General features: G+C 37.9%; 2 protein-coding genes across 5 annotated transcripts; one reads left to right on the forward strand and one right to left on the reverse strand.

The window, feature by feature from the left end:
* Window positions 1-8,366: 8,366 nt before the first annotated feature.
* nt5c3a (5'-nucleotidase, cytosolic IIIA) lies at window positions 8,367-30,274 on the reverse strand. 3 transcript variants are annotated; one of them, XM_031903226.1, is made up of 9 exons: window positions 30,196-30,274; window positions 15,835-15,933; window positions 14,997-15,066; window positions 14,642-14,688; window positions 13,552-13,637; window positions 12,774-12,863; window positions 11,470-11,632; window positions 9,867-10,067; window positions 8,367-8,853 (listed from the first exon to the last, which is right to left on the reverse strand). In XM_031903226.1, exons 2-9 carry the CDS (start codon window positions 15,931-15,933, stop codon window positions 8,752-8,754), a joined length of 858 nt encoding a protein of 285 aa, XP_031759086.1. In that variant the 5' UTR covers window positions 30,196-30,274; the 3' UTR covers window positions 8,367-8,751.
* An 11,026-nt stretch (window positions 30,275-41,300) lies between these two features.
* On the forward strand, window positions 41,301-201,487 carry bbs9 (Bardet-Biedl syndrome 9). Of its 2 annotated transcripts, XM_012964735.3 has the most exons (22): window positions 41,301-41,532; window positions 47,847-47,969; window positions 51,815-51,965; window positions 54,603-54,667; window positions 56,955-57,068; window positions 75,672-75,846; window positions 76,067-76,151; window positions 80,072-80,255; window positions 81,299-81,428; window positions 81,970-82,151; window positions 85,508-85,584; window positions 86,208-86,261; window positions 97,322-97,424; window positions 99,019-99,123; window positions 102,504-102,518; window positions 112,029-112,169; window positions 119,025-119,120; window positions 119,304-119,476; window positions 120,024-120,176; window positions 171,272-171,454; window positions 196,901-197,123; window positions 200,308-201,487. In XM_012964735.3, exons 2-22 carry the CDS (start codon window positions 47,858-47,860, stop codon window positions 200,334-200,336), a joined length of 2,550 nt encoding a protein of 849 aa, XP_012820189.2. In that variant the 5' UTR covers window positions 41,301-41,532; window positions 47,847-47,857; the 3' UTR covers window positions 200,337-201,487.
* Window positions 201,488-288,358: the final 86,871 nt, after the last annotated feature.

The following is a 288,358-nucleotide window of genomic DNA, read 5'->3' on the forward strand; positions in this document are numbered from 1 at the left end:
GTCCTCCTATTGTTTAGTAAAAACGCCACACTTTTTTTTTTTGGCTCACCTAATCAAAAATTTACTCAGTCACACTTACTTCACATTTTCTAGAACAGGCAGCCATCTCTAAAAAGGTATTCTCCCTTCCTTTCCCTCCTTGCTTCATACTGCACATGTGTTTCATTCCCTCCCCCCCTCCCCTCTGCCAGATCCACTTCTGATTGGCTGGTGGGCATGTGTAGCTCAGAACAGGAGACAGGATCAAGTTACACACATGCTCAGAGAATAGGAAGGCTGCCGCTGGCAGCCTACAGGAAGTACAGAGAGATTTCAGTGATGTCACTGTAGTCTTCACACTGCTGTAGGCTGCCAGCACCATATCTCAGAGAAGCAAGCAGTGATCTGGGAATTTAGATATAGTATAGTAGCATAGTATAGTATAGTAAGTTGGGTTGAAAAAAGACATACGTCCATCTCGTTCAACCATAATGCCTATATATAACCTGCCTAACTACAAGTTGATCCAGAGGAAGGCAAAAAACCCCATCTGAAGCCTCTCTAATTTGCCGCAGAGGGGAAAAAATTCCTTCCTGACTCCAAGATGGCAATCGGACCAGTCCCTGGATCAACTTGTACTAAGAGCTATCTCCCATAACCCTGTATTCTCTCACTTGCTAAGAATCCATCCAGCCCCTTTTTAAAGTTATATAATATATATGCAGTAAGCACTTAAAAAGAATGCCTTTAGACTTACTTTTAATTTATAGTAACCTTTCATTGTCCTTTAATTTAACTGTACCTGTACTATGATATAACTTACTATACAAAAAAAAATAAACCCATATATTAACATCCAATGAGTTAGACATGTTAGACATCAAAGCATTGGAATTAAACATTAATTGGTCTTGGCTGACCTCTAACTGTGTGATGTCACACGGAGCTACTATTAGCAGTTTGGGCAGTGGCAGATGGGGAGATTAGCAGAGGCAATTCTCATTATTGTCTTTGGCAGGGTATTTTCTGGAGTTTATTAGCTGCTACTAGTAGCTCAGTGTGTCTTCACCCTAATGGTTGCGCACGTGCATCTTTAAATCACATATTAAACTCTTTTATTCCAGGGCATTTTTTGCATGTTTGAGACACAGGTTTGGGTGCATCTAAATGCATTAACTAATTGGTTCTGTTCTATTCTACCTTTTTGTACTCATGTGTGTTTAGAATTGAGGAATGCATATGAATGAAAAATAGGCCTTTCTAAACAGGCAGACTGAACCATAGCTGAAACGCTATTATTGGACATAACTACTGACATTTGACCAAGGCATAATTCTTGTTATCTCTTGAAAAATGTACAACTTTCCACTGGTTATGTTGCAAATTCACAGTTTTTTGACTAATTGAAGCAACTTATACTGTTTACTTCATAAACTGCTGACAAGGAATTAAAATGCCTTTCCTTCTCCTTTAAGGATGTTTCTTAAAGTTATAGAAGAAAATAGTTTTTCCTCATTTCTCAGATATATAGTCATTCTTTTAAAGCTTTTTATACACTTTTCTAATTTTCTCTCACTTTTATAATAACAGGAGAAATTGTTTGTATGTTGTATATCAAAAGGAATTAAGTTGTCTTACTAATATTCCAGACCACCATGGAGTTCCAACATGAATTTCTCCAAAACATCCAAGAATTATTATTATGAATGCTCCAATGAGTTGAAGAACCTGACAAAATAAATGGATGCCATATAACAACATTTGAAAAGAAAAAGTGCATTACCACTTAGTGTTTTGTGAAGGTACAAACCATGTATTGACGTTGGTCCAGATCTCCCTGTTGTTGCTTGCATAATTCTTAAACAGGTTAAGTGTTAAACTGTACCTTACCCTATGTACCCTATGTCAACTGCAATGTGGCTTTAACAGGAGTTTTGTGCTCTGTGGCCAGTACTATTTTGTTCTGTTTTGTACCATTCATCTTCTTTTATTTAGTAGAGGTATATGACCATTATCCAGAATGCTCGGGACCAAGGGTATTCCGGATAAGGGGTCTCTCCGTAAAATCAATAAAACATTAATTAAACCCTATAGGATTGTTTTGCATCCAATAAGGATTATTTATATCTAAGTTGGGATTTATTACAAGGTACTGTTTTATTACTACAGAGAAAAAGGAAATCCATTTTAAAATTCTGAATTATTTGATTAAAATGGAGTCTATGGGAAACAGGCTTTCCTTTGGAGCTTTCTGGATAACGGGTTTCCAGATAAGGGATCCCATACCTGTACCTTTAAATTGAAGGACTGATATGCTGAGTATTAAGGTGTACAATTCCATTTACCTTTTGAACAATAGAAGCTTTCTTCTATAGGAATAAGAAACTTTCTAAATGTATATTGAAAATTCTGTACAGTTTTAAAATAATTAAGTACCTCTTCATTGTCCTTCTCTCAGAAATCTGTCTCTCAACATGCAGGCATTGTGTCAGTGTTAGAGTTAAGAGAGTTAAGGTGGCCATACACGTAGGAATAACGATCTTTTGTGCGACCATTGGTCACAGGAAAGATAGTTCCCTCCCTCCAACTGACGTTCAGGGCTGAATTGTAGAATTGTAGGTAGAAACAATAGAAATTCTACCTCCACCTGCCGATTCAGCCCTAAACATAGATTTTGCTTGGGCACCTTCAACAGCGCCCGATCAAAATCTTTTAACCTGCCCAATCGAGGAGACAACCAATATTCGCAGCCTTATATGCAATATGGGTCGACTTGTCAAGCCGCCATACACGCACTCAATATTGTACGAAACGAGGTTTCATACGATAATATCGCTGCGTGTATGGCCAGGTTTAGCTTTGATAAAATATCTAGGCAAAGAGAGCACACACTGAAGATGTAATGGAGGAGAGAAGGATTTTAAAGAGAATATTTTCATACAGATGTTTATAAGTGGAGTACAAATGATGACTAAAGATCCTTGGAGGTTTTTCATGTCCATGAAATGGTTATTTCTTCAAACCACTTCCTCAGTTTAACATATCATGTTTTAATAGCCATGTGTTTTGGAACTAATTAGTGCAGATGTGCAGTTTAGGGCTTCACAAATACAAATGTATTTGATAGTATACAACTGATAAGTAGCAAGTCTCCAGCCTAAAGATATTATAGCTGTTCATATTGTGAACCGGTAACAGGTAAACAGGTGGAAGGGAGATATATTTCCCCTAGGTTCATCTCCTACTCCCTCATGTATAGCGGTGCTGAGTGGGTTAATTCCCCAAGGGAGTCACACCTGGGGAATAATTAGCGGGCTAGATATGCCTGCAGTCAGAGCTGAGACTGAACTGAGCTGAGACTGTGGACTGGACTTGCTGTGTGAGGGTCTGTGCCTGCCTGAAGCAGCTTGGAGCATTTTCTCCCAAACAGAAGGACTCTCAAAAGGTACTGTGACTCTGGGGAGTTGTGTTTTTGGTTTAGCCGGCAATCCCAGTAGGGGACCGGTAATAGAGAGGGAAGCACCCTATGTATTAGTTAGAGCCCAAGTGTGGCAAGGGTTTTGTTTACTTTTGTTTTGCTTATGCTCCTGCTGGATACCAGAGTCAGTCATTGTACATAATAAAATGGACTGTATTCACCTAAAGGACTGTCTGTATGTCTGATCTCTCTTACAATATATAAATAAATGAGGTGAATAAAATAAGTTGGCAGCTGACTGGTTTTTCTTCACGTTATAAAGTTTTCACTGTTCTATTTTTACTTTAATATCTTTTATTTGTTGGGGTCGTTTCTCTGCCTGTAACTTGGGTATTACAACTACTTATCCTTTTTATTTGCGAAAATAGAAGCACATATAGGCACACTCAGTATTTAGTGGTTTGTACCCCCTCACAAGATGTTGTTTTGGAACCATTTTGCTATTTTATGTTTATTATTTATGCAAACAGACAACACTGGTTTAACCAATTTAACACATAAAAATATAGTGCAGTTTGGACAGGTCATTGATTGGGATACCTTCTATCTTCACCCTGTCTGTAAATAATTACCCCCAAATACTTACTGCAGGTATGATGGGGAATAGTTTGAAAAACTGCTGCTTCCAAGACTCTGAGAGGTCCATGCTTGTGTTTGCTTCTCCTGAATAAATCAAATGCTTCATTATTTAGTACAGAATACACCTAACTGTAGAATGAAAGGTTTTGTATACTTTTGAAGATATGTTTCTGTAGTGCATACTCCCTTCTGCAGATTTAGGCATTGCCAGGCATAGCGTTTGATCATAAGCTCGCCTATTTATGCAGTTCCTCAAACTTTTTAAACTGGACTAAACCATATACCCTCAAACTCTAATATTTTTTTTAAAAAGATAGTACAGGTATAGGGCCCCTTATCCAGAATGCTCGGAACCAAGGGTACTCCGGATAAGGGGTCTTTCCGTAATTTGGATCTTTATACCTTTTAAGTCTTCTAAAAAATCAATAAAACATTAATTAAACCCAATAGGATTATTTTGCATCCAGTAAGGATTAATTATATTTTAGTTGGGATCAAATACAAAGCACTGTTTTATTTTTACAGAGAAAAGGGAAATTTATTTTAAAAATCTGAATTATTTGATTAAAATGGAGTCTATGAGAGACAGGCTTTCCGTAATTTGGAGCTTTCTGGAGATTGGGTTTCCGAATAACAGATCCCATACCTGTACTGCTAATCCAGAAAAAAATGAATGCTGAGTGGCGTCACGTATGCCATCCCACCGGAGATTTACATTTTAGCTGGTGAGATGGCATTTCGGGAGATTAGTCGCCCGCGACAAGGTAGATTTGTCACGCGGCGACTAATCTCCCCGTGTGCCCTAAGCCTACTAAAAAATCAGTAAACTTAAAAGGATTACACTCCTTATGTTATGAAAGACCATATTTATCTAGTATAAATAAATTTAAAGCAACTAGATATACCATGACCTGGATGAATGAAAATCTTCATAGACAAAGACCATATTTGTTGTAAAAAATAAAAACACCCACCAATATTTTGGTCACTGCTGGGTGAAGAAAGTGCTGATTAAAAAAATATTAGGGTTTCTTTTTGACAATAAATATGGCCTTTTTGTGACCTGCGGCGTATGATGCTATATTGCTATATACATGTAGACTTAACTGCGCCCAAGTATGTTTTTCTTTCAGTGCTCCTCAGTGTTGTAAGATTGTTAGAATACTTGCTGAATAAGTTCTCTTTTTGGAAACAGTACAAAGAATTAGTTTGTACGTGGTGATTACCAGTGGATACTGTCCTATCTATTTGCAGTTGAATTTGATAAAGAATGAAAACTTACGTTTAAACTGTTCTTGGACCTTTTAAATGAATTTCAGCTACAGTAAATGTCCAATTTTATGCAGGATATGATTCTGGCAGTTGGGAAGTGGTGAATGCCTGCCACAAGTTATTTAAACACATATTTATGCAAGACATGACTACTACAGTTTAGCAACTACTAACTTGCCTTGTGCAATCCAGGATTTCTTGTATAATACATAATAGCAATAAGCAATGTTTTTATCAGGCATCAGTTTCTTCCTCCGTTTATGGGAAATGTTTAACTGTTCAAGGAAAAATAGTGTCACAAAGTAACAAATCATCTATTAAAAAAGGGAATGGATAAATATCTACCTCTTTAATGATTAGTCTGAAGATACATTCCTAAAAAATGAAACCATATTCACAACCAATTTACATTAAAGGAGAACTAAAGCCTAACTAAAGACGTAGGCTAGAAATGTTGTACATTATGTTTTGTGCTTCTGTACCAGCCCAAGCCAACCACAGGCCTTTAACACTGAAGATCTGTGCCTCCAAAGATGCCCCAGTAGCCCCCCATCTTCTTTTCTGCTGATTCACTGCACATGCTCTGTGCTGCTGTCACTTACTGATTATTAATTAACACAAATGATTACTGCATGGCAGCTCTGAAACCAGTGCTATTAGCATTATACTTTAATCATCAGCCTGTTAGGATCAGCTTGTATGACAGACAAATATCATTTTCTTTGCTTGATAATTTCTGATGACCCCTAAGTTTAGCTTCTTAACAGCTGCTCAGTGCGCACTGAGCACGTGAGTGTCACAGACACTTCTAACAGAAGTGTCCAGTATGGCCACCCTCTGTGACAAAGTTAAAGGACTGGATTATTACTACTATAGAGGAGAATTATAATTCTGTACTGATTCTGTGGCACAAAACTAAAGATGTTTCTATGGATTATTAAAGTAAAGCATTCAAAACATAAATATGATAATTTGAGGTGAGAATGCTATTCTTTTCATTATAATAGTCCTAATATCCCCTCATTAGGGTTATATCCCCCCTTTTTTTTTTAATTCTTGCCCAAGGTAAGAAGGATGTAGGTGGGACCCTGAGGGCCTAGATAAATTATGTGGAGGGGGTGAGACAGTAATGTAGGGGGGAGGAGTGGTGATGTAGAAGGAGTTGGACCGGTGATGTAGGTGGGCAGGTTGAACTGCGTAGCTCCTTGCCCAGTGGCCAGATTGTGCTGCTGATTCCATCCACCGATGGGTTGCCCCTAGCACTCAGCTGGCTCAATGAGCTGCGCATACTAGATTAATCAGTATGAGCCCAGGAGTAGGTTCTGCTCACAAACCGTAAAATAGCTTCACTACTTTTGATAAAGCCACCATTGTTATGAAATGAGTGGACAAATTATGTGGCTACACCTATTATGTAGTTGTTCAACTATAGCTGACTAAGAAGTCTCTAGAGTGGCTGTATTACAAGGCTACATGGTTTTGGACTTGTGTGTCCAGGGTCCACCAGGGTTGCCCCCAACCTCAGTGTCCAACTGCTGCAAGCCTCCACCCCCACCCCATGTGCAACAAACACTATGTACCCCCTATGTCGTAGGACCGTCAGGGTGCCCTTACACGGGCAGATAAGCTGCCAAATTTGTCTGAAGGCAGCTGAAATCTGCCTTTGTTTGGCCACCTTAACAATCATCTTCAAAGCTTATTAGGGGTCACTACTACAGCGAGGAAATTATGTAAAGTTTTGCTACTTCACATTGTAGTGTAATGATGTGACTCAGCCTGAATCCTTGGAGGGAGAAACTTATGATAGATGGGTTTATACTGTCATCACTTATTTATGCGTCTCACATATAGTGAGTTACATTGCTATAAATATTTATATATATATATATATGATATATAAATGTCTGTTTGGTATATTGTACTATACTGAGGGGCCCCTCACCCATAGGTAGTTATGCTGCTAATAATAGGGGCTGTTAATAGGATGCAATTAAGATCTTGTGTTTTATTGACTGCAGGCACAGCTAAGGGCTCTGGCACACGGGGAGATTAGTCGCCCGCAACAAATTATATTGTCAAGAATTAATGGAACTATTCATTTATTGCCACTTGTACAGTATCTGCTTAGTCTGGGGGGATGGTCACTAGCTTAAAAGCTCCACTAGCTTAAGCAAAAATGTGCAACTTTACAATGTCCACCTTTAAATTTTATAAACCACTAGAGCTAGACCATGCAAGAGTATAAGAATACCGATGTTTACATGAGCAGGGAGGTATGTGTAAGGGCTCTGGCACACGGGGAGATTAGTCGCCCGCGGCAAAACTCCCTGTTCGCGGGCGACTAATCTCCCCGAGTTGCCTTCCCCTGCCATCCCATCGGCAAACATGTAAGTCGCCGGTGGGATGGCAGACGCGGCGGGGCGATTTCGGGAAATCGCCGAAAAAGACTCGCGAGTCGAACAGGGAGTTTTGCCGCGGGCGACTAATCTCCCCGTGTGCCAAAGCCCTTACACATACCTCCCTGCTCATGTAAACATCGGTATTCTTATACTCTTGCATGGTCTAGCTCTAGTGGTTTATAAAATTTAAAGGTGGACATTGTAAAGTTGCACATTTTTGCTTAAACTAGTGGAGCTTTTAAGCTAGTGACCATCCCCCCAGACTAAGCAGATACTGTACAAGTGGCAATAAATGAATAGTTCCATTAATTCTTGACCATATAATTTCACAGAAGGTGAAGAAAAGACGCAGCTCTCTTTTCTGTCTCACATTCCCTCTAGTTACATTATTCTACTGCTCATGTCCTACTTTGAATAGATGAAGCAAAGCTGAGGTTCAGCTAGGCTACACAATTCGAAATCTTTCTTGTAGCTTCTAGACATAGGAAATAGCCACAGTGCAGGGAAGGGATTTAGATCAATTGGCTAAAAAGAATATGGAACACATGGAAGCCTCCTTCAGCTGGTAAACTGTTGGGGCAACTAAGGCCAGTCTTTCCTTTTTTTTTCTGATAAAGGTAAAACAGTTATAGACATTGTGACAGGACACTTTGCAGAAGTAAATTCAACAAACAATAATAATTTTACTGAATTATAAATGTATTGCAGAAGTTTCACATACATAAAAAACAGCACTTGGAATCATGCACACTATTTGGCCTTTAGAAAACATTTACAAACAGTCAAAATGCAATACTTAAAAAGTGCATATGAAAATAAATATATTCACTCCTAATGTTTCATTTTCCAGGAACGATGCTTGTGAAGGCAATAAAACTATTGTATTAGAGAAAATGTTGACACTGTATAAGATAAATAAGGTAATTTTGGTTGTTACTGCAGTGATACTGAGAACTTTAAATATACATGTAAAACCTTAACAAGAAAATAATTTAAAATTCTTTCTCTTTTTTTCTGAAAAATAAGGTCCTGCCTCAGGTCAGCTTATAGAATCTTCTGTATGACCGAGTTGGCTACATCCAATGTATCATCTTTGACAAGAACTATATCATAGGAGTCCATGTATTTTTCTATCAGTTCTTCTACCTGAGGAAGAAAACAAAAAGCATAAATGGTTAAATCCCTCCAAAAAATACAGGTCAATCTCCCATATATGTCTTTGTTTTGGTAATACTCTAGACCAGGGATCCCCAACCTTTTTAACTCATGAGCCACAGTCAAAAGTAAAAATATTTTTGAGCAACACAAGCATCATGAAAGCTCATGGGGGTGTCAAATAAAGGCTAAGATTGGCTATTAGGTAGTCTCTATATCAGGTTACAGGATACCAACACATACCAACTGTATGGCTGTTTTTATATTATTGATTCATAAAGGGATGAAGAACAAATTTGGTTTCTGTCTGTAATATCCCTATAAAAAGGTAACTCAAGCAAAACAATTTTATACAGATTTATAGATTGTTTTCTATGTATTTTGGAGCTGTTTTGTAAAAATAATAAGAATTTTCTACAAAACTCTACAAAAAGAATCACTAAGAGGCTTTTGGGTACAATTTGTATTGTACCTATAATTATAGGATTGTTTATATAACTGTGTGTATAGAAATGCAACTGACTGACAGAAGGCCAGCGTAATATGTCAATCAAGGTGTGAACGTACTGTAAGATATTCAAAGGGCCAAAATATCAGCCTGTTTGTAGCTAGCTTTAGTTCCCTTTGAAGCCTATAGTTAGAAAAGTCATTTGCAGTGCTATAATAGTCACTTGTTTAAAATCTTACCTGTAGGACCTCTTGCTTCCATTTAGCAAAATAAACATGTATAGGTCAGTCATGTATAATGGATATCAATCATTTGGGCATTAAGCTGTTGCTGACCTTTCCCATGATACATATGTACAAATATATACAAAGTCATTACAAAAAAGTAATTATGAGCTTTACAGAATGTTACAAGGGAGCATCTATTTAAAACTGAAGAATGGGAGGTTTAATCATTAGTTAGATTTTACTTAAAGATTTTTAAATTACCTGCCAAGTGAGCAGGACTGAAAATGAAATTTGAAAGACTTTAAGTTGGATAAATAAGAGATACTCACTTTGTCATTAAGAAATCCTATTTTAAGGATATTTTCCACATTTGGCACTCCATCAGCCATAGTTAAATCTCCTAAGGAGTCCCCAAGCAGAATAATGTTACTATTGTCCTTTAGATGGGCGAAGTACTCCGTATTCCTTAAGGCACCATCATGTTTATTGTACACATGTATAAGTTCTCCTTTGAATCCTGTTATAATACCCTTTGGAAAAAAAATACACAATTTATAATGCATTGTCTATGAAAAACCCAGTCACTGATGCTATGGTAAATGCACCCTTAACTATACTAATGTAATTTCTGATTATTTTCATCAATCTAAAAAAAATATTGTATTAACTCTTTAAATGCCTTATATTCTTAAAACTACAGGCATTTATGCAACTGGACGTGTAGTAAGAATTCACAGGTCAAAAGCACAACCTTTACTCATGCAATCTCACTGCATTGTAAAGAGAAATGTGTCAGGTAGCAACAAAGCTGAATTCTTCAATTACTAATGCTTATGTCTCTCTTACTTTCTGGGTCCCTGTCTCTGTTGCATTTGATTTTTGAGGTGGACGATAGTGATGAGCGAATCTGTTGCGCTTCGCTTCACCGAAAAGGTAAAGGGGAGCAAACCTATTTTAGGGAGTAAGGCTGTTACAGTTTGGGAAGGGGCCTGTACATTATGTTTAATGTAGGCTATATAAGTGCAAGGTACTGTTTTATTAGTAAAGAGAAAAGATATGTAGTTAAAAAAGAATTGTTTAAATATGACACCATGGAAACTGGTTTTGTCATATTTCAGAGCTTTGCAGATAATGAGTCCAGGGCCGGAACTAGGGGTAGGCAGAAGAGACAGCTGCCTAGGGCGCAACGATTGAGGGGCGCCAGGCAGGAGCCTCTCCTGCCTACCCCGAGTGCTACTTTGTCATTGCCTCCGCCGCTTGTCTAATCGCACCGCCCTTCCCTGCACCTCCTCCTGTGCTTTGGCGTGCATGCGCCGTTTGGGGGCGGGGAGGTGGGCAGAGTTGGCCGACCGGGTTGCCTAGGGCGTCCGGTCGGCTTGGCCCGCCCCTGAATGAGTCTCTGCGTAATTAATCCTATACCTGTACCAACCGCTTTACATCCATTGCTACTCTGATATCTACTGTATGTTACTTTACCCTACAAATAAATCAGAAAATGAACAGTGTGCCAGAATGTATAACCAATATATTTTATCTGTGCATTTAAACTGGCATGGTAAAATCACATTAGTTAGATAGAGAGTGATGACAAGTGTTCTTAATAATCATCTTTCTAATATTGGAAATCCACTATATTTTTAGCCTATTTGTACCCTGCCATGCATTTTGAGCCACAGTTGCAGGTCTTTGCACTCCTGTATGGGGTGCAAAGTCCTGTACTGCCCTCGGTATTCAGAGTTGTCTTTATGAAAGGCAGGCTGGAGAAGGCACGTAGGTGTCCTGAGAAAAAAATGCCCCCTTTAAAAAGTGGCCTTTGTAAATGACCCCTATTGTTTTCATTCTTGTATTCATAAGTACAAATGGGGATGCTAAAAAAATTAACTAAAGTAAAAAAAAAAAAAGACAATATAATTCAGCAATATACTTTCTTACATTCTCATCAAATTCCATAAAGTTGGAAATCACTTTAACGTTTGGTTGGTAGACTCCTGCCTGATGTATAACTTCTTCCAATATATCTCCAAGTCCAGCTGAAAAGATGAATACTGGAATACTGTGCTTATGGAGCAAGTCAAAGAACATTTCATAGCCTTCCCTTTTTAGAGAAAAAAACAGGTTTAGCAGGAGTGCCAAAGAAGCAAATATAAATAATATAAGTACAGTATAATGAGCATAGCACATGGCAAAACAACATGTATCATCTTTAATAAGTTTATTTTATAGAAAAAATGGATTTATGGTGTCTATGGCAGACCTCTGTGTGGTTTACATATCCAGGGATCCCCAACCTTTTTCTGTAAAAAGTGTTTGCGAGCCACACAAGCATGAAAAACTTCTTTGCAGATGCCAATTAAGGAGTGTGATTGGCTATTTGGTAGCCCCATGTGGACTGCTAGCCTGCAGGAGGCTCTGCTTGGAGTAAAACTGCGTGACTGTGCTTGCAAAACTTGCCTCAAAGCCAGAAATGTAAAAATGGGCACCTACTTTGAGGCCACTGGGAGCAACATCAATTAGGTTGGTGAGTAACATGTTGCTCACAAGCCACTGGTTGGGGATCACAAAATGCATAATGTGTGCCATTGCCCTTAAAGTGTATTGCATGATTGGATACTGGGGGGGGGATTATTAAGCACAGCTGATAGTTACAACTGGTTGGCCTCTGTTATAAATAAAGCTCAGCATTCTGCAGTATTAGCAAACTGTGCTCTTTAATTGGTTATTTTATGTCATAATCGGTAGTAAATGTGAAAGGAGTGTACTTGCACTTGCATCCCATGTTATTTATAATAAGTCTGAAACATCACTTGAGACTATAAGTAAAACATAAAAGCGCTCATTTATTAAATGCAACCTTAGTTGCAGTCACATACTTTTTGCTGCAGTTGTTGCATGAATCAACATGCAACCTAAGCCACTCCTTGCACTTGTGTGTAATAGGACAGGTGTCCACAGCTCTGTGTCAGAAGAGTGTGTGTCACAGAGTGAATCTGTGCCTAAAGTATGATAAGCTGATAACAAATTTTAATGGCAAAATGGCATCTGGTTTGCAGCTTTCACAGCTGCGCGCTTTTTAACTCATTGGGTACAACTGTGCCAAGCACGAATACCCCTCATGGCTGTGATTATGGGAAAAAAACATTGGCAAAAAGGCCTGGGGTGGGTGAAAAAAGGCAACCTGTGCCCAAATTACACTTTACAGACTGTACTTGTGTAGTAAATTAGCCTTAGAATCTTACTTGAGCTTGACATCAGAATCCCTTACAGCTTCTGCTAGTTTGTTTTTTTGCAAACGTTGATCAATCAGTAAGGTGTGAGACTTCGTATACCTGAAATGTCAATATTTTTATACATTATTAATTATATTCAAGAAACAAAATTATTTGTGCCAATTACTAAAGTTGTACCCATTACAGATTGGCAAAACAGATTGAATTTATGCAATAGAATACAGCACAAAGGCAGGTCAGGTAATGATGTATCACTAGGAAATGTGTGGGTCACACTCACATGTGCCAGGGGAAGTGCCAGCAGGGAAAAGGCAAGGGGGGGGTGCAGTGCTTTAACACACTATGCAGGCAGCAAATCCACAGAAGTGTTCCAGCAAACAGAAGATAGGAGCAAGGTAAAGGCCCGTAATGCTACTGGTTTTGCTTATGGATAAACATGGACAACTCTGATAAGGTGAAAGTAATGGTGGTTTTGCCTCATTTAAAACACCCTAACAGACTACAAATGCAATCAACAATAAATGCATTACACAAGGTTAAAATATCAAGAATATAATGAAGTCATATTCTTATCTCTAAGAACTCACGAATACTGTTTTTCAGTGGAGGCTGCAGCTAAGAACTAGCATTAGCTTTAGCAATTATAGTTTTGAGCATCTTTTTAAACAACTGTGACAAGTGGAAATATATTTCCTAATGAATCCTATAACGGAGCAGGAATAGTGCAGGGTTTACTATTCTTCATATCATTTTCTAAGAGCAATCAAGGACTGTTCTTTTTACTTACCATTCAACCATGTATGGATATTTCTCTTTGATGGAGAGGTCTGGGTCAATTTCAATAGCATAGTATTTTTCTTTCAGCTGAAATAACTTTAAAAATTACAAAATAGTTAAATGCAAATTATGAATTTAATGCAAAGTCTTAATTATTAAGCATATATTCTGTGGCTCACATTTGTCAAAAGCCTTTCAAGGATGGAACCTGTTAGTAAGTTAGGATGGCATAAATTAATTGCTAATATTACTTTATACTATTAACAGCTAAAGGTTTGCATGTAAGCTCACTTGGAGGTGAGCACTTCTATCCTCATCTACTAATGCCTCTTCACAGCAGATGCCCTCTCTGTTATTTAGTTCTCTTTTTAGATGTTAAATTAGACAATACAGGTATAGGATCCATTACCTGAAAAACTGTTGGCAAGAAATGATTTATGATCACAAGCACAGCTGTACTCCCGCAATTTTCCCCAGTTACTTCCATGTAAAACCCCATTCATTTAAGTTACTTTCGTCAAATGCACAGTTTGCACTTCAGTATAGTATAATACCATTTCACTTAGCGACATTCAGTCCTTCCTGTCACCCATTCTGAATCAAGACCTACTGCCCATATTATTGGCAGGGGAACCCTGGAGTTACCACCACCTCCAACCTCAGCGGTACCTTCAGGATTCTGTCACCCTGTGTCAATCAGCGCAGCAAACTTGCATCTAAAAAAAAGGTCTCTCTTGCCAAACTTTGTAAATGACACCAACCAGACTTTTAGCAAAATAATGCACGATTTACGCTGAAGTGAGAGTGCAAATGTGTTAATTTTAAAACATTGTCTACCATGCCATCAGCTGCAAACCCCCTTGTCACAACGCTTTAATTTTAGTGAAAAATGCTGCATTATGGAAAGAAACATGAGAATTGTGCCTGAAATTACGCTGCACTTGCAATTGTAAATGACTCTTTATATGTTCAGACGATTTAAATTCCATAAATGATATATATATATATATATATATATATAATCTATCATGTCCTATGGATATTTACAGATCACCATTTTGCATACCAGGGTAATTAAAGGATATATATTAATTGCATACCTTTTTTCGACATTCGTCTGTGATGAGTTTGCAGTTGTCAATAATATCTATAATGGTAAAAAAGAAAAATGATTACATATTACATGAAATATATAAATTAGAAGTATTTGCTTATAATGGAGTCTATGGGAGATGGCATTCCTGTAATTTGGAACTTTCCAAATAATATATAATAGATCCCATACCTATTTTTACCAGTATGCAAGGGTGCTTAGGTAGCACATACATAACATAAAAATTGTAGCATAAATTAGTAGAATAAAAAAATCTTTGCAAGGAATTTTACATTGAACTAATATGGTAGGTTTTGTTTCTCCCTCAACAAACAGAAAATCTCTCAATATGGTTAACTTACTGTGGCATGTAGGACATCTTTTTCCATTGTGAGAAAACTTGCTGAGGGTCATATCAAAATCGGTGATTACCTGAAAAAAAGACCACTTTAGTGATTATATAAATAGAAAATGCAATTTCCTCCCTTTAAATGGAATTTACTTTCTTAAATCAAATAATGAATATTGTATATAAAACATTAAGCCTCAATAAAAATGCATTGGAAAATGTGCAAAATGCTAAAAAATGCATTGATGACATTCACATGTATTTGTACCCATACAGAAGACAGAACCCCTCCCCTCCCATCCCTCTTTCCCATAACAATCTGGGTACAGCTGGTTACAATATTTACTCATTATAATGGAGCTCATTTATAAATGTTGGGCAAATCTACACGGGGCAGTAACCCATGGCCACCTATCAGTGATTGGCGTTTTTCAGCCAGCTACAAAAGGAACAATGAAATCTACAATTTAATTGTTTGCCATAGGTTACTACCCAGGTGGAAATTTACCCTGGGAGGTAAGAGTGCAGCTGCAGCGTTGTTTTCCTATGATTATTTTATTCATTATATCATAATTCAGCTACCTAGGAAATTATTAGATCTAATAAGTGACACTTTCTTTTTCTAATGCAGGCAATGCTCTTTTTAAGGTGCTTGCAGCAGGTCTCTGTGCTGTGAAATGAATTGCAAAGGCCTACAAATCATTTTAAGTTTTTAGTTCCCAAACAGATTAATGACCCCATTTTAGATAGGCCATTATATTTCTACTCCTGCAAATGTTCCATCAAACTCTGTAGAATAATGGTTGCAGTTGTATTTAGACAAGAAAATATAGCAGATCAATTACTCATACCTGAAGCTTGGATGCACCCCCTTTTACGAGTCCACATATTATTTCTTCTACTCTCTCAGGGTCCTTAATGTGGACGGATTTCTTCTGAAACTCAGGCATCTGAATAAAGTATATAAAATGTCAAATTTAAAAACTGAAAACTTTAAAAAAAAAATTAAAATTAATTCCTGGCGAAGTATTTTGCATGTACAACTTTCAGAAGTGTACATGGGCAAGGCAAGTTATAAGGAAGGCGCATCTAAAGATGATGATAAAACAAATATTGGGTGGCAATTTTGCCAAATCTGGCATATGTTATACATATTGACTGAGGAGTAGAATTAAGAATAGTCTGCATTTTGCACCCAGAAGTAATGATAATAAAATTAATCTTATTCTTTTCCGATTTAACAAACTCCTCGCCAAACGAGTGTATCATCTAGTGTATCATATAGTGTATCACCAGATTAAATCTCCTGAGACTTAACAATTCAGTGTGGTGTTAGAGCATATACAACTGAAGGGTTAAAGACAGTTCTAACTTGAAATGTGCTGTGTTTATGAACTTTACATTTTCTTAAACTGGACATATATTTTGCACCAAAGGTGCACACCTTTGTTTGATTTGGCAACCCACACCATACTGTGGGCTACAAAGACCTGTCGGGCCAGGAACACATCAACATAAAAATGTTGTTCTCACAATACAGGTTTTTCTATCCTACCCAAAAGATAGCTGGCTGAAAATCAGAGTGGCCTTCCTGGAAGCCTCCTGACACAGGCCAATGGGCTGCCCAAACTTTTTACTCTGCATAGCCAGCTTAATACTTCAACCACTGCTTTATTGAATTTAGAACTAATAAATATTTAGTTTCACAGTACCAGTACCAAGAATAGGCTATATAGATTTCTACATTAGCCCACTAATTTCTGACTCTGTGTTATGCAAAATGATATAAAAGAAAAATTGTTTATTCATAAACACATCAGTCATCACAATGAATAATCACACCTAGACAAACCAAAAGTAGCTGTTCCAAATTAAATTAAAAACAGGCTTTGTCCGAATACCACAGCTGAAATCACAGGAATAAGTGAAGACTGAAATGATTGGCAAGCACATTTGTCCGATGATCACTTTAGGGCAAGGGGACAAATAGAAGGTCACAGAGCTACAGTTGGATTTACAGGCTTAGGGCTTTTCTGTCATAACGCTTAATAAAAGTACAGTTCTAATTACCCCCAAAATAATTTTTGTTAACTATGTCGTCATTTATATGATTTGTAATTGGTGATATTACTTGTGCCACAGAAGTCATTGTAACTTGTTTTCTATGAAATAATGTGACCCCTAAGAATATTAGAAAGTTACTACCATGAAGTTCTGTGAGTTCTATTGAAGAATTTGACATTTTGTAATTATTATTTATTTATTATTTATATAGCGCCATCAATTTAAGCAGCGTTTTACAGAATAGAGGGGTACAAAAGACAAATAACATGTACATATAAACAATACACTTAAATGGTTTGCAGTTACGTTGGATGAGGATCGGAGACACAAGGGGGAGGGCCCTGCTCGCAAGAGCTTACATTCTAACAAATCATTATCTTCGAACATCCAAATATTTTACAGTAGGGGTATATTATATACTATATATAATCTCATACAGATCACATTGCATATGGCTAACGAACTTATTTCCTAACATTTGCCCTTTACAAAAGCCAAATATAATACATGGGTACACAAAGTTTTCTGAATAAACACAAGCAAACCAAACATAAAAAACAACTTTTAAGCTTAAAGGACACTTTCACAAAAATATAATTGTAAAAATAACTAATATAATTTTAATAAAAATTGATTTGCATACATTTGAATAAAATTAGTCACCTATGTGCTTACATGGGCAAATGTAATAAAAAGGCTAGGGCTATGCAATGCATAGCAAACCCTGGTATACATAGTAACATACACAGTCATTGAGGACAAAGAAAAATGCCTACAGGGAAAGCCTCCAAGCTCACCCAGAAAGTGAAAACACATCCCTCTGGCTATATAGCCAATATGGCAATTGGAATATGTATGGTAGAACACTGTACTTAAAGGAGAACTATACATTCTGAAATTCTAAACCAATTTATATGCCAATTAGTGCTAGACACACCTGACCATACCAGACATACCTGATAGATATACCTAACCATAACAAACACACATGATTTGACAGACTAAAGTCTGTGACAAACCATTTCTCAACATGGTGGTAATAACCAATGGAACCATCATAACCTATCACTGTTCACCGCCACCAGTTTCTATGCAAATTAGAGGGGCTCCAAGTCCCAGAATCCATCACTTCACAATGGCGCAAGGCAAGAATGGGGTTGCATTACATTGTATGTTTTAGGTCTCTGGTAAGGCCTCACCCTGAGTATGCAGTGCATTTTTGGGCTCCAAGGAAAGCAACTTTTGAACTATGGGAAAAAACTATCAAGGTTGGGGTTATGTCCTCTGGAGAAAAGGCACTTCTGCAGAGAAAAGCGGATCCGCTCCTTTGCGTTTCTGCACAAAAAAGTACAGCTTACACCTGAGTGCAGGTACGCGGAGAAGAGATTATCCCGAAAATGCCTGCTTTTGCATTTTTTGGGCCAACCTCCACTCCACTCCACTCCGCGCTCGTGTATTATAGTGGTAGCTGAACTTTCAGTACAGATGCACAGGGATGCAGAAGGGAGTTAATACCATTCTCAGCCTGAAGGAAAAAATTCAGGCTATTAATGCCTTAAAGGGGTGGATATTCTATGACATACTAAAAGATTAAAGGTGAGCACCTTTTAGTATGTCATAGAATATCATATTCATAGCAACTGTGCAATTGGTCCTTATTATTTATTTTTATAGTTTTTTGATTACTCTGCGATTTTATTATTATTCTACTTTATATTCCAGTTTCTCATTCACTACTGCCTAGATCAGAAATTCCCAACCTTTTATACCCATGAGCCACATTAAAAAGGAGCAACACAATGGAAAAAGTCCCTGGGGGTGCAAATGAGCTATAATTGGCTATTTGGTAGCCCCAATGTTGACTGGCAGCCTATGGCTCTGTTTGGCTTTAAGCTGGGTTTTATGCAATCAAAGCTTGCTTCCAATTCATAAATTCAAAAATGAGCACCTACTTTGAGGCCACTGGGAGCAACATCCAAGGGATTGATGAGCAACATGTTACTTACGAACCACTGGTTGGGGATAACTGGCCTAGATGCTAAGTTAAACAAGAATCTAGCAACAGATAACTGCTGAAATTTAAAATAACTGAAATATCACAAAAAATAAAAAAGGAAAACCAACTGCAGATATCAATATCTACATTATACTAAAAATTAGTTTAAAGGTGAATAACCCCTTTAAAAAGTGGCTTGGATGACTTCTTGGATAAGCATAATACCCAAGGCTAAAATGATCTTACGGTCTTTAGTTCGTTTAATATAGGTATGTGTAAATATATTGGTTACACTGGTATACCTAGTCGATATTGCTACGAGCTGCTGAAGTGTTATTTTTTGTCCTGATTTTTATCGACTAACCATACGGTTCATGGCCTTAAAATTTCCTCATTTCCTGTGGGTTATTTGGAGAGGTTGAACTTTATGGACTTGTGGTCTTTTTTCAACTCAAATAAGCTACGTAACTATAATGTACTTGCTGATTCACTATTGTCTCTATCTCAGAGCAGCAGCAGCACCATAATACTGTGGAAAGGAAGCCAGCAGGCATTGGATTGCCAAATAACTTTGTTACTTATTTACACACACTGGCCTGGAGACAATGCAGTTTTTATCTCAGTATAAATAAACTTAGTGTGAATCTGCATTTACTAATCTCCTAAAAGGTTTTGTTTCTTTGTATATTGAAACTAGCAGCACTGATATCTCGCAATACATGTTGCTCTAAGTAAATATGTTTACTGCAATGTTATAGACCTCACCAAGTCACAATAAGGTTAAAAATATAAGAAATATATTCAATACCAAGCCTTTTTGTCCCATAGATACCCACCTTTAAAATCCTTTGCTATTTAGAGCACCTTCAGTCAACTGAGATTAATTTACAACCACTGCAAATTTTAGCCAAGGTGTCCAACACATGAATCTGTCACAACAATTAATCCTATTAAGGGCTCTGACACATGGGGAGATTAGAACAAATCTCCCTGTTCGCGGCGACTAATCTCACTGAAATCGCGCCGCTGCGTGTGCCATCCCACTGGCGACTTACACTTTCGCCGGTGGGATGGCAGGTGATGGCAACTCGGGGAGATTAGTCGCCTCAGACACGGGCGACTAATCTCCCCGTGTGCCAGAGCCCTAAGAAATCCAATGTTGAAGGACAACAAAAGTCTCCTTTTAGAAGAGCAGATCATTGAAAAATGAACTCTTAGAAGCAGATTTAGCAAAATATGAGATTAGAGCTATGGGATTTTTAGAAGTGTGTTTATCAAATGGTGCATTCTAATGTTCAACCATTGATAAATACCCTTCTAAACATCCTATAGGAATAAATAGGTGAAAAGGAAAGAGGGTGAATTTTTCAATAGCGAGCACACATCTCACATTTTGATAAATCTTCTGCTTAGTGCGATTTAGGCAGTGTTACTTGTAACTGGTATTTTTATTTATTTTTTAACTATACTTTTCTATCTAAGTAGTAACCAAATTGTTTTTAAACTCCAAGCTTAAAGAGCAACAGAATAATAAGTCAAATAACTAAAACACCATAAATATTAACCATTTGTAAAGATGTTATGTATATGTCAATCTATATTATACTAATTTAAAACAACAGTGAACCTCCCCTTTAAAAACAAACTAATTGTTTATTTTAGCAGTGCTGGTTACCATAATCCCAATTCATCCTAGATTTTGATACTGTACAAAAGAAAAGCATACAACAATATAAAGGTTAATTTACTTACCTTATGATGTGATACTTTACCTTTAAATCACATGATGTAGAAAGGCACAAGGAGGACTGTTGTGGATACTTTTAGCCACTATGATACTTTATATCTCAAAGACAATAGTCCCTGGAATCTCATAAAAGTGCAAGGCTCCATAGGAGGCTCAATCCCACGAGTATAGAACCCCCCCGACAAAGGATTTTAGCTACCAAATAATGACTGCATTCTATTCTTTCTGTAGTAGAGGATAATGCATACAACCAGCATGCAGAACAATATAAAACTCTATCTTAAAAAAGATTATACATCATGTACAGTTCACAAATATATTAATTCCTCAGTACAAGAGGTTAGAAGAACTTTCGGTAAAAACAGACTTCACAGAACACATGCATTTTCATTATATTAAGCACAGTTCATGTAAAAGATGTTATTATGAGAACTGTAACCTGTGTATAATCTTGGTAAATGCCATGTGCTAATGGGGCTCTGCTGTCATTAGGTTTTAAATGAGAATATATTCTTTTAATATAGTTGCATAAGTACATGCAATGTTGCTCCCAGAGATCAGACAGGCTTTACAGAGCTTGTTTACACTGTCAAAAGGTCCTTACCATAAAATTCACTGAGGCAGCTAAACAGAGAAAAGAAAATTCTGCTTGTCTGCCTCAGGCTTATATAGCTGCCGTGGTACATAAGGGCGTTTCCATAAATAGACTGACTAATCTGCTAGCAGAGCCTGGCTTTCTCTGACGCACAGTCACATAACTGGGCCCAGTGCCAGGGACGGAATCCTTACACAGGGTCACTTAGTATAGTTATGTAAATCCTTTAGCTGTGACAGACAGAAACAGAAGTAAATGCCTTTCTCACACAAAAACAAAAGGTGCTGCTTTGCGGTCAACAACCCAATCCTATAGAAAGTCAGACATGCTTGGACATGTTTTATGGAGCAAATAAGAATAATACTGAGCCACCTGCTTTATGTGACTGACAAAATTCATACAGAGAAAGACAAGAAATCCTCTGCTATCACCCATATCAATATATATAAGACATAAATACATTTTGAGCATATAGTTACAAAAAAACCCTCCCCTTTAAATAAAATGGGGATTTGTTTGCCGATATATGGCAATATATTTAACCTGGCCAATTGCGTCATTCCAGTCATGAACACTGTGTGAACACTGGAGATATACGCGAACTGCAATGTATTAGTCTGGAACTGATGACTTGCACGGGTTCAAATGCGCACTGACCAAAACAAAGTGCTACTGTTCTGCAAAGGCATCCATTGTAGCTCAAAGCTGTCTGAATTCCAAAAAAAAGGCAAGGTATGCTGACTCTGTTGCTGGCATTCTTTCTGCAGTTACCAGAACTTAACTCAATTGAACTTCCTGGGAACATTTATTAACACAAAATATACTATAACATCAAAAGAATAAGGAATAATATGGTTTCTCAAATTCTGCACAATGAAAGGCAGTTTGCCAATTGTTAAATACCCCCTTCCAGTGAATAAATTCACTAGTTTTTTTAAAAGCCAAATTTACATTAGGGATGCAGATCTTCACGGGGAATATATTTATACTGTATAGAAACATAAAGTGACCACACATCAAACTTCTGCATAAGATATTTCCAGATGACACAAGGAAATCCCTTGAGATAAGAAAAAGGTAGGCTTAAGTGCAAAAGTTAATCTTAAATGCAAAAGTGTTAAGTTTTTTTTCCATTTCTACAGCTGTGCAAAGTGGTCTACTGCTCAGATAAAATTCATTCTCCCTCTAACAAATTTAAAGGAGACATATCATATAAAAATGAAGAACGTACCAGTGAATTATACTCCTCTAGATATAGAAGGATTGTGCCTAAAAAGTTCTGTTTTGGACTGATTGAGAAATTGAGAAATTCCACCAAAAACAAAACTTTAAATGATCAAAAATAAAAAGTAAAAAGCAACTGAAAGAAGCCACTACTTCTGGTGTATACAGTATTCTGTTTATAAAAATGTGTATGACAGAGCTATGGCAAAATGTACCAATATCAACATACTGTATATACAGGCTTTTAGAGTCAATCCCAACCGAAGCAGTTGCTGTATAAGCTGTTACTAAATTTAGACCATGTGAGTTATTTCAGTAACAGCGTTTGGTACACAAGGGTGATTACTTTGCCAGATATACTGGAGATTCAGAAAAAAAAAAAATACAAAATTCCTATAAATATTAGCTTATTTAAATAAAATACACAAATAAAAAAACATTTCAGAATGTTATTAAGGAAAACAACATGGAGAGGAGCGTAGAGTATTTCAACACAAAGGAAATGATAACTGCTTAATTAAAAAACTTTAGTTATAACCTTAAAGGAGAAGGAAAGGTGAAATCACAGGGGGGTACCAAATGTTAGCCCCCCCACTTCAGTTATCGTAATTACTTTCCTAATACCCCGGGTTGGTGCTCCTGTTAGCAGAAAGAAGACTGCACCAGGGCGGACACATGTGAGTGAGAGATTTTCTTCCTCCTTCTTTCTTGATGCCACTTGTGCATGCGCTGTAGAGTGAAAAGATGAACTTTAACACTCTTTACATGTGGTGGCTTCGGGATTCTGAAGAAAGCAGACGGGACCCTCAGTGATTGTACCTTTCCTTCTCCTTTAATGGAAATATTAATAGCTAAAATTAGTTATATTTAAGATCTCCTTTATTTATTAATACCGTATACCCCTTAAGGAGATACAAAAAAAGGTAAACCTTCATTTTTCACCCTAGCAGTCATTTCAGTTTTAAACAGGTGATCACACAATACTGTCAACTGATTGGTTGCAGAGCAGTTTTAGTAAATAGGTGAAATAATAGAAATATAACCTAGAAATAGCACAACTTCAATTCTAATTAACTAGAGGAGCTCTCAAAATTATCCATTTTTATTTCTATTAAGACATATTTTCCTAAGGGATCTTTCTAATAAAAAAATTTCTTTTACTTGTGATGTGAGGACCCACCATTGAGATTATTGCCCTGGGCCACTGGTACCTTAAGTCAGTCCTGGTGGGTTACTATAAGACAATAGGCCTGTGACAAATGTTACTCCTTTTACATATACATAATACCCAAATCTGTGCTAAATGATCTTAAGATTTTGTACAAAATTGCAGACTGTTGCTTTTTGTGTCTAGCTCCAAATTGATAGTTTTTAGTGATCATGTTCAATAAAGTGACATTAGAGTTGAGCAGTCTTATCTAAAAACCCCCATCATTGCAGAAGGTTACATAGTTACACAGTTAGATGTACAATGTACACAATTATTTATTTGGAGACCCTAAAGTCAAAATTAGCTATAGCTCTTTCATCCAGTGTAATATCAGATGTCAAACCCTTACGTTCCTTGTCAGTGTCTAATGACAAACATGAAAGAATGACAGGAGCAGATGTTATAGATCTGGGCATGATGCAAGAAAGTTCTATAAATATTTGTTTACCTTTGACTGATAGACAGGAAGACAGTTCTGCTGACTTCTATGCTATATTTACTAAGACTGGCATACAGACATACATATGAATAGCTAAGAAGAGGGAGGAAGGAAAATAAATATGACTTGCATGTATGCATGAGTATGCTCAAAGTTCAAGGTGTTGACAGTTTTCAGCATAATAGTAGTAACAGAGTAAGAGGTAATATTAGTAAGTTTTTCTTTACAACTAAGTTTCATAAACACCATTTAGATATGTCAGCAAGAAACAGTTAAAAAGCACAGGTTTTCTATATCTGGCTACATCTGTTTGATTTTATTGGAAAAAAATAATTTTATTGATTTATATATATATTTCATTTTAAATTTGTATATATGAATAAAAATGTATTTCCAACCAAAAAAATTGAATGCTACACTCACTGGTCTTCAGGATGGACTTCCAGAAATATCTAAGTACAATTACTTATTTTAAAATTACAGTTACAAGAACAGTTGCCTAAATCTCACCCCAACCAACCTTCAATCTGCCCCCCTATTATTTAGTGCACTGGGCTTATTAATTGCGCATTTCCAGATCCTCTGCAGGAGACACAGATATATAAGGCAGGCAGTAAACCAGTTTTCAGTTTCTCACAATTATTCTTCCCTCCACATTTGTATAGAAAAGTATACATAGGGAAGACAAGCATTGTAATAAATAAGTACAGTATATCTATACACAGGTAAAGTGCTATGTGGAAAGAGACAGTAGATCCTTGCCCAGTAGGGCTTGCAAGCTCAGTGGTTGGATAACATAAAAAAACAGACACAAACAATTGCACACAATGTGCCAAAATGCACATTATTGCTTGTTTTCACAAACAGCTGCAGCAAAAATGGGGTTGCATCATGTCTGGCATGCCTACGTAAATCTGTTGTGGCAATTGACTGCTGTTGTTTTTTGTTTTATTTTGTCATTCAAAACTTTTTTGTGTGCCATTAACTTGATAATATCCAAAAACCACAAATCTGGGCTGTTTGTTCACAACAGATCAGAAGGTCCCCAGTCCTTGATTCTATACACAAAAGCAGGCTACATTAACAGTTGTGTTCGTGAATGAGCCTTTATGTTTGTATAATGCAATAAGTTGCTCTTTGTATCCGTTGAAGTCACTTTTAATTAAACTAATTACTGCATCATTTCCTTTATACAGTATTCACAATGCAATGGCATTTCCAAATAATTTACACTGGGCATAGCCATCTAAAAATCACATTGTTAGTGACCGGCAAATTCTCAGAAAATTGTAATATGGGCACTGATGTTGCAAAATGCTTTTGTTTTGCTTCCAAATAAAGAGCCGAGTATAAAGATTAGTAAATTATTTTTGTAATAACTATTTCATTGTGACTTATCAGTAAATACTCCTCATAGAGTACACTTATATAACTTGTAAATACAGTAATGTACAGTAATACATCTAATAGAAGATGATCAAAGGTCTAGCTCATGAAGATATGCTAGTAATATGCTAATTGTTAACAATTAGTACCTAGAAATGAATAACAAACTGAATACACACACAAGAATATTCATTAACATCAAGATGAGCTACCAAAACCAGTGCAACTGACTTGACCTTCTGATCTGTTTTAGATTTGTGTTTAATTGGTTCTCATTAGGCTAAATGCATACAAAAAGAAAAAAAAACAGCAGTCAACATTTCCATGCTCTGTGCACATTAGTTATGGCGTTTTACGTTTATTAACATTAATATCATTGATAGATAATGCTAGATGACAGCAACAGAGAAAACATCCTGGGTTCCATTAGCCTTGGGGGGGGGGGGGGGGGGAACTGAGATTAATGGGGGCATTTACCAGTGCTTTATTTTTTGTAGCAGAAAACTTGAAAAACTTGACTTTTTCACTATTTATCGTGTGACAAAAATGTCACAATTGCAAATGCAAAAATACACCAGCTAAAATTGGTCGAGATCATGTAGAAGTCAATGGCAGATGTCCCTTCTACAACTGGAAGATCTTTCTTTGATTCCTGGTTTCGGAGGTTTCTGGGGGAGTTCGATGCTGGCTTCTGTGCAACTATACAAAAATATTGCAGTTTTCACATTTTTCCCACAACTTTTATTTGTTTGTGCTTATTCAGTTCGGATTTTTTAGTAAATGACTGCCATTCATGGAAATGAGTTTAGCTGTGGTTTTTAAAACAAAGATAAAACCACTAAAATAGGAATGTTAATAAATCCTGGAGTGCAAAAAATATTACAGGTTTTTACAGGAATACAGTCAAGGGAAAACATGTTAATAGAGCTTCTCTAGCAGAATCCTGCATTGAAATATGTTTTTTGAAAGCGCAAACAGATTTTGTAATATTTAATTTTAAAATTTCATATGGGACTAGACATGTTTTGCATTTCCCAGGGTTCCACAGCCATGTGACTTCATAAACTTCATTCACACTTTACTGCTTCACTGCAAGTTGGAGTGATATCACCCCCCAGCAGCTGATCAGCAGAACAATGGGAAGGTGGCAAGCTTCCTGACACCTATATTGCTAAGGGCTCTGGCACACGGGGAGATTAGTCGCCCGTGGCAAAACTCCCTGTTCGCGGGCGACTAATCTCCCCGAGTTGCCTTCCCCTGCCATCCCATCGGCGAACATGTAAGTCGCCGGCGGGATGGCAGACGCGGCGGCACGATTTCGCACAAATCGCGAGTTTTTTTCGGCGATTTCCCGCAATCGCCCCGCCATGTCTGCCATCCCACCGGCGACTTACATTGTCGCCGATGGGATGGCAGGGGAAGGCAACTCGGGGAGATTAGTCGCCCGCGAACAGGGAGTTTTGCCGCGGGCGACTAATCTCCCCATGTGCCAGAGCCCTAAGTGTTAGATATCAGAATAGCACTCAATAGTAACAAAAATCCAAGTCCAGCTCATGACTTCTTCATTTACAGTGAGAATGTGAAACAATAGCTTGCTTAAATAGTTGCTTGGAAGCTTTCTCTCTTTAGATCACCATCAAGTCTCTCTTTCAAAATCACTGTATCGGAAGGAATTTTGAATATCCCATACTAAACTGCTTGGTAACCAATTTTTGTTCCCTGTTGCCTAATCAGCACACAAGTACAGCCTGACTAAAGAGACTAAAACTGAGACTAATCCGCCCAGTCACCCAACTTCAGCTGCCATGGACAGGACAGATAGCAAGGAAATAAAGAGCAGCATAACTGCAATATGCAACACCTTAATCCCCACACAAGGTGACAAAGCATTAATTACACTGCTTACTTATTTTAGCAAGGAAGCATTGCATAAACATCAATCAGTCATGTATGACATGCATATTACGTGGTTGCATACTCTTAAAGTTGATGTGTTGCTGTGATGGTGCAGGCAAGGCAGGCATTTCCTACCCCAACCACTTGTAGTATAATGAGGCAATGATAAAACAGGAAACTGTCCCTGAGGAAGGCCAATTAGCATAGCACCCTTGACTCAATGAAAACTTAATGCTGCACTGGTAAACAAGGAAAATTAACATACCAAAAACTGACTGTGTGATGTGATTAATTTTCAGAAAACTCCTATGAACATTAACAAGCCTCATCAGCACTGCTCTGCTGATTGAGTGAACAGACACACCTAACTTTGTCAGACGATCATATACCCTGTTTTATAATATAATAATATAAGTCCCTCAAATTGCAGATTTTGGTAAGTGTTGTAACAGATCATATCCCTACATATAATTACCCCACTACTTTTTACCACAACTCCTCACACAGAACATGACACACAATGCAAATAAATATCTATGTTTCTTGGTCAAATATGGCCACTGTAAGTAACAACTAAAATATTTTATAACCAAGAATGAATGCACACAGGTGTGAAACACACACACGCGGAAGCACAATAAAAAGAAAACAGTAACATGACTTGAATAAAGCATATAGAATGGACCATTATATACTGTACGTATGTTATAATTACATTTAGATCTACATATTAGGGCTGAGACAATTGAGGCTACTTAGTACTTAGTAGCCGATAAACTTTTTTTCTTATATGTCTATAATGACATATATGTTTTATATACACGTATATATTTAAGCTTTAAATATGTTCCAAATTTGTCAAATTATACTTCAAAAAGAATTTTGCACAAATGGCTCACTACATCCCACTGTGTCTCTCCAAGGGAATCTTTGCTGCACCACCACCTCACCAGTATTTCCGAAGGTATCCCTCCTTCTCTGTTGCTCTTGCTAATAAATCCTCTACCCCGGTTCAGCTTAGTGTTGGGGTGCCTCAGGGCTCTGTGCTTGGTCCTTTGCTGTTCTCACTGTACACTCTCTCTTTAGGAGACCTTATTTCTTCTTTTGGTCTTAAATATCACTTATATGCAGATGACATCCAGATATATTTAGACACCCCTGCACTAACCACTGATGTTCAAACACAGATTGCTAACTGCCTCCTGGCTATCTCCTCCTGGATGAACCGACGCCAGCTCAAACTTAACCTAGCTAAAACAGAGCTCATGGTCTTCCCGCCCCAAACCTTGCCCTCCTCTTCCTTTCACCATTACTATTGATGGTATGACCATCAACCCTGTAAATTCTGCACGTTGCCTTGGGGTTATCTTTGACCATTCACTCTCCTTCTCTAACCATATTAATAACACTGCCAAAACCTGCCGTTTTTTCCTCCGCAATATTGCCAAGATACGCCCCTTTCTTTCACAAGTAACAGCTAAAACACTAATACATGCCCTTATCCTTTCCCGATTAGATTACTGCAATCCCCTACTAACCGGCCTCCCAGACTCCCACCTCTCTCCCCTGCAATCAATTTTAAACTCTGCTGCCAGGATCCTCCTGCTCTCTCCGAAGAGGGAACCTGTTCAGCTTCACTTAAGCTCTCTTGCATGGTTTCCAGCAAAGGATAGCTTACGAAATCTTTCTGCTAACATCTCTTATTCAACATCTCCTCACTACACTTCTTCACTGGTCTCCCTGCATGTTCCTGGTCGTCTCCACCGCTCCTCTCAGAGCCTCCGTCTTTTTACACCATCCACACCCACTGCGCTCTCTCGTCTTAAACCTTTCTATCTTGCTACTCCTTACCTCTGGAACTCTATCCCTGAATCCCTCCGTAGGGAACACTTACCCACTCTCTTTAAGAAAAAGCTGGAGCACTAAAACATTATTTTGCCTAGTCCTGCGCTTAAGGGCAAATGCCTATACCTGGTGCACTCTTACCTTCCAGTTTGTGCCTGTATGTTACCCAACCACTTAGACTGTAAGCTCTACGGGGCAGGGACCTCCTTCCTATTGTGTCTCATACCACATGGCAATTATTCCCTGTGCATTTATATATATATATATATATATATTGTATTGTATTTATTTATTATATCACTTGTCCTCCCTGTGTGTTATTTTGTATTTTGTAAGATTGCACAGTGCTGCGTACCCTTGTGGCGCTTTATAAATAAAGTTATACATACATACATACGTTAAACTGGCAATTTAAATTCCCTGGGGGTGCCTAATATATTGGAACCTCCTCTCTCCAGGGAAGTCTAGTTCCTGTCCTTTAATTCCCCTGTAGGAATAGTGAGACTTCAATAGGCCTAAACTGAAAAACAAATTTCACCTATATTTTCATAGGGGAAAGTACAGGTACGTATAATACGTACAGGGACGTATTATCCATGTATATAAGTTAGGCACATTTCCCCCACCCATATGGCATACATACCCTCTGTTCTCCAGCATCATCACATTCTCCTAAAACAAACAGCAGCTTTCGCCCGGCAGCCATTTTCCCCCTAACATATCACCAATGATATTTACATCTACAAACAGCACATGTGCACTGTAAACTTCATGCAATGAAAAATGCAGACTTACACAAGCAAAACTTACTTTGATAAAAAAAAAGTCCTATTTGGATTGTGTCCTGTAATGGTTAAACTGAGCTCAGCAAAGGAGGTTAGGAAGAAAACATGTTTTTCCAGCGGAGTACACAGCTAGAGCAGAGTTTCTATGGAAACCAGCAATGCCATCTTGTTTGTTTGATAGGAAGGCGTGTTTGGTAACCTTAGTTGAGAAGAGGCTGTTCACTAATTACATTTTTTTGTGGGGAGTTTCATGTCCTTTAAAATAGGAGCATGTGACCAGATTCAGCAAGTTTTAAAAGTTTATATAAATTTTATATATAAATTTCTATTTAAAATAATATTTTTTTTTGTGCTGCTATTTTGTAGGTTCTTTAAAATATTCATTAGTGATCTGCTTTTGTGAGTGACAAAACAGTTGATTTTATGACTCAAGTCTCTTTAAATAACAGTTTAATTAAATGTTAATTAAATGTCAAAATAAGTGTCCCCGGAAGTGCTGTTGAAAAGTATGTCATCACCTGTTGTCACATTCCTTTATGTAAGCATCGCAGCTCTCCTTTTTCTAGATGAGATGACAAAAAAAAAAAACAACGTGACTAGACATGACACATAGAAAAAGTATTCAAAAAAGCATTTATATAGGAAGGTAGGAAGGAATTAGCACAACAGGGATGTCGGTTGTAACATATGACACAGCAGCCAGTAAACAGTAATATAGATTTTATTTATAGAATTGATAGAGGAAGCTAAAGTGTATAACATGGAAAGAAATAATCTGAAAACTGGCACTCTAGCTGATTATTCTACTAGTCTCTTCTTTTAACCTACAACCATCTAGCCTTCCCTTCATTTCTTTTTCTACAGAAAAGATGAATGACAAAGATATAGCCATACAAGGCAAAATGGTTAGGTATAAAGGGGGGGCACTGACATCTGGGCCCATCTGGAGTTTTCCAGGTATCCTGGTGGGCCAGTCCAACACTGTATGTGTATACATCTTTTCTTGGTTTTCTCCCATTAGGGTATCTTTAGATTTACTTGTAGGACCAAGAATATTAAGCTGCTGGTGGGCAGGTCCACAATATGTACAGTGTGTTAATGCTTAGGTGAGGGTAGTGTATAATTTGCTTGTCATCCAACTGGGGAAAATGCTTGCACTTCTGGCTAGGGATAGAATTCTATATCCTTCTTCTTAAAGATATCATTTGATCTTTTCAAATTGTCCCATAGTTTGTACCAGTCTTTCTCTTTTTTTAATGCTTTCTGTTGCCCTTTAATATTTATGTACATTTGTTAAAGAAAGTGACATTTTCATTTATAAATACTTTTACTTACTTTTTGTGGATTTTCTAGCCCATGTTATGTTCTAAATTATATTAATTATATTATCTTAAATGTCATTGAATATAATGATATCGGTGGGACTTGGTTAAAGGAGAAGGAAAGGCTAGTGAAGAGTTAATCTCCAACCTTCAGTTGTCTCAATAGTGCCCTTAAGTCTCCCCATATTTCACCTGTTCAGAAGATCTGAAACCAAACAGGAAGAAAAAACCCTGAGCTGTGTAAAGAAAGTTCCCATAATGCCACACTCCTGCACAGACATGCAGACCAAACTGAACATGCTCAGTTAGTTAGACTATGAGTCAGCTTCCTGCTGATTGGCTGCACAGGAATTACAGACCCAACTAATTTTTTTCAGAGAAGTCAGTGCAGCGTTTCTGTGAGTGCTTATGGCTGTATTTACATACACCTTTCTGATAAAGCTTACTTAGTTTTTACCTTTCTTTCTCCTTTAAAGTACATGTATACCCCCCAAAAAAATGTAATCAGCGAACAGCTTCTTTTAAATACCTGCAACTCTTGTTGTTTAAATGTTAATAGTAAGGCTGCAGCATCTCCTTAATCACTCCTCTAACCTACTCAGCCCCCTCCCTTACAAAATCACTTACACACCCTCCAGTCTAGCAGACAGTAAAGAGCTAGCACTGCTGGTTTCCACAGAAACTCTGATCTAGCCTTTTACTACTGGAAGCGTAACCCACTTAATCCAATTAAGACATTTATGCAGATTAAAAGAGCTGTGAATACCCAGTGACTAAACTGGAAAGTTTAACAACCCTGAAATTAATACTTTGTAATTTAATGGGTGGAAATGGATTGGCTGTTGGTGGCTCCTCCCACTTGTTCTAAGCTTGAATATGTGGTCAGCCAGGGACTGACTGTGCAAAGTTTGGGAACCCTGACATAAATAGTGTGAGAAAGGCAGCATTTTAAATTTAAACCAAAGGAATTCAATAGGTGAAGTCTGATTGGCTGTTGGTGGCTCCACCCATTTTAAACACTAAAAATGCAGTCACCTAGTAACCCTGGTGTTAAAGGGAAAAGAAAGTCAAAGTCACTTGGGGGTGCCAAAATGTTAGGCACCCCCAAGTGACTTTGACCACCTACCTTTTACCCCGGGCTGGTGCCCCTGTGAGGAGGGAACAGCACCAGCCCGGGGTAGCTGCAGGCGCTTCCTTCCTCTTGTTTCGCTGCGCGCGCATGCGCAGTAGAGAGAAAAGCCGAACTTAAACATTAAAGTCGGCTTTTCACTCTACTGCGCATGCGCCCACCGCTGGCATTCAGGAAGAGGAAGCCAGAACACGGAAGCGCTGCGCTCCAGGTACCCCGGGCTGGTGCTGTTTTCTCCCAACAGGGGCACCAGCCCGGGGTACGAGGTAAGCGGTTAAAGTCACTTGGGGGTGCCTAACATTTTGGCACCCCCAAGTGACTTTACCTTTCGTTTCCCTTTAATACTATGAAAACGGTAGCAGGTTGAATTTCCCTATTGAAAATCAATAGTTAAAATCTGGCTATTGGTGGCCCCACCCACTTTTTCTAACTCTGAACCGCAGTTACCTGGTGACTAGCTCTGCAAAGTCTGGTGGCTCTGCCCACTTAAAAAAAAAAACAAAAAAAAACTTCAATACGTAGTCACCCAGTGACTGACTGTGCAAAGTTTGGGAACCCTGGCATCAAACCAATAAAGTTCAATAGGTAAAATTTGATTGGCAGTTGGTGGCTCTGCCCACTTTTCAAAACTAAAACTGCAGTCCCCTACTGACCAACTGTGAAGAGTTTGGGAACCCTTGGGTTAACACTGTGAGAATGGCAGCAGGTTGAATTTCCGCAAAGTCAATAGGTAAAATTTGATTGGCTGTTCACAGCTCCGCCCACTTTTTCTAACCTTGAACCACAGTTACCTGGTGCCTAACCCTGCAAAGTTTGGGGACCCTGGTGTTATTTCTGTGAGAATTGCAGCAGGTTCAATTTCTGCCAAGTCAATAGGTAAAATCTCATTGGCTGTTCACAGCTCTGCCCACTTTTGGGCATCCAACAATCATCATATTTTCATTCAGGTTGACCCCCATGACTATGTGATTCAAGCTTGGGGAGTGTAGCCTCAAAGCTGTAAGACGCAGTTTCAATTTCCCCATAAAAGTTAATGGGTGAAATTTGATTGGCTGCTGTTGGCCCCTCCCACTTTGGGGTCATGCAACAAATGTTGCTGTTTCATTCGGGGTGACCCCATTATTATGTTATTCAAGTTTGGGGAGTGTAGTTTTAAAGCTGTAAGAGTGGCAACAGTTTGAAAAGCTTCCCTGTCAAAGTCAATGGGAAAATTGGGGTGTTCGGAGCGGCGCCACAAAAAGACGGGGGGTGGGATCGCTTAGAAAAGCACAAGCAACCTGCTCCGCTATAGGGCAAATAAGTGGAGAGTTCGGGTGTTGTTCCCCTAAAGCTGTAGGAGGAGTAACATTTAGAAAAAACCCAGTGGGCCCTGGCGGCCCAGACCTGATCCTGGAGGGTGCTCCACTGATCTGCAGGTCTCCCTCCCCCGACAAGCTTCAGGTAGGTTTCATTTAGGTGCGCTTGGGGGAGGGGTTCAGACAAGTGTTGGGTGCCCCTGCGAGGGGGGGTGAGAAGGCGACAGGGGTCATTGGGGGGGGGATGCAGTGGGCCCTGAGGCAGAAGCCCTGGTGGGCCCTGCACCTTACCCTGCCAGTGAGTTTTTAACAATAGTTTTGAGCGGCTTAAGAATAGTGATGTTCAGGGGACCAATACTTTTTAAATGAAGAGTGGAGGTGCAGGCATTCATTAGAAAGTTTGTCATCCAAGTCATTTGGGTACTGACTACATGGGCAAGCAAATCCTCATTGTTAGTGGGCTCATTTTTACAAATAACCTGAAATGATCATTCACTAATTTATAAGCCTCTGCTCTTTTTCTAAACTCATGGGACATTTTATCCAGGGAGGGGAGAAAGGTGTTATCTCTGAATCTCTCTCTTGGACTTTGTTGTGTGTGTCCTTGGAGGCTAACATCAAATGGAAGCTTTATCTTTCTTGGTCTTGCTGTAGATGAATCATAATCTTCAAGCCCAGCTAACACTCTAGCTCCTCTGTTAAACTTGATTCAAAAATCAACCCTGCTATCTTGCACAAGTGTGTTGAGACCATCATGGAGCTTTTTTCCCATAATAACACAGAAGAGTGTGATATTTTCAAAAAGAAATACTGCACTATATTTATATTTTTTAGTCATTAAGGATGAATCATTTGCTTGTTCTGTAGAAATAGCTTCATTGTGATGTTATCTCTGTAATATCTGTTGTTGTCAACAAAATCTTGTTCTGCTAACTTAAATTTTAGGTACTCCTCAACCCAACTACAAGGTAGATAAGGAAGTGCAATTCAAAGTTATAAGTTATACTTGGTTAGATTTTCCAACCTAAAATCAATACTGTAGTCTGTCTACATGATTATGATTTGTATTTCTGCTGTTACCTGCTCTTAACAGCTAATACCAGTTGTGTTGAAAATTGCACTATACACACTGTACTTGTGGTTGTAAATGAGACCAAAATGATGCATGGGAAGCCTACCCTTAAGTCATACCTTTTGCCGTATATATCTTTCTCTTACTGATGTTGTTTCCCCTAGGATCAATTGTACATCGGATGATGGGAGGTGAAACTGGGTCTCCAGTTAGCTGTAGAGATGATCAATGTACATATTTCAGGATTTTGTGCTGCTATCTCACTCATTCACATATCTCTAAGATTTTCTCTTGAGTTAACCGTCCTACAGTCATGTGAAAAATTAAGCACACCATGTCAATTTTTTACTTTTTCAACTTACAGATACTTGATCTTCATTTCAGAAACATTGATATATAAAGGTGATATAATATAACAAATATCATGCACCATTTATTTTATATTACACTGTGTAATTTAAAGAAACAAATGCAAATTTTGATTGTAGAAAAAGTAAGTACACCCACATTTTCAAATAATTAGGTTTAAATGATTATAAGTGTTAAGGGGGTGGATGCCCCCCACGAACGAATGGGGTTTGTGTGAAGGGGTTAATGATCAAGGCAGTGGGGTGGGGGGTGTTGGGCTATTGGCCAGTGGGGTCTGCAGCGCCAGGTAGAGCAGGTCATTGTTGGCGCAACGGAGGTGAGTCACCCGAGGGGTTAAAAGCCACACAGTGGCGTGGGCTTACCCCTTTCAGCTGACGAGCCAGAGGAGCAAGTGCAGGCTGCGCTTGATCCTTCCCAACCCCTTTTCTATGTATAAAATTTATTAAAAAACACACAATTTTATGTAACGCTAAATGGTAAACATGGTAATTCTGGCCTGTTTATGCCAGATTTTGGTTTGATGTGTTTTGGTCAGCCTGCTGAGTTTAACAGAGGCTGATAAATCTTATAATAAAATTTCAAAGGTGTTTTGTAATTGATTTAGTATGTTATAAAATAAACAAGCTGCAGCCTTATTCAGTGGCTTTGTTTCATCATTACTTACCTGCTCCATCTGATGGCTCTGAACTACCAGCCCCAAGAGAGGAACTTGGAAAAACAGCATATTTAAACTTTACACATTTACAGTCCTTGGGATGCCTTTTGTTGTTGAAGTGTGTGGAATCACCATGACTCAACTGAAATAGTTCTTTGAGAAAGACTTAGGTTTGCCCACAAAACACACAGCAGAGGACTTCTGAAATTATGTGCCCTTGACAGATGAGGCAAAGAGAGATTTAGACAGCATTTCACGAGAGCCAACCTTATACCAACAGTAAAGCATGGTGGTTGAAATGTTATGCTGCATCAGGGTCCCAGTAGCTTAACATCATAGAATCCACTATGAAGTCTTTATTGCACATAATTGGGGATAATATGAGATGCATTAGAAGATATTACCCTGGTGCCCCCTGGAATAATAAACATGATGCTCAAAGACAGCAGCATGCTACCTGTTTTCGCTGTTGAATTCAAATAGTACTTATTACCAAGTCCATGGTGAGAGCATTTAGTCTACTTTTATTGGAAACAAAGTGACATCTAGTGGTTGATGTAAAAAACAGCTAAAAGCTCTATGTAATGCTTCTTACAGGGGAAATATACCCCCCTTTTTGACACAATCTGGAATCCCTCTACTTTCCAGAGAATTTATCCACCACCCACTATGGAAAACAGAGGCACTTCAAGTCCCAAGTTACAGTGGAACATGGTAAGCCTAAAGGGGTGGGTGACTGGTGCTCGCTCTGAGACAAACTATCAGCAGTTGGGACACAAGTCCCAACGCTGAGATGTCAATATATCATGGTTTCCTTTCAGTCTGTGGAATCAGTTATGTTTGTGTACAAAAAATATTTATTTCTGGTAGTTTATACAACTTTTATATATAAATCCAACTGAATGAGCTCATGTCAAAAAGGGAGCTATGTTCCTCTTTAATAGTTCCTCCGCAGGTCAGTTGTGTTTTACAGTAGTGTCTCTGGCACACCTTACAGGCATATTGTTTCTATTGTAAAATGCAGCATGGACATGGCCTCTTTTTTAGACCTTTAGAGATGATAAAAGTGAAGGTATGACAATCAGAGGAGTAGAACCACTAGTAAGCCCAGTAATCTGTATGTGCTGAGGCCCCTATAGTTGTGTCTCTCCATGCTCAACTAAACAATACTTTTTTACGTAATATATTTGCACATCATCATTTTCTATGCACTAAAAGATATGTTTGGGTAGGACTGCCTTTGAAGCCCACGTGCCAAAGCCAGAACAAAGGGAAGGAATTCTCCCCATTTTGGGAAAAGGGTAATGCAATTCCATAAAAATGTTTTTTGCTGTTTTACCCCATAATAAAAGGCACTATATTTGCCCAGGTGCAGTATCTCACAGTAACCAATAAAAAAAGTTTGCCTTTAAACAGATGACCAGGAAATGCTACCTGCTGATTGGTTGCTAGAAGTGATGAGACATATAGGAACCTTTACACCATTTATTACAAATCCCCTCTTGAGCAATTCCAATAACACATCCTCAAAAAACATGTACTACTGCATCCATAGTCCTCAAACAGACAAAAAATGTGGGTGTGGCTTAAGAGCACAAAGTCCTGATGATGTCTCGTAATGCACACTGCACATCTGCATTTCTAATTTAGAGAAATTTTAAAACCAGGGGATTGCCATATAGTAACTTACTGGAAAACTGGGGGAATCGACAGCTCTAAAAGTGTTCCTTAGGGGTCCATGTTGCATGTTACGTGTTAGACACAGTGTGCAAAGTGCAACTTTACAGTAAGTGCCTCTTGTCATGTTTTTTTTCCCTCTATAACCGTATTTTCCAGAATTCCTGCATCATTATGGTTGCAAATGGCAATTCTCTTGAGCTGTGCCTACCACAATTGTATCAAAATGAATTTGCCAGAATGGATGCAACTGTGTGCGCTTTATCTCAAACTAGATGCTTGGCACAAGAGTTAAGGTCCCCATACACGGGCCGACTATAGATGCCGATATCGGTCCCTTGGACTGATTCGGCAGCTAATCGGCCCGTGTATGGGCAGAACAGAGCGGCCTGGCCGACCGATATCTGGCCTGAAATTGGCCAGATCTCGATCGGGCAGGTTAGAAAATCCGGTTGGATCGGGGACCGCATCGGCTCATTGATGCGGTCCCTGAACTGACTGCCCCATAACCACAAATGTCATCCGATCGTTTGGCCCCAGGGCCAAACGATCGGATTATTTTTTTTTTAAGTAACTTGCTACCCGATATCGCCCACCCATCTTATAGTGTATGGGCACCTTTACATGTGTGACCTATTCTTTCAGTGCACCTATTGACACAGAGCACTGAGGGAACCCTGGAGTTACAATCAGTGGGTGCAGAAGCAATTGATCCCTAATGGAAGGCAGGAATGCCTTCCATTCGTATAGTGCACCTATACAAAATTACCTTTAATAAGGTGCCTGTTCCTGTGTTTTAGGTACAACTCGCTTGTTGACATAAATGAGCTGTTCAGTTCAAAACCAGACACATGGCAACCCCAAGGCGAAATGTAGGTAAACATGGTCAAAACACACAGTGCTTGCTTGCTACTTCCAACAGCACAATGTGCTGCTGACATTCTGTAAAATTGTTTAAACAATTTATATTCCCTTCCCTCATGGGTTCCAATGTTTTAGTATTTACAATGTTTTTCTACACACCATATGTCTTTACCAGCTTCTTTCTACCGTATATACTCGAGTATAAGCCGAGTTTTTCAGCACTAAAAATGTGCTGAAAAAGTAAGCCTCGGCTTATACTTGCGCATATATACGGTAAATCGATGACATGCGTTTGTTGCGCGTGCACACACCCCTTCCCCCCCTGGATAACTTAATGTGCGTGCTGTCGGGCCAGAATCAGTTCATACTTTATCAGTTCATACTTTACCTCCCCTTGCACTCGGCCGTCCTGGGGGGGGGGGGGGTGCGCGCATCGCGTCAATCGCACGCACGGAGGAGTGACGCGATGCGCCCCCCCCCAAGGACGGACGAGTGCCGTTATCTATTCATTAGGAACTGCAAACCAATGTTGGCGCTGCTGAACAGTAAGCTGCGCAAACTTTGACAACCTCTTTAAAGGCATTATTGCATGAATCGTGTATCAGAGCTAGTTAGCCAGTTCCTGACTGATTGGGCATTCTGGGAGTTGTAGTTTAGTGCATCTAAAGGTCCCACAAATTGTACTTTGCAGCTCTAAGCTTTTTGCACTTTTAAAGGCCTGTGACACGTTGCAGAAAACTTTTCAAGTTTTTAGAAAAGAATGTATTTTGGTATATCTGCATTCAGGAAAATAGTTATTACCTATTAAATATGTATATTAATTAAATTGCCTGTGCTTGGCATGGGTATTTATATAAATAGTACAGGTAATGAGTGATTGAAGCGGCTGTGACAGAGTGGCAGTGACCCCCTCAATGACAGGTCTTATGGTAACCCAACTCTACAGAATGTGTGGGAAATGGGATATGTGACGATTGATCCGCACCCCAAACAGCTTGCCCTTGAAATGGGCCCTAGGCTTATACTTGAGTCAATACGTTTTTCCAGTTTTCTTAGGTAAAATTAGGTACCTCGGCTTATATTCGGATCGGCTTATACTCGAGTATATACGGTATTTCACCCCAACCCCAAATCCTTCCTGGTGTTCTATCTTCCCAAGCTATTTTACCTTTCCACTTATCATTTTATTTAGCTAGTTTGATTGACATTTCAATTGCACCATTCACCGTTATATCCTATTCAGCCTCCACAGAACCTGCTCTCCTATGTCAGAATAAAATGCATTTGTTTGGCAATCAAAACTAAATCCATGGTAACCCATTAGGAACTACCTTTACTACATAGTAAAAACCTATTTAACAACATCCCAACAGTTACATTTCTGTGAATCTGACAGCCTGTACATTATCCCTCTCTACTTTTATGACCTTTGCATACCTCCCAAATAATCAAAGGAGGCACATAAACGCTGTCTGAAGCACACAAGAAACTTATGTCCACTCTTAATTTAACAAAAGAAAACCATTTCTACCTAAATGGAACGACATCATCACAACTAAAGCATTTAATAGGAGACACTGTATCATAGCCATTCATAGTATTCACACCATGATCTCCCAGGATTTCATGACAGGCACATGACCCCCTTCATTTCATGATAGGCATAGAGTGCCCCCCCACTATGAGACACAGTAGGAAGGAGGTCCCTGCCCCATAGAGCTTACAATCTAAGATTTCAAGATATTCAGTGTGCTCCCGCTGCATTTAATGACAAGCACAGCATGTAGCAACCACCCGCAACTATAAATTTTGCATTATATGCAACATTTATAAACTCTCGTAGAACAGCACAATAACCACCCAGCCAACTATTATTCAATGCTCTGTTCTACAAAAGTTTATGCCGGAGTCTGAGATTACTTTCTCTGATGTATGACAGTATGACAGCAAGCTTGCGATGTGCAAAACCACTAAGCTTTTTCTATTGTCAGCCATGTCACAGGAAAGCTAGAAGAAAATACTCGATCAGTAAATACAACGGCCTTAGAAAAGTTTCTTACACAAAATTTCCCACTGCTGTTGGTTTTTATAGTAACAGTAGATGAGGGTGAAAAAAGACATCCATCAAATTTAACCTAAATGGAACCTGCATAACTGCTCATTGATCCAGAAGATGATGACAAGACCCCAAAATCTCAGTTTGCCTCAGAAAGGATAAAAAAATATACTCCAAGATGGCAATTGAACAGTCTTTGGACACAGCCTTCAAAAATCTTGTTCTGCTAATTTAAATTTTAGGTACTCCTCAACCCAACTACAAGGTAGATAAGGAAGTGCAATTCAAAGTTATGTTATATTTGGTTATATTTTCCAACCTAAACCTAACCCTAAATACTGTAGTCTGTCTACATGATTATGATTTGTATTTCTGCTGTTACCTGCTCTTAACAGCTAATACCAGTTGTGTTGAAAATTGCACTATACACACTGTACTTGTGGTCTGAGTTTCAGATTACTTTCTCTAATGTATGACAGTACTGCTCCACGCACTATTAAAAACAAACCCACGCAGATAAACCCAGTCTCTTCACGGACATTTATTCTGCTCTGTCCTAATCCGCTAGCAAAGCCTGTATATGACGATAGGAATCTGCAGCTCAAAAGTATTACTTCCGGCCGCACAAGCGCATTTGCTTGCATTTCAGCCCCTTTATAAAGGAGCCCTGCGCATGCGCAAGTTCACATCCTAAGGCTAAGAATTAGTGTTGAGACTACCAGTCCCATAGTGCCGTGCGTCAGTCGTCGTTTGGTTGTACTTGTTACCCAGGCAACCTAGCTAAGATGGCGACGGCTTTGGGTGCAGAACCTTCTGAACGAGGGTAAGTAGTGGAAAAAGGTATCTGGGCTGGAGTGTGAAGCTACACCGAGTGACATCAGGCACTGTTGGCCAGAGGGCAAAAGGCACTGAGTGAACAACAGGTTAGTTGAAAGGCAATGCTATTTATTTGTCATAAATTGCAGTTTTAACTTAATCGTGCACTGTGATTGTCATATTTTTGTATACTGTCATTGCACATTTGTGCTTAAACTCTGCGTCTTTTTCACTTCTATGATTGATTAGTTTGATAATTCAGTGTTCCTTTCTTTTATATGTATTCTTATCAGCAAATGTGTGCAGAAATCCCACTGCGATTAAGTACACTGCTGGATTAACAGAGAAAAATATATGCCTGATTACATTCTGCCCTGTCAACTGGCGTTTGACAGTAATTGCAAAAATCGCAAGGCACTAGAGTAAACGTTTTGTAAGTTTTAAGATGTAAATACATGGAAGAACTACTGTTAATTGAATTAAATGCAATTTTTTTTCCTCTCTGCTTGATACACATGGCTGCTCTTAAAATGCTACCATTTTTCTTTTCTGCTGCAAATATATGCTGCAAATAAGTTATGTTCCTCACTTTAGTAAAAAAAAAAATATCAGAGTTTTCTTTTGTAATGTATGATCTTTGTATTGTATTTTTATTGTGCTGGTCGAAATACATTCATGTAAAACTTCAGGCAGTCACCATTGCCTGTTCTTACTAATTTTAGTATCCTTTATAATGGCATATTTTATTAAATAACAATATTTAACAGCACCGTGTTGCAATCAGAATGTGACTACTTGTCCTGGTTTACTTCCCAATCATTGAAAGGACCAGTAACATAACAAAAAAGTGAAACTGTTTTATTTACATTCAAAGTTTGTATCTGTTCATCCAGCACCTAAAAATAAACTTTTTTTGGCAACTGATCTCCTGTTGTATATGAGAAAAGTTTTTACTCTATAGTCCTGTATAGAGCCTTAGGGCTCTGGCACACGAGGAGATTAGTCGCCCGTGACAAATCTCCCTTGTCACGGGCGACTAATCTCCCCGAACTACCATCCTAAAAAATGTAAGTCGCCGGTGGGATGGCACACGCTGCGCAGGCGATTTCGACAAATCGCCGAAGTTGCCTCGCGAGCACGTGTACTTGACGTCTGTTTATCTTCCTGTGTGATAACTAAACCGGTTGTATTTAATGCAGCTTATCTGTTTTTTGCTGTGTAGCAAAGAGACTTTTTGCCCTATTCAGCTTAAGGGCTCTGGCACACGGGGAAATTGTCGTCCGTGACAAATCTCCCCGAAATGCGACTAATCTCCCCGAAATGCCATCCCACCAGCGAAAATGTAAATCGCCCGTGGGATGGCATACGCGGCGGTCGCGATTTCAGTGATATCGTGGAAGTTGCCTTGAGAGGAAACTTCCGCGACTAATCTCCCCGTGTGCCAGAGACCTAAATGACTGTCCCCATGGTCACACAGCAGTTTATTTATATAAACTATAGGGGTGGTTCTGAAGCTAACAGATATTTTTTAGAAGTGCAGAGTATAGAGTGGCACCTCTCGGTTCTAGCTACCCTGGGTATGGGGATGGGCGGTGACATCAGGGGCTATGACGTGGTAATGATGTGGCCCTACAGAGTAACTGCACATTACATTTAAATGCATAGAAAACTTTTTCATTTTTTGGTGTTAATGTTCCTTTAATTCAGGTTGCCCAGCTGACCCATGATGCTTAAAATCGCGATGTATTTCTCTCTATTTACTCCCATCTGCTCAAAACCTAGCTGTAATCTTAGCATTCCTAAAAAATACTGTTCAATTTCTTTACTTTCTTTTGCCGCAACATTTTAGAAAATCTTGTTTATGTTTATAGCTCTCAAAGGGGTAGTTCACCTTTAAGTTACATTTCAGTATGTTATAGAATGGCCTATTCATAGCATCTTTTCAGTTGGTCTTCATTTTTTATATTTTTAGAATTATTTGTCCACTTCTTTTGCCTCTTTACAGATTTCAAATGGGGGTCACTGACCCTGGCAGCCAAAAACCTATTGCTCCCTGAGGCTACAATTTTATTGTTATTGTTACTTTTTATTACTTATTTTTTTAGTCAGGTCCTCGCCTATTCATGTTCTCAAATGCCTGGTTGCTAGGGTAAATTGGACTCTAGGAACTTGATAGTTGATGAAATTTCAAGCTGGATAGCTGCTCATAAAAAGCTGAAAAATGCAAAACAACAAAACATTTAAATTGAAGGCCACTTGCAGATTGCTTCAGAATATCACTGTCTACTTAAGCTTAAGCTGGCCATACACGTGGCGACCATTGGTCGCACGAAACATCATCAGATCCGCCACACACCATTCAGGGCTGAATCGGCAGGTAAGGAGGTAGAAACAATAGGATTTCTACCTCCTTCTGCCGATTCAGCGCTGAAGGGAGATTTTGGTCAGGCGCCTTCTATGGCGCCCGATCAAAATTTTCAAACTGGTCCGATCGGCGTGTCGGCCGATATCAGCAGCTTCCTGCGATATCGGTCGACTCGCCGACATACCATACATGCACCGAATATCGTACGAATATCGCTGCGTGTATGGCCACCTTAATTGAAAGATGAACTACCAATCCAAGAGACCTGCTATCACTAGTCTTGACACAGCTTTTCACTTGTCTTATGGTTCGATTATGGTGGGTGTTGGGAATGGAGTACAAGGACCTGTACCTTCCCATACATACAGTGCTGTACTCATGATGCTGAGGGAGACATGTAGGTGTCTTCACACCTGCCTCCTACCCATCCCCTAACTTGCTCGACATTACAGGAAAACTGTACCCCCAGAAGGAATACTTAACCTACAGATAGTTTACAGTATGTCATATTACTTGGCCTATTAAAGCTTCTTACTAAACTGTAATATATATATATATATCAGCAAATATTGCCCTTTTACACCTTTATCCTTAAGCCACCATTTTGTGATGATCTGTGTGCCTCCTCAGAGTTCCCCTGACAGGAAATAATGCAGCTCTAACTGTAACTAGAAGAACTGTGGGAGCAAAAGACAAATATATGTCCATTAACTGGCTAATGTGACCTGTCATGTATGTGTGCCCTTGGTTTGTATTTTTGCACAGTGAATCGTACAATCCCAGGAGGCGGCCCTTTATTTTTAAAATGACATTTTTTTTTAAATTTAGGATTACCCAATGGCACATACAGGTATGGCATCCATTATCTGGAAACTCATTATCCAGAAAGTTTTACATTTTGAAAAAGCCATCTCCCATGGACTCAATTATAAGCGAATAATTCAAATTTTTAAAAATGATTGCCATTTCCTTAATAATAATAAAACAGGTCCTTGAACTTGATTCCAACTAGGATATAATTAATCCTTATTGGAGGCAAAACAATCCTATTGGTTTATTTAATGTTAAAAATATATTTTATAGCCTTAAAGGACAAGGCAACGCAAAATATAATTTTTTGCCTAATAAAAGAAACCAAAATTCTTAGCAGCTTTGCAATATACATTTATATACATTGTAACACAAGGCAGCAGAATGACAGACCTGTATTGCTGGAGAAGCAAGTCCTTTGCAACATTGTTTAAAATGTAACAACCAGGAGTTCAGCAAATGCTTCTTTCAATAGCAATTACATTTACAAATAACGTTTAAAGCGTTACAAATTTTTAATTATTTCATATTGGAAAGTTGCTTAGAACTATGTTTTCTTTCATTATGCAAAACATTATTTTTGGGGTTGACATGCCCTTTAAGGTATGGAGATCCATATTACAGAAAGAAATCTGGAAAACCCCCATGACCTGAGCATTCTGGATAACATGTTCCATACCTGTACTACTATAAAAAGTAAATTTTTATTAAAATGGTTGTGAAGTCATGCTAAGTTTCCTTGTGCAGGCAACTTCGGAAAGCTGAAGCCATGCATAGGCCTTTCTGGCAATCCCTATTGTTGTCTGTGGAATGGCATTTCGAAGGGGTTAGCCACCCGCGGAAGCAGAGATCTAACGCGGACGATTAACTTGCTCCATGGGACATTAACCTAAAGGCAGCCATAACAATCGCCTTGTGTATGATGCTGCCCAAGAAGTATGTGGCTGAATATCGTGTATAAAAAAGCCAGTAGGTGAAGATCACTAAAGCAATACAGTCCTTGATTCCCTTTACTCCGGCGATTCCCTTTATTGCCGGTGGAAATGTTTTTTGGGGGGATTAGTCGCCTGTAATAAATCTCTGCTACCACGGGCGACTAATTTCCCTGAAAAACCTTTCCAAAAGGGAATCAATACAGAGACTAATCGCCCAGTGGGCATTACCCTAACGAGTTAGGTGGCACTAGTACCTCAGCTTTTGCAGGGTTCAAAGGTGTAGGAAGCAAGTATACCCAGGATGCAATTGCTTTCTGAAATTACTTGCATTGGTATTCTAGCACTTGCACCCTGGGCATTAATAATTTGACCCCTTATCTTTATTTTCAAAGTTGCTTTTCCAGTTCCGCCTCCTCCTCATTCTTCTCTGTGTTGGCAGTCCTAAGGGCTCTGTCTTATGTGCCCTGCTCTTTATGCTTTACGCTACATTTGTAGCACACTAATGGGTATGTTTATCAAAGTATGAATCCAGAGCTCACCACAGAAAAATTCACCCAATTTATTTTCATTCCTATGGCATTTTTGAGGCTTATTTATCAAATGATGAACTCTAACTTTCATACATTGATAAATACACTCCAAAAAATCCCATAGGAATGAATAAAGTGCTGGTTAATTTGTGTGTGGTGAGCTCTAATTTCACACTTTGATTAATCTGCTCCAAGCAGTTCTGAACCTGTCTAAGCAGTATGTTTGGTGGCAGTTATGATAGCAAGGATAACAGAAGTGAGGGAAAAATAACTGTTACAGGCACTCTTCCAAAATGTAATTCTCTATATTTCAGCCATCATCTTCCCTAATCTCTCATATTTCATTTACAGTTATGAATGCAACCTTTTCATTCAATCACACAGGTTTAAGCACTTACCCCAATATGTAATAAAAGACACTAAGTTTGTCCAGGAGCAATATACCGTTGCAAGTAATTGATTTTAGCTGTTGGTATCACTTTTAAGAGGCTTTGCTTGATAGAACATAAATTATAATTATGTGTTTGAATTAATAGGGGACACATGCATAAGTACTTAATCCTCATTTGCAGATTGTAAGCTCTTTGGGACAGTTGACTAATTTCACAGAAAATCTTTTATCGTCTATTCTCGTGAATTCTGGTGCCTCTAGGGCCTATTTTACTAACAGGCACCTTTTCCATTTCTGACCAAGGTAATTTGTGCATGCACAGATGCAATAAAGAATTTAATACATATCATCAAAGCAGTCCAATAAGTGATGGTCAATATAGATAGTGGTTGTGAGGAGGGCTGTTTGACATATATATTAGTGCACTGGTTCTGTGCATTTTGCCTGTATTTTCCTTGTATACAGCCATGTAGAGTTTATTTCTGTAGAGTTTCTTTTCTTCAACTAAGCTTTTTTGGCATAGAAAAATGAAAAATAAATTTAGAATTCCCATCATATAAGCAAACATTAGTGTTTGCAGTCTTTGTTTAAACATTATTTATCTTTAATAACTCTAAAAGTGTGTGTATTCAAACATATGTTGCTTAGATGAATCATATTCCCCTCCTCCCAGATTATAACCATAGTTAAGAAGATTCTAGACACCCTGATGGCTAAGAAGATTAATAAGGCTTCTGCAGCAAGGACATTTCTTGCTTCAGTTTTCTCTTATGCTAATCTTTCAGTGTCCAGTAAATACCTGAAACACTATTAGAAATCTAGATATTTTCTCGTTGTCTTTTCATGAAAAAACATGTGCATGATTAAAGACACTGGTTCACAGTTTTCTGCCTTTTCCCACATTTGTTGTTCATATTTGAATATGTTTATTTTTAAATGAATAATGTTTACTTCCTTTACACAAAAATATAATACAAATTTTTTTTTTTTTTTAAGTAAATCACATTTGTTGTTTGCTTTGATTACCGATTTGGTGATAATTAGTTATAGGATAGACGGAACTAGTGTTTGAAGTTTGTTTAATATTTTTGTATTGTATGGATCCATTATCCGGAAACCCTTTATCCGGAAAGCTCAGAGTTATGGGAGGGGCATCTTCCATAGACTCCATTTTAAGCAAATAATTTAGATTTTTTAAAATTGATTTTCTTTTTCTCTATAATAATAAGACTTTACCTTGTGTTTTGATCCCAGCTAAATTATAATGAATCCTTATTAAAAGCAAAACAATCCCATTTGAATTATTTAATGTTAAACCCCATTAAAGAACTGCCTTTTTATTTTGCATAAGTATAATATTAACCCAGAATATTCCATTATTCCTTTTTAGAGTTTTCAGTAATGTCATTATTCAAAGCACGAGACTGGTGGTCAGCCTCACTAGGAAAGAATGAAGAGTTTGATCAAGGGTGTTTGTGCGTTTCTGATGTTGATAACAGCGGAACTGGTCAAGGTATGCCTGATGAACAAAATGTTTTTGCAGTATACTTAGTGATAAGTACCGTATATACTCGAGTATAAGCCGATCCGAATATAAGCCGAGGTACCTAATTTTACCTAAGAAAACTGGAAAAACTTACTGACTCGAGTATAAGCCTAGGCATCCATTTCTTTTAACACACCTGCACACTAGCTTGTGTCCGAGTAGTAAGGGCAGCGCCGGATTACTTGTCCAACCGGCCAACCATGTTATCATTTTAATTTGGGTGATTAGAAAGGAAAGGTTTGCATGTAGTACAGTGATATCCCGGCTCCTGCAATGTCATCCAGCTGTCTGTACCACAAGCACACCCTGATCAAAGGTACCTGTTGTGTTATCCCGCTCGCACCCCCCCCCCGTGCAGCCCGTACGAAAGCGAGCCTGTGTTATCCCAAGTATTTTTGCTTTCATTATACATCACTAAAATAGAAGTAATGTGCCTTTGAAGTTGCCTTTTGTTCTACTTTAATAAAAATTTCCTTACAAGCATAGCAAGCACCGACCAGCCACCCATTTCCTGCTGGCTTTTCCCAGGCTATCCAGGAGAGGTGGAGCTCTGAATTTTGTAGTATAGAATGCCAGCCAATCAGCAGCCAAGGTAGACATGACCGAACTGCAATGCATGTTGTTTGCCTATTGTAACACAAAACCAGACAGGATCTATAGGGAGCTGTAATGTTTAAAATCAGTTATCCTTTTTTTTTTTTTGTTAAATTCTATATGCCATTTTAATACTGCTGTTTGCAAATACAAAAGATATAAATGCAGCACGTGCAGCCTGTACCAAAGCGAGTCTTTGTTAGCTCGCTCCCACCCCCCCCGTCCAAAGGCAGCTCGCACTCCCCCCATGCAAAGGCAGCGCGAAATACCTTGCCTCAGCATCGGGCACATAGCGGCATTCGGCGCGCACGCACACGTGTGTTATGTCGCGCTCTGCGTGACGTGCATGAATGCGCGCCGAATGCTCTAGCCGCGCTCGATGGCTGCAACAAGGTATTACGGGCTGCCTTTGCAGGGGGGTGATCGCAGAGTCAGCGCGCACATGAACACGGGTCGGGCGGGGGCAGGGTGGTCGTGCACGCTCGTCGGGCAACGGGGGGGGTGCGTAGGGCAGCGTTACATCAGCATCTACCGTATATACGCGAATATAAGCCGAGGATTACTTTTTGAGCTCTTCTTTTGGGCTGAAAATCTCGGCTTATACTCGAGTATACACGGTAAATATTTGTTATTATACATATAAACTTGTGAGACATAAGTGCTTGGAAAGGGAAACCAAAATCAGAAGATAGTTACAGAGTTATTTTGAGTTGATAAAAGACACATGTACCACATACATATGCAGTGCTTGAGTTTCCAAAGTTGCCTCACAAGGAAACTTCAGGTGACCTCAGAAAATGAAGCACAGCATATGTTTTTCACCTGTTGGTTTACAGAAGTTTCTTTTATCCCCTGGAAATTAGGGATGTATATAATGCACTTTTTTTAATTTGGTGAAATACCGAATTCAGCATTCAAATCCTAATTTGCATGACAGAATTCTGGGAAATAAAATTGGTAACTTCAATAGTCACATGGTCTAAAGCAGGGGTCCCCTACCTTTCTTACTTGTTAGCCACAGTCAAATGTAAAAAAGACTTGGGGAGAAACACAAGCATCATAAAAGTTAATGGAGGTGCAAAATAAGGGCTACGATTGGCTGTCAGGGAGCCTCTATTCACACTATCAGCTTACAGGAGGCTTTATTTGGTAGTAAATCTTGTTTTTATTCAACCAAAACTTGCCACCAAGTCAGGAAATCAAAAATAACTACCTGCTTTGGGGGCACTGAGAGCAACAGCCTTGGGGTTGGTGATATAGCAGCTTGCTGTATCGTAATTCAATTGGAGCAGGAAAGGAAATTATATTAAGGACTTCTATATTGCTTCTCTATTGAGGCAACTTGAAATTTTGATGTCACAATACTTCTGGTAAGGTTTCTGCTTGTAATCAGTTAATAGGAACAGTGAAGGTTTGTGTGACAAAGGAGATGTCTACTTTATAAACAATGAAGGCATCAATTAACAGAACTCTTTGCCTTACTGTCATTGTTTTTAAAACTAATTTTAATGAATGCACTACTTTTTGTAAGAGGATTCAAAAAGTACTTCAGTTAAGGGCTGTTGCAGGTGGGTAGATTAGTCACCCGCGACAAATCTCCCAAATCGCGGGTGACTAATCTCCCTGATACGCCATCCCACCGGCTTGAATGTAAATCGCCGGTGGGATGGCATAAGCGGTGCAGCGATTTCCCGAAATCGCGGAAGTTTCCTCTCAAGGCAACTTCCACTATTTCGAGAAATTGCGGCGCCGCATATGCCATGCCACCGGCGATTTACATTCAAGCCGGTGAGATGGCATATCGGGGATAGCCATCGAAAAATAATTTTTGCTTAATCAAAGAAAATTTAATTTTAAGCAACATCTCAATATACATTGATTAAAAATGTGAAATAAAATCTTGAAAAAAGGGCAGACAGAAACTACTTTAAAGTGCAGTTTCATATACTTAAAAATTGTTAAAATGTTTAATCAAGGCATATTAAAAAGTGGCTTACAATTACATTTTTTTGTGTTATGGAAATAATGAAAGGAAAATTGAAAAAACATTGAAAAACGTTGAAAAACAATCTTAGTGGACATTCCTTTTAAACTCTTTGAAACACTGGTTAGAGGAACAGTAAAACTGAAAAATGAAAGTAATTAAAATGTACTGTTGCCTTGTACTGGAAAACTGGTACAAATATACTACTGTGTAGTCATGGGGGGTAGCCACTCAAACTGTAAAAAAAGGAGAAAAGGCACAAGTTACATAGCAGATAACAAGCTTCTACAGGAGTTGTCTGCTATGTAACCTGTGCCATATAGCCCCATTTCAAAGGGCCCCATAAGCGGCTCCATAGCAGCTTAGTTATATAAACTATTGTAGTGTTGAAGCAAACACACAGTTTTGGCAGTGTAGAGCAACAGTATGTTATATTTGAATTACTTTGATACATTTTAATTTTTTGGTGTTACTGTTCCTTTAAGGGTGCTGTGATTTGTTGCTCAGCTCAGGCTCCAGTTAAAGGGAAACTATACCCCCAGAATGAACACTTAACCTATATATATATATATATATATATATATATATATATATATATATATATATATATTGGTTATCAATAAATACTGCTTTTTTTACATCCTTTACCCTGAGCCACCATTTATTGATGGGCTGAGTGCTCCCTCAGAGATCACCTGACAGGAAATAATGCAGCTCTAAATGTAACATAAAGTAGTGTGGAAGCAAAAGACAGAACTCTGTCCATTCATTAGCTGATGTGGCCTAGCATGTATGTGTACTGTGAATCTTATGTTAATTGTTAAACTGGCAATTTTCTATTTAGGATTACCTAATCATACATATTACTAAAAAAATATATTTTTATGAAAATGGCTTGTTTAGATGTAGCGGGGCTTTACATATAAGCTTGCAATATATTTTTATAGAGTCCTACATTGCTTGGGGGTATAGTTTACCTTTACGTTCTTTTTTGCCATATTTTATGTAAACACACATATAATATTAATAGTCACTCTGCTAAATTAAATTTATATCCATGAGAGTAAATAATCAATCATTCATCCCATTTGACTTTCAGGCTGCCCACCACCATCTCCACCCAATGCACTAGGTGGAACATCAGCCTTACAGTTCTTGTACCACTTTTTTTTTTTCTAATTTCGATGTATGCACTGACAAAGATCCCCTAACTAGTACATTTTTATTTTCTCAGATAAAATAATAGTGGGCAGTTTGAGTGGCTACCTCCGCATATTCTCTCCTCATCCATTAAAAGCTGGAGATGGGATGCAAGCTGAAGATTTGCTGCTAGAGGTACAGCTGCGAGATCCAGTGCTTCAAGTGGAAGTGGGAAAATTTGTGTCGTAAGTGAACTGTTTTTAAAACTATTACTGTATCATTACAGGTCACTGTACAGCACATCCTTTAAAAAGACAGGAAAATTGTGGCACTCAGCAGTTGGCTCACTGTGTAGCAGATAAATCAAATTTATTATGTATGTAATTTTATATTATTTTAAAGGGCTTTATTAGCATAAATAGATAAAACTAATTATGGACAAAAACACTTGTGCAACTAAACACATTGCAGCTATGGTTTATCTAGCTGCGATTTGTTATTCCAAGTGCAGATCTAAAAATCAAAATTACCTGCAGGTAATTGAATACAATTACTGAAGTATTTAGTTCTTCAACTTGTGCATAGTGCTAATGCACCAGTTCAGCTTACATTGATTTCTAAACAGTTACACAGTGGTACAATAAACAGGAAGCTTAGATACAGTGAAGTCCTGGAATTAAGACATGCTTTAAAGTAGAAGGAAAGGCTAGTAAAAAGTTAATCTCAAGCTGCAGGCATACCTTCGGTTGTCTCAATAGTGCCCTTAAGTCTCCCCATATTTTACCTGTTCAGAAGATCTCAAGCCAAACAGGAAAAAAAAACGCTGAGCTGGGTAAAGAGGATTCCCATAATGCCTCGCTCCTGCATTGATTATGTGACCGAGACGCTGTAGGCGACGCATGCGCATTGCTCGTTTTCAGTGTGACAAGCAGGTGCGCTCCCCCCTCCCCTCCCCTGGCTCATGTGAAATGCAGACACAATGAGAAGCACAGGCAAGCACTCGAGCAAGCAACGGGGAGCGAGTGGGGGGGGGGGGGGTGCAATCGGGGTGCTGTTTGATCGCCACGGGGGGGGTAGTGGGGGAATCCAAGATGGCGGCTGCGAGAGGCTGCAAATACAGGTAAATTAATCCCAATTTTTGGGAGAAGTGACGATTATTTTAAAAAATAAATTTGTTGATTTGCTATGGGCAAGGGGGCTCTACACTATGTTAAGGGCTACAGTAGTAGCCTTTCCTTGCTCTTTAAGGAGTTGTTACTTACAGAGATACCTTAGTGTGTTGCTTTACACATGGAACAGATTTGCACCTACTTAACTGCATGCTAATGCTGTTGTTGACAGTGTACTGGATATTATTTCTCTTGCACATTAATTGACTAAGAAAAACTATCACTGCAACTTGCGTGCAATCAACCAGCATGAACATGTACTTTTTATTTCTAAATTACACTGCCTACATTGCAAATAATTCACGCTACTAATTAAAATTTTATTCTTGAATCAACAAATGCATTTTTTTAGTTGTAATATTAGTGTGTAGCCAGCCATCTCGGTGTATTGTGCCTGATTCTGAGCTTTCAGAAAGAGCCAGCACACAACCAACAACTTTGCCTTGAGGCCTGCACTGGGCCTCTACATTTAAATATCTAGGTATAAATATATGTTGACCTCCACAAATTCACAGAGCTAGAGTCTCCCCCAGTACTAAATACACTAAAAACAAGGTTAAAGTGGACCTGTCGCCTTTCACGTTTACAAAATAACCTATAAAATGCAAACCGCATCTTTCAACAACTTTTTATCAATCTCCGCTATCTCTGTAAGCAAATCCATTTTTGCCCAACCCACATCTGTACTTTACTAGATTGGAAGGGGCCTATGATGTCAGTCCTACGCCATCTAATCTAATCTCGCTCATAAACTGTTAATGAACTGACATGCATAGTTCCTCACTTCATTAAAGCTACACGAGATTCATAGCCTGAACTTGGGAGGGGAAGAACAGAAGGAGCTTCAATGTAGGATACTAGGAAATGCTGGATTTAATGTATTTTGGGTGCCACCACTTCTGCTCCTCACTGTATAATGTATTTAGGATATGAGGTTATGGTTCATAAAAGTCCACTGTATATTTTAGCTGGCAGAAAAATGCCTGAAGCCCCCCTAAGTTATTGGGAGGCAGTATAGGCAATTTTGCCTGTTTACCCACTAACCTTCAGGACAGTACTGGCAGTGCTATTAGCCCATGGAAGCGCTATCAGTTCATGCAGCTAGATCCTTCAGCAGAGATCTCAGGGAGCTGCTATCCTGTTACCTGCCTATTGTTCTGCTGATTTGCCGCTAGGGCCTGGAAAAAGAAGCGGGTCATATTACCGCAACTTGCAGCACAGCAGTAAAGGGTGACTGAAGGTTATTAAAGCACAAGTCACAAGGCTGTGGGCACATGGGAAGCAAAGCACATGTCTAGCCCCAAGTGAAATCTGAAAATTAAATATAAAAAAAAAGTGCTTGATCTTTTAAAAAATGGATTACAGTGCAGAATACTGCTGGAGGGGTGCTATTAACTAATGCATAATATTAATGCTATGTACTTTGTTATATTTGTGTTTAGCTTTTGTTATATTTGTATTTAACTTTTAGCATATGTTTGACATATTAAACATCCAAAATGAGTGCTTAGAAATCATACTTTATATATTTTTTTTTTGCTGAGTTAATTTGCAATTCGAAATTCTCTGTGACAGTTTAGCCCCTCCATGGATGCCTGCAAATCACTTTATCTCAGACACACAAATGATTATGGCTGAATATGCAGTATATGGTTTATATTTATAGAGGTGATTGAATTGTTACTGTTTAACATTTTTACATTTTATTCACAGTGGCACAGAAGTTCTTCATCTTGCTGTATTGCATCCCAGAAAACTTTGTGTTTATTCTGTGTCAGGTAATTGTTTTTAAACATTTTCAATTAAGTTAATTACACTGTGTATGTTGTGTAGGGTTGTTTCAAAAAAGGTCTGAGGGCAAAAAAACAACCCAAAAGCTGTAACTAGGACCCTTAGCTTTTGTCAGTAAATGCCAATAATTTAGTAAAGGATCCCGTATCCGGAAACTTATTATTCAGAAAGTTCCGCATTACGGAAAGACCATCCCCTAAAAGGCTCCATTATAAGCAATTCATTCTAATTTTTTCTCTGTAATAATAAGACAGTAGCTTGTACTTGATCCCAACTAAGATATAATTAATCCTTACTAGAGGCAAAATAATCCTGTTGGATTTATTCAATATTTAAATGATTTTTAGCAGACTTAAGTTATGGAGATCCAAATTACCAAAAGATCCGTTATCTGGAAAACCCCAGGTCCCAAACATTCAGGTCCCATACCTGTGCTGTAATAAGGTGACCTTTCAATTTCAGATGATTGATTAATACATATTTTCAGTGTTTTATCACCACTTTTAAATCTGAAAATGCATACATTTTTAAAAATGGGGTGCATTCTAAACAAATCAGATATGTTCTTCCATTATTATTTAAGAAAGACACAGTGTCCTTTTGCAGGTACAAGATATTATTATACCCTCTTCTTCAAAGGGCATGTCAACCCCAAAAATAATTTTTTGCCTAATAAATGAAAACCTGATTCTAAGCAACTTTCCAATATGAATTTATTAAAAATTCTTAGTGCTTTAATAGTTATGTGTAAATGTAATTGCTATAGAAAGCAGCATTTGCTGAACTCCTGGTTGTTACTTTTTAAACAATATTGCAAATGCCAGGCCCTCCAGTAAGACAGGTCTGTAAAATCTGCTGGTGTTTGTTACATTGTTTCAAACGCCAGAGCCTCCAGGGCAGAGAAAAGGACAGGCAACCACTGCTTTTAATAGCAGTTATATATACAAATAATATGTAATGAATGTATATTGCAAAGTTGCTTAGTTACTAAGTTACTAAGTTTTCTTTAATTAGGCAAAAAAATTTTGGGGGGTTTACAAGAATGTATTTAAATAAGCAACACCAATAATTCTACATTAAAGTAATTAAAGATTTAATACTAACTAAATCTAGTTTCTACTAAAAAAAATCTGGTAAACAAGATTTGGAATATTGTCTCTTTCTAGTAGATCCATCTACTGGCTGCTTTTTATTCTTCTGTCTTTGCTTCAGGTTGTCCAGTACTGTGGTAGCCTAAATATACAGTACATAGTAAATCAATCAATTTCTTACAAGCACAATCAAAACAAATCAGCAGTCCACTGAGAAGCACTCTTTATAATGAGCTGCTCACAAAAAGTGTTGAAACAGTAGATACCAAAGGATGTTTGGCGCAAATAATATTCATTAAACTAGTTTTGAAAAATTGGGTATATTTATACATTATAAACATCACTTCTATACATTTTAATAAGCATATCTATATTATAGAAATGGGAATATTATAAACAGATTTAAAATAAATAGCATTACCAGGCTCAGTGTTGTAATATTGCAGTTTCTATATGGTATGTTTGTTAAATAAAGTGTCTAGAAGGGATATATGAAACAATAAATGTTGGAGTTACTGTTCCTTTAACATGTATCACTTAATCATTATATGTGCATGTGTATATTTGTTTACTTCATTGTTTGTCCACTTGTTTCTACTATTATCTTAATGCAAAAAGTGTACAAGATGGCAAACCTTTCTTCAGTGCTGTGGAATATGTGGTGTTTGGAAATTTTGCTAAACATGCTAATTAGCAGTTTGGAGGGGAAATATTTCATATGTGGGGTTTCTAAAAACCTCATTTTTGATACCAAGCTAATACAGTCATGGCCGAAATTGTTGGCACCCCAGAAATTTTTCCAGAAAATCAAGTATTTCTCACAGAAAAGTATTGCAGTAACACATGTTTTGCTATACACATTTTTTCCATCCTTTTTTGTTCTGTTCCAATACACAAAAAGGGAATAAACATGTGTATAGCAAAACATGTATTGCTGCAATACTTTTCTGTGAGAAATACTTGATTTTCTGGAAAAATGTCTGGGGTGCCAACAATTTCAGCCATGACTGTTTGTGGTATAAAGTTCCATAATCTTTATATTCTGGATTTGTTTTCTTTAGTTTCTGTAAAAATTATAGTGCTGTATACCAATATTTTGGAGTAAACTAATTAGAATTATAATTTGGCTTTTACATTTTACATGTAGCAAAAGTTTTCTTTAATTATTGTCCTCAACTTTAAGGCACACTGGGGAATGTAGAACATGGAAATCAGTATCAGATTAAACTGATGTATGAACACAATCTTCAGCGAACATCATGCAACATGACTTACGGGCCCTTCGGTGGAGTAAAAGGTATTTTATGATAGTAGAAATATACATTACTCTCTATTTATATGTGTGTGTGTATATATATATATATATATATATATATATATATATATATATATATATATACATAGTGGATATAAAAAGTCTACACACCCCTGGTAAAATGTCAGGTTCCTGTGCTGTGCAAAAATGAGACAAAGATAAATCAATTCAGAACTTTTTCCACCTCTAATGTGACCTATAAACTGTACCACTCAATTGAAAAACAAACTGAAATCTTTTAGGTGGAGGGAAGAAAAACCAAAAAAATAAAATAATGTGGTTGCATAAGTGTGCACACCTCCTTCTAACTGGGGATGTAGCTGTGTTCAGAATTAAGCAATCACATGTATAATCATGTTAAATAGGAGTCAGCATACACCTGCCATCATTTAAAGTGCCTCTGATTAACCCCAAATAAAGTTCAGCTGCTCTAGTTGGTCTTTTCTGACATTTTTTAAGTCGCATCCAACAGCAAAGCCATGATCCTCAGGGAGCTTCCAAAGCATCAGAGGGATCTCACTGTTAAAAGATATCAGTCAGGAGAAGGGTACAAAAGAATTTCCAAGGCATTAGATATACCATGGAACACAGTGAAGACATTCATCATCAAGTGGAGAAAATATGGGCCAACAATATCTGGCAAGCACTGGCTGTGTGGTACATGTAACAACAAGCTCCCGTATTCTTCATATGTCTGGGCTATGGGGTAGAGTGGCAAGACGAAAGCCTTTTCTTATGAAGAAAAACATCCAAGCCAGGCTACATTTTGCAAAAACACATCTGAAGTCTCCCAAAAGCATGTGGGAAAAGGTGTTATGGTCTAATGAAACCAAGGTTGAACTTTTTGGCCAAAATTCAAAAAAATGTTTGGCGCAAAAACAATACTGCACATCACCAAAAGAACACCACACCCACAGTGAAGCATGGTGGTGGCAGCATTTGGGGCTGTTTTTCTTCAGCTGGAACTGGGGCCTTAGTTAAGATAGAGGGAATTATGAACAGTTCCAAATACCAGTCAATATTGGCACAAAACCTTTAGGCTTCTGCTAGAAAGCTGAACATGAGGAACCTCATCTTTCAGCATGACAGCGACCCAAAACATACATCCAAATCAACAAAGGAATGCCTTCAGCGGAAGAAGATTAAAGTTTTGGAATGGCCCAACCAGAGCCCAGAAGTTCTGTAATGATTTATCTTTGTCTCATTTTTGTACAGCACAGGAACCTGACATTTTATCAGGGGTGTGTAGACTTTTTATATCCACTATATATATATATATATATATATATATATATATATAACAGGACATCTCTTTTTAACTTCAGACTGATATTATTTTCATCTGAGTTATTATAGTTTTTTAAATAGTGTGTATATAGAATAGAACGCTTAATGGTATAACTCTTACTTCTGAATGTAGTTATTAAATAAAGTAATGTTCTTTACCTGAATAAGGAATAAAAATACATAGAATATGAACTTTATAATAAAAAATAAATAATTGGTGACAAATTGAATAAATATTATTCATGGTGTTTGCCACTGCAAGTTTTAAGAACAGTCAGCATCGAACAATTCTACATCTTCATCATTAAAATAATATATTTTTCTACAATATTATATCTTATTGTTGTGAAGCAAACTTCAACTGTTACTAGAGCAACAGCATTGTCTTGCCAGTATGACTGCTTAAATCTGTATAGCTGGTTTATGGGATTACCTAAATAAGCAATGATGATGCGGTAATTTAGTAGGAACAATTAACTGTTATTTTCCATGTGAAGCTTTTTTAAATTGGAAATGTTTCTTTCCATTCAACAATTTTAACTTTTCATGTAACACAGGGGATGTTATCAACTGTTCTTTGTGGAATATATATTGTTGGCACGAGCAATAAATCAGAATAAAAGTAATCTTATTAGGAATTAAGGTATTTCGTTTGAGATGAAGAAAACAGTGACAGGATGTGAGTCCCTGGCACTTAGCCACTACATGAAAATTTATCAGTTTGGAGTTGTAGAAACTAGAGTGATAATCCCAGGTGCGTTCTTTAGTAGGGATGTTAGTAAAAAAATTTGTATCATGGGATATATAAAAATGTCGGCAGAAAATTCTGCAGTGATTGCATGGACTAAGTAATTTATATAGGTACATGATACATTAAGAGATTTAAAAAGAGATTTTTTCCATTTTAACATGTTTTACAGTATTTTGGGTAATTTATTTCATGCGGCTAACTTTTACAAGCAAGAGTTAGGCTTAAAAATAAATTTTTGTTAAAATATTTTGAAATCTGTGTTCTGTTTGCAAGCCTGACTCTTGCCTTTAAAAGTTAGCCACCTAAAATAAATGACACAAAACTCTAGAAAACATGTTAAAATGGAAGAATAAATCATGAAGCAATGATAGACAAAATATGAGATGCTATTTATGGGTGGGTAGATAAGCTACAGTCCGTAACCTCATTATGAATGGCAAAGTGAAGTTCAGAGATGGAGGGAAGTTCTTCTACCAGTGGGAATATTTTCCCACTATTCTTGGCTTAGTAGGAGCCATATGGGTTTTCCTAACAATTAGTAGTATATTGAGTTGCTTGTCAGAGGTTTGAGCTTAGTTCTATACCTTGTAACTTTTCTAGAAGCTTCTTAATGTATTGATTTTTAGACCGTTATCATCTGCTTTGGCATTTGCAAGTGTAAGCTCTGTCTTGATTTCAGATCAGTTAGAAAAGTCTTAGCTAGCTCCTCTTGGGACTGAAATTCAGTTTGTTTATAGAACTTCACATGGAAGTTGACATTTTATAACATGGAACTATGCTCTTCTAGGTTATTATTAAGTGCCATGTGGTATGAGACACAGTAGGAAGGAGGTCCCTGCCCCGTAGAGCTTACAATCTAAGTGGTTGGGTAACATACAGGCACAAAGCGGAAGGTAAGAGTGCATCAGGTATGGGCATTTGCCCTTAAGCGCAGGACTAGGCAAGATAATGTCTTAGTGCTCCAGAAGGTAACAGCTGAGCTTTTTCTTAAAGAGAGTGGGTGAGTTTTCCCTACGGAGGGATTCAGGGATAGAGTTCCAGAGGTAAGGAGCAGCGAGGGAGACGACCAGGAACGTGCAAGGAGACCAGTGAAGAAATGTAGTGAGGAGCAGAGGAGTGAAGGGCTTTGAATGTTAGCAGAAGGATTTTGTAAGCTATCCTCTGCTTAACAGACAACCATGCAAGAGCGTTTAATTGAGGCTGAACAGGTTCCCTCTTAGGAGAGAGCTGGAGGATCCTGGCAGCAGAGTTTAAAATTGATTGCAGGGGAGAGAGGTGGGAGTCCGGGAGGCCGGTTAGTAGGAGATTGCAGTAATCTAAGCGGGAAAGGATAAGGGCATGGATTAGTGTTTTAGCTGTTACTTTTGAAAGAAAGGGGCGTATCTTGTCAATATTGCGGAGGAAAAAACGGCAGGTTTTGGCAGTGTGATTAATATGGTTAGCAAAGGAGAGTGACTGGTCAAAGATAACCCCAAGGCAGCGTGCAGAATTTACAGGGTTAATGGTCATGCCATCAATAGTGATGGTGAAAGGAGGAAGAGGGCCAGGTTTGGGTGGGAAGACCATGAGTTCGGTTTTAGCTAGGTTAAGTTTGAGGTGGCGCCTGTTCATCCAGGAGGAGATAGCCAGGAGGCAGTTACCAATCTGGGTTTGAACATCAGCGGTTAGTGCAGGGGTGTCTAAATATATCTGGATGTCATCTGCATATAGGTGATATTTAAGACCAAAGGAAGAGATAAGGTCTCCCAAAGAGAGAGTATACAGGGAGAACAGCAAAGGACCAAGCACAGAGCCCTGAGGCACCCCCACACTAAGCGGAACCGGGGTAGAAGATTTGTTAGCAAGAGCGACAGAGAAGGAGCGGTTAGAGAGATAGGAAGAGAACCAGGATGCTGCTTGATCCCGGATACCCAGAGAATAGAGAATTTTCATAAGGATAGAATGGTCGACAGTATCAAAAGCAGAGGAAAGGTCTAGGAGAATGAGAACCGAGTAGCGTCCTTTGGCCTTGGCAGTCTGGAGATCATTTGCCACTCTACATAAGGCCGTCTCAGTGGAGTGCGCAGGCCGAAAACCAGACTGCATAGGGTCCAGCAGATTATGGGTGCAGAGTAAGTTAGTTACACGAGAAAAGACAAGACGTTCCAGGACTTTAGAGGCTAGGGGCAGGAGAGAGACGGGACGGTAGTTAGAAAGGCAGGACGGGTCCAGCGTAGCCTTTTTAAGAATGGGTTTGACACATGACACAAGTGGGTTTGACACAAGTACCAGAAGCCAGAGAGGAATTGAATATGTGGGTAAGAGCTGGGATAAGGGCAGGGGAACACTGTTTTAGTAGGGACGAGGGCATAGGATCCAGTGAGCAGGTAGTAGGTGGAGAGGATCGGAGAAGCTGAGAAACTTCAGACTCTGTTACGAGATTGAAGGAGCTGAATACGGAGAGAGGAGATTTAGGAAGGTTGAGATTACCGGTATCTGAATGTTTGGAAAATTGTTTGCGGATAGAATCGACTTTGCTTTTGAAGAAGTCAGCAAAGTCCTGGGGGGTGTGTTCAGATATGATTGATTCATTAGGGGAAGGATGAAGAAGCGAGTTAAATATGGAGAATAAGCGCCGCAGGTTTTATTTATTATTATTTATAAGTGTGTTATAGTATACTTGCTTGGCCAGGGATAGGGCAGTATTGAGACACACCATAAGGAATTTATAGTGAAGGAAGTCAGCTTTAGCGCGTGATTTCCTCCAAATGCGCTCAGCAGATCGTGCACAGGAGCGCAGAAATCGCGTCTGAGGGTTAAGCCAGGGACGGGGATTGCGGGCATGACTGCGTTGAGGCTGCAGGGGGGCATGGGTGTTAATTGCGGATGATAAAACAGAGTTGTAGCTATTTACCAGTAACTCAGGATCAGAGTAAGCACAGAAGGAGGAGAGACTAGAACTGAGAGAGTTAGAGAGAGAAGTTATATCCACCCTTCGAGTGTTGCGAATTAGTGTTTTAGGCTGAGCGTTAGTAGAAGGAGAAGGAGACACGTGCGAGATAGAAAAAGAGATAAGATGATGATCTGAAAGAGGAAAAGGCTCACTGGTAAATGCAGATAGATCCAGATTTTTAGAAAAGACCAGATCTAGGAAATGACCATCCTTATGGGTAGCTGTATTAGTCCACTGCCGGAGATCAAAGGAGGAGGTTAGATGGAGAAATCGAGAGGGCCAGGGCTGAGAGGGGTCATCTATGTGGCAATTGAAGTCGCCTAAAATGATTGCAGGGGTGTCAGAGCATAGAAAAAAAGAGAGCCAGGATTCAAAGTCAGAGAGAAAAGTAGCCAAGGATTTTGAAGAAGGAGGTCTGTAAACAACTGCCACCCGCATAGAAAGAGGGTGGAACAGCTGAACCGCATGCACCTCGAAAGAAGGAAACCTGAAAGTAGGGGGTATAGGGATTAGTTTAAACCGGCAATGAGGGGAGAGCAGAACCCTCCCCCACGGCCAGTAATGCGGGGAGTGTGAGAAGGAAAGGCCACCATAAGGGAGAGCTGCCTCAATAGCATTATCATTCTGAGAGAGCCAGGTCTCTGTTATGGCAAGAAGGTGAAAGGACTTGGAGCAAAACAAATCATGAATAAAAGTGGCTTTGTTAGTTACAGAGCGGGTATTGAGAAGAGCACAAGAGAAGGGGAGGTAAGAAGAGAAGAGAGTGGGAATTTGAATAAGGTTAGACAGGTTAGCGGCTTGTGAGGGTTTTACCAGAAGAGAAGCATTGCGTGGGCGATAGGAAATTGGAATATGGCAGGGACCAGGATTAGGAGAGATATCGCCTGCGGCAAGTAGTAGCAGTAAGGAGAGGGAGAGGAGATGGGAGAATGATTTAAAATCGTTATGCTTTTGTGAGGTATTGTTTTGAGGTGCTAAATTTTGCAAAAATGTATAAAGATTGTAAGAGCAGCAGTGTGTAGAATGGAGCAGAGAGGGAGATATTGTTATGGAGTAGGGACAGTCAGCTGGAGGGCTAAAGGAAGACGTTACCTTTGGAAGCACAAACATGAAAGATAAGACTAATAAGAGCAATGACATTATGCTATATATCCAGTAATCTTGGTCCCGATTCAGATGGACTGAGGGTGCCGGTCTTCTGCTGTTGCTTCTCCTGTTGCTCCTCTTGTTGAACTCCTTGTTAAACTCCTTTTTCAGTTCACTTGTGAATGATTCACTTTGGAAACCAAAATAGAATACCTGGGTACTCTTCTGTTCAGAAATTACATTTTTACTCATAAATACATGTATTTTGCTAAATGGATTCTATCTGCTTAAACAAAAACACAGAAAGACATACAAATGTTATTTACTTAAAGAAGAAGGAAAGGCTAAGTCACTTGGGGGTGCCAAAATGTTAGGCACCCCCAAGTGACTTTAATCGCTTACCTTTTACCCCGGGCTGGTGCTCCTGTTAGGCAAAAACCGCAACAGCCCCGGATAGCTGCAGCGAGTATTTCCTTCTTCGTTCTGCCGGCAAATTCCCAGGGCCAGCCCATGCGCAGTAGAGTGAAAAGTCGACTTTTTGCACGCACACACCAGGAATATGAGACGCTCGCAGCTACCCTGGGCTGGTGCTGGTTTCTCCTAACAGGGGCAGCAGCCCGGGGTAAAAGGTAAGCGATTTAAGTCACTTGGGGGTGCCTAACATGTTGGAACCCCCAAGTGACTTAGCCTTTCCTTCTCCTTTAAATGATACAAAATTCTGTGGGTCTTCTCCAGCATCATTTTCTTCTTCTTAGGCCATGCCCCCTGTCATAAACTTTAAACTTTCCGTAGATCCAGCGTAACCCCACACAATTTTAGGATCCTTTAATTGGGACTGCCTTACTGCAAATTTGCACTGTTTGCTTAATTTCATTGTAAACAACGGTTATATTCCAGATCTATGTTTTGGAATGAACTGCAGAGTTTTAGCAAAGAAATAGCTGTATTAAACAATATATCTTTATTCATTTTTTTTTTTAAGCGGAAACTCTTGTCTAATGTTAATGATCTGTTTTGTTTTATTTATTTTAATCAGTAGGCAGTCAGTGTGGTTAATTTTTGCATGTACTGGGCAAATATGAATTAATTTAATACCTGACAAAAATCAATTAAATATTCAATTTTAATATTCTCCCTGCAGTAGACTGATCAAAGCTAATTTCCAATTGGTTGCTTCTGTTACTGCTCTATTACAAATGTATTCATTAGAGCCCCACTGAGGAAACAGAAAACACTATCGATAGGTAGCCCATTGCTGCAAGATATTGCAGGCAACCTGACATTACAGAGAAAGAAAGTTCTGTATCTTTCTTTTTACTTGCTGAATCTGGCATGGGAATGTAAAGCTCCCTAAAATACTTGGTTTAAGGCACACTAAAATTCATTTTGTGTTTATTATAGTAAGGAATTGGACACTGCTTCGACAATAAATATAGCACTTAACGCAAGTCTCAATCTTAACGTGTGCATATCCATTTTACAATGCTTGTTAGAACATTTCATATATTCTGTAAGGACATGCTGATTAATGTCTGTCTGTAAGTGTGGGGTTTAAGAAATAAAGATAAATTTTGACTTGAGTCTAATTTCAGTGTTATAAATTCTTCTTGGTCATTTTTAGTGTTCATTATATTAAGTGTAAGACATTTTTGGATCAGCATTCTTGACCACAAGAGGGCTCTGTAGCTCCTCAATGTTTCAGCTCCCAGAAAAAGAAATAGGTTATTTAAACAAAGAAAACCTTTACAGTTTATTATGTCAGTTTATTAACATTTTGATGACATCTTTGCTACATCTGGATTAGTAGTTTTGCTTCAGATTTGCTACCATTTTGTGCCAAAATTCTACTCTCTGCATTTACAGTGTAGTAAATGCAGCTGTCTTAAAGGAGAAGAAAAGTACAATATAAACAATTGCTAGTTTAGTGTGCTATAGAATATAGGATATAGCATACACATTGCAGCTCTGCATTGATTGTTTTTTGTTTCACAATCAAACATTTTCATCAAATACTACGTGTGATAAGCGTTTATTTCGTTTTCTCCTTTATATGTGATGGATCCGACACTCCCATGAAATGCCGGATAGAGAAAACCTTTGATAAATTCTTTTACATGGAAATGATAAAAAAAATTACAGGTTAAGACACCCTCATTATTATACATACTCATGGTGTGCATTTTATCTATACTGAATAAAAGTTATATTTTAATAAGGAACTTTGTCTTGGACATCCAATAAGGGGAGGTGCATCTTTATGGTCATACTGTTTCTTTTGTAAAATAATAGCTTCATATAATTATGATATTGCACACCTTCTTCAATTTTAGGCTTTGACATCGTGGTGGTGCTCCCCTTTGAAGTAATTGTATAATACACCCTCATTTTATTAGTTTATGAGCATTGCATCTTTGCAATTAGATATGTCTGCATCTAATGTTAATTGTTCACTAAACTCATTGTGAGTTTCCAATGTATAGAGAAACATTGTTTTCATTTATGCAATACATCTATGAAATAAACTAGCACAAAAGGTCATAAGTGAAGTTGTAGCAAGAAGTAAAAAGCAACATGTTACAGACAACCTGAAAAAGATTAGCAAACTGAGTTCTTTTACTTTCATTACCTGTTCTGCCGTGAAGGAAATTGTGGAGAATATTACAACAAAGAGTGTGTATATAGTGTATGGGAAGCTTTTATTCCCCATTTACAGAGAAATATAACATATGTGTTAACCATATAGCCTTGTAACAGGAAACCTTATAATAAGACAGGACTGTACTCAACTTTTCCACAATTCTGCACAAAACTTTTATTAGGTGCTTGAAAGAAAAAAATTATCAGCTGAGCTTTGGCTTGAAGGTTAAATGGTTCTTATTGCTGTGGTTTAACTCTTTAACTGCCAGGTATTTTTTTTTTTCACTTCATTTGCATCAAAGGATAAGGAAGTTAAAATCATAGTCCTCCAGTGAGCAAAGATGCTAAACTTTTGCCCAGGCCTCTGTTTTCTATAAAAAAAAACAAAAAAAAAAAAGAAAAACACAGTTTTCTGTGTTCCTTATATGGGCATGGGGTGTACCCATAATACACTCCTACACCCCTGGCAGTAGTGCTATGCACTTCAAAAGGTTAGTTATTTTACTCAATGGGGGTGCTTAACAATTTTTCTTGTCTTGTAAACCGATTTCTGCACATTTTGTGCTCTTTTTTTATTTTAGTAACAAATGCAAAAATGCCTGCAACATTTTATGCTTTAAACTTAAAACTTATTTTTAAGATTTTAAAAGGTCCATGTCTCTTCAGTGTGCTAATACAAAAAAGTATGTAGGTCTGTCAAGATTCTTGACTTATAAAGTGGTACACATTGCAAGCCTGTTGCCAACTTTTGATGCTCCTTGGTAGTGATAACTAGTCCATCTCTGTCTAGTTGCTGTTACCTGTCTGTCCTGTTAAAATCCAGTGTAATCAACCTACTCACAGCCAGCCCATTGCACACATAGTCTGTTTGTCCCTAAGAAGAGGTCTGATATATTATCTAGCCGGTGAATTGCTAGTAAATATGGTATTAGAGGAGCTTATACATTTCTTTTAATCTATCCAGTGAATATATATGCTGTCCTGTGTGTACTTCATTTTTCAATTAAAATTTAAATTTGCCCATTCCCTTACTTATGTCGTTGTAGTTATTGCTTATATAATGGAATTTTGAATGTGTTTAACATCTACATACATCTTATTGGTTTTTAAAAATTATATAAGCACTTAATAAGAAATCTTACTGTCTATTCAGTGTGAATTGAATTTGTATTATAAATGAATGTGTTTGTTGATTAAGTGAGCACTGTTTTTTTTATATTAAGCCCATCACATGTCACTTGATGTAATTTCATTATGTTTAATTCACCTTCCCCATTGGTTGGCTGTAGAGTGGAGGACTGCTTGATACTGAAGGCTAATGCCACACACGGCACAAAGGGTGGATTTCCACCTGAAACTGCTCAAGTTTGCTTCCAATGTGCTCAGGTACTGATGGATGCCAGTCAGTGCAAACATATTTGGGCAGTAGAGGGTGGAAAAATGGGGGAAGAATGCTATGGAGCAACTGTTTCATATGATATTACCCTGAGGTGAAAAAGTGAACACTGACTGGATTTTGTTTCCAAGGCCTTTGGGGTCCAAGGTGACTAAGTAGTTGAACCTAGGAGTTTAACACATGGTTTCCATTGTTAAGCAATGGGGGAACAAGGGTGAGTGAAGTAATTGCTTTCTCACTGGTGTGCTCACTTCTGTCATTTGCAGAGGTAATCAGAGTTGGAGATTTAAGTCATACTTAGATTGCACTGCTGTAAACGTCTTGCAAGATAGCCATGCAGCTACTAGAACCTGGTTGGGTCACTCTGATAATTTTGACCCTACAAACTCATATACCATCACCCAAGAGTTGCATAACACCTTAAAGAGGAAACACTAATTACAGGACTTGGCAACTATCATTTATATATGTATTTTACAGAGAACTCCAGAAATATTACCTATAACCTTTTGGGAGGCATCTATACAGTGGCTTGCAAAAGTATTTGGCCCCCTTGAACTTTTCCACATTTTGTCACATTACAGCCACAAACATGAATCAACTTTATTGGAATTCCGTGTGAAAGACCAATACAAAGTGGTGTACATGTGAGAAGTGGAACGAAAATCATACATGATTCCAAACATTTTTTACAAATAAATAACTGCAAAGTGGGGTGTGCGTAATTATTCAGCCAATACTTTGTAGAACCACCTTTTGCTGCTATTACAGCTGCCAGTCTTTTAGGGTATGTCTCTACCAGCTTTGCACATCTAGAGACTGAAATCCTTGCCCATTCTTCTTTGCAAAACAGCTCCAGCTCAGTCAGATTAGATGGACAGCGTTTGTGAACAGCAGTTTTCAGATCTTGCCACAGATTCTCCATTGGATTTAGATCTGGACTTTGACTGGGCCATTCTAACACATGAATATGTTTTGTTTTAAACCATTCCATTGTTGCCCTGGCTTTATGTTTAGGGTCGTTGTCCTGCTGGAAGGTGAACCTCCGCCCCAGTCTCAAGTCTTTTGCAGACTCCAAGAGGTTTTCTTCCAAGATTGCCCTGTATTTGGCTCCATCCATCTTCCCATCAATTCTGACCAGCTTCCCTGTCCCTGCTGAAGAGAAGCACCCCCAGAGCATGATGCTGCCACCACCATATTTGACAGTGGGGATGGTGTGTTCAGAGTGATGTGCAGTGTTAGTTTTCCGCCACACATAGCGTTTTGCATTTTGGCCAAAAAGTTCCATTTTGGTCTCATCTGACCAGAGCACCTTCTTCCACATGTTTGCTGTGTCCCCCACATGGCTTGTGGCAAACTGCAAACGGGACTTTTTATGGTTTTCTGTTAACAATGGCTTTCTTCTTGCCACTCTTCCATAAAGGCCAACTTTGTGCAGTGCACGACTAATAGTTGTCCTATGGACAGATTCCCCCACCTGAGCTGTAGATCTCTGCAGCTCATCCAGAGTCACCATGGGCCTCTTGGCTGCATTTCTGATCAGTACTCTCCTTGTTCGGCCTGTGAGTTTAGGTGGACGGCTTTGTATTGGTAGGTTTACAGTTGTGCCATACGCCTTCCATGTCTGAATGATCGCTTAAACAGTGCTCCGTGGGATGTTCAAAGCTTTGGAAATCTTTTTGTAGCCTAAGCCTGCTTAAAATTTCTCAATAACTTTATCCCTGACCTGCCTGGTGTGTTCTTTGGACTTCATGGTGTTGTTGCTCCCAATATTCTCTTAGACAACCTCTGAGGCTGTCACAGAGCAGCTGTATTTGTACTGACATTAGATTACACACAGGTGCACTCTATTTAGTCATTAGCACTCATCAGGCAATGTCTATGGGCAACTGACTGCACTCAGGGCAGAATAATTACGCACATCCCACTTTGCAGTTATTTATTTGTAAAAAATGTTTGGAATCGTTTATGATTTTCGTTCCACTTCTCACGTGTACACCACTTTGTATTGGTCTTTCACATGGAATTCCAATAAAATTGATTCATGTTTGTGGCTGTAATGTGACAAAATGTGGAAAAGTTCAAGGGGGCCGAATACTTTTGCAAGCCACTGTATGTAAGTAGAGGCTTTTTAATGCAATATAGAGGTTCAAGAATAAAAGAAAGTGGTAAGGCCTGATCAATGAAATTCTACTATAAGAGTGCAAAATAACCATTCTGATTCCATGTTAGTTAAGCTTATAATAGCCAGGAAGGACTTGTCTGACCACACATGATTTCTTTCTTCTGAAAAAACATGTTAACAAACATGAGGATAAGTAGGTCAGGCTCCTGGCAAAGGTCATCAGATCTAACAATTCAGGAATTTTATCCCATCGACTGAAGCTGTTAAGCTTGTGCTTAACCCTAGAACAGCGATCCCCAACCAGTGGCAACCTCTTGATGTTGCTCTTGGTGCCCCGAAATCAAGTAGTTATTTTTGAATTCCTGACTTGGTGGCAAGTTTTGGTTGAGTAAAACCAACATTTACTACTAAATAAAGCCTCCTGTAAGCTGATAGTGTGCATAGAGGCTACCTTTTAGCCAATCTTAACCCTTATTTGGCACCTCTATTAACTTTTATGATGCTTGTGTTGCTCTCCAAGTCTTTTTACATTTGACTGTTCACGTGTGAGAAAGGTTGGGGACCCCTAGAACATATAATCAAATCCTATAAACAGTTTAACAGTTGCCAGATGTCATTACCTAATCTATCATTTTGGGTTTCAAAAATATGTATAGACTTAAAATATGAAAATGTTAGCTACACAAAACCTTAATAACATAGAAGCAGAACCTAATCTAGATGAACTGGTCTTGGTCCTTAAAACTACCCCTTTTGGCAAAAGTCTTGGTTCAAATGGTTTTACAGATGGTTATTGGTTATTTTTAACAGATTTGGTAGGGATTCACAAAAGTAGAGTAAACTAAAACTAGACTAAGAAATGTTATTGGAGTTTTAAGGACAAGGTAAGCTCAACTTTATATGAAAGGTCTATTAAAATAGAATGGGCCTGATTCACTAAAGGGCGATAAAACGTGCGCTATTTTTATTGTGCGCTAAAATTTTTACCGCGTCTTAATTTTGGCGATTTTTCGCACGATTCACTATAAGCATACTCGCGCTTTTTTACGCGCGATATTGCATGCGTTATTTAACTCGCGAAAAGACTATTTCAATGCGGTATTTGCTGGTACATGCACTAAATTGCGCGAATAATCGCCGCATATGAATGGTAGCATAGAAATAGTGTATAAAAATTGTTGCCGCATATAAATGGTGTATATAAATATTAGCCACATATAAATGGAATCATATAAATAGTAGATGCTTATAAATAGTAGCCATTAGTGATGAGCAAATGTGTTCTGGTTATCTTTAGTGAAAAATTAGCAAATCTTTCGAAAGATCCACGAAACGGCAAAAATGTTGTGCGGCCAAAAAAATTGTTGCTATGACTATTATTTTTTGACACTTGTATCAATTTTTGGATGTGCGGTGAATTTTTGCGTGGCAAATTTTTTCATGCGTTTTGCCATTGGCAGATTGTTTTGAGAAACGCATGAAAAAATCCGCCGCGAAAAAAATTCACCGCACGTCCAAAAATTCGCTGCGAATCCATGCCTGGCGAAACATTTCATCACTTGTAGCCAAATAGAAATAGTCGCGCAAATGAACGCACGCCATGTTAGCCATACACGCCAATACTTGCAGAAAATTACTGTATTAAAAATGAACATTTCGCTGCAAACTGGCGGCTGCGTCACTCTAGGGGAAACACAGACTTGAATAAATAACACTGTAAGTTCATATTTTATTGCAAAAAATCATTTACTGTACTTTTGTATAATTTTTCACCTGCCTGTAGTAGGTGTTAATTTTCGCATAGCCGAATGCGCAAAAGTTATAGTGAATCATGCGATCATATTCTTTTCAGCGCGGAAATTAACGCAGAACGGTAAAACTAGTGCGAGAAATACCGCATGCAAAAATGGCGATTACTATGGTGAATCGCGCGCAAATTATTTTGCGTTTTTTAACGCGAAAAAGCGTGCGATAATTTTTAGCGCCCTTTAGTGAATCAGGCCCAATGTGTAGAGCACATTAGTTACCTTAAACCTCATCCATGTTTCTGTAAAAGTTGCTGAACCCTTTAAAGGAAATAGCCCATAGTGCCTTGGTCTTTATCAAGACCAAGACTGTGAATCATGCACTTTACGTATCCTCTTCAGTCAGCTCTTAGAGGTCAATAATTTAAGTCTCCTGCCTTCTGGCGCAAATGCAGTAAGACCACATTCGCCATACTAATGACATATAAAAAAAAATGGCTGTTACAGCACAGCGGAAAATGTTCAGCACCCTATACCAAATGAAAGTAGGATATTGCAGGGGAAAAAGTTGGCGATTTAGGAGAGCTACGGTGTAGGTATGCTTTAATCTTTAATTGCTGAAATGCTTGCTTTTCTTATCCTTTAAAAGAAAGTCATATTCTCAAACGTGGACCTGTCACCCTACAAAATAATTTTAAATCCTTTCCTATATGTTAGTTGAGCAAAATGAACTTCACTTGCACCATATAAACTATTTAATTTTTTAGTATTGGAATTTACAGTCACAGTAAGCAGGCAGGTGTCATTTTGTGGGCAATGTTATTAAGGGAAGCTTTGTATCACCTCAAAATCTTATGCATTTGCCATCTAGGAAGTGCTGAAAGTTAAAGTAATTAAATTGTAATTGTAATTAAAAATCTGAGCTGTCAATCATATATTGCCTTCCCCGCCTTTATACCTCTGGCATAGAGGCGGGGCAGGCAATATATGATTGACATCTCAAATTTTTAAATACATTTATAACAGGCATGGATGATAATCCATGCCTGTTATAAATGTATTTAAAAATTTGAGATGATATCATTAAAAAGAATTTGCGTTTCATGTTTTTATTATTTTTTTTGTTTTTGTTAATTTTAAAAGCCTTTTATTTTTGTGTGGGTTACAGGTCCCCTTCAATTCATTTTGTTAATTTGGCATTAAATTTAGAGTACCAGATTTCTCCAGGCTAAATCTGGAGTATGCTTGTTTGATGGGGTTGCCAATAGAGCAGATGTTTGCCCCAATGTGCCCACCTAAGGTGGGCGATAACATGCTAATACACTAGGCCGAACATTTGCATTTCAATGATTATAGTACAGGTTGTTGGATTAGCTCATTGATACGGTCCTTGATCAGAATGGAAAATCAAACCTACCCGAACTACATTGGGCAGGTTTTTTGAACAGATAAAGGTCGGGTAGGCCAGTTGAAGGGCCTTTGTACACGGGCTAATAAGCTGGCGGATTGGTTTGAACGACCCAAATAGGGAAACTATATGTCTGCTTTGTCCTCATATCAAGTTTTGCCCCTCTCCACCATTTTGGGGTATGGTACATCCTCACGTTATTGCATTTTCTTGCAGTTATGTGTTGCTGGTTATTGCTTATCTGGCTGAGAAACTATACTGGGATTCTGATTAGTGATCACACTGCGTGATACATTTTCCTGACACACGTGTAAGACTCTTTCTGTTTTTCCCAGTTCAACCCACAATCAATCTGCTCTAAAAAGTGGGGTAATCACACACAAATTCAGGAAGATTTTAAAGGTTTAGGTTATCCTGCGGGAAAAAAAAACTAGTTTTAGTTTTGTTAGGTAAACTAAGGAAAGTTCCCGTTAGCAAACATTCCAAATGTTCAAGAACACATAATGTTTCAAAACAAACCTTTTTAGGTTTGACATCTGCTGACTTTTGCAAGAGGCCTGGGACCTGCTGTTCTGTAAGATTTTTCTGTGCTATGTATATGCAATATTTGTGCCAGTTAATTAAACTGAAAGTGATCTGATATCAGAATAACACTGCAAAAAGTTGTACTTTTGCCTGAAATCACTTTGTGAGCTCCTGCAGGAAAAAATGTATTTACTTCAGGAAAAATATTAGTTCTTGTCTTGGATAGGAAGAGCGGAAGATAAAAGAAAGTTTGGCTAAGCCAGTGTAAACAAAAACGTTAACATTTTTCAAATAATTAAATCAAAATTATATGAAAATGAAATAGAAACCTGCAATATTAGTTAGGTGGCACTGTTGTAGCTTGTGTAAAAAATTGAAACATCATCCCTTGAAGGAATGGCAGCTCTTTATGTAATGTAAACCAACTGCTTCAGCTTTGCTTTGGCTGCAGTGGTTATTCAGTGTACTCAAAATATTTGCCAACTATAAAGTATTCTTATTTGGAACAGGGTGCACCCAGTGGCAGAGACTTGATTAGTGCATAGTATCTCTACCTTCTTTTCATCTATGTAATTGATACAATCTGCCTGAAATACCTGCCTGTCAGTGGAAATCAGATCAGGTGAATAACTTTATGTATAGACTAAAATGCTTTCTGTCCCCAAGGCACTTTTCTAGGCACATTGCCATTTTATACCAACCTTATGGTTTTCAGTAAGCTATATGTTACAGTTAACTTGATTATTTTATCTGATTTCTTAGCAATATATTGAAATATTACTCTTACTTAAAGGAGTTGTTTGGGTGGGGGATTCTGTGAATCTGCCAGTTTCTAACAGGATTTACATCTGTTACTCATGCTCTGGCTTTCTTGGTCAGTGAAACACATTGCCAAAGTCTGAGGTGGTAGGTGTCATGAGAATATACTACGTTACACACTGTCTTACGCATGTGACATTGCTCACACTATGCTGCTTCAAATTTAGGCACAGTTCCCCACTAAGTTACGCTTTGGTACTCGTTCAAAAATCTTTTATTGAATTTCCAGTCTAATGATTGTACAGCCTATTTAGACAATAACAGATTTGAACATATATCAGTTTTTATTTGCCAATTTGTGACAAAGTAATGGAAAACATTGTTTGTAGTTTTCAAGGGAAAGTTGTCAATGTTTCCAAATGCACATTATGCATCATTTATCTCCAATTTTAATCAGGATTTTAATTTAGCATGGGTATGGTATCCATTATCTAGAAACCCGTTATCCAGAAATCTCTGGAATACAGGAATGACATTTCCCATAGTGTGCTATTTAAATAATTATTTATTTGCAATTTTTTTTCTTTAAAGGGTTGGTTTATCATTATTACAGTGTAAAAAAAAAAAAAAAAAGGCGATAAAGTAATGTACATTATATTTTCAGTTTTTTTTTTTTAATTAAACCAAACTGAAAATATCATGTACATTACTTTATTGCCTTGTTTTTTTTTTTTTTTTTTTAATTAGCCAATCAGATCAATGAAGGGGCATGCACAGTAATGATCGGTGCCTTCTTCTCCCTGCTGTGCTGAGTCCCCTGGCTGGAAGAGTGATTTATATAGGTGTATAAAAGAAAATGACTTAAAATATCTCTGTTGTATGGTGTATAATGTAATCTGTGTGTAAAAATGTGTAACATATTTGTTCAGTTTTTCAGCCAAGGGTAAAAGTCTGGTTTAAAAAAGAGGTGTTAGGGCTCTTACACACAGGAGTTTAAACATGTATTGTTGTGTGGTGGCTTTTTTATGCATACAAACACCAAACCTATTGATTTACTTAGTGACCCCAGTTTATTTGACCTTACATATGAAATCATGTTAGCCCTGATGCCAGCAGGTAGATTCTATTCACTGTCTAAAGAAATACATCTCCATCTTGTTTACGTTATTCAATAAAGTTTAACTTAAAGTGGACCTGTCACCCAGACATAAAAAGCTATATAATAAAAGTCCTTTTCAAATTAAACATGAAACCCAAATTCATTTTTATATCAACACATCCAAACCCATTATAAAGGCATTTAAAAATCCCAGCTGTCAATCATATATTGCTTGCCCCACCTCTATGCCTTAGGCATAGAGGCGGGGCAGACAATAACTTTAGCTTTCCATTCAGCACTACCTAGATGTCACTGCACATCTCACTTTCCCCTCCCTCCTCATCATCTAATTGTGTAGCCAGTGCATGGGCATGGGCATCTGGTCCCCCATTCTGGCACATATGCAAGATTTTGAGGTGATACAATGCTTGCCTTCATAACAGTTCCACAAAATGGTGCCTGCCTGCTTGCTTTGATTGATTAATTCCAAGACGGAAGGAAACAAGATTTATATTATTTATATAGCGTAAGTAAAGTTTATTTTGCTTAACTAACAATATAGAAAATAATTTGGAGTTATGTCTTAGGATGACAGGTCCCCTTTAAGTTATAACATTGTTTTAGTGTAAAACCCAGCAGTATATTTTTCATACATGTTGTCTAAAACAAGAAAACTGTATTTTGCTGTCTATTCAAATAGAATGTAAGCTGTTTGGTACAGTTAAGCTTCAGATCTTCTTACATTCATTGATTGGTTAGATGTAAAATATTTTTTATTTGTTACAGTTAGTGTGATGCATGTTTCCCTTAATTGTTTTTTTTTTTTTTTTTTAAGGGCGAGATTTGATTTGTATTCAGTCAATGGATGGAATGCTCATGTTTTTTGAACAGGAAAGCTATGCATTTGGTCGATACCTTCCAGGATTTCTTTTACCAGGCCCCTTGAGTTACAGTCCCAAAACAGACTCCTTTGTTACTGTTTCTTCCAGTCGGCAAGTTGAAAGCTACAAGTAAGTATTAACCAGTTTTTTTTCTGTGGAGTCAAACACTGAAACCAAAACGTACACAAGAATTCTTCTTCATGTTTACCTATTAGATGTTAAAGAATAAATAATAATAATGATAGAAGGTTTTTGATTTACTATCAGTACTTGTAAGATTCGATAATTTAACATAGAGATATAAATAATCTTCTGATGCCAGCTTTTTCATCTGCAATCTCTATAACAGATACCAGGTGCTTGCTGTTGCAACGGATGCTGAATCCAGAAAGGAAGCCGAACAGCAGAAAATGGGTGCTGGAAAGAAAGTGGTGGTAAGTATATTTCCTAAAATGTGTTTAGCAGTGCAGGGTAATCTGGATCAAATTTAGACTAACCTGAGTTATGCTTATTATTACTTACAGAGATGGTAAATATTTAATATGTATTTTACACTAATTGATTACAGACTTTTCCCCCCACCCAGCATTAAACTGGGCCCTTTTGCTCATAACAATGCATGGCAGGAATATACTATCACTGTATTTTTATTAAAGGAGAACGAAAGGTAAAAACTAAGTAAGCTTTATCAGAAATGTCTATGTAAATACAGCCATAAGCACTCATAGAAACGCTGCATTGAGTCCTCTGTCAAAAGATTTGTTGTCTCTTTGTTTTCCTGTGCCAGAGACAGGCAACTCTCTCCTTTTTCCCCTCTCCTGCTCCCCATCCCGCAAGAGTGCTAAGAACTTACTCCCTCCCCTTAGGAATGTGGATCTGAGCCAATCAGCAGGAAGCTTTCTCATAGTCTTACAAACTGAGCATGTACACCGGTCTTGGTGCAGGAACAAGGCATTATGGGAACTTTCTTTACAGAGCTCAGTGTTTTTTTTTCCTATGAGGCTTCTGATCATTTGAATGGGAGAAATATGGGGAGACTTAAGGGCACTATTGAGAGAACTGAAGGGATGCCTGCAGCTTGAGATTAACTCTTTACTAGTCTTTCCTTCTCCTTTAATATGGATTGCACACATTGCTCTCGGTGGACACAAGTCAACATAGACAGGTACTTCTGGGATAAAGTGTCCTTTTTGTCACTCAGTTCTGTAAACCAATGGGCTCTGTATATACTTTTTGGTTCTTTATAACATTGTCAGAATCATCCTTAGCTGACAAGCTTGGAATATCTGCTTGTTATAAGTCAAGTGTACTTGTTCTTATAGATGTTCATGTTAGCTAAAGAAAGCATTGTAAGATGGTATCAGCTATGTCTTTTAAAATATATCCTTTAAAAAGTTGTATAGATTCACAAGAGGGAAGTTTTATCTACATCTTTAAATGGCACTTGTCAGGCACATACTGAACAAGCACTAGAGTTGTGGATGTTTGATATTAGCCTAAAAGTTAGGGTAACAATAGAAGATTGTTGTTCAGATAGATATATGTTGGCATGGCAATGGGCATGCAATAAGATGATGGTAGCCCTAATTTGCCATGCACCCAAGCTTTATTTACGTATCAGAGTAATTCTTTCAAAGTCACAACCTGCTACATTAATTACTGGAATTTCTGTGATGCTGCTGAGACAATGAAACAATTTCATTTTTATGTGAAACAACTTACGTTTTAAAAAAAGCTTGAAATAAACTAAAATCACACACCAGTTTTTAAATTGCTGTTTGATTTTAAACACTATGTTTTCTAATGTTAAACTGCTTTATTTAAAATGTTTTCTTCCTTCTTATTTTTGTCCTAAACACACAGTGGTTTTAAATCAACAACCTGAATGTCTTAAAATGGCTCAGTTAAAGCTCAAATCTTAATCGGATTAAGAATACAGTGGTGTGAAAAACTATTTGCCCCCTTCCTGATTTCTTATTCTTTTGCATGTTTGTCACACTTAAATGTTTCTGCTCATCAAAAACCATTAACTATTAGTCAAAGATAACATAATTGAACACAAAATGCAGTTTTTAAATGAAGGTTTACGTTATTAAGGGAGAAAAAAAACTCCAAATCTACATGGCCCTGTGTGAAAAAGTGATTGCCCCCCTTGTTAAAAAATAACTTAACTGTGGTTTATCACACCTGAGTTCAATTTCTGTAGTCACCCCCAGGCCTGATTACTGCCACACCTGTTTCAATCAAGAAATCACTTAAATAGGAGCTACCTGACACAGAGAAGTAGACCAAAAAGCACCTCAAAAGCTAGACATCATGCCAAGATCCAAAGAAATTCAGGAACAAATGAGAACAAAAGTAATTGAGATCTATCAGTCTGGTAAAGGTTATAAAGCCATTTCTAAAGCTTTGGGACTCCAGCGAACCACAGTGAGAGCCATTATCCACAAATGGCAAAAACATGGAACAGTGGTGAACCTTCCCAGGAGTGGCCGGCCGACCAAAATTACCCCAAGAGCGCAGAGACAACTCATCCGAGAGGCCACAAAAGACCCCAGGACAACATCTAAAGAACTGCAGGCCTCACTTGCCTCAATTAAGGTCAGTGTTCACAACTCCACCATAAGAAAGAGACTGGGCAAAAATGGCCTGCATGGCAGATTTCCAAGGCGCAAACCACTTTTAAGCAAAAAGAACATTAAGGCTCGTCTCAATTTTGCTAAAAAACATCTCAATGATTGCCAAGACTTTTGGGAAAATACCTTGTGGACCGATGAGACAAAAGTTGAACTTTTTGGAAGGTGCGTGTCCCGTTACATCTGGTGTAAAAGTAACACAGCATTTCAGAAAAAGAACATCATACCAACAGTAAAATATGGTGGTGGTAGTGTGATGGTTTGGGGTTGTTTTGCTGCTTCAGGACCTGGAAGGCTTGCTGTGATAGAAGGAACCATGAATTCTACTGTCTACCAAAAAATCCTGAAGGAGAATGTCCGGCCATCTGTTCGTCAACTCAAGCTGAAGCGATCTCGGGTGCTGCAGCAGGACAATGACCCAAAACACACCAGCAAATCCACCTCTGAATGGCTGAAGAAAAACAAAATGAAGACTTTGGAGTGGCCTAGTCAAAGTCCTGACCTGAATCCTATTGAGATGTTGTGGCATGACCTTAAAAAGGCGGTTCAAGCTAGAAAACCCTCAAATAAAGCTGAATTACAACAATTCTGCAAAGATGAGTGGGCCAAAATTCCTCCAGAGCGCTGTAAAAGACTCGTTGCAAGTTATCGCAAACGCTTGATTGCAGTTATTGCTGCTAAGGGTGGCCCAACCAGTTATTAGGTTCAGGGGGCAATTACTTTTTCACACAGGGCCATGTAGGTTTGGATTTTTTTTCTCCCTAAATAATAAAAACCCACATTTAAAAACTGCATTTTGTGTTCACTTGTGTTACCTTTGACTAATAGTTAAATGTGTTTGATGATCAGAAACATTTTGTGTGAGAAACATGCAAAAGAATAAGAAATCAGGAAGGGGGCAAATAGTTTTTCACACCACTGTATATGGTAGTTCTTGAAATTTTCTGATTACAAACGGTATCCAAATAATGCCAGCATAATTGCTGAGAGAAAGCCAGACAAGGCAGAACTAGCTGCTGTAACTTTGTTTATTAGCATGTACACACTGCATGTTTCTGGCACAAGGCCCTTGGTCAAGTGTTGGTCATGTGATACATTTACATTTAAAGAGAAACCAGGAAGTGACATATAAAACCATCCCCGGGTGTGTTTTACATCCCACAAGTCCTTATTATGTAATACAGTTCATGTCCATATGTCCATCAAGTATTATTATAAATGGTCTTTGACCTGACAGAGTTTAATCAATTTTACAAACATGAAATGGCCAAATTCTACAGCTGGTAGAGACTTACACCAAATGACACAAAACTGTACTAATTACTGCCAAAGGTGGTTCTAGAAAGTGTAAAATTGGGGAGGTGAATACTTTTTTGACCAACCAACCAACAAGCAGGCCAAGGGATATTACCATGTAAGGATATTACGATGCAGTTGCAAGGGCTTTGATGTGCAGACAATGAAATAAAAATTTATTCGGCCAGAAAAAAATATTGCTATCATATTATTGCAGACTAAAAATGTTTGCAGTGAAATGTTTGAGTTCACTAAATGCAAGTTGAAAGTAGGATTATGAAACATTGTTTGGATTTATGAAATCTATATACGTTTAATAACTTCTCAGTCCCAAAGTGCAGGTTCCTGCAGACCATTAAATATTTAGGTAGTGGGACCAGAGTACTCTTTATGCATTACTTTGTTTTTATTTTCATTTACAGGCAGACTGGGTTCTGAACATTGGTGAACAGGCTTTGGATATAAACACGGTGTCCTTTAATCAAACTTCTTTCTCTATATTTGTTCTTGGGGAACGAAACTTCTTCTGCCTCAAAGAGAGTGGGCAAATACGCTTCATGAAAAAACTTGATTACAGTCCAAGCTGCTTCCTTCCTTATGGTTCAGGTTAGTCTGAACTCAAGAGTTATATTGCCTACAGCTTAACCTGAACTTTCAGTAACATGAATGCAAATGTGACAAAAATCCTTTTTTCCTAAGAAACTTGACTTGATTTTATATAGCCTTGTCCTGAGTAAATTAGTCGTACTTTAATTAGTCTTAAGGTTTTTTTGCTGATGTGCTTCCTTACCATAAACAGCCCCCATGTGCCACTTAGGTTAGCAGCTGCCATCTCCATTGTGAGTTACATAGTGGCTCTTCTCTCCCTGCTTTCTAGAGCAGAGCATATTATTAGTACTAATTACAGTATATAGTTGTGCACAAGGTGGACAAGGGCAAACCAAACTAAATGTCTGAGCTTTAAATAAGAAGACAGGGTCCTCCAAGATAACCTCTAATGATATTCTAATTATTGGCAGATACAGTGCATCTGTTTATAATTGTAGATATCTGAGCAAGTGACAGATGTACTGGGTAATTTTGCATCTTTGCATAATTTGCATTTATGTTTATTTAAATTACACAGTGGACTACAAAATGTAATTGTCGCATTATATTCATCATGTTATATTTATGTTTTACTACTGTGAAATACAGATTAAATATCAGTATATCAAAAAAGTTAAAATCGCCATAGGTTTTACTATTTTTTTCACACCACAGTAAAATCCTCAGTGTTCATAATGGCATTTTCCAAGTAATTTAGGTTGTGTGCTGTCCTGTTTTTAGTGTGTATATCAGTCAGTACTCTATACAAGCCTAATTAAATTTTAGCTGAGGCTATGCACCTTGTTTCTCTCTTGGCTGCACTGTGGTTGCATTTTAACTCCATGATCAATGATTGTTATACTGGAAGTTGTTTCCTGTGCGCACATAGCTATAAAACCATGAACACAAATACAGTGTCTTGGAATATCTACATACGTTTCCTTTGTAGTTTTCTGAATATTTATGGTTAGAGAAAAAAATCCTTTGGAGCCTTGTTTGGCATTAAGTTATTTTCAAATCTAATGTTCTGACTATTTTGTTGTTTTGTATTATACCCACAGTAAATGATGGAACTATAAATACTTTGGTTGGAAACCATAATAACATGTTGCTTGTGTACCAGGATGTGACACTTAAGTGGGCAGCACAGCTTCCTCAAACCCCAGTTGCTGTAAAGGTTGCCAACTTCCAGTAAGTAGTTTCAGCTGAACATTCTGCCACTCAAATTATTTCGTTTTCAAATATCCGTATACTTGTTTTCTATGCTTGATAATGGGCCAGGTTATGTTACACGTTATCAACTCTTTTTTTCATTGTTGCAGTGTAATACAAAGAGTAAGGACAAGCACTAATAATGCCTCTGTATGTTTTTCAGAGGCACTTATTGGTAATACTCACAAAATATTGTTGGTCTTTTACTTTTTCTGTGAATAACAAATGTACCAAAATGTTCAGCCCAATGCTGAGTAAAGCATGTGCTTTACTTTGTAAAATAAAGAATTTTAAAAATAACTCCTTTCTTTGCGCCTAAAATTTGGCTCCCCCCAGTGATTTTTACTTTTCCTTCTCCTTTAAATTGCAGTTAAAAAAACTGTCAATTTATTGTTATCAATGCAAATATTAAATCCCCTTTAAATGTTTTATTAATTATTATATTCTCATATACAGCAGTTAAGTAAACAGTTTTTATTTATTTTTTTGTTTTGCTGTTTACTCTGTGCTTCTGAAACAGGGACCTTAAAGGTGTCATAGTTACCCTAAGTGAAAGTGGGCAACTGCAGTGCTCTTACTTAGGCACAGACCCTTCTCTTTTCCAAGTGCCTAAAGTAGAATCAAGGGATATAAACTATGAAGATCTTGATGTGGAAATGAAAGAACTTCAAAGAATTATTAAGGAAGCTACGAAAACCCAAGGTACGTGGAAATTAGTATTTAAGTACTCATTAGACAACAACATTCTTCCTTGCCAACAGTATGTATTAGTTTAGGGTAAATTAAAATTTAATACGAGACTCTCCTTACCTTAACCTTTTTATCTGGTTATTAGTCATTGTAGTACTCAATAGGCACCTATTTACATGTATATAAAGCCAAAAGAACTGTCTGCCTGACTGATAACTGGTCTGGTCAGTGCTGCAGTGCTCACAGGTCTGCTTGGGTCCATTTTGTCTTTAATTATTGTCACAGACACCATACAGTCAGTTCAGCCTACCACCTAAATGCCAAACCAGGTAAAGTTTTTTATGTTTGGCCCCTGGCCCTAAGATAGCAATAGGAGCACATACAGACCTGTCAAAAGAGGCCACATCAAACCACATGATGCATGCCACATCAGACAGAACAGTATCCTAATGTACCTACTGTCACAGCCACAATTTGTATTTTTCATACATTTTTCAAGCCACTGTGAAAAATAAATTGACCAGTGTTTAATATATCTGTTTCACAAATAGCCTTAATTATTTTTGCTTACAGTTGTTTTGAGATTTAATGATTTATGAGGTTGTGTGCCTTATATTTTTTCCACTTCTGCAGTGAGCTGTAGATTTCTTTTGGTCTTAAGCTGGCCATACAAGCTAAAATGTGCTTGTTTTGTAAGGAAACCAAACAAATAGACGTCGTCCAAAATGTTGCGTCAAATTTGGTTAAAGTGGTTGTTCAGCAGCTCTCCAGCTTGGAGTTTCATCAGCTATTTGGTTGCTAGGATCCAAATTACCTTAGCTACCATGGTGTTGTCTGAATGAAAGACTGATATAAGAATAGGAGAGGAGCTGAATAGAAAAATAATTAATTACTATAAAGTAACAATAACAATTAAACTGTAGCCTTACAGAGCAATAGTTTTTTGGCCGAGGGGTCAGTGATCCCATTTTGAAAGCTGCAAATAATTTAAAAACTATGAAAAACAGATAATTGACTAATTGAAAAGTTGCTTAGAATTGGCCTTTCTATGACATATTAAAAGTTAACTTAAAGGTAAACCAACCCTTTAATGTGCTTATTTGGAATCCACTAACAAATATGGTCCTCACCCAATGGAATTATCTGAACGACATTTGACAAAATTCAAAGTAAATAATAGGATAGCTCTTGTGTTGACAAACATGGGCCAATAAACTGTTGAGATAAGAGTGACCAAGTTCATAGCCAATATCAGCCCCTCTATAGCTAGCTAAATAAGCGGATTCTAGCTTTTATTGGTGTAAAACCTACACAAAACAACATAAATCGTGTGCACTCTGTCAACCTATGCTGCTATTTTTTTTCAGCGCTTGGACTACATTCTGAGGTTGACCAGCAACTACAAATGATATACAGCATTAAGAAATAAAGCACTGTGTATGTTTTGCCACCGTGTGCCATCACCCTAATATGTAAACTCTACCAGCATCAGACAGCATGCTGTGTTTGCACCAGAAAAATGTTATATTAAAGAAGCACATAAACCATTTATTACCAGTACAAATCTCCATTACATTTTGGGTGTGCTTTTATAGCATTGCCAGTTTCTCTATATTGCCTGTATTAGTGTACCTGGTAGTCAGTTTGTGGGCCATAATAAGACTGGAGGAAACAATAATCCTCTCTGCAAAAAGCCAGTTCCTTGAAAATCTGTATTGCAAAAAATATTCTTCAATTTCTCCAGATGGTAAATACACTGATACTGTTCATTATAACTTCAAACTTACTTAAGCACCTTGCCTGCCATTAGGGCTGACAATGAAATCTCAAAAGAATGAAAATTAAAAAGAAATCTCTGTCTCTAAAAACAAAAGAAATCTCAAAGAATACAAAAACAATTCATGTGTTGCTAGGCAAAGTGTTTTTTCCCAGGGAAATAGAACATGGAAAAGAAGATTCTAAGGGGTATATTTATCATGCTGTGTAAAAACTGGAGTGAAACATTACCTGTGATGTTGCCCAGGACAACAGCAATTAGATTTCAATAGCTAGAAAGCATCTGATTGGCTGCTATGAGCAACATCACTGGTAATGTTTCACTCTATTTTTTACACAGCATGTTAAATATACCCCTAAGTCTCTGGCACATTGGTACTTTTTGTCAGTGCCATAGAGTCTATGATTTACAGCACTTACATCACTTTTATAAAAATGTTTTTATAAATAGAAATTGTCACTTTAAAAATTACTTTATTATGTTTGTGTTTCTAATTTAAATACAAGAATGGGATCCATTATCTGGAAATCTGATGTCTGAATTACTGGAAAGTCATCTCCCATGGACTCTATATTTATAAAAAAAAAAAACTTCATTTTTATAAATGATTTCCTTTTTCTTTGTAATAATGAAACCATACTTTGTATTATTACTGTGTTTTATTTTTTTTGTTGAGGTAGTTAAGGTATGGAGATCCAAATTACAGAAAGACCCTTATCTGGAAAACCCCAAATCACATAAATGCTGGATAACAGGCCCTATACCTGTATTAGCTCCCCTCAACCCTCTAGTATCTGCTGTTGCCAGATTCTGACCATCCTCCACTACTGTATCTCCACTATATCTATTTAAAAGAAAATTGGGCATTAAGTACAAGTGCCAACATGCTAAAATGGGCAGAAGATTGTTAGTGTATTGATGCTATTTATTAAAGGTCTTGCATCACAGCTTAGAAAATTGGATGCTAATGCTGTTTTTGAAATGTGTGCTGGAAGTTAAGCAATACCCACATATAATACCTGAAAAAGCAAAAAAAGCACGCACAAAATAGCTTTTGTCAGCATCTGTTGGTGGATACATTTGAAGTGGGGAAATGTTTCCACTGTAAAAACAATGATTTGATGCATTGGGTCAGGAAATTGCACTTTGCACTGCAATGTGGTTGTAAATCAGGATTCTATTTTCTCTTTTGTTAAAAAAAAAACAAAAAAAACAGGAAACATAACCCCCCCTACCCAAGAAAACTATACCCCCAAATAATGTTGTCAGTTCATATGTAAACCATTTCCATATTTTTTACTAGTATGTGCCATTGGGTAATCCTGCCATTTTAAGTACTAAGGGCCCTGGGATAATACGATTCCTGTCAGGTGATCTCTGAAGGAGCACACATACCATCACAAAACAGTGGCTCAAGGGAAGAGATATAAAGGGGCAATATTTACACATATATATATTTTTATTTGGTAAGATTTTTTTTTAATAGGCCACTTAATATGATTTAAACTATATCTATATATGTTGGTTAAGTATTCATTCTGGGGGTATAATTTTACTTTAATTGGATTACAGTTGATGTTTTTGATTTCAGATATCTTGCCAAAGATGGAAAAAGATGATGATTTAACTTTAGTGGCAACTGTGTTGCCAGACCTTGATTCTGTATCTGTAAGTATTTTGTTTTTTGGTCATGCTTTTTTTTTTTTTTGTAACTATTAACACTTTTAACAACAAATGAACATTAATGATTAGTTGACAAATTTTTCTTTGTTTCCGTTTTGTCTTGATTGTGCTGCGTTTTATTGTTTTTCTTGATTTATAGTCATATCTTTTTTTATACGCTTTGCTATTTGGATTTCAAAACTGATTCCCCATTACTAGGGTGATTGACCCCTAGCAACCAGATAGTGGTTTAAATTTAAAACCTAAGGCTAGGGGCACACGGAGTGGAATGTTAATTTTCTTCTGCCTTCTGCGGATTTGCTTTCATGTGTTTCTTCCTGTAGCTCCATTGACAGACATAGCGACGGCTCGTGCAAAGTTATGCTCTTTTGTGCAGATATACACTCAGTGTAGCCCGACTCAGGCATACGCCATTCCTGTAAATGGAGCTACAGGAAGAAGCAAATTAAATCTGATCCACGTTCCTCTGCCTGTGCACAAAGGCAAGCAGAGGAAATATATATATGTATGTGTGTATGTATTTTGAGTAGGGTGCTCTTTTTTCTTGTAAGATGTAGTAGTAATAATAGTAGTAGTAATAATAAATGCTAAATATTTATATTTTACAGCAAGCGCTTGACAGTGAAGTGGAGTCAGAAGTGATCCCATCTGTAACAGTAAAGGTATGGCATACATTTTCCATTTAGACAGATTGAAAAGGGGGGATTTTGCTGGAACAAAGCAAGTTTCCATGAAATTGACCAATAAATGAAATGACCATTTTGCCATGGGACTTCACAGCCAGAAATGCAAAAAGAACTAACTGAGGATTGTTTAGCCTTATTTATTTTGGATAGACTGTCAGCTACTATTTACTTTGCTGCTATGCTGTGAGCAACAGATCCTACAGAAATGCCTTATCTGTAAAACAAAAAATGACTATTTGCTCACAAACTCTCTTCCTCTGTAAATAGTTAACTCCTTACTGGTCAAATTTTTCTGTTTCATGTTGAGGTCTTGTTGACTATTTCATGTAGAGATGTATTTCAATATAAAATAGTTGCTAGAAAGTTTTGGAAGGTAAAAATAATCCTTTTTTGGATGTTTGAAGATATTGTTCAAACATCCAAAAAATCTAACCTAAAAAATGTAACGTTTGGTAGTGCAACATTTTGTGTAAAACAGTGTTTACATACTATCATTAATAAAAAGTTGCATTTGTGTTCAAATGCACCTAAAAAAACAGTAATAATTAACAGCTACTAGCTGTGCTCTGGCAATGATCCTTTGTGTGCCTATATAGCAGACTTTTTCCTCCTTTTCCTTATGATCATAAAAATGAAAGTTTATTATTTAAGCTTTATCTCACAGCAATCTTCCTCTCTTCATTCTGTTATTAAGCATAAGTTGCGGACAGATTTTGATTGACAGGTAGGTTAGATGTGTTAGAGCTAGCTCAAATAACCAGCTCAGGCACAAATAAAATCTAACAAAATTACTGCCTCTGGCAGGGCCGCCATCAGAAATCATGGGGCCCCTCACAACAAAATTTTCTGGGCCCCCCTCCTCCCATGCCCCCAATGGCCACACCCCAGTGACCCCTCCCATCCATTCAAAGGACACACAGATATTGGTAGTCAGGGCCCCCCTAAAACATTGGTGGCCAGGGGTTACGTTTTGCATTGGTGCCAGTACAGGGACCCCCTAAAATATTGCTAGCCAGCCCAGGGCCCCCTAAAACATTGGTGGTCCTCCCCCAGTGTCCTCCAACTATGGCCCGCTCCCCACTGCTTCCTCCAGCTCCCCCCCAGTGTCCTCCGGCTGCCCCCCCACCATCCTCCTCCGGCTCCCCCCACCATCCTCCTGCTTCCTCCTGGGCCCCACAAGCAACCTCCAACTCCTCCCCAGCATCCTCCTGCTTCCTCCAGGACCCCCCAAGCTTCCTCCAGGGCCCCCCAAGCATCCTCCAGCTCCCCCCCAGCATCCTCCAGGGCCCCCACAATCATCCTCTTGCTTCCCCCAGGGCCCCCCCAAAGCATCCTCCTGCTCCCCCACAACATCCTCCTGCTTCCTCCAGGGACCCCCAAGCATCCTCCTGCTCCTCCCCAGCATCCTCCAGGGCCTTCCCAAGCATCCTGCTGCTTCCTCCCCAGCATCGTCCTCCTTCCTCCAGGGACGCCCAAGCATACTCCAGCTCCCCCCCTGCATCCTCCAGGCCCCCCAAGCATCCTCCAGCTCCCCCCAGCATCCTCCAGGGCCCCCACAAGCATCCTCCTGCTTCCCCCAGGGTTCCCCCAAAGCATCCTCCTGCTCCCCCGCAACATCCTCCTGCTTCCTCCAGGGACCCCCAAGCATCCTCCAGCTCCCCCCCAGCATCCTACAGGGCCCCCCCAAGCATGCTGCTGCTTCCTCCCCAGTGTCCTCCTCCTTCCTCCAGGGACCCCCAAGCATACACCAGCTCCACCCCAGCATCCTCCAGCCCCCCCCCAATATCCCAGTATCCTCCAGGGCCCCCACAAGCTTCCTCCTGCTTCCCTTAGGGCCCCCCAAAAGCATCCTCCTGCTCCCCCCCCAAGCATCCTCCTGCTTCCTCCAGGGACCCCCAAGCATACTCCAGCTCCCCCGCAGCATTCTCCAGGCCCCCCCAAGCATCCTGCTGCTTCCTTCTGCCCCCCCCTCCCCAGTGTCCTCCTGCTTCCTCCGGCTCCTCCTGTGGCCTCCAGCTCCCCCTGCCTCAGTCGCATCTCCTCCCCGCGTCCTCCACTATGTCCCGCAGCTCCCCGTTACATCTGCGCTTTTATAAGGTTGTGCCCATGCGTACGTGTGATGTGACTGTCCCCCCTGTGCCCCCCTGATGGCGGCCCTGGCCTCTGGCATAAATTATTCATGAAGAAAGAGAGAATATTTCTGATTATTTTGAAATATTGAGCTGTAATACATATTTTAGGCCAGTGCAGTCCAACTTCTGTGGCACCAAGGGTGGAAATTTTCTGGCCTACATGGCGGAGGGCCGATAACAAAAGCCAATTTTGACCATTCCCCTTTTTTAAGCTGCACCTGCTTCAAACCACACCCATGTCACAAGAGCTTTTAAGACCTTACCCACATTAATGGTGGTAGTGCAGCAAAAACCTGAATGGTTGGTGCTCATTGTAGGTATATCACCTTTCATTCATATGTGAAAGAATTATATTATGACATAATCAGTATCCATATCTTAAATCCATATGCCTCCTCCTCCCCTGTGGATAGCACAGCAACCCCCAGCACATAATTCCACACCTTAGGGAGCATATAACAGCAACCCCCAGCACATAATTCCACACCTTAGGGAGCATATAATGTTTTTTTTCCAAATTAAAAACCAAACTCCCAGAACAAACCCCTGCCAGGTTCTCCTCCCACGGGAAGCATTGGACAGGCAGAGTATGGCACACAGTCAGCATAGGGCAGACAGAGATCCTGTGCCTGTGTGAGCCATACTATGCCTGCCCTGCCTGTGTGAACCATACTATGCCTGCCTTAACCTGCCTGTGTGAGCCATACTATTCACTACCTTGCCTGTGTGTGCCATACTCTGCCTTCCCTATGTTGCCTGTGTGTGCCTTACTCTGCCTGCCCTATGCTACCTGTGTGTGCCATACTCTGCCTGCGCTATGCTGCCTGTGTGCCGTATACACAGGCAGCATAGGGCAGGCAGTACATACAGTGACACAGTGCTGGTGCTGCTCCTACAGTCTGTCAGAGAAGTGAACAGATGATTAATGCGGGGTCTTACAGTCTGAGCCCAAGGTGTAAACAATGCAGGGACTAAAAGGTGTGAACAGTACAGGGGATTACATGTTTAATCAATACAGGGGTTTACAGCCTGAATCTGAGGTGTGAACAATGCAGGGGGCAGCTAATCTTAGTACTGATACCATTTAAAGGTTACACAAAGGTAAGCAGTCACAGCACCCAGATAGGTGGGGGGGGGTCACAGGCTGAATGTGGCCGCAGGCCGCCAGTTGGGCAGCACTGTTCTAGGCAAAGGGAGCCCCTAAAGAAACAAACGTGACTTCAACTCATGCATGAAGAGAAAATGAAGAGAGACATATGCTGAGAGGGAGGATAGTGATGACTAGCTTTATTATTTCAGAAACAGTTCAGAATTTTTAATAATATTTAGACAATTTCCGATTTCAGCGATTAAGCTCATGTTAAATTTTCACAATAGTTCCTTTAAGGGGCTGAAGCCAGCACCACTTGATTGAGTGGTATTGTAGAATAAAGTTATCCATGCACTTTCTGTATTTTTTAGGAAAAACATTTAGTCATTTGTGAAAAACATGAAGAAGAGTTTATGTTTATTAAAATTAAAGGTTGAAGGCAGCATCCCTTTATCCATAGGTTGAAATATTTACATGATTCCATCTGTACCCACTGTCCAGTCTTTTTAAGGGTCAGTAGGTTTAAAAAAAGTAAAACACAAGCTTTTAATATCAGGTCCTATGCAAGTACATAAAAGTGGCTAAGACTGTTATTAGACTGTAATCAGTAATGAAATTCATGGATTTGGACATTTGGCTGGAACTTTTAAAATAAAAATCGTTGATTTTTCTATAAAAATACATGCTTTATTACTTTTCCAGAAGACAAAAGGAAAGGGAATTTGGTGGTGACTGAAACTTTACAAGTGAGCTGATTACACCTGAAACAGCCTCCCATAAATGCACTGTTTGAATAAAATTTGGACTCTATTTAAAAACCTTCCCAAGTTTAACCTAAAGTAAGCAGGAAGCTAACATAAGTTTCTTTTACTATCTCCTGTTTTTAGGTGCTCATTCAAGTCACAGTGCCAAAATACTCATTTACTGCAAATAACTATACCTTCTAGATGTATAAAATAAAGCGTCTTGGAGCTAAAACCTACTCTGTAAATACATGGCTGTGTTTGTTAAATGTGTAACAGTAATCCGATATGAATAAATGATTTTAACATACAGCCTCATTAAAAGCTGTTTCTGAAAATATACTTACCTGTACATATTATAAATAATAAAACGTACTAGTTCTAGCAAGACTTGTTGCTTGCTTTACAATGTCATAATTTTACACAAAAGCCTTTTAAAAGGAATAGCATGGCCTTGGACTTATAACCTTGGCAAGTTTGCATGTTTCTAATAAATTAAAAAACAATGGGTTGACATGTTTTGAAAAGGAGCAACATTTACCAAAGAGAGAAAAAAGTTGAATATTGCCCATTATTATTGCCCCTTTTTAAAACCTTTGTTTAGGCTTTTTATGTACAGAAACCCACACTTATGCAATACCCCTTTACTTATAATATTTTAGTTTAATAAAGTTAAATAAATAAAAACATAATTTGATATTTCTGTGCCATATCAGCTTATAACTGTGAGCATACAGTGGCTGAATTTTCAAAGTATAGAGGACCGGAACAGAGGAGTACATTATGACTGGCCTTACACAAAAATAGGCAGTTTTTATTGTTCTGTTAGTTTTATTTCACAGCCTTCACTATCACAATTGTAAAATGTGGCTTATTTCAACTAATTTTTATAGAAATTTCCAACAGTGCCCCTATCTCCTCCCAATGAATTAAATAGGAACTAATCTACAATCCCAGGACTAGTGGTTCTTGGACAGAAATCTTGCATTAGGGTGTGAATGGTCCAAAAACCAACAATAACTGCAATGTGTGTATGTATGTATATTTTTTATTTATTTTGCTCTACTTGTGCACACAGCTTTGTACAGTAGAACAATATATTAGTAGACTAAACAAGGGTCAATACAGTATTAAGATAGGCATGAAGATCTTTGAACATCAGAGTTTCTAAGTTATTTTTGCTTAATAGACTACCATTATATGGATTTCAGGAGTGGAGGGGCCTTCATCAGTTGTCAACCTATTTTAAAACATTTTATCAGCAGTGACAATAGATTGTTGGTTGTCTATTTCTTGGTCAAATAAACTTAATTTATATGATTTTACTATACCAAATGGCTATACAGTGTGAGATATCCTTATTTTTAAATAAGATAAGGAAATAAATAAGATATCTTTAAATAAGAGTTATAATAGTAACATAGCCTGACTGGAGATAATTTATTTATGTGGAGAAAGTAGATTTAATACATACTTGTATTTAGTCTTATAAAGATACATTGTTGACCTCTTATTATTTGGCCTGTTAAGCTGCAAGAACTACAAAAATTGGCAGTTCTTTTCAGTCACTTCCATCTGCAGTTAAATTTAATTTTTAATTTATGATTTTCTTGATCCAAATGTTAGCCACCAGGGTATGAAGTTCATTACTAGTTTCTTCAGAGAACATATTGATTGCGAAAGGTTGAAATATGCTGAAAATTTTTATTGACTCATCACTATTACAGTTATTCCTGTTAGCTGTAATAGTAATTGCAATAATGGATTGCTATAATACTGATCCTAAAACACGTAGAAAACAGCTCTCTGAGATGAGTGAGAGATGTATACAATACAGTTGACAAGATAAACAGATTAATAAATATTTCCCATTGGTTTTCCAAAGAAAAATTCTTAATTATAGAAAAAATAGTGACTCTTTCTGTGAACAAATGGCCTACCCTCCTTCAACTTTACAGAAGGGAAAGATGAAAAGGCAAGTGTTAAAACATTTTATGGCTTCAAAAACTCCTTTCCCTCATTATGAGCTATGCTTATAGATTAAATTCCTCCATCCAAGGGGGGAGTAAAAAAAAGAGTCCCAGAAAGAGGTCAAGGGTCTTAATAGTTTTGAAAGGCAACATATGTATGTGTGATCTGCAGACACAAAACTTTCAAATGAACCAGAGGATATGGAAGGAATATTTTATGAGATTTAATGTTCAAGGCCAAAATACAATCAAAACAGCCTCCAAACCATATGTTTTCAAAAGGTAGTTTTTTTTTAATTCTAAAGTCATGTTAAAATATTTACAGTAAAGCCACAGTGGTTACATGTCGGCATGTTAAATAATTTAAGTTTAAAATAGGCAGGCAGTAGTACTTGCCTAAACAAAAGATTTTTTTTTCTCATTTCAAATTTTCTTTTAGCAATATAATGAAAAGTCACATTTTACCAGTACAATTTTTGTTGTTTTGACCCAACTATCTGCAGGGATGTAAAAGTCACATTGTTGTCAGTTAGAGCTGATGTAACTACCACATGCTTTGCAAGCCAAATAGTTAAACAATGTAATTTAAAGTAAATATTAACACTTTGCACTTACTCTTGCCTATATTTGTTACAGTTAGTGTAGAAAGACCACACATTACAACTGTAATTTGGAGCCAAGCATTCTATCCCTCCCTCTCCACTGTGACCATTTTAATTACAACCTACCAAACTGCTAACAGTCTGAAAGTACTGTACAGACTGTATAGGGTTGATTCACTAAGGTGCGTTAAAATGAGCTTTATTTATAGCATGCGTTAAAATTTTTAGCACGTCTAATTTTTCGCTAAGACTATTTTCGTGCGGTATTTGACGCAGCATGTGCTAATTAACGCACATGCGCTACTTGTCGCGTGCACACTAATTTACGCATGCACGCTAATTGACGCACGCGGTACCACATAACTAGCGCCATTTTTGTCCTGGGAGAGCGCGGAAGGTGGTGGTGCGCAATTGGAAGAGCAACATCTAAAGCGATGGAGAGCAGTTTGGGAGCCAGCAGAGGGAAAAAGGTGGCAAAAGAGGGAACACCTTCCAAGTGTTCCAGCTGCCTTGTCACACAGCTCTGGCAGTGACACTGACAGAGAGAGGCCTGGCATCATCGGCAGCCCAGATGTGTCGGATGTGGAGGGCACTGACAGGGATTATCACCCAGAGGAAGCCAGTGGAGAGGAGAGTGAGGAGCTTCCATCCCCCTCATCACCAAAAAGGAGCAGGAGAAGACAACAGCAGGAGAGCAGGCTCTGTAATTTAAAATTCTCTGAATTTGAGAATGAGGCGTTGGTGGAGAGGCTTGTGCCGGTCTTCCATAAGATCAACGACAAATATGCTGGGAAGACACAGACGGTTGGCAAAACCAAGGCCTGGAGGGACATTGCAGACCATGTAAATAGCATTGGGGCCTGTCTGCGCAGTGTCCAACACTGCAAGAAGCGCTACCAGGACATAAAGAGAGTCCTGAAGAAAAAGCTGGCAGAGGACTCCAGATACAGGTAAATATCTTACATTCATCTTTCTATTTAACACTTGCTCATCTGCTTTTCTCCTCAATCGGCTTTTCCTTTTGGCTTACTGTCTTTCTTTCATTTTTGGCTTCTTTCCTACTTACTTTACTTGTATGTAATGTATGTATTGCACGCTTATTATTATGCGCGCAACTTATGTCCTCAAAACTGTAGAGTAGAACAACAAATTAAGACAGTAAATAGGGGGGTCATATAAGAAATATTTCCCAAAATACTTAATGCCCTGTAGGAGGATTATTGTGGAAGCATTGTTTAATACAGAGTATAAGGGAGAGCCCTAGGACTAAGCGAGGCCACTTAGCAGCAACTTGCAGCATTTTAGTAGGGTTTGTGTCAGAGCATGCCTTAGTATTGTTACACATGAAAGTAAAGGGAATTGATTGGGGCAACAATGAGTAACAAAAAGTGACTGCGTTGTTATGGCTTGCTTATTAGAGGCAACACAATAAAAGCATTCATATATTTTATTTAGATCTGGAACTGGAGGTGGCCCTGCAAAGAAGGTCTATTTCACCAGGTATGAGAAGCAACTCATGCCTTTTCTTCATGCAGAGAGCGTGACTGATTTCGCCGGCATCTTTGATTCCGACAGGAATGTTGGCCAAGGTAGGTGTAATGACATTAATACAAGTGTATTTACTCTTGCAGAGAAGCTTAATATTAATGGAATCCAATGTTTTCTACAACAGATTCATCCTTACCACAACCTGGCGCAAGCAGATGCAGACAATTGTCATCTGCTCCGATTCCAGGTATTTTTGTTACCAAATTTTGTTGGACCTGGGTTTTGTGTTAGACTTGTGCAGTGGCATAATAGTGAATTGTCTCCGTGTATATTGCAGGTGTTTCAATTACAGAAGTGCAGTGTATTGCTAATAAGATAGGTGTGTTATTGAACAAGTGTGTTGCTGGGTTAGGTGCAGTCAGTTCATCTTGTACTTTTGGACAGTGAATCTTTTCAACTTGATTTTACCTTTTTGGCTCATTTGGAATGAATCAATGTCCACAAATAGTTTTTGCAAAATAAACTTGGTCATGTTTTAAAACAAATGACAATCATTATTGTCCATGAAGTTTGCCTGGCATCATGAACATAATAACAAAAAATTAAATAAAGTCTCTTTCTTTTTTCCAAAAGGTGGCCACGGATGCTCTGCTGGACGCTCCTCGTCTCTGCTCCACCCCCCACAATGTGATCCTAAAATTGAAGGGGAAACTTTTAGTGGGGAGGCAAGTGAGAGAGGGTCACACGTATATGGCAGCAACGTGGCCTTGTTCTCAGATGAGGAGCCGGCCAACATTCCCAAGCAGCAGGTCACAACCCAGGCCAAAACAGCTAATGTGGCCCCCCAGGAACCTGAGAAAGATAGGTTCCACAAATCCCAAATGAGGCATAATAAAAATTTAATGAAAAAGTTGGACACACTGCATGTCGACTTGTGTGTGGCCACTAACGCCTACAATGCCAGTCAGGCACGCCAAGCTACACACAAGGCTGCCATGTTAAGCCTCCAACAGGCCAGTCAGGCACGCCAAGCTGCACATGAGGCTCCATGTTAAGCCTGCAAGAGGAGCGGTTAGAACTACAACGACAAAAAGTAGCATTGTTGGCTAGGATCTTGGGGATGTATGGGGTCATCCACGTCCTCGGCCACATCGCCTGGTAAGCCATGCCGGTTCGCCAGATTGTGCAGTACAGCACACGCAGCCACAATTTGGGCAACTTTAGAGGGGCTGTACATTAGGCTGCCTCCTGATTTATCCAGGCAGCGGAACCGGCTCAATCACAGACCGCGCTCTGGCATGGGCTTCATTAAAAGCACACGCGGCCTGTGAGTGGGTGTGATCAGCCACCAAGAGCACGGGTAGCCAGCTTCTCCTGAAATAAAATAAGATGTAATAAGATGCTGCAAACAAATAAGCTGTTTCCAGTCTCCCTCTGTCAAAACATGGCCCTTTGGCAACAGATGTGACAGTGTGAGACTGATAGGTGACACTACAAGTAGCTGCTTTGTCTCTCCCAGTGGCAAAAGAGGGCACTTTTGAAATTGCAAAACAAGCTTATGGCAGGCAGGGCCTGGTTTGACAGTGGGAGACAGAAAGCAAATGTGGGCAAGTTGTGCTAGACATGACACAAATACTTACTTAACAGCCACCGGTGAGGCATTTGTCCTGTCTCGAAAGCATCGTAAAGTGCGGACTGCCTTAGGATGTAAGCATCGTGAGAGGAGCTGGGGAACCCAGACACAATGCTCAGGATATTCATCTGTGCATCACACACCACTTGCACATTGAGGGAGTGGTAGCTTTTCCTGTTTCTAAAGATGTGCTCCCTGTCTTGGGGGGATGGGGTTTAATGCCACATGGGTGCAATCAATTGCACCCAACTCATTGGGGATGGCACTTACCCCATAAAACTGCCTTTTCATGGCGTTCCGATTTTTGGGGAATGAGATTAAATTCCCAGACACCGAGCGGATGGCATCCAGGACCTGCCCAAGGCACAGTGAAAAGGTAGGCTGTGACACCCCCCCGTAAACCCCCCCAACCCTCTGGAAACTGCCAGTGGCCAAAAAGTGCAGGGAGCACAGGAGTTTGACCATTACGGCTACAGCACGGCTTCTGCGAGTCAGTGGCTGCAGGGAAGGCTCAAGCAGCTCATACAGGTTGGATATTGCTACTCAATTGAGCCTGTAGCACCTGACCACTTCATGCTCGCTTAAGCCCTCTAAAGTGGCTCTGAAAAAAGCGAGGCCGCATGACTCTGGAAGGCTCAGGGACTTGCTGTTCCTCCTCCAAATCAAGCAAAAACCCCATTGCAAACTCCATCATGCCTTTTTCCACTCAAAATTAAAAATTTGTGCCCAATGCCTCCCCCAATTAGGCGCTTAAATTCGCACACATTTGCCCGCTAATTAACGCATTTAACGCTTTAGGGGCTTTTGTGAATCATGAGTTAGTATTTTAATTTGCTAATTACCGCATTGCATTAAAATGAACGCATGCGGTTGTGTGCTATTTAATGCATCCGATATGAGACTTAACACATGTGATAATACTTTAGCGAATCGCACGTTTTTTTCGCGTCAATTTTAATGCAAAAAAGCATTTGATAAGCGTTATCGCACTTTAGTGAATCAACCCTTATATGTTTTAGTGCTATGTAATATAAGGAGCAAAGTTTGCTACAGTTCGTCTGCAGCAAACTTCACCTATAGCAACCAATCAGCAGGTAGCATGTACTAGTTGCTTGTTTAAAATAATACATCTCATTGGTTGTTATGGTTTGCTGCACCTAAACAACTTAGTGCCTTTTATTACATATGTGGGTTTGAATACAAACACTGATTACTGGTCTTATTACTAATAATAGAAATGTATTGGGTCTTTTGCCACCATCTCAATTTCAATATTTTATTTTTATCACAGCAATGGTCTAAGTGTATGTGGCATTTAAACTTTATGATGATAGTGGAAAATTTAAAATGACATAACATTGTTTTTCTCTTTGTTTAGTTGTGTGTAAGAAGTAGACTGACTCTTCAAAAGGCAGTGTTGCTAATAAGTACTCCTCCCCCATTGTCACTTACTCAAGACCAGTTCATATTTGACACTTTAGGTAAGTAGACATAGAAAAGTATACCATTCTCCTTTGGAATTTTTTCATAGTTTAATCATAACTTGGAGTACACAGTTTTATTTTTAACTTAGACTGATGCTGATGATGGAACAATACTTTGGTGTCCCCCTTAAAAAAAACAAAAGAATTAGACCCTTCAACCTCCATAATCCATAAGAAAACACATTATTTGGCATTATTTTAGGCCTAGCAGCCCCTTAAATGTTCTGGTTTCCAGTGCCATTTCGTTGTTCACACTGTTGTGCTTTAACTACTATAATAACCATAACAAAACTCTTACAAACAAGCAGCTTAGGACTTGTGCTATATTTGCAGATGCTTATCATCTGCAGGTATAGAATGTGTTTTCCAGAAACCCTTTTTTACAGAAAGCACTGAAATACAGCATTGGTATTTCCATATTTAAACAAGAAATTATTTTGTATTAGAAATGCACTGAATCCAGGATTTCGGCAGGATTCGGTTGAATTCATGGCCTAACTGAATCCTTAGTCATGTGACTTTTTGCCACATAAATACATTTTTCACTGCATGCTTAGTGCGCGGTTCTCATTAACCCTTCATTATCCTAATTTGCATGTGCAAATTAGGGTTCAGGTTTGGTATTGGTTTGGTATATGCAAATTAGGGTTCAGGTTCAGTTTTGGTTTGGTATTCGGCCAAATTTTTCGCAAAGGATTCAGGGTTCGTCCGTATCCTAAAATAGTGGATGAGGTGCATCCCTAATTTGTATGAATCTTGTTTTTTTTGTAATCATTAAACAGCACCTTGTATGTGTTTAATGATAACTAAACTAGCGTAAATCCATGTTGATGGCAAAAACACTTTTTTTTTATGGCATTGGTACTTCATTTTACAGAAAATCTTATCTAGAAATTCCCTTGTCCAAAGCATTCCAGATTAATAGACCCCCATACCTATTATACCTGTATATTTATTTGAGGTTCTTTTTTTTTTTGTTTTTGAGTGTATATATAGTGCATCTATAGAAATGTTATTACCTTATAACCTTATAATAAATGATATGTCCCTTGTATGTCCCTTTAGTCAGCTGTGCATCTAAGCAAAATGTATATGTAAGCCAAAAATGTACTGAGGCGGAGGCTTGGGTAGTAGATTACATGAACAGAGGTTGTTACCATTATCCAGAAAGCTCTGAATTGCAGGAAGGCCAGTTTTTAAAAACTGTTTCCTTTTATTCTATAATAATAAAACAGTACCTTGTACTTGGTCCTACCTACAATATAATTAATTCTTATTGGAGGCAAAACAGTCCTGTTGGATTTTATTAATGTTTTAATTATTCTTTAGTAGGCTTATGTTACAGAGATCCAAATTACAGAAAGACCCCTTATACAGAAAACTCCAGGCCCTGAGCATTCTGGATAACAGGTCCTTTGCCTGTATATTAAATATCTTTAGTCATGCAGCCAGTTACTCCATGAGTCTGTGCTCCAACCGTGAATGACTCAAGGTAACAGTTAAAGGAAAATGTTATTTTTCTTGTCATGCTAAAAATATTTGTGACTTTTATTCTTTATGCTGTACATCTAGAAAAGGTTTCTTTTTTTAGAGCCAGGAGTTTCTAAAACTGCAAGTACTTCTGTGTTCCTGAAGGGAAATTATCCTCCAGCAGATCTTGATGGAAGTGCAGTGGTTTCTTACAGTACACCTACAGGTAAGTATTATGAACAAAGGGTTGCTAACAGCTTTGCACAAATAAAAATGTTTCACTCAGCTCTTTTATTGTCAGTTATATGCAAAATCCCTTACTGTCTTATAATACCATATACCAAGTATATAAGCATAGAAATCAAGGTTTCCAGATCATTTAGGTCTCGACTTCAGTTATAAATGGAGTATGATATACCCCCTTAACTCCACTGACTGATTAATGGAGAACCTGGAGCCGAGCACTTTGAAGTTACATCCCCTTTAAAGAATATGCTTCAACTCCTACTCCTCACATCTTTTAAAAGCTTCTAGTGCGGGTGGCCACGGTGTGTGTGATATGCGCATTATGAGCAAGGCCCCTAACTTGCTCATTATGCACATGCACCTGAAGTAGGAGTGGTAAACGTGCCTCCCAAGCTTGCATCACAAGCATGCATGTGCATATAATATATTCCATAGGTATTATGATGACTGTACTATGATGAAATTTTTTATTTAAAAAAGCATACATATATTGGGGAAAAAGGATATAAGCTTACAGGTAAATCTAGATATAACTAATTAGTGTTATTTATGTATCATTCCTTTAAGGCCCTGTATTATTGGCCCTTATCTATTTCCAGTTTTAGGAGGTGGAACCCATACAGTATTTAGTATGGGTAGTATTCTGGAAACTTTCTTAGGGCTGAACATAGCCTAAGATCATCTCCATACTCCATATTCCCATCTGTTTTGCCTTACTATTAGGGGAGCACAGCTTTTATATTTTATCTTTTCCTTATTGCTTTTTAGTGGCATTATTGATGTTATTGTTTGGTGGCTTGATGTGTGCTCTCCATATATGGAGGAAGCCGCATGAATACCATTGAATGTGTGTACATAGATGTAGGATAGAAGTTACGCCAGAAAGAGGATGCAGCCCTAGCAAAGCCTTGAGTTTGTGTATGTGAAAAATTAATGAGTTCGTTTTTAAGGAATAGGTCAATAAAAGAGAATAACAAGGGATTACATTCTGAAAGACACTTGAAGCCAGTTTAGAGAATGGCAGAATAATATGGCAGAGGAGGCGGGATTGCTAGCATGAGTGGGTTTAGCAGCAGCATTTATTCTGTGATGGGTAGGGGACAGTCTTTGAAGGGGAAGGTCAAGTAACAGAGTTACAGAAGTCAACTTCATATGTGATATGATGAGCGAGTGAAATTAAATTTTTTGTAATATCTTTAACTATAAATGATTGTAGTTAAATATGACTAGATTAAGGTATTGATTGGATAAGAGCAGCGAAGGATAAAGCAGAATCAAGGATAACCCCAAGGCTCTGGGCCTGGAGAGACAGGGTGATAGGGGAGTTGTTAACAGTAATAAACATTATCTGTTTCCTAGTGTCATATTGAAGCAGCTTGTGTTTGCCAGTAAACATGTAGCTTCAAGACTTGCCTTTATACTGGGAATATAAAAAGAGCATCTGATTTAAGGTCATTGGGAGCAACTTCTGCGGTCACTGAGGAGCAACATATTGCTACCAAGCCACTGTCTAGGGTTCACTGCAATATGTGCCAAATTAGTGCCAAAGAGTTGCTTATGCATATAAAGTTTAAAGGAGAAGGAAAGGCTAATAAAGAATTAATCTCAAGCTGCAGGCATACCTTCAGTTGTCTCAATAGTGCCCTTAAGTCTCCCCATATTTCTCCCATTCAGATGATCAGAAGCCAAACATGAAGAAAAAACACTGAGCTGTGTAAAGAAAGTTCCCATAATGCCTCACTCCTGCACCAAAAGCAAGACCGGTGTACATGCTCAGTTTGTAAGGCTATGAGTCAGCTTTTAGCATTCTTGTCTGCGTGACAGAGGAAAACAGACACAAGTAATCTTTTGACAGAGAAGTCAAAGCAGCGTTTCTGTGAGCGCTTATAGCTGTATTTACATAGGCCTTTCTGATAAAGCTTACTTAGATTTTACCTTTCTTTCTCCTTTAAAGGATACTGTCATGAGAAAAAGTGTTTTTTTTCTTCAAAATGCATCAGTTAATATTGCTGCTTCCAAAGAACTCTGAACTAAAATCTGTTTTTTAAAAGAACAGATTTTTTTAATGTATAATTTTGAAATGTTGTTAGTTTCCCTGGTGCCCTCAGCTATGTGACTTGTGCTGTGATTAACTTCAGTCACTCTTTACTGCTGCTATGCAAGTAGGATTGATGTCACCGCCCCCCCCCCCTCCCCAGCAGCCGATCAGCAGAACAATGGGAAAGTAGCAAGACGGAGAAGGTAGTGGAGTTCAAAAATCGCAACAAATCTACCTTAAAATGCCTTGCCCTACGCTAACATAGGAATCACCGCAAGTAAATGACATTACGTAAAGCAATTTTGCTTAACTGTAGGAAAATGCGAAAGCAGGCATTAAGCCAAATCGTTGCAAGAAATTGTGTTTTTTCTGCAAAAATTCCAATGTTAACGAAGGGCAACACATTTTCAGGGAGATTTTTTTAACGCAGGCGACAAATCTCCCAGTGTGTCATTGCCCTTAGAGCTAAACTCAAACTGCAGCTTTTATTCTCAATATAACCAGGAATCCAAAACAACAAGGAAGGCAGTCAGGGCAGTACTGATTTTAGAAGCAAAATTACATCACCAAAAGTGCTATCCACGTCTGCCCACCTTGAATGTGGTCTACCTTCTGGCTTTGAAAGTGCCAGTGGCAAATGAGTGATACAGAGAGGAACCTTGGACTGGAAATATGTGAAAGGGTGGAGCGCTGTTTTCTGACTTTTTCATTTATATTTGACATGAAAGGTACAAAAATAAAAACGGATACTTCTATTTCATGTTACTTAGATTGTGTTAGCCTTTTGTGGAATTTATTTCCCCTTTAATTTATAAAAACCTTTTTAGAACATGTTTTGCAGTAGTTAATAGGTTTTACCAAGCTCTTAGAATATTATAATTCAAAGAAAAAGCTGCTCTTTGCTTTAAGATTTATTTTTTTCATAACTGCATTTGCCTTCAGGTTAGTCGATTTTTTTATACAGTTTAATGGATATGTTGCAAATTTTGCTTTTTATATTGTTATTAATTTAACCTTAAACCAGGTATAGCAATGGCCTTGGGTAAATATTTTTATAATAAAACTGTGTGCAAAAACATATGTAGTTAGCAAAGAACAGTTAGCATAAGAAACTTGCATAGCTTTTTCCATTTTATTTTACATTCACAAAACTTTGTTCCCATTGATTTCTATGGACTTTACTGTGTGGTATAAAATAACAGCACACATTTGGATGCAATACTGACCTATGTGCATCAATAAAATAGAGAACCATAATTTTTACATAGAGAATTTCTTACCCTGTCTTCCTTTTTCTACATTTTTTGCTGCGCTTCCACTAGAACTGAACCCAGAAGGTAAGAATTTGCATCAAATCTCTCAAAATGTTTTGGACACTTTGATCATGTCTCGTGTCAGGGTTTTATAGGTATAGAACTCTGTAGTGACTGATAAATTTAGAAAATGATATATGATTATTCCTTAAAGCATTTTCTTAATTATTCTGACTACATAGAATTAGTTTGCTTTAAAGAACACCACCAGTTATAACAATGTGTTGCTTTATAATTTAAAAGAGGGTAGCTCGAAGACCAACCTCTTGAATTTTTCATCATGTCTCCTAGGCTTGAGTCATGAGAATCTGTCAGTAATGGCAGTACTTATTAATCCATAACATAATACTGATTCAGCTCCATGCCAGGAAAATGAAATATAACAGTGGCTTGTAATTCATAACAGATAAAGCTTTTGATTTAAAGTGCTTCAGACTTCAGATAGATTTAACTGCAATATTACTGATACTGTTTGTCTTTACAGTAAGTTTGTTTAACATTTAGAAAGATTAGGAAAACCAACCATGCTGTAACTTACATATATACACAGTGGCTTGCAAAAGTATTCAGCCCCCTTGAACTTCTCCACATTTTGTCACATTACAGCCACAAACATGAATCAATTTTATTGGAATTCCACGTGAAAGACCAATACAAAGTGGTGTACACGTGAGAAGTGGAACGAAAATCATACATGATTCCAAACATTTTTTACAAATAAATAACTGCAAAGTGGGATGTGCGTAATTATTCAGCCCTGAGTGCAGTCAGTTGCCCATAGACATTGCCTGATGAGTGCTAATGACTAAATAGAGTGCACCTGTGTGTAATCTAATGTCAGTACAAATACAGCTGCTCTGTGACGGCCTCAGAGGTTGTCTAAGAGAATATTGGGAGCAACAACACCATGAAGTCCAAAGAACACACCAGACAGGGATAAAGTTATTGAGAAATTTTAAGCAGGCTTAGGCTACAAAAAGATTTCCAAAGCCTTGAACATCCCACGGAGCACTGTTCAAGAGATAATTCAGAAATGGAAGGAGTATGGTACAACTGTAAACCTACCAAGACAAGGCCGTCCACCTAAACTCACAGGCCGAACAAGGAGAGCGCTGATCAGAAATGCAGCCAAGAGGCCCATGGTGACTCTGGACGAGCTGCAGAGATCTACAGCTCAGGTGGGGGAATCTGTCCATAGGACAACTATTAGTCGTGCACTGCACAAAGTTGGCCTTTATGGAAGAGTGGCAAGAAGAAAGCCATTGTTAACAGAAAACCATAAGAAGTCCCGTTTGCAGTTTGCCACAAGCCATGTGGGGGACACAGCAAACATGTGGAAGAAGGTGCTCTGGTCAGATGAGACCAAAATGGAACTTTTTGGCCAAAATGCAAAACGCTATGTGTGGCCGAAAACTAACACTGCACATCACTCTGAACACACCATCCCCACTGTCAAATATGGTGGTGGCAGCATCATGCTCTGGGGGTGCTTCTTTTCAGCAGGGACAGGGAAGCTGGTCAGAGTTGATGGGAAGATGGATGGAGCCAAATACAGGGCAATCTTGGAGTCTGCAAAAGACTTGAGACTGGGGCGGAGGTTCACCTTCCAGCAGGACAACGACCCTAAACATAAAGCCAGGGCAACAATGGAATGGTTTAAAACAAAACATATCCATGTGTTAGAATGGCCCAGTCAAAGTCCAGATCTAAATCCAATGGAGAATCTGTGGCAAGATCTGAAAACTGCTGTTCACAAACGCTGTCCATCTAATCTGACTGAGCTGGAGCTGTTTTGCAAAGAAGAATGGGCAAGGATTTCAGTCTGTAGATGTGCAAAGCTGGTAGAGACATACCCTAAAAGACTGGCAGCTGTAATTGCAGCAAAAGGTGGTTCTACAAAGTATTGACTCAGGGGGCTGAATAATTACGCACACCCCACTTTGCAGTTATTTATTTGTAAAAAATGTTTGGAATCATGTATGATTTTCGTTCCACTTCTCACGTGTACACCACTTTGTATTGGTCGTTCACGTGGAATTCCAATAAAATTGATTCATGTTTGTGGCTGTAATGTGACAAAATGTGGAAAAGTTCAAGGGGGCTGAATACTTTTGCAAGCCACTGTATATATATACACACATATATATATATATATATATATACACACACACACACACAACGTATTCTTCTGGTATAAGTCAACTGTTTATTAATGCAGCTAAAAATCAGCACTAGAGGGTGCTGCAGTTTCACAAACGTGTAGTTGAAAAATCCTTTTGTGTTACTGTTGAATAAGCCAGTAAATGGAAATGGGATAGAACACATCTACATTACATTAAATATATTTACTTAGCTAATGTCACACCACACATTGATGTCGGTGCCAGATACCGCCCGTGCACAGATACCGCCCGTGCACAGATGTTGACTTTAATCCTTAAAGGGCATGTCAACCCCAAAAATAATGTTTTGCATAATTAAAGAAAACATAATTCTAAGCAACTTTCCAATATGAAATAATTACAAATTTGTACAGCTTTAACCGTTATTTGTAAATGTAATTGCTATTGAAAGCTGCATTTTCTGAACTCCTGGTTGTTACATTTTAAACAATGTTGCAAAGGTCTTGCTTCTCCAGCAATACAGGTCTGTCATTCTTCTGCCTTGTGTTACAATGTTTCAACAATCTGAGCCACCAGGGCAGAGAATAGAAAAGGACAGGTAATAATAGCAATTATAAATACAAATAACGCAAAAACCATTACAAACTTTTAATAAATGTATATTGCAAAGCTGCTTAGAATTTTGGTTTCTTTTATTAGGCAAATTATATTTTGAGTTGCCTTGTCCTTTAACTCTTTTACTGCCAACGACGTATGGGATACGTCGTGGCAGTAAAAGGGCTTAACTGCCAACGACGTGTCCCACACGTCGTTGCCATTTAAGCGCTGCTCTCATGCCGCTGCAGAGAGCTTCTATACATGGGGAAGTTTTGGCACATAATACACTGACAGGGGGCTCTGTGTGCAAAAGCTGAGCTGGCAGGCAAGAAATCCTTATGCGCTATTTTCATTCTGGGTTCAGTACATACCGCAGACTTTGGTATATCTATGCATATTGGGCATCAAACTGTTCAGTAGACCATAGGTGTTCCTTGGTGATTTGTCTTTATCTGATCTTTATCAAGAAATTGTGAGAGATAAATGCGGCAAATTGCTAAATTTTTATGCGATTTTGAAATGTCATATAAATCTGCAAACTTAGGAAAGCTTTACAGCTTGGTACTTTGAAGCAAGAAGAAATGTTTACCCATCATAGATTCGGGGGGATGTGTACTTTCCAAAAATATATGGCTTTCTGGGGTGAGCATACTTTTTTTGTAGCATTATCCCACATTATCCCACATACATAAAGGATGTAAATGTGTTGATTTTGCAGGAGCTGAAATGATAGATCATATGGGGGTATGTTCCCATTGGGGCCCCTACATGCCACATACTTAGGTAAACCTATACATATTGGGCATCAAACTGTTCAGTGGACCCCTGGCGTTCATATTCAGGGTGTTTTATCTTGGTACCTAATACTATGTGGGAGATAAGATGCTGCAAAGTGGAAGCTTTGAGGGGATTTTTTGAAATGTCATCAAAATTGCTAACTTTAGAAAAGCTGTGCGGCTTGGTACTTTGGAGTAGAAAGACATGGGTACCCATTTTAGATTCGGGGGAATGTGTACTTTCCAAAAATATATGGCTTTCTGGGGTGAGCGTACTTTTTACTAGCTTTATCCCACATATAATGATGTAAATGTGTTGATTTTGCAGGAGCTGAAATGACAGAAATGACAGTACATATGGGGAATGTTCACATTGGGGCCCCTATATGCCACATACTTAGGTAAACCTATACATATTGGGCATCAAACTGTTCAGTGGACCCCTGGTGTTCAAATTCAGGGTGTTTTATCTTGGTACCTAATGCTATGTGGGAGATAAGATGCTGCAAATTGGAAGCTTTGAGGGGATTTTTGGAAATGTCATCAAAATTGCTAACTTTAGAAAAGCTGTGTGGCTTGGTACTTTGGAGTAGAAAGACATGGGTACCCATTTTATATTCGGGGGAATGTGTACTTTCCAAAAATATATGACTTTCTGGGGTGAGCGTACTTTTTACTAGCTTTATCCCACATATAATGATGTAAATGTGTTGATTTTGCAGGAGCTGAAATGACAGAAATGACAGTACATATGGGGTATGTTCACATTGGGGCCCCTACATGCCACATACTTAAGTAAACCTATACATATTGGGCATCAAACTGTTCAGTGGACCCCTGGCATTCATATTTAGGGTGTTTTATTTGGTTACTTTATGACCTGTAGGAGATAAGATACTATAGACTGGATGCTTTGAAGTGATTTTTAAAAAAAATCACAAATTTTGATAAAAACCAATAACTTTAGGAAAGCATTGCGACTTGATAGTTTGGAGTAGACAGACAGTTGTGCCTATTCTGTATTCCCCAGAATCTGTTCTTTCCAAAAATGTACAATTTTCTGGGATAAACCTTCTGTTAGTGGAATTTTTGCCCTTGAAATCTAAAGTATGCAGCTTTCTGAAGCAGTGCTTTGGAAATTTGGTAGTGTACTGCTGGGAGTTTATGACCTATACAAGTGAGAAATCTCCATAAATATATTTGGTATTGGCACGTTCAGGAGACATGGGACTTTCCAAATCAGTTGTATATTCGTGCATAAAATAATTTTTGTTTCTAGTATGTGTGATTATATTATGGAAAATTTGATTTTTTTTTTGCATTTTTAGACATTTAGAAGCCTATATCTTGTTACAGAATTGGAATTACACAAAAATTCTACTATTTTTTGAAAGCTTAGGTTGTTCTGAAAAAAACGATATATTGTTTTCCTGGGTAAACTAAAAGTCCCCCCCGAGGAAAGGCCCCTAAATTGAAACAGTGCAAAATGTTCAAAAACTGTCTGGCAATACAAGTTCCGCTTTGACCAAAACAGCTGGCAGTAAAAGGGTTAACTGCCTGTTACTGGGCGCTATGTGCATCTTTTAGGTTAGTGACAGTGTCAGACAGTGGCTATCAATTTCAAAGGCTAATTAGTAATTAGACAATACATGGCAGGTCAAAAATATGTACATTCTATATCTGAATTTAATTATCAGCCCTGTAGCTTGCATAACAGCAGGACCTTATTTTCTGCTTGATGATTTCCGGCACTCAATAAGCTTAGTTTCTTAAGAGCATCCCAAAGCATAACGAGCATGTGACTGACACTGTCACTCAAAAGATGACCTAACAAGATCCAAGATGGGAAGAGTACATGAAGGCAATTTTTACTACTGTTATAGAGCTATTTATATTTATATAGTAATTTCAATCTAAAATTGTACCTTTACTTCTCCTTTAACACTGTCATCATCTATTTTCCAGATGGCTGGCTGTCATTGTTTATCATTATGTATTTTTTAAATTCAATTTTTTTTTTTAATTTAACATTGTCCGTTCAGTGACAAGCAAACAAAGCCCTCGATCCTTATTTGATCCCCCAACCTTAAACGGAACCATCCCTCTCTGTCTTTATAAGAACTGGTACTTGGTATTTTTTGAGCAATGAGTGTTGGTAATCATGGCTCTGCTTGTCAAGTAGCTGAGAAGAGGTGGAGGCTTTTCTAGATTAAAAACCTAGTTGGTTAACTCAAAGGGAGGGTTCTTGCTTTCCATGCAATTATTCATAAGTGGACATTTAAATGTAACATTTAAAACCCTACTTCAACAAATCATGTAGGAGATCTAGTTGCCAATGATGCATACCAAAGAAAACTCTTTAAGCCTTTGCTCAGTAACTTGGGCTGAATTTAGTGGAATCTGCTTGATTTCAGTGAGAAACATATTATCTTTGTTATTTAACTTACTTTGGATTAAATCCTGACAATTATGATTGAATGAACAGAACAGAACATTTAATGCACTTAAAAAAATATAGTAATGCATTTATTTAACTGACAACCAAACCCCAAAAATAATTTCTATGATATATTTCCATGCCAACGTACATATTTTTTATTATAATGAGTACATTTTAAACTAATTGTTCGCCTTAATATTACATTTTAGAATGGTATGGCATAAGAATTCTAACACAGGTTGTTTCAGGCCTATGTAAGGGAGGCATATTATTGACAAAACAACTGACAGAAAGTTATCAGTGTTATCACCATAAACCTATTTTACAAAAATATTTCAGTTGGAAAGATTAATATGTGTGGGGTGAAAAGGTTTTATTTGAATTTTTGTGCCTAAGAAAATTGCAATCGCCTAACACACTGTGTAAGTAATTTATAGACCTCTGTGAATAACAGAAGGTTGATAGTGAGACAAAACAGGAAGGAATAAGAAAAGGTTTGGCAACCAGAACTGCTACTGCTTGGTCATAATGTAAAATGATTTTAACAGAACTTCTAAATGCTATTCTTGAAGATATGGCTTAAACAGCAAAGATTTCATATATCAGAAACATAAGCTATAGGGGTCCTGAGCAAGTCTTGGACGTCAATCTGCTATACAACGTAAAACAAAATTAATGAATAGGGGGTATATTTATTATGCTGTGTAAAAAGTGGAGTAAAGCGTTTCAGGAGGTGTTGCCCAGGGCAACCAATCGGCAATTTTTTGTAATAAAAATAAATAAATTAGGAATATTCTCAGAAATGTTACATAATATTGCCACTGAATCATAAACATATAGTTTACAAGACAATGGATTTTGTAAGACCAATACTATTCCACCACACCTTAGAAGTTCTTTAACTTTTTCACCTAAATATTATTCTAGTATGAGCCAAACCATCACCTTGCAAAGTGCAATTTCAAATGCAATCTCTATGTTTTTTCCCCCAAAATGCAGTGATTTTCTTGAAAATTCCAGCATTGTTGCAGATGCAAATAGGCATTTGCGTCCAGTTCACTAAAATGGACACAACTGCACATGTGCTTCATTGAAAAATAGGCACAGTTTGGTGGTTTTTCTAGTGTTTTGCTGGCAGGGTGTTGACGAAACCCGATAACTACCGCTTGGTCAGGAGGTGGCAGTAGCTCCTGGGGTCCCCTGCATCAATAGGTACAGCAGCAGGAAGGATTGAGCAGTGCAGAGCACAACTAGGAGTGTATTTTGGCACAAGTATTTTTAATGAAAGTGGTTTTACAAGCAACTGACTTCGGGGAATAGCACAAGTTGCCCACTTTGCTTGCATACGTAAATGAGCCCTATTGTCTTTTTTATGTCAAATGATCCTGCATTTTTATTGTTCTTCATGGTTTCATGTTTTAAGTGATAAATCTGTTATAGGTAAAGAACAGCAGAGATTCTCACAGTAGATGTTAATGCAACAGAATCCTAAATCTTAAGTATATATAGTTACCATGATGAATCTCTATACAGTCGAAACTACTAGAAGTGTGCGCAACCAGGAAAAATATTTTTTTATCTGTGCTAGTCAGAGCAAAAATGTGTTCGCTCACTCCTGTTACATAGGATATAATAATGTGTTTTAGATACTGTGTTTTAATAATAATACAGTCATTATTTTAGTAATAATAATACTGTGTTTTAGAGATTTCAGATTGTTGTGGCTCAGAATGGGAGAATCTTCTTCAACAATCTTCAACTATTAATACAATAAATATTCAAATAACAATAAAGCAAGCTGGGCAAACAGTTTAGTACACTCTCTGTATTAATGTGTCGCTATATTTAAGTTATGTCTTACTTAAAGGGGTTGTTCACCTTTATATTAACTTTTAGCATCATGTAGACCAGTGCTGTCCAACTGGTGGCCCGCGACCCCCCTCTGTGTGGCCCCCCACCTGTCTGGCTGCTTTGATGGTTTACTCTTGTATAAACTTTAAATGGTATCAGTACTGAGATTAACTGCCCCCCTGCATGGTTCTCACCTCAGATTCAGGCTGTAATCCCTCTGTATTGTTTAAACATGTAATCCCCTGTTTTGTTCACACTTTTTAATCTATGCATTGTTTACCCCCTGCAGTGTTCACACCTCAGGCTCAGTCTGTAATCACCCATATTGTTCGTCTGTTCACACCTCAGACATTGTATGTACTGCCTGAACTATGCTGCCTGTGTGTAGGCAGCATAGGGTAGGCAGAGTATGGCACAGAGGCAGCATAGGGCAGGGAGGGTATGGCACACACAGGCAACATAGTGTAGGCAGAGTATGGCACATAGGCAGCATAGGACAGGGAGGGCATGGCACAAACAGGCAGCATAGGACAGGGAGGGTATTGAACACACAGGTAGGGTAGGGCAGAGTATGGCACACACAGGCAGGGTAGGGCAGAGTATGGCACACACAGGCAGCATATGGCAGGTAGAGTATGGCACACAGGCAGGGTAGGGCAGAGTATGGCACACACAGGCAGCATATGGCAGGCAGAGTATGGCACACACAGGCAGGGTAGGGCAGACACAGGCATCATTGGGCAGGCAGAGTATGGCACACACAGGCAGCATATGGCAGACACAGGCATCATTGGGCAGGCAGAGTATGGCACACACAGGTAGCGTAGGGCAGGCAGAGTGCTGCCTGTGTGTGCCATACTCTTTCTACCCTATGCTGCCTGTGGGAGGTGAACCTGACAGGGATTTGTTCTGGGAGTTTGTTAGCAGTTGGAAATAGTCATTAAATGGTCCCTAAGGTGTGTAATTATGTACTGGGGGTTGCTGTGCTATCCACAGGGGAGGAGAAGTCATATGGATTTTAGGGTGTGTCTTAATATGACATAATTTAATTCTTTCACATATGAATGATGCTTGATATCCCTGCAGTGAGGACCAAGCATTTGGGTTTTTGCTGCACTACCACCATTGTGATAAAATGGGTGTAGGTTGAAGTGGGTGTGGTTTAAAAGGGGGGAATGGCTTCCATTAGCGGCCCTCCACCATGTATGCGCGAGAAATTCCGGCCCTCGGCACCGCGGAAGTTGGACAGCACTGATGTAGACAATGATATTCTGAGACACTTTCCAGTTGGTCTTTATTTTTGTTTGTGGTTTTGTTTTTGTTATTTATTTTTTTTATTTAGCAGCTCTCCAGTTAGAAATCTGAGCTGTAATCTGGTTGCTAGGGTCTTGTTTATCTTAGCAACCAGGCAGTGGTTTGAAAGAGTGACCGAATTATGAATAGGAGAGGTCCTTCTTAGAAAGATAAGGAATAAAAAGTACAAAAATTAAAATTGTATTTTTGCCTGTCTGGGTCGGTGACCCCCTCATTTGAAAGCTTGAAAGATGTAGAAGAGAAAGGCAAATCATTCAAAAACTATATATTATAAATAATGAAGACCAGCTGCTAGGAATAGGACAATCTATGACATGTTAAAAGTTAAATTAAAGGTGAACCACCCCTTTAACATTTTTATCCTTCCTTATTTTATGTATTCCTTTTGTATACTTGACTTTTTGTGCATTCTTATTTTTTTTTCTCTACGCAGGTGTACCTCGAGTTGTACAGTGTAAATTTCGACTCCCTCTGAAGCTTGTTTGCTTCCCAATACAACCTTCAAAAGTAGCAAATCACAAGCTGACAATTGATACAAACAAACCTCCAGTCAATCTAATTAACTTGTTTCCAGGTAAGTGTGGTAAATGTAGAATTTATTGTTCCTTTTTTGATCGCAGATATTAAGGGGTATATTTATCATGCTGTGTAAAAAGTGGATTGAAGCATTACCGGTGATGTTGCCCAGGGCAACCAATCAGCAATTAGATTTCAACAGTTAGAAAACCAATACAAAGCATCTAATTGGCTGCTATGAGTAACATCATCAGTAATGTTTTAATCCACTTTTCACACATACGAAAGTTTCGGATTCATTCAAGCTTTGGTATCGTGACTTTCCTTGGGCCAGGTTGGAGCTGCAGAGTGCCATTGAGTCCTATGGGAGGCTTCCAAAAACATGCACAGAAGGATCAAAGTTTGAAAGGATTTTCCGCCGTTTATGATTGTTTGGATACGAAAATGTTGTGACTTTCTTATCGCCAATACAATATCGTGACTAATACGATTTTTTGTAAGCATTTCCATCATATTTGCGATCATCAGAAATTATCGTATCCAATACGAATTTTACCCATTTTGGGATTTGAACTTGTACTTTGATGAATCAGCCCCATATAGTTACCAAAGAAAATAGCTATCAGAATAGCTTTGCCTCTTACTTTAATTTAAGCAACCAGGCCCTTTCACAGAGTAATAGACTCTACAAAGTGGTGGTTTACAACATATCTTTTGGTATAGAATAGAATGTCCTGTTCTGCAGATGGTATAGAATGTCCTATGCATAGCTACTTTTTCATTTTTTAACTTTTTGTAATTATTTGCCCACTTCTTCTGCCTTTTCCCAGACTGCAATGTAAAACACTATTGGGTTTATCTGGTTGTTAATGTTACTGACCCAAGCAGCTCAAAAACTATGGCTCTGGGAGCAACAATATTATTGTTATTGTTGCTTTGTATTACTTAACCTTTCTTTACAGAACTTTGCTTTTTTTTGCTAGGGTTAATTGTACTCTACAGATATCTCCTGTAATTATCAACTAGACAGCTGTTTCTCAAAGCCACAAAGGAAAAAAATGAAAAACAATTGCAACTTGTCTCGGAGTATCATTAAATGTAAAACTGAACTGCCCCCTTGAACGGTCTGAACTGAAGTGTTATTCCAAGTCTTTTTCACAAATGTCAGCAAATAATGATACATTTTTAAGACAGATATAAACCCTTAAAGGAAAAGTAACACTAAAAATTTTTAACTAAAAAATCTATTTTACCCTCCCCCAATAATTGCCCTATCCTGAAAACCATTTGTTGTTTTGAATGCTTTAGTAGAAAATACCTGTAAAAAACTTGGCTTCCGGTCATTTGAACGGCGATGCAGGGAAAGTTTCAGGGGAAGCGTCCACTATGCGGCGATCGAGCCTAGCCTTCCTTCTGTATAGGAAGGAGTCAGGCTAGGCTCGATCAATCGATCGCCGCATAGTTGATGCAGCCCCTGATACTTTCCCCAGCATCGCTGTATCGCCTTTGTTCAAATGACCTGAAGCCAAGTTTAACATTATTTTTGTTATAGTTTTTTACTTATTTGCCGCATTCTGACAATTTTCAAATGGGAGTCACTATTACTCCATGACCTATAATTTAATTGTTATTGTTACTTTTTACTACTTATTTTTCTATACAGGTAGTAAATAATAAAAAATGAAGACCAATTGCAAAATGTCTTGGAATAGCATTCTCTACATTTTACTAAAAGTAAACTTAAAGGAGAAGGGAAAGCTAAGTCACTTGTGACTTTAATCGTTTACCTTGTACCCTGGGCTGGTGCCCCTGTTAGGAGAAACCTGCACCAGCCCGGGGTACCTGTAGCGAACGCTTCCTTCTTCCGTGTTTCTTCTGCCGGCAAAATCCCTGGGCCGAATTTGTTGTTAACGTTCAGCTTTTCACTCTACTGCGCATGTGCAAGTGCGCCAACGCGGAAAAAGGAATCGATCGCTGCTACCCTGGGCTGGTGCAGTTCTCTCTTAACAGGGGCACCAGCCCAGGGTACAAGGTAAGCGATTCAAGTCACTTGGGGGTGCCTAACATTTTGGCACCCCCAAGTGACTTAGGCTTTCCTTCTCATTTAATGGTGAACAACCCCTTTAAATCTTCTTCTCAAGGTGTTGCCTTGGATGCCTTAAAAATAGCTCTTTTGCTGAGATTAGGGCTAGGAATATGAGATCTTTGGTGATCATCATTAGAACTGTATGTATAGTGACAAGACAAGACCAGTTACAAAGCTGTGTTATGCCAGAGGGAAGCAGTTCTTCCACCTGTAAAATACTGGGAGGAAGAGTGAGGGATATACAGATGTACTTATCAAAATGCACATTCAATTAACGTTACACTATAAGCACAGAAATCGTCAGACTGAGCTGATGTCCCAAAGCAACTAAAACACTACACAAAATGTTAAATAACTACAAAAAAAAAGTCTAAAAAAAAAAAAATCATATTCAGTGTCACTGGGTCTTGTACAACATGTAACTGCTGTACAGTAATGATTATGTAGTCACATGCCAGTGAGGTAAACAGTATGTTGTAAAGACACAGGGGAAATTGAGGGATTTTTGAACATACTGTGTGCTTTGGAACCTTGATAATGGGTTCTGCTTTATGGCTTTCAATTTCTCTGCAGAAAAGTATTTTGGAAAAAACAACTGGTGACATTTGAAAACCAAGTGAAAATGTGTTGGCTCAGAAAATATTTCAACCAGCAAAAATAAATGGGGACAAATATGAAATACAAATATGTAGCATTATTATTATTATTATTATTATTATTTTATTATTATTATTATTATTTTGACATTTGAAGTAAATATCAAGCAAGAGATTACTTTTTATGTTATTTAGATGTCTCCATACCTTTTAATATTTCTTAACATCTCTTTCTAAAAGATGGTAAATAACAGCTTTTGAAGCAGATTAATGAAACACCCAGTAAAACTGACAGTCTTACTTGTAAAGGCAGATTTATCAAAAGTTTAATTTTTTCCTAAGCATGTTTGAGAAAATATTACAATTTTACTTAAATGTAAATTTAATTTCCCACTTTTTTACACCAGTTTCTTATTTTATTTTACAGATCCTTTTAAGCTATTTACTGAAATATTTAACTTTTCTTAAGAGATTTTCACCTTAAAGTGTTTAACCTGTGATATTGTGAAAACTATTATTATTATTATTAGCACATACTGCATTTATTAAAGGAGAATGCAAGTCAAAATTCAAAAAGCATACTGCCCAATAGTCCTTCTATTTTTTAGTAAAAACGCCACACTTTTGGCTCACCTAACCAAATATTTACTCAGTCACACTTACTTCACATTTTCTAGAACAGGCAGCCATCTCTAAAAAGGTATTCTCCCTTCCTTTCCCTCCTTGCTTCATACTGCACATGTGTTTCATTCCCTCCCCCCTCCCCTCTGCCAGATCTGCTTCTGATTGGCTGGTGGGCATGTGTAGCTCAGAACAGGAGACAGGATCAAGTTACACACATGCTCAGAGAACAGGAAGGCTGCCGCTGGCAGCCTACAGGAAGGACAGAGAGATTTCAGTGATGTCACTGTAGTCTTCACACTGCTGTAGGCTGCCAGCACCATATCTCAGAGAAGCAAGCAGGGATCTGGGAATTTAGATATGCAGTAAGTACTTAAAAAGAATGCCTTTAGAATTACTTTTCATTGATATTAACCTTTCATTGTCCTTTAAGTGCTTACATCTTTATTGTACATTTATATGTACAGTAAATAGCTGCAGACAATGAAGGTATTGATCTACATATAAAGCAATCAGTAACTAATGCAAGAGGTAATAAGGGCCCTGCCCAAAAGTGCTTACAACGTAAAACTTAAAAAAGGCCCATGCAACTTATGGCCTGTTTATTTTGCCAGATCAATTTGCCAAAAACTTTTTCTGCAAAATAGAAAATTTGTATAATGTGAGTTTTGGGAATAGTCTTGTGACAATCTTTAGTTTAACGTTTTTGTATAGCAGTTATTTGGGGGTTTTTGGCCAGAAAAAGCAAAAATGGTTTTGTTTTTCTTAAATATGCAGCTAAATGTTTCTGAGCATAGCGCTTAGAATAGCAGATTGATGGCATTGGATAATGAAGGGACTGTTTGTTTTTTATTGCTTTTAGTACATTGTTAATATAATTATTATTGTCATTATCCTAAATAGAGCACCAACATATTCCTCAGCACTTTACAGAGGGTTATACATCATTTACACAACAACAAGAACTCCTCTGCACTCACCCATTATCAATATATAGGACATTAAGACATCCTGTGCTTTGAGCTACCAAGAAATGCCCCCCCTTTAACTAAAATAGAGATTGTTTGTCCATATATTGCAGTATACTTCATGCTGGCCAACTACCTCTCATACCTTACTTATGCGATTTATTCACTTAAGAATACTGCTTCAATATGCATATATATTGATAATGGGCGAGTGCAGAGGATCTCCTGTTGTTGTCTATATGTATTTTGTGGTCACAACCTCAGTGCACCCCCACCTAATGCTTTAAAGTGGACCTGTCACCCAGACATAAAAAGCTGTATAATAAAAGCCCTTTTCAAATTAAACATGTAACCCAAAGTCATTTTTTTATTAACAAATCTATACCCATTATATAAGCATTTAAAAGTCCCAGCTGTCAATCATATATTTGCCTGCCCCGCCTCTATGCCTTAGGCATAGGGGTAGGGCAGACAGTTACTTTCACTTTCAATTCAGAACTTCTTAGATGTCACTGCACTCCTCACATTTCCCCTCCCTCCTCACCATGTAATTGTGTAACCAGTGCATTGACATGAGTATCCGGTCCCCCCATACTGGCACAGAAACAAGATTTTGGCAGGATGCAAAGCTTGCCTTAATAACAGTGCCCACAAAATGGCGCCTGCCTGTTTTCTGCAATTGTGAATTCCAGTGCTGAAGGAAATAAGTTTAAAATAATTTATATAGTGTAATTGAAGTTTATTTTGCTTGATAAACACAATAGAAAACAATTTGTAATTATTTCTTAGGGTGTCAGGTCCCCTTTAAAATGGAGTGGTTAAGCACAACTTTCCCTTTTTTGCTATAGTTTATATATCCTTTACGCCAGTCCCTGCCCCATTATTATTTATTATAGCATTTGCTGAACTGGAATATTTCCTTCTTTTTCTTCACTTTAGCAAACTGTATTCTGTATCTTATCTTCTCCATTTTAAAAGCATAACCAAAATCCTATGTAGCTTTTACAATACTTAATATTATTTTCGAGAAACAAGAACATTAAGCTTGGTCTAATCAGAATCAGAACAATATTGTTAAAACCTCTGCAACTGCAGGACCATGCTCACTGTATTGCCTGTTAAAACAGTCTAGAACATCCCAAAAGCGCATTTGTCATGAGTATTGGCAGGCTCTTAGGCAGCAGACGTGCTGGCATTGACTGCAGCAATTTGAAAGCAGCTGCATGTCACTGAATTTTTCACTTAAAGCAGTACAAGTTGAATGTCCTGGCTTCTGCTGAAGCAAACTAAAAAAATGGCTTTAGTCTGCTGTGCACTACAATAAATAGACTTTAGCAGCAGTTCATTAGTCTGTCATCTTTCTTGCCTCCAAGGAAAACACCACTTGGGTACATCTTGAATGTTATTTAAGTGTTACTATGGTAGAAGTAAAAATAAAATTGTTTCTTATTTTCCATAATGTACTTGGCTAAATCAATGAGGGCTTATGGCTAGGTTCCTTCCCCATGTGTTTATGGAAGTTATATTGATTTAAATAATATTGGACTAATGACTATTAGGAAGTAAGATGAGATAACCTGAGATTTAATATTCTGTAAACTGATACTGTTATAATATATTTTATTTGCTGCCACTGGATCCATGAGTAAAGAAATTCACCTGAACAGTAACAGGCAATCTTAGCTTGATGCTATGCCACTATTCATAGTTTCAGCTTATTCATTTATTCATTTGTTATTTTAGAACTCCACATTTTGTTTAAATCATAGATTTATGGATGCTATCTGGATAGTAAGATTATCTGTTTTATCGTTATAATAATGCAAATTCGTGGAAGTGCTACATAGCTACCCAGCTTTTAAAAGACAAATAAAGCCAGAAACGCATCTCTCGTAGCCTTTTTTTTTTTTTGCCAAGAATAGTGTGCTAGTGTCTTCCTGAGCCAAAGAATATTATTTTGGGGAATTTTATAACATACAAATATTCATGATAATCATACATCTTAATAAGCTATTTTTTCACTTGGGGATTCAAATGGAAGGGATAGTTCACTTTTAAAGGGCATCTATCACATCAGTATTGTTTTCCCATATCAGAGGGGTGGAATGAGAGAGTTTGCACTCTAGTTGGATTAAAATATTGAAAACCACCCTAGTGTCTCCCTTGGCACATTGTTGGAGCTTCTGCTGCAGGCAGTTTTGCCAGGGCTCCCACATGTACATATGTGTTTACCCATGCTCTCTTATTATGCTTGTGACATGCTATTGGTCAATGTTTACCCCCCTCATGCTACATCACATACATGCACATAAAGAATCATTTGCTTCAGTAAAGCAAACAGTATCCCAAATTTGACAACAAGTTATTTAACTGTTCAGTAACTATAAATAATATTTGGAAAAACATTATTGATGCTTTAAATTAAACAGTTTATTGTTCATGCTTGAATGAAAAATAGGTTAGAATCCTTTTCCACTGCACGTAGTTTGCATCATGGAATAAGAATTCATTCTTAAATGCATGAATAGAAGCTGCCATCTGTTCAAGTTGTACATCCACTTAATGCCTTGTTAATAATAAAAAAGAAATGTTATTGGCATATGCTTGGTCCATTGGTAAACTGAATCCTTTTAACTATTTAGATTTCATAGATCAAGTGGAAGAGGACCAAGTCAGTGTTTTAGGATTCAATCTGCTTGCAGGTCAAAAAGTGACACTTCTTGCTTCTAAGACATCACGTAAGTAAAACAGATACATGTATAATGGTTTTCATAATGGTTCGTGAACATACAATACTGTCCCAAAGTTAGACCACACTGTGTTCTATATTCCCATTCAGCACATCACTACAACAGAAGCCCTATCTTGATTTATAGCAAAAAAATTAAACTCCATTACAAATTCTGCCTTTTTATTTTTAGAGAGATATAGGATCCAAAGCGAACAATTTGAAGACCTCTGGCTAATCACTAGAGAGCTTATTCTACGTTTTGAAGATTATTTTTTGAAGCAAGGAATTAAAGATTTTACATGTTCATTTTCGGGACCAGTGCCAATACAAGAATATTTTGAGCTTATTGATCAGCACTTTGAGGTATGTTTACCATTTGTATAGACATCCTTATTGGAAAAATCTCTGATAATCAACTATTTCTTTGGCTTCCAGGTGTCCTTGACTTGGGCACATAGTATAGGAACCATCCAACCCAACCCTGCATAAGTAAAACCTGGGAGATGAAGAAACATGGTTATGCTGCTCTCTCCAGAAATATTTTCTGAGAAAGTTCACCTTTTATAGACAAGGGACACATTAGACCAGGGCAAGAGGTTGGCGATAATTAGTAAATAATAGATAATTAGTAAATGAGTTATTCATTCCACCAGAAATACCAGATTTTTTTTTTACTTAATTTTAGTGGGCATTCAGTTATATCCTTACTCTTCCTGCAGCTGCAATTTAGTGCTTTCTATGCCATTCAATAAGACACTTATATAAATTTGTTGCTGCAGCACTTATTTGATAATTATTGCTGTGCTTTGTAGATCTGTTAACAGGTAAACATGAGGCAGCTATAGATTTTATTTTACTATATAACAGTGGATTGTGGTAGTTTAAAATGAATAATATTTTTTTTATATAGCTCAGATTGAATGGGGAAAAGTATGAAGCACTGTTGTCTGAACGTGCTGTGCAATTCCGAGCTATTCAAAGGCTTCTTCTAACAAGATTCAAAGACAAAACACCAACTCCTTTACAAAACCTTGACACGTTACTGGATGGTACATATCGACAGGTAAACAAAAACTTCTTTATAGGAATGTATTTAATTAGTCTAATTACTTTAAAGGAGAAAGAAAGGTAAACACTAAGTAAGGTCTATGTAAATACAGCCATGAGCACTCACAGAAACTCTGCACTGAGTTCGCTGTCAAAAGATTTGTTGTGTCTGTTTTCCTCTGCCAGAGACATGCAGCTCATTCCTCTCTCCCCTCTCCTGCTCCCCCTCCTCAAGAATGCTAAGAACTCACTCCCCCCCTTAGGAATGTGGATCTGAGCCAATTAGCAGGAAGCTCCTCATAGTCTTACAAACTGAGCATGTACACTGGTCTGGGTCTCGGTGCTGGAACGAGGCATTATGGGAACTTTCTTTACACAGCTCAGTGTTTTTTTTTCCCTGTTTGGCTTCTGATCATCTGAACAGGTGATATATAGGGAGACCTAAGGGCACTATTGAGAAAACTGAAGGTATGCTTGCAGCTTGAGATTAACTCTTTATTAGCCTTCCTTCTCCTTTAATATGTTTTTTAACAAATATGTTCTTGTTAAGGCTAATGTCTAATGGAGCGATTTAATCGAAAGTGCCTTTCCACCAGCAACAAAGTCAATTGCCAGTGGAAAGGCCTGTGCATCTCTTTGGTTTTCCAAACTTGCACAAAGTTTCCTCCTGCAGGCAACTTCGTGTGACTTTGTAAACCTGAAGAGGTGCACAGGCCTTTCTACCACCAATTGCCTTGTTGTCGGCGGAAAGGCATTTTGGAGCAATTAGTCACCCATGGTAGCAGAAATCTATTGTGGGGTCGACTAAATCCGTGGGACATTCGCCTGTTGCTGTTGGTTAATTGTACAGGGTATTAAATGGGAAATTTTTAAAATCAATTAAGGCAGTGCTGTCCAACTGGCGGCCCGCGACCCCCCTCTGTGTGGCCCCCCACCTGTCTGGCTGCTTTGATGGCTTACTCTTGTGTAAGCTTTAAATGGTATCAGTACTGTGATTAACTACCCCCCCTGCATGGTTCACACCTCAGATTCAGGCTGTAAACCCTCTGTATTGTTTAAATATGTAATCCCCTGTGTTGTTCACACCTTTTAATCTCTGCATTGTTCACCCCCTGCAGTGTTCACACCTCAGGCTCAGACTGTAATCACCCACATTGTTCCCCTGTTCACACCTCAGAAACCCACAAATAATCCCTGCACACTACAAAAAGAACATATACTGAGGTGGTACTGCAATTAACAAGTTTTTAATATATAGTTATTGTGCAGACTGTAGGAGCAGTGCCAGCATTGTGTCACTGTATGCTGCCTGTGTGTGCCATACAGGTAGGACAGGCAGAGTATGGCACACACAGGCAGCATAGGGCAGGCAGAGTATGGCACACACAGGCAGGGTAGGACAGGCAGAGTATGGTACACACAGGTAGGGTAGGGCAGGCAGAGTATGGCAAACACAGGCAGGGTAGGGCAGGCAGAGTATGGTACACACAGGCAGGGTAGGGCAGGCAGAGTATGGCAAACACAGGCCAAGTATGGCACAAACCAGCCAAGAATGGCACACACAGTCAAAGTATGGCACACGCAGGCAGGGTAGGGAAAGGAAGGCAGAGTATGGCACACACAGGCAGGGTAGGGAAGGCAGAGCATGGCACACACACACAGGCAGGGTAGGGCAGGCAGAGTATGGTACACACAGGCAGGGTAGGGCAGGCAGAGTATGGTACACACAGGCAGGGTAGGGCAGGCAGAGTATGGCACACACAGGCAGGGTAGGGAAGGCAGAGTATGGCAGGTTTTTGCTGTACTACAACCATTAATATGGGTATGGTCATGTGATAACACAGGTGTGGTTTCAAACAGGGGAGTGGTCAAAACTGGCTTCCATTATCGGCCCTCCACCACGTAGGTCGGAAAAATTCCGTCCCTCGGTACCACAGAAGTTGGACAGCACTGAATTAAGGCATATGATTCTTATACAAAGAACAAAGTATAGTGTGGTTTTATTATGTTTTTGCCTTTAGTATTTAGCTGATATGACTAATTCATTAAGGGGCATGTATATTTTTCAGCTGAAGAATAAATCTTTTAAAAGTAACATTTATTGCTAGAAGCAAAAAGAAAATTCTTGCCAAACTGCATTTTTGAGGTTGGTAGTCGATTACATAACAAACATTACTTATGTGTTTGGTGCTTTGGCCAGGCTCATTACTAATGCAGTTGGGCAGTGCAGACCCCCTTTTTATGCATTTATACACTTGGGAATAGGGTTAGGACTGTTACTGCATTTACTGTTAATGTCAGCTATGCAGAGAGGGATGGAAAGGGAACTCATGGTTTGGAGCATCATAGTAGTAAGGGGTAAAAATTGGGTTGTGTTGCACTTTTGAGTATAATAGGGTTGCTCTATCTGCAACTCTGAAATCCATATGTCATCTGCTAATTTTGTTCTAAAGCCATCTCTTTGTTGAAACTATTTTGATATTTTAGTATTCTAAATAAAAACATTAAGAGGTAATGATCTATTAAATATTAAGACATATAAGAGTAATAAGTAGTGCAGTTTTTTGGGGGACTCTAGATGAATATAGGCCTATGTGAATAAGGGCTTATTCATTCTTCTGTAGCTTGTGGTATTTTGGAAATTTCATAGAATAGCTACATAATTAATAACTGTCATTTATGTATCAGCTCGTTTAGCCCTTCACACTTTGAAAATTACAGTTATATATCCTGGTCAATAATAATAATGATTAATAGATCTGGAAAATTATCTAGAATCTAGATACTCAAGGTCTATTGTCAGTAATACAGATGTAGCACATGGTGCCTTGGAAATGAGATTTGCACAGAAGTATATGCTGAGCCATTAAGGTGTTGTGAATTGTATTCATAATAAGCTCTGTGACTTTGTTTAACTACTAGGCCATGGACTGTAACAGGTAAAAGAAAAGAGAAAGGACCTTGTTACTTTCCTATGTGTAGAAAATTGTCATTGTAAGCTAAAAATAAATAGCATAGAATTAAACACAAAATAGATGCGTTGTTCCAAAGCAATTCTTAAAAAGTTAATACAGGTATAGGACCCATTATCCAGAATGCTCGGGACCAAGAGTATTCCGGATAAGGGGTCTTTCTGTAATTTGGATCTCCATACCTTAAGTCTACTAAAAAATTAATAAAACATTAATTAAACCAAATAGGATTGTTTTGCATCCAATAAGGATTATTTACAGTATATCTTAGCTGGGATCAATTACAAGGTACTGTTTTATTATTACAGAGAACAAGGAAATCAGTTATTTGATAAAAATGGAGTCTATGGGAGATGGGCTTTCCGTAATTCGGAGCTTTCTGAATAACGGGCTTCCGGATGAGGGATCCCATACGTGTGTATGACATTTTCTAAATAAATGTAATTTGTACAAAAGGAGAGTGTAGGTCATCTGCTTGTGGAGACTTAACTCTGAAAACTGGAAGTAAAACACCATTTGAACGGAGAAGGGTTTTGGACAGAAGAGAAAATGAAGCTCTTGTGATTTTCCCCTGTTCCGTTAGTATTATCATAGTTTTTCTTGTGCTAAACACCTGTTTAATAAAGTATGTGCAATATTTATATGCACCTGCCTCTATTCTTGTCATACTAAATCAAATTGAACAGTCATGCTGCGAAAGAATGCACCATGTGTGTGGATTTATGTGATCCTCTGAAAACAATATCCAAAAAGAAATGGCTTTTATTATTATGAGTATAAGGTTCAATAGTGGGAACGGTATGATCATAAAATGTCTTTTTATTATAAATCTGATAGCACAGAAGTAGTGTGAGGTATTATTTCTAACAGTTCTGCAATTCACAGAGCTCCTATTCTCTTCTCAGACATCAAAAGAACACTGTTCTCAGGATATCATGAAAAAGCAACTTGCAAACCTGTGTTAAAACACAAAAATTATTATACAAATCCTGTTCCTGTACCTCATATTAGCTTTACATTTAAAATGTTTAGAATCTATTTGGATTTATTTAAAAGTTAGTTAAAAGATAAGTGTCTGTAATGTTAGTGTTTTTAAAGTAATATGTTTTTTTTAGTAGAGCTGCTTTGCTTAATGGGATTGTCACGGGAAAAAAATGTTTTTTACAAAATGCATCAGTTATCAGCCATGTCTGATAAACTTAAGTCACTCTTTAGGCTAATGCCCCATGAAGCGAGATGGTGATAGATCTCTGCAACCGTATACGGCTAACTGCTCCGGCTGCCTACACTCCAATATTACAGCTAAAATACATTTAATGGTTCAATAATACAATTTTAAATGGCAGAAGTAACTAGAAAGGGAAGTTTGAGGACAAACTTCATGTTGGGTTAAAAAAACATGAAGTCACTAAATGAAATCTGATCTGTTGTTGACTCCGCCCACTTTTTCTAACCTTGGACCACAGTTATATAGTTAAAACCACTGTGCAAAGTTTGGGGACCCTAGTTTTACTAGCAATTAAAATTTACCCACTGAAAGTTAATGAGTGGCGGGTTGGTGGCTCCACCCACTTTTTCTAACCTGGAACTGCAGTAGTTTAGGGACCCTAGGATTAATAGTAAAAATTTAAAATTTAAACCAATAAAAGTCAATAGGTATATTGTCACCCAGTGACAAACAGTGGGCACCCTGGCATAAATAGTGTGAGAATGATAGCATTTTAAATTTAAACCAGTAAAATTCAATGGATGGAATCTGATTGGCTGTTAGTGGCCCAACCCACTTTTCCTATTTGTGAACTGCAGTCCCCCGGTGACCAACTTTGCAAAGTTTGGGGATAAAAATTGTGGACTGACAGCATTTTACACTTCACCATTGAAAGTAAACAGGTGAAATGGGATTGGCTGTTGGTGACTCGCCCACTTTTTCTAACTTTGAATGGCAAATACCCAGTGACTAACTTTGGAAAGTTCAACAACCCTTGAATTAAATATAAACCAATGAAATTTAATGGGTAAAAATTGATTGACTGTTGGTGGCTCTACCATGAATATGTAGTCAGCCAGTGACTGACTGTGCAAAGTTTGGGAACCCTGACATAAATAGTCTGAGAAAGGCAGCATTTTAAATTTAAACCAAAAAAAATTCAATAGGTGAGGTCTGATTGGCTGTTGGTGTCCCCACTCACTCTTTAAAGCCTAAAAATGCAGTCCTCTAGTGATTATATAGTGTTAATACTGTGAGAATGACAGCAGGTTGAATTAAGCCATTGAAAATCAATAGTTAAAATCTGATTGGCTGTTGGTGGCTCCACCCACTTTTCCTATCTCTGACCCGCAGTTACCTGGTGACTACCTCTGCAAAATTTGGGGACCTTAGTATCAATATTTAAAGAATGCCAGCACTTTAAATTTAAACGTATGAAGTCTATAGGTGAAATCAGATTGGCTGTTGTTGGCCCTGCCCCACTAAACTTGGAACATAGTCACCCAGTGACAAACTGTGCAGTGTTTGGGAACCCTGGCATCAAACCAATGAAATTCAATAGGTGAAATCTGATTGGCTGTTGGTGGCTCCGAAACTAAGATTGCAGTCCCCTAGTGACCAACTGTGAAAAGTTTGGGGACCCTGGTGTTAATACTGGGAGAATGGCAGCAGGTTGGATATCCTCATTGAAAGTCAATAGGTAAAATCTGATTGGCTGTTGGGACCCACTTTTTCTAACCTTGAACCACCTGGTGCCTAACTCTGCAAAGTTTGGGGACCCCGGCGTTATTACTGTGAGAATGGCAGCAGGTTGAATTTCCACCAAGTCAATAGGTAAAATCTCATTGGCTGTTCACACAATCCTTATATTTTCATTCAGGCTGACCCCATGACTATGTGATTCAAGTTTGAGGAGTGTAGCCACAAAGCCGTAAGATTGGCAGCAGTTTCAATTTCCCCATGAAAGTCAATGGGTGAAATTTGATTGGCTGTTGTTGGCCCCTCCCACTTTGGGTCATCCAACAAATGTTGCTGTTTCATTTGGGGTGACCCCATGATTATGATATTCAAGTTTGGGGGGTGTAGCTTCAAAGCTGTAAGTGTGGCAGCAGTTTGAAAATCTTCCCTGTCATAGTAAATGGGAAAATTGGTGTTCGGAGCGGCGCACACCTGCTCCGCTATAGGGCAAAGAAGTGTGGAGAGTTTGGCTGTTGTTCCCCTAAAACTGTAGGAGGAGTAGCGTTTAGAAGTATTTGCAATATACACAGTGTAATTTGTAATGAAAACTACGCCGTATAAAGCATGACAGAATTTCTTATCTGGCAGTTCTCATTTTACCTTCTACTATATGCCTACCAAATCGGTCAAAACCTTTCACCCCCATTAAATAGCATCCTTAATACGTACTGCATATAGCACTGTTTTATTTTACAAATATAGGATCTGTTAATCAGAATGCTTGTGACTTCCATTAGTTGGATCACCATAACTTTAAAGGAGAAGGAAAGGCGTTTCGGCATTTTACTTTTTTATTACAGAAAAAGGAAATCATTCTTAAAAATGATTTACTAAAAATTGACTCTGGGTGAGAGAGCTTTCTAAATAACTGGTTTGGAGCATAAGGGATCCTAAACATCTTCTTGCAAATATAGGTATTATCTACATTTAGCAGTGCCATTTTATAATCAACTTAATACAGGTATGGGAACCATTATCCAGAATGCTCGGGACCTGGGGTTTTCCGAATAAGGGGTCTTTCCATAATTCGGATCTCCTACCTTAAGTGCTAATAAAATTATTTTTACAGTAAATAAACCCAGTAGGATTGTTTTTGCTCCAATAAGGATTACCGTATATACTTGAGTATAAGCCGATCCAAATATAATCAGAAGAAGTACCTAATTTTATCTAAGAAAACTGGCAAAACTTGACTAGAGTATAAGCCTAGGGTGGGAAATGCAGCAGCTACTGCTAAATTTCAATAATCAAATAATTAATAAAGGACACTCAGCATGACCCCCTGTGAACTCTTCATAAATATATAATGTTGGCAGCTGCAGATTAGGGAAAGGTGGATGGAGGACCCTTTGACCCTCCTGCCTTGAAGGGTTACTGCACTGCTGATAACTTCAGGGAAAGAAAAATGCTACAGCTGCAGACAAAAGCAGGTTTTACTATGGAGCTAGGTTAAATACATAAACATCATGGAGTTGGAGCCTAAAATAATTTTACTCACCCCCATCTGGAAGGCTCTGCCCGATGCCTAGAACTTCTGATAAGCAGCTACTGTGAGCAAAGCATTGAATCTCCCACCAATCAGAGCAGTATTCTCAACTGCTGCTTGTCAGAAGTTCTAGGTAAAGATCCTTCAGAGTAACAGGCTTCTGGATGGGTGTAAGAAAAATTTGCCTCATAGTTTCCATTATTTTACCTTTTATTTTATTTTTTACTGTTAGGCAAGTTTGGGGAGGCTAAGGAATCTGTAATGGGTGGAATGCACACTCTAGAGTGATGGAATGAAACCACTGAGGGGGCTACCTTCTTCTTTATTCTCAGCCCACCGGGGCTTCTCATCCAGCCAGGTCCTCTAAAAGTAGGGAACTGATTACCTGTAACAGGATGGTACTACTCCCACTTTAGAAATGCTATCATAAAACTACTACTGCTGTGTGCGCTCCCATTGAAGCTGCCATACTAAGTTGAAAGGTGAACAAACTCACGCACTCACGCAAAGGGGGGGGCCACGAATGCCAGCGCAGCCAGGGCCGGATTTCAAAACCGGGCGCCCCGAGGCCGCCCCGGTCGCACGCCCCCCCCCCCAAATGCGCATGCGTGCGTGAACAGCGGGAGTGTTTAGGGGCGCGCGCATACACGAACGGCGGGGGGTAGGGGTTCCAAGCGGGCATGCGCCGTAGGCCAAACTAGCATACGGAGCAGTGGGGAGAGTGTCTGCATTTCATTTTTTTTTATAAAACATATTTTTGTATCAAGGATGTGAAATATTCAGAGATTCAGCACACTGTATATGCAGTGTTGTGTAATATAAAAGCCCATGTAATGCTTATCAGAAAAGGAAATATCAGGTTATCTCAGTTTAATACAATAATACCTATTATAAGACAACTGTATACAATTCAACTTTTCCAGTAGTTTGTCAGCCCAAGGAAGAAAACATTCGAAGTGGAGTCCCAATCCAAGTGATTTTGTAAGTGCACGTTGAACTGCAACTCCAACCCACCTAGTCAATTGTTTTTGTGTATGAGTCCCTATTGTAATGTGTAGGAGTCTGTATCAGACAATGGAGTACTATTAAGAAGTGTGGTGTATTAATTCTATAATAGACTTTTCTTAGCATTCAAGTCTGTATAAGATACAAGATAACAATGGATAAACTCATGTGCATTTTTGATTGACACAGTAAACATCATTTAATTAAGGAACTTGGGATTAATGGTATAGGATACTCTGGGAGCTTGCACTATAAGACAACTTACCACCTAGGCAAACAACAAATGTTGGTTAAGTTCCGCTGCTAATTTGGTTTATGAAATGGTTTTATCTTGAATGAATTTGTGTAATTATTGATTATGAAATTCGTAATTGCCAATATGTAATCTATAGTAATGAAATATGCTAGATTAATTTTTATATATTTAAATAAATGAATTGGTTTTATTACTGATTATGTTCTCCACCATCTTGATTTATTGAGACATTGAGACTTACAATTGAGTGCTGTTTAGAGGGCGCTATTCTCACTAATTTATTTGTTAAACTATATAGCCTGATACAACGTCACTTTAAGTGGCTTAATTGAGTCAGTAATGGCAGGAGTACTCAGAGGCATTAAGGGCGAAGACACACAGGGCGATTAGTCACCATGACTTTTAAGTAAGTCTATTGCAGCAACTAATCACAGCGACTTTTCTTCAAGGGGTACAATAGAAGTTGCCGCAACTTTTTAGTTGCTGTGACTAATCGCCCAATGTGTTTTTGCCCTAAATGTTTTTTCTTGTAAATACCAAGCAAGTGGTTTTCAAGCATAAGTGAGCCCTGTAGTTCTAAAGGAAGATCTAGTAAAGGGCAGGAAGGTGGAAAGCCATTGGCCACCCATGTGCTACCCCTTGAAAGGTGGGCACAAACTGCACCCTATAGCACTGCTGTAGACACATGCCCCAATACTGAGGTCGGGAATGGGGGTAGATTTTTAACCTGCAAACTCTATTTACTTTGCCATTATCACAGTAGATATGTAGTGAGGAAGAAGGGGCCAGAACACATTGGCCACCCATGTGCTACCCCTTGAAAGGTGGGCACAAACTGCACCCTATACTTTGATGTATTGCTATGCAGCCTGAATGACCAATAGCAGCTCTTGGTCAGCACTTGATGCTATTATACAAAGCAGGGGCACCTTGATACATTAAACAGAAAAAAGAGGGGGTTGAATCTATAATGAGATGCAAGGTTATCTTTAAAGAGCTCTTTGCACCATAACAGAGTCATAGATTATGGTGTCTAAGATTCACAGGTGACAGGAGTTAGTGGTTCGGGGGACCATTGTATTGTCCCTGCTATGCTGTAGACCAGTGCTGTCCACCTTCTGTGGTACCGAGGGCCGGAATTTTTCCGACCTACGTGGTGGAGGGCCGATAATGGAAGCCAGTTTTGACCACTCTCCTTTTTGAAACCGCACCCACTTGAAACCAAACCGTGTTATCACATGACCATACCCATAATAATGGTTGTAGTACAGCAAAAACCTGCCATACTCTGCCTGCCCTACCCTGCCTGTGTGTGCCATACTCCGCCTGCCCTACCCTGCCTGTGTGTGCCATACTCTGCCTTCCCTACCCTGCCTGTGTGTGCCATACTCTGCCTTCCCTACCCTGCCTGTGTGTGCCATACTCTGCCTTCCCTACCCTGCCTGTGTGTGCCATACTCTGCTTGCCCTACCCTGCCTGTGTGTGCCATACTCTGCCTGCCCTACCCTGCCTGTGTGTGCCATACTCTGCTTGCCCTATGCTGCCTGTCTGTATGGCACACAGGCAGGATACAGTGACACAATGCTGTCACTGCTCCTACAGTCTGCACAATAACTATATATTAAAAAACTTTTTAATTGCAGTACGACCTCAGAATATGTTCTTTTTGTAGTGTGCAGGGATTATTTGTGGGTTTCTACTGCTCCTACAATCTGAGGTGTGAACAGGGGAACAATGTGGGTGATTGCAGTCTGAGCCTGAGGTGTGAACACTGCAGGGGGTGAACAATGCAGGGATTAATATTTAAACAATTATTAGGGGATTACATATTTAAACAATACAGCCTGATAACAGCCTGAATCTGAGGTGAGAACCATGCAGGGGGGCAGTTAATCACAGTACTGATACCATTTAAAGCTTACACAAGAGTAAGCCATCAAAGCCCGCGGGCCGCCAGTTGGACAGCACTGCTGTAGACACATGCCCCAATACTGAGGTCGGGAATGGGGGTAGATTTTTAACCTGCAAACTCTATTTACTTTGCCATTATCACAGTAGATATGTAGTGAGGAAGAAGGGGCCAGAACACAGTAATCAGGTAAATTTACACTTCATCCCCTAAAGAGTCAAACATTGCTTTATAACAAACCCATACCAAAGGCCAGGGATTCAGGGCATATATCTGCCAGACATGGAACTGGGGATTAGGGGACTCAACACCTATTTTAACAATCACTACAAAAACATTTAAATAGCAGTGGTAAAAGTTTTATTTTTACATATTATTTTATTTCAAAGATACGAAAAGAGATGCAATCCAGGTTTATGTGGCCTTTTCAACATCCAGAAATAATTTTTACATTACACATTTGCCACCCTTTGTGGCCTGTGTAATGTATGTACCAAGCCAATACACACTGTCGGGTCACTGGAGAGAGTATGAAACGTGCTGCTGGGGCATCTTAGAGGCACAAATCTTCCCCCGCTAAATGGCTGTGGGCAGTGATGAGTGGATCTGTCTCATTTCACTTTGCCGAAAAATGTGTGAAAACATTTGTGAAACTTTAGAAAACTTTGCAAAGCATGCCTATTTTGACACCGTAACTTTTTTGACCCTTGGCAATTTTTTTCGCCGTTTCGTGAAATAATCTGCCAATGGAAAAACATGGAAATTCGCCATGTTCTATGCCTGTCGAAAAGTTTCGCTCATCACTAGCTGTGGGTGCCTTGGGCTGGTTCAGGAGTCTGAAACATAATGTACAACATGTTTTCCCTACTTCTTTCGTTAATATTTAGTTTCTTTAAAATTACTGGTGTTGGATACCATATAGGGAGCAGTTTATTAGAATACTCCTGGTATTTATTACTAATAGAAAATTAAATAATTGTTTTTACTTTTTTTAGTGGGTAGAAACAGATCAAGATCAAGTAAGTGTCTGTATTTAATGTTCAGGAGTAATATATATATAAAGTAGATATCATGTGGGAGACATGCGTCCATAACTCCAAGTTGGTCAGTGGTCTTGACTTTTGTCCCAATAAAGTGGTGTCAGTTGCAACTGATAATTAATAGAAAACCATAGTTATATACACAAATGTATAAGATCATGTTTGTTGCTGGGGATGGTTGTCTTGTTTTAGCCACATCAATGAGCCAAGAACCCCTTCAGTCCATTAATTTTCTAGATCTCACTTTTGTTAATATAAGTGTTAATACAAGTGTCTGTATGTATAAGTCAAAGTCAGGGAAATTGAAGTTTTGGCTTTAAAAGTATTAGGTAGGACATTTTTCTCCTATGTCCAATCTATATAGAGCTTCCAGTTTGTTTATTAAGGTTTGTAGAAAAATCTTTATGTAGTGGTATAGGAAGGGTTTGTAAAAGTTATAAAATCATTGCAAGCACACTCATTTTAGTCATATTTATCTTGTCTGTCCATATAAAGTGTTTCAAAAACCACATTTTTAAGGTTCTACAGTTTACTTTTAATAGAGGCTCATAGTTCGTTATACAGTTTATTAAGATCAGAGGCTATTTGTACACCTAAGTACCTTACACTAGTTTCCTGCCATTTAAAGGGGAAATTAGATTTTAGTTGTGGTTTTAATTGGTTAGCTAATGCTAGGGGTAGTATACAGACTTATCCATGTTTATATAGTTGGAATTTTGACCATATATGGATAGATTTTTGAGTATATTTGGGAGAAAAATGGGGGGATTTATTACTAACAAGAGTAAATTGTCTGCAAATGCTGCAGCTTTATATTCATTCATTCATATTCATTCATTCATAAAACGACTGATACATAAGTACGTAAGATGTGGCAGAAAACTTTCTTTCTGTGTTTCCAAAATGGGCACCTACTTTGAGGCCACTCAGAGCAATATCAAAGGGTTGATGATCAACATGTTGCTCACAAGCCACTAGTTGGGGATCACTGCTTTAAATGAAAAATGTATATATTTTTAAGGTTTTTTTTTTTTTTTAATTTTGTGTTTTAACTTTTTTTAGCATAAAGAATAAATGTGTTTTGGTAAAAAAAAAAAAATCTATATTTCATTACACTTGTTCTCTGAATATTTTAGACCTAAGAACAAAGTACAATTAAGATCCCAAATATTTTACTTGAATTCTGACGACTCTCTCCCAGTTGTGCTTCTTATTAAAACAGAAGTTGAATGGAGGAATGCGATATGTGTGGGCTAGAAGTCATGCCAACTTGAGAAACCAAATAGTTGGTATACTTTATTTAGTTAGTGTCCGCTGACTACTTAATTTAGATTGTATCCACTGCCACAAAACCTTAATTTCTGTTTTGTATAGTTGGCTTCTAATTTGAGAATTTGACCACCCAACTAAAGTTCTTTCTTGAATATTTCTAGTGTAACAGGTGTGCAGTATATAGATGTGCAGTAAGATGCAGACTTTAAAATACAGTTATACTTTATGTATATATAAAACACACACACACACACATATGTATATTTTAAGTATACAATATAATAAGTATATTATATTGTATATTTTGTGTTTTAATTTAATTAGGAAATTACTATTGTCCTAATCAGGTCAGAACCACTGACAAATTTCTTACCACCCAAATATTTGTATATCCTAATCTCTCACCTCAGTTACTTAAATTATAAACCAGAAAGAACTGTATTTAAGCCTTTTCACCTACAAATTGGACTTGAGCACAATATCAATAAAATGTGGGAGTTTCTTGGGGACCCATGCTTCATTGTTTGAGAAATGATGCTTGGTGTAGGACATCATTATTAGCCTAGGGAGTCCTCAAGTAATTATACACCCTTTTACACTAAATGCCACTTGCATACGCGTTTCAAATTAAAAACAAAAACCTTACACAGTCCACTGTGAAAGAGCCTACTGTCTGATTTGTCTGTAAAGGTTCTCATTCAACCAGGTCATGGTTTATCTCTAGTAATATGTTAAATCAACTGGCTTTCTGAGAGAATGACTTGTACAAGGTTGTTGTACAGTTTTCTAGAATACCCTTGAATGTTATTGATGGGCTGATTTAAAAGAGGTGTTAAAGAAGCCATATATGTGAAAATGGAAAAACAAAGCCACACACAAAGCTGCCCATAAATTTATTCCTTTGAATGTTCTTTGGAGTGCGGGAAGGGAATAGTGATTTTAATGTATTCTGCTTTGTTCTTGATTACTTGTTTTTACCTGTGAACATGTTGGGTCCTCTGCATGCCATATGTTTTTAAAAGCTGTGCATGATATGCAAGTTTTCAAAGGTGTTATTGAAATTTTAGAGTTTAGCAGGTTTTGCATGACATTGCAGTTTGGTAGTTTGGCATATTTCCCATTTTGGATTCTTCAGATTATGTAAGTTTTTTTTTTTACATATTATAACACAAACGTTGCCTTATTTTGCAGGCATGAATATTCCTATACACTGTTTCATTGTGGAGTATCTACATATAGGGGCAGATTTATCAAATCATGAGTTCTAATAAATTCGGATTGGATACGAAAATTTTTGAAGATCGCAAATATCACGTAAATGCTTACGAAAAAATCGTATTAGTCACGATAATATCATATTGGCGATCCGAATGTAACTAAATTTTCGTAACGAACTATTGTAAACAGTGGGAATACCTTTCTGATTTGTATTGCGCAAGCGTATGAAAAATTTGCGTGGGAGCCGACAAAGTCGGCGCAAATACGCTCGAGCGTTCGTGCATTTGTAAATGTGTCCCATTCCATATATCAGTGCTGCCCAAGCAGTGCTGTTACCTTTATGTAAGCTTTATATGGTATCAGTAGTGTGATTACCTGGCCCCCTGCATGGTTCTCACCTCAGATTCAGACTGTAATCCCCTGTGTTGTTCACACCTTTTAATCCCTACATTGTTCACCCACTGCATTGTTCACAACTCAGACTCAGACTGTAATCACCCACATTGTTCACACCTCAGGAGCAGGAACAGGATATATATATATATATAACTAATATATAGTTATTTTGCAGACTGTAGGAGCAGTGCCAGAACACAGCCAGCATAGGGCAGGCAGAGTATGGCACACACAGGCAGCATAGGGCAGCCAGAGTATGACACACATAGGTAGGGTAGGGAAGGCAGAGTATGGCAGGTTTTTGCTGTACTACCACAATTAATATGGGTATGGTCATGTGATAACACGGGTGTGCTTTCAAGCGGGTGTGGTTTTAAAAAAGGGAGTGGTAAGAACTGGCTTCCATTATCACCCCTCCACCATGTAGGCCGGAAAAATTCCGGCCCTCGGCAGTTGGACAGCACTGGTATAAATAGTACAATATCATGTTAATTGCAAGGTTTGAGGCCATTTTTAGGTATTTAATGGACACCACTTTTTTTTGCTGCTTAGTAGTTTAGAGTAAAAAGATATGTTTATCCATTTTGACATTTGCTGCATGTTTACTTTCTAGAAGTCAGAAAGTTTTTCACAATGTTTTCAAAAAAGTTGTGGCTATATGTAAAATCTAAATAAAAAGTGCATGAGATGATTTTGTAAATCATTTAAACGCTATATATAATTTGAGATAGTACAAAGACATCATATCAAATGTTGAAAATGATACATTTTATTGTTTTCTGAAAAATGTATGTTCATTTTCAGTTTGATCTCAGCAAGACATGTAAAAAAAAAATTGGGACAATATTAGCAAAGGACTGGCTAAGATGTGTAATGCCCAGAGCTGCTGGGTCTCTCAGAAGTAAAGCTGGGGAAGGGTACACCACTCTGTGAAACACTGTGGGGTAAATATTAACCATTTTAAAACAATATTCCTCAACAAAAAAATTGCAAAAATTTGTGGGATTTTATCATCTACAGTACTTATTATCATTAAAGGACATGAAAAGGCAAAGTCACTTGGGGTGCCAAAATGTTAGGCACCCCCAAGTGACTTAAATCGCTTACCTTTTACCCTGGGCTGGTGCCCCTGTTCGGAGAGAACAGCACCAGCCCTGGGTAGCTGCAGCGCTTCCTGCTTCCTGCTGCCGTGTGCGCCCATGCGCAGTAGAGTGAAAAAGCCGAACTTTAACAGAGAAGTTGGCTTTTCACTCTACTGCATATGCGCCTGTGGTATAGTCGCAGCTAAATGAAGCAGGAAGGAGGAAGCGCATTGCTACAGGTACCCCGGGCTGGTGCTGTTTTCTCCTAACAGGGGCACCAGCCCGGGGTACAAGGTCAGCGATTAAAGTCACTTGGGGGTGCCTAACATTTTGGCACCCCCAAGTGACTTAACCTTTCCTTGTCCTTTAAAAGATTCAGAGAGTCTAGAAAAATCTCTGTGCATAAGGGACAAGGGGAAAAGCCAGTACTGGATAGCAGTGAGCTTTTGGCCCTCAGGCGGCACTGAATTAAAAACAGCCACAGTTCTGTTGTGAAAATCACTCCACGGGCTCAGGAATACTTCCTTCATTGCCTGTAAACAGAATTCGTTACTGCACCCACAAATTCAAATTACAACTCCACCACGCAAAGAAGAAATCATATATAAACATGATCCAGAAACTCCGCCACCTTCTCTGCGCCCAAGCTTTTTTGACATGAGGCATAAAGTGGAAAATTTTCCCATGGTCTGACAAATCAAAAAATTTAATTCTATTTGAAAATCATGGAAGCTGCATCCTCCAGACTAAAGAGGGGAAAGGCCATCTGGCTTGTTATCAGCGCACAGTTTAAAAGCTAGCATCCATGATTTATGGGGGTGTATTAGTTAACATGGCATGGAAAACTTGCACATATGGGAAGGCACTATTAATGTTAAATGATATATACAGGTTTTGGAACAACATATGCTGCCATCCTGGTGATATCTTTTTCAGGGAAGATCTTGCTTATTTTAGAAAGACAATGCCAAACCACAATCTGCACGTATTATATTATGACTCCGTAGGCAACAGTGCAACGACATTTCATTTCAAAACTACAGAATTAGGTCTCATTAGTTCCCAAACAGTCAGATTGTTTTTAAAAGAAGAGTGGATGCAACACAGTGGGAAATATGCCTCTGTCTCAGCTTTGTTACTGGCATCAAATTGATAACAAGCATGTAAACAAAATTCTCAGTTTCAACATTTGATATGTTGTCTTTGTACTGTTTGCAATTATATGAAGCATTTAAATGATTTGCAAGTCATCCCATTTTCTTTGTATTTTAATTTTACACAGTGTCCTAACTTTTGTTTGGAAATGGGATTATAAAACTGCTAAGTGGCTTACAGTTTGGTATTTTGCAGTAAAAGACATATTTATCAATTTTTGGATTAGTCAAAATGTTTGCTTTCAAAAATGTATGATTTCTTTCAGTAAACCAACTTTTAAAAGATTTTTTGTAGAGATGCATTGAATCTGCTATATTTGAATTCGGCTGAAGCTCGACTCCTTTGTGAAAGATTTGGCCGAACCTTGATCCAATCGTGAAAGATTCTACCGAATACTGAACCGAATCTGAATCCTAATTTGCCTATGTAAATTAGGCTACAGAAGGGTTAAAACTGCTTGAAGTTTTTGATCCATACAATCAGAAATCTATAAAACTATACTTATTTGGTTTTGCTGCATTTTAGAGACATGGGGCTTAGCAAATCGGTTGTATTTTCAAAAGTAAAATAAAAAAAATATATCCCTATTTAGGTATGGGATCTGTTATCCTGAAACCCATTATCCAGAAAGCTCCAAATAACAGCAATGCCATCTCCCACAGACTCTTACTCAAATATTTAAAAATTTTGAAAAAATTTTCCTCTTTCTTTATCTATATATTTTTTATTTTTTCTGTATATAAAGCCCTACCGTGGTGTCTGAAAGTTTGTAAACCCTTCACAATTTTCTGTTCTCAGTTAGCCAAGAGCCAAAGTCAGTTTCTATAGAAGGGGGCAGAGTGGGTTACAGGAGGAGAAGGAATCCTAAGTGATGCAGCCTTACTATTAACCTTTGAAGAACAAGAGTTTCAGGTATTTAAAGATTTCAAAGAGGGTGTTCACAGATTACATTTTTTTAGGGGCGGGAGTTTACATCTCCTTTAAGGTACAGTTCACCGGGTCAATTTTTACTAGAAGATCCTGCTAATTAGCGCCTCTTTTATAACAAATCATTGAGGGCTCCGGAGAAGTTTTTCTCAAGTCATTATCAGCACATACAATGTTCCACTGATTTTTTATGAACTTTACCCATGTTATACTAAAGGCCAGAAGTGTCTCTATTCTTAAGTATTTCTCAACCTTCACACCTTTTATATGCAATTTCTAGTGCCTGCCTATCTAAACTGAGCCCACATTTCCTTAAGCTGTTTACTCAGGTTTTGAAGAATTATTCCTCAAGACCCAACAAAAATAAGAAATGGGTAATTATTTTTTCCAGAGGGTATGGGTGACCGCTGACATAATGAAGTAGCACATTTTTATCCAAGGGTTTCTGATAAAGGGTATAGTCCAAATGATTGCAATTCATCAAAAGTTCAACGTCCAAAAAGTGTATTTTTATTGGATGTATCTCATAGGTAAACCTCACTGGACTGTCAATAGCATTTAACTCATTAACCATCTCCTGAAATTCTGCTTCTGTGCCACACCAGATGATAACCATGTCGATGAAAATTATATACTGTTTTTCATATTGGTGCTTGGGGTTGGCGTAGGCGACCCCCATCGCTATACTAGACACTTGTAAATAATAAGCATATTCAAAACGAAAATAATTCAAAGATAAAAACAAGTTCAAAAGTTCAATTACAAATGGTACTGGTGGGACCTCCTAAACCCCAGAACTCTCAAGGAATCGTGTAACCACTTCAATGTTAACCCCATGCGGTATTATGACGTACAAACTCACTACTTTCATACTGGCTATTAAGCAAGAACCATCATCCAGCAACGCAATTGTCTGATGCTTTCATGCAGATGGGGTGTGCCTTTCAAGTAGGTTGGGGTATTACAATTGGCTGTAACACAGTATCTATTTACACACCAAAGGGATGTGGCAAGGAGTCCCTCCCTGAAGCTGGCGGTTGGTCCGGTGGGTTTAACAGGCTCTTCTGTACCTTGGGCAGTGTATATAACACAGGGCACTTAGGATGTTTCTGTTTCAAAAAATCCCGTAACTATGAATTGATCATAGCATGCTTAAATGCCCCGTCAACCACTTCATATACTCGTATCTTAATCTGTGTTATAGGTTCCCTGTTTATAAACCAGCTGATCATTCATTGGTCTCAAAATCTTCTCATGGCTGTATAGTTGACCCTAGTTAAAAATAAGCTGTATTTTCATTTACTAGTTGGATTTAAAAATGTTTGGTTATTGGTGCTTCATAAAAAAATGGTTTGATGACTGGTTGGAAAAATTCAAAGGAAAGGCTCATTAAAGAGGTTCACTCAGTTCATTTTGAGTTATAGTTCTTATTTTTTATCAACTTGTACTAAGAGCTATTTTCAGTATCCCTGTATTTCTTCAATTGCTATAAAGCTATCCAAACCCTTCTTGAATGCATCTGACGGTGCTTATTTATTAACAGGGTCAAAGTGCGAGGAAACTTTGGGCGACTTCGTAAAATGAAGCAATGCTTAGGTTTTCCCACTGGCAATAAAGAGAATCGCCAGTGGGCAATTTAAGGAGATTAGTTGCCTGGGGTAGTGAAGATTTAACAGCAGGTGACTAATCTCCCCCATCAGCCTTAAATTCACTTTTTGTGTGACCACTTAAATTTTGTATTCTTAATGCTATAAAAGAGAAACAAAGTGTTGTTGGATTTTAAAGTAAATCTTGTGCCAGTGGTTACCAGCTGCCCATTTCTTATTATGCGATTAGATGATTTGCAGCAGGCCTAGTGATGATAGTTAAGCACATTAGTTAATGTTCATACAAATATTTTCCTGGAAGTTGAGGTACTGCTATGCATCATAATTTTATATACAGTTAACAGTTGTGGTTTTGGAAACATCACTTAAAATTACTTTAGCCTGTAACTCTCTAAAGTTTTGTTCCAGAGTAATATTTCTAGCCAAACTCTTAACATTTTTTCTTTAATGAATTTAAAACCTGTGATATACTGTGCCTTCTATAATATTCAAATGTAATTCACATGTATACAGGATCTAAAGCTGTATATACAGAGAGAGAATATATACTAATATATATTGTCTATTAAGTATATATAGGAATGTACAATTTCTCCTGTTGCCTATAGTAACCAATGTTTAAGTGAATATAATATGTCAGGGCTGTATAGTTGACCCACAGATATACTGGACCTTCCCTGGGCTGGTAACAAGCATCATGGTACATTTTAGTTTTGGCTTTCTTTGCATGGAATTTTTGCCTAAGGAATAAAATAACCAAAAATGCAACCTCAGTAAGATAGGACTACTTGTAGTCTGATCTTAGGCAATCCTTTGTGGCTCCTTTGTTTATAAATATATCCATTAACATTATATACTGATTGTGGCTGTTAAAATATGCATTCTCTGTCATCCTGCATTGGGTTGCCCTCCCTCTGTTAAAAGCTGGGCACCATTTTACTTAAGTGAGTCTTGAAAACTGATTAGTTAGTTTTCCAATTTGGTGCAAAAATGTAAGCTCAATATCTAAGGATATTAATGTCTTAGAGTAATATATATTGTTATAATTAGAGATATTAATTTGCTTGGCCAGCTCACTAACCTGTCAAGAGTGAAGCAGAAACAATAGATATTATAGATATTATGGGTCTGAAATAACAGCCTAGTGGTGTGGCCCAAACGTTGGTTCCTAGATGCAGTATTTCATGCAGCAGTTTAAAGTGCTATTATATGTTTTAACTACAAATGTGAGGAGCAGAACAACATGGGAGACAAATTAACATGCATTTAACATGAAGTTGAGTAAGATTAATGTGTGAAAATGCGTTCTATAGAAAGATAAGGACATATCCTATGGAATGCAGAAATCTTATTATTATAGTATCTTGTATTCGACAGGGCTGCCCCTGCAAAGTTTTATTGCATTTTTTGTTCAAATGTATAACGTGCTGTAACATTTTAGCCAGGTACCCATGATACATAGCCCATTTCCTGTGAGGACCCAATGTTGTTTGCACAGTAATTCGTTGAAAGGAAAGTCCCTATGAAGTATTTTAGCATTTGGTCATATCATACCTGAACGTGTAAAGAACAACCATGCAATCAACAAAATTAAAGCAGACCAACTTTCATTTTTAAATATACAATAGATTGATATGCAGACAGAACATGGAAAGCATTAAATCAGTGAAGCAAGGCTTCCTCTAGAATTGTACTTTGGGTTTGCCATGAGATGAGGTTTTATTTTAGAGTGTATTCACGCCTTGTGAAGTAGTGTTATATTCTAAAAAGTCTGTGGTAAATTTCTGTGTCCTTAAAACATGCTCTCTACAACCAAAGTACCGAAAAGAAAAGTATTGAAATTAGCTTGAAATTAACTGTTACAGCATGTTGTTTGAAACAGGTTATTTGTATACCCTGGAGTGATCATTTTATTTCTTCTCTGTAATAGCATCACATAATCCATGAAACAGTTGGAGACGACTGCAGTGTTAAGATGTTAATTTGTTCTGCATTCCATGGCAATAGTTTTTTTTGTGTTTCATGTCAATTGGCATATTACATTATCCATAAAACCTATAATTTAAATTCCACACTTAACTCACATTCCAATTAAGGGTGCCTTTAATGCTGCTAACATGATACAGTAGTAATTGTAAGTGATTAGAGAACAGTAGAAGATCAAATACAGTTTGATATATTGTGCTTACATTCCATGCTTCGAGGAAGTAACATTAGTTATTTGGTTACTGTTACAACCCTTACAACTGTTGCTTAACAAATCCGTACACCAAAATCAGCTAAATTCCAGTTGCCTTAGTAAAAAAGATATGCCCATTTATTATTTTTGCATTTTTTTATTTTTTTTTAATTATGCCAAACATTGTTACATATTAACAGTAGTAGTTTGATATCTCTCTCACAGAATGCCCTTGAAACTTAGTAGATGAGATGTGTTTCATCGGGCTTGGGGAGCCAGTGCAGGTGCTGGCGTGCCTTTGGGTGAGCTCGCTGCTAAGGAACTTAGAAGCAGGAAGTCAGGTTTTGCTTTTGCAGCTGGAAAAAAACTAATGGACAAACTTGTGAGTATATGTTCATGTTGTAGGTTAAATAACATTAATAGTAGTTGAGGCGTGTCAAATGCAGGTTGTAAAGGTATGCAGTCTGCAAACAGACCAGTGTCTTATGTTGTTAGAAGAATGAGTTTATGAGCTTGCTGTTTGAATTGAAAAATGTATATTGAAGCAGTAGAATTCTTAATAAATCGCATAAGTCAATGTAGGACTGGCCAGAAGGGGATGACTTTGACGCAGTTGGCCAGCTTGAAGTATATTGCAATATATGGAGAAACAATCCCTGTTTTGCTTAAAGGGAAGGGCATTTCTTAGTAGCTCAATGCACAGAATGTCATAATGTCCTATATATATATTGATAATGGGTGAGTGCAGAGGATCTTTTGTTGTCGTTTGTTCGCCTAAAAGGAGGCATGGCTTCACATATGGTAATTTCAGTCAGAAACTCTATACTTGACTGATGAACCCTAACAATGGCAAAACCTGTCTATAGCTAGGACCTGAGCAACACACTAACCCAAGCTGTGCTATAAACTGAAGTTGGCGAGTATCATCATTGATACAAGTATGGAACTTATTCAAAATGCTCAAGATATAGGCTTTCTAGATAAGACCATGACTATACTAAATAATCATTTAAACTTTAAATAAACTCAATAGGATTGTTTTGCCCCCACTAAAGATTAGTCCTATCTTAGCTTGATCAAAATGTAGTCTATGGAGGGTGGCCTTCCTGAAATTCAGAGCTTTCTGGATAATGGATCCTTTACCATTCCATGTGACTGAAAACTGCATACATTCTTTCCAGTATGCCTGTTGGTTTATAGTTAGAATACTTGGGTCAGCCCCACACATACATTTTTTGCACAGCAACAAATATGTCAATAGACAAATCAGAACTAAGTTGCGTTCAGCCCCTTAAGCAAAGTCTCTAACTAATGTGTTAGATGTCCAGAAAAAAATGTTCTGGAAAATTAAGAGATTTCAACACTTCTTATCAACAATCTTGATTATTTACATTTCTGTAATGTAATATATTGAACAAACAATCTCACTATTTGTTGCTAACCACTTAACCACTTTAGATTTGTTAATTCCCATTTGTGTCATGAAAACAACATTGACAGAAAGGAAAAGTAACAAATGAAACCACATGATATGTTATTTGTATTCCTGATTTTTAGCAGAGAAGTTATAGAGGTCTGCAGACACATTTATTGTTTGGATGGAGAAATGCTAGTGCAGATGAGGTGACACAAAGCACTATGATCTTCTTAACACATTTCTGAAGATGCTGTGAAAGTTTCCTGCACTTGGGAAATTACAATAGCAGAAACGGAAGGATAACACTAGCACAATGATCAAGTTCAAGTGTTCTGTTCAAAATATAATACACTATTTAAGATTCCAGAAAGAGTCTTTGCAGCCACATCAAGATTTTATTTCTCACCTAATTCAGTATACACTGTTATTAATGGATGGATGCATGTCCCAGGCTGTGTCATTAATTCCATATTTGGTAGATAACCAGCTGGTTTCTGTCGATGGCATTATTACAATGAAGGGGCTGATCATTTTTTTGTTTCTTTGGCAAATTTGATTCTCTTTTTTATGCTTATGGATTTTTAGGAAGCAGTGTTTCAGGTAGATATATATTTAGCAATTAAACTTGATATAGCATACTTCTGGACTGAACCAATTGCAGGAAGACTAAACCAAGAGGGTATCATAAGGCAGCATTGCTTTCTTTTAAATTCTGAGGTTAAAAAATGGAATTTACGAAAACAAATGCATGTTTTGTATATTCATGTTTGTAGATATACTCATCAACCACTTGGATTTACCAACCATGAACTTTTGCACTAAGCTTCTATTAGATGGGAGTTCATTTGTTTTATTCGGCAATATGCTTTTCAAAATGAATTGTTTCAATCCATAGTAGAACATCAGTAGAACTTTCTGTTCTTAAGAATATTTTGTCTGTATTTTAAAGTGCTTTGGGGAATAAATTAATTTAATCTTTTTCAACCACTCTGTGTGTATTGACTTATTCAACTTACTAAACATATATTTATATAGCGAAGGTAAATACTAATACCGGTAACCCATATGTAAACCATAACTTTACATTATTTAGAAAAAAATTATGCTGATTTGCTGTCAGGTGTTCTGAATAGGCTTTTGTTATGAACATTTTTACTGTGAAAGGTAAGGTGCCTCCAGGGGCTCTGTTAGAGTCTTTTGATACTCATTTCAGCCTTATGAAGTTAACATTCTAGAATCTAGAACAGATCATATGTCAAAACCTCTGTGATCTCTTTGAGCATATCTAATGTAATTTGTCGTGTACCCAAGGGGGTTAGAAATTAGCCCCTGAAATTCATGTTTAGATGATTAAGTATATTAAGTTTTATCTTTGCAAAACAATGTTTTTGTTTGTTTAAAATTCCCATGGAATAACTTCTAAATAATAAATGGTTTACTCTCATGGAAAATATTAGAACACTAGTTAGATTTTAGAATATTTGACTGATCGCTATAAATTTACCAGGTTACAATGTCTTGGTGCAATTATGCCAGGAGTTCAATTATAGCGCAGCAAAAAAAGTCAGCTCATATTCAAATGCAATTGTTGAGTGGAGCCACCAACTTTTTTTACAACTCCTTTTATATTCTCCCACCCTGTTGGTACAGGGCTTAATAGTTTTTCCTATTTAGTCCACGTTTACATAAACTACATAGGAAGATTTAGAAGTTTAAAATTCTCCAATTTTGTGTTTTTATTTTGGACATGACTACAGAATTGTAGTATTTTATGAGTGTAAAGGCATATTGAAGCAGATAAAGTAAAATAAGCTGAACTGATACACATTCTAAACCATATGAGCATAATACCTGCATAAAGGCTAAAGGGGGACTCAAACAAAAATGTACTTTGCATAATGGAATACTGGTATGGGATCTGTTATCCAGAATGCTCGGGACCTGTCGTCTTCTGAATAAGGGATCTTTCCGTAGTTTGGATCTCCACGCTTTAAGTTTACTAAAAAATAATTTAAACTTTAAATAAACCTAATAGGATTGTTTTCCATCCAGTAAGGTTTAATTATATCTTAGGTACAAGGTACTGTTTTATTATTACAGAGAAATAGGAAATCATTTCTAAAAATTAGAAGCATTTCATTAAAATGGAGTCCTATGGGAGATGGCCTTTCTGTAATTTGGAACGTTCTGGATAAGGGGTTTCCGGATAAGGGATCCTATACCTGTAATTGTTAATGGTAAAGCAATATTTTTTTCAGTGGCTTTTTTTGTAAGTGTAGTTGCAGTTGAAATTATTATTTGTTGTTTGTGTCCTCTAACTCTTAAAACAATGTATCAGAAGTCGGGTCTCTTCCAGGTCTCGGGTGGCTTCTGCTACACTGTTTCAGGAATCAGAGTCAGGAGTTCAGAAAAGGTAAACAACCAGAGAGATACATTAATAAGCTTCTAATTAATGTTTATTGGAGAGTTACTAGGGTTGAAAAAAGACCAGAGTCCATCAAGTTCAGCCCTTCCAAATAAACCCACATTATCTTTCATTATTCAAAAAACAGCTATTGGGTGACAATCCCCTTTAAAAAAAATGATTTATTTTGTCTGAAAATTTTTTATGCTTTGGGTTTTTTATGCTTATTGCTATATTTTGTAGTCAGTTTAAACACTTGTTTGTTATGTTTTTTAAATTTTGGGGACATTCTGTAGTACCCAAAATTTTTGTATAAAATTTTCTTTCGTGTTTACCTTGCACCAAGATTATGGACTTAAGTGTACCTCTTAACTACTTATGGTTAGACAGTATCTTTTCACTCTTTGTCAGCGGTTTATGTGCTTTTTGGTTTTGGCGTCAAGGTTATTGAGACAATGCAAAATATTTAAAGCATACACCGTATCATTTATTGCTTACCCTTTAATTTATATAAAACAAATATCAAATACACATAATACATAATACCAAAAGTATTCAGACATTCTGTGTCCATCTAGTTGAACCATTTAGTGCCAAGTTTAAAACAGTCTCTGGAAGCAACAACAAGACAAAAGTATTTGTTGGAAGCATGGAGTTTTTATGGGTGGACTTGCATAACCATGTGATAAATAATGTATTGACTGGAGTATTATAAAGGTCAGCACCTTGGGACTTTTGGTACACTTCATCATCTGGCAGTTTGAGTAAGGGAGTCACTTGTTTGATGAGAGCAGGGACAAAGCAGAGATCCTAAACAGTTATATTCCTTCTGTCTGTGCAACTGAGGCACCAGATAATGAATGTTTCCTTTTTCATAGACCCAACTCTAATAATATAATACTAATAATATGGGTCATTCTGGAGGAAATTCAAAAGAAACTAGAACATGTATATTTAAACAAATGTTAAGGACCAGTTGGTATTCATCCCAGTATTCTAAAGGAGCTTAGCTCTGTGATTGTCAAACCCGTTTACTTAATTTCTTAAGATTCCTTAAGATCTGGCATTGTGCAATAAGACAGGTTAATTACTAATGGTAATAGTAGTGGTCCACTATTTAAAAAAAGGGATCCCATTCTCAGCCTAAATCTATAGGCTTCTATAGTTTGATATCAGTGGTAGGAAAGCTTTTGGAAGGTGTAATAAGTGATAAGATAATTACGTACAGTGAAAATCACAATACTATGGGTTTGTGTGTGTTTTATGCATGATCAATCTTGCCAGTTTTATTACCTTCTGTGAGGAGGTGAGCAGGAATCTAGACTCTGGGATGGCAGTGGATTTTATCTACTTGGACTTTGCTAAACCATTTGATACTAAATGGTAGTGTGTCGAGGGTATCCCTAATTGAGAAGGATTTGGAGATTTTGTATGGATAGCAAGTTGTGTAATTCTAGTCAGTGTTCTCATAGCTAATAAAGCAAATAAAGTACTGTTTTGCATTAGGACATTAACTCGAGGGATGAAAACATAGTTTTTCCTCTTTATATGTTCCTAGTAAAGCCTCACCTTGAATATTCAGTGCAGCTTTGGACTCCAGTTCTTACGAAGGAAATTAGTGAGCTTGAGAGATAGATACTTCTTCCATTCCCTTTACCGATGTAGTTGCATGAGGAAAGACTATCAAGTTTGGGTTTGTTGATAGAGAAAAGGAAGGGGCTTGATAGAGGACATGATTACTTTTTACAAGTACATTAGAGAACGTTAGAGGAAAGATAATGTGAGCTCTTTTTTCACATAGAAAAGATCAATGCACCAGAGACCATCCTTTTAGACTAGGGGAACCAAACTTTTATTTGAAGCAGCCGAGGTGGTTCTTCACGGTGAGGGCAGTGAGGTTGTGGAATGCCCTGCCTCGTAGTGATATGATGGCAGATTCTATGAATGCCTCTAAGATTGGCTTGGATGATTTCTTGAACAAGCATAATATTCAAGGGGTTTATGATCTTAAGATCTACAGTTAGTTTATTATAGGGATTGGTATATACAGTATATTTTATATATGTATATGAGTGTATAGATAAGTTTGTATAAGTATGTGTAACACACTGGGGTTCATTTGGAGGGGTTGAACTGAATGGACTTTGGTATTTTTTTCAACCAACTTAACTATGTAACTGTAACACAGTAATACCCAAATGCACAAAACGAGGTCCATACAAAATGATTTTGCTTAGATGGGATTAAAGAACCTAAATGGCCTGCACAGCGCCCTGACCTAAATTCAATTTAATACCTGAGGGACTGAGATTCCTGATCTCCAACATCAGTAAAAAAATAAGCCTGCACAGAAAAGTAGAGGCTGATCTTATCTTAACAACGTCTTAGTATCATTTTTGGAAAATATACTAGATTTCATTAAACATTTTATATACTTGCTTTCTACTGCTGATAAATTATACATGGAACTAACTTTTAAGAAAATGATAAAAACTTTATTTTAATCATCTGGAATTTCTATCCCTCTTGTCATAAAAGGAGTAAAAGTTAGGGCTAGTGTATTTGAAGAAAAAGATTTACACTTGCTGGTCTGTTAAGCATCTTAACAGCTTATAGAGCAAAACAGCATAGACAAGTGTAGAGGATTACATCCCCAAACCAGAAATAATGGATGGGATTTTTAAAAATGCAAATTGAAGAGGAAGCAACAGCTTCATGTGAAGCCCTGATCCCTCTGATGGCTACATAAAAATAATACTATTAAATACTGGTCACATACTAAAAAATAGGGATCAGCTTAATCTGCATTATTAATGAAAATAAATGATGATATAAGCCTTATGTTAGTTCTCACTTCCCCTAATCTCTTTGCATTGGTCAATGATTGCATCATGTGCAAAAAGACCTGCAGTACACGTGCCCAGATGACTATGGAAACAATGTGTTCGTGAATAGTATGCTGGTGAACCAATGCTGGCTAATGCGACTGCTGTAGGGGAGTCATTCTGTTTAAGCTTTTGTATGGCCTATGTGTTATTATAACTGAGAAAAGGGAAATCATTAAAAAGAAAAAATAATTGTTTAATTCAATTAGAATTAAGAATGAGAAACAGTATGTCTGTATTTCAGAGCCCATACCTGTACAATTTCAAAAGAGGCAGGACTTATTTCAGGAAACGTGTGATTTTTTTGGATATGTGTCTTATGTCAGCCTCAGCTATTATTTCACATGGCAAATGTGTAATGTGAAAAGCACATAAAATGTAGAGAGAATGTTTACAGAAACAGTAGGGGACCACTGATGTCCTATTTGTATGGGGCTGCAGGGGTCTGTACTTATTGTTGTAATGAGACTAATACCAATGACGCAAGTGCAGATTTTCCGAAACAGTTACTACTATTGCCTGACCCATTAACTTTAAGGATTCTGTTTGTAATAATTGCCTTGACAGGTATATTTCCTGAAGCAAGCAGGTGACCTTAAAATTTTTGTTCTGCACTAATAAATATGTCAAACATAAATTCTACACCCAGTACAATAACTCATAAATGAACTGACTTTGATTGTTGAGGCACAGACTGTACATGGAATTAGGTGATTATGACAAGAAACAGAGCTATTATGTATAAAAGAAGATCAATGGTTTTGGCACAAAGAAAGCTTAATGGTACAGGTATAGGACCCATTATCCAGAATGCTCGGGACCAAGGGTATTCTGGATAAGGGGTCTTGACATAATTTGGATCTCCATACCTTAAGTCTGCTACAAAATCAATAAATGTTAATTAAACCCAATAGGATTGTTTTGCATCCATTAAGGATTAATTATATCTTAGTTGGGATCAAGTACAAGGTACTGTTTTATTATTACAGAGAAAAAGGAAATCAATTTTAAATATCTGAATTATTTGATTAAAATGGAGTCTATGGGAGATGGGCTTTCCGTAATTCGGAGCTTTCTGGATAACGGGTTTCCAGATAACCTATCCTATACCAGTACATACACGCCTGTTCTACATACCTTCCTTTTTATTGATGCAGTTTGTTACCACAAGAGGGAGCCTGGATTTTATACTGTGAATAAAGTTCAGGTTTGTTTTTTTTTTCAGTTTTGTACAGAGAAATTGCCTTTACAGAGGAGGTTTCCTTACATTTGTAATTCCCTGCCCAGTAAAGCTTACAGTTAAGTTTTCTAAAAACCGGTGTAGCCTGTGATAATGATACTGATACCAATATTTTGTCAGTAGGGCAGAACCATCTTCCTGAAATGATGGCAGCCATACCTGCAAAAGTTCAAAAACTTGTGTTAAAAAGAGCCAAGAAGATTTGATTTTTTTTATGCTCTACTTTTCTAGTGTTGCTTTTCTGCTACACAGAATAGTCCCTAATGTTAAAGGAATACTGTCATAGGAAAACATATTTTTTTCTAAAGGCAGCAGTTAATAGAGATCCTCCAGCAGAATCCTGCATTGAAATCCACTTTTCAAAAACATAGACTTCTTTTTATATTTAATTTTGAAACATGGGGCTAGCCATATTCTTCATTTCCCAGGGTGCCACAGCCATGTGATTTGTGCACTGATAAACTTCAGTCGCACTTTGCTGCTGAGCTACAAGTCTGAGTGATATCATACCCCCCTCCCAGCAGCCGATCAGCAGAACAATGGGGAGGTAGCAAGATAGCAGCTCCCAGTAGATATCAGAATAGCACTCAGTAGTAATAAATCCAAGTCCAGCTTGGGAATAGGAGAAACAATAGGTTACCTAAAAGCAGTTCTAATGTGTAGTGTTGGCTCCTTCTGAAAGCTCAAACAGACACAATGCACTTAGATGGCTGCCTACACACATATATTACAACTAGAACAAAATACATGTGCTGGAATAAAAGTTTCAATTGTAGAGTGAATTATTTGCTATGGTAATAGTGTAATTTAAAAGTAAAAAGTATACCATAAAAATCATGACAGTATCTCTTTAAAGAGTAAAATCAAATAATACCTAGTTTTCACTTTTTTTTAATTTTTTTTTAAATTTGCTATACTAAATAAGCTTTGCTACATTTAACAGTCATATAATTGGTTGAAGATGTATGCAATTAAATGTCCTGTGAATATACTGTATGTCGAGAACATATCTGCTTAGAGAACATATGCCTTTAAGAGGGGCTTGGATGAGTTCTTGAACAAGCATAGTATTGTGATACTAAAATCTACAGTTAGTATTGATGTTGGTATATATGGTTTATGTATGTGAGTGTATAGATAGGTCAGTATGGGTCTGTATGTGAGTGTATAGATAGGTCAGTATAGGTTTATGTATGTGAGTGTATAGATAGGTCAGTATAGGTTTGTGTGAGCTGGGTTTACTTGGAAGGGTTGAACTTGATGGACTCAACCTTGTGTAACAGAGGTTTGGTGGATTCTTGGATTTAAGCCTATTTTTTGTGATTACATATTTGTGCAGGGCCCCATTAGTTCACAGGCCAAATGTTTAATGGTCACTCTGCTATAACTCGAAGTATTGAGGATAAATAATAAATAATCTTTAACTAATCTTACTCTAACTGATCTTATTGCTGCTCTTCAACTACAGCTATGGATTCTGCTACTGGAAAACCTATGCCTCAGTGGAATTTTCTTGGTACCTTCCAATTTACACTGTCCTTTGCTAATAGTTTTGTAATTGTAACCGAATGTGTTACATAAACCTGTTACATATATTTGAGAATCATAAATTCTGAGCACTTTCTATGTGTCTTAACAGTGTGTGATAATTGCTGTGATGGGAAATCATTTCACAAGTCAGAAGAATTTCTCTGCCATCATTTGATTCAATATTTCCACATTTAAAAACGTTCACTTTATAATAATTTAGCCCTGCGAGGACTGTAATGACGATTATAAATACACAGAATGTACATTTGTTAGAGTTTATGGAAGACAAATGTTGTAAATGTAACCTGTTTTTTAAGGGTAAATTGGGATATTTCATCATCATTATTATATTTGCAAACTTGCATGTATAGTAAAAGTTTGTATAATATTGAAGTTTATTTATATATAGTGCGTACCCTTATAAATAACCTTATGTTGTACAGTTGGAACGCATCACAAAATTCAGACAAAGTCTCTTAGGTTAACCAGTTGTTCAAAAGAATATGTGTGTTAAACATGCTGGCACTGATCTGCAACTTCTAGATAGTTTGGCATTTCCTTCAAAGCCCTAGTTACAAAAAAATATGATGCAAGAACAGCCTTGTGCAGACACAGTTACTAGCCTTTGGCAGACGTTAGCTCTTACTGTAACAAGACTAGAGGTGATAGAGGGATTTGTAACCAGTCTACAGTGGGTCATATTTTGCAAAGCACCACTTGGCTAAGTTTAAAATACTGTGAATCATATTGACTGGCTCTGTTACGTTTCACTTTTAACTTGAAATTATTAAATTCTAAGACAAAATGTTTATCCTTAAATGTCTGTAATATATAGTGTTAATTTCAACTAAATTCAAAGTCCTTACAAATGGGGTTTCTTAAAGGAGAAGGAAATTCTAAATCGCTGGGGGGGTGCCAGTATTTGTAATAGTTTTCCTGATACCCTGGGCCGGTGCTCCTGTTAGCAGAAAACTGCTCCAGCCTGGGGTATTTCTGCAGAAGTTCTTAGGCACACTCTTTCTCTTCTCTGTTCTTTTCACGGAACGCATGGGTATGTGCATGCACACTAGAGTCAAAGATCTGGCTTTTTGTTTCTAAGGTCGGCTTTTAATCTGCCGTGCATATGCACCTGCCCGAACCAGAAGGAAAAGAAGACAGAAGATTGCGATGAGGATCTTTTACAGAAATACCCTGGGCCGGAGCAGTTTTAGCTAAAAGGAGCACTCACCCAGGGTTTCATAACATTTTGGCACCCTCCCAGTGATTTAAACTTTCCTTCTCCTTTAAATGGAACACTCTGGCTGTTGCTAAAATTGTCCACATCAAGTTACCAAAACCAACCAATCAAATTTTTGTTTTCAAACAGCTGACCAGTAAATGTTGTAAAGTAGCAAACTTAAGACTATTAAATTAGCCTGTAAATCTCAAAACAACAGGAAAGAAACAGGGTTTGTATTCTTAGTTTATGCATCTATTTCTTTGCTGGGATCCAAAGTTTTGTCAGTTGGTTGATCCTTTTGTAAAACAAGATTATTTTAAGGAAGTTATTATATAACTTAAATAAAAATGCGTTTTGAATAAAAAAAATGTGAAAATCGAACTCCGAGAGACCGTTTAGGAACCATTTATTACAAGTCAGACAATTCAGGAAAAAAAAAAAAGCATAAGAAGTCAAGAGGTGGAGAGAAGCTGATCTTTGTTGAGCCATATTCCGCGTATATTCCTACACCAAATAAATTATTTTTGAAATTATGCTTTAAAATTCAGTCAGATTTGGTTTCCAGATGTACCTATAAGTAACTAATGATTGCCCATTGCTGTCAGTAGTGGCACTGAGTAAGATGTGCGCAGCCTCTAGGGATGCTAATAAGTGGCAGAATTATGCTCACAATGTCTGTTCTTTGTCTTGTTCATGCTAAATTATTTGAAGACTTTTGAAGCCACATCCTTTCCTGGCTTAGATGAATCTGACACATCACCCTGTTAATGGACTATTTTTATGTACCATATTTTATAGACTTAGGCACTATTAAGTGTTTCCACTCAGAATTTATAAGTAATGTGACCTTCATTAAAGCTATGATTAGCAGATGATCATGCCTTTCTTGCTTGCTGCATGAGCAACTAATGCAATATCCCTTGTATTTGGTACTTATTTCCCCTATTGTGTTTTTTATTTTTCAATGAATCCAAGCCTTCTCATACCTTGAGCTTTTAGGCTTTTCTGAAATGCCTAGAATAGCTGTCCAGAAAGCAAAGGTTACAGTTAATTGTCCAGAACACAAGATTACAAATATCCACTCTGACATCGCCTGGTAAAATGACACTCAATTTGGAAGGGATCATGAGACGAGATGTAGTCACTTTTTAATGGCTTCTCTCTCTCTCTTTGTAAACAGGTGTTTGCCCAAGGGGAACACTGGAACATCACTTAGTAAGTTTTATGGAAGAGTGATTATGTAGGTTATGTGGACATTTCTATCTTCCCACTTCACTACTCTTGTGTATTTTCCATCAATCCTTTTAGCACTTATTGTTTGCCCTGTCGCGTATCTTGCAGTAAAAGAGATTGGATTCCAAACCTTCTGGAAGTCATTCAGGGAGACTAATGAACCCAAGCATTTTAATGTTGAATGGCAGTCTGTTGTTCCCGTTTTAATTAAACTGCTACTTAAATCAGTGGTTTCCTTTGTTCCTGATGTCTTGAATGTCTTTCTTTTGTATCTTGCTACACTGGAAAGTGCTTACAGACAACAGCTTGCAACAAAGGTGCTTGCCGAGGAACACACTTGTTAAACTGCTTACTGAATGGAGCCTTTATAGCATCCGCAAAGACAAACAAAATTGCCAGTAGAATGATCTTTCTGTTAAATCCACTCTTGATCTTCACAGATACTTAGAGCGAGTAAATAAACAATGCTTTTATTTACACAGTGCTTGATTTATGGCTGATTATATTTTCTCCAGGTCACTTATATTAAAAGAAAAATGTATTTTTTGTTTTGATTTGCTCATTTTAGTCATTTATACCATCTAGCAGTTTTATAACTTCTACCTTTAATGGTATTTCCTCATAGGAAAATTTGGAGCATTTTGTTTCCTGGATCATTAGCAGCAAATTGCCACATTTCCTTAGTGACAGTCATTTGACAATTGTACTAGAGCTTGCAAGCGATGGCCACAGACGTATAAGGGGGGTTTATTTGGAGCATTTTATCACCACCTTCCGTTTGGCTGTCTGTTCTGGGATACTTTAAAAATCTCCCTGTGTGCCATAGCCATTAAAGCAAAAAGCATCTGTGCACACAGAATTTTGGATTATGTAATTTTTAGTAACGTAATGGTTCTCATTTACTAATAACAGGCAAAATGTAACCAGTGTAATAAAAACACCACTGTTTTACTGTGACCTTAGATATATTTTGAAAATTTTAAGTTAATTAATGTGAAGTCAACAGCAGTGTTCTTTCCCCTGTTTGGTTTATGGGCAGAGACAATGATTCAGAATAGCTGTAAAATGTCTGTTATTGGAATATGTAGGTAAAATGCTATGATTTTTTTTGAGGGAATGAGATGTTTAATGTAGTGCTTTTTTATTTTAATTGTTAAGGGGTAGTATCTAGCAATTTCTTGATGGCTAATCATTGAGTAACAGAACATGAACAGCTGCTAAAGAACTGCATAGTAGTGAAGAGGTGATGAGTGAATCTGTCCCATTTTGCTTCGCCATAAAATTCACGAAACAACAAGAAAATTTGAGGAACGGCAAAAAATCTGCGAAACAAATTTTTTTGTCGCCCAATGCTTTTTTTTATGTGACCATGGCTTATTTTTGATGCGCAATGAGTTTTAACGTGGGGAATTTCACACAAGTTTCACAAAAGAATAATTCACTCATCACTACTGCACAGATCAACGGTTTTCCCATTGCTTCCCATTAATTTAAACTGAAAATGTTCAGTGCCAGTAGGTGGGTATTATAGACTTCTATGCTCTCAAGCAATATGTCACAAGTTCCTACTACAGTGGTTTGCAAAAGTATTCGGCCCCCTTGAACTTTTCCACATTTTGTCACATTACAGCCACAAACATGAATCAATTTTATTGGAATTCCACGTGAAAGACCAATACAAAGTGGTGTACACGTGAGAAGTGGAATGAAAATCATACATGATTCCAAACATTTTTTTACAAATAAATAACTGCAAAGTGGGGTGTGCGTAATTATTCAGCCCCCTTTGGTCTGAGTGCAGTCAGTTGCCCATAGACATTGCCTGTTGAGTGCTAATGACTAAATAGAGTGCACCTGTGTGTAATCTAATGTCAGTACAAATACAGCTGCTCTGTGACGGCCTCAGAGGTTGTCTAAGAGAATATTGGGAGCAACAACACCATGAAGTCCAAAGAACACACCAGACAGGTCAGGGATAAAGTTATTGAGAAATTTAAAGCAGGCTTAGGGTACAAAAAGATTTCCAAAGCCTTGAACATCCCACGGACCACTGTTCAAGCGATCATTCAGTAATGGAAGGTGGCACAACTGTAAACCTACCAAGACAAGGCCTTCCACCTAAACTCACAGGCCGAACAAGGAGAGCGCTGATCAGAAATGCAGCCAAGAGGCCCATGGTGACTCTGGACGAGCTGCAGAGATCTACAGCTCAGGTGGGAGAATCTGTCCATAGGAAAAGTATTAGTCGTTGGCCTTTATGGAAGAGTGGCAAGAAGAAAGCCATTGTTAACAGAAAACCATAAGAAGTCCCGTTTGTAGTTTGCCACAAGCCATGTGGGGGACACAGCAAACATGTGGAAGAAGGCGCTCTGGTCAGATGAGACCAAAATGGAACTTTTTGGCCAAAATGCAAAACGCTATGTGTGGCGGAAAACTAACACTGCACATCACTCTGAACACACCATCCCCACTGTCAAATATGGTGGTGGCAGCATCATGCTCTGGGGGTGCTTCTCTTCAGCAGGGACAGGGAAGCTGGTCAGATACAGGGCAATCTTGGAAGAAAACCTCTTGGAGTCTGCAAAAGACTTGAGACTGGGGCGGAGGTTCACCTTCCAGCAGGACAACGACCCTAAACATAAAGCCAGGGAAACAATGGAATCCAATCGAGAATCTGTGGCAAGATTTGAAAACTGCTGTTCACAAACGCTGTCCATACCCTAAAAGACTGGCAGCTGTAATTGCAGCAAAAGGTGGTTCTACAAAGTATTGACTCAGGGGGCTGAATAATTACGCACACCCCACTTTGCAGTTATTTATTTGTAAAAAATGTTTGTAATCATGTATGATTTTCGTTCCACTTCTCATGTGTACACCACTTTGTATTGGTCTTTCACGTGGAATTCCAATAAAATTGATTCATGTTTGTGGCTGTAATGTGACAAAATGTGGAAAAGTTCAAGGGGGCCGAATACTTTTGCAAGCCACTGTATATCAGTTAAAGGAATACTGTCATGGGAGCAAACATGTTTTTTTCAAAACACATCAGTTAATAGAGCTTCTTTAGCAGAATCCTGCATTAAAATCTGTTTTCACACCAAACACAAAAGTATAAATTTTGAAATTTCACATGGGGCTAGCCATATTCTTTATGTCCCAGGGTGCCACAGCCATGTGATCTGTGCTGTTATAAACTTCAGTCACACTTTACTGCTGAGCTACAAGTTGGAGTGATATCACCCCCTTCCCAGCATCCGATCATCAGAACAATGGGAAGGGAGCAAGATAGCAGCTCCCATTAGATATCAGAATAGCACTCAGTAGTAAGAAATTCAAGTCCGGCTTGGGACTCCTCCAGTTACATGGGAGTACAAGAAACAACAGGTTACCTGAAAGCAGTTCTAATGAGAAGAGCTGGCTCATTCTGAAAGCTCAGACTCACAATGCACTAAGATGGCTGCCTACACACCAATATTACAACTAAAAAAAATACATTAGTTGGTTCAAAAATTAGATTTTAAATGGTAGAGTGGATTATTTGCAATGTAAACAGTGTAATTTAGAAATAAAAAGTGCACCATAAAATTCATGACAGTATCGCAAAGCACATAATCTCTGCATTTCTCGTGCTCTCCCTTAAAAACTATACCTTCAGAATGAATACTTAGCCAACACATAACTTATATCTTAATACGTGACCTAGTAAATTATTTTACACAGTTGTATTGTTTTTTTCCCTTGAGAGCTACCTTACTTTATAAAAAAAATGCATCCGAATAGTCAAGGTTTTTTCTGGCACACAAGCTAGAAACAAATTGTTTTTATTTATTTATTTTTAATGAGGCAGAAACTCTCAAAACAATACAGAAGGCAATAACATCACTAAAACATCTTATAAACCATTAAATGCAATAATAAATAAAGATAAATGCTCAGAACCTAGGTTCTCACTGTGAAAAAGCTATAGTAACAGGAGTAGGGCCTGCATATGGCCCAGGATGGTGGTGGGGGCAGTGCTGGGTAATTCAGACAGCACAGACAAAAGCACACACACTGTTTAAAAAGCCAGATGACATCATGATAGGTATTTGAAAATATTAATTTGGCTTATACCTATATAGTAGGTAACATTCCTAAAAAAGGACATTTACAAAATAACACAAACAAGAAATACTGAAAATACTGGAATAATACAAAGGTAATATTTATAGGTATACCAAGTTTCCAGTGCCAAAATATCCATATAATGTACATAACAGTGGGCAGCTGGCGCCATGTCTCAGTGAAGTGACTTTAGTAACAATTAAATACACACCTATAAAGTCAACAAATAATTTAACAAGTGAAACCAAAAACATAGAACTCTAAGTGGAATTTACTAAACTGCAGTAAGTAGATAGTCATGCATCTCAGTGTTCTATTAATGCCTCATATTTCAGTTGGCAGCAGGGCTGTGACTGGGCCGTTATAAGATATTTGCCTTTTTTTTTGAGCCACATAGGTGCTATTTTGGCCTTGTTTGGGATCATTTTTTTTGCCCAAAGATTAACTTTTGTCCAAACTCTAGTTTTTTATTTAGCAGACTCTAAGGGGCACATTTACTTACCCACGAATGGGCCGAATGCGTCCGATTGCGTTTTTTTCGTAATGATCGGTATTTTGCGATTTTTCTGAAAATTGTCGCGACTTTTTCGGTGCCATTCCGAATTTTGCGCAAAATCTGGCGATTTTTTCGTAGCATAAAAACTTGCGCGAAAAGTCGCGTCTTTTTCGTAGCCATTCCGAAAGTTGCGCAAAATGTTAAGCGTTAAAACTTGCACGAAAAGTCACGCTTTTTTCGCAGCTTTCGCGCCGAGTACGAAACATTCGGATTCATCCAAGCTTCAGTATGGTGACTTTTCTTGGGCCAGGGTGCCATTGAGTCCTATGGGAGGCTTCCAAAATCATGCTAAGTCTGAAAGTTTCGCCCGCCGCTTACGAGCGATCAATACGAAAAAGTCTCGACAAGATACGAGCGAATCGTAATGGCTACGAAAAACTAGAGTTTTTTCGCACAAGTCGTAATGGCTACGAAAAACTCGCGTTTTTTCGCGCAAATCGTATTGGTAACGAAAAAGTTGCGACAATTTCCGAAAAATCGTAAAGGCGGCGAAAAAATCGCAAAAAATATGAAAAAGTCGCAAACTGTTCGTTTTCCAATCGGAATTTTTCCAATTCGGATTCGAATTCGTGTCTTAGTAAATCTGCCCCTAAGTGCAGCAATTTTTCTTGTATTTTGTAAGGATGCACCCTACACAAGATTCAGTTGAAAAATCCTCCATATCTTGCAAAACAGTTCAGGTTTTGGAACTGGTTTGAATTTGGTTTAGTTAGGTGATGCCTAAGTCAGGCAGTATTCTATTCAGGCGCAGTCTGTAGGTCTCTGGAATGGAGTGCAGAGACCTGCAGCTACAGTATTTGCACAGTGCCCAGCATAGTGGGCAAAGGCCAATTTTTTTGTATTTTGCACACTGCGTGGGGCATTGTAAAGGAGCCCTATAGTTATAACGGCCCTTCAAGTTTAAAAGCCAACTGTATTTATTTCAAATATTTTTAAAATAACATACCACCCCAGTCATTGAGGGAGAAAAAATGTGTTTGGAAATATATCACAATTGGTCTTCATTGATTACTTTTTTATAGTTGCTCTATGAGCTTTCAATTTTATTATTATACAATTTTTTATTCCTTATCTTTCTATTCGGTCCCTCTTATATTCATATTCCTGTCTATCATTCAAACCACTGCCTGCTTGCTAATGTAAACAAGACTCTATTCCAATTCCTATCTGGAGAGCTGCTGAACAGAAAGATAAAAAAAATGAAAAACCGCAAATAAAAAATGAAAGCCAATTGGAAGTTGTCTATGAATATCAATATCTGTCATATTAAAAGTTAATTTAAATGTGAACAACCCCTTTAAGTACAGATTGTATTTTGAAGGAAAATAGTTACCACATTGTTTACCCCTATTTTTTTTTTATATGTAATTATAAAAATACTTGACCCTTATTGCCATCCAGTGGAAAACAGTGTCTTGTCTGATACACATGGATCGTCTACAGGTGGTCCTTCATGGACAAACTCTTACTTGCATTGTCCCATGGTGGTAAATCTGATCTTTAATACATAGTAACATAGTAACATAGTAAGTTGGGTTGAAAAAAGACATACGTCCATCAAGTTCAACCATAATGCCTATATATGACCTGCCTAACTTCTAGTTGATCCAGAGGAAGGCAAAAAACCCCATCTGAAGCCTCTCTAATTTGCCGCAGAGGGGAAAAAATTCCTTCCTGACTCCAAGATGGCAATCGGACCAGTCCCTGGATCAACTAGTACTAAGAGCTATCTCCCATAACCCTGTATTCCCTCACTTGCTAAGAATCCATCCAGCCCCTTCTTAAAGTTATATAATGTATCAGCCAGCACGACTGATTCGGGGAGGGAATTCCAGAACTTCACAGCTCTCACTGTAAAAAATCCTTTCCGAATGTTTAAATGGAACCTCCCTTCTTCTAAACGGAGTGGGTGCCCTCGTGTTCGTTGGAAGGACCTACTGGTAAATAAAACATTAGAAAGGTTATTATATGATCCCTTCATATATTTATACATAGTTATCATGTCACCTCTTAAGCGCCTCTTCTCCAGTGTAAGCAGACCCAACTTGGCCAGTCTTTCTTCATAACTGAGACTTTCCATACCCTTTACCAGCTTAGTTGCCCTTCTCTGGACCCTCTCTAACTCAGTAATGTCCCGTTTGAGCACTGGAGACCAAAACTGAACAGCATATTCTAGATGGGGCCTTACCAGCGCTCTGTAAAGGGGAAGAATAAACCCCTCCTCCCGTGAATCTATACCCATTTTAATACAGCTCAAAACCTTGTTTGCCCTTGCAGCTGCTGCCTGGCATTGCTTGCTACAGCCAAGTTTATTATCTACAAGGACTCCAAGGTCCTTCTCCATTATGGATTTGCCTAGTGCAGTCCCATTAAGGGTATAAGGGGCTTGCATATTTTTACATCCCAGGTGCATGACCTTACATTTATCCACATTAAATCTCATCTGCCACTTAGCTGCCCAGATTGCCAGTTGGTCAAGATCCTGCTGCAGGGATGTCACATCCTGGATAGAATTGACTGGTCCGCAGCGTTTTGTGTCATCTGCAAACACTGATACATTACTCATAATACCCTCCCCTAAGTCATTTATGAACAAATTAAACAAAAGTGGACCCAGTACAGAACCCTGAGGGACCCCACTGAGGACCTTATTCCAAGTAGAGAATGTGCCATTAACAACCACCCTCTGTACCCGATCCTGTAGCCAGTTATCTATCCATGTGCAAACGACTTCACTAAGACCAATAGACCTTAGCTTAGAAAGCAGTCATTTGTGGGGAACGGTATCAAATGCTTTGGCAAAATCCAAATAGATTGTATCTACTGCATCCCCACTGTCCAGCTTCTTACTTACCTCATCATAAAAAGCAATTAAATTGGTCTGACATGACCTGTCCTTCATAAAGCCATGCTGATTACTGCTCATAATGGCATTCTCCACTACATAATTTTGAATGTGATCCCTTAACAAGCCTTCAAATAACTTGCCCACCACGGATGTCAAACTTACAGGCCTATAATTGCCAGGCTGAGATCTTACTCCCTTTTTAAATATGGGAATGACATTCGCCTTCTTCCAATCCCTAGGTACCATACCTGATGAAAGAGAGTCTGAGAATATCAGAAACAAGGGCCACTGTAATTCTGCCCCTAGCTCTCTCAGTACCCGAGGGTGTATTCCATCTGGCCCAGGTGCCTTGTTTACATTTATCGTGTGTAACCCTTTAAGCACCATATCCTGTGCCAACCACTGTGTAGTTGGAGCTGAGGCAACAGTGCAGCTATTGGGTGGGACTTGGCCCACTGGCTCCTCTACTGTATACACAGAAGAAAAGAACTGGTTAAGCACATCTGCCTTTTCTGTATCCGCTGTAACCATATTGTTATTATAACTCAATGGGGCCACACCCTCAACCTGCATCTTTTTACTATTAATATACTTAAAAAACTTTTTGGGGTTAGTCTTGGCCTCAGCCGCGATGCGCTCCTCATTTTCTATCTTTGCCTTCCGGATTGCTGTTTTACAACACTTGTTATAGTGTTTATAATCATTAAACGCATCTACTGTCCCCTCTGACTTATATTTCTTAAAAGCTTTCCTTTTTTTCCCTATTAACTTCTTTACCTCAGAGTTAAGCCACATAGGGTGATTCTTAACACTTCTACTTTTTCTTATTAATGGAATGAATTGAGAACAGTAATGATTTAATATCATTTTAAATGACAACCATTTCTGCTCTGTGTTTTTATCAGAAAACATAATGCCCCAATCTATGCCCTGAAGCGCTGCCCTTAAGGAGCTAAAATTTGCCTTCCTATTACAAGTTTACACAGGGGAGTTTTGACCACCACTGATTTTCATTGGATAGCAGCAGTGATCAAAATGCCTTTTGTACCATTAGCCTAAATGTTAAATCAGGCCTAGGCACAGGGTGCTTGATCCTACAAATTAATTTTAGTGAAAAGTAAACCCTTTATTGCAGTTTATTACAGCACATTAATTTACCATGGGAAAAACTACAAATCAGTAATCTCCACTAAAGTTCACCCACTTGTATCAGGGGTACCAGTAAGGGAAAACAGATTTTCACGTCTTGAATGTTAGATTTTACAATTTGTTTACTGTACTAATTTTAGCCTTCCTATCTCTTACTTAGAAGTGAGTGAAAATTGAGGAATATACATCTTATTACAAAATTACAAAAGAGTATTGACCCTGCACTTTATTCAAAATTCAGATTTTTGTAGCCTATGGGTTGATAATGTGGCTTAGCGATTGCAGCTCTACAAACATTTCATTTCACAACATACAATTGAGTGTGGATGCAAAGTAGCTATTTCAATGCAGCTGGCATATTTTTGAAAACCAGATTCAAAATATAGTATATTTATTCTTCTTATTCCCTACCCACTGCCTTTGATGTGTTATTCAGAAAATGTGGTATGCATGTATATTTAAGGTAGATGGTCTGTTTGGTGGAAAAAAGGAAGGATTCCTACTTCCCAATTCTCAAGGAAATTTTTAATTTGCTACAGACGAGAATTATTTAACTTTAGAACTTGCTACTTATGAATCCAAACCCAAATATACAACTAAAAATGCCTCTAAGGGGAATTAAAAACGCATGTGGTTCTTTTGGTTTGGATACAATTCTTGGCTGCTAGAACCATGTTAAACAAACTGTTCTTTTATTTATAAAATTGGAAGCCATATGGTTTATTATACCTAAATATTACACATTTTGAGTGCCTTCCGTTTTAGCATGTTATCTGTGAACCAGGCGGTATGCATTTTTCCTTGATATGGGTCAATTACTCATTGTTCCGTGGGTTACATCCAGCCACCACAATTTATTTATCCAATGGCAGTCTCAACTAAAAGAATATCTTTTTTTTTTATCCAGAGTTAAACCTATCCCCTCACTTTATTTTTGTAGTTTTTAAGTTGCTTTATAAATTATTTGTCATTAGCAGATTGGTTTTGCTTCTTTAGTATGTTAATATGCATCACTTCAGTCATATTTCAAATTCTGCAGTATAGGGTTTTAATGTGAATGGAGGATGGACACTTGTTTGGTTCACCAGTCAGTAGCTTTTGAATGGACATTTACCCTTATTTTACTTGGCATTATCAAACATAAAGTTAGTTAGAGTTGATAAAGACTAACGTTCAGCAAGTGCAACCCTTCTGAATGAACCCTAGTGCATATAGATACAAATACTTAAAAAGCATACACATAAACCTATCTATACACTCATTATATATAAACTCTATACCAAATTAACTATTGAACTATAGAAATTAAGATTCGAATAGCCGTGTATATTATGCTTGTTCAGTCATGCAAGCCACTTTAAAAATCATTAATAGAACATCACATGGCAGGGCGTTCAACAACCTCACTGTCCTCACCACGAAGAATGTCTTTTTTCTGCTTCAAAGGAAAATTTAGTTCCTCAAGTTTAAAGGGGTGGCCTTGGGTTCTTTGAGATTTTCTATTGGAAAAAATGATGGCCACTATCTAATTATAATATCCTCAAATGTACTTGTAAAAAGTATTCATGTCCCATCACCTTTTCTCTTAGTTTAATTCTTCCATCCCTTTTACCATATCCTTGCCAATGGAATAGCATTTTCATGCAAAAATACTCCTTCTGTTCTGGAGTGAAAAGTATAATCTTCATTCTTCAGAGTACCATTTCTAAAAAATTTTTATCTCTGGTATTTACTGTTTATACTCAACCCCAGCCAAAAAAGTGAGTTGACTCACTGACTCATTGACTCAGTTATTTAATAATATATGTCCTGAAAGGCTCTATGGATAGAATGTTTTTTTTCTCCCCTGAGCTCCTCATGTGTTAAGGAGAGAAGATAATTGCTAAGTATAAAATATACCTCAGTCTGTATAAGGGTAACTTGGGTGTTTGTGTTATGTTAAAAGAGATCCCCTTGGTACAAAATTCCCCTTGACTGCCCTCCATGGATCCCCCTCACCTCTCCCTTCTTTCAGATCCTATTAGATTGATCATCTAATAGGATTACCAATCTAATAGGATCTGCTAGGGCAGTTAAGGGGACTTTTGTACCTAGGGGGGTTTAGATCTCCTTTAATGTACTCTTTTGCATGTGTTATTCAGGTATTGATCAGGGAGAGCATCGTTTTGAACCCTAATATGGGCTATTTAGGCTACCAGAATGGTAAAGAGTATGCAGGTCATCAGCAGCTTGTACTTGATCGCAGACATATGGCATGATGATTCAAATTATGGAAAGATCCTTTTCCGGAAAACCCCAGGTCCCAAGCATCCTAAATAATAGGTCTTATGTCTGTAACGTTATGTCTGTGCTTCAGGTTAACCTTCCTCCCATTTGATTTTCCATAGACAAATAATCAGTAGCTAATGCACAGCAGTGTCTGACAGATCACTGAGCATTACTATTATTTTATTCTCTGTAGCCAAGCTCCCCATCACTGTTTATTATAGTGCCCAAAAAAGATGGGAAGGTATCATATTTGAACAGCTTTGTAGTAAGGTTGAATGATACCTGTGTAAGAAAGTGTGGAGAACAGCTATGTATGTATTGTAAATTGTCTGCAGCTGCCACTGACAGCAGATAAGGGCAAATGGTAGGCGCAGGTAATAAAGGATAATTATGTTTGCTTAAGGGGCAATGACAGACGGGGCGATTAGTGACTATGATATTTAAAATTCAGTCACTAACATAACAACAGTTAGTTGCTGCGACTGGACTTTTTTGAAAGTTGCAGCAACTAATTACCCCTGTATGTCTTCACCTTAAAACAGCCTAACTCCACAGAGCTGTTGAGAATTGTAATATGTTTTACTACCCAAATGTCAACAATCTGTGTCTCTTTAGTAGTGCAACATTCACTTGTGGCATTTAATATTATGCTCTATGCCATTTTTTTATTACAGTATCTGTTCATAGTGTCAAAACTGAACTTAGCACTGCTAAAGAAACACAAAGACAACTGATCTGTAGTTGAGAAGCAAAATGTATTACAGTGGGCTAAATATACAGAAGGGGTAGGTGCTTATCTCTTTAACTCTTTCCAACTATCAGTCTACCTGCAGTTTTCATAAATGTGCCACTAAATGGGATAATAATACGCTGAACTTAATAGTTTGGTGGGGCTGGTACAGAATATTTTGGGCACACTGTATTTACCTCACTATAGCTGTGGTCCACTGTTGTAGGGGCAAAAATATATGTGGTGCACACAGGGGATGTGTCTGTAAAGCACTAAGGCAGGCATATGCAAAATTTCCTGTAGTTTATTAATTCTACCCACAATGCATTATTTTTCCATAAAGTCCTTAACAGGCTAAACAGTAGCATCCATAATAGCAATTGCACTTGGAAATGTGCTCTACCCTCTTCTGTTTCATTATTTCAAACTTGTAGGCATGCTGAACTTTATTGAAGCACTGCCAGTTATTTAGCCATAAAATGTTTTGTTACAATTGCAATGTCTCAGATATCAGGTGTTAAAAATTGCCATATATAAGCTTCCTTGCACCTTGAACCCACCAGTTCAGTATAATATTGCACCAACGGTTTCTGTGCATCTTTGATAAATTAACATCTATTTTTATTTCTTTGGCATGCATCCATTAAGCACAAGTGAAAGGTACAAGCTACAGTTCCCATTGCTTACTTTCAACTAGATTTGCTTATCATGTGCTTGGCACATTTCTTTGCTAATATAATAGTTTTCTCTAGCAGCATCTGCAAAAGATTCATTTTAATTTACTGGCATGTTCAGTACTGGATAATTCACTGCAGATGTTCCATCACTCAGATAAGATACATATTTATCTATTTTGCCATACCTTTGAACATATGGGACACACATTAAAACCTATATTTGAATGCCTGGGGTTTTTGATAAGATCATCATGCAAACTTGTTTGATATCCATGTACTGTATTATTACAACTGAAGTAGAATTAAACGGTTTTCTATTTAAAATAGCATCACCATGGCACAGGGTATTGCAGTTACGCAGAGATGTAATGCTTTGTGTGTGAAAGTTGTTTCTCATGGAATCCTGCATCCTCATTTACAGCGAGGAATATCTAAGGACACCACAAGATATCATTCAGTACCCTACTCTTTATAGAAGGTTTATTAAAATTAATTATTGTGTAATTTTTGTGCTTTTTTCTATCACCACTAAAACTAAAAATTACAAATGCCTCGTTTATTAAAAATATGATTATAAAAAGCACAACTGAAAACAATTGTGGAATGAAAGCAAATATGAATACAGGTATAGGACCCGTTATCCAGAATGCTCGGGACCAAGGCTATACCGGATAAGGGATCTTTCCGTAATTTGGATCTCCTTACCTTAAGTTTACTAAAAAATTAATAAAACATTAATTAAACCCAATAGGATTGTTTTGTATCCAATAAGGATTGTTTATATCTTAGTTGGAATCAATTACAAGGTACTGTTTTATTACTACAGGGAAAAAGGAAATCTGTTTTAAAATTCTAAATTATTGGATTAAAATGGAGTCTATGGGAGATGGGCTTTCCGTAATTCGGAGCTTTCTGGATAATGGGTTTCCGGATAAGGGATCCCATACCTGTACCTCAAAAACTTAATTTACCTAGGAATTTTCGTGCAATTACAAGTGAAAAAAAACCCAAAATCTCTAAAGAACTAAAAGTGAAAAAACAGATATCTCTGAAATTGAATTTTAAAGCTTTCTCTATGACGATCACTTCTTTCGAAACAAAAGCATAGTTTTCAGTTATCCGTTAAAGGTATTACTTTTTTAGTCTTAAAAACAATGGCATCCACACCAGCTTGCTTTCCAACATAATGCCTGCTCTGTATTCCCTTAAGTTTATATTATGTTTAGCATAATTAACATAAATGTATTGAAGTCTGTTTCAAGCCCCAAGGCACAAGTAGACAAGAAAACCTTACATTAGCCCATTATATATTGTGCTTCCTGTTTGAACCACGCTATTAAAGTTTTTTTATAACATGTTTGTACCTTATGATTTATTGATACAAACCACTGTCAGTGATCTGAAAGAAACATGGTCAAAGATGTACATTGTTAAAGGAATACTGTCATGGGAAAACATTTTTTTTTCAAAGGGCTTCTCCAGCAGAATCCTGCATTGTTTTTTAAAAACACAAACAGACCTTTTTTATATTTCATTATAAAATTTCACATGGGGCTAAGCCATATTCTTCATCTCCTAGGGTGCCACAGCCATGTGACCTGTGCTTTGATAAACTTCAGTCACACTTTACTGCTGAGCTACAAGTCTGAGTGATATCATACCCCCCTCCCAGCAGCCGATCAGCAGAACAATGGGAAGGGGGCAAGATAGCAGCTCCCAGTACATAGCACTCAATAGTAAGAAATCCAAGTCCGGCTTGTGACTCCTCCAGTTACCTGGGAGTAGGAGAAACAATAGGTTACCTGAAAGCAGTGATGTGTAGTGCTGGCTCCTTCTGAAAGCTCAGACTCAGGCACAATGCACTGAGATGGCTGCCTACACACCAATATTACAACTAAAAAAAAATAAATACATTTGTTAGTTCAAGAAAATAATTAGAGTGAATTATTTGCTATGTAAACAGTGTAATTTAAAAATAAAAAGTGCACCATAAAAATCATGTCAGTATCCCTTTAAAAGCAATAACATATACTATTGCCAGTACAGGTTTGGGATCTTTTATATGAAATCTAGATATCCTGAATGCTCAGAATTACTGCAAATTCATGTCCCATAGAGTTTTTATTCTAACCAATTTGCACAAATCCATATTGGTAGCAAATCAGTTATAGCGGGTTTTACATGTTTAAATATAAAGGTGTGATGATCCAAATCATAGAAAACACCCTAATGCTGGAAATCCTCCGGCCCAAACATATGGATGAGTATCTGTCCTGTGTTTCTTTCTCCATACCTAGATAGACACGGCACCCAGCATTGGGCATCCACAGCAAATGTCAAAACACAGCTTTGGGCTTGGCCCAGAACTCAGAGCCGTAAACTGGCAGTGCTGGGAGGGTGGGCTCCTTGTTTGTTCAGCAGAGATAACAGTTGTATAGTTAGTAGCTTGATTACCTAGGCAACTGGCATATAGTCCAAGTTGACACAAATGGAGGATAGTGTAGTGATAGGATAGTAGCACACACTGCTATTTTTTTTTACTGAAATAAATTGTGTGCAGTGTGAGCAACTGTGAAACACTGTTTCTACAGTCCTACTGTACAGGTATGGGATCTGTTATCCGGAAACCCGTTATCCAGAAAGCTGCGAATTACGGAAAACCCTTCTCCCATAGACTCCATTTTAATCAAATAATTCAGATTTTTTAAATTGATTTCCTTTTTCTCTGTAATAATAAACAGTACCTTGTACTTTATCCAAACTAAAATATAATTAATCCTTATTGGATGCAAAACAATCCTACTGGGTTTAATTAATGTTTTATTTTTTTTTTAGTAGATTTAAGGTATGGAGATCCAAACCCCTTATCCAGAATACCCTTGGTCCCGAGCATTCTGGATAACGGGTCCTATACCTGTATTAATAATTGCATTTGCTAGATTTGTTTAGATAACCTGCTGTTTTATACAAAAACTCAATGAATATGCTGTTGAAGCTGGTATTTTTATGTAAGCAAATCTTGCAATTTTCAGGAATTAAAAAGTCTTTACTAATACATTTATGCTACATTGTCATAGCGGCGCCATGATATTACTTACAAAACATGGATGTATTATGTGGAAGACTGTTCTCTCCCAACAAAGGAGGGCATTCAGGCACAGCCAGGTATAGATCAGATGAACCAATTCTTCTGAACATGAAAAGTATGAAGTTAGAAGCGGCACTGTGACTTCATTTTACAGGGACTATTGTGGCATCCAGATATGTTATCTCCGCAAAAGCTTTGGAATGTAGAATCTAAACAAGAGCGTATTGATTAGCATGCACAACCACTTTTCTGTTGATCCCCAGATAAACTATTACAGTGTTTTTTTTTTTGTTTTAAATATTGCCTTTGATAGATGGAAAGCTGTAACATTTATAACACTTGATTTTTTATTTTTTTTTAAATAAGCATGTATTGAAATTTTCTTTGATTAAATACAAAAACTAATAAAATAGTAATCGAGACAACAAAATTGAATTGTAGCTTTTGGTGCCAAAATCCACACTGCTTTAATAAATTTGCACAAGGGAAAATTTGTTTCTGCAAAGGCATACATTTTTATATTGCAAATATTTTTCCATTAATGACTTCTGTTACATACCCCTGGAATGTCTGTACTTAATTAATATGCTATTCATTCCATTTGTTTCATTTTTTTCCTTTAAATGGGTCCAAGAGATCAAACCATTGGCTATTACATAGTAACATAGTACGTTGGGTTGAAAAAAGACTTATGTCCATCAAATTCAACCATAATGCCTATATATAACCTGCCTAACTACTAGTTGATCCAGAGGAAGGCAAAAAACCCCATCTGAAGCCTCTCTAATTTGCCGCAGAGGGGAAAAAAATCCTTCCTGACTCCAAGATGGCAATCAGACCAGTTCCTGGATCAATTTGTACTAAGAGCTATCTCCCATAACCCTATATTCCCTCACTTGCTAAGAATCCATCCAGCCCCTTCTTAAAGTTATATAATGTATCAGCCAGCACGACTATTGTTTAGATGCTCATATAGGGGAGAATGTTGGCCATTGCCCAAGTCAACAGTCTATTGACTTGTGTATGGGTCTGAAAGGATCCCCTGCCTGACATGATCAGAAATTTTCTGGTATTGATCAGACAATACCAGGAAAAGAACAAATTAACCAATTGCATAAGTATACACCTTTAAATCAGTATTTAGTAACGCACATTTTGCAGCAATTCCAGCCGTGAATCTTTGTGGATAGGTCTCATCTGGATACTGCAACATTTCACTATTCCTCTTTGTAAAACTGCTCAAGCCTTGTCAGGTTGCATTGGGATTGTGAGGGAACAGCCTTTTCAAGTTCCAAACTGAGTTTTTTGCAGGAGGAAATCTCTAAAAATCGTAAAGACGCCGAAAAACTCGCGTTTTTACGCAAAAATCGTAAAGACGCTGGAAAAATCGCAAAATTACCGATCATTATGAAAAAAACGCAATCGGACGCATTCGGCCCGTTCGTGGGTTAGTAAATGTGCCCCTTAGAGTTTTCATAGGTCTCTTGGTGGCCTCCCTCCCTAGTCTCCCTCTCATATGGCATTCATATTTGGTGGGTGATCTGTTTTTGGCAATTTTTACAGCTGTGACTTTTATTTCCATTTTATTGGTTTAACTGTGCAAAGATCTGTTTTGATTTTGACATAAAATAGTATTTTTCTGTTAGTAGTGTTCAATACTGGCACATGAGACCCATGCAGAATCACCTTCACCCGTTAAATTGCAAAATCGATCAAAATGGCTCCTTCTGCATTTTCCCAAGATTATGTAGTTTGACTGCTTTGCATATGACAGGAATTGGTGTGTTCAACCAAAAAATTTTTTGAGATGTTGCCCTCATGAGATTGAATCTTATTGGCAAAGAGTAGAAACAAATTATTTTAAGCTGGGAGTAGATTTCAGCAGTTTAAAAAGCAAAAAAAAAAGACAGGTACCTTGTAAAAAAAATAAGCAATGTTGGAATGAAAGAAAGGGTGGTAGACTAAAGAAACACTTAACAGCTAATATTTCCTCCATTAGGTCATAATGATTGCATATTAAAGGACCAGTTACACTAAAATATTTTACTACTTGAGTCATCCCTAAACTGTGTAATAATAGGTAAATCTAACTCCCCTTAACAGCTTCACCCAGAATTATACTTGCAAAATGTCATGCAGCAGCAGGGCGAAAGTTAACTTTGTAGCGTTGGCTTGTTATCAGCATCTATACTTTAAATTTATGATTCTGTTGCTTTGGGTAGCTTTGGGGTAATGCTGTGACATATTGTAAACATAATTGTAAACTGCAGGCAGTGATGAAAATCTTCAAGGCCTCAAGAATACTTTATTTTCTAAAGGGCAGATTTAAGCTTTGCCCATCAGGGTTTAGGGAAAAAATTGTAAAAACTACTAAGTGAGGTTTTGAATCCTAAGAAAACCTATAATTTATTTTCTTCACAGACCGGTTCTTGACAAAAATGAAAATGTTCACCACTAGAAATCTGGTGACATGGTGGGCCAAGCTTGTACCTGTATGAAAGTATCCCCTATACTCACTTAAGTTTATTTCACAGGTAATCGGTATAGCAGATGCAGCTGAAGAGCTACAGCACAACTTGTTTCGAGCTTTTACAAGGCTAAAGAGTGCTACGCAACTGGTAATTCTGCTAATAGGATTGTGGCAGAAGCTTAATAAAGAACAGATAGCCATATTGGAAGGAACATTTTTGCCTTTACTTAAGGATGGCCAAGAACTGGTAAGTGATTTATCATGCACAGTATTTATTCCCCTGCTACCAGCCCATATCCCCACCAAACCTATTAAAAACATGAAAGTGCAAGCATTATAAGCATAGCTGTATTGAACTTTGTGTCTACCTATAGCTGTATGGAACTGGAATATATTCCAGTATTTTGCTTCCAGCATGGTTGGCCCAAAGACACGCCAGACATGAGCCAGATTTTTCATGCATAATTCTTTATGTTGATTTTATTAAGCACATTTTCTATAGATTGAGATTTTATAAAAAAAAATTTTAAGGGGTTGTTCACCTTTGAGTTATTTTTTAATATGATGTAGACAGGGATATTCTGAGACAATTTGCAATTGGTCTTCATTTTTTATTTGTAATTTTTTTAATTATTTCAATATTTGTTCAGCAGCTCTCCCTTTGGAGTTTTGGCAGCTATCTGGTTGCTAGGGTCCAAACTAGCTTAGCAGCCAGGGAGCGGTTTGAATGAGAGACTGGTATAGGTATAGGAGAGGACCTGAACAGAAAAAATAGTTACAACGATAACAATTAAACTGTAGCCTCACAGAGCAGTAGATTTTTGACTGCTGGAATCGGCGACCCCCCCCTCCATCTAAAAGCTACAAAGAGTTAGAAGAAGAAGGCAAATAATTGAAAAACTACAACAAATAAATTATAACAACAAAATAAAAAGTTACTTAGAATTGGGCTTTCTATAACATACTAAAAGTTAAATTAAAGTTGAACCCATCTTTCTCCAGCATATTCACTTCTAAATTGCTAAAGAGTGATTTTAAGAGTGTTTTTGCTCCCAAGAAAATTAGGAAAATAAAGTGAAATAAAGTTAGAGATTAACACTAACCGACACAAGAAAGAACAAGAAACCACACTTGGGATCTTTCACACACTTTAAATAAACTGTGAAAAGGTGGTAAATTGACCCCATAAAGTACAAAAAAAACTCAGAAACCAGATATTTAGCACTCCTCTCCTGTGATATTTGCACATGGTGTAAACAGGTGCAACTTTTTGCAATTGAAAAATGTAGGCCAAAGAGTTATGCCTATTTATGTAATCCTGGCAGCACTTGGCAGGACTTTAGCATCCCCTGGGGCACCAATTGACATGTGGCACAAAAGATTCTTGCATTTACCTTCATTTAAAAGGTGTTATGTACAAGGCTTCCTTGTGCCTGTTTGAGGCATAGTGCTTCAGCACATGCGCCTATGGGCAAAGACAGACAGACTGATTATCTAGCAGTGTTCAGGCGCTCAGCCTGTCAGACTCGATGCATCGATCCTCAGAGGCTAGCCGCAAGTTTAGTAGTACGGTATTTAAATTGATGAGGAGAACTCCAAATGCAGTTTATCTGCTTCAAAGCTTTATTGCCAGCGACAAACACAACATGTTTTGGGCCCCTTATAGCCCTTTCTTAAGTGTCAAACAGACAGGGTGATTAGTCACTGCCACTTTTAAAATCCAGTTGCGGCAACCAGTTGCCACCACTAAATGTAGCTAGGACCTGTACTGTGCAGTTGCGGCAAGTTGTACATTTTGCATGGAGGTTAGCTGCCGCGACTAGTAACTGCAACTAGGTTTAAAAGTCATGATGACTTATTGCTCCCTCTGTCTTCAACCTAATCCAGCAGTAAAAGAGCCTGAGTATGTGCTAAATGTATTCTAATGTTTCAGTTGTTATTTAGTGATTAAACCTGAACTTCAACAACTTTGATATCAATGTGCAAGTGTAACACACTCCTGCAATATAATGGCTTATTTCAGTTTCAGTTAATTGCCAAAATCAACATTTGAGGCATTTCAGTGGGGAACTACTTTAATGTATTTCTAAACAGCACATTCACTCGATAGGCCCAAAAACAAGTACGTTTAAACACTTAAGTCTTAAAATTATTTGAATTATAAGAAGCCCAATCAGGAATTTTTCAGCCATTTTTTGTAATATTGCTGTCTTTACTATACTTAAAGTAAATTTTAAATAATTATTGTTATCATCCTTTTATGCAGTGTCAGCTTGTAACTTATAATAAAAGCTGTACATATATAATACTGAGTCAGAATGCTTCTAACAATGCTTGCCACACTGAAGAACAAAGATATATTTATATATTTCTTCTGATCATTTCTGATGCCATAGGTAGGCTAACACTTACTGATGTGTAGGTTTGTTACATAGTTAATTGGGGCAAAATATATATACAGAACAAATTCTTGGATATTATGTTTGTCCAAAAAGTCATACATGATTTAATAGAACCTACTGTCAGAACATGACTCAGAAGGTATATTTGGCGAGGTTACCAAATGAGCAGTTTTTTCCCCCAATATGCCCACCTTGGCTATCAGGGCAAGGACTTCTTCAATGAGCCGACGCAGCCCTTGACCAAATGGGATTTTAAACCTGCACAATCATCAACTGCACAATTTTCATGCAGATATAGGTTGCAAGCTTAAATCTGCCCACGTATGGCCACTTTTATAATGGGATTTTTAATTGACTGGTAATTTCTTTTGATTGTTCATCGTTATTATTGCTCCACAGTGTACCAAATTCACATAGAATATCCAAAGAATCCAATTTAAGAGACTTTTATCTAAAACTTAACAAGCTTTGATAACGGTTCAAGAATTGGACTAAAACATTGACAATTTGACTTAAATTTATTTTTTTTAAAAAGTTTAACTATACCCTGCATTTATTTTCACATAGCATATTTCTTCAGGTCAATAAACAGATACTGTTGATGGTATAAATTATACATTCAGTGATACTCCCTTATGTTTATTAAATTTCTGCTTCCTTGTCTTTTCATCAAGCTAAAAACAATGATGCTTTGTATTATAAAGGATTATAATTAAGGAACATTAATGGAAATCTATTGTAGATCTCCAGAAAACCTTTGGCTGAGCTAATCATAAAAACATCTTCAGGATGTAATATTAGCATTGCGTAACAGAGTGAAAAGCATACAAAGTGGAAGTGAGTTTTCATTCCAGTTAAAAAATGGAAGGTGACTTTATCAGAATTAAAGAATTTACAGATCAGTTATATGCTGAAAACCTGATATTCTTAATTGTTTTAAAAAAATATGTCTAAAACCAAAATGTTAAAAGTTTAGGCAGCTATTTCCACCTTAAATGGGTTGTTCACCTTAAAGTTAACTTTTAATATGTTGTAGAATTGCCATTTCTAAGTTTCTATAGTTTTTTAAATATTTCCCTTTTTCTGACTTTTCCCAGCTTTCGAATGGGGGTCACTGACACAACAGCTAAAAAAATATTGCTCTGTGAGCTTATAATTTTATTGTTATTATTACGTTTTAATACTTATCTGTCTAATCAAGTCCTGTCCTATTCATATTTCAGTCTCTTTTTCAAACCACTTCATGGTTGCTAAGATAATTTGGACTCTGAACAAAAAGTAAAAATAATTTAAAAAAAGCACACAATAATAAAAAGTGAAGACCAATTGCAAATTGTCTCTGAATATTACTCCCTACATTTGTCCTTAAAGTTAACTCAAAGGTAAACAACCCCTTTAATAGTACTGTATGAGAGGGCATCACCCCCCCCACACACACACACACACCACTCGAACACAAGTGAATGAGTATGCATTAACATACTATAATTTCTTAAGGGTAATGACATGCAGACGTATAAACAAAATGCATTAGCCCAGTAAAGAAAGCAGTGCCAGGCTTCCATATTTTTGGTTTATTTTGACAAATTTTTTAAAAAGTTTGCCCTGAAGCAGCAACCCATAGCAACCAATAAGATACTTGCTTGTAACCAGGTGACCAGTAAATGCTTTCTGCTGATTGTATGCCATGGGGTACTGCTTCTGGGCAAATTGGTGCCATTTATTACATTACCTCACATTGTCTAATACAGCCTTTTGGGGTGAGGGGCTATTTTCCTGAAAGATGTATTAGAGCTTACTCTTTTGAAATCACCAGAAATACTCACTCTCTACATGCAGGATTTGTGCCAAAGTCAGATTGTTTGTGCTGGAGTCAGTTATTTGAGTTAGCTATAATCATCTACTAGGAAAGGAAAGCCCCCATCAAAAGATAATATTGTAGCTACCTGTTAATCAAAATCTGACATCCACCTCCGGCAGGAAAACAGAATGAAGAGAGACATATGTTAAGAGGGGGAGAGTGAATAGTAACTTGATTATTGCAGAAACAGGACCAAAATTTGAATTGATATATTTAGAAAGTTTCTTATTTAAGTCCGATTTAAGCTTATTTTATATTTTCATATTTCCAATAGTTACCCTTTAACTGGATTAAGTGAACATAATTACAAATATGTATGACATGGAAGTGATGAATAAATATCAGATTGTCCTTTTTATTTACAATACTGCACTCCTGTCTGCTTCACAAGAATATAGATCAATACACGTGTCTGCGTATTTCTCTATTTATCCTTCTGTTTGAAGAACAAGGTTATTCAAGGTAGTGCTAGTCTTGTAGCATAAATAATTGGTTAGCTGGCTCCAGGTCTGCCAGAAATGAGTGATCACTGTTAATTAAAACTTGGATCAAGGGGGGTTATTTATAGTTCCACACATAATATATTTAATAACTTTTACTAGGTAATGGATGGTAGTTCTCTTTACCAACTTGTTTCATGATAAAGCTGCCTAACCCTTGGCATGATTTAAAAAGCTAAGTACCCTAAATAAAAAAATTCAAAACTGTTACCTATGACCCCCTCTCATGAGTGACCCAGCTTTCCAAAACCAGTGCTGGTATATAGTAGCATCACCCACATACATTTGCCAGTCCAGGTGTCCCAAGCATAATTTTAGTCCTTCATCCTGTTATTAACACAACTTACTTTAACTGGAGACTACACTTCCTGGGCCCAAGGCAGGAATAGCAAAAACCCTTCCGTATGCACAGAACAGTCATCATCAGAAGAATATCACGTTGGACAAAAATATAACATTCTCTTGTTTATTGTGTACATAAAGTGTATGCATAAGCACTGGGGCACATTGTTGTCTTTTTAGCATGGTTTGTTTGTTTTTGCACCAAAGCAAATATTTTGAAACTTTAGCCCCCTAAAGGTCCCCATACACATTGAAATTCACTCGCTTGGCAAGATCGCGAAGTGAGCGGATCTTTACCCGATATCCCCACCTACGGGTGGGCGATATCGGGGAGCGTGTAGGTAAAAAAAAAAATAATTTGATCGTTTGGCCCTGGGGCCAAACAATCAAATTATATTGGCGGCAATGGGGCAGTCAGTTCGGGGACATCAACAAGCCAATGCGGTCCCTGATCCGACTGAATTTTCTAACCTGGCCGATCGATAGCTGGCCAATTTTAGGCCAGATATCGGTCGGGCAGGCCCCTCGTTTCTGCCCCTACACGGGGCGATAAGCTGCCAAATCGGTCCAAGGGACCAATATCGGCAGCTACTATCGGCCCCTGTATGGGGAACTTAACTGTTGGGTTTACCAGATGTCTCCTTCAGTTAAATTTTACTAAAGATAAAAGAGTTTTAAAAGTTAAGTAACTTCTGAAGTATACATAGTTTGCTTTAGGCCTGTGACCTTGGTTTTATTTTCTTAGAGTACTGTATATTTAAATTTAATGCAGATTTGAAGAAAAACTATCATGCCATCACTACTACAAAAAAGTAATTGTACATGCCAATTTTTTTCTTAAGCTTTTAAGTAGAATGTAGAAACCATGTAACTGATTGATGAGTGTTAATTTGTGAGAATCGTAGTATTGAGTTCAAAGGCATTTATTAAGTTGTCAATCTTTACCTTTTATCAGCTGCAAATTACATTTTTCTTTGATAAGGCTGCTCTAATTTAAGAACACGCATTGATTTTTTAATCTGCTTTGTCAGAAACAAAGTGACATTTTTGATGAGGGCACATCACTGATTTGGTTGTTTGTAGCTACTGCATTATGCCAAATGGATCATGGCTGAACGCATTCAGCATAAGAGCTATGCCAATCTAGCATTCAGTTGATTATATAGGTTAAGATGTATTTTGTTACAAGAAATATTAAAGGTCTGCTTTACAGTCAAAAATGTTATGGGTTCATCAAGCTGTTGTTGCTGTGGAGCAATCAGTCCAGCCTGGTATACCAAAATGAGTTGTCATATGAAGTTATATCAATACTTTAAACAATTATTATCTGCTAATCCAAGATTTCTCCTGCATACATTTAGTTAAGGGTGAGTATATACATATGTTATACTTCTGTAGATTTTGCTGCTATAGGGAGTTTAAGACCCCATTTGACTTCTCACACCCATAGTGCTTTCAGTCCATGCTACCTGGTTTGCTAGACCACCTTTCCATCTGACTTATTGGAGCCTTGGTACATCTGGTGATTTGAATTTCAGTACACTTTGCAATTATCAAAATACCAATAGTCACCTATTCCATTTAACTTCAATGGGCACTGCACTAAAATCAGGTGCAGAGTGATCCACATCATTTCCTATACAGGAGAAGGGTACCCTTCTGGGGCGAATGCCATCAAGAATTTCATGAAATTGCCCCTAAGTGGATGTTGATCAGTGCTGAACCACTGATCTATAAAGCAATTGTATAACACATAACACACCTGAATGTTGACTCTCTGTGACAAGTCAATGTCTGTACATATGATTGCCAAGTACAAACTAGAGATGCCATGAGCTGTCTCCTTAGGTTAATCCTGCAGACTTTCAGGAGACAGGTATTCACCTCAAAACTGCCAACATAATCATTTGTTTCTATTGTTATTCCAGTTTTATCACCTGACAAGTGATGCTCAGAACAATGTAGCTTTTACTCTTAAAGTCAGCCATTAGCTCATTTGTCTTCATTTAGTTTTTGGCTAAAGAATTCATGCTGCTGCAAAATCCAATCCAAATAATGGCTCTTCTTATGTTTGGCAATTGCACGTTTGACTTCTTCTGACTGCATATGCTTCACCTAACGCACAAAGTTGTTTAAGCTACAAATTACAACACAATGCTATAAAAAATGTCCTATTGTGTTATGATGTTGGACTCTTGGCTTCTTTATAAGCTTGTAAAAAATGTAGTATTATGGATGCATAGTATGCATGGTAATGTCAAGTACAGGTAATAAGCTAAAGACTATCGATCTAATTTATTGACCCTTGGTATAATTTTACAGAGTGGTAGCAATTTGAATCCTTTGTCCCTGCATCCAGTATGTATTGCTGGTACACTGTTCTACTGCAGCAGAATTCTTAGTGAATCAGATAAAAGTGAGTGAAGGGCTGGCCAGACCAGGCATGACTGTGATGTAGTTGGCCAGTTTGAATATATTGCAATATATGGATAAACAATCCCTTTTTTTTTTTGTTTAAAGGTAGGGAGGGCATTTAATAGCTTAATGCACAAAATATCTATATAGTTACATAGGGTTGAAAAAAGACCAGCGTCCATCAAGTTCAACCCATCCAAGTAAACCCAACACACACAACCCACACCTACCAATCTATACACTCACATACATAAACTATATATACAACCACTAGTACTAACTGTAGATATTAGTATCACAATAGCCTTGGATATTCTGATTGTTCAAGAACTCATCCAGGCCCCTCTTAAAGGCATTAACAGAATCTGCCATTACCACATCTCTAGGAAGGGCATTCCATAACCTCACTGCCCTCACCGTGAAAAACCACCTACGCTGCTTCAAATGGAAGCTCCGTTCCTCTAATCTAAAGGGGTGGGCTCTGGTGCGCTGATTGTTTTTATGGGAAAAAAGAACATCCCTATCTGCCTATAATCCCAGTAATCCCAGAGTAATCATGTCCCCTCGCAATCGCCTCTTTTCCAGAGAAAACAACCCCAACCTCGACAGTCTAACCTCATAGTTTAAATCTTCCATCCCCTTAACCAGTTTAGTTGCACGTCTCTGCACTCTCTCCAGCTCATTAATATCCTTCTTAAGAACTGGAGCCCAAAAATGCACTGCATACTCAAGGTGAGGCCTTACCAGGGACCTATAAAGAGGCAAAATTATGTTCTCATCCCTTGAGTCAATGCCCTTTTTTATACAAGACAGCACTTTATTTGCTTTAGTAGCCACAGAATGACACTGCCTGGAATTAGACAACTTGTTATCTCCTAAAACCTCTAGATCCTTCTCTATTAAGGATACCCCCAACACACTACCATTCAATAGATAGTGAGCGTTTATATTATTTCTACCAAAATGCATAACTTTGCACTTTTCAACACTGAACCTCATTTTCCAGTTTGCTGCCCAGTTTTCCAATTTTGTCAAATCGCTCTGCAAAGCGGCAGCATCCTGCATGGAACCTATAGTTTTGCACAATTTAGTGTCATCAACAAAAATAGATACAGTACTCTCTATGCCCACCTCCAGGTCATTAATAGACTAATTATAAAGCAAAGGACCAAGGACTGACCCCTGCAGTACTCCACTAACCACACTGGTCCAATTAGAAAATGTTTCATTTACCACCACTCTTTGTAATCTATCCTTCAGCCAGTTCTCTATCCAATTACAAATATTATGTTCTAGGCCAATGTTCCTTAAGTTGATCATTAACCTTCTGTGAGGTACTGTATCAACGCTTTAGCAAAGTCCAAGTAGATGACATCAACTGCCATTCCAGCATCGAGGTTCCTACTCACCTCCTCATAAAAGGTGACTAAATTAGTCTGGCAAGATCTGTTACGCATAAAACCATGCTGGCACAAACTAATAGTATTGTGAACTGCAATGTATTCAAGTACCCTATCCCTTATTACCCCTTCCAAAAGTTTTCCTACTACTGATGTCAGACTAACAGACCTATAGTTTTCAGGCTGAGAACGGGATCCCTTTTTAAATAACGGCACTACATTAGCAATCCGCCAGTCTCTCGGCACCATGCCAGACCTCAACGAATCCTGAAAAATAAAGTGAAGAGGTTTGGCAATCACAGCGCTCAGCTCATTTAATACCCTGGGATGAATCCCATCCGGTCCTGGACCTTTGTTTACCTTTACATGTTCAAGTCTCTTTTGAATTTCCTCCCGAGTGACCCATGCGTCAGTAGCTAAATTACTAGAACTGGGCATATTAAAAGGGAAGCCTTCATTAGCTGGCTCCTCAGATGTATAGACAGATGAAAAATAAGAGTTCAAAATTTCAGCTTTTTCCCCGTTCTCATCAACCAACTTACCCCCCCCCCCGTGATAATAAGGTTCCCACCCCTTCTTGCTTCATTTTTTTACTATTCACATAATTAAAAAATAATTTTGGATTCTTTTTACTCCTAGCTGCAATATCCCTTTCCTTTTCTATTTTAGCTTGCCTGATAGCTTTTTTGCATGCTTTATTTGCTTCCTTGTACCTGATGAAAGTTTCTGCTGTCCCAGCTAACTTGAATGCCCTAAAAGCACATTTTTTCTTACCAACCTCGACACTAACACTTTTATTCAGCCATAAAGGTTTTGCTTTGCGATGCCTCTCCTTGCTTACAAGGGGAATATACTGTTGTGTATACCTGCAAAGCAATGTTTTAAAGATGTTCCATTTTCCTTCTGTGTCTAACCCCATGAAAAGCCTTTCCCAGTTGACACATTGCAGAGATGCCCTTATACTGGCAAAGTCTGCACGTCTAAAATTGAGCATTTTAGTTACTCCCTTATAGAGCTGTCTCTGCAGCATTATCTCAAAGGAGACCATGTTGTGATCACTGTTCCCCAAATGCTCACCCACACAAATGTTAGAGATGAGTTCATTATTATTAGATATCACCAGGTCCAAAATGGAGTCATTCCTAGTAGGTTCTTGAACCGCCTGAAATAAAAAGTTGTCATTTAGCATATTTACAAACCTACTAGCTTTTTCTGACTTAGCCACCCCATTACTCCAGTCAATGTCCGGATAATTAAAGTCCCCCATAATAACAACTTGACCCAGTTTTGAAGCCTCCTCCATTTGCAACAGTAGCTGGGTCTCATCCCCCTCATCTATACGGGGTGGTTTATAGCATACACCAATGATCATTTTATTTGTGACCTTCAGCCCTACTGAAATTTCTACCCAAAGAGATTCAACGTCTTCATTGGTAATGTCTTTATTACATGGCTTTAAATCTGACTTTACGTAAAGACAAACCCCTCCACCCTTTTTAATCTCTCTGTCCCTCCTAAAAAGTATATAACCATTTAAATTCACAGCCCAGTCGCATTTATCATCCCACCAGGTCTCAGTGATACCAATTAAATCCTAATTTTCAATACATGCAATAGCTTGCAGCTCCCCTAATTTACTCGACAAGCTTTGCGCATTAGCCAGCATGCAGCGGAGATTACTTCTTCTCCCTCTGATGTTTACATTAGCTAACAGAGAGTTAGAGCTAAGGCAAATATGAGACTGTTTTCCTTGTAACGGAAGCTCCTTATCTGATGAACTATATGCCCCCCTGCCCCGTCTACACTAACTTTCCTATAGAACTCTAGCTCACCCCCCCCCCCCTTGTCTAGTTTAAACACTCCTCCAACCTCTTAACCATTCTCTCCCTAGCACAGCAGACCCCCTTCCATTGAGGTGCAATCTGTCACGGCTGTATAGATTGTACCCCAAGGAAAAGTCAGCCCAGTGCTCTAGGAACCCAAACCCTTCCTTCCTACACCAAGACTTTAGCCATGCATTTAGCTCCCTAAGCTCCCGCTGTCTCCCTAAACTTGCACGTGGCACCGACAAAATTTCCGAAAAAATTACATTGGAGGACATTTGCTTAATCTTAGAGCCTAGATCCCTGAACTCACTCTTTAAGGTCCCCCACCTACCGTTTATTTTGTCGTTAGTACCGATATGTACCAAGACAGCCGGGTCATGCCCAGCCCCTCCCAATAATGTGTCAACCCGATCAACCACATGCCGAACCCTGGCACCAGGAAGACAGCAAACTGTCCGGTTAAAGCGATCCGTTTGACAGATTACCCTGTCCACTTTCCTAATGATTGAATCCCCTATAACCACCATCTGTATAGGCCTAGCTCTGCTCTCCTCCCCACCACTACTAGAGAAACTGGTCTCCCGGGTGTTAGAGAGATCAGCCTCATCTAGAACCGCCAGTCCAGAGTTCACACTCCCATCTTCTTCACACAATCTGGCAAATCTGTTGGGATGCGCAAACCCTGGAGCAGCCTCCCTTTTCCTTTTCCCCACACTAGATTTTCTAGCTGTCACCCAGCTTACTGCCCTATCATCCTTTCGCTGCTCCCCTCCCCCCATATTATCTGACCCCGCTAGCTCTTGTTCAGTAAGCAAGAGACTTCTCTCAAGATTGTCGATTGAACGCAGTGTTGCAACTTGTTTCTCTAATGCTCTAACGCGAGCCTCTAAAGTGGCAATTCGCTCACATCCACAACAGAGATATGCACTTAGGAACTGTTGTTCCACAACTGCATACATGTGGCAGACTGTGCACTGTGTCAGACCTTCAATGTTGCTGCCACTCATTCTCCCAGTTACAGGAACAGTTAAACAAAAATAGGTGAAAGGACTTGAAGTAAATACAAACTTAGTACCCTGTTTTAAACTCCCTTAGTTTGTAACTCCTGAGTTTATAACTCCACTTACAGAGCCCCCACTTCAAGAGCAATCACTTACAGAGCACCAACCACCAGAGCAAGCTCCACTGGAGTGCCAGTGGTTCTATTTATACAATCTGTAAAGGTCAACTAATGAAACCCCACCCACCTCAAACTGAGGGTAATTACAAAGGAATGTAGCTTCTGGCAAACCTGCTGTAAGCCTTATAGATCACCCAAACTTTGTAAATTAGCACCAAAAACAACAATTACTTTTGAAAAAAAATTAAACCCAACAGTTAAAAAACACAATGTTTTGATAAAAGTTAATAAAGAAAACTTATCCCTTTTTTGTTGAATTGAAAAGCAAGTTGATTCAACCAGCCACCAGCCTGTTAGTAATATATATATATATATATATATATATATATATATATATAGTATATATAATATATATATTATATGTAATGGGTGAGTTGAAATAATCTTTGTTCATTATTACATTTGTCTGGCATTGATATCTTCCAAAAAAAAAATCACTTGTAATAGTATCTGAAGCTCTCACATGGTGAGAGTTTAAAGGAATACTGTTTTGGGAAAAAACATATTTTCAAAATGCATCAGTTAATAGTGCAGCTCCAGCAGTATTCTTCACTTTTATCTGTTTTTAAGAGCAAAAATACATTTTTTTTATATTTATTTTTTTTACGTTTGACATGGGACTAGCCATTTCCTTATTTTTCCAGGTCCCTTCAACCCTGTGACTTGTTTTCTGATAAACTTTTCACTCTTCACTGCTGTGCTGCAAGTTGGAGTGATATTACCCCTCCCTTTCCCTCACCAGCAGTCAGTCAACAGAACAATGGACAGGTAACCAGGTAGCAGTTCCCTAACACCTCTGCTGAAGGATTCAGCTGCTGAACTGATAGTGCCTCCAAGGGCTAATAGCACTGCTGGTACTGTGCTGAATTTTTTTGAGTGGGTTAATATAGTGCCACCCAATAATTTTGGTGGCTTCAGGCATTTTATGGAAAAACTGCGTCCTCAATTAGCTTATACAGTAAAGGTTATATAGATATATATAGATAATATATACACACAGGGGCCGATTCACTAAGGCACGGATCCGAATCACAAAATCTGATCATTTCTGATGATCGCAAATGTCACGAAAATTCTTATAATTTTAATACGAAAATTTTGTACTTACGATACGAAATTTTCGTATTGAAACGATCGTTTGCGATAGTCGCAAAATTTTTGTATCCAAACAATCGTAAACGGCAGAAAAACCTTTCTGACTTTGAACCTTCAGTGCATGATTTTGGAAGCCTCCCATAGGACTTAATGGCACTCTGTAGCTCCAACCTGGCCCAAGGAAAGTCACGATACCGAAGCTTGAATGAACTTTCATACAATAGATTTTGTCTCACAAAACTAAAACTTAGAAAAAAGTTTGTATTCGGTCTCAATCGTACTTTAATGAATGTGCCCCACAGTATGTACCATTATTTATATTACCGGTAACTCCAAATCCTAAATACATTATACAGATATAGTGGAGTGTAATTAAAATTTGTTAACTGAAAAAATTGCACACAAATAATAATAAACATTTGCATTTTGCAGTTTACATAATTTATTCTTACCAAAATTTACTGGGGCTTGCCAATATTTGTTTGTTCCCTGGGCCAGTGCTTCTTTTAGGGAAATAATGCACTGGCCCAGGGAGATTTTTATAGCTGGGTCACACCGCTATCTTACCTTGCTTTTCCAGTTGTCCCACAGTGAGACTGATTTATTATTGCTCAAGCCTCTGGGCTTGGGCAATCTGTTATAGAAAGCAAGAGTAAGTTCAAGAACTCGCACTTTCTATAACCAATTGCTCAAGCCTGGAGGCTCAAGCAATAATAAATCAGGCCTTTAGACTTGTAATGCACAGTAGCGCAGAGTCTGTAAATTTGACTCTACTGGGCACGCTCAAGTGTAAGCCTAACTGAGGGACAACTGGAAAAACAAGGAGATGGTGGCATGGAGCTGAATAGAACAGGGATCATAAAATAATTGCCCAGTGTTAGAATAGATTCTAAATGATCCTAAGTATGCTTACAAGAGTAAATTAGATTTTAATATACATTTGAAATGCCTCTGCTAGCACCTCAGACAGCTGTTCATGTTTTGTCTCTTTTATGTTTAAATGTATTTTCACTCCTGCTATTTGAAACTCTGGAGAGATGTTGAGGTCAAATTTGATCTGAAGTAATATTAATACATATGATTATATACAACATCAAGCACACTATTTAAATTCATCTTTAGTGCAGTCTTATTTTAGAAACCTCAGTGACTTCTGGACATATGGTGTTACAGCCTTTAGCAGGTATAATACCAGTTCTGAAAATATATTTGTCTTGGAAATAACCTATTTAAATCTTAAAAGCATTGGTTACAATTAAATCAAACTGATTTCTTAAGAACTTAATGTTGGTGAGGGCACTTCATAAAATCTTAAAATCATGGGTTTGTATTTGCAGATTAAAAAGTAGAGGAATGGGTTAGATGTATGTATAGCAATAAATTACAGAGCACTTTACAGCAGGGCTGGACAGACTCTTGTAATGGACTCATTATACACTTTCCCTCTCCTTGGTATGCAGTGTACAAACCATGTCTAACAAGCTTTTACTACCATTCTTTAATAGCACTCTTATTGCAGACAGACTTAAGTACAGACATGAAGGCGATGTTCACTGAGTTGACATTCCTCATGAATAGGGACATTCATTGTGAATCCTAATCTGATCTTTTCACCTTGGTGTTAGCTATTTAATCTCCCCTCAGGCTGCTATGCAACAAAAGCTAAATGGCCTGTACTTAAAGAAAAGTAGGTGGTCTCAATTCAGTCACTAGTGGACAAGTGGCCACATCATTAAATCAGTTACCATAACCTCTTAAAGCTTCAGTGTTCATTAAAAGACCTACTGATTAAATAGTGATAAGTTAATTGCCTTGGACACACCAAGTTATGAGCCATAAGATTTAATGATCACTTAAAAAAAGTGTGAAGACCAGCCTTTGTATAGTCTTTCCGTGGGCCAACACAAGGCAATATTTTTTTATTTGTTTTTTTTTGTTATTATGTTGTATTTATTCCACATTACATGTTAAAAATGCAGAAGAAAACATTGTCTTTTGAAAGAAATGTAACATTCCATGCATGAAATGCTGGGAACAATTTTGAAATCTAAATTGAGGTATCAAAAGATTGTAATGATTTTTTTTTTTTACATGTTAACCTGGGAACTACAGATATTTATTTTCAGGGCTAAGCAGGAGTATTGCTTATAGATAGCAGTGACAGTCCCTTTGCTGTGTTAGTTACATGTGATCAGAACCCATTATCTTGTTTAAGTCATTAATTTATTCACCGTTACTTTTTACAAAAAAGGGCACTGTATCATGAATAAGTAAAACTATTGTAACATTCACATTTTTTTCAAACTATGCACATAGGTCTAAGTTTGAAATTTGTTATGACTAAGCAATAAAACAATTTTGTTGTGTAGGGCAATTTTTACTTTTTTATTCATCCTTTATTCAACAGTCCTATCTGAAAAATATTGTTTTTGTCTCAGATAGATTTTTCATACAGTTTGTGTAATTCAGGTTCTGTATAGATCTATTTTTCGAGTACTCAAGAGGAAGTAATGCCTTGATAAAGTACTGAGAGGGGACCCAAACCTATCTTAGGGGCACTGTGCTTTGCATGTGCTGTGAAGTTAACTGTATAGATTTACTCAAGAGGAGGTGTTTCATCCTTTCTGCCACATATCCTGTGATAGTCTACAGTTTGGAACTTACTGTTTATGAAAAATAATAACATCTAGGCATGTAATGTGGCTAGCTTAATGACTAGGACAAAACACAGGGTGAAAGTTTAATTGAAGAAAGTTTGGAGGCCAGATTTTTTGTCTTACATGGAAGAAGGGGTATGTGTACTTTTTACTATAGGCGGTGTATGTGTGAGGGCAGTGACACACGGGGAGATTAGTCGTCGCACAGCAAATCTACGTTGCCACAGGCGACTAATCTCCCTGCAATGCCATCCCACTGGCTAGAATGTAAATCACTGGTAGGATGGCATACGCGGTACCATGATTTGCCAGTGCTGTGTATGCCATCCCACCGGCGATTTACATTCTAGCTGGTGGGATGGCATTGCGGGGAGATTAGTCGCCCGCGACAACGAAGATTTGTTGCGCGCCGACTAATCTCCCCGTGTGTCACTGCCCTAAATGTGCAAGTGAGTTCTCTGAAGGAAGGAGCCTTAACTATTTGATTACACCTCGCTATGAAAGCTCAAAAGTGGCAGCAAAATTCAAATGATAAGCAACCCATTTGGGAATAAATAACTTTGGCGTCACATTTAACAAGTGTTACCTCTAATTGCACTGCCTGCTGTCTTTTGTGAAGATAGATTAAGCATAAAACCTCCAGTAATACATATGTAAATACACCTGAAGAATTAAAGAGACCACTTAAAGAAACACAGCAAATTCTGGTGGTCATAACACTTCGGTTGTTCTGTTTACCTGTATCCTAATTGCCTTGTATAACACTGTTAAAAAAGCTTGTTTTTCTATGTCTTAGTTGAAACTAATATATTCCCTTTTAGAATAGTGTATGTGCTAATATTTAACTCTTTTAAGCACTTTGAATGTTATGGGGAAGTCGGCATTCCTGTGGAGGGGAGGCTTACAGTATTTTTTGTCTGGGTCCAACTTTATTTCCCTGTCTGCAAATGCAACTCTTCAGTAGCAAGGTGACGAGTAACGCTCGAACAGTACGTTATATGTGTCTATTGTCAAATGTACATTATAGTTGGCAAGAGGTGTTTCATTGGGTTTCAGTGTTTTTATACTATAGAATTTTTTTTTAAAAAGTACAGAAATTGGTGCTCTGTCTGAAAAGAGAATGCAGCGGGAATCAGAAAGTGAGGAAAAAGTGTTGTGTAGTTAAAAATGTAACTTACTAAGGCTATGTAAAATAGTTACTTTATTACAGCATGATTTATGCCAAAAAGGATAAGCCTTTTTTTGGCATAACACTTAATCATAGGCTCTTTTTTTCATAAGTCATGGTATAATAAGTTAATTTTTGCATAACCTAAGTCATGTGGTTTCCAAGTGCCCATTGCTTTTTCACACTTTCTTGCTTTGTTCCTTACCAGACTAATATATGTTTCATATATGCTTTAAATATTTTATGGGCAATTTTTGAGTGAATGTTTTATGATGTTCATATTCTTTCGTTATTTTTAGCGCATGACTTTAATATTTACCTTAATGGTTCTGGCACTCTTTTGCTGCTGGATTTGTTGTTTTATTGATAGATGTCCTCTGCCTATTAAGTTGCACAAAGTTTTTAATATTCATTGCAAGGTCTTTTTTTTCCTATTGTTTATATATGTAAAATAGAAACACTTACTCATTCATATTGCAGGGGAACGGTTGCACTGTGCACCTTGCTGCAGAACCAACCCAGTCCTTACCGCCTTTCCATAGCAGGGGCAGCTTCATAACTCATTAGCCTTTAGAGACATGCCATACATTAATGCCAGCATAGGTATGGCCCTACACTAAGCAACAGGGATACTGCTACCATGGCAAAAAGTCACTCCTGGTAACTTTAAGAGCCGAATTTATGGTCATTAAACCAGAAATTCATCTCTTCTAGTGCAGAGAGCGCTATTGCTATAGTGATGCAGCCCCCCCAAACCACCTCTGGTGCAAGAAATTTAAGCGCTGGGGGGCAAGGGTGGTTGGCATCACAGGGGACTTCTCAGGGGGTAAAATCTCCGCTGCTGAGCTAACATTTTCTCTTTGCACCCAAAATAATCTTGTTGGTTTTTTTTTTCTAAATACAGATCTGATCTGTCCATATTGCCATTAGTGTGCAGTGTGTTGTCTCCAATAACCACATAGTCACACAGCTCTGAGTTCACTAAGATCTCTACCCTATTTTGTGCAGTTTTGTCCAATTTTGTCCATATCTTCTGGCCAAAAAACCTGTAGAAATGAATGGCAGCAGTACTGATTTACTGAAGATTATGAGTCAGCTTCCTGCTGATTGGCTCAGATCCACATTCCTAAGTGGGGGGGGGGTGAGTTCTTAGCATTCTTTAGGGAGGGGGGAGCAGGAGAGGGGAGAGAGCAGAGAGCTGCATGTCTCTGGCACATGAATTTAAGACACAACAAATCTTTTGACAGATAACTCAGTGCAGCTTTTCTGTGAGTGCTTATGGCTGTATTTACATAGACCTTTCTGATAAAGCTTTCTTAGTTTTTACCTTTCTTTCTCCTTTAAGACATTTGGCTATATTCATATTTGCATAGTACAGCTATACAAATCATTTCTGCATACTAGAACACAGAGTACTTTTAAATAAAGACATAAAAGGTTACAAAATATATATAGACATTATACATGAGCATAATTACAGTATGTTTAGGTTATATCATTTATTCACAAACTTCCTTGGCAAAATCGCTACAAATGTTTCTGAAAGCTGAAAAACATAATTACAAATGCAATTTTAAATGTATTCTAGTTTACTTATCAGTGTTTGTCTGTTGGGCCCTGGCAATACTTGGGGCCCATATCACAGAAAGGCAGATTTATTAAAAATCAAATTTTATAATGTTTTTTGTTAATTTGAAAAAAGCCTAAAACCTCATATGGGCTCTAATTTAGAAAGGTATATTGTGTGTATAGAGTGCCACTATTGCTCTCTGACATACGCATAGGTACTAATGTCCATGCATAGGTACTATTGACCACAACTTTGAGTCCAATGGATCTCCAGCCAAAAACAGAATGCATAATAAAGAACGTGTAATTTTCTATTATACTCTAATTTAAAACAAAGGATTTGATGATATTTGTGAAAGTAAATCCATGTAGAAGCATAATTTATTCCTCCATTGCTGTTCTCCAGTTCTGACTTGTAACAGCAATGCAACAGAAGACATTTATTGAGGCAGCTACTGCTATGTTGTTTCAGGAGTGCAGAGAATATAAACAGACAGAGCTTTCAATTGCAATGTCATTTGCATATATCTTTAAAATTATTAAAAATGTATAATTAATGTACCGGGAAGTTTTATTTCATTTTGCAAAAAACAGTATTGGGTTATTAAAATAAGAATTTTTAATTTGGGTCATCAAAAGTAAGAAAAAGTTTGGCACCTAAAAGCTGCCAAACTTTTTATTATTTAACAAAGCCTGCTTGTGAAAAAATACCTCAGCTGAACCCTGAAACCCCACGCGAGTTTGTTAAGTCACATGGGGTTTCCGTTCGGATTGCTCAAGCTGAAATACTCAAGCTATTATAAATCTGCCCCCCTCCCATGTGGGTCACATGTTACCTTAACCCTAAATTTTTTGCTTGACTTACGTACATCTCTAATTCTGGTACGAAAAGGTGCAAATGCGATTTAAAAGCCTATAGGGCTCATTTTTGTTCTCACGCAGAGTGGGCAACTTGCTCTTTTTCCTTTCAGTGAATTTTGCCTAAAACCACTTTCATTAAGGGTACTTGCCTAAAAATGCACTCTTAAAGGAGCAATTCATTATAAAAATGAAACTGGGTAAAATAAAAAATGTTTTCAATATAGTTAGTTAGGCAAAAATGTAATCTATAAAGGCTGGAGTGAGCAGATGTCTAACATAATGGCCAGAGCTCTACTTTCTCCTTTACAGCTCTCTAAGCTTTTAGCACTCAGTAGCCAATTAGTGACTTGGGAGGGCGTATGGTACATAACTGTTCAGTTAGTTTGCATTTGAATCTGACCTGTGTGCTCACAAACTAACTGAACAGTTATGTCCCATGTGGCCCTCCCTAAAGTCACTGACTAACTAAGAGGTTAGAAAGCTGACAGCAGGAAGTAGAGGTCTGGCCATTATGTTAGACATCTGCTCATTCCAGCCTTTATAGATTACATTTTTGCCTAACTAACTATATTGCAAATATTTTTTATTTTGTGCAGTCTATCCATTTAACCCATACAATATACAAAACCCACAATAGGGTAAAAAACTGTATTGCTAAATGTATATTCTTAAGAGTAAACACAAATTGGGATACTAATAAGAAGCGTACCAAATATGAAAAGGGACCCGGGTGTAAATACCCCGAGCCAATCTCCAGTGTATTAGATCCCAATTAATCATAAACGATTTAACCAGTCAAACAGTATCCATCCGAAAACAAAAGAAGCTCACCCGAGTCCAAAAGTGGTCTGGGTACTCAAGGCCCCGAACCCGTAGCCAAAGGGGAGAAAATCACAATACTGTAGAAGGAACTTCAAGCACAACCGGATACAGGAGTCTGCTAAAAGGCGATCTTTATTCTTTCATTTAAAATCAGAGAGGCACTCTGATTTTAAATGGAAGAATAAAGATAGCCTTTTAGCAGACTCCTGTGTCCGGTTGTGCTTGAAGTTCCTTCTACAGTATCCATTTAACCCAGTTTCATTTTAACACTGAACTGTTCCTTTAAGACCAAGGGGCCGATTCACGAATTACGAGTACGATTTGTGACAATTCGCATTAAATACAAAAATTTCTGATGTGCATTTACTTTGTGAAAAAGTCATGTTGTGCTTGTACGAAAATATTGTGGTCCAATCCGAAAGTTACGAAATTTTCATATCCGAACGATCGTAAATGGCGCAAAAAACGTTCTGACTTTGAAACTTCTGTGCGTGATTTTGGAAGCCTCCCATAGGACTCTAATGCACTCTGCAGCTCCAACCTGGCCAAGAGTTGGATACCGAAGCTGGAATGAATTCCAAAACTTTCGTGCTCATTGCGACACATACGAATTTGTCACAAATTGTCGTAAAGTACAAAAAAGTTGTGCAAATTAAAAAAAAAATTGCAGAAAATACACACAGTTCTAAAACTTGGATAAAATACAAATTTTTTGTATTCAGACTCAATCGTATATTGATGAATGTGCCCCTTATAGTTGGCTCAGTGCTGCTTCTTTTTGCCTTCCATTCTGAAACAGGTGCTGCTGCACCTAAGGATGCAGAGGGAAATTCTGAGGCTACCACCGCCTCATGTCCAAGCTGAAGCTCCAGGATTCCCTTAGCTCCCTGCTTAAGTAGGCGTAGCAACTTGCACCTGAATGACACCAGGCAGATTTTGAAAATATTTGGTGTAACTGTGCCAGATTTGCAATAAAGCGTGTGTGCAGTTGCATCCATTTTGGCAAATTAGGCTCCGCTTCAGAAGGCACAGTGCAATTGTGTCAGGGGAATTGCCCTTTTGTATCCACAATGACACTGGAATTCTGGGAAAGAATCGTGGAGATTGCGCTCGAAATTGCACTTAGATAAGTGAATGTGTCCTTATACCTTTAAGGATTAACTCTGATGCAACTCTTGCACTCAACCCTATTGTAAATGTTATAGGCACTTTGGCTTGCACCTCATTCCTTTTTCAAAAGTTTAGCACTTTTGTACTGTGATTTCTTATAAGTGTTTTGCTTAATGCACTATGCTGTGCCATACAACTTCAAAGTATACATACATTATAGTCATTTCAGGTGTTTTAATGCAGTGCATCAGTTCTTAGATGTCAGCAGTGTAACGTACTGCCCACCATGTGCACAATTTATGAGTGTATAAGTTAAGATCTACACTGGGAATAAAAGATATGACTCAAGTAAAAACAATTTCAGAAAAACTATAGAACATATGTGTTAGCCTGATACAAATGAAGGGTGTATCAAATTTTACATCTGCGGCTGACAAACAGTATTGCTCTGATGTGTCATAAACCTGCTTGGCTAACAAATCTGATGACATAGAAAAAAATTTGATTAAGACCATTTGTACTCACAGCTGAGAAAACACTGACCAGTTGGCTTAACCTACTATTGGCAGTACTTATCTTTCTATATAAAAACCATTGTGTCTGTGTTATATTCCTAAGTCATAAAATGACACACTCTTGAAGCTTATAAATGGCAGTTCTTAACACGTTCAGTAATCTATATCCCATTCAGCATGTAGTGTTACAAGACAGAAACATTTCCTGTACTTTCTTTTGCCCCAGAGTTTTTGCTTTCTTTCCTACAGACATGAAATATATTCACATTCATCATCCTAGTTAAACACTGGTATATTTAGTCTAACAGGCACCAGTTATATTAACTAAATTGCTAAGAAAAACTGTAAATTAGGTTTTATGGTAGATACAGAATAGTGTATTTTTTTACATTTATTAGAGAATAGCATACAGTTGTACAGTATGGGGACTGGGTGTGTGTTTTTTAGGACTATAGATATACAAATATAGGATTCTGGGGGTAAGCTTTTTAGCCCATTAATGGACCATGTTCTCTGTCATCCCAGCCAACATGTGCCTTCAGATATGGTGCAGATATGGTTATAATGCTATCCCTGTCTCTAACTATATGGTATTTCGTATAGTGTGACAAAGCTAAACCCAATATACCTAAAATGAATAACTAAGGATAAAAAGTAGTAAAATGTTTCTTTTAGGTTGGTGTCACTTCTCCAGTCTCCTTCTCATGTGGCTAATGATGTCACCCGGAACACCTCCAGTGGAATTTATGGCCTTCTTACTAGCATTTTGCCATATAAAATTCCCCCACCTTATTATTGTTATGACAGTGCACACAGAGTTTTATGATCAGTCTGAAACCAGATAACCTTTCATTTCATTTTCCTTTAACATTTTATGGTTTGCACTAAATGAATTTTAGCAGGTCTCCCACAAAAAAGGTGTGATTTACCCCCACTGATGCCAATGGAGGCCCGCAACAAATTTCTGAAAATATATTCCAGGCTGTTTCAAAACTAAAGTGAAGGCTTTCTTTGGTACATCTTGTAAAATGAAGTTGTTAAATTAATCCATCTGGCATACATTTTAAGCTGGGGTTTATAGTTAACGCCTGGATTTGGACACTTGATGCATGGGTTTATTTTATAGATCCATGTGTTTTTTTATTTTCTTTTGGCACACTCTAATGCAGAAGATTTTTCATTCTTTGTTTCTTTTACCCACATTGCTGCCTTTTGGCTTATCATTCATTTAACTCTGTGATATTGCATCTTTATATATCACATGCTGTATACATAAATGTGTGAATGTGATTATATATAATGTGCACATATATAAATATGTGTATATATAGTATATATGTGTGTGGGTATACTGTATGTTATGGAACACTCCCAGCTATAGATATATAACCCGGGTGATATCTTCAAAATAGTTGAATGCACATCAACATCTTGAGAAAAGATCAAAAGTAGTGACACAATAAACATTTGTACAAATGCATGTATATACAGGTATGGGATACCTTATCTGAAAACCTGTTATCCAGAAAGCTCTGAGTTAAGGAAAGGTCATCTCCCATAGTAGAGTCCTCCCTTTTTTATTTAACTAAGAACTTAATTTTTTAAAAATGATTCCCTTTTTTTGTAATAATAAAACAATACTTGAACTTGAATGGTAACTAAGATGCATGAATCAAAACTTGTGGCAAAAGAGTCCTATTTTGATTGGTTTCACTGTTTTTATTTTTTAGAACGCTTTAGGTATGATGATTCAAATTACAGAAAGATCCCTTATGTGGAATATAAATTTCTCTTGCACTTCATCAGATGTAGAGTCACTAGACACATCAGGTTTCAAAGTATGATATTATAGTTTGCCAATACCCTTTGCTTCATGATATAACTTACTGGAGGTGATACTGACAGTATAGACCAGCTGTCTTTCAGTAAATACTTCCAGTACATACTACATGTCAATTGTGGTTTTCAACACCCATGCATATTGTGTGCTTTTATGCAGCGCTCCTTTTTTTGTTTTCCATAGAAATGTGCACTCTACCAAGTGAACAATTCACACCCCTTGGAGGTTAGTTTATAATTTTCAGCCCTCAGTGTTGGAAATATAGTAAATGGCGACCAACCATGCAGCCATCTGCACTTAAAATAATCTTAAAGGAGAAGGAAAGGTAAAAATCATCCTTACTTTAGAATATCAATGTATTGTGGGTTATTAGACTGGGAGCAATTTTTTTCTTAGGGAACCAAATTTATGGGAAAATCCTTTTTCCAGAAAACCCCAGGTTTCAACCATTCTGTATACAAAGCCTGCCCAACACCTTAGGGCACCCCCAGGCAGTCCCCCAGCCTCACTCTGCCGACCTCTGCCTGGAAACTACATTTACCTTGCTGCTTGTGCTCAATAACTCTTTAACCCCTGCTGTCTGCTCAGTAACTTGATCTACCCCTAGTTCCGGCCCTGATAACAGGCCCATAGAGTTTAAATTATGTAACAAGTAACATTTGTATCACTTTTTGCATGATAGCAATGCTTTGTACAATGGGCTGAAACCGTGAATCTATTACAGTATCTAAATGTAAATTGTATCATCTATTTTGGTATGGCATGGTTTTCAAGTTGCCATCTTGCAGTTATTTTGCATTTCAGTGGGCCTCAGCTGAAAGACCCTTTTGTGCGTATTTACAAGAACACATTTCGTTTGCAATAAATTAAGTGATAGTGGCCTTCCCTTGCTTGTCTGGAACATACAGAGTCATTTCACTTGAGCTATTTTTTATTTTATAGTCCCGAAAGAAAAATGAATCTACCAAGGTCGGAAGTTGAATAAATCTCGCTACCATAATGAAGTGTAATAAATAGATCCTTTTATTTGAAATGGCAGTCTTTAATAATGTCTTTGTAACATTATTCTTTAATGGTAATTGACATGAATTCTCTGGAGTTTGTATGGAAAAATGTTTGATGAGCTGGAAGTTTTAGAATTGTAGCCTAAAGTGCTACCTGGAGAGAGTTTGTTTTTTTTTTAGTAAACTTCATTTTACAATTCCGAATAGCCCAGGTCTGTGACAGGAAATGAAAATGTGAGCTCGTTTCCATTTTGAAACATTGCAATTTTATTTTTTTTTTAGCACATTTTTGTTCAGCACATTTGTTACTGTGAAGTGAAATATGTTGATATTTCATTGTTTCTGTGTTTTTCTTACTCCATATGAATCTGTTGAATATCTTTACAAAGCACAAATACTCTTATAGAATCTGAATAACTGTCTAGTAGGGTCTGAAAGAATCCTCTGACGCCCTTGTAAAATAATTTTTCAGTTCAGTGGAATGATCATCTCTGCATTTCATATAAAACAAATGAAAGGCTGATAATATTAGGACCTGTTATCCCAAATGTGCACGACGTAGTGTTTTCTAGGTTTTCTGGATTTCCATAATTACCATAAGTCTACTAAAAACTAATTTGAACATTAATTAAATGCAATAGGATTGTTTTGCCTTCAATAAGGATTAATTATATCTTAGTTGGGATCATGTAAGTATAGTATGGTAAGTATAGGTTGTGTGTGCTGGGTTCACTTGGATGGGTTGAACTTGATGGGCTCTGGTCTTTTTTCAACCCTATGTAGATATGTAACTATGTACAACACTTTATTACAGAGAAAAAAGTTAATAATTTTTACAAATTAGCATTATTTGATTAAAATGCAGTATATGGGAGATGACCTTTCCATAAATCTGAACATTCAGTATAATGGGCCTAGATAATAGCTCCCATACCCCTCCCATAAATCTCTCTTAGCATTTTGTTTAAAAACTTAAATTCAGCAGAGCTTTCCACCGCATTTCAACATGTAAGGTCTGGGCATATCTAACCAGCTTATCTTGTCAGCCTTACTTAATTATATTTAGAATAATTTTTGGTCCCTTATTTTGGTGCCTTCACTAACCTCTATTTTTCTTTTTGCCTAGGGTTGGGAGGAGTCTGTGGATGCTGCTTTATCACATCTTTTGAGAACATGCCTGTCTAAAAGCTCTAAAGAACAGGCCCTGAACCTTACTAGCCATCTGAGCATACCCAAAGATACTTCCAGACTGAAGAAACACATCACTTTACTCTGTGAAAGGCTGGCCAAAGGGGGCAGGTTGTCTCTAAGTGCTGACTCTGGATCTCAACAAGCTGCTCTAATGCCAGGTAAAAGGGCACACTATTATACCTACTTTATGTAAGCCTTTTTAGTGTGACGGTAGAATCAGCCCATTGTATCATTTTGTAATTGCAACAGAATTTTGGTGTTCCTTTTTGTGCTTTTGAATAATTTCATTATTGTGCAGCTGTAAGACTAAAGCTGGCCATACACGCACCGATAATATTGTACGAAACCTTGATTCGTACGATATTCGGTGCGTGTATGGCAACACGGTGAGGCGACTGATATTGGTCGACCTGACGATTGGGTGGGTTAGAAGATTTTGATCGGGCGCCATTGAAGGCACCTGAGCAAAATCTATGTTCAGGGCTGAATCGGCAGAAGGAGGTAGAAACCCTATTGTTTCTACCTCCATATCTGACGATTCAGCCCTGAACGTCAGTGGAGGGTTGAAACGATCTTTTTTGCGACTGATGGTCGCACAAAAGTTTGAAAATCGCCACATGTGTGGCCACCTTCAGAGTTTTATCTGCTGTCTGATTGCAAAGGTTGAATTATGCTAGCAATTAGACAGCAGTTTGAAAGTCACAATGGAAGATGAACAGTAAGGAACACAACATCAACAACAACAACATTATGTCAACAAATTATAAAATGCTTTTAATAGGCCAGTCTATAATATAAGTTAAATATATTATATAATATAATATAAAAGTTTTTATGCATTGCACTGCATGGCAAACAAATTGTTAATTTCACTTATCTGCCAGTGTGCATTTACAGGAATGAACATAAAACACTGATCAAGCCAATTAAATATGACTTGTAATGCATATCTTGTATGACTTGTAATGCATATCGTCATTAATATGCTTTCTGTTAATTAAAATTCCCTTAGATTTTTTTTTCAAGTCAGTTTAATAATATATTTTGGTGTCATTTTAATCTTATTCTGTTAATTTAATATTGGAAAGTGCAACTGGTCCTAGTTTTGGTTTTACGCCTAGCACTTCCTCTAAGAATCATCACAGTTAGTTCAATGACATAGTGAGCTCATTGCTGTCTGAGCTTAATGAACATTATATAGGGAGGTGTTCTTTATAGATAGGATTTACCTTGGAGTGAGAATTATATTAAATTGCTTTGCTTCCTCCAACATTTGCTTTTAATTGCCACAGAGACAGAATTAAGAGCAATCTAAAACCTTCTTTAAATGTTCTGTTCTGCACCATTTAGCCCACCAAAAAATAAAAAAACAATTACATACATTAAAATACATTTCCATCACTCATGCTGAACACTGGTGTTTATTGCCCAAGCACTGTTAGCTTCTCGTTAAATTTGCTAATGCAAAATTATTGCATGGTGAAATGTTAGAGCACATTATAAAAATAATACTTGTGAAGTTTTAAAAAATCAAACTGGGGAATCCTGAGTTTCCTGAGTGTCAGTATAGTGTATCTGACATTAAGCAAAGTGAACTGACACTTTTAAAAGTATTTAATACTTTGATTATTGTGCCAGTTTGTCAGAGTGTATTTAACTGCTTTAACCAGACAACCTCCATTCTGTGCAGTGGGGTGTAAGAGCTCAGCTGCAGAACCAAGCTCTAACACCCTCTAAATGATTAATTGCTGGACGTCAAGAGCATTGTATTAAAACAAATGCAGTTCAAGGTCATGGTGGTTTAATGATTTGGTAAAAATTATTTTACACATTGCTCCAAATGCAGAAAATGATTAGTATAACAGGCCCGCTTGTTAGTATTTTTTTTAATGTCTGCTTTTAAATCTACCAAAACTATGCAGTTATAGGGTCATATAACATCAGTTATGTTGTAATTACTGTAGTTGAGTGAGATTGATAACACAGTTTTGGTTATTCAGTTTGTCATGGAAATACATTTTCCTAAAATACATTGTGGGTTATGTAATGGCATAGGCAAAAATTCTGCCTGAGTTCCTTAACCTATAACAACCTCTTGGTGGTTGATAACCTAATGCAGTTACAGCTATGATTAGTTGGGCTACATGAAATCGTGCCTTTTGTGCATAGCTTCCATAGATTTTTTTCTTACAAGATTTTTTGCTAATGCAATAGCTGGTCTTTAACTTTGGAAAACAAGTGCCTTCTATTTTTATTATAATATAATTAGAGCTAAATAACGGAAATGGTGCACTTTTTCTTTCTGCAGCTCGTGTTTGATTGCAAAAGCTGCAAAAACAAATGGAACAGAATTAGAATGTCATGTAATGGGGGAAATATTTTGAATAACGTTGTGATGAAAACCTTGTGTACATTAACATACTTTATATAAATATAACACTTAAGAGAGCTGTATAAAAAAATCAGATTGTTTCCCTGGTTATATTTCATTAAAGGTGTTAATATTGTCTGTAAAGGTCTAAAATATTTCCACACTATGAGCTGTCAACGTGAAAACATGGAAGAAAAGATTTTTACAGTCCCAGGTGGATGTTGATTCTTGTCACAGTCATTACTCTTTAAACACTCTTCATGGAGTATTATTTACATGTTCTTTGGCTTTTTATGTAGGCATGTGCGTAAGAAGGAAATTTCACTTTGACCAGTTTTAGACTAGATGCAAGCCTGGAATACGTTCCACTTATGACAGACTCCTGTGCCTTAAGTTTTCCTAAAGAAAAAACTTTTCTAAGGATACTAAGTTTAGATGGAAAGCTATTCCTTTTATTAAATATTGCTGCACCACTTGTTTACTATTTCTTCACAGAGTAAAGAGAAATTAGAAAATGTGAAATATACAGTGCAGACATAATGGTACAGGTATAGGATCTGTTATCTGGAAACCCATTATCCAGAAAGCTCTAAATTATGGGAAAGCCATCTCCCGTAGACTCCATTTTAATCGAATTAGCCAAATTTGAAAACATATTTCCTTTTTCCCTGTAGTAATAAAATAGTACCTTGTACTTCATCCCAACTAAGATATAAATAATCCTTATTGGAGGCAAAAACAAATCCTGTTGGGTTTAATGAATGTTTACATTTTTTTTAGTGGATCTAAGGTATGGAGATACAAATTACTGAAAGATCCCTTACCTGGAAAACTTCCAAGCATTCTGAATAAAAGGTCCAATACCTGTACTCTCATGTCAATGTATAGATTCGATAGATGTTGTCTATATATATTGTCTCTTTTTCTGTCTTATTACCCCTGTATTTAATTTTTTGCATTTTCCTTTTTAGGCCTACCAATGAATCCTTCTGTTTCATGAGTAAGGATGCTACATTTTTATGCAATTGTTATGAAAATGTGATATTTATGCAGCTACACCCAATCAAAGTGAATTGCATATCTCTTGTCCTACCACACTGCACTGAAATTGTGAGGAGAAAATGTGAAAATGAAGACGGAGAACACAGGGAAACAATTGCCCAGGAAGGGGTAATTCCATGCAGGATCTGTCAGGGATGTGCATTTCTTTATTGGTGATGTTCTGTGGAAGATCCTAATCAAGAAGAAGAAAATTTTATATCAAAATTGATAACGTGTATAGATAACAGCATTAGTTCATGTTTCTCAGTTAGCCAAAAGCATTTTTACTGTCTTTTTGCCCACAGCCAATGCATTTATTTATGTTTATTTATGAATTGTTTAAGCTGCTTTTGACAGAAAAGTAAGCACATTAAATAACTGTTTACATACGGTAGTTCATGTTTATTTTACGTCTGTCAATTAGGATGGTATCTGTATGGAGCATTAGCAGATGGCTACTTAATGTGTCTCCTAATGCTTAATAATGTTGTTCCTCAGGTCTTATCTTTCTTTTGGTCATTAACCAGTTTGTACTATCAGCCTCAATTTCAAGTCATAAACATTACAAGGAAAATTAGATTATCACTTACCCTCTGTTACAGGATATGTTGCAGTGACATCTGCGAGGAATTTGGTACTTACATAGTTAGCATAATCCGATCTGTGCATACAGAGAAAATGGACAAGACAATGGAAACCGGTTTCATGGAGTGAATATGTGATCTCCATTCTTGTCATTATTCAGTAATTATTGTGAGTTTTGCTGACATACATTGACATTTAAACAGTAGACTTAAAACATGCATTCTTGCCATAGGAAAGCATTAAAAGCAATTAGGCGATTAAGCAATTTAAAAGGAACTTCTTGTTTTGAATACATTAAGACATTTTTTGAAGCAGCATACACTTTTACATCTTGCTAGAAAAGTTACATTTCACCTGCAGTTTAGCTTGGTCTTCACAAAGAATGCCAGTACTTTGGCAATACTTAGCATGTACCAAATTGTGTGATTTCTTTCCCATTTTTAATTAGTCTATATTTTACAATGCAAATATAATTTTTTTACATTATTTAATTTAGATGCAATATAATAAATATTTGTTACATTACAGCATCGTGTTTGCAATTTCTTGAATTCTGAAGATTATCAGTGGCTTCACGGCACACAATATACTGTTTTTCTAGTAATTATAGCAACAATAAAATATTGCCTTGTTTCTACAATGTTTCAGTGTTTTAAGCTTGGTTTAGAAGCTGTAGGAGATATACCATCAATGTTGCTACTATTGTGCATTATTCACTTCAAAGTATTGGAAATTACCATGAACCTGTGTTCTATAATGTCATAAGTGATTGTGAATACAGGGAAGTTAGCAAATTTGAAAGCTTGACATAAGTATTTAATTATCATACACAGTGGGACCCATTAAAAAAGAATCACAAACCCATGGAGATGTTTGAGAAGACACAATAACAGTGCATTTGTACTATTCAAAGTTTGCCATCTGCTATTAAATATGCCTTGCCCCAAAAAATATCCCATTGTAATTTTACATACTGTCATGTTCAACAATTTTTACACTGAATTTCTAGACTATAAATTCAAAATAAGACCAATATTTACAGTAAAATGATTCCATAAATCAGAACTATCCATATATGTTATACATTGATCATAAATCTTCCTCTTAGTCGTGACCACTTCTGACAGTTGACATTCTGTAAACACTTGAAAAAACAAGAATATTACCTTATTTGTTAAAAAAATCAGATGAAAAAAACACGATCAAATAAAAAAAGCAAAAAAAATGAATACCTGGAGTTTATAATGTTCACATCATTTGTAATGGGTTGCACAGCTCAGGAAAACCCCAAAAACTAAATTGACTAAATAGTTGAAATCGCTACTAGGACAGCTCCCAATGACTTCTACATGACCTTGCAAGCTTTTAGATATCAAAGTTTCACCAAGAAAATTCCCATTGTTTAATTATTATTTAGTTTCATGTTTTGTAACACACAATTTTTTTTCGAATTGCAGGGACAAAGCTACAAACATTGGTAAATAACTCCCTGGTGTTTTATACACCTTAGTCTGAATCTCCCATTCTTACAGTATATGATAGGTAAATGCAAATTAGCAAACTTGTACAGACTGGCAGTTACAAATTATTGTAGTACTATGGGGCATATTTATCAAAGAGCAATGGGACATTGCTTCTTTGATATCACTGGTCAGCTGAGGGTTAAATACACAGTTGTAAGCTTTAGGCCTATGGCACAAGGGGCTCAGTCAGAAAGCCACAATGGTCAAAATGCCCATGTGAAGCAAAATGTCACAGATAATAGATAGAGGCATTTGTACAGCTGATGTTTTCTACTTTAGCACAGCGGTGGTCAAAACTCTTCATGTGACATAGGGCTTGCACTGCAGTTTGGGTAGGGGACTGCTTACAGGTGGTACTTATCGGTACCTATTTTGGACACCATGGAACCTTATTGCTTGTGATCAAGCAAAAAGGCAAGGAATTCCTATTCTACATTATTTGTAATTGTAAGAAATACTGAGAAATACTTCATGACAGACTGACAGCTGAGAACATTTGAAATATGTCTTTTTAAAATACAAATAAACAAAAATGATGACATGTACCAATAAATACAGTATTCCCCCATCATTAACTAAAATATCAAAATGTAAGTGCTTAGAGAGAGGCGCATTAAGAGCTGCATGTCCTGTACTGCGAAAAGGTTATACATTTATTTTTAAGCAACTGAATGAGACAGACAAATGAACATTTTGCCTAACAAACCCTGTGTCAGACACACCACATTACCCATTTTTTAATTTGTGCGTGTTCCCACCCCTTTTGGATCAAGCCTAACACAGGAAACGCAGAGGCCTGCAGCTATTTGCACAATGCCCCATACAGTAGGCAAAGTGCGTGAGGCATTGTAAATGAGCCCTTCATTTTGGTACTGTCAGAAGTATGTAATCACAGTTCTGTTCATGTATAGCATTATGGTCTGTATAGAGATTTTATTTGCAATTGCATAATTTGCTTATGTAAAATGATTTGAATTAATATGGTCTTGTTTCCAAGTGTTAGAGAGGAATAGCACACATTTGTCATGCATGGAACAGTTCTGGTAGTTGATGAAAGATTAAAAAAAACTAAGAAGCTGGTCTCTGGAGAGGGTTAAAGTTCAAAACACCCAAGGGTAAATGTGAAATCTAGAGGAAAGTTGTAGTTTATTATATATATGTTGGTACAGCAGCCAGGACTAGCTTTTCCTGGTTAACAAAATGCTTCTGGGGCAGAGAATAAGGTGTACACTTTTGTTTGGGGAGGCTATAGTCAATAGAAGACTTTCCTTTGGAGAATTAATACTAAAATATGAATATTGAAGTTGTGGAATTTTTTCCCTTCTGCAGCAAATTAGAGAGGCTTCAGATGGGGATTTTTGCCTTCCTCTGGATCAACTAGAAGTTAGGCAGGTTATATATAGCAAAAAAATCCAGTAGCACACTGAAGATGTAAATCGTGAAAAAATTGTATTTTATTTGCCCAAGTACATAAAAACAAGCAAAGAGCAACGTTTCGGGACCCTCTGGACCCTTTCTCAAGCTAATTAGCTTGAGAAAGGGTCCGGAGGGTCCCGAAACGTTGCTCTTTGCTTGTTTTTATGTACTTGGGCAAATAAAATACAATTTTTTCACGATTTACATCTTCAGTGTGCTACTGGATTTTTTTGCTGTTGGATATTGACCCCCATGCAAGGTGAGGTTCTTCCAGTATTTGCACCTGATACCCGTTTGGGTAAGTTAACAGAGGGTTGAGCTCCCCAATACTGCTATTGCTAGGCAGGTTATATATAGGCATTATGGTTGAACGTGATGGACGTACATCTTTTCTCAACCTAACTTACTATGTTACTATATATAATAGAGTCCTGATCACAGAAAAGGCTGCCCTCTACCAAACAGTAATTTCCCTGCATCTCTGAAATAACTCTCCCTATGTGGCTGTGATCCAGAATACTGATTGTGCTGTCACATACAGAGGTTGTGTAGCAAGTAACACTGTAAAAAAAGCAGTGCTTCTTTGTGTGGCTCAAATAAAAGTGTTTATTCCTTTCAGTGCCAAGGACAGGTATGGGATCTATTTAAGAACCCTTTTTACCCCATTCCTTTATACAAAACAGCTTCAGCTCTTGGATATTGGTGAGTTTCCTTACTTGAACTGCTCGCTTTAGGCCTTTCCACAACATTTAGTTGTATGAAGGTGAGGACTACTGGCCATTTCAGAACATTCACTTTATTCTTCTTTAAACATTCTTTGGTAGAATGACGTGTGTTTAGGATCGTTGTCTCCCTACATGATGCACTGTCTCTTGAGAGTCAGTTCATGGACAGATGTGTTGACATTTTCCTTTAGAATTCTCTGGTATAGTTTAGAATTCATTGTTCCCTCAATGATGGCAAGCTGTCCAGGCCCAGATACAGCAAAACAGGCCCAAACCAGAACACTCTCTCCACCATGTTTCACAGATGGGATATGGATCTTATGCTGGAATGCAGTGTTTTTCTTTCTCAAAATGTAAGACTCCACATGTAAGCCAAAAAGTTATATTTTGGCTTTTACCCAGCTACCCTGCCATACATACCATTGCTGTTCAGTGTTCTCCTGATGGTGGGACTTAAACTTCAACAATCAGCAATGTGAGACAGGCCTTAGAATTTATCCTGGGTTCCTTTGTAACCTCTCAGACTATTAGATGCCTTGCAGTTGGAGTTATCGTTGATGGTCGACCACCTCTGGGAAGGGTAACACCCGTCTTGAAGTTTGTGATTGGTGGAGTCTAAACTCTTTAGAGATAGTCATCTAACCTTTCCAGGGTTATGGGTATCAACAACTCTTTTTCTGAGGTCCTCAGGCACCTCCTTTGTTCAAGCCATGACACACATCCACAAATGTGTATGTGTGATTAGGCTTTGCTGGATCCCCATTCTTTAAATAAAACAGGGTCTCTCGCTCACACCCATTGACTGAAAACACCAGACTCTGATTTCACCTTCAAATTATATGATAATCCTAAGGATTCACTTACTTTTGCCACACGCAGATATGTTATTGGATATTTTTTTCTTTCGATAAATACATAACCTAATATAATAATTTTTGTTTCAGTTGTTCTTCATCTACTTTTAGGGCTTGTTTGAAAATCAGATGATGTTTTATGTCACATTCATATATAAATATAGAATATTTGAAAGGGTTCACAGAGAACCACTGTATTTCTGTGTTTCTACAGGACTCACAACTGTCACAAGATCTGGTTCCCATAGGCCTATCCCAGCTTTTCCTGTATTCTTTTTAGAGATGGAGGTTATTTTGGTGAAGGACCCATGGAAACGTTGACTAAACTGGGTTTAGCAGCCACAAACTGTGGTTTTAGAATTTTTCATTGCAGGGATTTTAGTGGTGAGGACTCCTAAGGGATTTTAAGTAAAGGTTTTGCAGTTAAGTGCAGTGCTGATGAAAGATATGTTGTTAGTTCCCCACAATGCCGTCCAGTCACACTGTCTGTGAATTAGTCACTTTGTTTTTAAAGTCTACATTCATTGGTCACATTCCAAATGGCAGCTCATGGTAAATATGTAAAGGAAATGTACATCTGTCTGTATTATTATGTCTATTTATAAAGTGGCAACATTTTCTGCAGCGCTGTGCATAAGGTACAACATAATTGACAACTTGATACATGAGGGCCCTGTCTGCTAGGGCTTACAATCTATAGGGAAAGGATAATTGTTACACAAGGTCAAACATTATGTAGCTAAAGGGGAAGTACATTTTTGGAAAATATTGACAGTTGTGACAGTGTTAGTGAAGAGATAGTGAAGAAGTCAGCAGCTGTGATGTACAGACATTAATGTTATAGGATGTTCCTTATCTGCTAGGTCAGTGCTGTCCAACTTCTGTTGTACCGAGGGCCGGAATTTTTCTGACCTACGTGGTGGAGGGTCGATAATGGAAGCCAGTTTTGACCACTCCCCTTTTTGAAACCGCACCCACTTGAAACCACACCCATGTTATCACATGACCATACCCATATTAATGGTTGTAGTACAGCAAAAACCTGCCATACTCTGCCTGCCCTACCCTGCCTGTGTGCCATACTCTGCCTGCCCTACCCTGCCTTTGTGTGTGCCATACTCTGCCTGCCCTACCCTGCCTGCGTGCCATACTATCACTGTGTGTGCCATTCTTGGCTGGTTTGTGCCATACTTGGCCTGTGTGTGCCATACTCTGCCTGCCCTACCCTGCCTGTGTGTGCCATACTCTGCCTTCCCTACCCTGCCTGTGTGTGCCATACTCTGCCTTCCCTACCCTGCCTGCGTGTGCCATACTTTCACTGTGTGTGCCATTCTTGGCTGGTTTGTGCCAAACTTGGCCTGTGTGTGCCATACTCTGCTTGCCCTACCCTGCCTGTGTGTGCCATACTCTGCCTTCCCTACCCTGCCTGCGTGTGCCATACTTTCACTGTGTGCCATTCTTGGCTGGTTTGTGCCAAACTTGGCCTGTGTGTGCCATACTCTGCCTGTGTGTGCCATACTCTGCCTTCCCTACCCTGCCTGTGTGTGCCATACTCTGCTTGCCCTATGCTGCCTGTGTGTGCCATACTCTGCCTGCCCTACTCTGCCTGTGTGTGCCATACTCCGCCTTCCCTACCCTGCCTGCGTGTGCCATACTTTCACTGTGTGTGCCATTCTTGGCTGGTTTGTGCCAAACTTGGCCTGTGTGTGCCATACTCTGCTTGCCCTACTCTGCTTGCCCTACTCTGCCTGTGTGTGCCATACTCTGCCTTCCCTACCCTGCCTGCGTGTGCCATACTTTCACTGTGTGTGCCATTCTTGGCTGGTTTGTGCCAAACTCTGCCTGTGTGTGCCATACTCTGCCTTCCCTGCCCTGCCTGTGTGTGCCATACTCTGCTTGCCCTATGCTGCCTGTGTGTATGGCACATACAGGCAGCCTACAGTGACACAATTCTGGCACTGCTCCTACAGTCTGCACAATAACTATATATTAAAAAACTTTTTAATTGCAGTACCACCTCAGTATATGTTCTTTTTGTAGTGTGCAGGGATTATTTGTGGGTTTCTACTGCTCCTGAGGTGTGAACAGGGGAACAATGGGGGTGATTACAGCCTGAGCCTGAGGTGTGAACACTGCAGGGGTTGAACAATGCAGAGATTAAAAGGTGTGAACAGTACAGGGGATTACATATTTAAACAATACAGCCTGATTACAGCCTGAATCTGAGGTGAGAACCATGCAGGGGGGGGCAGTTAATCACAGTACTGATACCATTTAAAGCTTACATAAGAGTAAGCCATCAAAGCAGCCAGACAGGTGGGGGGCCACACAGAGGGGGGTCGCGGGCCGCCAGTTGGACAGCACTGTGCTAGGTTATTAGGTATCACTGCTTAAGGAAAACAAGTAAAATGAGTGGCAATCTAGCAGAAACTTTGGTTAGCTTAGCATGAAATAAAGGAATTCTGCCACAAATTACAGTGTTTTTTACCCAGATTGTAGAATTGTTCCTGTAATTGTGGCCACAAGGTGGCGATGTGCATGATACAGTTGCATTCAATATGCTAAAATGTGCAATTGCACGGAAAATCCTTGTTGTGAGGATGCTGTCATTTCCGGTGTTGACAATCAAAGTGAAGCAGCTTTGTCTAGAATAGGCGTTTTTTCAATAAGGCTAGGGGAGGCTAAGTCTCCCCAAACCTGCCTGGCACCTTAAAAAAAACAAAAAAAAACTCACCCTTTTTCTGCACTGTCCTGCAAATCTTCTCCTGGTCCTGCAAGCTCTGTTCTGCTGTAATCAGCTGTGCTCTGATTGGATCTTTCTTCTTGTGGATTCTCCAATCAGAGCACAACTTTCTTGACAGTAAAATGAAACAATCAAGGCACAGATGCACACAGGGCTCGGGAGATATTACAAACTGAAGGCAGTGCAGCAAATCAAGACTGCAAAAAAGAATCTGCAGGCTGTAAACTTTACCTAAGAACCAACTCTGAACTTTTGCTGCAGATTTCATCCCACTCCCACAGGTACTATACACAGGTACTATACACAAGTATACGCAGGTACTATACACAGGTACTATACACAAGTATACGCAGGTACTATACACAGGTACTATACACAAGTATACACAGATACTATACACAGGTACTATACACAAGTATACGCAGGTACTATACACAGGTACTATACACAAGTATACGCAGGTACTATACACAGGTACTATACACAAGTATACACAGATACTATACACAGGTACTATACAGTTCTAAAGACTGAATCACTAGCTGAAATGAAATTGTTTTTTGCCACCTGACATCTATAATATCCCTATCACCTATCCTAACAGATGGATGGTAAGTTAACTCTTTCCCCCTGAAAAATCTAATTGTGCTTTTATATATTTGCTGTTGTTGTATTTTGCACTTACTATTTTATTTTTTACTTTTGTCATTGTTTTATTCATTTCTAGTGGGGCCAAAGTTGTGTTCACTGCCAGTGTTATAGTGCCAGGGCCTGAATATCGAGCATCAGTACCCACTGCATCTTACTGCATATAATGTGCCGGTTTTGTAAATACAGACTGGATCTCACTGTATATAATGTGTCTGCGATGTCAGTACCCAATGCCTTTCTCTCTATAAAACTAACTAAAACACATCTAAAGGGGTTGTTCACTTTTAAGTTAACTTTTAGTATGTTATAGAATGGCCTATTCCTAGCAAGTTTGCATTTGGTCTTCCTAATTCATTTTTTTATAGTTCTTGAATAATTTGCTTTTCTCTTCTGCCTCTTTCCAGCTTTCAAATGGGGGTGCTCTTTTTTATTACTTATTTTTTCATGCAGGCCCCTTAACTATTCATATTCCCATCTCTTGTTTAAACCACTACCTGGTTGCTATATATAAACAAATAAATAAATAAGACCCCAGCAACCAGATAGCTGCTGAAATACCAAATGGAGAGCTGCTGAACAAAAGCTAAATAACTGTAAAATCAAAATAAAATAGGACCAATTGCAAAGTGTCTCATAATATCAATGTCTACATCATATTAAAAGTTAATTTAAAGGTGAACTACCCCTTTAAGCTAACAGATCACAATAACAAATGGATGGAGAATCCCTTACAGAAGTGCACGTATGGATACTTTTACATCCTAAGCATTTTAGGGTTAAAAAAAGCACTCCCACCCACACTTTGGGATTGGGAACAGCAAGAGGTAGTTGGGAGGTTAATTTTTTATACCAGCAGCGAATCCACTAAGTCTCACATTAGCTTTAGGTCAGTCTGTGTATGGCCCATCTTTAGCCTCCCCAAACAAAAAATTCACCCTCCGCCTATGTTGTCTAGCCCAACAATGTAGAAGAGCAAGAAGCGACTTTGGACACAAGCACCTTATACAGACAGCAACTGCACTTGTGGTTAGCAAATAATCCCTATTGAGTGTTAGATCATCAAAAAAAATTTAATTGGTTAGTGGTGCATGTGGAGATTATTATTTTGTAAATAAATGTTTTCCACTAAAGAATTTGATGTGAGTAATAAATACAACATGAAACAGACAACCTGAATAATTTGAAGTTACATATATAATAATTGAAGCAAGATTTGCCCAGTTTGAGTAACTCATTGCAAACATTCTGCAGGTTGCATTTACTGGCTGCATGTTAAATCTGATTGGTTGCTGTAGGTTTTTACTACTTGCCCCATTAATTCTATACTCAGGGATATTGCGCAGCAAGAACAGAGAATTTAAATGTATTGATTTTAAAATACGAAAAAGATTAGTTTAAGTAAGTTGCAGAAGTGCTGAGGAGACCTCGCTTTATGCAGGAGGTCTAAGTGGCTCATAGTAGCTGCATCACTTGACCTCTTGTGTATGCATATTGAGTGTACTCCATACTTAACTAACCATTGTTTCTTTTTAACTTGCCCTAATAATGTACCTAAAGGTGTACACAATATGCTTTCCCCTTAGTGATCTTACCCAGGTTTATCTAACATTCCACAAGTGAAGTCACCGTTTCTTTTTCCAACAAATTCCTTGAGTGAGTTCTATTTGAGTTAAAATGACTGTGCTAATCCCTCTTTTCCTTTGCAATTTTACCTTCATTCTTGTTGGCTTGTATATTTGAATTGTACTTTCTGAAGTCTATGTTTTTATCTGTAAAGATATCATATGTTACTTCCAAAAGCCTCTAGCTCAGTAGAGCAAACAATGACAGTTGTTTTAAACTTTCCTGCAAGGCTCATTTTCCACTCGTTAGATTAGGGGCCTGTCAGTCATTTGGGGAGCGTATTGTTATGATTATTTGACTGTAACGTTATATGCAGTACATCATGTTTCCACTGTTAGTACTCCCTGTGTGAAACAAGTGATCAAATTATGTTTCTCAGCCAATGTGTGTTTAAAACAATTATGAGTAGATTACTTAGGGAAAAGGAGATTTATATCATACTTAGGAACATTGCGGGCTTATGTAAATAAAATCCAGAGTTCGATTTCTCCGATGCACATTACAAGCATTTAAATAGCTATCTGTTAAAAATATAAAATATGCCCACTCCAAAATTTTGTAAGTAGCAGGTTGCAAGCTGTTCAGAATGCTAGCTCCGAGATTCCCATTCTGGAATGTTTTGGAGCTTGACATTCCATGCTGAACGCAGCATTCTAGATCATAGGACTCACATAACATAATTCTGGACTGCAACATTCCACAAACTAAGGTGCCACATATTAGAATTCCAGAACTAGAATGAAATATCCCTGAGATTCTGGTACTTGACACTTTAGATAATAATGAAGAACCTGATAATAAAGAATATGACACCCTTGAGTATCTCGCACTGATGAGATCTTAAGAGCCATCTGCAAGTTTGGATGTATGGTTTTGAGTTTTTAGGCTATAAAACCAATGGTGCTGGATAAATAGTTGGCCACAGATACAGAAGAGAGATATTTCCATGTCTCCATCCAAACGTGAGGGTTAAGGCCTCTCATTTTTAGGAAGTGCTATTTTGGAGGTATCTTTTGCATCAAGAAGATCTTTTTGGCTCCCTTCAATCTAATTTTACCCTAACCTTGACAGTTTGTTTGCTCTCCTGTTCAGCAAGTTAGCATTCTGGAGACTGGAATCCCAGAAGCAAACATTCTGGATTGCAACATACTATTACCTGACATAACTCCACATTCTGAGACTCTTATGTCCCAAAACCTGAGCATTAAAACCCAAGATGCCTGAAATTAGGATTGCATATACTAACATTGTAAAACCTATTATTCTGGAACATAGCATTTCAGAATTTCGCATTGTGGATTTTGTTATCCTGGAAACTGGCATTCCAGATTCCTATGGGCCTGATAAAAAATTGTTTTTAAGACCCGTTCGGGGGGGAATCAATTCGGCACAAAGATGAGGTAATCAAACACAGAAACTACACAGGAGTTGGGAATTCCTTTGTGATTTCGATAACTAACTGCTCGAGCAATCAAAATCACCTACCTAGTGTTCAATTTGTGGCTTTCCAGATTCCAACGTTCTAAAACATGACATTTCAGATCACAATGATCCAGAAGATTTTGTTCTGTAAACTGATTCCAAAAACTATTATGACCTAATCTGGTATTGTAACATATATCATGCAGAATCTGACATTTTAGAACCCAACAATCTGTGACCTAGCATTCTGAACAGCATAGAACCTGACATTTACATGTACATATATAGTGGAACATTGGAGAACATGGAATTCCAGCACCCTATGTTGCTTAATGAAACATTAATTCACAGAAAAAAATAGACTTGAATTTTGCATTCCAGACAGTGACATGCATCCCAAGTGGAACATGTCATACAAGGAGACCTAATTCTAGAACCTTTCAGAATTTGGCAATCTGGAATTAACACTCCTATGATTAATATGAGGGTTTGAACTCTACATTATATTTATTGCATTAAGGTACCTTCTTAATTAAAGGACAGCAAGCCATCCGACACCTCTTTTCAAAGACCGCACTGGTCCCTCTTCCCCCTCTCCAACTGTATGAACTGATCCCCAAGAGGCTGCCTCCTTCCATTATACCAGGTCTGTAAATACAGAGTAGTGCATGGAGACCAGGAGCATGAGCACTGGAATACCACCAGGGAGCCTGGAATTGATTGTGACATGGCCAGACATAGCAGCCACCAATCCACCTGCACTGCTCTGCATTTACAGACCCACTATGGGGAAAGGGGCACCATTTTAGGGAAAGTGGTTAAAAGTGTTAGGGAGGGGGGCCATATGGGGTGGGGCACAGTTTCAAAATGTGTAGAAAGGGTTAATATTCCTTTAAATAGTGAAATGTTACTTAGTGAAAACACCATGACACATCATGGGGATTTCATTTGACTGAGGGAATTTCTTAGATCTAGCTAATCCTAGATAATGATAGGAGCTTAAATGTGTTTTGCAGATGATAATATATATATTTATTTATATGTATAAAGAACACATTTCTCATAATGTCTTGGTTTCCATAATAAGTACTGAAACAATTCTCTCCAGAACAGACATATTTAGTTTCACGAAAGGTTATATTCAAATGGTGTGGAAAAAAAGTGAACATCCTTTAATTTGGTACCTGGGGTTTTCCAGCTAGGATTGTTATACAACCAATATAGAGTCATACAGCTTCATTAGCATTAAGTACAAGTTACTTGACTCTTATTGTGGAAACCTTACATACCCAATGGGAGTGTGCAAAATCTGTCTTGACTTGTATAGACTGTAAAAAGTACTTTATTGAAATAGGTTTATTTTTAACATCTCCATATTACAAAGATAAATCTTAAAGAAAAAACAGGGTGGCAGCATCCAGACAAGTGATGAGGCCCCAAGAGAACAACCCGGAGCAGTGAAGCGAGTAATACTGAGAAACGTGTGTTTCTAGATGAGCTCATGCACTTATTTTTAGCTCTTAGATAACTACACTACATTTTATATCCACGTTTAGTCACTTCTGCCAGGAAATTCTGCAATAAAAGTAGTAGTTAAAAAGAGCCTTTTTTAGTCACTCGGATGATTTGCTGTGGCTTGAGTCAGTTCTGGCACATTTGCTTAACTCTGAGAACTCTGTATAGCTGGCTCACTCCTAAAACTAGGGAGAAGCTTTAAGACAAGTATTTGGTCACATGGGAGCAGACTTTAAATGAGAATTATTCCCACCAAAAAGATTACATAAGCCTTATGAATCATTTGTGACCACTTCTGCTAAAGCACCACGCATTAAAATTTAATGAGTCTTACACCAGGCCCGTGACATGACTCTTGCACACCAAAGTGCTAATGTGTTGATCCTAATTGCACTTAGATGCGGCAGATCGGAATTGTACCGATGCCAGCCATCTACATCAGGAACAATGAATCTTAACTTCGCCAGTGAGTGCACTTTCTTTATTTATTATTCATCACTTCACTCTATCAATTATTCATTGGGAAGTAACTTATTGTTTCAAAGTGACAAAGACTTCTTGCTCAATTATTTTCTGTTAGAGCTGTGTCAGTTTGTTTCATTCTCAGCACTTTTGGCTTGGTTGTTTTATGGATAAGAAATGTGCACTTCCTTAGTAATTTAACCCTGCTCTCAGTTGTGTGCATCATATGAGTATGCTTGCTGTCTGTAGTTAAGTCCTGTACTAAAAGGTATGTATTCATAGTTGTGACAAAAGGCTAAAGAAACATACAAATGCTTATATTTTGCTGCGTAAATAGCTCTTCTAATGTTTGCTATGAATGGGTCAGTGCTCTGTATATTTATCTGTTATCCCAGAAGCCATTTTGTTGAAGCTACATAAGCTGACCAGTTAGATTGCTACATGGACATGTGGGATCTTGAAGTTCAAAGTCAGGGAATTATGTTTAAGGGTGCAGTCAAGTCAAGAACAGCCTAATGCACTAATGCTATGCCTAAAATAGGGATTATAGGATCCTAGAATGCAGTTAAGTGGAATTTATCAAAATATAAATCTAAAAACCTTTAACTGTGTTTCCTGTTGCACATTAGATTTTAATGTTATATAGTCCGTAGCAACTCTTCTCTGCTAAAACTTTTGGAAAATGGTGCTGCTGCAAAGGCTGTTTTAAGTAATTGAAACAAGCATTCACATTGATCCCTTTTAGTTAAACTATAGTACAGGTATGGGATCCGTTACCCAGAAATCTGTTATCCAGAAAGTTATTAAACTATGGGTAAACTATCTCCCATAGACTCAATTTTAATCAAACAAATCAGTTTTTTTTTTTTTAATTGATTTCCTTTTTCTCTTTAATAATAAATCAGTACCTTGTACTTTATCCCAACTAAGATATAATTAATTCTTGTTAAAGGCAAAAGAATACTATTGGGTTCATTTTGTAGAGCTTTAGAGTTTAGAGCTTAATACTTAAAAAGTCGCCCATGTTTTATTCATTCCTATGGGATTTTTAGAAGCGTATTTATCAAATGGTGAGTTCTACCTTTCACCCACTGATAAATACACTTCTAAAAAACCCATAGGAATGAATAGAACATGGGTGAGTTTTTTTGTAATAAGCTCTAAACTCTAAAGATCTCTTATCTGGAAAACCCCAGGTCCTGAGCATTCTAAATAACAGGTCCCATACTTGCACCTTTCTGTGTTTATAGACAGTAGACAGCTGAGCTCTCTTTCCCCAGGTTTTTATGAGAATAAGAGGATTTCACTTGTTTCTATTAGATCAAGGCTAAATTTACAGCACTTAAGGTTCCCATACACGGGCCGACTATAGCTGCCGATATCGGTCCCTTGGACCAATTCGGCAGCTAATCGGCCCGTGTATGGGCAGAACAGAGCTGCCTGGCTGACCGATATCTGGCCTGAAATTGGCCAGATCTCGATCGGCCAGGTTAGAAAATCCGGTCGGCTCGTTGATGCGGTCCCCGAACCGACTGCCCCATAAGCTCAAATGTAATCCGATCGTTTGGCCCCAGGGCCAAACGATCGGATTATTTTTTTTTCAAGTCCCTTGCTACCCGATATCGCCCACCCGTAGGTGGGGATATCGGGTGAAGATCCGCTCGCTTGGCGACATCGCCAAGCGAGCGGATCTTATAGTGTATGGGCACCTTTAAAGAAAGAAAGAGAGAGTGCTACTTTAAGATATTTTATTGCATTTATTGTCCTTTGTTAAACTGACACTGCACTAAACTCAAAAGTATTGAAGCAAATAAACATTGTTTCACAACACTAGACACTGATAGTTAAATGCAGCTGGACTAATCCATTATGTAGTCATACCTGACTGATCTAATGCCAATGACCTCAACTTACATTACACATCTGAAATATTCCATTAGTATTTTTTGTACTGAAGGCACTTTTCAAAAAAACAGTGTTGGTTGGTTTTCAATACCTAACAAGTTACCATTTCATTAGATCTCAGTAGCTTGAACTCAGTAGTACTACCCATAACAAAATAATCCAGAGCCACATGCAGAGTGGCATATTTGGTGGTGTTTAACCTTTGAAATAAATATGAATGCTCTAACTTAGCAGGTTTATCAAAGTGTGAAATTAGAGCTGACCACAGAAAAATCACCCACTTTCTATTTATTCCTATGGGATTTCTTAATGGGTGAAAGTTAGAGTTCACCATTTGATAAATATGCTTCTAAAAATACCATAAAAATGAATAGAAAGTGGGTGATATTTTCTGTGGTGAGCGTTAAACTCACATTTGGATAAATCTGCCCCATAAATTAGGGAACCTCCCCAAGTCTATGGTCAAGTCATGGTTGCCAAACTTTTAGGAATTTACCATGAGTGTTTAGTTATAAACTAGTTAATTTTTTTATCATTTTTCTTCAATCAATTAGTATATATTTGGACTTTCATGGTTTGGCAATTGTTTGTCTTGCTGCCAAGAAAATGATTGTTGGTAATTTGTGATGTGATATGATAAACGCTATACATATATGTATGTCCAAAAGACCAGATATTGGATCTTGTTTTATATTAATATAATGTGTGAGAAAAATGGTGTTATACACTCTGGTCCATAATTAGACAACTGTAGGACTATATATATATGGTAAATTAAGCCTACAAGAGGACATTTTCTGAAACAGCCAGGGTTGGCCACTTCAACTCATTTATAGTGATGAATGAAATGTTTTAGCAGGTATGGATTTGCTGCAGAACGGGACAGATTCACTCATCACTACACATTTAGCTGTTCTCTCTGGCGATAACAACCACCTAAACATTACTTTATAGGAAGCCTCTAATATGATAGTATTTAAGGAGAAGGAAAGGTAAAAACCTTAAAATATGCTTTATCAGAAAGGTCTATGTAAATACAGCCATAAGCACTCACAGAAACACTGCACTGACTTCTCTATCAAAAGAAACACAGGTTTTCTTTTTTGTAAACATGTTCTTTGGGTATCTGACTTCCTCTTTAGAAAAATCCCTATTCCCAGGGCCAGAGTAGCAGTTCTCTCCTCTCTCCCCTCTCCTGCTCCCCCCTCCCATAAGAATTCCTAAAACTTACTCCCCCCACCCTAAGGTGTGTGTGATCTGAGCTACTGTATAGGCTAAGCTGCAAGCAGGAAGCTATAATGGTAGCTGCAATCTTAAACAAACAGAGAAAGCTTCTAGGGCTGTTTACTCAGGTATACTAAAGCTTTCCGCTGAATAAATATAGGGTTCTAGGTGGCACTAATGTGGCGAATCTGTTGGCAGTAAGATGCCAAAATGACTTTCCTTCTCCTTTAAAAGAGCTTGTTTAAGTTATTTGCCAACAGGCAATCCATGTTTTAGGTTCTATAACTAGCCTTGCATATGTATATTTACTCAATAGAATTTGTTTGTAGCTGAATACAATATGGTAAGCTCAATTGGAGAGATGGATGCACCAGTTTTTCAAGGACATGTTTCCATCTGTTTTTATCCAGTATTCCTTTAGGGATGTTATGTAATGTAACAGTTGTGTAGCTATAACATTTTCCAATATAAGTTTCTAGTACTCAGAACATACTAATACGATTGACTTACAGAGTGCACTACACAGCTTGCAGGCTAAAACATTTATCAACAAAGGGATGATATCTGTACAGTATGTCAAGTCCATCTAGGAGGTCGGTTGCACATGATTTGTATATGGAGTTGGACTTGACATTAATCTCATGTATTTAGTCTTGCCATTGCTTGTAGGCACCATATTTTTTTGGATATGTAGAACAAATGATGCAATCCTCAGAACACTAACCCATATACTTCTGTTCTTTGCTAAAAAAATTAATTGTCACTTACTGGAAGTCCTCCAAGCCACCAACTGTAGCAGAAGAAGTAAATAGTGCACTCCCCTTCTCTAAAGGTGCCTGTATTAACAGAAAGAAAGTCTGAGAAATCCCATGCATCCCGCATCCCACATCCCACACTAACTGAAACTGGAGGTCTACTGACCTGTTTAGGAAGAATTTCAGTTTAAGTAAAGGTGTTCCCCTACCCTTTATACTGTTTTTTTTCTTGTTTGTTCTCCACCTTAATCTCTTTTCTAGAGTCTATTAAGTGGCATAGTACTGTTTACATGTAAAACAATTAATAAAGCCTTTAAAAAATCAGTTGTCCCAGCGAATTCAATTATAACTGAATACTCTTAAAGGAACAGTAACATCAAAAAATTAAAGTGTTTTAAAGTAATTAAAATATAATGTGCTGTTGCTCTGCAAAAAAAACTGGTGTTTTTGCTACAGAAAAGCTATTATATAAATAAGTTGCTGTGTGGCCATGGGGGCAGCCATTCAAGCTGGAAAAAAGGAGAAAAGGCACAGGTTACATAGCAGAAAACTAGTAGATAAGCCCCATATAATGGGGGTTTATCTGCTAAGTAACCTGTGTCTTTTCTCCTTTGAATGGCTGCCCCCATGGCTACACAGCAGCTAACTTATATAAACTATAGTAGTCTTTCTGAGGCAAACACACCAGTTGTAGCAATGCAGGGCAACGGTACATTATATTGTTATTACTTTTATACACTTTCATTTTTTGGTGTTACTGTTCCTTTAATATTATAATGTGTGCAAGTGCATGCATTTTTTAGAAAACAGGAAGTTTTTAGTTATAATTGTATGACACCAAATGGTGGTCTTAAAGGAGAAGGAAAGGCTAGTAAAGAGTTAATCTCAAGCTGCAGGCATACCTTCAGTTGTCTCAATAGTGCCCTTAAGTCTCCCCATATTTCACCTGTTCAGAAGATCAGAAGCCAAACAGGAAGAAAAAACCGCTGAGCTGTGTAGAGAAGACTCCCATAATGCAACGCTCCTGCACAGACACTAAGACCAGACCCTTAGCTTGCACATGCGCACACAGCAGGAGGCATCTGGTTGCCATGGCGATGCAGAAGAGGACACAGCCGGCAAGAGGAGAAGCAAGGCGGCAGGTGCGGGGAGCGGGGGGGAGGGGTTGTGGCAGAAGGTTTTTGGCAGAACATGTGTTTGGTACAAAATATGAAAGGAGATCAGGGTCTAATATAAAAGTGCATTTTCGGAGGGTGGTGGGGGTGGTTGTGAGCTGGCAGGTGCGGAGATCAGAGTGGGGGGGTTTGTGAGCTGGCAGGTGCGGAGATCGGAGGGGGGGGTTGTGAGCTGGCAGGTGCGGAGATCGGAGGGGGGTGGACTGGCTTGTGCTTTTCAGCAATACCCCATGCAGACATGCTGGACAAGATGGCGGCGCCGTTCACTGAGTAGTTTGTAGTAAGTGTATCTCTGTAAATCTTTCATTAGGCAAGCCAGAAATATAGCGTTTTTACACAGCAATTGTAGTACTATTTAATAGTGTGCTTAATAGACTTTGACTTTCCTTGTCCTTTAAGGCTGTTGCTGTGCCTGTCAGCCTACAGAACACGGGCAGGGAGAAATGGACTGTACAGCACTTGTGATTGTAGGAGTAACAATTTATCTCTGGTTACATTTTTCATTGGCTGGCAACTCACTGCTTTGTAAAATGATTTGGGAAAAGTGTCTCCTATCAAAGTATTGATCTCAGTCACATACTTTATCCCCTCACTGCAGCTTTTATAGGGGAGAAATCTCCAACCCCAACAGCCATTTTTTATGGCAGAAGATAGCATAAGACCAAAGGTGCAGCTGTGGAAATGCTACAAACACATTGGGTTTGGCCTTCCTTCCTGTAGAGAAACTTTATTAAAACACAAAAATGCTAAGGAGTTACAGGGCTAAGTAAAACAGAAGTAAAGTATAAACGTCTCTTTTCAGTACTGAGTGTTGTGCCCCCTGGAGATAAATTGATAAATTACTTGGCAATACACAGATAGACCACTGGTAAGGTAAAATAAAACAGTTTTCTACATCAGCCCTGTTAGCTCATATATTAATCCAGTTTGCTCTGTGCATACACTTTCTAAAATCTGTGGCTGTGCAGGGCCTATAGCTTTGTGTGGCACTCAGAGGTACCATGCATTTTTAACCCAATTACATGTTGATCTACCTGCCCATTAAACAACATCAGAGTTTTGCCTGGGCTGCTTCCTGCACGTGAAGTTACTATTATAGTTACTGTAAATCTTTATGAAAACCCCCTAGCTCCCTCCTAATGATTTTCCCATTCCTGCTGTCACTTGACTAATATTAAAGGGGATATTTAGCCAAAAACTGTTCTTTGCAAAATAGATGAAAAAATATAGAGTTATTTGGTCTGTATACTGTATATTCCAGTAAGGGATAAACAAATACTAACACCAGTTGCAGTTACATGTATATGTAACTTTGAAACCACTCACATTTTAAATTAATATGCATAGGCTGGATTTCAGCTCTGGCGTCATTAATTAGAATTGGTATTAGAAGGGAGGATGATCGGTTGTAGTGATAGCATAGGGGTGTTGTCTTCAAACACAGCAGGGCTCTGGGTGCTCTCAAGCTATCTCTGCTTGCAGGTTAGGTGTCTTAAATTGATAGCTATTCCGACAAATCTGATAACAAAGCTTACTGTTGGTGCTAACCGTTTCCTTAGAATACCCGCAGGTTATCTTTGGACACATAGAGATAAAGCAAAATAGGCACATGCAACACAGATCACAGGCTAGGCCCTTTAGCATAAGCCATGGAGGTGACTGGTATGAAATCAATGATAGGTGTTTTACTTGTATGGGGACTTAAGGTCCCATGTAACAGAAAGGTACAAAAACATATAAGGCAGAAGATCAGTTCTAAGAAGCCACTCCCACAGGGTACAGTATGGTTGCATAATCCAGAGCTTGGGCAGGTAGGTTGGGGAAGGAGAGGCTGTGATTATGGTTTAACCACAGCAGGACACAAACCCAAAGGTCAGATACCGTAGTATACACGTGAGGATCCTATGGCTAATGGAAAGTGCTTAATTTAACGAGCTGCACCCCAGGAACTTGGCCTTAGATGTATATGCCTAGAGAGTGCGTGTATATGTTGCCATCTACGGCTATTAGAAGCAGTGATCTAGCAGGTTCTAGGAGTGGGGAGCAGGTATAGTTTTGCTTGCTTTTTGTTTATTTGTTACAGAATATTACAGCATGTTTTCCCAGTAGGGGAAGTTCAATATAAATACTGCATATATAGTCTTTTTTGTTTTCCAATGAATTTTATTGAGGTAGCTTCAGGTTACGTTCCACAGAACAAAAGAAAAAATAACATTACCTTACTTTATGCAGAGATGCAGGTCTTTATAGACATCATTTTATATAGTGTTTTAATGGAAATTGAACTCACTGGCCAAAGAGTAAAATGTTGCAATTAAGTTTAATGCTCACTGTGTTGCTGCCAGAAACTTAAATGATGAATTGCTGAATCAATACAATTACACAATGATGCAGATATGACAGCGGCACTTATTTCAAATCAGTGCACTTTAAATCAGGGATGGCCTACCTACAGCCCTAGCCCTGATGCATAGATTGTAGTAGATTAAATTGCTCCCATTCTCTGACTGCAGTGAGTCACAAGTCTAAGGGCTCTGGCACACGGGGAGATTAGGCGCCCCCGGCAAAACTCCCTGTTCGCGGGCGACTAATCTCCCCGAGTTGCCTTCCCCTGCCATCCCATCGGCGACAATGTAAGTCGCCGGTGGGATGGCAGACGCGGCGGGACGATTTCGGGAAATCGCCGAAAAAGACTCAATTTGCTCGAAATCGCGCCGCCGCGTCTGCCATCCCGCCGGCGACTTACATGTTCGCCGGTGGGATGGCAGGGGAAGGCAACTCGGGGAGATTAGTCGCCCGCGAACAGGGAGTTTTGCCGCGGGTGACTAATCTCCCCGTGTGCCAGAGCCCTAAATTGAAGTTTATAAATGTAATGGAGTGCACTGCTTTTTAAAGTGAAATCATTTTCAGAGGCAGTTAAAGAGCCCAAAGTGGAAGCCGCATCTGCCTACCCCTAGTAAACACCCTTCTATAAACTGTTCCAGCACTCTATACAGCTGCTATCCAGTTCATTTTTTAGGGATAATTAAAACTACTTGTCACTTCAGTGTATAGAAAATCCAAGAAACTTTACTACTTGTCAACTAGATATTTATATAATCACAAACTAGACAAATAGTACAAATAGCATGCTCTAATAAAACCAACCAGTATAATCTCAATAATTTCAGCCAGTGCAAATAATGCAGGGTGCTATTTATTAACCATCAAACCAGAGTTAATTGTTCTATTGCAACACATTTGGGAAACCTACGGTATTTAAAGCCATTAAATCTGTCCTGTTTCACTTAAAACTTTCCATTGCTAATATCAGCAAAGATAATACATCAAAAGAGCAAAGCACTGATAAAATGTTTTTATAAATTGCTTTTATACAGTGTTGGTGACTTCAGTAGAAAAACATCATTATTTTTTTTCACTTTGCCTAAGATAATTTGTCACATTTAGTTGGAAAACTTTTGTCATGGATGGATATTTTATATACATTTAAAATGATTAAAAATACTATATTTTTACAAAACAGATTTGTCATATTTTGGACAAATTAAGGACCATGATTTGTCTCAGTATAAAATAAAGTGGCTGAAGCCTATAAGTCATGGCTGTTTCACACAACATCTTACTTTTTTTTACTTTAATGGGGACATTTTAAAAAATTTTGTTGCAGTCGCAGTAGGTGGGGTTTCATGGGTCATTTCTCTTATAGTGGATCTTTGTAACTGACACTCTGCCACTTCTTGTTAGTTGCCATCTAAGGTGTATAGTTATCCTGTGTGCTGTGGAAGCTTTTCCTTTGTACATGCCTCTGCCTGGTGCTGTACCTTTCATTGAGTGCATTTGTCCCAACCTTTGTTCTGTCTATATACACGAGAACTTCCATAGCCTGTCCACTGCATGCTATCTGATCACCAGCTGTTTCTTCCAGGCAAACTTTCTTTTTATATAGTGCAGCACTTACTCACCATGATGCTCCCCAGCCTGTCATTGTTGTACTGCCACTGGAGCAGAAGGATCGATCCAAAAAAAGCTTCAGTATATACTACTACATGGGTAGATCCATTGTTTTCTACATTGCCTGTGGTTTGTTAGTCCACCTCCAGCCTTATGGGTAAATCTTACTGTGACAGAAAATAAAAAAAGGCATTTTGAATGAACAGTGTATCTCTAGATTAAAAGATGCTCAGTATAGCTAAAGGTTCTTCATATAACACTGTACAAAATATTTTTTTTTTTTAAATTCTTTAAATTAAGAAATTGTTCCATATATCCTGAAACAATTGTCAGATTTCTTCTGAGAGTCTAAGATCCAAGGACTGTGGAATTACAATATTAGTTGTTAATGCCAACAGCAACCCTATAAATTCTGCTTCCTATAAGCTATTTGCATGACATCATGTGCCTTAGAAACCAGCATTTTCCTCACTTACTAAACAAGCAAAATTAAAAAAAATATATATATGGGGAGTTACCTGCAATGTAACACTAAATCAGTAATAATGTTTATGCTCAGTATGGATCCTGATGGGCACTTTGAGAGTGAAAGTGTTTTTTTCTCCCACTGTGTAACTTGGCAAGTATTTAATCAGCAGGGCCAAAATATTACACCTTTTCCATATGTGGTTTAGGGTATGAAAATTCACTGGGGTAGGAGCAGATTGGACTGTTTCATATTCTTGTATTGTAATATAACATTGTAAGTAAAAACATTTAGCCTGCACTGAAAGAGGACATGGAACACTGGAATGCTCATAACCAGAACCAACACACCAAACTATGTTGCTTTTTATGCTTCATATACCATTGTTCCATACACTCTTCCATGCTCAGTTTGCTTGTGTCTCAACTTGCATGTGATTTACTAATGCATAAGCAAATTAGCAATCACATTGGTAAATAGTTTGCAAGTTGTGGCACCAATTTTTTGTAGTCAGTGCATGTGCAAATGTGGTCATTTCCAGTGATAAGTGCAAGAGCGACGCTGGTGTCAGCCTGCTTGCAATAAGCTTGGCACCAAAGTTATCATTGGCATGCAATCCATTAGGTAGAGGTTGGTTGTATGTGCAGGTGCAACATGCAAAGGAAGTCCTGGTAGTAATCTCTCCTCAAGGTGTGTGTTCATTCCACAACTTCCTTGTGTTCACACCCCCTGTAATTTGCACCTTTTTCAAAAAGAGGAATAACCAGTGGTTTTGTGCATTATTAGCATGTAATTAGAAAATGCCAACATATTCCACAGCATTATACAGTAAATGAGTTTATACATTAAACATATTATAAAACATACCAAAACAACCAATTACTAATACAAGAGGAAAGAGGGGAAGAAGTAATGCATAGAAAAAGGAGCCCCTGAGTTTTATGCCACCGGAGGCAGCAGCCCTGATGCCAACCCTCCATGCTTGCACATGAGAATAAGTCAAGGGGGGCAGCATCACTTGTGCAAAAAAAGTACAGAGAGTGCAATAACACTCTTTTTAAGTAAAAAAAAAAATGTGAGCCTTCACAACCCCCATGTAGGTATTAGTAAATTAAGAGCAGATGGCTAGAAGTAAGCCAATAACACCATTTGTAACAATTAAGATAAAAGTTGTGATTATGAGTAAAAAAAAAGAGAAAAGATCTGCCACATAGTGGTTTGTGACATAAATGCTTGTGCGTGCACGTCTGATTTTAGTTTACAGTTGAGTAATGTTAGCTAATGGCATATCTTGAACAGGAAGGCTTGCTCATTCTTTATAAATAAGCAGACAGTAGAAGAAACCCAACTGATTGAAATGTATGAGAAAAAGCCAGTTTCACTAATAGACTGCGAAATACCTAATGTTGATGGGTGGTTGATGGGTGGTGTTGAAGCGGCTCATTTCCCTTGTAGGTGACAAAACCACTATGTTTTGCTGATCGAGACACAAAGTTGCTCATTGCTCACAATGTTTTCTGGTTTTCTGTAAACTATGGGACAGAGTTATCAAAGTGTGCAGTAAGAGCTCACTACAGAAAAACCCAGTTTACGAAATTATAAAATGGTGAACTCTATTATTCACCCAGTGATAAATACGCTTAAAAATATCACATAGGAATTAATAGAAAGTGGGTGAGTTTTTCTGTAGTGTGCTCTTATTTCACACTTTGATAAATCTGCCCCTAAGAGTCTCTGTTAAAGAAGCCAATTTACATATATTCAACTAGCATAGACAGCTTCTTAGTTCTTATAAAGATACTACAGTTATATAAGTGCAGACACTGACATACTAATTATTATTAGTCATATTATTATTATGAAGTTAAATACTAAAAGTATATTCACCAACTGTCAATAACGTAACAGTAGGGTTGGACTGAATTAATGGCCCTTACTTTTTTCCTCTTAGGTACCTTGTTCTTCTGGTCTTTGCAGCCATTTCTCTGCCATGTTTCCTTTTTCTACCTCTATCATCCCATCCATTCCTCTGTATTTAACTTTTTTTGTTTTTCTCTTCATGTAATGTATGCAACCTATTGCTTTAACCTTTCCACATTTCTTGTATGGGTCCAGTCCCCAGCTGTACACAGTAGGTTAAAGTAAGTTTACCCTTTCATTTCCAGCAGGGGCCAGGTTTGAGCATTGCTTGTTTCTGTAGGACCAGCTACTTGTGGTACTCCTTACATTTTAATTATGAACATCCCCTAAAATCTGCAACCAGCCACTGCACATAATTCTCAATAACAGTTTTTACAAAAGGTGTTTGCAGCTGTCAGAGTGAATATAATTGTGAACAGTATCCATTTTTTTAGGTTTATTCCAAAAACACATTCTGTAAATTCTGTTTTTATGTTGAGCATCAGTCTGGTTTAGGTCAGATTAATAGCCCCCTTTATATTGTATCCAGCACACAGCCCTGTTGTCAAATGTGATGAGAAATTCTTTGCTTATAATCACATCATATGTTTCCCATATGGTTAAAACGTATCTTGGCATGTTTACCAGTTAACCATATATTTAATGCCAAGACAGCTTGTTGCATGGATGTATGTAACATCTCTACTGAATATTTTGTAAATGTTGATCTTATATTTTTTGCAGCAGTTTGCTTACGTACGTTCTGTTATGGCATATTTGTATAATGGATTTTCCGATTTGTGTATTCTCTATACAAGTTCAATTATTTTCTGAAGGCATCAGAAGTGTGTAAAATATGGCCTTATTAAGACATGTGGACTATAAGACATATAAGACTATATTTACAATAGTAATATTAAATACTAAAAATATTAAGTATTACCATTAAACAGTAGAATACCAAAATGATTAAGACATATAAAACAAGTGGTGACTGGCTCTTGGCATAAACTTGGCTTGAATTTTTTTTTTTCCCATCAGTATTGTTGGGGATTTGGTCTTTTGCATCGGCGTACCTTCATGGCACCGGACCCCCCTGCAGAAGAATCCCTTAGGGCCCTGCACATACATGCACCCCTTTTTGCCCCCCTCCCCCCACTATCCAATTTACCTTGCTGTCTGCATCTCCCATTCCCTGGCCTCTGGCAGGTAAGAGGGTGGCTGGGGAGGGGCGGATTTCTATAACTGAAGAGGAAGCAGACCCCTGTCCGTGCTCTCCTGTCCCCAGGGCTTCCCTGTGACTGCGGGGTCTGCTTCCTCTACGGTGACGCCGCTGGTCTTTTGGAACTAACTTTGTCGTGGGTGGTGAAAAGCTGTGGGATAGCTTTTCATTCTACTGCTGTACAAAATGTGGTCTTCATCCATAAACAATAGCATAGGTCAACTAAGGGGCTGATTTACTTACCCACGAACGGGTTGAAATGAGTCCGATTGCGTTTTTTTCGTAATGATCGGTATTTTGCGATTTTTTCGTATGTTTTGCGATTTTTTCGGATTCTTTACGAATTTTTCGTTACCAATACGATTTTTGCGTAAAAACGCGAGTTTTTCGTATTCATTACGAAAGTTGCGTAAAAAGTTGCGCATTTTTCGTAGCGTTAAAACTTACACGAAAAGTTGCGCATTTTTCGTAGCGTTAAAACTTACGCGAAACTTTGCACCTTTTAAGTTTTAACGCTACGAAAAATGCGCAACTTTTCGCGTAAGTTTTAACGCTACGAAAAATGCGCAACTTTTTACGCAACTTTCGTAATGGATACGAAAAACTCGCGTTTTACGCAAAAATCGGATTGGTAACGAAAAATTCGTAAAGAATCCGAAAAAATCGCAAAACATACGAAAAAGTCGCAAAATGTTCGTTTTCAAGTCGGAACTTTTCCAATTCGGGTCGGATTCGTGGGTTAGTAAATCAGCCCCTAAGAGTCAATGTAAACCATGATTTATAAGGATGTCAGCTGTACAGATGCTTTGAGGCAAAACTTTAAAAAGTGTGCTTGTACTAATACTAATATTGACAACTAATTCTTGTCCAATATTGGGCATGAGTTGTTTCTGAACTGAGCCTTAAATATTTTAAGGAGTGCTCTAGTCTCACACTTTCATAAATCTGCCTTTAGGTGTAATATTTGGATTTTGCTAAAAAGGCTTAAAACAGAGCTACAGAAAAAGTTGCAGTGTGTATAGGATGTTGCAGAATGAGAGAAGTTACACAGAATTGTCACAGGCTATGAATTGAGTAGTTCAAAGTTATTTCATTTATTCATTTTCTCAGTGGACTGAAAAACAACCCAACATTATTTGCTTATGTCACACATACTGTGTATAAATATTATTAATAGGAATAGGGATTCTGTTATCCAGAATGCTTGGGACCTGGGTTTTTTGGATAAGCGATCTTTCTATTATTTGGATCTCTATACCTTAGAATCATTTAAATATTAATTAATAGGATTGTTTTAACTCCAGTAAGGATTAATTATGTCTTAGTTGGAATCACAGAAGGAACTGCTTTATTATTACAGAGAAAAAGAAGATGTTTAAAAATTTGAAATATTTGATTAAAATGGACTCTATGGCCATCACATAATTCAGATCTTTTGGGACAATTGGTTTCCAGATAATGGATCTCATACCTGTATATACAGTATATATATATATATATATAGTTACTTGTGAAGAAAATCTAAAATAGAATATATTTAATGCACATGTAGAAAAACCTACAATACAGTGCATACTCATCCTTCAATGATTATTTAATTTGAACAGCACATCTATCAGCACTTCCTGAGCTGTAAAGGATTATTAAATCATTACAAGTGTATTTATAGAGAGGCATTTTCGAGGAAGGTATCAAATATTTAACAAGGATTAAAAACACTTCCATTACAAATACAAGGTCATGACTGGAATTCTACAGTGAAAACAAACTAGAGTTAATTATGAAAAATTCAGCTGTGATTAATTGGTAGAAAGGGACTGCTTATTCTATTTTACAAGCGATTGTCGGTTTCTTCGCATAAACACCCATTTCTAGATAATGCAAAGGGGGTTGTCATTAGATTATAACAGGGATCCCCAACCTTTTATACCTGTGAGCCACATTTAAAGGGAAAAAGTGTTGGGGAGCAACACAAGTATGAAAAAGGTTCCTGGGGTGCCAATAAGAGCTATAATTGGCTACTTAATAGCCCCTATGTGGACTGGCAGCCTACAGGAGGCTCTGTTTGGCATTATACTTGCTTTTTATACAACCAAAACTTGCCTCCTTACCAGAAATTCAAAAATGAGCACCTGCTTTAAGGCCATGGAGAGCAACATCCAAGGGGTTGGTGAGCAACATGTTACTCACGAGCCACTGGTTGGGGAACACTGGATTATAAGCATCAGAATTATATAAAGTTTGTTGCAGATAGATTTCTAAGCGTTCTAAGAAAAGAAAACCGATTAAATTGTTTTGGAAAATATTTACCACAATACAAAAAGATCAGGATCATTTATTTACTACATCTTGACATAATAATTTGTTAGTTTAAAAAATACAAAACAGTCCTTTAAAAAATATAAACATATTTTATCCCTTATTAAGGGGTCATTTATTAATACTTATTCTTCAAAGTTCCCTAAGTATTTCTGAAGATTGTGGTACATCTATTTGTTGGTACACTGGGCAATACTGTGGGACCTGTGATCATGTACATAACACAAACATTGAACTGTTACCCATTGTTGAATAAAACAGCATGAATGAGCAGAATGTCTAGTTTAACATGCTGAGGGAAAATGTATTACAATGTAAGGAGCATAGTAACAACATCATATATTGTAATTTAGGTTGCAAAAAAGAAATGTCCCCATGTCTACCTTTGTCAACATGATTCCCGCCTAACCTAAATAAGTAGCCAAGTTGTGTAACATAGTAAAAATGTTTTTACTAAGACAGTATAAGTATGCAGACAATTATCACTACTAATTATTTCCACTGGTGATAAAGCTTTTTATAAACCTGCCCCTAGGCCCTAGAGAACAGCATCTATTTTTGTTGGCTTTGGACAGGTGGGTAGATAACACCTTAATGCACACCTTGGGGGAGCAGAGATTATTCAACTCAGTTTGTTTATTTGAAGGTAAACCAAAGATTCCACCAACATTATTGACCCTGACTTGAATCTAGCTCATGATTATCCTACCCTTCTTAAGGACTGTTGCTGAAACTGCAATGCAGGAACAGTTCAGTGTAAACATAAAATTGGGTAAAATTGATAGGCTGTGTAAATATTTGTAATATAGTTAGTTAGGCAAAAAATGTAATCTATAAAGGCTGGAGTGGGTGGATGTCTAACATAATAGCCAGAACTCTACTTCCTGCTTTCAGCTCTATAACCTCTTAGTTATTCAGTGACTTTAGGGAGATATGGGACATGGGACATACATGTTCAGTTAGTTTGTGAGCACGCAGGTCAGATTCAAATGCAAAAGTTAAGGAGTGCATGGGCACCCATGTGCAGCCTGTACCTCCAGCAATGGGAGTATGAGTATATGTGGTCAACAGCAGAATCGGTTACTAGTTCTTTGCCAAGAAAAAAATTGTGTATTGTGTCCAGAAAAATAAACAATCTGTGTCTCAATGCCTTAATCAGAGAAGTACAATTTTGTCATAGACAGAGAAAGACTTCCTTCTTCACTTGTGTCTCACTAATTCCCTATCTCAGTTATATGGCTTCCTCTACTGGGAGAACATTTCCTGTGGCCTCTTACTGTTACTTCCTGGAAAAAAAAGCTTCCTGGCTATCTCAAGCAGGTATTTATATAATATTACAGGTTTCTCCCTCTATGATAACTCATAGCCTACATTATAAAGAATAACAACCATATTTTTATGTTTAGGGAAGCAGTGGCAATCTCACCATGGAGTGTTCCCAGAATGTTTAGTCATTTCAGCTGGTAAGTCGGTCAGTTTTTAGGAGGCAAAATATAGATTGTCTTTCTGTGAGAGCTACTGTCAATCTCTTTTTTAGATTCCACTAAGGTGCCAACTTTAACAAACAGTTTCTAAAAACTGCTAGTTTCTAGTTCCACATGAACCAGTCCTAAAAGTGATTGCCTGCTATTTTTCTTACAGTGTTGCGCATATCCATGGGCAAAACCTTAGGAAAGTAACTACATAGAGCAGGGATTGTCTATTCATCTATGTGACGCATACTGGAGGACCTTCAAGTGTAAGTAAACTCTTTATATAGCGTGCAATCTGTTTAGCACTGTTATATTAACAGGAACCAAACCAGAGTTTCTACAGAACCAGTTTAGCATATTCCCTTTTGATCTCCAAATTATTTACAGCTTCATATCGTGAGGCCTGTGATCATGAATATCAGGTGATTGAATTTGCATAACATTGTTTACTAAAAGCACTTCTAAAGGGCGTTCAGTCTGCAGATCATTAAAAACAGTTGGCTGACGAAAAATACACAAGTGATGTCTTTATAAGTTACTGTGCCGAAATGTATAATGAAAACCAAAAAGGAAGGAAACTTTGTAATGCATCTTTTTAAAGCAGAAAAGTTTTCATTTTTAAACTGAAAAACAAAATAGTATTAAAGATCAGAAATGTAAAATTTGCCTGGCCTTGAAATAAAAGTAGACAAACGATAAATGCATATTCTCAGTATATTCCCATGGATCACTGTAACACTTGCTGATAAAAGGTGAATGCTCTGATTGTGCTGTTTATGGAACTTTCAGCATCCTACCCTAAGCACCACAAAATTAATCACTTAAAGAAAGCCTGTCTTTTGTTAAGAAACTTGTTCCTTGTTGTCCCCAATTAACATCTAATTTTCTAGGATTAATCATGAATACTGGCAGAATTCCATATTTATTTAATCAAGGGTAGAGCATTGCTACATGCTAGGCTTTACCACAGCTACGCCCCTCTATAAATTTATGGCACAATATAACATCTTGGGTAATACTCACTCTGCTGACATTTCTCCCCATGTGCACCAGGGTCTCACAGTGTGGGATCACACTAACAATTCCCTGTGTCCTACCTTCTTGAGTTCTTACAGCCTAGTGAACTGGACCTGGGAAACTACCCCACACTTCTCTGTGGAGCACAAAGCAGTTCTTACTAACTCCCCACTCCTATCATTTATGGGATCTCTTAACCCTGATGTCACTAAGGGCAAAGACACATGGAACTTCTTGTAGCAGCTACTTGTCACCTAGAAAAACAGACAAAAAATAGATAATTGCCTCTATGCATGTTTTAGCAGAGTCAATTCTCAGTATTGTCTATGGCAGGGTATTTTCTGGCCTTTTGTATCCGTAACAAGTAGTTGCTACTAAGTAGCTATGTATGTCTTTGCCCTAAGGCTTGAGTTACTTTAGAGCTTAATTTCTTATTCCTAAGGACCCCTACATCAAGCTCCCCAGAAACACCATGTGCAGTACAAAGAAACAGAACCATGTGGTTCTTATATAGAATTGCTCACACTACCCCTGGGTCTGTTGTTAACAAAAGAGATATTATGAATCAACACAGAGTTATGTGGCCATAGCATAGTGTATGAGGCTTCAGGCTGAGTGCTTTTGTACAGGTCACAAGGCAACTTCAAATATTTTATAAATTTGAGTAAATGGTACATTATTTATTATAATAACCAGCTCACAATCCTCAGCAATATGTATTTTAATGTAGTCCTGTTGTTTTGCTGTAAATTCCTACCCTTACCTTTGCTGTCTCCCTTTGCTTCATTCCTTTGCGCTGTCTCCCTTTACTTCATTCCCTTGCGCTGTCTCCCTTTACTTAATTCCCTTGCGCTGTATCCCTTTACTTCATTCCCTTGCGCTGTCTCCCTTTACTTCCTTCCCTTGTGCTGTCTCCCTTTACTTCATTCCCTTGCGCTGTCTCCCTTTACTTCATTCCCTTGCGCTGTCTCCCTTTACTTCATTCCCTTGTGTTGTCTTCCTTTACTTAATTCCCTTGCGCTGTATCCCTTTACTTCATTCCCTTGCGCTGTCTCCCTTTACTTCCTTCCCTTGTGCTGTCTCCCTTTACTTCATTCCCTTGCGCTGTCTCCCTTTACTTCATTCCCTTGCGCTGTCTCCCTTTACTTCATTCCCTTGTGTTGTCTTCCTTTACTTCATTCCCTTGCGCTGTTTCTCTTTAAGTCATTCCCTCGTGCTGTCTCCCTTTACTTCATTCCCTTGCGCTGTCTCCCTTTACTTCATTCCCTTGCGCTGTCTCCCTTTACTTCATTCCCTCGTGCTGTCTCCCTTTACTTCATTCCCTTGCGGTGTTTCTCTTTACGTCATTCCCTCGTGCTGTCTCCCTTTACTTCATTCCCTTGTGCTGTCTCCCTTTACTTCATTCCCTTCGCTGTTTCTCTTTACTTCATTCCTTTGTGTTGTCTCCCTTTACTTCATTCCCTTGCGCTGTTTCTCTTTACTTCATTCCCTTGTGTTGTCTCCCTTTACTTCATTCCCTTGCGCTGTTTCTCTTTACTTAATTCCCTTGTGTTGTCTCCCTTTACTTCATTCCCTTGCGCTGTTTCTCTTTTCTTCATTCCCTTGCTCTGTTTTTCTTTACTTCATTCCCTTGTGCTGTCTCCCTTTACTTCATTCCCTTGCGCTGTTTCTCTTTACTTCATTCCCTTGTGTTGTCTCCCTTTACTTCATTCCCTTATGTTGTCTCCCTTTACTTCATTCCCTTGCGCTGTTTCTCTTTACTTCATTCCCTTGTGTTGTCTCCCTTTACTTCATTCCCTTGCGCTGTTTCTCATTACTTCATTCCCTTGTGTTGTCTCCCTTTACTTCATTCCCTTGTGTTGTCTCCCTTGACTTCATTCCCTTGCGCTGTTTCTCTTTACTTAATTCCCTTGTGTTGTCTCCCTTTACTTCATTCCCTTGCGCTGTTTCTCTTTTCTTCATTCCCTTGCTCTGTTTTTCTTTACTTCATTCCCTTGTGCTGTCTCCCTTTACTTCATTCCCTTGCGCTGTTTCTCTTTACTTAATTCCCTTGTGCTGTCTTCCTTTACTTCATTCCCTTGCGCTGTTTCTCTTTACTTAATTCCCTTGTGTTGTCTCCCTTTACTTCATTCCCTTGCGCTGTTTCTCTTTTCTTCATTCCCTTGCTCTGTTTTTCTTTACTTCATTCCCTTGTGCTGTCTCCCTTTACTTCATTCCCTTGCGCTGTTTCTCTTTACTTAATTCCCTTGTGCTGTCTTCCTTTACTTCATTCCCTTGCGCTGTTTCTCTTTACTTAATTCCCTTGTGCTGTCTCCCTTTACTTCATTCCCTTGCGCTGTTTCTCTTTACTGGGATGCCATCCTGCCGCTTATTTTTTCCCCCCAACATATTTGAGCTTTTGAGTGCAGCTATACTGCTATGTTGGCACTTGTAAATGTTATGTGGCCATTTAATAGGAATTTGGCACTGTATTTATATATTGCTATGTTTTTGGGTATTAAACATCAAGAGCGATACTTTTTTTTGCAGCTTGCACCAAATGATAGGGGTTACACTATTTTTTTATTTAATATACATTTCATGAATGAGGCCAGGTGGCAAAGTCTGGGTACCCCTGCTATAAAGAAACTGCCAAAACACAAAAAACTAGCAAATCCTATATATATATATTGAAACTAAATGGAAATCCCAAATGCCCTCTTGCCTAGTGTAGGATAACATCTTGTTATATGTGAGTACCTACTTGAACTGTTTTTCTTTTAGCTGAGTTATACATTGGGTATATTTTATCTCTCCTCACACTTTGCTCTTTTGCAGGACCTACATTCCCTACCTCTGCAGCTACTGAGGACCTAACACTTGAGAACATGGAATAACTTGCGAATTATAATTATATAATTATAAAACTGCTTATTGCCCCCAGACAAATATGATGCTACAGTACCAGGTAAGAAATTAGATAAACCATTTAAAATGTTGCAGGAAATTAGATCAGGCTGATGGCAAATAACATAAGTTAGCACCAGGTACCCCTTGCTACTGGAAACCATTTATCCAGAAATCTCCGAATTACTGGAAGGCCATCTCCCTTGAGCTCCATTATAAGCAAATAGTTCCAATTTTTTAAAAAATGATTAATTTTTCTCTTTAATAATAAAACATTACCTTGTACTTGATCCCAGCTAAGATATAATTAATCCTTATTGGAGGCAAACAATCCTATTGGGGTTATTTAATGTTCAAATTACTTTTTAGTAGACTTAAGGAATGGTGATTCAAATTACGGAAAGACCCTTTATCAGGAAAACCCCAGGTCCCAAACATTCTGGATATTAGATCCCATACCTGTATTATTTTTCCATTTTTGGGGATTTATGCAGCTTTAAGTACTCTCTTTTTTTTACAGTAATTTTTTAATGAAAGCAAAATGCTAGTTTAGTTAGCTAGTTAGCTAGCTAGTTAGGTAAAGTAGAAAAAAGAGTCATGTCCATTAAGTTTGATCTTTGGTTCCTAAGTAATGATAGCCGCGTGACAATAAAATTTGGCGCACGTCACTTTCTCTGATTCATGCGGTATTCTCTTGATGTGCGTGTCCAAAAAACTATGTACGCATAGAAAAAACTATGTACGCGTTAAAAATAGGCGCGCGCGAGTCAGAGAAAGTGGAACGCGGTGAATTTAATTGTCACACAGTAAAATTTTTCACCATGCAAAATATTTAGCCCATCCCATTCCTATTCTAAAGTGTATCTGCCTGCTTGTTCCTCTATTCTAGAGGAAGGCGAAAAACCCTCCCCAATTTGCCTCAGAGGGTCAGGAGTTCCTTCCTAAGATAGCAATCGGACCAGTCCCTCGATCAACTTTGTACCGATAGTTAATTCTAGTAACTCTATAGAGACCACTGGAGACAAAAACTGCTCTGCCTATTCTAGATCAGGCTTTGTAAAGGGGAAGAATACCCTCTCCTCCTTGAATCTCTACCCCTTTTAATACAGGACAACATCTTGCTGACCCTTCTTGCTGCTGACTTGCATTGCTTACTATAGCTTTATTATTCACAAGGTCCTTCTCCTTCCAGGATTTGTCTAACTTACTTCAATTAAGGGAATAAGGGGCTTGCATATTTTAAGTTCCAAATCCATAACCTTACATTTATCAATATTGAGCCGCATCAGCCACTTATTGGCAGTTCCTGCAAGGATTCCACATCCTGCATAGACTTAATTGGCCTGTATAGTTTTGAGTTATCAGCAAACACAGTAAAGTGGAGAATATAAGAAAATATATGATTATTATATCCCTTTACTTCTTCTAATCACTAGATTCAAAGCATTAATTGGTGATTTGGATCACATCATGCATAATTTTCTACTATACAGACAGAAATCTATGCCTGCGTGAAAATAGAATTAAACAAACCCCCCCCCCCATGCAATATAAGTAACTCTGTAATTTCCAAAAAATAAAAATAACATTGTTGTCAATTCTTTTCAATAAAATGTTTAGGTTTAAATCAAATGTTTTTAAGTTGATAGTTTCATTTTAATCTTAAGGTTCATGTAGTAATACTGAAATCTGGAACGTGGATATCAGAATAACATATTTTGTCACTTTTTCCTGGGTTTGATGGTTGAAATCTCCTTACTGACCTAAGGCAGACAATTCTAACCTACACATTTACACACTTAAGTCAACAAGTTGTCAGCATGTAACTATTATTTGTCTAGTTTTGTTATGTTTGTTTTGCACTTTTCAAACACATATGGGCTGTGAAATAACAAACAGACATTTATATGTTGCTTCCGTTATGCTGTTTTTGTATAGTCAAATGCTCTATGTGAAAAGCAATGAGTAGCCCCTTCAATAAAACCCTACCAGACGGACAATATTTGAACAGGAGGAATGCCACGCAATTAAAATGTCACAATAGTAAAATAAACAAATAGAAATAAAAGACTTATTTCCTTCTCTGTTATGTAAGGTTCATAAATAAAGCTTACTTTGGATGCCTGCAGTGGCATTTGCAAACAGTCCCCATTTTTAGGGGGATAGGTATGTAGGAAAGGGAATTGGGATATAATGTAATAAACGAGGATTATAAAGCTTTGTGTGGCAAAGAGGGCAAACTGGAAGAGATGAGAGAGTAAGATGGAGAGAGAAAGAATAACACTACTCTTATTATATATTGTGACAGCTCATCTGATGAATATGAACCATGAGTAATAATGAGCACCTTCAGGTGTGCCGGTCTCCAGATTCGTCTTCTTTGCATGTTCCGCCATGGTGCACATTCCAGATGTGCGCATACGCAGTAGAGTTGTGATACCACTTTGTGCTGTGTTGTGACATCAGAGGACACTCTAACATCAGTTTGACACAAAATTCAAAGAAAAATGTGCTACCTTGACTGTTTTCATTGCCCAGTCTAGCTCTGTTTCCAGACCCTTGCTATGCATTTTGATTGCAGGTTTTATTGGTTTTGGCCATTGTGACCTTGTCTGGTTTTTTGATGCTAAATCTTCACTGCCTGCCCTTGACCTTTTGCCTGACTCTGACAATGCTTTGGCCTGACCCCTTTGTATTGCATTTTCTGTATTAACCTTGACTGTGTGTAGGATCCCTGTCGCAGGCCCCAAAAGTGTTTTAGCTGAAAACTGGGGTTCCCAGAGCTCTCCTACCACACCTAAAAAGTTGGTTTTAGCTGTCTATGGGCTTCCTCTTGTTAAAGTCTGTAACACAGTGCTACAGTATCACTTTGTGGTATGAGAAAGCCCTGGTGTAGTCAGGTATTATGTGGTGATATATATATATATTATTATTATTATTATGTGGAATAAAGCTAGGCTGTGTTCTGTCATCCGACGTACTGTCTTCTTCTGTTTGATGTGAACCTCTTATAGTATGTTCCATTAAACAGTATTGAATGATACTGTATATAGATTGGGGCCAGTTCTGGTGAAAGATGGGAATAATGCCAGTTTGCTCTTCTACATACAACTGAGAACCTGAAAACCCTGTCCTATCTGAAACAGGTTCTCTTGTATTTTGTTCTTTCCATTGTTCCTTCTGTTTAATAAGATGCCCGGTCCCTGCTGATTAAAAGCAGCCCAGCACCACAACATGATGCTACCATACTTCACTGTAGTGTAATAATGAGTTTATCGTATCCAGGACACTGGCCTGTAAGGAAGGGTGTCCAAAAGAGAGCATTACTTAAAAACCAAAACTTTGATCTTTAAAGAAGAAGGAAAAGCTAATAAAGAGTTAATCTTAAGCTGCAGGCATACCTTTAGTTCTCTCAATAGTGCCCTTAAGTGTCCCCATATTTCACCTGTACAGATGATCAGAAGCCAAACAGGAAGAAAAAACACTGAGCTGTGTAAAGAAAGTTCCCATAATGCCAGTGTACATGCTCAGTTTGTAAGACTATGGGGCTGATTTACTTACCCACGAACGGGTCGAAATGAGTCCGATTGCGTTTTTTTCGTAATGATCGGTATTTTGCGTTTTTTTCGTATGTTTTGCGATTTTTTCGGATTCTTTACGAATTTTTCGTTACCAATACGATTTTTGCGTAAAAATGCGAGTTTTTCGTATCCATTGCGAAAGTTGCGTAAAAAGTTGCGCTTTTTTCGTAGCGTTAAAACTTACGCGAAAAGTTGCGCATTTTTTGTAGCGTTAAAACTTACGCGAAACTTTGCACCTTTTAAGTTTTAACGCTACGAAAAAAGCGCAACTTTTTACGCAACTTTCGTAATGGATACGAAAAACTCGCGTTTTTACGCAAAAATCGTATTGGTAACGAAAAATTCGTAAAGAATCCGAAAAAATCGCAAAACATACGAAAAAGTCGCAAAATGTTCGTTTTCAAGTCGGAACTTTTCCAATTCGGGTCGGATTCGTGGGTTAGTAAATCAGCCCCTATGAGTCAGCTTTCTGCTGATTGGCTCAGATTCCTAAGAGGGGGAGTGATTTCTTAGCATTCTTGAGGGAGGGGGGAGCAGGAGAGGAGAGAGCTGCATGTCTCTGGCAGAGGAAAACAGACACAACAAATCTTTTGACAGATTTTTTACCTTTCTTTCTCCTTTAAGTGGAGCAATAATCCCAAACACAAGGTGAAAGTAACACTGAAGTAACTCAAGAACAGAAAGGTGAATGTGAATACGATTTTTGCGTAAAAACGCGAGTTTTTCGTATCCATTACGAAAGTTGCGTAAAAAGTTGCGCTTTTTTCGTAGCGTTAAAACTTACGCGAAAAGTTGCGCATTTTTTGTAGCGTTAAAACTTACGCGAAACTTTGCACCTTTTAAGTTTTAACGCTACGAAAAAAGCGCAACTTTTTACGCAACTTTCGTAATGGATACGAAAAACTCGCGTTTTTACGCAAAAATCGTATTGGTAACGAAAAATTCGTAAAGAATCCGAAAAAATCGCAAAACATACGAAAAAGTCGCAAAATGTTCGTTTTCAAGTCGGAACTTTTCCAATTCGGGTCGGATTCGTGGGTTAGTAAATCAGCCCCTATGAGTCAGCTTTCTGCTGATTGGCTCAGATTCCTAAGAGGGGGAGTGATTTCTTAGCATTCTTGAGGGAGGGGGGAGCAGGAGAGGAGAGAGCTGCATGTCTCTGGCAGAGGAAAACAGACACAACAAATCTTTTGACAGATTTTTTACCTTTCTTTCTCCTTTAAGTGGAGCAATAATCCCAAACACAAGGTGAAAGTAACACTGAAGTAACTCAAGAACAGAAAGGTGAATGTGAATGGTGAGCTCTAGGCGATAGCCTTGTCCAAGCCATGATCTCAATCCAATCCAACTAAGAATATGTAACACACTTACCCCAGAACCTAAAAAACGGAAGTTTACCCTCATTTTCAAATAGCATGCCACAGATATTTTTTTTCCTGTGTCTATTTTCTAGTAATTACTGTTAAAATGTTAAAAGGGACTTTGTTTATTTGTATATGTGTGCATGTGATAACAGGAACAGCTTTAAAATGTAATAAATTGTATGAACATATCTAGTTCAGTTTGGCTTTCTCTTTGCTCTAAATGAGATTCTATTAAAAATTCTGGTAGCATCAGCATATCAGCAGATAATTAGTAGTATAAACTGCACCAAGAAAAAACATGAGCTATTTCTGAAATCCAGAATAGCTCATAAATCCATGGGTCTGGAGGAAAGCCAAACTAAGAGGTTCTCCAGATGTCCCATTGTAAACAGATTCTTCATAAGGCGAATTTCCTCATTTGCTCTTGGCAAGCAGAACATCTTTACATCTATGTAGCATTATCACCTCTTTTCAGTTCTGCCTCATTCAATTATTGTTAACTATGAGGTATTGTTTCATCTTATCAGATAAATAAGGGCCTTAGCATGCAGACTGTGGTCATGAAATCTGTTTCTGATAGGATGTGATTTGAAAAAACTTCAGATCACTTTATGCAAAACTTTTGAACCTTGCCCACCAAAGAAACTCAAAGAAATTGGACCTTTCTTGAGTTCTGAAGATCATTTATTTTTCTAATGCATATCTTGGTCTAAATCTCAATAAGTTGGAAAATAGCAAGCCATGACGTTAGTCTTACTATTTCAATTGTTATTTAAAAGAAAAAAAAACCCCGAAAATTGCAGCAGTAATTAATTAGTCTGGGATACGCAAATCATTCTGGTATTCCAGCTTCTAAGGTTTAACTTGGAACTTTCATTTTATTTCCTTCTTATTTTATATTATAATTTATTTAATGTTAACAGTATTTGATTTATGATTGCAGCCTCCGTCATCACTGGAATAAAATATTGTATATGTGTAAGAACAAAATTCATAGTTTTAGCACTGAAGCAAAAAGCAAAACAAGACTGAAATGAAAAGGCTTTCATTCGATTTTGGAAAATTGAATAATTTAGAATTATGTATGGCAATGTATTAAGGCAGCCTTGTTATAGTAAATCACATTAAGTATTTCTTTACAAATTATTTTTCCATATATATTTATTTAACATACCTGTCTGTATCTATTTTGATCTCTATGCAATATGTGTGTGAGTCTTAAAGAGAACTTTGTCGAGAGAAAATTCCGATTTTTTTAATTATAATTTTACTGTAGAAACTTGTTGTGCCAAAACATCATTGTCACGAAACGCCAACACAGATGTACGTGACCAGGCGGGCGGCTGTAAGGGTTAACACATCAACTACACAGTTTCTCGCTAACTCATGCAATCAAACCCCAAACAGCCCCAACCCACCTAAACTTAACAACTGCCACCACCGCGTTTTAAAGGCCGCCACCACCCAAGTCTAGATGTTCTATTGCACACTGACGCGTCACAGAGACAAATCACCCTAGACTTCCTAGCTAAACACTCTAGCAGTCACTCCAGCAGACAATGTAAGTTAGTCTATAGACAACACACAACTTTCCCACAAGCAAACAAAGGGTTAAGCAGGCCCACTTTCCTTCTAACTAGCAAGGGGTTAAAACACATTTAACATACACACTCTGCGTAAGGCATAATGGTTTATTTAGAGCACAAAGACAAACTTTAAATTAAATTTTATTTTTAATAATCCAAAGTGGACAGTGCATATATTATATAAAAACAGTGAATGTTACAAAATGACATACAAGTTACAAAACAGTTATAAAATAAAAAGGGATAAAAATGCAGAAACCTACATACATCACCAACAGAATGTAATTCCTGTTTCCAGGGGGGCAGAGAAACAGCGACATATACCTCACGAGCAGCTCGGTCCCCAAAGACATATAACTTCCCAGTTGTCTGGGCCATTGATATACAGGTTATAAGGTAGGTCACGCCCCCCATCCAATGAGAAAGGTGAGGGTGGGTCACCATTTGGTGACTGGCTGTTCTGGTGACATTTTTATTTTCCAGCTAGCCTCAAATATTTGAGTATACAACAAAGTTATGGAACCATGTGCATTATGTGGGAAATGGAATTCTCTTTTCATAGACACCAAACACACCAGGCCTAACACATATTATTCTGGTTTTATCAGAATATTGGATAATCCAGAGATGGATCATCATAACAGTGTTTGGAGTCTGTGGGGAGCCCTAGCTACAAGCTAATGAATTTTATCTGTAGTAAAAGATATTTATTTTATGGGCCAAAAGAACTATAAGCTAAGAATCATCCCTGAGATAGACCACCCACTGTAGCACAGGTATGATAATTTAGTTACCGTGTTGATTCATTTGGCCCTGTCTGGCTTTTCACACAGTCCGTCTTCACCGTCTTTTAGGGGGTATTTGTGAATTACCCCTACTGTGAAGGGTTTCCCTCAAAAGACTTTCTAAACTGAAAACTTAACCCTTTACTGCTCCAACATGACAATCATAATCTGGTTTCCACAGATTTGTAGTATACAAAAGAGTCCACATAATGCTTTGTTGACTTCAGGAAGACTCCTGGGCAGTGTCAGACTTGGGTGCCAAGGGCCCACCAGAAAACCTTAGACCTTAGGCCCACTCTCCCCTTCTCTGTTCACTCGATTTCTTTTGCCTCTTAATTACTTCTTTTTAAGTACTATTATGTATCCTTTGCAACATTTCTTCTGTTTTTTCTCATATAGAATTGAGTAATGGCAATGGTATAGGCATACAAGGCAAATGGTTGGGTGAGCAGAAGGGTCCACTGACACCTGGGCCCACTGGCAGTTTTCCTGGTGGGCCAGTCTGAGACTGCTCCTGGGGCATTATTAAGGATTGCCTTCCTGCACACTGCTCCATGTTTTTTTTCCAGAAATCCATCTTTTTTACTAATTGTATTTTACTAGTTGCTGTTGCTATATCGTTGTTGTTGAAAAAACATCCAGCAATTCAATCTTTTACCCAAGTAAATGTAATTTTTTTCCAAAATTATGCCGGATCATCGTGCAACATTGTGTGTGACACTGGGCAGTAGATTATTCAGCTTGTAAAGTTCAGCTCTGTAAAGAGCCATCTTAGGCACCTTGTCTTATGGCAGGAATAGCACTGAATGTGTCCAAAGATGCTGAGATGAGGAAGTTTCCATACACTGGAAGATCTGCTCGTTTGGTGAGGTAGCCAAATGATCTTTTTCTGATATGCCCATCTTGAAGTGGGCGATATCGGATTGGTCCAATCGCTTTGGCCTCAAACCAAACTATTGGATGGCATTGTCAGAATGCAGACTGTTGGAATGAGAAACATCAATGTGCCAACTTGCTCTTTATCCCGATAGAACGGCCAATTGACATCTGGCTGATTTTCAGCATTTGTTGGCTCGTGTATGGCCACTGTAAGCTGTAAGACCAGATGGCGGAGGTGCAATGAAGGTATGGCAACAAAATTCTATAAATTAATGAATCAGATGAAAGCGAGTGTACGACTGGCCAGACTGGAAATTACCTTGACGTAGTTGGTCAGCTTAAATATATTGCAATATATGTACAAATAATCCCTATTTTGCTTAAAGGGGAGGGCATTTTTTGGTACCTTAATGCACAGAATGTCTTATATACAGTATGTCCTATATATATATATATATATATATATGTATATATATATATACATATATATATTGATAATGCGTAAGTGCAGAAGGGCTCGTGTTGTTGTCTATATGAATTTTGCTGTCACATCCTCCCACCTTATAAAAATTTATATAAATTTAGTGATGAGCACAACTTTCCCTCTTTTGCTATATATATATATATCAATCAATCTAAGCTAGTATGTGAACAGTATTCTGTATCCTCTTTACTATGTTCTCTTAGTAACTGCCATATGAAACACAATAATATTGTTAGTGTTGAATATTTATTTGAAGTGAATCTGTGGGATGAAGCTTTCAAGATAGGTTTTGTGTGGCTGCCAAATACAAATACAGCAAACCCGGCAGTTTCGCCTAGGGCCTATTCTGCAGTAGTCAGTAGCTCCCAGAGTATTAGGTAACAGCAAGTCTTATTGAAGTCTCTCATTGACTCATGTAATATTGGCTGTTGGCAAGGGAAATTGATGTCAATCTTTCTCACACCATGTAGGCCTTTAGACAGGGCTGGTCATGCCCTCATCACTTGTGCTCTGTTCATAATGCTACAAGAATGGAAGGAATAATTATGGTCATACAGTAGTTATTATTGTGTAATGCCCTTTGGCAAACTTGATTGTTAGCAGATTTGAACTGTATGCAGCATTGTATTGCTCTGCTGTCAGTCACGTCCCTGCACAATATCCGCACACTCTGCAATTTTAGCCATTTGCTTGTATAAAGGCAATGATATATTGGAAAGATTTCCTACTTGTTATAACATAGTTATGGTATCAACTGCATTGGCAGGATCAAAATACTTATGACACTGTAAATAAAAGAAATGTGAAAAGTATTAAAAGGGTTGTCCACCTTTAGCATTTAGTATGATGTAGAGAGAAATATTCAATTTGCAATTGGTCTTCATTTATTCATTATTATATTAGTTTTTTAGTTATTTCATTTTCAGTTCAGCAGCAATTTGGTTGCTAGGGTCCAAGTTATTTTAGCAAGAAGGGAGTTTGTTTTGGAGAGGCTGGTATATGAATAGGGGAGGCACTGAATAGAAAATACATTTACAAAAAGTAACAATAACAATTAAACTGTAGCCTCACAGAGCAATATTTTTTTTTGCGCTGGTGACATTGGCCCCAATTTAAAAACTTCAAAGAGTTTGAAGAAGAAGGCAAAGAATTCAAGAATTATGACAAATAAATAATGAAGACCAACTGAAGTGTTGCTAAAAATAGGGCATTCTATAACATACTAAAAGCTAAATTAAAGGTGAACCACCCCTTTAATTAGACTTTATTACCTTTTTTCTTTTATACATTTGATCATTTGAAGATTCTGCTATGTCTGTGACACTCATGCAACTTATGTAATAGCATAGATGCAGCTACCAATAGAAATCAGCTAGTATTTAATGTTCTTATCAGTTGATTTAATTAGCAAATCAAAGAACATAAATACAGGTATAGGACTTGTTTTCCAGAATACTCTGGACCTGGGATTTTATTGATATCGTTTTTTTTTCTGAAATTTGGATCTCAATACCTTAAGTCTACTAAAAAGTCATTGAACATTGAAACCAATAGGATTGTTTTGCCTCTAATAATAATTAATTATACATTAGTTGTGATCAAGTACAAGGTTCTGTTATTCTGTTATTATTACTTATCAATAGCATTTGTAGCAAAGGTGAATAAATCACAATAACAAGTAAGGACTGCTCTTACTAACTAAATGCATTAAATGAAAATGAATATACGCTGAAACTAGCATGAAACTTTAATTTCTGCATATCTGGTGGACAAATTGTTAGTTCCATAAGGGAAGAACACTTGCACTATTGTTTGGTTTATTTTGGCATTTTTTCAGGCCTAGGCAATGTGATACAATACATTAAGGAAGCGAACGTGCAGACATATTTTCAAAACAGAAAAGGAGAAACATAGTTTGCTGGGTCCCTTGTGAAATGTGGTTTTCATGAGCACTGAGGTGAAATCATTACAGCTTTCAGCGAGCATAAAGAGGAATGTTAAGGAATCTGTTACTAGTAATCAATACCTCAGACAACATCTAATTCTTCTCAGTGCTAGGCCAGGAAGAGGATGTGAATAAAGACTGTTTCAGCTTAAAGACTGCAAGTGGTTGTTGTCACTTCATTTGTTATCTTTATTGCTCTGAAAGTTGTTCAACTGTGGGCTGCAATTGTGATATAAAAAAGCCATTTCTTCCTCCGTTACTGTAAACCAGAAGGTATTCTATATGTGAATTTACTATAACCAAATTTCCATAATTCCATTGTACTGTAGCTTGGTTTACATTTAATAGGTAGGGAGAAGGAAAGGGAGAGGATAGAGGTCGATAGAAGGAGCCATTTTTTTAGAAGGTGACATAAGGTCCTGAGCAGAGAAGTGGTTAGAGGGGGCTGTGGGGAAGGTAAGATAAGCTATAAGACAGATGGTAGCCTGTACAGCTTGCATTATCATTTATCACACTTGGAATGAAGTTAAATTGTAATGCTCAAGCTACAGATTTGATTTACTTTATTTAAGAAATATTTCACACCTGGTCTTCTCTGCCAGCACCATTGACTTTAAGGGCAATGGCCTCTGACTGTGCACACAGGGCAGATATCAGCTTGAAAACCATCTAATTTACATTTTCTGGGCCAGTAACGTAACAAAGCCTGGGTGGGTGTGGGCTTTGCAACCTGCCCCCACCCCCCCCCCCAGGTGCAATTTTTTTTACTGGTAGTGTGTAATTTATCTTCTTCCCCGGTGGGCATTTCTTCTTCTCTTGTGGGCATAAGTTTTTTTCTTCCACTGGTATTTCGTGCCAGTTGGGAAAATTCCACCAGTGTCAGACTGGGCCAGTGGGAAATTCCAGTTGGCCCTGACTTTCATGGGCCCTGCCACTCGATGCTCACTGCCTACCCACAATCTGCAGAGCCCGAGAGCAGTTTGCTGAAGTTTGCAGCATTGCAGTGATGGCAAGAGAAGTTATGCAGTGGCCTGGCAGGGTGGGTTTCATGAGGGGTGTGGTGGGCCCTTGTCGTTGGTGGGATGATGCAACTGTAGGTCCCAGATATCCCAGTCAATATTGAAGGGGGTATTTAGTAAACTGCAACTTTTTTGTGACAGCTTTTTTGTTGCCGAAAACCCAAAAGAGGTTGCATCTTTTTTTGAGTTTACTATGCATCGAAGTGGCTAAAAAATCAGAATCCCTTAATTCACCAGCTAAAACTTGTTGACATTATATACAAGTCATGTTGGTTTAAAAAATCTGTTGTTGGCTGGCTGTTGTTGGTTCCACCCAGTTTTTCTAACCTTGGACCATAGTTATATAGTAAAAAGTGTCTGAATGGCAGCAATTTAAATTTCCCCACTGAAAGTCAATGAGTGGCATTTGATTGGCGGCTGGTGGCTCCGCCCACTTTTCCTATTTTTGAACTGCAGTCCCCCAGTGACCAACTTTGTAAAGTATGGATGCTCAGGCATAAAAATTGTGGGACTGACAGCATTTTACATTTCACCATTAAAAGTAAATAGGTGAAATGTGACTGGCTGTTGGTGGCTCCGCCCACTTTTCTGAACCGCAAATACCCAGTGACTAACTTGCAAAGTTTAACAACCCTGGAATTAATACTTAAATTATGGCATCACCCAAAAGTGGGTGAAGTGACAGCCATTCAGATTTTTGACCTTATGGGGCTGATTTACTAACCCACGAATCCGACCCGAATTGGAAAAGTTCCGACTTGAAAACGAACATTTTGCGACTTTTTCGTATGTTTTGCGATTTTTTCGGATTCTGTACGAATTTTTCGTTTCCAATACGATTTTTGCGTAAAAACGCGAGTTTTTCGTATCCATTACGAAAGTTGCGTAAAAAGTTGCGCATTTTGCGTAGCGTTAAAACTTACGCGAAAAGTTGCGCATTTTTCGTAGCGTTAAAACTTAACGCTACGAAAAATGCGCAACTTTTCGCGTAAGTTTTAACGCTACGCAAAATGCGCAACTTTTTACGCAACTTTCGTAAAGGATAGGAAAACTCGCGTTTTTACGCAAAAATCGTATTGGATCCGAAAAATTCGTAAAGAATCCGAAAAAATCGCAAAACATACGAAAAAATCGCAAAGTACCGATCATTACGAAAAAAACGCAATCGGACTCCATTCGACCCGTTCGTGGGTAAGTAAATCAGCCCCTTTGACTTTCAGTGGAGGAAATTAAACTAAATGCCATTCAGACACTTTTTACTATATAACTATGGTAATAACTCCAGGATCTCCAAACCAAGTAACTGCGGTTCAAGATTTCCTTGTTACTTGTTTAAAGGAATGCAGCTCTTTTCAGATGAGCTTCTCGGTGCAACTGGAATGGATTTGTGCAGCATCTGGTTTGCAGACATGTGAAACTTCCACATGATACCCAACAAGCTTAAACTTTAGAAGAGTTGTTTACAACCAGAAAGGCAATGTGTAAAGTGTAAAAAATGGAAAATCCATAATTTTATTTTAGTTTACACCCTGCCTTCCAGCCCAACCCAAAAGTCATCCTGCACCCGACCCTAACCTGCTGCTCCACCAAACTTATTCACCTGCGCCCACCTTGCTATGGTGCCTTGGACATCACTTATAATGGAGTCTAGGGATATAGGTTTTAATGATAATTCCTTTACTACCACATCGACTCCTGACTCTTATGAACCTACACAAGGAATGTCCATATTTCCTGCCTTCCAAGTTAGATACAAGTGGCAGAATTGTCTGTGGTGGTTGTTTGCAGAATTAGTGTACAAAGCATAGGCTTTGTACTTGGGTTTATTAAAATTTGAGTTAAAAATAATCTTGAATAAAAAATCAGCAACTAAAACCTATTAAACATCTCTAGACATGTATGGTAGGTATATTTTCAACATTCAAACTATTTTATTTTTTATATTTTTTTAAAAAGGGTTTGGGCATGTGGCAAGAAGAGGAAGAGTCTTTCAGTATTATTAGCATATACCCAAGAATATTTGTATTATATCACGTAAAGTGTACAGCGATTCAGTATAAAGTACAATGGTAATGCAACTTATCTGGCCAAATTAGCTACAAGTAAACAAAAGAGAGGGGGATTGATCAATGCACATCTCCTGATCCCCTGTTTCACTAGTAATTTAGTATCTATGCATATTTTACAAAAACAGGGGTTTTTAGTTATAAAGTTATGATCATAAAATTGACAAACCGCCATATGATTAAGTATCAGATGGACATGAAAGTGTCAGGATTCATGAGATGAGTGTATAATAAAGGCTTATTATCTTTGATGTTTCGAATGGCCTGTTTTTTGGATTGCCATTTTTCCTCTTTTTTGTTTTGATGTTTTGATAACGGTTCATCCGCTCTCTTGAGCTGAGGGTCTGGGGCTGGAGCACCTGAACCATCCTGTTTAATTTGGTGAGTTTTTTACAGTTTATGGATGCCAGTTTGCTAGCCATATATGCATGTTTTTAAACCGCCGTACAGCATCAAGGTAGCTTTTTAGTGAGAGAGATCTTCAAATCCATCATCCCTTGTTTAAAGGCATAAGTCCAGCATGGTGGAGTTGAGTGTTATAAATATATGGAAGTTGGTTGTAGCAACTTTATCATTTGCCTTTTTTTGCCCAGAGTGATCATTGTGTGAAATTGCCCCTTTGCCATCCCTCCCATTGTTAACTATAGGAATTGGGTTAAAATGTCAGCACTCATAAATTACTTAAATAATTCCTTTTTCTCTGTAATAATAAAACAGGACCTTGTACTGATCTAAACTAAGATATCATTAATCCTTATTGGAGGCAAAATAATCCTATTGGGTTTATTTAATGTTTAAATTATTTTTAGTAGACTTTAAGCATGGTGAAAGTCCCTTAGAAAAATCCCTTATTCTAAAAAAACCCAGGTCCTGTGCACTCTGGATAACAAGTCCCATACCTGTATTAAGTTAGATGCCATTCTTGTAGGTCCAAAGTGCAGTTATCATTACTCGATTATTGGCCCTGTCAAGTTGTCAGACAAATTATTTCTCTATAAATGTAATTGCATTTGAAAAACGGATTTCAAAGGGAAGTTTGAGAACAAACTTCATGTTGGTTTGAAAAACCTGAAGTCACTGAATGAAATCTGATCTGTTGTTGGCTCTACCCAGTTTTTCTAACCTTGGACCACAGTTATATAGTAAACCACTGTGCAAATTTTGGGGACCTGAATGGTAGCAATTTGAATTTCTCCACTAAAAGTCAACGAGTGACATCTGATTGGCGGCTGGTGGCTCTAACCTGGAACTACAGTTCCCCATTGACTAACTCTGCAAAGTTTAGGGACCCTAGGATTAATAGTAAAAGAACAGCAGACGTTTTAATTTAAACCAATAAAATTCAATAGGTAAATTGTGATTGGTGGTTGGTGGGTGTGCCCACTTTTTCTTACTTTGAGTTGAGGTCACCCAGGGACAAACAGTTGGCACCCTGGCATAAATAGTGTGAGAATGACAGCATTTTAAATTTAAACTAATGAAATTCAATGGATAAAATATGATTGGCTGTTAGTGGCCCAACCCACTTTTCCTATTTTTGAACTGCAGTCCCCCAGTGACCAACTCTGCAAAGTTTGGGACTGACAGCATTTTACATTTCACCATTGAAAGTAAATAGATGAAATCTGATTGGCTGTTAGTGGCAGTCCCCTAGTGACCAACTGTGGCGAGTTTTGGTACTCTGGTATTAATACTGTGAGAATGGCAGCAGGTTGAATTTCCCCTTGAAAGTCAATAGGTAAAATTTGATTGGCTGTTGGTGGCTCCACCCAATTTTTCTAACCTTAAACCGTCGTTACCTGGTGTCTAACACCCTGGTGTTATTACTGTGAGAATGGCAGCAGGTTGAATTCGCTCCAATGAAAGTCAAAAGGTAAAATCTGATTGGATATTTGTAGCTCCACCCACTTTTGGGCATCCAACAATCATCATATTTTCATTCAGGTTGACCCTATGACTATGTGATTCAAGTTTGGTGAGTGTAGCCTCAAAGCTGTAAGTGTGGCAGCAGTTTAAAATTCCCCATTAAAGTGAATGGGTGAAATTTGATTGGGTGTTATTGGCTTCTCCCCCATTGGGTCATCCAACAAATGTTGCTGTTACATTCAGGGTGACCCAATGATTATGTTATTGAAGTTTGGGGGGTGTAGCTTCAAAGCTGTAAGAGTGGCAGCAATTTGAAAATTTTCCCTGTCAAGTCAATGGAAAAATTGGGGCGTTGGGAGCGGCGCCACAAAAAGAAGGGGGGTGGGATTGCTTAAAAAAACACAAGCAACCTGCTCCGCTATAGGATGAAGAAGTGTGGAGAGTTTGGGTGTTGTACCCCTAAAACTCTAGGAGTAGGAGAAGAAGAATAAGAACATAAAGAAGATTCAGAAGATTAACAAGCGGAAGAATAAGCTGAAGTTGAAGGATAGTATGTTGGGTTTTTCAAACCAACATAATTATGTTTCAAAAACTCAAATATGTGGTCTTAAGTGCAAAAAACTCTAACGTAAAAATTTGGCATCTAAAAGCTTGTGAATTTCTATAGAAGGCAAAGTCAAGCCATATTTTCAAACTTGAAAAATTTGAGGTATTCGAGTTTTTTATCCAAATGAGTTTTCCTTATTAATAAATAAGTAAGCATTCGATTTGCAAGTTTATTCGATTTAGAAAAACAAACTCGAATTCAAATACTCAAAAATTAATAAATAACCCCAAGGGGCTGATTTACTAACCCACGAATCCGACCCGAATTGGAAAAGTTCCGACTTGAAAACGAACATTTTGCGACTTTTTCGTATGTTTTGCGATTTTTTCGGATTCTGTACGAATTTTTCGTTACCAATACGATTTTTGCGTAAAAACGCGAGTTTTTCGTATCCATTACGAAAGTTGCGTAAAAAGTTGCGCATTTTTCGTAGCGTTAAAACTTACGCGAAAAGTTGCGCATTTTTTGCGTAAGTTTTAACGCTACGCAAAATGCGCAACTTTTTACGCAACTTTCGTAATGGATAGGAAAACTCGCGTTTTTACGCAAAAATCGTATTGGTAACGAAAAATTCGTAAAGAATCCGAAAAAATCGCAAAACATACGAAAAAATCGCAAAATACCGATCATTACGAAAAAAACGCAATCGGACTCCATTCGACCCGTTCGTGGGTAAGTAAATCAGCCCCCAAGTGTTGAGAGAGGTGGTTAAATAGCTTGGAGGATGTTGCTAAGCACTTTAATTTCTTATATTGTAAGTTTTGCTTCTAAAGTAGATTAGTTTGGCTAAGCAGAAGGTGATATTATAGGAAAACAGTGCAGATTTGTAGCTGCAAAAATGTGGTTCTGACCGTGATTTTCACCAGGGTATGTGACCACCCGTGTAATTTGGTAGGAGCTGGATGCCAAGGTTGGATAAAGTTTTAGAGGTTAGTATGTTATAAGCAGAGGTAGTGAAATAGGGCATAAAATGAATAAAATGTAATACTAACACAGTCAAAAGAAGATATATGTGACATATAGATGTTGCAGGCCATAGTATTAGCGTGTCTGTAGAGGTATGGAAAAGTTAGCCAGAGCTAGTGGGGGTTAAAATTTGAGCAGATTGTGATCAGAGAGGGGAAAAGGGAACTTAGTAAAATTGGAATTTAAGCACAACCATGTTAGTAAAATGAATTTAGAGATAAATTGTCAGGTCGTTAGGATTGATAATGGGTATTAAAGTCACCAATGATGTAACACATGGAAGAATTTTACAGGCACTGTGAAGAAAAAGAAATATTGTCAAAAATATCTACATGGATTTTATCTATGACTGGCATGGAAACATTTCATAGTTAAAAAACTCCTTTCTTTCTTGTTGTGGGCTGTTTGGGTGACCACTGCTTTTCTTACTGCTTTACTTACTTTACTTAAAGCAACAGAAGAGCTACCTCGATTTAAAAGAAACAAACAGAAAAACTGTGGCAATGCAATACTTAAGAAAGGGACTTAAGATACAGATAAATCTGAAGTTCCCATACCTGATGCACTCTTACCTTCCAGTTTGTGCCTGTATGTTACCCAACCACTCAGATTGTAAGCTCTACGGGGCAGGGACCTCCTTCCTACTGTGTCTCATACCACATGGCACTTATATATATATATTTATTGTATTTATTTATTATATCACTTGTCCTCCCTGTGTGTAATTTGGTATTCTGTAAGACTGTACAGCGCTGCGTACCCATGTGGCGCTTTATAAATAAAGTTATGCATACATACATACAAGTTCCTAAGCCAATTAAAAAGCTGGAGTAAATCCTCTCAATATTAGAATTGTGTCTGCTTCTGCTTCAGTCAACTAAGTAGGAAAAAATATATACAGTACTGGTAATTTTCTTGGTTGCAAAGCAAAAATATTGCCTCCTTTTTAAATCAGTCTGAATCAGTGAGACATTATTCAGCATTGTTCGCTGGTGTATATTTAAAACTACAGAAGTAATATCCACTGAAGCATGATTATGAAACAAAGGTATAGTATTGAGATGTTGAAGTGTCCTAATGAACCACACGTAAAAAAAAAATCTTTTGGCTTTATTTTCTTTAATTACCCACAAGCTTCTAAATTATACTCATCATTTCTGTTTCTCTATAATAAAAAGAAAAATTCAAATAAAAAAGAAACAAACATAAACGTATAAATGATAGCAAGATGTGTTATGCCAAGTGACAATCCCTGTATTTAATAGGCAGATGTCTTCAGTAATATTTGATCTGGCACAAACATTTATACAACCTTAAAAGAGAATAAAATCATTAAAGGGGAACTTCACCCAAATACAATTTAAGCTTTTAGAAATATAAACATAATTTCAAGCAACTTTGCAATATACATAATTAAAAAATATGATTTTAATGTTAATTAAAAATGTTTGGAACAGTTACCTAACCCTAGCCCCCTGTTCTCCTGCTTATCTGGCTGATTACTTTGAGATTAGAAAAAATATAAGTAGTTGGCTGTCTTCAGCCTGCATCCTCCAAATCCATCCAATCCCCTGCACACATGATGTCAATAAGGAAAGGAACATCACGTTGCAATGCATTGTGGGTTATGGAGTTCATTCCTGCATGCTGTCTGTAAGCTGTGTAGAAGTTGTTATAATTTGTAACAACAATAATTTAGTCCCTCCTCTCCTGGCAGGATTTCGAATGGAGCAGAATAATGTAAATGTTAGCAAAAAGTGAGGTTTCAGCTGTCTGAGAGGTTACATAAGCTGGTGCTACAGGGCTGATTATGAATCATTCTTGATGCAGACTGCTCTGGCTTTGGGCTCGTACAGAAGCCTAAAACATAAGGTGTAGAATTTTTTGTCCTTTAGTTCAGGCCAGTAAAGTGTGTTTCTTAGGCTAAATCATTCAAAACAGAACAGGAGTTTCAACAGGTACACTGGAGATGTTTTGGGGAAAAAAAAGCTCTTTATCAGTACAGGCTGTTGGTAAGGGATTACCAAGCTATAGTGACACTGCATAACATAATAGCCAACATCTGTGCTGTGAGACACTCCCCTGCCTAATTGACCATACGTTTAATAGAACTTGTATCCCATATTATTTGGAAAAGGAAGCACTCAGTGGTGTGGGTAGATTTTTTTCCTTCTTAAAACTGTTAATGTGTAAAGTCCAAAATCTCTAGCTTCCTCATTGTCAAAATGCAACTCAATTGGTCTGTAGAAATAGTCTGTAGGTTGTGAATTTACCAACTCCACCCCCAGAAATCTGCAGGATATTTTCTTATTCATTTTTAATGATCTAATTTAAATAATTATAGCAACACCACAGAGCACATATAATAAACTAATCAGACATTTCTATTTTTTGGGGACTGTCCTTCAATAAAAATTGAACTACCACCAGATAATCACCGATTCATTGCTTCAACTTTTTATTTACTGACTAAGCAAGCATTGGATGGCAGGGTTGGAATGGGTAAGTGAACATGGTTCCATCAATGAATGAAAATGCTCCTATAGCTCCTAAGTATAAAGAGTGAGCACAGTTCTACCACTGGCATATTATAAACTTTGTTGCTAAACTTTGTTAAATGTTTTAAATGCACTTGAATATTAAAACAAAGTACCGTATATACTCGAGTATAAGCCGAGTTTTTCAGCACCAATAATGTGCTGAAAAAGGCACCCTCGACTTATACTCGAGTATGTATACTGGCTCGCACCACCCCGCCCCCCCACTTGGAACTATGTTCTGCCCCCGAGTGTGCCATTGCTCGCACCCCTCCTCCCCCTGGCCGTTCATTCTGCGCAAAAGAAAAATAAAAGCAATATCACCTCGCATCGTTGGTCACCAGACGCATCCTTCTCCAACCGGCGCAACACGCCTGCGTGCTGGGGCAGTGCACGGGGGAAGTGGTGCGCGCGGCGCGACAAAGGGATGCGCTGGATGGGGAGTCAAGGCTTGCGCGTACGTGACGTTCGTGCTGGGGCTGCGCACACTCGTCGCCGGTTGGAGACGGATGCATCGGGGGTGACTGAGGATGTGAGGTAATATTGCTTTTATTTGTATTTTGCGCAGAACAAATGGCCAGGGGGAGGGGGGGTGCGAGCGATGGCACGCTCTCACATACGCCCCACCCCTTTCCACCAACAATGGTGTCTCTGCTAATGCCAATACCCCTTCAGCACTCACTTCACCTCCTGTCAGTGGGTTCTTCTGTCTGCCAATGAGAACTGTGCCCACCCCAACTTGGCATGTACCTACCCTGCCTACCCCTACTGCTGGCCAAATGGCTGGTAAAAACGGAGCCATGGCTTATTCTGCACAGAGAGCCTTATTGTGCCCATTGTGTACTGATCAATATGACTGGGAGCTGCCATACTGCTCTGTTGTCAGTGTCGATGCCCAGGGATGTACCCACGGGCAGACAGGACAGCAAACAGCAGTTATTTACCCCAAATCCAACCCTCCCCATATCCAGTCTGATACCCACCCGGTGGTGCTAACCCCAGAACAGAAAATGTGTTTATTAATATGGTAGTCATGTAAGCACTTGTGAGTGTCCTTTTATTAAATAATTTGATTATTGAAACTTAGCAGTAGCGGCTGCATTTCCTACCCTAGGCTTATACTTGAGTCAATACGTTTTTCCAGTTTTCTTAGGTAAAATTAGGTACCTCGGCTTATACTCGGATCGGCTTATATATACGGTAGGTGTGTAGCAGTGTAGGACTCACAGTAAGTGAGGGGTCTTACTTACAGGGCACATGAGTTTTGGCCAAAATGGTTACGTGTGTAAAATTGCGCACTAACATGGCACGCTAAAATAATGCACGTGGCAGGAATTAACGCAAGAAAAACGCTCATCGCAAGTTAAATAACGTAAAGAACATCGCGTCTAAATTTTGACGCGTGCCCTTTTAGTGAATCGTGTGTTAAATCACTAAAAATAAGAAGCGATAAAATTTTTAACACATGCTATAATTAGCACTCGTTTTAACACACTTTAGTGAATCAACCCCTTAGGGTGAAGACACACAAAGCTACTAGTAGCAGCTACTTCTCACAACTATAAAAACAGACAATGCTGATCATTTACTGATAATTGTCTCTATGTGTGTATTAGCAGAGGCAGTTCTCAGTATTGTCTATGGCAGGGTTTTTTTTTCTGGCATTTAGTAGCTGTGACAAGTAGCTGCTACTAAGTAGCTCAGTGTGCCTTTCCCCTTAAGGGCTGTGGAACACGCTGAGAATAGTCGTCCGCGACAAATCTCCATTGTCGCGGGCGACTAATCTTCCCGATATGACATCCCACTGGTGAGAATGTAAATCGCCGATCGGATGGCATACGCGGCGATTCACTGAAATTGCCGAAGTTGCCTTGAGAGGAAACTTCGGCGATCACGGCGCTGCGTATGCCATCCCACCGCCGATTTATATTCTCACCAGTGGGATGTCAAATCGGTGAGATTAGTCGCCCGCGACAATGGAGATTTGTCGTGGGCGACTAATCTCAGCGTGTGCCACAGCCAAAGTCTCCAGACTTTATTTGTGCCTAATGAGAAGAGGGCAGATGAAAGAAAAGACAAGAGGGTTGATTCACTAAAGGTCGATAAAACGTGCGTTATTTATAGAGTGCGTTAAAAATGTTATTGCGTCTAATTTTTCGCGAATTAACACACGATTCACTAAAAGCATACTTGCGTTAATTTACACGCCATGCTGCTTGCGTTATTTTAGGCGGGAAGACTATTTTCGTGCGGTATGTGACAGAACGCACGCTAATCAACGCACCGTGTACAAATAGTCGCCGCGTGCGAAAAAACGCACGCCATGTTAGCCATACATGCCATTACTTTCGGAAAATTACTGTACTGAAAATGACCATTGCCCTGCAAACTGGAGGCTGCATCACTCTAGGGCCAACACAGACTTGAATAAATCCCACTGCAAAGTCCATATTTTATTGCCAAAAGTACATTAACTGTACTTTTCTATAATTACCGCCTGCCTCAAGTAGGAGTTGATTTTCGCACAGACTAATGCGATTTTTAGCACTTCTAAGTGTTTGTGAATCATGGGTTAGTGTTATTTCGGCGCGCAAATTAACGCATGCGTTAAAATTCATGCATGCGGTAGCGCGAAACTTTAGTGAATGGCGCATTTTTTTTGCGTCAATTTTAACGCTAAAAAGCATACGATAAAACTTATCAACCTTTAGTGAATCAACCCTAATGGCTCTAGGAAATAAAATCTTTATTCAGGATACAATGGCATAAGGCACAAAAAGAAGAAATTATGGAAGAGGATATGATATAAGGGATTCCAAGTACGTTTATGAGTTGCCCCTCATTCTCCTATACCAGTGCTGTCCAACTGGCGGCCCGCAACCCCCCTCTATGTGGCCCCCCACCTGTCTGGCTGCTTTGATGGCTTACCTTTGAGTAAGCATTAAATGGTATCAGTACTGAGATTAACTGGCCCCCTGCATGGTTCTCACCCAGATTCAGGCTGTAATCCCTCTGTATTGTTTAAAAATGTAATCCCCTGTGTTTTTCACACCTTTTAATACCTGCATTGTTCTACCCCTGCAGTGTTCACACCTCAGGCTCAGACTGTAATCACCCCCATTGTTCACTTCTTCACATCTCAGACATAGGTAATGTAGGCAAAGTAAAGGGCAGGTAGAGTATGGCACATACAGCCAGCATAGGGCAGGTAGAGTATGGCACACACAGGCAGCATAGGTCAGGGAGGGTATGGCACACACAGGCAGCATAGGTCAGGGAGGGTATGGCACACACAGGAAGGGTAGGGCAGGCAGAGTATGGCACACACAGTCAGGGTAGGGCAGGCAGAGTATGGCACACACAGGCAGGGTAGGGCAGGCAGAGTATGGCACACAGAGGCAGCATAGGGAAGGCAGAGGGCTGCCTGTGTGTGCCATACTCTGCTTGCCCTATGCTGCTTGTGGGAGGTGAACCTGGCAGGGGTTTGTTGTGGGAGTTTGTTAGCAGTTGGAAATAGCCATTAAATGGTCCCTAAGGTGTGTAATTATGTACTGGGGGTTGCTCTGCTATCCACAGGGGAGGAGGAGGCTTATGGAATTTAAGGGTATATTTTAATATGACATAACTCTTTCACATATGAATGATGGCTGATATCCCCACAGTAAGGACCAAGCATTTGGGATTTTGCTGTGCTGCCACCATTGTGATAAAATAGGTGTGGTTTGAAGTGGATGTGGTTTCAAAAAGGGGAGTGGTCAAAACTGGCTTCCATTAGCGGCCCTCCACCATGTATTCTAGAGAAATTCCGGCCCTCGGCACCATAGAAGTTGGACAGCACTGTCCTATACTTGATTTAAACACCCAGGGTAAAGCTTTTTGTTTTTAGTAATCCACATTGTTAAAAGTTACATTTTAACTAGTTAATAGGATCCCGCCAGCTGGTGGGCTAGTACAACCAAACTAATGTCTCTGTTTAACTATTTTATACACCTTTTGTAGCCTAACTGAATAAGCTCATGTCAAAAAGGGAGGGTATATTTTTCCTTTAAGGCTTCTGGTCTCTGCCTATTGGTATACATACTCACCCAGCAGAATTTGGATCATAGTTACATAGGGTTGAAAAAAGACCAGAGTCCATCAAGTTCAACCCATCCAAGTAAACCCAGCACACACAACCCACACCTACCAATCTATACACTCACATACTGTACATAAACTATAAATACAACCACTAATACTAACTGTAGATATTAGTATCACAATAGCCTTGGATATTCTGATTGATCAAGAACTCATCCAGGCCCCTCTTAAAGGCATTAACAGAATCTGCCATTACCACATCTCTAGGAAGGGCATTCCACAACCTCACTGCCCTCACCGTGAAAAACCACCTACGCTGCTTCAAATGGAAGCTCCGTTCCTCTAATCTAAAGGGGTGACCTCTGGTGCGTTGATTGTTTTTAGGGGAAAAAAGAACATCCCCCATCTGCCTATAATCCCCTCTAATGTACTTGTACAGAGTAATCATGTCCCCTCGCAAGCGCCTCTTTTCCAGAGAAAACAACTATGTTATTATTAGTGATCTTGTAATTTTTTTTTTATTCTTGTCTAGCCTGTAATAGAAAACAGTGACAATGTGTAACAAAATCAGTTGTCTAAATTTTATATCCCCTGAAACCTCATAATTATGCTAACAGTGTGTGACTGATATATGTTCTGGAAAAATGCCTCCATTATAAAACTGTAAATATAAGTGTAGGGTTCCCTAGAAATTGGGTCCCCTAGGATGGTTGCCCCCAGGATAGGCCCCAGGGAGGGTAACACTTTAGTAGTGGGACACCTTGGGTGGTTTGGCACTATAAGGGTTAACAGGGAGTTAGCTTCCCTGCAGTTCAATAGTTAGGCCACAGGGTGCACACAATATATAAGGCTGTGCAGCCATGTGCCTTCAGGTCTTTCAGCCTGGGACCCCTCTTGGATAAGAGGTATACCACAGGTCAGCATTAGACAGTTAGAGAGTTGTTATAGACCACTCTAGGAGTGGGAGACAGGTTATCTAGTTGGGCAGCATGGCCCCGACAGGAGGTGTAATGGATTAAGATCCACCAGCATTCATAGCTGGAGTCAGGGTATAAAGTGCTAAGTATAGGAGATTTGCCTAATCCAGGGGTATCTAAGTGGAAGTACCGGGGTGAGGTCTGCTGAGGGGGTGTCCGGGGGTGTACCGGGAAGTGCCCTAGAGAGGGGCTTCTGGCGAGAAGTACCGGAGGGAACCCCTAAAGGGAATCATCTGGCGTGTAGTACTGCTAATATCCCGTGGAGAGAGGGTCTCTTAAGGAAGAGGGAGTATACCCTGACTGCCTCATTGCTCATGTATGCAACCTGCCTGTCTAATACATCTGTACAATAAATAAGTTCCACTGGTTAAACATCCATCCAGTGTCCTGTCTCTGCATATCTGGAGGATCCACCTGCCTGGTAAGCAACTACCCCAGGGAGGGGGGCAAGGTGCCCGGAGTGCTGGGAGTCCCCACACTGCAGTACAGTATCAAGGTCCCAGGAGGGGAGTTATAGTTCATTCTATCCCTATCCTGGGTGGAGGCACGCCAAAGTACAAAGTAATAGCTGTTCCCCCAAAGTAAGCGGGGCTCAGGACTCCTGAAAGCGCCAAGTATAGTGAAAGATCAGCAGGTAGTGCCACATCTAATCATAAAGTGGGCTACATAAGCCAAAATAAGTAGCTGTTTTTTATGTAGAGCATTTTGTGTAGAGCACCAGTGCATTACAAATACAAATGGCCTAATAACACCCTTTGTTGTTTTGCTTCGATGAATAAATGTAACTGGAATTTGCGCTCGGTTCAATGAATTTAGTCTGCCATACTATTACTGCATCACAGTTATAAAGTATAAATCTCTTCTGTCAGGTGAAGCAAAGTGTTTTTCCTAGCTGGTGATATAAGAGCATTGTGTGCAGGGTGAACAATGGCAACATAACGCCTTAGAGGCCCCATATCTGTCTCCCACAGCCCTAAATTGTCTGTCTCTGATAATAACCATGCATCATGATTAACAACATCATTCCTGCTGTCAGACCCAAAAGTAACTAAGCATCTCCATGTCTCATCCAAGCCAACTGATCATACTTGGTTATAATCTTCATTTCTGCCACATGCCAGTGCCTGGTGATTGCGGTGATTGTAGATTGAACTAAGTCAGCAAGTAAAACTCACTTTGTCCTCTAATATATCTACCCAGTTACTGACAAATAATTGTAATTATGCACAACCCAAAAAACCCACAAAATAATATATGCAATTATATATATATATATATATACAGTATGTAGAAAAAGTCTGAGGCACACACTTATAGGAGTTAGGGCTCTGGCACACGATTTACATTTTCGCCGGTGGGATGGCAATCCGGGGAGATTAGTCGCCGCAAACAGGGAAATTTGTCACGGGCGACTAATCTCCCCGTGTGCCAGAGCCCTTACAACCTGGGTGCAAATCAGAGAGACAATATAAATATGTGAAAAATGCTGATGCACACCAGGAAAATACTCATTTTATTTGGATTGACGTTTCGGTCATCACCCGGGACCTTTCTGTGCTCGGATCACACATTATGATGGTAGGGGGGAGCAGGAGAAGTGAGAGAGCTGCGCAGAGAAGACTCCCTGGGAATGAAAGATTTTTCTGAGAGAAGAAGTCTGATACCGAAGAACATGTTTACAAAAAAGGTGACAAAAAATCCCATGTTCCTGCATTCTGGATAACAGGTCCCATATCTTTACCTGGTAATGAAACCACGCCAGCTGCTTCAAAAACCAGACTGTCTGGTTGAGAACCGGACAGGTGCCAACCCTACCCTGCACTCACCAACTCACTAAATGGTGCACAAGTAAGAGGGCATGCCACCCCCTAGCCTGCTCCCCCAGTGCTATTGATCTATTGCTGTATTCATTCGGGGAGTGCCGGTGCTTTGGAATTTTTTACAATTTACCTCATGCCAAATATCTGATAAATGATTCATAATTGAATTTACTAACACTAAAATATTAGCCATTTGGTAATTAGTTTAGATGGGTTTAGTGCAAATAGAATATTTAAGTTAATCTATCACTGCTTATTACAATTAACTGAACTACAATAAAACTGACCATTGGCAGTAAAGGAACCCTGATAACATCTCTCATTTGTAGTCATTTATCAAAACTGAGCAAATTTGGACCTTGACCAGTAACCCATAGCAACAATCAGTGATTAGCTTGATTGGTTGCCATGGGTCACTGTTCAGGTGTAAATTAGCGCAGTATGGATGAATTGTATCTTTAATAGAAGACGTTTGTGCTATACATGCATGTAGTGTGTATCAGTATGAAAATGTTCTTCAAGACTGGGATTAGTAGGGTGCTCACCTTTTACAACTCCCCATTTCATCAAATCTTACTGCAGTCTGACATATTTTATGGCTAATTCATGGTTCTTGTGTAAATAATCAGTAGTGAGTACAGAAGTCAGTTATATAAAAAAAAACAAAAGTTACTGGTCAGCGTAAAACCAAAGATAAGACCCTACTCTAAAATTGTTTCAGCATAATGTTTTGCACTAGCTTTCATTCTATCTTTTCTAACATAAAGCAGCATGTGGCCATGCCAGAGCTGGAGAATGGTGCATTTGCCTCTTATAGAACTTAGCTATGACATCATTGTTCTGATCATCACCTCATTTTTCTTGCCATTCTAAGTCTAGGTCATGTTTTTCAGATCTTGTTAAACAGCTCTCCGGGTGGCTAGACATTGTGGGCCTTTGACCCAGGTGTCTCACAAATCACTTCGAGCTTATTTAAAAGGCCAAATAAAAAAAGGCCCTTGTCATGTATTTCTGCCTAATGAGCAGGATATATGAGGTGAATCAACAGAATTACAAATTGACAAGTATCTATGAATTTATACTAATTCCACAAATCCTATAAAGGTTGATTATTTTGGCTGTCTACAGAGTATGGGGTTTTTTCCATCACTATTAACAACCCTGACCATAATTCTTATTTTACGTTTGCAAAATAAAATTGCACGACAGACAGCAAGATTATAGTGACAAAGGCTAAGCTTTTATATGCTGTAACGCTGCTTTATTTTTGAAAAGAGTTGGCTATGTATACTCGTTTTACTAGGTTAACATGTGTGCTAGGAAAAGATTATCGTGACTTCTTTTAGACTTAAAGGTGTAGTTCTTTCCTAAAAACACCCACTTTATTAGTGAATGATCATTTGGACCAATAAAGGTCCAGTCTTCCTGTCTAACATTACTGACTTACCAACTCTTTCCTTTCTTCCAGCTATAACAGCCTTCCCTGCTTAAGCTTGACTTTTATTTAACAAAGAGAAGGTTTGTTGCTATATTCTGACTTCCAACTCCTTCTCTCCTGATGACTAATAGTGGAAGATATAATCAGCATAAATTTAGGGGATCAAGTATAAGCAAAGAGCATATATACATAAATCTAACTTCCAAGGGTTTATCTAATTCACAGGTTCTTACTTCTTACTTACAGGTACTTAGATTTAGAAACAATTTATTTTATATTCCAAAAGCTGCCTGGCAAGTTTTCTAACTTTTGATACATAATCATAAATAAGCAAATAACCAATTTGAATTAAAAAAGAACTGGAACTGACATTAAGTCATATGACACTACCAGTTGGCTAGTAATCATTTACACAATATAAAATACAATATGGAATATATAAATATATGAAATCATAATTCTTAATGTATAGTTCCATCACTTCAATCAGTTCATTTTAGTTCTCTTAATATGAGATTAGTACACCAGACGATGGGAATTCCAGTTGATAAAGCATCTACTTCCCATTTTTCCAGTTCTACAACTGTTAAAAGTGTTTGATATCAACATATAGGAACAAAGTGCATAGCATGTTGATCTACAGTGATTAGCTCTAGCCATTCCAGTTTCTTTACTCTTCCTAGGTGCATTGATACTTAAGGAAGCATGTTGAGCAACAAAATGACTAACTTCTTTCATAACTTTATTCAGTTTAAGCAGCACTTAAAATTACCATATATATTTCCTAATTATTATATATTATTTATATTTTAGATGCACTAGGGGTTATGTATTGATTCCCAGAAAAGCACTTGCTTCTAAGGATTTCAGTATAGCCTACATTTTGCATTTCATTTTCTGCAAGGTGCTGCTCTGTGGGAACATTACAGCCTTGTACTCAAAGCCTGCCAAAGGTCCCAATGTGCCTTGTATTGGTGCTCCCTAACTTGCTTGTCTTAATAATGAGCAATCTAGGGGTATTTACATGGATACATATGTACCACCCCACATTCCACCTCTCATGATTGTAGGTCTTTGCCGTTCTTTCTGGACCTACTCCTTTGGGGGCTAAGTGCAGGCAGTCGAATTATGGCAGATACAACTATGTATAAACACTGCTTTCTGGATAAAAAAAACATAGTGAAATGTGTCCAAAATTGCGCTTTGCGCACTGTACATGTGTAACTAATGTTATGTATCAAAAATCGATTTTGAGTTTTTTCACAATTAAAAAAAAAAAAAAAAAGAAAAACACGGTAAAAAAAACTTGAATATTTTAGGTTTTCATGTTCTGAAACCACAAATAGTCAGAATTTATTACAGAAAAAAACATGAAAAGTCACTTGTGTTTTGTTGTGTATTTTTTTCCTCAAATAATATATTGATAAAAATGCCCCTTAGGTCTCTGTAAAAATATATTGCAATAACAAGCTCATATGTAAAACCCTGCTTCATCTAAATAAATCATTTTCATAAAAATATACTTTTTTAGCAGTATGTGCCATTGAGTAATCCTAAATAGAAAATTGCTATTTTAAAAGGTAAGGGATCATACAATTTACAGGGCACACAAACAAACCAGGGGCACACATTAGTGATGTGCAGGTTGGCCCGATAACCGTGGGACCCACTGGTCAGGCGGATTCGTCCAGACTTCGGCGGGTTCGGGTGGAGCTCTTCCACTAACCCTCCCCGCCCACAACCTAACAATGCCAGCTTCCTCTTCCGGCTCTCTAATTTATAGGCACGTGCCTGGCACACCCCGCCTCTTTTGTTATATCATATACATTGAGGGAAGAAGCTGGGTCGGGTAGGGTTAGGGTTGGGTGCGGGTCGAGGCTTCTCATACATGTTAGGTAACATAAGCCAATTAATGGACAAAGTTCTGTCTTTTGCTTCCACACTTCTTCCTGTTACAGTTAGAGCTGCATTATTTCTGGCCATGTGATCTCTGAGGGAGCACACAGCCCATCACTAAATGGTGGATCAAGGGAAAGGATGTAAAAGGGCAATATTTACTGATATATATTTTCCAGTTTGGCGAGATTCTATAATAGGTCACTTAATATGATATAAACTATGTGTTGGTTAAGTATTCATTCTGGGATTATAGTTATATCTGTTTGCTCTTCTCTGTTTAATACTTGGAATATGCACTTTCTGCAGTCCACTACCTTATGATCAAGACAGGAGCAGTGCAAAGGAATCATATGCATTATTACATATCTAATGCAGTTTTAGGAAATTTAGCATTTTACATTAGTTCTTGTTAACATTGCCCTTTGTATTTCAGCTTAGTGTTAGTTTAAATCTACAAAGTGTGTCAGAGGTGAATGTAGATTCACTGCCAAAGTAGTGGGATTTAAGAAGCTCTGTTGAAACACACACATGTTTTATTGAGTGCATGGAATATATGCAAGGCAGAACTTGGCCTTCTGGTTTAGAAATCCGTGCTTTGTTTACTTTGGCCGAGCTTTTATTATGTATTAATAATCAGGAAAACGAAATAGACTTATGTGGTGTAACTGCTTATATTGGAGGGTTCACATAGTGACAACAGCGACAGTCTGATGTGTATTGTGAAAACTGGATTTGTTTAGGTTATCTGATTGAGGGGAAAAGCATAGAGCTTGGGACCTTTTTCTGGCATAATAAAAATAATACCCTCACAGGAAATTTAAAAATGTTATAAGTCCCAGAAAGTTTTGGAGAAAGACCTTAGGATGCCTGAAATGATTTACACAGAATAAAAAGTTTTTACTTTGCCTGAAAACAATGAGGCTAATTAGGCTAATGCAAAGTAAAAAACTAATTCTATTAAAATGCTGTTCACAAATGGAATGGCATCTCTTCACACTCCTGTTTTGTTATGTGCGAAAAATGCCAGTTGTGTCTGCTTTGCTGCAGAAGGTAAAATGGACATTATGGGAAATAATACTGCATATGGGTAAAAAAAAAAAACATTGCATTCGTTTTTGCACTGCACACATTGTACTGTGTAGCACAGTAATAATTATTTTGTAGAGCAGTAGTAATTTAGTAATTAAAAAAATAATTACTATACATCACTATTACTATGCTATCCACTGCTTGTCTATGAAAGCCCTGGAGCTATAAGTGAAGGGGCTGCATGACAAGGGATCCAAATGATCAGCTGCCAGATTACACTGCTTTATGTTTAAAGATTGGCAGAATCAGGTGCAACCTAAGAAGGAGAGAGTTAAGGTAGGAGAAAGCTGGGCTGGGGGCGGGGCAAAAGAGGGATGTGATGTCAGGAAAAGGAGCACTCACTTCCTTATCTTCTGAGCAGTTAGAAACATCCCACCCACCCTATCCATTTTTGCATACTTTGCAAAAATGTCAGGAGTTTTCTTTTTTATGTTCTCATATTATCTATTAATAACTTAATGTGAATTAATTGTTGTATTGTGGTTTCTGTATACAGTATAAATTCATGATTCATTGTACCTACGATTGCTTGATCCAGGGAATGTTTCCGATCACCATGGGTGTCAGGAAGGAAGTTTTTCCCTCTGGAGGCATAATTGGGCCAGGCTTGGCTTTTTTGCAATTGTCTGGATCAAAATGGTCAATATGATAATGTATTTTAAGTTTTATTTGTGACACTTTACTGTTTTAGCAGAAGGAGAAAGAAGGTTCTCTCCTGTGCCTGCACGGTGGGTTGATAGATACAGACACTACTACTGCTTGTGCTAGGTGACAGCCTGCTTGGATTTCCTATCATCGAGACACTGCAGATCCAGGACCGGCAGCAGGGCTACTGAACTCCTCTCGTAGTTGTCCCGATGAAAATCAGCAGTACTGGATACATCTTAGCAAATCAAAAGATACAAAAATATAATATATATACATACATATATGAACGTTCCAGGAAGGAACTGAAACAGATCAATAAAAACCCTGTAAGGAATTTTTTTTGCTACCTTTGACGTTTTGAGCCTTGCTTATGTAAATTCCTGTGAGTGCCGTCATTTTTTTGCATCTGTATATATATATATATATATATATATATTTATGTACACAGTATACACATATACAGTATACTATACATTGAAATATATAATGCATAATATAATGTGCATAGACAGGTCACTTAACGATTTCCATATTTTACCCTCTGACGGGATACATACATTACATACTGTATATTTAATAAATGCATATATACATGCAAACATGAATGAATAAATGCTTACAGTACCCAAGGGACAAAGTAGAAGATGGTGCATTCTGTTATTATTGTTTTTAAACCTCCATGACTATTTAATGAAATACCCCCATACCTCTAAGAAGGTTACTCATTAGGTCTGTATGAAAGATTTGTGGTAGGCAAGCTTTTTTATAAATGGCCGTTTTATTATGTAAATGATAAAAAAATAAAGGAATACTGCCATGGGAAAACATGTTTTTTCAAAACACAGCTTCTCCTGCAGAATCCTGCATTGAAATCCATTTTTTCAAAAATACAATTTTTTTTTTATATACTGTATAATTTAGAAATTTTACATGGGGCTAGCAATGTGACCTGTGCTCTGATAAACTTCAGTCACACTTTACTGCCAAGCTGCAAATTGGAGTGATATCAACCCCTCCTCCCAGCAGCTGATCATCAGAACAACGTGAAGGGAGCAAGATAGCAGCTCCCAGTAGATATCAGAATAGCACTTAATTGTAAGAAATCCAATAGTAAGAAATCTGTAGTGCTGGCTCCTTATGAAAATTCACAGCAAAATGCACTGAAATTGCTGCCTATACACCAATCTGTTGGTTCAATAATATAATTTTAATTGGTAGAGTAAAATAATTTACAATGTAAACAGTGTAATTTAGAAATAAAATACCAAACAAATCATGACAGTATCACTTTAATTTCACTAAATAAAAAAAATATCAAACATACCATCAAATAATTCAGTACCAGGCATAAATGAGCCCTTTTATTTTCATAACAGAAAAAAAACGTTTATAATGGTGGTATTTAACCTCAATGTTGTTATGTGAAAGAACAGCAGGCACCATGGTAACCTATACAACTTGTTAAAAATTAAGGTACATGTCAATGAGCAGGGGCAATAAATGTTCAAATGTTTTCCAAAATGTGGCCTAAACCCCTGTGTGGCTGGGAGGGGCAGACCATGAAGGTCAGTTTGTCTGACATTTATGGAGAACATCTATTTGGTCTCCTAGCTACTTGAATGCTGAGTCTGAAGGCATTAATGTGAGATTTTGGGTGAACACTTATTTGCTGCCCTAGATCATCTGAGTGGTTGAATGACTGATACAGCACTGTTCTTATTCATCTGCAACCTTGTTGTATAAGCGGGGGTGCCCTGACCAAATGTAAAAGGAGGACTTAATTAAAAGAAGCCCAAACATGTGTGAAAGTTGATACTTTCTACTTACACAATTAATAGGATTTAAACTATGGTATAATAGTGTTACTTCTCTAAATGAGATACAATAAAGGTTTAGTCATGTAGTTATGGTTAGTATGAGAACATGTACCATATATTGCCTGTCATTTGTATCTTTAGAAATATGTTAGAGGGAAAAAGATTAACACAGGAAGCAAAATTGTTTTATGACTGAAAGGTTTGTTGTATCTGCATTAATGATCCACGCACTGTTGACATACGAAATTGCTGTCTGCAGCTGTATAAAATGATTTCAAACAAGATCAGCAGCAACATAGTGAAAAGATGGGAAATTCCCACTTGTAGGCTCATTAAATCTCATATATCAGGTTGTCTCCAAGACAAAAATCACACTGTAATATTATTTCTTTGAAATACTAGGCATTCATTGCGGGCATACAGTCGGAAATAGAATTGACATAACTGTTAACACAGTATTGGTAAAGCCATTAGCAACCTTACAGAGAGTATATGACATAATATCTTATGTATGTGAAAATGTCCTCCTGTTTGGTAAAATGTAGCACTATTAGAACATTACTAAAGGCAAGTGCAAAATTGCACCCTAAATTCCACATAGAAAATTTACATTTACAAAAGGATTTGCACTCAGGGCCAAATGTTTTATAAAGACAATTTCAGGGGGGTAACCCTTGGGTGCCTATATAGAAATTCAGTGCCAGGGTTGAGGGGGTGGGAGGGCACCACTATTTGGCATGTGCCAAAGATGGGATTAGGGCTGGGCCAGGGCAGGAGTTCCTACAAACCTGGCCTGCTTGCACCTAGACACATTTGTTAAAACGTGTGCCTGCTTTAATGAACTGATCTCAAACTGCAGAATATTGTGCGCACAGACCCAAAGGACCCTTGGAAATAACATTTGCTTTGGGAGGTGTTGCTTTGTTAACTTCTGATATATCCCTTACAGATGCAGAATCTTATTGATCCATGTATGGGGGCTCACCTTCAGGTGTGTCCTGTAGATACTTGTGTTTTAGTTTTTTGTGCTATTATGCTGAGATGGTGGGGTTCATTTATAAACACTGGGCAAATTTGCACCTGGGCAATAACCCATAGCAACCAAACAGATACTGGATATTGAACAAAACTGGATATTGGGTTTTCAAATAAAATATGCCATACCTTTACAAGGTTTGCAAATACCAGGTTAACATTAAATAATCCAGTCCTTTAAGCCACAAAACTTTACCTTTTAGTTTTAGGCCTTTAGCCACATCAGCCAAATTTCTCAGAGACTTTAGGGGACATATTCCTATCTAAAAAAGGGAATTTCTAATGAGGATGACAACTTTCAGGGTATGCTGGGAATTACATGGCCTGGTGATGGCTGACCAACATGTGACCAACATGTGAAAGGGATTACTGCTTTTATATCGGTGTAAAGTGTAAATTAGAACTTATAGTGTACATATAGAAGTTACTGAATGGTATTGTTTTTTTAGTTTTTTAAGAAAAGAAAGCATCAGACCTTAGATTGGTCAGTCACGTGTGGAAGATGTAATTGTAATGCTAGGTTTTTAATAGTTTAAACCTATACAACATTCATTTAATTAATTACTATATTTTGAGTTCAGGAAATTTGATCTTTATCTTGCTTGTATTATCTTTCATCTATTGCCTTTTTTCTGCACAATTTTTTAAAAAAACAAAATGCTCACCACCTAAAACCAGCCAAGAAAAAAAAAAAAAAAAAAGACTTTGGAGAAAAACATACAGTCATGTAAGAAAATGTTAGCAAGATTAAGATCTCTGTTGTGTGTTTGATAACTTCAAATTGCTCAAACCCCTGGTACAACCATTAATAAGTGAACCCTTAGTTCACATTTGCAGTGTGATGACATGTATGCTACTGCCAGTCTCCCGCAGTGCAGTTTGGTTTGTCTCACCACAGTGTTTTAGCTGACAGGATAGTTTGTCTAATATTGTTATCATCTTGATTATATTTCAGCTATGTTTTCATATGCAAAGCTGGGGAAATGCTTTAGCAAGTCAGGCATGCCAGCCTAAAGATGACACAAAGACAAAGCAAATTGTTCTGTCTTCCACAAACTGACTGACGTCATTAAAACAGAGGTGGTCCACTCTGTTTTTATACAAGATAATGTCAGGTTATACCCATGAAATATTACATTTACTATCCAATTTCCCCTTCCTGCATTGAATTACTTGAATGCAGCCTGAGCCTAACTCTGAGGGGGGCGTTTACTAAACGTCTGATTTTTTTCTCCAATTTGGATTTTTAGCTCTAGAATTTGCAAGAGAAAAAGTTGTGACTGTTCAGAGATTTACTATGCGTCAAAACAGCTAAAAATCTTAATCTCACAATTCACCAGCTAAAACTTACTGAGATGACATAGAAGTCAATTACAGATTTCCCTTCCTTGGAGGATCCTTCTTTTGCTTCAAAACTGTAGAGGTTTCGGATTTTAGATGCTGTTTTTTTTCTGGAAAAATTCAGAATTTTTGCAACTTTTCTGCGATTTTTCCCACGTTGACTTATTCTGTTCAGACTATTTACACATTCGTGTGAATGAGTTTATGGGAATTTATTAGAATTTTAAAATTAAAAAAATCAAAATCTTTTAGTAAATCTGCCTCTAAGGGGGTGATATATCAATGTTTTTTTCCTGTTTTAAGTTTTTCTCAAATTCGAATTATGGTTCAAAAACACAAATGCCTGATATTTATTAAGTGCAAAAAAACTTGAAGGTAAAGCTTGCGAGTTTCTATAGAAGTCAACAGGAGTTGTTCTAGACAAAGCAATATTTTCAAGTTTGTAAACTCGAAAAATTTGAGATATTCGAGTTTTTCATCTAAATGAGTTTTCCTTCTTAATAAACAAGTGAGCATTCGGTTTGGCAATTTATTCAATTTAGAAAAATAAACTTGAATTCATCAACTCGAAAATTGATAAATAAGCCCATAAATTGCTGGGTTACTGCAAACAGTGTTTGAAAGACCCAGGCTAGAAAACGTAAGAAAGGACTCCATTGGTTTCATTAATTTATTAATTATAAGTAGAAAGCAGCCACTTGAGTGGCACTGTTTGTGGTTGCCATCTCCTGAACTTTAGGGAAAAAAAGTAGCCATGCAAGGTAAATAATTAATAACCTATAATCTTCACCCTCCTTAGAATTTCTATTATTGGTTATCAGTCAGATGCAAGCATAATACAAAACAAAAGTATTGTTGACTTCATAGAATTACTATATAATATTGCAACATGATTTTTTCAAAATTCCCTTTCTATTTTTACTTCACAAGACAACTATTGGTACTTGCTGAGTTTTTCTTGGTGCTGCAGTATTTTAAAAACAGTGTGGCACAATGCCAAGGCCAGAACTGTTATATACCTGCCCATAATGCCTTTTGAAGTACATTTTTTATATGTCACTGATTGTTAATATGTTTAGCATGTCTACACTGCTTCAAAAAATCTAGTCAGTAACAGAATGCGTATCATGTCACACATCATAACATTTTGTCTTCACTAAATTAGGGAAGGGAGTTGCAGGGATAATGGGTAGTACCTTAAAGGAAAAAAGATATAAACTGAAATAGGAACAGTGATGCTTCAATAAAGAGTCTGCCTTGGGCATTAACTTATAAAGCTACAATAGCTGTGCTCAGCTGTTTTTTTAATATATACATAACAATCACCAATGAACATCAGGCCAGAAATTTTATGAAGAAATGCTTTTAAAAACAGCACATTATTTCTCCCAAACACCCAAAGTGTGACTAGTCATAGTGCAACACCTTACGAGATGCCATTGGTGCTCTTCCTTGTGTTGCAGTAGTTATAAATATTTTATCCACGTAAGTTTTGTTGAACACTTTAAAAAGGGACTCATTCCTGAAACAGGTTGTGATAAGCGTGAATAAAAGGGGAATTGTAGACTTCAGTACTGCTGTGTCCTGTGTGTTTCTACATTGCGTTTTAGGAGAGAACATAAGAAAGCAATTATTTCATGAATGACTTTATTAAATAGACTCGACAGAAAGAAGCAGAAAGAACATTTTTGGGTGCATTTACTTACATAGATGCAGTGTGCAAAGTGCAATTTGGAGAGCTATTGCCATCTTATTTTTCCCCACAATGCATTTTTTTTACCAGAATTCTGGTGTCATTGTGGATGCAAAAGGGTATTTCTCTTTAAAATCGTGCACTAGGAATGTGCCTACCTCAATTGCGCCTATTTCGGCAAAATTGTTGCAAATTGGGTGCAGCTGCACCAAAAACTTTCTAAATCTGCCTGGCATCATTTCCAGAGTTTGGCATGTAGGGTTTGACTGAGCCGCTCACAGTTTTGAGCTTAAGCCTGAAAACATCTCTTCACACTTCTATGTTTTATTTCTTTATTTTTCTCCTAGGCAACTAATACAAGCAATTCATATTTCCAAAAAGAGTGTGCTGTTCATTCCTTGGTCTGTGATTTGTTCTAACTGCTCTTCCTCCTCTCTAGTCCTTTTTCTATCATCTTTCTTGGCACAGTGCTTCTCATGTATTATGAGCTGCTCCTTATCAAAAAGCCTAACAAGGCAGCAAAATGGCAATTTGTTCAGTCCCCGGATCAGAACTGAACCTTGTAAATATAATCATCCTTTTAATAAGAATAAATTCATAAAATTCTTGTTGCAACTGCCACAGACATAATGCCACAGCTTCACCATTCTTATTGTTAAAAGCTTTTTCCCACTTCAAAATTAAATCACTATTTTTTAAAATCTCAAAAGGTGCCATTATGTCTTCTGAAATGTAATAAATAACCATTCAAATACTTGAAACAGTAATAATAATAATTGTACAGTGCCTATATATATATATAGTATAAAAAAGACCAGCAACTCCCTGAGAAAGGTCCCGATGGGAACCAAAAAGTTACGTCGGCTGTTTATGCTACTTTGAATATATGTTTTGATTTTTCACAAGAAATCCCGGAGTTGCTGGTCTTTTTTATACTATTGGAACCCTTTACCGAGCACCCGAGGTATGTTATGTAGCGGTGTGCCATCCTTTGTGTGTATATATATATATATATATATATATATATATATATATAAAGCAAGAAAGTTGCAGGTAAAACTTGAAGTATATTGCAATATATGGACAAACAATCCCTGTTTTGCTTAAAGGGGAGGGTATTTCTTGGCAGCTTAATGCACAGAATGTCTTAATGTCCTATATATTGATAATGGGTGAGTGCAGAGGATCTCTTGTTGTTGTCTATATGTATTTTGTGGTCACAACCTCATTGCACCCCACGCCAAATGGTTTAAAATTTAGTGGTTGAGCACATCATCCCCCTCTTTTGCTATATATATGTATATATATATTTATACAGTATATTATATATTTATATAAATACCACACTTTAGCTTTGGTTTCTCTACTATAAAATATAAAACTGTGATATATCTTATGTACCTTCTTCAGACATTCATCCTGCATGTATTCCTTGTCTCTTTCTAGTTATGAGTCATTAGCCTTCAGCTATTCCATTTATTTCCTACAGGTAAAAGCTGAGACCTGTTACAAAGTTATATAATTTTCATTTGACAAACATTATCTGTAAAGCTGTAGGTAATATGAGAGAGTACCCTGGAATGCTGTATGGTGCACTTGCCAAAACTCTTGAAGTTTAAGAATGCTACCAGCATTTGTGTTCACCAGTGGCTTTTTGGGCTACCATAAGCGAATGTGAAAACACCACAGCAGCCGGTGCAATAGGGAGGAAAATCAACTGCTTATAGGGTGTGTCTGGCAGAACAGTTAAGGAAATGATGCATGGAAGATACCAGACAAATGTAATCTACTTAACTGGGAAGGCTGATACAGGGCTGATAGTCAAACCCTCACTGTAATTCTAAAAACATGAATTTTTTGTGTTCCGAAGAAGTTGTCTTAAGTGAGTTCAAATAGATATGAAGATCAAGCTGTAATAAACATTATGGCCATCAGCAGGTAGTGATTACAGGAAGTCATATTGGCCACAATCATAAATTCTAAACCCAAACTGAAGTGTTTAATTAACAGCCCCTTGAGCTGGCTCAACAAACTAGCAGGTCAGCACTATTACTGTTAGTGTAACCACCCTACAGCATTTTATCTTTTGAGTCTATGAGATAAAATTATATTCATAGCTTAAATTTGCTTTCCTGAGGTTAATCTTTGTTGATCTAGTGTGTGTTTGAAAAGTAATTTAAACTCCTGAGAAAATTTGATTTAGTGGAGGTGGGGGGGGAGTTACAGATACATTGTTCAGCCCCTGGGAGGGCAGAAACAGTGACCTTTACAGCTGAAAATAGGAAAGCATGCTCTTGTGTGACTACATACTATGAGAACAAGACTTGGAGCCTTGGATCTTTACTGAGAACACCGCTGTACTAAAAAGAATCCAATCTGTATAGAAACCTCAGGCTGAAATCTGTAGTCAGAATGAACTCCCCAATGGTTTGCCACTATATTTCTGAAACCTTAAAATCACGTCTCACCAAAAGAAATTTCCAGCTCTCTGGTCACTTGTATATGATTTTTATGGTCATATTTATCATATGATGAAAAATATACAAAATAATACATACAAGAACATGAGCTGTCAATATCCTTCTGGCAAGCTCTATTTTCAGCTTTTGATGCCTATTTATCAGTGCTCATGTGGTTTAATGGCTTGGGACAATTCCAGCTTTCTAAAATAATCTTAAAGTGGACCTGTCACCCAGACATAAAAAGCTGTATAATAAAAGTACTTTTAAAATGAAACAAGAAACCCAAATTCATTTCTATGTTAACACATCCAAACCCATTATAAAGTCATTTAAAAATCCCAGCTATCAATCATATTTTGCCTGCCCCGCCTCTATGCCTTAGGCATAGAGGCGGGGCAGACGAGTACTTTAAATTTCAATTCAGCTCTCACTTTCCCCCTCCCTCCTAACCATCTAATTGTGTAGCCAGTGCATAGGCCTGGGCATCTGGCCCCCCATTCTGGCACATACACAAGATTTTGGGGTGATACAAAGCTTGCCTTAATAACAGTGTCCGCAAAATGGCACCTGCCTATTTGCTGTGATTGTGTAATTCCAGGACTGAAAGAAAAAACAAGATTTATATGACTTATATAGTGTAAGTGAAGTTTATTTTGCTTAACAAACACAATAGAAAAGAGTTTCTTAAGGTAACAGGTCCCCTTTAAAGCTTGAGGAGATCCTATATTTGGAAAACTTTCATGCTAAACTCATTACACCAAAAAGCAAAGGAGCAGATTTATTATGAATCACAATCATGGTTTTCCATGATTTGTAATTTTGTAGTATTGTAGTATTTTTGTAACAAAAAAAAAAATCATAACTTTATTTAAAAAATGCTACAAGGATATGCAGAGCTGTATAATCTTACAATATACAAAATTACACACAGGGAGGACAAGCATTAATTAATACTTGTAATAAATACAATAAATAAGTATAAATACACAGAAATTAAGTGCCATGTGGTATGAGACACATTGTGGCAAAATCAAGACTGTAATTATTAATAAATCTACCATTTATATTTGACTTTGTTTAGGCTAACAAATACAGGTATGAGACAGTTATCCAGAAACTCATTATCCAGAAAGTCCCAAATTATGGGAAGGCCATCTCCCATAGACTCCTTGATAAGAAAATAATTCTAATTATTAAAAAATGATTTCCTTTTTCTCTGTAATAATAAAACAGAACCTTGTACTTGATCCCAACTAAGATATAATTAATTCTTATTGGAGGCAAAACAATCCTATTGCGTTTATTCAATACAATGATTTTTAGCAGACTTAAGGTACAGAGATCCAAATTACGGAAAGACCCTTATCCTTATGTCGAGAGCATTCTGGATAACTGGTCCCATGTAAATGTTCCCACCAGAATGCTCAGGACCAGGGGTTTTCTGGATAAGGGATCTTTCTGTAATTTGGATCTGGATCTCCTAATGGATCTTTAAACAATAACAAAAGGGAAGATTCACCTAAAATTTACTTTTAGTATATTATAGAATGGCCAATTCTAAGCAACTTTTCAATTGGTCTTTGTTATTTATTTGATATTGTTTTTTTAATTATTTGCCTTCTTCTTCCAACTCTTTCCAGCTTTCAAATGGGGGTCACTGACCATGGCAGCCAAAAACTATTGCTCTGTGAGGCTACATTTTTATTGTTATTGGTATTTTATATTATTTATCTTTCTGTTCAGTCCCTCTCCTATTCATATACTAGTCTCTCATCCAAACCACTCACTGGTTGCTAAGGTAACTTGGACCCTAGCAACCAAATAGCTGCTGAAAGTCCAAACTGCAGAGCTGCAGAACTGAAAATGAAATAACTAAAAAAACTACAAATAATAAAAAATGAAGACCAATAGCTAATTGTCTCAGAATATCACTCTTTACATCCCACTAAAAGTTAACTCAAAGGTGAACAACCCATTTAAGCCCAATAGGATTGTTTTCCTCAAAAAAGGGTTAATTATATCTCCGTTAGGATCAATTACAAGACACTGTTTTATTATCACAGAGAAAAAAAATAAATAAATGTGAATTACTTGTTTAAAATGAAGTCTATGGCCTTCCTGTATTATGGAACTTTTTGAATAAAAGGTTTCTGGATAATGGATCCTATACCTGCAATGCAAATATTGTACACACAAGGTTAAATGTTGAGTAGCCACATTATTACAGTGTTGTGTATACAATTACTAGGTGAAGTTATGATTTAATTTCTGATCTTTAATGAAAACAGAAAAGCAAATAAAATAAGGGTGGCATATAAAATGTGAACTCTGATCTTCCACACCAATGCCAAAAATACATATATGACTAGGCACCTAATGCTAAAGTAAACTGAACTTTCTTATATTTAAGTCCATTAAATAAGTTTAAATAAATGTTCAAAGTGAAAGTTTCCACTCCTCACTGGGAGTTAAAGCAGTAGTGGAAAAAAGGAAACCTTCTTAGCACATAGGTCTAAATTACCTATATCTGTTTGCTCAACACTTCAACTTGGATCCTGAGGCAAGTTCAGAACAAACATAAGATTTATCAGTAGGTATGCCAGATTAGTTATTTTTCAGTTACATAATGTTTATAAATCCACCCAAGAGTTTACATATCCATTACTACCCCAACCTTAACCAGTCTGTTGATTTTGTATAACAAATCAAATTCTCCAAGTTGGAAGACACTCTGCTGAATGTGTGAAATGAAGGACGAATGCATGTTCATGGCTTTTTATATTGTACACTTCAAACACTCTCATTTAACTTTTGACAGAATTTCAAAAACTGAAATGTGGCTATCCAGTTAGTATAATCTGTTAAATAAAAATTTGATGTAATTATCCAAATCTTGGTACCAATGTTAATGTTAGTATCATGATTTTATATGTAATGTAAGGTAACACAAATCAGAGCCCACACTTGGAAGCCATTCAACACAGTGGCCCCTATGCTTTATTGGCTCATCCACAATACACATTCTGCTTGAATGGCTTCCGAGTGTGGGCTCTGATTTGCAAGTAAAGGGCTGCTGAAGTGAAGGAGAAGCACTTAAGGCAGAGGTTCTCAACCTGTGGGTCGGGACCCCTTTGGGGGTCAAATAACCCTTTCACAGGGGTCGCATAAGACCATCGGAAAACACATATTTCCGATGGTCTGAGGAATAATTTTATGGTTGGGGGTCACCAAAACATGAGAAACTGTATTAAAGGGTCGCAGCATTAGGAAGGTTGAGAACCACTGACTTAAGGTGTGCCTGTTTATACTACCATATTTACATCTAATGTAAGACATGGTATTAGGCAATACTAAAGTGGCCTGTCACCACTCCCACATGTGTAGTACTAGGTGTTAATGGGATCCATCAGTTACTGTGCACCCATAGTGGATATATTTAGAAAACACTCATGTGCATTTGCTGCCTGAAATCTATTCCCAATATAAGTAACTGTCATTCATGAGGGGTCAGCAACTTATTTACCTGTGCATATGGCCTGCCAGACTGATATCTGGCCGAAATTGGGCAGGTATCCATCTGGCAAGTTTGATTTTCTCATTGGGATGAAGACTGCTTTGGCTAGTTGATGTGGTCCTTGTCCTGTTATTAGACTGATACAAATGAAATGATTGTTCCACTGCTTGTTTACTGTGTTTTCTTTACTTCACTAAAGCCTGTTATTTTGTATACATTTAAATAAAAATGACGAGATCCAAACAATTACTTTAGATAGATAAACAATGGATATAATATATAACATTGCTAAGACAAGCATTTGAAGCATTGGTAGTGCAAACATTTCATCTAAAAATAACACTTAATTTTCTTTTTCTTAAAGGACAAGGAAAGGTTAAGTCACTTGGGGGTGCCAAAATGTTAGGCACCCCCAAGTGACTTTAATCGCTTACCTTGTACCCCGGGCTGGTGCCCCTGTTAGGAGAAAACAGCTCCAGCCCGGGGTACCTGTAGCGATGCGCTTCCTTCTTCCTGCTTTGTTTTGCAATGACTAAATGACAGGCACATGCGCAGTAGAGTGAAAAGCTGACTTCTCTGTTAAAGTTCAGCTTTGCACTCTACTATGCATGCGCGCTCGACAGAAGATGGAAGGAAGCGCTACAGGTACCCCGGGCTGGTGCGGTTCTCTCCTAACAGGAGCACCAGCCCGGGGTACAAGGTAAGCAATTAAAGTCACTTGGGGGTGCCTAACATTTTGGCACCCCCAAGTGACTTTGCCTTTCCGTCTCCTTTAATGACTATAGGGTTATGTTATTATATGGCAAGCATATGTGATATTAGTCTCAAAAACATATTCCGTAAAAGACCTTTTTACATCTATTTCAGCAGCTTGACCTCAATGCAACAGCCATTTATAAATCAGCTTCATATATTTATTAAAAACATTGTAAGCTGTTCAATTGCAATTGTGTCCAGCAAAAGTTTATTTTAGAAACCTAAGGCCCCCTGTCCATGGTGCTGAATGAAAGCAAATGCATACTTATTTTAATTTTACCATTGCCATTAGACAGTCAGCATTCTGCCAAGTTGAATATAAGTGGGTAATATAATAAACTCTCTGATGCCTTATTACCAGTAGAGGACACTAGAGCATCTTTAAGATTAGAAGAAAGAAGTTTCCATTTTTAGGCGCCTAAAGAGTTTTCACAGAGATAGCTATAAAACTGGGGCTTATATGCTTGAAGCAGCTGTAATGGCAGATACATTAGAAAGCTCCAAGGAAGGGATGAAAGAGCTGGTGTGTTTTGTTAAGCTGGACCTCAGTATGTAGAGAGATACCTACTGTATATAGTGGCTTGCAAACCAAAGTACTAACTAATACGCTTTTACTTTGGCCTACTATCTCCTAGACTTGAAGAGCTGGCAAATAGGTATCTGTAAGTCATCAAATTGACTAAATAGCTTGCATTTTTTACCCATTTTTTACCCTTTTTTTACAAACTGGTACCTGTATAAATATATATGTCATGATTTTTTTGAAACTGCTGCTACCTTTTCTAAGTGTAAAAACAACTGTCTTGGGAAGTAAATCTTATTGTGTTCATTAAAAGAATGCAGGAGAGACAGAGTAATACTTTTAGCACTTTCTATTCATGTTGCTTTTTACCTTTACTTTGTGCCCAGGTTGCCCTAGTTCTGAGGCTTGGAGCTTGTCAGGTGTTTGAAACAAGCAGCCCTGTATTAGGTATAGTTTATAACACACCTACCAGAATTTAAAAAAAAAAACAAAAAAACATTTGCACACTTTTTGAACTTTTGATTAATATAGCCACACCCAGTACCAGCCAGACATCCACTGATCTCCTCAACTCCTTGACTTTCTGTGAAGCCCAACCCCTTAAATAGGGTCAAATTTGCTTAATGCACAGAAACCAGTGCAGTCTGCAGCACACATTTAAATAAAATGTTAATTACCTATGCAGCATGTGAATTAGCTGTTAATTAGGGTTTAAAGGGATATTCATACTATCTTAAATTATGCATACATGTCAACATCCTGCACAAAAAAATACATTGTGGAGGGATACAGTGAAGTACATGAAATCCATAATAGACAGATTTCAAGGAGTCCCTTGACCCAACGCCTAACTTGTGCATCATTTGGATGTGCAAGTTTGGGAACATAAGTTGCAATGGATCCCTGTAATATGGCAAGTGTAAAGGCAAGGGCTGCCTTCTGCCCACCAGTGCTGCACTCACTTCTCTACTTCTCACTGGATTGTTTAAATGAGCACTTGCACCCCTTAGGGCTCTTGCACTTGGATCAGGTACTACACTGTATCCAAGATTCAAAATATACAGATTTCTTATTTCTAGGCTTTTCTTAAGGGACTAACAATAGATGCTTGAATCATCATATGCATATGGTAGATGCCCTGTGTACAAAATAAGTGTCACTTGATGTAAAATAAACTTTCCCATGAAACTTAATAAATCAGGTTAAATTGTACAATGTTATAACATCCACATGACTGTGGAAAACTCTCATTCTGAGAATTCCTGTGGCTTTTTTTATGACTTAAAAAAAGAGGTCTTCGTTTTCATTGGGTTCCATAAATTTTACATGCTGGGTTTTCATTAACTTCCGAGACTAAAATTATTCTTTACATAGAATTCTTTAAATCATGTAAGATTCAACTACTCAGAAAGATCAAAGTCAGTCAAGTTTTGTGGCTTTGCACACTTTATCCGAATGATCCCTTCTCTACAATTTAATTTGGAATTCATCCAGTTTTACATCTAGTTTATGGTATGGATAATAGGTCATACCACTACAATCAACATAACAGAGTGGCTGCATATTTCAAGTCCAATAAAATTACTTTAAGCCGACAAAAAGTATTGTTGTGAGAACAGTATTGTAAATAACTTGATGTGTCAGTGGTGGTTCTCAGATTATGCTTTTCTTGTTTCTTATGGATTTTTTTCCCTTTCATAGTCCCAACTAAAGTCTTATTATTATGTATAATCTTGCTGACTGGTTAAATAATAAAATATGCATTGCATTGCATCAACAAAAAAGGTCAACCCGAGGCACTAAAAACCCAAGAGACACAGTAAAAGGCTTGGGCTAGGGATGTTCTACCATAAGCAAAAATACAATATTATTAAATCTCCCTAAATGTATAATTTCATAACAAATGGTAGCAACCAGTGTGTTGATTCTGAGCATACAGCCATGGTTTATAGGCTGAGAATCCCTAGGATAAAATAATTAAAACAGTTGATATAAGATATATAGAATAGACTGGATAGAATGTCTGGGATAGAATACTCAGATGTGCTATGAATCTGTACATCTGTCTACTTAAATAATCCATTTTGTGACTTGGTTCATGTATTTTATTTTAAATGTATGCTAAATATTAGTTCTGCCACATAAATAAATGTATTACATTTTTTTTTTATTGTTGCCCTTTGTTTTGCATTGATAATTTTTGACTCTTTTAGGCTTTAGCAATATGTGTGCAGATTACAAAAAATATTCAATACCCAAAACAAGTTTGCATTTGCACCTTATGTTTTTTCTTATCATTCTGTCAGTAGACCAGCATGACTCTTTGCAGGTGTTATGAAGGGCTATAAACCAGCTGTGATCACATAAGGAATAAAAAGGAAAATAAAAAGTCAGATAAGTGACAGAATACATAGATAAAACAAATATTATATTTGCAAACACTGGAACAACATTTGATATCTAGCAGAAACAAGATCAAAATTTCATTTCTGGTATTCATCATAACGCAACAGCTCATTTTGGGGAGATTAAGAAACACAGCAAGGGTGCATTAGCTTTTATCTGTTCTGGAATTATATAGGACTCCTACCCACATTTTAACCATAACCAGAACTTTGGAATTATGAAGGCATTTGGAAAGGAAAATAGAAAGGATAAAGGAGCAAAACAGAGTATAGAAAATCATTCTAATTTGGTAACTGTTTTACTGGCCGATACCTTGAAGTTAAAGAATGATTCCTTGGCTGAAACACATATGTTAGCTGTCCTATAAGGAAGAAACTTGATTTTTGGGATGTGGGAGTAGTTTTGGATATAAAGTAATGGGAACATATGAAGTATTTCTTTGGTCTTCCTGGGGGATCAGGAATATGTTCCTTTCAATTTCTACACACAGAGAAAAGAAAAAAAACGTACAATTGTTACAATTGTATCTAAGTGCAGGTGTTGCTTGTTAACTTTTTTGGGCTCTCTGTCAAAAGCCTACTAATTTAATTAAGTTTTAGATACCTTGTATATTTTTTAGCATTCAGTGCAGGAGATCAAAATGAAATTAGGGACTTTTCAGTGAGAATCCAGGACTGCGGGCTGAGCTGTCAAAATCGGGACTGTCCCGCGAAAATTGGGACAGATGGGAGGTATGTCTTTCCCTCCCAGCAGCCAATCAGCAGAACAATGGAAAGGGAGCAAGATAGCAGCTCCAAGTAGATATCAGCATATCAATAATAAGAAATCCAAGTCTGGCTTGGGACTCCTCCAGTTACATGGGAGCAGAAGAAACAGCTTACCTGAAAGCATTTCTAATGTGTAGCACTGGCTCCTTCCAAAAGCTCAGACTCAGGCACAATGCACTGAGATGACTGCCTACACACAAATATTACAACTAAAAAAAGATACAGTTGTTGGTTCAAGGATAAAATATTAAATGGTAAAGTGAATTATTTGCTATGTAAACAGTGTAATTTAGAAATAAAAAGTATACCATAAAAATAACTACAATATTCCTTTAAATGCAGGGTCCAGGTTTTTATAACCCCATACCAATTATAAATGGTCTGTGTTTACTAATACATTGCTTTTTCGATATATTCTATATATTGTTTTAACTGTTGCTACATACATATGTCTCTGCTACCTCTAGTCTAAACACTTACCTACTATAAATATATTACTTTCTTTCATTAATCATAAATTTGAATATAAAATTAAATGTTGGCTAAATAGTTACATTTTGTGTGAGAAACATATTAGTCTCGAGAGTGAAAGCCCAATGTATATGTTTTTTCAGCCTACATGAATTGTCAAGTAACTCAATAAATCCCTAGTGCACTGCCCTAACAACATTTAGTGAACTATATGTAACACTTTAAGTGCATTTGATTTAATATCTACCATATACTTATTACTACATTACATACATCTGCTCAAATATGTACAATACCCAGGTACAAATAGATACTTGCACATTCCAATGCTAGATATTATTTGTATAAAAGGAATGTTATCACCATGTTTGATAAAATGCCCAATAGCATGTTAGTAGGGAGGAGCTCAGGGACCATGGAGTGTATTGGGCTGGTGGGGGGCAGTTTGGGCCTCTGTGTGCTTGAAATGCCAGGGCCTATTTTGAATCCCAGTCCAGACCTGCCTCTGTCCTTTTGGTAGGATATACATTTTGGTTAATTTTATGATTCTTTTGTGCATCAAATAGACCTTTTCATTTTTAAAACTTCCTATTTTTTATTAATATATTGTTTATTTATGGAACATTGCCGTATTCTGCAGTATCTTGCACACGTATCACATGAGTCTAATAAAGCCTCATTGTGACATGGCAGTAGGGGACCGACTGGTGTAGGATAAAGGCATTGTGGCAACTTCTAGACAACCCTAATTCCATCCATATAATTGTTACCTAGAAACCACATGGACAATGATAGCATAGGTCTGTTTTCTGCTATGTTACTACTTCTGCCAGGGCGGTCATCAGGCATCTTGGGGCCCAGTTTAAGTTATTTTTCTGAGGCCTACAATAAACACAAGCACAAATTATGAACATTTTTTGGCCCTGTGAAATGATCAGGTAGCTGGGAAAAAGATGTGAGATTTTTTTTAACTCACAAATCATTTTACTGAAAAGCAGGGGTGTAACTAAGCGGCAAATAGACCCTGCACCTAATGGGGAGCTTAGGAGACCCCTGATGATGGCCCTTGCCATGTCTAGTTGGTGAAAGTGGTATACAAGTGCATTCAAGGGAACCCCAAAACAACCGGGAAAACCTGCTATGTGATTAAAAGCCACCTTAACATCTAAAGGCTTGTGACAAAGGAGGAACATAACTTTTGACCACAACTCAATAAATACTTAATTTTCTATATTTAAATCACATTGAATGCACAATTTATTTTTGGATACTTGTTAATTCTTTTGGTAGCACCAATGTGCATATACATACTGTATATATCTATATACATACATACATGCATAGTATATCTACTTTGTTTGCATACACATTTAATTTAGCTGGAACAGTGGGCATTCTCAGTAAACTTTATTATTTCTTGAGGATTTTGAAAGGGAATTAGAGGCTAATGAAATATTCAGAAAATGAAATCTACCTCCCTCTTGTTTGTGGAAGAAACTTTAGTGTGTTCCTTACTTGGAAAAACATTTGTGTATGCTTTGTCTGTACATTTTCAGCCTATATTATATGAAAAGGTCTGATCAGTCATCACATTTGTCCAACAGGAAATTTTTTTTTCTCTCTGTTCCAAATAATTGTACATGACAGACAAGCTGGCTCCTGGAATATCAACAACATAACAAGTAAGCAGAACTATGCAGCAAAGACGTGGTCTTGTGATGATAAAATTGCACTGTGGCATTTGATAACTCTGTGTCTGTGAAAGAGGAATGTTTCTAATTTAATAGAATTTCTGCTCTTTATAGCAGAGATTTTGAAATGGTTAATTTGGTTTCAGAGTTGTGCACTAAACTTCTTTCAGCATTTTATGAAAATTTACATTGGACAAAATTCCTGATATGTTGTTTTTGTCTTTACCAGTCTTAATCTTTTACAAGAGGAACACAAAGCAAACAAAATTAAAAATATACGTATGCACCTTGAATAAATGTTGTTAAAAGAGATCTAAATTCAAAAATATAAATAGATGAAAACTTTAAGCACATTTACAATCATTTTCTATTTTTAAAAATTTCCAAGACATAAGCAGTTTTATACTGCTAGACAGGCTTCAGACACAGTGGGGTTGATTCACTAAAGGACAATAAAACAAGCGCTATTTATAGAATGCGTTAAAAATGTTATCGCTTCTTACTTTTTGCGACTTAACGCTCGATTCACTAAAAGGACAGGTGTCATAATTAATGTACTTTGCGTTAACTCGCGATGAGCGTTTTTCTTGCGTTAATTCCCACCGCGTGGTTTATTTCCTGCTGCACACAATATATTTCGCCGCTTGCTGTATTAGCGCACGATTTTATGCATGTAACCATTACTTTCTGAAAACTACTGTTCTGAAAACTGGAGGATGCATCACTCTAGGGCCAACACAGACTTGAAAAAATCCCACTGCAAAGTCCATATTGTGTTGCCAAAAGCTCACGAAACACAATTTTCTTTAAGTACCGCCTGCCCCAAGTAGGTGTTAATATTCGCACAGACTAATGCAATATTTAGCACGTTTAAAGCTTCATATGTGTTTGTGAATCATGCGTTAGTATTATTTCTATGCGAGAATTAACGCAATGCGAGGTAAATAACGCATTCCGATTGCGCGTTTTTTTGCGCATGCGATATGCATCTTAACTCATGCGAAGTGACTTAATGAACTTAATTATCGCATGCTTTTTAACGCAAAAAAGCATGCGATAAGCATTATCGACCTTTAGTGAATCAGCCCCAATAAGTGTTTATGCATTTTCTGTGCACCTCCTGGATTTTGTTAGCCCTAGGATTGCTAATTCTCATTTAAACCAAAAACCTGGTAAAGTTATGGGACCCATTACCCAGAATGCTCGGGACCTGGGGTTCTCTGGATAAGGAATCTTTCCATAATTTGGATCTCCATACCTTAAGTCTGCTAAAAAGCATTTAAATATTAAACCCAATAGGCTTGTTTTGCCGCCAATAAGAAATAATTATACCTTAGTTAGAATCAAGTACAAGGTATGGTTTTATTATTACAGGGAAAAAGGAAATCATTTTTAAAAATTAGAATTATTTGCTTATAATTGAGTCTATGGGACATGGCCTTTCTGTAATTCAGAAATGGGATTCCGGATAAGGGATCCCATACCTATATTATAAATTAGAACTGCACATATTCCACAAACCAATAAAATAATAAACAGAACAATTTAAATGGCACTTTTGCCATTTACTAATTCTGAGTTGGTCTACATCAATTAATTTTTTGTTTTTTTGAGGGTGTGGCTCGGTGAAAAATTTTGATGAAACTGTTGCACATGACACCTACATTAATTTGCCCTTGTGCCAAATGCATTGTAGTCAATGGCCATTTTTTCTTGCAACAAATACACTGGAGTTATTGGGCCTTTTTTAAGTTGTGTTTATCTTGTGCCAATTGAATTGGAGTTAATGGGTGTCTTTTGTTGCATTTTTTCCATGAAACAAAGCACATGGTGAAAATCTAGTGCAGATTTGCAAAAATTTTCACCACTTGTGAAAATGAAAATTTCTCAGTGAATCTGTATCAGCCAAAAAGAATGAGCTCATAGCCTTACTTCTAAATAGACTACTACAGTTTTTGTTAGACTTTGGGTCATGCAGTATTAATCGACATGATGAAACCTAAATCATTCTATACCAGCAGGCCAAACAAAATAACAAATAAAACAACTTTATAGAAATCAACACTTTAAAACTCATTTAAGTGTCTACAAAATGGAGTGCAGACTAGAAGTTAAGGCTTATTTTCGAACGCATGTCTAAGTGCAATTTTTGTCTGCAAAGAACCATGTTTTTTACCCATAGATATGTTTATACCTCAGTTACTCTACAAAAATATTCCAAAATTATGTGTCAGCATAGGTGTTCATTTGTGCTAAGCAGAATCCTATAGGAAATATTTAGAGTATAGTAGCCATTTAAAAAAACAAATTAATGTACTGGAGAAAACTAGGCCATACAATTTCATGAAGTGAAAATAAAGGATTAAGCACCAGCAACCATATGATAACTTGCCAAGCCAGATGTGAATTGTCATAATGGAATTCAAAATAGTTTACTCAGAAAAAATGCTGTGTTACAGTAACTTATGTAAACAAATGCTATTGTCATTGTATGACCCTACTTTTTATCCCATTCTATAGTTGCCAGCATATTTGTGCTTTATTTATTTATTTTTTTACCAGTAAAACATTATTTGAATAAAAATGCATTAAGAGCTCTTACACACCAGCACATGCAGCCAGAAGCACCGGAAATAAGGTAGCTGCCATGTTTGGTAACATGGACTTTATTACATTTTGCCAAAAAGGTACTTTATAACAGCTGGTACAAAGTGCAAAACCCAGTCTGAACGTTTGTGGCACTTAAAATATATAGGCAGCACTTGGGCAAGGACGGGGCATCCCATAGAACTTTAGCATTTGGCTGTAGCATTTGCACCTGTTCCACTATAAATTAGACCTTCAAGTTTATGTCAAACTGTTTCCTAAGAAAAAGAAACATACTTCATTTACACATGTGAAACTGTAGAAAAATTCCTGCTATTGATATTGTGTATATTACATGGTGTTATTTGTACATTGCTTCCATCCACACTGAAATTATTTTACACCAAAAATACAACACACAATTTAATTTTATACAATATGAACCTATGCCACACCTGCAAGTTTATATGGCTCATTTGCAACTGCAAGCATAGTTGGTTTTTTTTTTACCTGCAGTAAGTTTCTATTAAAAACCCTATTAATTGAAGGTATTTGCAACAAAATACATGCCTTGCACTTTCATATAGTCCAGCTAATTTTCACGCATCGGACACAGTTGCCTGAGGGGCAAATTCCCTTGCAAACATAACAAAATTTTTGAAAAAAGTGCATGATGGGAAAAAATTACTTGGCAAATTACTAACTGATGGAAAAGTTTCAGTGGGTGCATTTATGCTGAAATTCTGTTAACAACCTTTGCATTGTGGGGAAAAAATAGCACACATCAAAATATGAGCCAGTTAGACACCTATCTATGACAAGGGGACTCCTCGATTGCCCTTCACTTTCAACCATCCCTCTGAACCCTCTTGTTACATACCTTAATGACACACCAGGAGCCGGAAATGGGTAAAAAGGCCACAGCATTTATTTACATTTTATCAAATAAATAGGTGCTTGCCAGCCTCACCCTAAGGCAATATTCAAAGCCAGAATTCCATAAGAGATCGCTACTATGCTCTGCTGTTCCTTACTGAAGACTTGAGATCAGCACTATGTCATTATATCCACCACTGAGTATTAGGCTGCCTCTACCTACAGAGAGGATGGCCCCAAACTCTGCTACCAGCAGGAGCTGCATCTCCCACCATGAGAGAAGTTCAGCAGCCCTGCTGCCGGTCCTGAATCTGCTGTGCCTCGATGATAGGAAATCCAAGCAGGCTGTCACCTAGCACAAGCAGTAGTAGCGTCTGTATCAATCAACCCACCGTGCAGTCAAAGGAGGGAAGCTCATTTCTTCCTCTTCTAAAATTTCCTGTGCAGTACTCTGGCAAGGTCCTACCGCTGCTGTGACAGATACAACTTAAAATACATTCCCATATAGCCACTGTTTTGATCCAGAAGAAGGCAAAAAAAACACCCTGAAGCCTGTGCCAATTATGCCTCAAGAGGGAAAAAATTCCTTCCTGACCC

Source organism: Xenopus tropicalis, chromosome 6, assembly GCF_000004195.4.
Source record: "Xenopus tropicalis strain Nigerian chromosome 6, UCB_Xtro_10.0, whole genome shotgun sequence".
In the NCBI taxonomy this organism is placed as follows: Eukaryota; Metazoa; Chordata; class Amphibia; order Anura; family Pipidae; genus Xenopus; species Xenopus tropicalis.

Excerpts from the sequence above, each read along its gene's own strand:
- bbs9 (XM_012964735.3), top strand. The coding sequence starts at position 47,858 with ATGTCATTATTCAAAGCACGAGACTGGTGGTCAGCCTCACTAGGAAAG. Across the intron at positions 57,069-75,671 it reads GCCCTTCGGTGGAGTAAAAG|GGCGAGATTTGATTTGTATT; the intron begins GTATTTTATGAT and ends TTTTTTTTTAAG. Across the intron at positions 80,256-81,298 it reads CTTCCTTCCTTATGGTTCAG|TAAATGATGGAACTATAAAT; the intron begins GTTAGTCTGAAC and ends TTATACCCACAG.
- nt5c3a (XM_031903225.1), bottom strand. The coding sequence starts at position 19,044 with ATGTTGCTCATCAATCCCTTGGATGTTGCTCCCAGTGGCCTCAAA. Across the intron at positions 15,934-18,999 it reads TTGCTCCCAGTGGCCTCAAA|ATGCCTGAGTTTCAGAAGAA; the intron begins GTAGGTGCTCAT and ends TACTTTATTCAG. Across the intron at positions 11,633-12,773 it reads GATTCTGATGTCAAGCTCAA|GGAAGGCTATGAAATGTTCT; the intron begins GTAAGATTCTAA and ends TTCTCTAAAAAG.